Source organism: Delphinapterus leucas, unplaced genomic scaffold (assembly GCF_059928025.1).
Source record: "Delphinapterus leucas isolate spDelLeu-1000000601 "Yukka" unplaced genomic scaffold, BTC_Dleu_Yukka2 spDelLeu_asBTCV2_sq78, whole genome shotgun sequence".
NCBI classification, from domain to species: Eukaryota; Metazoa; Chordata; class Mammalia; order Artiodactyla; family Monodontidae; genus Delphinapterus; species Delphinapterus leucas.
In genome coordinates this window covers 1-288,358 of record NW_028322287.1, presented here as the reverse complement: position 1 = coordinate 288,358, position 288,358 = coordinate 1, and the positions used below count along the sequence as shown (strand labels likewise).

General features: G+C 44.7%; 2 protein-coding genes and 1 pseudogene across 3 annotated transcripts; 2 read left to right on the top strand and 1 right to left on the bottom strand.

Moving 5' to 3' along the window:
- Nucleotides 1–47,221: 47,221 nt before the first annotated feature.
- On the top strand, nt 47,222–287,176 carry LOC149743804 (alpha-1,6-mannosylglycoprotein 6-beta-N-acetylglucosaminyltransferase A). 2 transcript variants are annotated; one of them, XM_089906140.1, is made up of 10 exons: nt 47,225–47,616; nt 99,978–100,027; nt 183,403–183,785; nt 198,881–199,045; nt 257,537–257,613; nt 258,640–258,729; nt 273,917–273,988; nt 275,944–276,105; nt 279,475–279,644; nt 283,290–287,176. In XM_089906140.1, exons 3-10 carry the CDS (start codon nt 183,545–183,547, stop codon nt 283,426–283,428), a joined length of 1,116 nt encoding a protein of 371 aa, XP_089762266.1. In that variant the 5' UTR covers nt 47,225–47,616; nt 99,978–100,027; nt 183,403–183,544; the 3' UTR covers nt 283,429–287,176. The 2 variants fall into 2 exon arrangements, with proteins under 2 accessions (XP_089762267.1, XP_089762266.1); XM_089906141.1 differs by lacking the exon at nt 279,475–279,644 and having other exon boundaries at nt 47,222–47,616.
- LOC111172699 (glycine cleavage system H protein, mitochondrial pseudogene) lies at nt 100,036–111,535 on the top strand (annotated as a pseudogene).
- On the bottom strand, nt 172,793–179,521 carry LOC149743805 (histone H3.3-like). The gene is given in 2 exon segments (XM_089906142.1): nt 172,793–177,491; nt 177,494–179,521. Coding segments are annotated over 2 exon segments (360 nt in total). The 5' UTR covers nt 177,624–179,521; the 3' UTR covers nt 172,793–177,261.
- Nucleotides 287,177–288,358: the final 1,182 nt, after the last annotated feature.

The window sequence follows — 288,358 nt, the reverse complement described above, 5'->3', positions numbered from 1 at the left end:
AAAGGGCATTCCAGTTCTAGAGGTCTCCTTGCAGTTGGCCAAGGCTTTCACTTGGCTTCACCTTCTCCCTCTGCACCTTCCTCCCGTGGCATGGCTCCCACAGCTCCTCATTAAGCAGCATGCTGCAAGCTAACCCCCTTCTTCAAGTCAGATGCTTAGGGAACGCAACATGCCATGCCCATTCCCACAGACATACAATTTGAGCCTCTGATGGCACCTCCACCCAGGCCTCCTTCCTCATTTTACAAACGAGGATATGAAGGCTCAGAGAACGACTTACCAAGTTCACCCCATTGGCAGAACTAGGGCTAAATCTTCTGCTTTCCAAGTCTCAGTCATGTCGTCTTTCTATCACACGTCACTGCCTTCCCCAACTTACCTCATTTTCCTTACATGGTGGAGAGAGGTGTGTAGGCAGAGAGATAAATTGATTTACCCATCCATCTCCACTGCGAGGGAGACTAATAAGCAAATGCATGCATTCCTGAGTTATTCACTGCATCTACTTTAAATAAATAAACCATCAGTTTTTGTTTGGGGATTTTTTTTTAACCTCCTTGTAAAGCCAGATCACATAAAGACACACAAGCTCTGGATTAGGAACCAGGAAACAAGTTTTTGTCTCAGATGCTCACTCTTTCATTGCAAACACGCTGCTGTTTGATATTAGGCTCTTTCAGATTCCAAGACCGATTGGGGTTAAGGGGTGAGAATGAGGTTAATCATGATGTGAAATAATGACCAGTGAGGATGGGTGTGTCAGATGCTGTCGTTGGGGGGAAGCTGGGTAAAGGATACACAGGAACTTTCTGTATTATTTTTGCAATTTCTTGTAGTTAAAATTATTTCAAAAGACAAAGGTTAAAAATAATAACCAAACAATAGTTTCCTTTATCCTAACAAGAAATGGATGACTTGAGGTGGGGTGAAGGGAGAGGAATGGGCAAGTTATGGAACATACTCAAAATACCTAATTGCGAGGCTAATGTATTCTGAATGTCACTCAATGAGATGGAGGGTGAAGATTGTTTCACTAGGCATTTTTTGTTGTTGTTTTATTGAAGTATAGTTGTTTTACAATGTTGTATTAGTTTCTGGTGTACAGAAAAGTGATTTGGTTTTATACATATATACATATGTATATATATACATATATACATATGTGCATATACATATATACATATGTGTATATATATATATACATATATATATTCTTTTTCAGAGTCTTTTCCATTATAGGTTATTACAAGATATTGAATATAGTTCCCTGTCCTATACAGAAGGTTCTTGTCTATCTATTTTATACATAGTAGTGTGAATCTTTTAATCCCAAACCCCTAATTTATCCGTCCCCCCTCTTTCCCCTTTGGTAACCATAAGTTGGTTTTCTTTTTCTGTGAATCTGTTTCTGTTTTGGAAATAAGTTCACTTGTATCATTTTGTTAGATTCCACATATAAGTGATAACATATGATACTTGTCTTTCTCTGTCTGACTTACTTCACTTAGTATGATAATCACTAGGTCCGTCCATGTTGCTGCAAATGGCATTATTTCATTCTTTTTTATGGCTGAGTAGTATTCCACTGTATATATGTATTGCATCTTCTTTATCCATTCATCTGTCGATGGACATTTAGGTTGCTTCCATGGCTTGGCTATTGTACACAGTGCTGCTATGAACATTGAGGTACATGTATCTTCTCGAATTAGAGTTTTCTCCAGGTATACAGGCACGTTTTTAAAATTTATTTTATTGAAGTATAGTTGGTTTATAATGCTGTGTGAATTTCTGCTGTATAGCAAAGTGATTCAGTTATATATATATACATTCTTTTTCATATTGTTTTCCATTATGGTTTATCACAGGGTATTGAATATAGTCCCCTGTGCTATATAGTAAGACCTTGTTGTTTATCCATTCTCTATATAATAGTTTGCGTCTGCGAATCTCAAACTCCCAAACCATCCCTCCCCAACACCCCCTCCCCCTTGGCAACCATAGGTCTGTTCTCTGTATCTGTAAGTACAGACATGTGTTTTTAAAAGCATGTCCTCCATGACTAATAACCCTAAGGACTTTCTACCAAATGCAAATTCATCATGTGCCTGACACCCAGTGAGGCCAAACAATATTGCAGTGTGGGAGCTTGGAGCAGAGAAAGGTTTACTGCAGAGCCATGAATGGAGAAAGGTGGCTCATGTCCCCAAACACCCCGAAATCCCCGAAGGGGATTTTAAAGGCAAAGTGAGGAAAGGGAGGGAGGGTCTCAGGGTATGTGATCAACTCGTGCACAGTTCTCTGATTGGCTGACGGTGAGGTAACAGGGTAGTTAACATGATTAATCTTTAGGCACCAGTGCGTCTGGGGGCTTCGTGCTCATGATCATCAAGTAGTTAATTTCTTCCATTTGGTGGTGGTTTTTAGCCTCTGAAAAACTCAGGAAATAGCGTGAGATACGCTAGAGGAGAGGATATGGGGGGGGGGGGTGGTCTGTTCCCGGGGAAAGCCCCATAGGGCTCGGTTACAGACTGATCAGCATTCTTTAAGCCAAAGCCTTGAAAAACGTCTGCTACAGCACCTGTTTTCTGTTCTGGTTAAATCTCCCAGTGAGTCTCAGCTGCCTCAGGGGCTATCATCCACTGGGTCTGACCAGCTCCTTCATTTTACAGATGAAAAACCCGAAACCTCGAGAAGTATGGATAAAAAGCTTGTGCAGGTTGCCCAGAGACTGGCTGATTTAATATAATATCAATAAAAGCAGACAACGCCAAGTTATAAACAGACACCTGGCCTGTGGTTTGCAGAGCGTCTTGTCCTGTTCCTAGCCTAGAGTCCTGGGAGCAGAAGCCACATGCAGTGCCTGGGACCCCTGCCCAGTGGAACAATATCAGGGATGGTCCCTTTCCAGCCCACAGGCTCCAGCCAAGAGCCATCAGCGACACAGTCCTGCAGGCTGTCCAAGGTGGTCTCCTGGGAAAGGATCCTGAAAGCAGGAGCTGTCCGCAACTCACTCAAGAATTGAGCATTTTCAGTTTTGAAACTAACTGGCATTCCAGGGTACTGTCACCTATAAATCAAATGTCACCTTAAAAAGAAAAAGAAACCAATCAACTAAGTGGAGACAGCTGCCTCCCATCACAATGTCATGCCATAAAAGGTCCATTTCTTCTGAGTTCTGATTTTCTCCCAGAAAAAGGAATGTTTTTACAGCTACAAGATGCAAGTACAAACCAAAACTGCTGCTGATTCAAAATGTATGTTATCGGGCTTCCCTGGTGGCGCAGTGGTTGAGAGTCTGCCTGCTGATGCAGGGGACACGGGTTCGTGCCCCGGGCCGGGAAGATCCCACATGCCACGGAGCGGCTGGGCCCGTGAGCCATGGCCGCTGAGCCTGCGCGTCCGGAGCCTGTGCTCCGCAACGGGAGAGGCCACAACAGGGAGAGGCCCGCATACCGCAAAAAAAATTTTTTAAATAAAATGTATATTATCTTAGTGGTGTTTAGTGTCCTATAAAATAGCAATGGCTTCTATTGCATATTTCAAATTCCAAAGCCATAAGGAGGACAGTGTGAGGTTTTATCCATGCACATTTTGAAGGCATATATAGTTTTAAGTTTTTAATTGCAGTATACCTTATATACAACAAAGTGTACAAAGCTGATTACTTTTTATATATTATAAACCTGGTAACCACCACACTAACCAAGGTAGAGAACATTTCCAGTGCACCCAAAAGGTTCCTAGGGTGCACAAATATGTAAATAACATTTAAAGATTATGCAAATTGAAGCCTCCAGACTCCCCCGCTGAGGTGACCAAATTATCCCAAATGTGGGATGGACCCCCGTGGTAGCCAGCGGAGATGGCAGGAAAGATTTCTCCTAAAGGCAGGTGCAAGACATTCAGGCATGTAATTTCAGAACTCCCCATCAATCGCCTTCTCCAAGCAGCCCCATGCCCTTGAGAACATTTTCCTGACAAAGTGAAAGAAGCCTTAAGGCAAGGAAAAAGGGTATGGGGGCTGGGTGAGGATAGCAATGAATGTGAGGTTTAAGGAAAATCCAGATATGGGGGACAAGAGAAAGATAACAGTGAAACCAAAGAGGTTTGACTCATAAATTACAGTTTTCAATAAAGCATACACAAGCTTGTTTAATAGCCCCTGAGTGGTGGAAGCATTGAGGCTGAAAAAAGATGCTGCTACTGCTTTTAAATCCCTAAACTGATATTTGCAGGGAGCTGCCTTTTCTCTCTCCTTGATTGTGGAATCAAGCACCAAGTATCAGCTTTCACTCTGTTTTTTTCCAGTGGGAAATTTTCTTCCACCCTAAAGTCAGGATTTAATAACACACAAGGCTGCTGTCAACCTGGGATTTAGGATCTGATTTCACCAACCTTCTTCTTTCTAGGTCACATTTAAAAATCTTTTGTACTTAGAATCTTCTACCCAGAAGGTTTCCTCTGTCAGGGGCATGACAGCCCACTCTTCAAATTAGAAACTTTCCTCTATCTTCCAAAATCCAATTTCCAGTCCTAAAAAAGAGTTCCATGGCTTCCCTCACCTCCCAAAAGCACAGCCTTGTGTCCTGACCATGTGTTACCCAGGGCCTGGTTCCCCGATGAACTGAGGACAATTTTAAATAAGGCACTTAAAACTGTGGGCCGGATTGAGGCCTTTAGAATCAGATGGGCTTAGGACCCCCATGTGGTGACCTTTGACCGGAGGAAGAAAGAAGATAATAAATAGAAGACATCATTTTTTAGAGCATCCAACTCGTCCTCTGTAATCTATAGGCCTTTTAGCTGCCTTTGCCATCTAGCATAAGTGAGAATTTTGAGGAAATCCCAAATCCCAATGAGCTCAGGACATTATTTTTCTTTCCCTACAAGTTGGGGTTTGATTCAGCTGGTTTCAACAAGGCTGGAAGACTGTGTGTATGTGTAGCAGGAATCCCAGTTGAACTCAAATCAAAGTTCAGCCCCTGCTATAGAACTAGCGGGGTCTTATCATACCTTGGAATGTCTGTTTATCTTGAGCTGGTATGTAGAGAGGGCTTTGTTTCCTGGCTTCAGGAAGGAGGGGGAGTTTTGTGCACAGATATTTAGCCGTAGGAATCCTACCTTGGCTTGAAGGTCTTCTTTTTTCCCCACCATTTATACCCCCCTCCTTACAATGTCATCTGATTACAATATGTAAATATCACAAGTTCATTGTAAATAATTCCAACAACTTATAAAAATACAATACTTTAAAAATATAAAAATGTAATAAAATATATGGCACAATCCTAAATAACCAACACGAATATTTTGGTGAGCATTTTTGCAAGCATCTCTTTATGCATACATGCACATAGCTATGTAATTTTATAAAAATAGGATCTTATATAAATGATCATTTTTCCTGTGGACACCTTTCCCCACCTCTCTCTGTTCTTTCGCATATCAGCAGCCCATATCCATCTCCATCTTTCCCAATTAACCCATGTGTCTTAGCCAAAAAGCAGAGCCTGAGGCAAGGATTTACAGGCAAGTAGTTTATTTGAGGCAGTGAGCCAGGGAACAGAAGCGAGGGACTGGAAAGAGCAGAGCAGGGAAGGAAGAAAAGCCAGTACAAGTGTGCTTTACTGGACTGATCACGGCCATGGGCAACTGGGGCTCAATCTCCCAGGGACCCTCTAAGGGGCTGTGTGGAATATACCTCAGAATTGTCCACCTGTGGGAGGGAAGATGCAAGCACTTATTTATTCACTAGCTTCTGTCACCCACTGGTTAAGGATTGCCCCATGAGGTATTAATTCCCTCTTACTTCTAGATTATGCATGAGTGAGCAGCTGCCAGACTGGTTTAGCAGGCGTCTCATCAAGTGGCTTCAGAGAGGCCTCCAGACAGAAAGTGAGAAATGACGTTCAGCTGAGGGAAGGTGCTGGAAGGTTATACCGGTGTGAAGCTGGTCACTGCAGCAATGGACGCGGTAAAAGGTAGGTTGAAGGGATACAAGGCATGAGGCGTGAGTCGTGACCAATACAGTTCATTCCTTACGCCACTTGAATCCACTCATGCCCTTCCTGGAGTCTACTTAGTCACAGAGTCTTTCTTTTCTCGTTTTTATACTTGACATACAATATTATATTATTTTCAGGTGTACAGCATAGTGATTCAATATTTTTGTACATTATAAAATAGTCACTACAGTAAGTCCAGTTCCCATCCATCCATCACCATACAAAGTGGTTACAATATTATTGATTATATTCCCTATGTGTACATAACTTATGTACTTATTTATTTCATAGCTGGAAGTTTGTACCTCTTAATCCCTTTCACCCATTTCATCTGTCCGCCTACCCCTCTCCCCTCTGCTACCACCAGGTTGTTCTCTGTATTTATGAGTCTGTTTCTGTTTTGCTTTAATGTGGTGGCCAGTGGCAACCTCTACAAAAGACTTAGTACAGGAGAGTTTGTAGACCAAGCTACAGTCCTCCCAGCTGCAACCAGTCCCAGTACCATTGTTGATGCACATTGATTCTCTCCCCCACGCTCGTTCCGGACTTCCCTCACCTTGGCCAGGCCTTTATCCCTCATCCCTGCAGAGTTGGAGCCTTAGTTCTCTTATTCCTATTTAGTCATGGTTGCTCCAATGGCCCTTTTCTACTTACCACTTGGCATGAAACACCAGTGTTCCATGGGTTCCAGACAAGCTCCTTTCTTACTCCATTGGTGAGCAGTAATCCTAGCTTCTTATAGTAATCAGGGTCAATTATCCCCACCAATATAGTTATTTACAGTCCACTGGCTCAAGAAATCTAAAATGAAGTAGGCAGTATTTGCAACTTCAAGTCCAGCAGAGCAAGCATGCCTCCCAACCCCCTATTCCACTCCATCCCCTTGTAGGCCTCTAATCCAACAGAGCATAAGGTCTCAGTGTGGGAAGTATAAATTCCTCAAGTGGGTCCCTGGGAATAATGGTGAGAGTGGCTAATCTTCTTTCACCCCTTGGTTCCAGAGCAAAAGCCATTAAGGATACAAACCATATCCTGGCCATTGATTCAGTGCATGTAACACTCCTGAAAGCTACATTCTGACACCACCGAGTGTTGTGCCCGAGACAACATCTTACAGGAATCTTTACTAAATCCTTCATCCTTCTTCTTTGCTGTCAACTTCCAGGTGCTGTGCCGTATGGTAGAACCAGTTGATTCCTGTAGCCATACATCCAAATGGCACATGTCTTTCACTATAAAATGGGTCTCTTATCTGAGACAATGTACTATAGGCTCTATGCTGGTAAATCAGGCATTCTGTAGACCCTTGGATGGTGATGTTGACAGCCTGGGAGCAGAATCTCATATCCAGAGTAGGTGTCAATTCCTATAAGAACAAACTGCTACCCCACCAAGAGTGAAGAAATTCACCTGCCACCAGGTGGCTGGTTGGTCTCCTTGACTGATGTTATCCCATTGAGAGCTTGGCTGTGGTTTCCTTGGCTGGAAATCTAGGCATTCATCAGTGGCAATGGCTAGGTGGACCCTGATGAGAAGAAGCTCATGCTGTTGGGCCCAGTTATATAGCCTTAATCTCGGTTCCTATGGCATTCAGGGGACTATTGAATAAAACCTGGGTGTCCAAGGAGAGAGGCTGTTATCCACACAAAAGGATGTCCTCTATGGTAGATGCCCTCTGGTGAGAATTAACATGAGACACAAAGATCTTATACACTGTGCCCACTTCCATGGACACAAACGCCTCATCTCCTAACTTCTTCAACTCTCGTCTGCTAATCTTGCTCCCTCGGGCCCCTAGCCACTCAGCCAATCCCCTTCCCCCTGCCAGCAGTCTGTGTATAAGCCATACTTCAGGCCATCTCTGCCTCCATGCAAATTGTCATCAGTGTACTGCTGCAGCTCCTCCCACAGAGTACTTCTTTTCTCACTGTCCCACAGGGCCCCCTTAGGTGGGACTGCAGAGGGGGCCATCAACATTCTGAGCTTATCCATCTATGAACAATCTCCAAGTTCTTTCCTCCTATGTCAGCTGGTCATAACACTCGGCCCTACCTGCGACCTCAAGGCTGCAGCTATTAAGCTGAGGCAATGGCACAACAGAGGCAGGTGGCATGAGAATCAGGGCTACCTATTCCTGTCACTTATTTGTGCCCTTGGTGCCTCTTCACGTGCAGTCCAAACATCTACCGTTCCTTTTAGCCATATCTCTGTTGTTGTGTCTGTCCAATCTTAGGATTTGGTGTAGGCCATAATGCCCAACTTTTGATTGGCAGCTCAGGTCGCATAGTCCCTTGACGGTTCATGACAGGTGGTCAGTGTCATATAAAGTAGCATACATCTGCTTTTCAAATGGTGAGCTAATCTCTGCTGCAGAAGGCATGACCTTGCTCTCCGGACCTAGGGTTCTATGCTGTGATCTTCCCATTCAGGTTTTCCAAGGACTCCACACAGCATCCTTATCTACCGTAGATACTTCTCACACTGGTGGATTTGCCAAGTCTTATGACTCAAGAGGCAGGACAGCCCACCCCAAAGCCTAGACATGCTGCAGAGCCTTCTGAGGACGGACAGGATTCTGAGTCACCTAATCAAAGGGCAAGAGCTGTATTCCCAAATGTTTTCAGGGCAGCCTCCAAAATTGAAAGAGGTACAACAAGTATAATGTCTCTTACCTGGTAGTAGGAGGTAGAAGGAAAAAAAATAAGTTGTCCTTTGCAACTTATTGGGACTGTCCTTGCATACCCCTTGTCATCGGGGCCACCAAACACATCATCAGTGGTTACAAGCCTGCTTCCCACCAGTAACACAGTCCTTTTCACTGTCTGACTAGTGGATGAACAAATTCCACAATCCCAGCTGAGGTTCCGCTTTCTAGGGTCACTTCTGCAACCAAGTGTCTTAGCCTAGACTTTCCCCAGAAAGCAGAGCCTGAGACCAGGGTTTACGTGCAGGAAACTTATTTGGGGAAATGGTCCTAGGGAACAGGAATGGGGGCCTGGGAAGTGTGAGACAGTGAAGGAAAGAAAGCCAGTCCTTCGGTTACTGAGCTTGCCCCAGCTGTGGGCAACTGGGGCTAGATTCCCCCGGGAAACTGCTGGTTTCGGTGGCTGCGGTAACAGGACACCACAAACTTCTTGGCTTAAAACAACGGAAATGTATTCTTTCACAGTTCTGTGGGGGTAAAAATCTGAAATCAAGGTGTCAGCAGGACCATTCCCACTGAAGTTTCTAGAGAAGAATCTTTCTTTGCCTGTCCCAGCCTCTGGGGGTTGTTGGCGTTTTTTGGCTGTGGCTGCGCCTCCCTCAGCTGTGTCTTCACATCACCTTCTCCTCTGTGTCTGTCTTTTCTTCTGTCTGTCTCAAATTTTCCTCTTCCTTGCTCTTAAAAAGACACTTGTCATTGGAATTAGAGCCCACTTAGATAAACCAGGATATTCTTCTCATCTTAAAATCCATAATTTAATCACATCTGCAATGACCCTTTTTCCAAACAAAATAACATTCATAGAGTCTAGAGATTTGACATGGATCTCTGGGCAGGTCATTATTCGGCCAAGCACAGACATCTGAGGAGTTCCATAGAATGCACCTCAGAATTGCCCACCTCAGGGAAGGAAGAGGAGAAGATTAATCCACCACCTCCAAGCCCCATTGGTCAAGGGTTGTCGCATAGGTGTTAACCACTTGGAACTTCCAGGTTGCGTAGGCGTGTGTGAGGGTCGGGTGGATCCAGCAGGCATCCCACACAGTGGCTCCAGAAATCCCAAGTGGAAGAAGCAGAGGTGAAGGGAGGTGTTGTCAAGTTACACCTGCTGAAGCTGGTAGCTCCAGCAAAGTTTGGCGTAAAAGGTGGATCAGCACACAGGCAACAAAAGAAGGAAATAAGCAAATGGGACAACATCAAAAGTAAAAACTTTGGTGCATCAAAAAGGTAAACTATGGAGTGAAAATGCAGCCCACAAAATGGAAGAAAACATTTACAAATCATATATCTGATAAGGAGTTAATATCCAGAATATATAAAGAACTCCTACAACTCAACAACAGCAAAAAAGAAACAAACAACCAGATGAAAAATATGGGCAAAGGGCTTGGAATAGACATTTCCCCAAAGAAGATACACAAATGGCCAATAAGCGCATGAAAATGGACTCAACATCACTAATTATTAGGGAAACGCAAGTCAAGATCACAATGAGATAACATCAACATTAGGATGGTTACTATCAAAAACAAAACCAAAAAAACAAGTAAGTGCTGGCAACGATGTGGAGAAATTGGAACTCTTGTGTCCTGTAGGTGGAAACATAAAACAATTCAGTCACTATGGAAAACAGTGTGGCAGTTTCTCAAAAAACTAAAAATAGAATTACCGTATGATATAGCAATACTACATCTGGGTATACACTCAAGAGAACTGAAAGCTGGGTCTCAAAGAGATGTTTGTATACCCATGTTCAGAACAGCATTATTCTCTACAGCCAAAAGATAGAAGTAGCCCATGTGACAATTAACAGACAAATGGATAAACAAAATGTGCTCTATACAGATAACAGAATATTATTTGGCCTGAAAAAGGAAAGAAATTCTGACATATGCTACAACATGGATGAACCTTGAGGACATTATGCTAAGTGAAATAAGCCCATCACAAAAGAACAAATACTGTATGGTTCCACTTGTATATGGTACCTAGAGTAGTCAAATTCATAGGCAGAAAGTAGAAGAGTGGTTACCAGGGCTGGGGAGGAGGAACAGGGAGTTATTGTTTAATGGGTTTGGAGTTTCAGTTGGAGAGATGTGAGCTTTCTGGAGATGGATCGTGGTGCTGGTCGCACAACATGGTGAATATACATGGTGCCACTGAACTGTACACTTGAAACTATACACTGAGCTATACACTTGGTTAAGATGGTAAATTGTATGTTGTGTGTATTTTGCAACAATTAAAAAAAATTTTAATACATCTTTTTTAAGGTGGACTGAAAAGGTAGGAGTTGGGGCACAAGAGGGGTCTGATACCTTTATAACAACCTAGGTTATGTCCTGTTTCTTAATATTAATAAAATCTTATAAACAACCATATTAAATAACTCTTTTACATATGCACATACACTAAAACATACAGAGTTACAGCGTACCTTATTGTACAAATAACGTACAATACACTGTACGTTATTTCTACAGGTTCCATTGTTATACAGGTTTTCATTGTTGTACAAAAACGTTTCTACCTCTTTTATTTGTAACTCAGATCCTTCCAAGTCATCTGAAATAGTTCTAGTTCATTCTTTCTAATGTCTGCCTGTAATTTTACTGTATGGGTATATCACGATTTATTCAGGCAAATTCTTTTCTCGATGGGAAATCAGTTTTTTTCCCGTTCTTCGGTACTAAAACACATCTGCCATGCACATTCTTCTGCCTATTTCTGATGGCCTGTTATTGAGCTCTGTGAACAGAGGCGTTCAAAGCTGAAAGTCATAAGGACTTTGTGAGACTGGATACAAGCACTGATGCTTCAGGGCCTCCATGATAAGATGTAGGGGCTCACCCTGCAGCCTCATTTATCATCTGAAGACACAGGTGGTTAAGAGTTCAAGGACTGGCTTGCCAAGCAGAGCGCATTCTTGCACACATTTACCAGCAGCAGAAGGAGGACGTGAGCACAAGGGAGGCACCTCCGGAGACTCCCCCAAGTCACTGTGGGAGACTCAGCCCAAGCTTTGAGTTTCCACAATCCCCCCACGATTATTTGTACCATCAGGTTGTTTACAGCTTGGGGACCTCTCGGTTGAAGAAAGAAAAACTCCCATATTCTTTTTCAAGGTAAAGTTGATGGACATCTTTGCTCTGAGAAATTCCAGAGATGATGGACTCTTGAAATGATCATGGGGTGCTGCTCTTTGCAGAGCAAACTGGAAAATTGCATGAACAGCTTTATTTCTCCTCAACAGTAAAAGTAAAGTAAATCTGGCAGATGACACTGGGGCTATAAATGGCAAGTGTCAAAATGATAAAAGATTCCATAAAGCATGTGGTATGCATAAGAGAGAGAGAGAAGAATTCAGAGTCTTTATTCATTTTCCTTCCCTCTCATTGAACCTTAATTCTCCACTTTATTATCATCCATTTAATATTAAATTCTCCATGCGGGACTTCCAGTGGAATAACTATGTTCAGATGACCCTGCCCAGGGACGTACTTCCCCCAAGCACACCAATCTCCTGGATTTATTCTTAAGCTCACAGTATATTTAAGTAGCCAGTAGAAGAATGGCTAAGTGTTCACTCTGGGGACACAGTCTAGATTATTTCTAAGTCACTTACATAAGAATTTCCATGGATCTGTATGCTGTTTCCACCTGGTTCTACTCTTCTTATGCATTCAGACACAATTACAACATTTTAGATAACTTTAAAACTCAAAGGGTGGGGCTCCCCTGGTGGCGCAGTGGTTGAGAGTCCGCCTGCAGATGCAGGGGACGCGGGTTCGTGCCCCGGTCCGGGAAGATCCCACATGCCGCAGAGCGGCTGGGCCCGTGAGCCATGGCCGCTGAGCCTCCGCGTCTGGAGCCTGTGCTCCGCAACGGGAGAGGCCACAGCAGTGAGAGGCCTGTGTACCGCAAAAACAAAAAACAAAAAAAACCTCAGAGGGTGGAGAAAACAACAAGACAGAGCAAGAGAAAGAAAAATAATTGATTTGTGAAATGGCCCCTGATTTCCTGCCCCACCCTCTGCTATCTTTGCTGCCTCCACCTTTTGACCTGAAGCTTGCATTCGATCCCAGGGCTCTGTGATATTTACAGGATAAAGTCCGGTCTCCCCTGCCAGGTTTTCAAGCCCAGCCTCATCCTCATTCTCCACTTTGATTTCCTGCTGTCCCCACCCCCAAGTACAAAGTCACCTTAGCCACTCCCCAAGTCTCCTCCTGTTATTTCCCACTGTAAGCATTTCCTGTGTCTGAGTTTCATACTTGCTATTCCCCTCTCTGATGTTGTCTGCTCTCTGCCAATCAAGGCTCCCCTTCCTGCCGAATCCAGCTCAAGTCCCACCTCCTCTAAGAATGTTTCCAAGAATGTAAGCTCCCCATGAGCAGGGATGTTTTCATCTCTTTTGTTCACTGATGTATTCCCACAGAGCCTGACATGTAGTTGCTGCTAAATAAATATTTGCTAAATGGATGAAAAGCTAAGTTTACTCCTGACCAGTCCATCTTACCACCGGCCAACTATGAGGACATTTGTCTCTCTTAACGACCCGCGCTTAGATCCTTTGTCATACCTGGCCTCACCTGAGCAGGCAATGGCTGCACGTTTTATCATTTCGTCTTCCTTCTATTTGGAATGATCCCAAAGGGTAAGCATGTCTTCCAACTCACCTTGCCTGTCATTTACTCTCCCATCACTCAGTCCTGCTGTTGGCTGCGTACTCTTCACTTCTGTGGCTTCCACAGTGTAATAAATATATATGTTAATTTTCATCCTCTACCACCTCCAGGGACAGATTAGTTAGTTTGAAATCTCTAATCAGGCATCCACACACCATAAGCCTTCAACTAACTACCGTCATAGCCAATCAACACTGGAGGGTTTCCTGAGAGCTTAAATGACGCTAGAGAGTATTTTCATCACTGAAATGCAGAGCATTCAAGGCGTGGGGACTGCCTACAGGTGTGGTCAGACACCTCTGTCATTGCTCAAACAGCACTGGCGTCTCTCTCTTGGAAAAGTGCATCTGCTTCCTAACTCGATTCCCTGACCCCCACTCTCCTGTGTAGTTTTCAAGGAGACTAGCCAACTCCAATCCAGTCTTTTTTAAATTGTATTGAAGTATGGTTGATTTACAATGTTGTGTTTAATTTCTGCTGTACAGCAAAGTGATTCATTTATACATGTATATATTCTTTTCCGTTATGGTTTATCACAGGATACTGAATAGAGTTCCCTGTGCTATACAGTAGGACCCTGTTGTTTATCCATCCTATTATAATAGTTTGCATCTGCTAATCCCAAACTCCCAATCCTTCCCTCCCCCACCCCTCCTCCTCCTTGGCAGTCACAAGTCTGTTCTGTATGTCTGAGTCTGTTTCTGTTTCATAGATGTGTTCATTTGTGTCATATTTTAGATTCCACATATAAGTGAAATCATGGTATTTGTCTTTCTCTGTCTGACTTACTTCGCTTAGTATAATAATCTCTAGGTCTATCCATGTTGCTGCAAATGGCATTATTTCATTCTGTTTTATGGCTTAGTAATATTCCATTGCGTATATGTACCACATCTTTATCCATTCATCTGTCAATGGACATTTAGGTTGTTTCCATGTCTTGACTATTGTGAATAGTGCTGCTATGAACACAAGGGTGCAGGTATCTTTTCGAATTACAGTTTTGTCTGAATATATGCCTAGGAGTGGGATTGCTGGATCATATGGTAGTTCAATTTTTAATTTTTTTAGGAACCTCCATACTGTTTTCCATAGTGGCTGCACCGATTTACATTCCAGTCTTAACCATGGAAAGTGACACTTCCGAAACATGAAGCTGACTGTTGTTCACTGTCTCTCTTGAAGCTCTTCTGTGGCGTCTGTGTCATGCACAGCAGCTGAAGAGTTTCCAGGCCACTGAGGACCCCTCCCTGCATACCTCTCTAGCCTTATGTCCCAACACCCACACCCCACTTGACCTCCCTGCAACACACACACACACACACACACACACACACACACGTTTTGTTCTGCCGTTAGGCAGCTCACACTGTCGGGGGAACCAAGTATGGGGACTCAAACAAATGCAATTTCCCACTTTATCTGCATTTGCTGAATGAGAAATGGTGAGTTTATCTATAAGCCTCTGTGAGGCACCTCATCTATAAAGCAGAAAGAATTCTCTCACCGCTAATTCTTCACTGCAGAGATTTCAATGAATCCATTGAGGATTCTATAATTCTCATTTCTTAAAGGTTGGGAAATAAGGTGATGAACAAAAAAAGAACTGTCAAGCAGAGAGAAAAGGCTAAGGACTAACGCTGTGTGTCTTTCCTTTGACGTGAATTCCTTTCTTAATTTTTATACAATTTTCAAAGGTTACTTTCCATTTACAGTTATTACAAAATATTGGCCATATTCCCATGTTGTACAATACATCTTTGAGCCTATTTTATACCCAGTAGTTTGTACCTCACACTCCCCCACTCTTATATTGTCCCTCCTTCCCCTGTCCCCACTGGTAACCACTAGTTCATCCTCTATATCTGTGTCTGCTTCTTTTTTGTTATATTCACTAGTTTGTTGTATTTTTAAGCTTCCACATGTAAGTGATATCATATAGTATGTGATACTTTCTCTGTCTGACTTATTTCACTTAGAATAAGTGAGCCCTCTGAGTCCATTCATGTTGTTGCCATGTGAATTCTTTTTGATCTTGGGGTGCAGAATAATATACGGGTAGGGAGATGAACTCTGAAGCTATATTGTTTGAGGTCAAATCCCGGCTTCATCACACACATCCTGTGAGACCTCGGGAAAGTTATTCAATCTCTTGTTGACTCAATTTCTGAATCTGTCAAATGACAGCAAGAGCAGCATCTATTTCTCTGGATTTTTGAGAAAATTAAATAAATACCTGCAAAGTACTTAACAATGCCCAGCACACAGTGAGGACTCAACAAAGCCTTTTTTATTGTAGTTGCCTAATATATATAATCCAAAGATCACTACATTGTTACCTTAACAGTTACTATCAATATCATGGGCAGAGGGTGATGGAGGGTGATTGAAAGAGCACTGTCTTTGAGACAAGTTTCTAGGCTCAGCTCTGCCGTTTACTAACCGTGTGACATTTTGCTAAGCCTCTTCCTAACTCTGGTACTTGATTTTCTCAATGAGAGTGTTGAATGAAACAATGCTCTTCCGATTTTAGCAGTGGAACCCTCTTTCTCATGATACCCTTTTTTGCGATGCCAATAGAGAAGGCAGATAAAAATGATGCTTCTTCCTCTGGGCTATCCCTGCCCAAACCCTCTGAGATACATTTGGGCTACCCTAGGGTTCCTAGGTGAGAACACTGGATTCTATGACTGTTATGGGTCTTTGACTTGTCAGTGACTTTCCCTTTCAAAAGCACATTCAGAAATTCTGGCCTCATAGGAAATACTCAATAAGGATTGACTATTATTGTTGTAGTTGTTGATGACGAGGAGATTGGAAGCATAGCCATGCTTGACACCCTGACTGGTCATTTCATTCATGCATACAGTAACAAATATTTTTTGGAGAACCTACTATGTGCTTAGGTGCTGGACTAGTGCCGGTCATTTGAAGCATGTCATCATTCTAATACAAGGACAATAAATTCTGTCCTTGGCCCAGTTGCCGTCATATGTTGGTAATGAACCTAACACAGTGACAGGCATCTTTGGGGACCCAGGCTCATTCCACAGCCACTTCACTAACTGTTCTAAAGCAAAACCAGTCTCTGCCAACTAGTCATTTCCTTTTCCAAGATTAACATTGTAGGCGGTAACACTGAGTAAATACCCTGTGTTGTCAACCAAGGAATGTCCTAGATGACTCAGTCTGAGATGAATAAGTCAACTCTGGGTGCCCAAGAGAGCATAAAGAAATATCTTCCTCCTGGGGAGATGACCCCCTCTGGTTGCTCATATACATTTGGGAACTGAAAAGAGAAAATCAATGACACCCTTAGAAGGGGGTTTCATGAAAGGGAACAGAAATCCCTTTGGCCATCATGGTGGTTGTCATGAGTAGCAAGAGATTTCTGGAGAGAAGGTTAAATCTTTGGGTCCTAATTTCCAGCCATGCCCGCACACTTGGAGTTTCTCCCTTCATTTCCAACCTTGTAGGATTGGATGGTGGTTTGTTAAGAAAGCCAGTGGGCTTTGCTTACAGGTGTTCCCCTCGCCAGATGTCACCCTGTACTCCTCTACAACTGCTGTCTTCTCTCCATCTGCTTCTACATCAGTCTGTGCCCTTTCCTTTGTGTTCTTCAAAGAATTGGTCCTTGCAGAGGCAGGTGGTCAAGGGCATTGACTGGTTGACCCCACAGAGAAAAAGCAGATTGGGGTCTCTCCAAAGTTCACTTTTAGGAGTTTGCTAGGTAGTGAATGGTACCCACCGTCCTCACCACCCCCCCACTCAAATTCATTTGTTGAAGCCCTAACCCCCAATATGACTGTATTTGGAGATGGAGCCTTTAGGAGGTAACTAAGGTTAAATGAGGTCAGAAGGGTGGGACTGTAACCTGACAGGATTAGTGCCCTTAGAAAAAGAGATGCAGAGAGCTTGCTCTCTCCACACGTGAGCTCAGAGGAAAGGCTGTATGAGGACACAGCAAGAAAGCTGTCGTCCACCAAGCCAGGAAGAGAAGTCTCACCAGAGCTCAAACCCTGCCAGCACCTTGATCTTGGACTTTCCAGCCTCCAGAACTGTGAGAAGATAAAGTTTAAGCCACACAATTTGTGGTGTATTGTATGGCAGCCCAAGCTGACTAAGACAGAGACGTTTGTGTGGTTTAAGGGGATGTCTCGCTAAGACTTTGGGCTGCTGAGCTGGCTGAGGAAATGTATCGGGGCATTTTATTAATCCCTAGACACAGACTTTATGCTGGCAGTCACAACTGACTCCATTCCACTCTTTATAAGTCTCTGGAAGCAGTGGAATCCTCTCTGGCAATGTGTTTGTTCTTTTGCAATGTGTCAAACGGAGCTTTGAAAGCCTCTAGGAAACTAGGCTTTTGAACACCTGGCTTAGTGTATGAATGACTCCCAGGAAGGGTTTGTGCTGTATCCCTACTGACTAACTCAGAGCCTGCCCCAGGCTCCTTCACACTGCAGGGGTTGGGGACAGGCAGGTAGTGCTAGAAATACAGCTTCCAGTTCAAAAGAAACCACATTTAAAAATATATAGCAATGCATGCATATAGATAATCTGTTACAACAGTAATACATGCTTATTTTAGAAGAATTGAAAAATTCATTAAAATGTGAAGAAAAAATATTAAATCACTCGTAATTCCACTTCCTAGATGCATTTCCTTCTGGTCACTTATTTGTGTGTGTGACTTTTTAGCAGAAGTGGGATCATACCATATATAGTCATATGTCCTCCATTATAGTACTTTATATCATGGGCATTTTGTCAAATCATTAAGTTTTCTCTTTAAAAAAGATTATTTTAGGGCTTCCCTGGTGGTGCAGTGGTTGAAAGTCCGCCTGCCGATGCAGGGGACACAGGTTCGTGCCCCGGTCCGGGAGGATCCCACATGCTGTGGAGCGGCTGGGCCCGTGAGCCATAGCTGCTGGGCCACAGTGAGAGGCCCGCGTATCGCAAAAAAAAAAAAAAAAAAGATAATTTTAGTGGCATTTTTAATGCATGACTTTTACTAAGCCTATAGTTTTATTAATATAAAAATGCTAAGGGGGAAAGGGGGAAAAGGATGATTATAGCATTATTTCCTCAAGCACTACACTCCTTAACAGTGATTGCCAGGTACTAGCATGGGCTACCAAGAGAAACTGCAGGATCTTTTTTTCTCTAGAAGAATTCAAGGATAGAAGAGTCCCATCCAGCCTGGGTGGCTTCAAAAGGTGCTGAAGCAGACGGTCAGTGCAATTTTTAAAAAGCATCAGGCATGTCAGTCATTTGGGGTCATACTTAGTCACTTCAGTTTTTCACTCATCCTCACCCTGTTGTCCAGACTCAGCTTAGAAGGATGCTGACAAGCAGACAAATGCAATGGCCTCTTTCCTGCAGGTGGGTGCCTAACATCCTAGATTGTGGACTCCAACCCTTTCCAGCTCCTGGGTTAGGAAACTGAGGTCTAGAGGGCCGAGGTTGAGCGAGCCAGTGACGGGTAGCAGCGAGAGGAGAGCTCAGGCCCTGCCCCGATGCTTGCTTGCTGTCTCAGTCTATTCAGCGCTGTAATAAAATACCACGGACTGGGTGGCTTATAAACAACAGATATTTCATTCTCACATTTCTGGAGACTGGGAAGTTCAAGAGAAAGGCGGCAGCAGATTTGGTGTCTGGTGAGGACCCTCTTCCTTGTTCCCAGATGGCTGTCTTCTCATTGTGTCCTCACTTGTCAGAAGGACTGAGGGAGTCTCCCCGTGGCCTCTTTTACAAGGGTGCTAATCCCATTTATCAGGGTTCCACCCTCATGACCTAATCACCTCCCAAAGGCCCCACCTCCTAACACCATCACACTGGGGGTTAGGTTTTAACATATATAACATAGATTTGGAGGGACACAAACATTCAGTCTATAGCACTCTCTTTCTCATATTTTTGTTATAATGAAGTTTTTTTGGCATATAAAAAAATATGGGAAAATAAGACAAATACCTTGCGGCCACTACCCACCTTCAGAAAAGAATAAAAATAGAAATGAAACCTCCTGCCCTTCTTCCCACCTCACCCCCAACGGTGACCACTGTCCTGAATGTGTTGTTTTTGTCCCCATGAGGATCTTCATGCCTTTACTACTATACTCTATTATATATTTTCTCCATATTTTAAAATTTATATTCTTGCTGTCGTACTTTGGGACCCTTCTGCAACTTTGTTTCATCCAGCATTTTTTAAAATGTACCCATGTCTTCGCCTCTGTAGTATTCTATATTATGAATATTCCATAATATTTTTACCTATCTTCAGGCTTGTGAACATTTAGGACACTTCCACCATCACAGCGGTACAGTCATGAACATTCATGCACAGGTCTCCTGATACTTCCAGTGCTTTCCCCACCAAGCTAAGTAACCTGTGATAGTAGCTGCTCCCCAGATACGTGTAGATTCTAGTTACATGCCACTGTGCACTGTAACTGAATGCCTATCGTGTCATCCTGGGGAGGGTGGAAAGGAAAGAGAGCAATAATGCAATGGATGAGTTGGACCCAGGACAACTTGGCAGGTGGAGATACATGTAAGGAATACGCTGCTAAAGACTAGAATAGGGAAAAGAAGCCTCAGGGAAAACTGGCCCTGACCCCACCCCATGATCAATTCTCAAATTCCTGCCCTGGTGGAGCGCTAAGGCCTCTAATGAGATGTGGAGGTCATATATTCAGGTATTTATTGATTGGGAAGCAGTTGACTCTGACTCTGTCTTTTTTTTTTTTAATAAATTTATTTATCTATTTTTGACTGTGTTGGGTCTTCGTTGTTGTGCATGGGCTTTCTCTAGTAGCAGAGAGCGGGGGCTCCTCTTCGTTGCGGTGTGCAGGCTTTTCATTGCGGTGGCTTCTCTTGTTGCGGAGTACGGGCTCTAGGCGCACGGGCTTCAGTAGTTGTGGCGTGCGGGCTCAGTAGTTGTGGCTCGCAGGCTCTAGAGCGCAGGCTCAGTAGTTGTGGCGCACAGGCTTAGTTGCTCCGCGGCATGTGGGATCTTCCCAGACCAGGGCTCGAACCCATGTCCCCTGCATTGGCAGGTGGATTCTTAACCACTGCACCACCAGGGAAGTCCCTGACTCTGTCATTTTTTTTTTTTCTTGCGGTATGCGGGCCTCTCACTGTTGGGCGTCTCCCGTTGCGGAGCACAGGCTCCGGACGCGCAGGCCCAGCGACCATGGCTCACGGGCCCAGCCGCTCCGCGGCATGTGGGATCTTCCCGGACCGGGGCACGAACCCGCGTCCCCTGCATCGGCAGGTGGACTCTCAACCACTGCGCCACCAGGGAAGCCTCTGACTCTGTCTTTTTGATCATTAAGTTTAAAATGTCATGGATATGAAAGTTCTTCAAACACATTTGACTAATTCTCTGGACCCGGAATAGTTGTTGTTGTTGTTTTTCCCATCATTGTCGCTGAGGTTTTTTTAATAGCTCTTTTTAAGAGACTGCTCTAGAAGACTTCAAGCAACACTGTCAAGTAACATTTATTCATTTGAAATTCAACCCTCCCTTTCTGTTTTTAAGACACTCAGAAAAAGTTACACATTTATCCTTCCAATTTGGTCAGCTTTAGCAAGTGCTAAGATTTTTGCCCTGAGTTTTGAGTTTTTAATAAAGCTGAAATGAAAACTCCTCCCTTGACCCAGCTACAAAGGCGATTCCTTTACATGACGGCCTTCACCCGCATCAGAGTCAAGCTTATTAGTCAATGATCTGCCACAGAGAATGAAATTCTCTAAATCTCAGTGAAGCCGTGTTTATCTTTGGACCTTCTTTACTAAAAGAGAGAAGGATTTAGACACAAAGAGAACAGATAGTTGAAAGCTAGGCTCTTTTGCTTCCCAGAATGTGCTTGTTCCAAAGTAGGTCAGACTGTGTTGCTATAAATCTTAACAATTCTCTTTAATTCTTTCACTGGGTACACTTGGGGGCTTAGGGGGAGGGGAACGCATCCAATTTATTAAAGAAAAATCGCCCTAGAAAAAGAAAAGCTCCTAAAGGGCTGATGATCTCCATTTCTATCCCCAATGAGTTCATCATCATGAAACTTGTTAGCAAAAGAAGGACGGGAGGTGAGGTAATTATTACACAATGGACGCTTCAGTAGCCTGCCATGGTTGACCGCAAACATTCAGTCTCCCTCCTGGTTGTCTGAGAAGGAGGCTGACACAGCTCCAGAGAAAGGCCAAGCTCCAGGAAGAGGAACCTGGAATGAACCTCACCTCTCGGCTTTACATTCCCCCCCAGAAAGCCCAGAGAAGGGCTTTTCGCACTGAGTAATCAGCAGAAACTTGCTAGAAGGCAGAGAATTCGATGGAAGTTTGTGTGTGATGGGACCATACCGAAAGCTTTCATAATCTATGTATGCATAGTTTTCCCGAATCCAAATCCTTTCTTTTCTTTGGCCTCTAACTTATATTCCTACGTTAAGCACGGAGTGGTACCCTTGTTCCCAAGAGCAACCTTGCCAGAAAGTAAACAGTACAATTTGCTACTTAATCAAGAGGTTGCCAGTTTAATTTTTTTTCAATTATATGTATGTGACTTCAAAAACTTTTAAACTTCGTTTCGAAACCATTACAGGCCAGCAAAAATCTGCAGGGTTTTTAGGGACCTTTAAAGGACCTCTAGCTTATTCTCTTACCACATCTGAGTCTCTGCAAGAAATTCTGGAAAAAATGACTTCATTAAGCTCTCCTGGAAAACATTTTCCAGTGTACCCCAATTAACCAATCTAGGACAACACAGTTACCACCAACAAATTATTTTTCCTATGATTCTAAAAGCCAGAGGTCCCTTTTAATCTTCACTGGGAAAGGATATTCTTCGTTATTATTATATTTGATGTCTCTAAAGTTACTTTCTTAATTGTCTTCATCGGCTGTTGCCTGAGAAACAATGTCAAAACTCAGTGGCATAACAAAAGCACTGATTTCTTGCTCAGGCATTTGTGGATTGTGAGAGATCTGACTCAGCTAGGTTTACCTCAGCTAGGTTGGCATCAAGCCATGGCTAGGACCAGGGCTACTCTATTCGTTCCTTATTCTCTGCAGATCAGTGGTACCCTGAGGCATGCCTTCCCTTGGGGAAAAGTAGGAGCACAGAGGACCAGCCCAGCCCCACTGATGGCTTGAAAGTCTGTGCTCACTTCCCATCACTAACGTTCCTTTGTCCAAAGCAAATCACACAGCCAAACCCAACATCAGTAGAGCCAAAAAATCACTCCAGCTCTCATGGTAGGGACTGCAGACTCACGTAATCAAGGGCGTGGATTGGAGGACAAGTGGGAAACATAATATGATCATCCTGATCTTTTCTATTTTAAACTAAAGCAGTAGTCCATAACCCTTTTGGGAACCTTAGGAGACCCCACAGAGAATCTGATAAAACTTCTAAGTTTGAATGCTGGTTTTTCCACTGACTGGCTGGGTAAACTTGGGGAGATTATTGAACTTCTTCAGACCCCAGTTGCTGAATCTATAAAATGGAAGGGCAAATTTACTTTTTTAAAAATTGAAATATAGTTGAATATTGTGTTAGTTTCAGGTGTACAACAAAGTGATTTGGTTATACATATATATGTGTACATACATATCTATTTATAAATATACATATATTAATATATATATATATTTTAATTCTTTTCCATTATAGTTTATGACAAGATATTGAACCTAGTTCTCTGTGCTGTACAGTAAATCCTTGTTGTTTATCTATTTTACACATCCTAGTGTGCATCTGTTAATTCCACACTCCCAAATCATCCCCCCACCTCCTTCCCCTTTGGTAACCATAAGTCTCTTTTCTATGTCTGAGTCTGTTTCTGTTTTGTCAGTAAGTTCATTTGTACTATTGTTTTAGAGTCCACATATATGATATCATATGATATTTGTTTTTCTCTGTCTGACTTCCTTCACTTAGTAAGATAATCTCTAGGTCCATCCATGCTGCTGCAAATGGCAATATGTCATTCTTGTTTGTGGCTGAGTAATGTTCCATTGTATATATGTATCGCATCTTCTTCATCCATTCATCTGTCAATGGACCTTTATGTGACTGTTGAGATGACTAAATGAGATAGTATACATGTGAGGCTTAGCATAATGCAATGCCCAGAGTGAAATATGTTCAATAAATAGTAGCTGTTAATACTGGGTCATTCATTCAATAGACATTTACAGAGAGTTTATTACATGCCAGGCATTTTGTTAGGCTGTGGCGATACAAAGATAAACGACACAATCCCTGAAGGTGAGAGTATTAACCATGCTTGAAACAAGTTGACAGTCAGTAGAGGTGCCTGGGGAAGAGGCACCTAACCCAACCTGGAGCATCAGGAAAAGCTTCCTGGGAGAGATGAGACCGAAATAGAGTCTTACAAAAATGAATGGCAATTTGCCAGAGAGGTGGGGAAGAGGGTACAGGGAGAGCATTCCAGGCAGAGGAATAACCCCAAAGAATCTGGTGTTCGCAGAGGGCCGACTCATTCAGTGGGTCTGTAGGGAAGAGGGAGAGAAACTGGAGGAGTATGGTTAGAACAGGAGACAAGTTCAGTTATCATAAGTTTGCTTTCCTCAGAAGTTAGATTACACGCCAGATTAGCCATCCGGTAGTGTTGCAGTTGGAAGCGTTCATCGAATGACACCTTCTGCAATCTACATTAATGCTACATGGTCTCATTTAAACCCCTGTGACCTGGCACAGAGAGGGTCTGGAGTCAGCTGCAAGAGAGATCTTCAGTCACAGTGGCTGGGAGGGAAAGAAGACCTTGGCTGCATCTTCAATCCCGTGCAATTCAGCAAGGGTTCAGTGGAATGTCCTTCTGTCCCCAGCATTCTACTTGGCACTGGGATGGGTGGTTGCAGTGGGGTGAGAAGTGTGAACAGACATGAGCTCCGCTTCTAGAGTTTCCAAAGCTAAGGGTTGGATTCCAGCTAAAGGGAACCCAGAGTGTGTCGCTTAGAATTGTTCTGGCTGTCACAGGTATCCCATTCCCTCCTCCCCCAACCTGTTCCATCTCAGGCCACCACCCCCTCTGGGGGTCATGCTTCCTGTTTCAGTAAGCAGGGGTCACCTCTATTGATGGGCAAGAAATGCTTTTCTGGGTTTCATCCAACGCTGGCCCGGCTTCCTCTCCGCACTCCCCACAGTTTTCCTGGGGAAAGAAGATGGAGTCAGCTGGGGGAGGGTTGAGAAATAAAGAGAGGCTTGGACTCATTATGTGTTGCCTTTCCTCTGGGAGAAAAATAAACAGCCTGTGAAGCCCCATTCTGTAGCTCATGAGCACTGAAAATAGGGATTTTAAAAAGCTGATTCTAGGAATGAATTAGTAATGAGTTTCTGCTGAATTTTTTAAAGTTGTACTAGTCGCACCATTGAGCAGTCATTACCCCCTTCTGATGAATCCATGAGGTTTAGTTTTGTAATTTGCAAGGAATTCAGAGCTTCAGGGGAGACTCTGTGTCATGTGTGAGTGAATCCTTCAGGCCAAGGTGGCTCTTTCTGAAGAGTGGATAAGCACCGCCCCCTCTAGAGCTCTCCAGCTCCTGGGGACGCCTCAGCATCCTCTCCTGACTCCATCTCGCTAGATCCTCCCAACCTTCAGGCCAAAGCCTGGTCTGCTTCTGCCACCTGAGTTTACGCAGTACTTTCTTACCACAACTTTCTTTCCAACGCTTAGTACCCAGACCTCTAAGCAAATGCTCCAGTCATGTCCTCTTATGAGTATCGAGCACTATTTAATTTCATTTCTCCCCAAGACATTGGAAGCCAAAGGTCAGAGACTCCTTCTCAAACCTTCCTGCTGCCCCAGCTCAGAGCCAGTGGGTGGAATTTGCTTTCTTTTGATCTTCATTTGTGAATGAAGATGATGTAGCTGACCCCCTCCAGGACGGCCCTGGAGGCAGGTCCCGCCCTAACCTGAGTCAAGCAGGATCTGATTTTCTAATTTTATTCACTTCCTGTTGCAACTGTAACAACTTACCACAAACTTGGTGGTCGAAAACAACCCAGATGGATCATTTTACAGTTCTGGAGAGCAGACGTCCAAAGTGGATCTCACTGGGTTAATATCAAGATGTCAGCAAGGCTGTGTTCTTTTCTGGAGAGTCTAGAGGAGAACCCTTCTCCTTGCCTTTTCCACCTTTTAGAGGCTGCCCACAGTCCTGGGCTCATGGCCCCTTCCTTCACCTTCAAAGCCACCAATCGTTGTTTGAGTCCTTCTCAGACTGCATCACCCTGACACTGACTCTTCTGCCTCCCTTTTCCATATTTAAGGACCGTGTGGTGACACTGGGCCATGTAGACAATCCATCTCCTTTTCTTCAGGTCAGCTGGTTAAGAGCCTTAATTCCACCTGCTCCCTTCATTCCCTCTTGCCATGTACGTACCATATTCACAGGCCTCTGGGATTAAGACAAGGACGTGTTTGGAGGCTGTGATTCTGACAACCACATGAATCAAGGTGAAGGAGATGTGCAAGACCAACATTTCCCAAGCTCCGTCAGTGGCATACACACAGTCAGAGACAGTCACCTGGGTGAAATGCTTCCGAATAGGAAGCGCAGGGGAAATAGCTCAAAGTGGCATTTCATTTCCTTCACTCAATGTCTCTTACCCTCTCTCCGTATTTCAAGTTGCCAGAAAGGTGAGGGCCTTTGTCTTTGTTTATGCCTGTGGCTCTGACACGCTAATGACTGAGAGCTTCTCCAGCCTTGAAAGAGTGGGGAGGACCGATGAGACGGTAGATAAAGCCTGCCTTTCTTCCATCTGCCACGGGCCTATCAGAGCTGTCTGTTGAACCTCGCTCAGCGGAGGTTTTCCTTATCTATTCCACGAGGCTGAGGCCATCTGCTTCCCTATCTGTAATTAGTCGCATACTTAAGCTTCTGCTGCTACTGCACTATGTTATTATGTTTGGGTTTTTTTGTTTTTTTTTTTAAAGTATGATGTACGCCTCCCCTGTTGGAATCAAGCCTTCCTCAGACAATGGTACATACTTTCGGATTGATTGATTGTTCCCCTTCTTCAAGTGCTGGTGCCTGAAAGCCGGCACTTAATTGATGCTTGAGCGGACATGGAGCTGGCCGGTTAAGGAATCTCTGGGGAATGTTTGGCGTCTTTGAGTGGCAGGCGAGGCCACAGCGTGCTCTTACCTCCTACGGAGAAGGACTTGCAGTAAATAGGAGATCATCTGCCGTCGATTCCGAAGCCTACGCAAGCTGCTGGGCTTTAAAATCCAGGACAGGACGGAAGTGTTGCCAGTCATCTAAAACAGGAGAGACCAGAAGGGGAAAAGGAGATCTTAACTTTTTGTGTGTAATTCTCACCATTTTGTCCTTAAAAGAGGGAAAAGCTGGCGGTGGGAGCCAAGCAGAGGGATGGCCAGGCTCTCCCCTTAGAGGCAGGGGGGAGGAAGGCGCTGGGGGTGTCACGGCCCTGTGCTTGGTAGTTGATGGAAGAGTGAACAGGTGAAAGAAAAGAGCAGCAGCTCCCCTGGCCTACTTTGTCTGATGTCATGTGCTCTTGTGAAAAATTTTTTTCATCACAGTTCTAACAACTAACATATCAACAAATTACCTGGTGGGAAAAAATACTGAAAAAGCACTTAGAAAGCATGCTTAGGGAAACAACTTCTCCCCAGAATGCCTGCTTTAGCCCCAATCTCTACTTCTGGGGACTGGAGGGTGAAAAAGGAGTCGGAGCACGTGGCCTGGGGGTCTCCAAGAGCTACATCCACTTACCATGCCAGGAGCCATACTTCCTGCCGGGACCGCATTTGTCTGGGTGGGTCTGCGTGGGAGAGTTTGACATGGGAGCTGCCCTTGGTCCCCTGCCAGGACCCTGCTGCTCTGCCCTTTTTTTTTTTTTTTTTTTTTGGTGGAAAGTCAAGGGAAACCCAAATTGGGTATTCAGAACTCACCTGTCACTAGACTTAAACAAAAGCAGACACTGGGTGTGGTCGTGGTTTCTATCAGTGAGGTATTTTATTTTTGAGTATATAACACAGTCACATGCTGTAAAATTTTAAAGGAACAAAAGGCTACACACCCCTGACTCCAGGCACCTAATTACTTCACTGGAAACAACTAATGTAATTAATTTCTTTCATATCCTGTCAGAAATATTTAACGCATATATGAGCAAACACGTATAAGTATTCTCTCCCCTCCCTTTTCAATTTTAGTTTTAAATTTTTGAACTTTTTAAAAATAGACTATGTTTTAGAGCAGTTTTAGGTTCACAGCAAAATTGAAAGGTACAGAGATCTCACATATAACCCCCTTCACCCACACATGCACTGCCTCCCCCATTATCAACATCCTCCACCAGAGTGGTACATTTGTGTCAATTGATGAACCTACGTTGACACGTCATTCATCACCTAAAGACCATAGTTTACATTAGGGTTCACTCTTGGTGTTGTACATTCTGTGGGTTTTGACAAATGCGTCATGTCACGTATCCATCTTTATAGTATCACACAGAACAGTTTCACTCACCGAAAACTCCTCTGTGCTCGCCCTAGTCATCATTCCATAGTTTGACCTTTTCCAGAACGTCACATAGTTGGCATCATATAGTATGTAGCCTTTTCAGATTGGCTTCTTTCACTTAGTAATATGCATTTGATTCCTCCATGTTTTTTATTTAAATTGAAGCATAGTTAATTTACAGTGTTGTGTTAGTTTCAACTGTACAGCGAGGTGATTCAGTTATACATACATACATACGTATTCTTTTTCAGACTCGTTTCCATTATAGGTTATTACAAGATAGTAAGTGTAGTTCCCTGTGCTGTACAGTAGGTCCTTGCTGTTTACTGGTTTTATATATAGTAGTGTGTATATGGTAATCCCAAAGTCCTAATTTATCTCTCTCCCTCTTCCCCTTGCTATCCCCTTTGGTCACCGTGTTTGTTTCTATGTTTGTGAATATATTTCTGTTTTGTAAATAAGTTCATTTGTATCATTTTTTTAGATTACTCACAAGTGAGTAATATCATATGGTATTTGTCTTTCTCTGTCTGACTTACTTCACTTAGTATAATAATCTCTAGGTCCATCCATGTTGCTGCAAATGGCATTATTCCATTCCTTTTTGTGGCTGAGTAATATTCCGTTGTATAGAAATATACCACATCTTCTTTATCCATTCACCTGTTGATAGACATTTAGGCTGCTTCCATGTCTTGGCTATTATAACTAGTGCTGCTATGGACATTGGGGTGCATGTAACTTTTCACTACGTAATATTCCATTGTCTGGATGTACCACAATTTACTTATCCATTCACCTACCGAAGTACGTCTCAGTTGCTTCCAAGTATTGGCAGTTATGAATAAAGCTGCTGTAAACATCTATGTGCAGGTCCTTGTGTGGACATCAGGTTTCAGCTCACTTGGGTAAATACCATTTGCTGGATTGAATGACCTCCCTTCCCTTTTTACCCAAACAGTAGCATTCCATACACAGTGTACTGCATCTTGCTTTTTTCATTTATATTTTGGAGATAACTCCATATCAATTCCAGTGAATTCTTAAAGGCAGTTTTTAAAAATGCATGGAAAGCATCATGCATCTAAACTTATGACAACCCGGACACTTTTCTCTTTGGTGGCCTTCTTATGAGACATGATCATGCAAGATGAAAATTCCTGTTGAGGGAAAAAACATGGTGTTAGTAGTTCATCAGTCTTAAACAGGGGTCGGGGGGGTAGGAATCTTTCTGGAAGTAGGGACACCATCATGGGGCACACAGAAGAGTAGCAGGATTTGGTAAAAAGAACAATGGATCTGAAGAAGCTCGTTCAGACTCCAGCTCCCTCTCTTACCAGCTGTGTGGCTTCAGACAAGTCATTCAAGGCGTACAGTCCTCTGTTTCCTCATCTATAAAATAAAGGCAATAAAAATGGTTTTCTCATGGGTTTGGGGAAGCATCAAATGAGATAACACATGAGAGAGGGCTTTATAAGATGCTGAATGCTGGCTGGTTCTACTCATTCTTTCAGCAATATTTGCCCAATGTCTGCTGTGCATCACCCAGGGAAACTGGGTGGAAAGATGGCCAATTCCCTGGCACCACTGGAGCTTATGTTCACATGGTGTGGGGCGAGTGAACAAACAAAAGATTTGGATGTGCAGTGCTATGAAGGAATTAAAACGTGGAGACCTGGTGGTGACTGGATGGATGGTGTACACAAGTGAGATGGGAAGTCAGGAAAAGTGGCCTGTTCAGGGGCTCCCTAAAGAGCCATGGCCCGCATGCAAGGAAGGAAGGATGTGGAGGCGTGTGTAAACCCTGTGTGCCCGTGCAGTGCCAGGGCAGTGCTGGCCTCGGGGAGGAAGGATGCTAGAGGAGCAGCTTGTTTTCTCTTTTTTCAGACTGCAGGTCCTCCCCCAGGTGCCCCTCTGCCGTGAGGTATGTCTGATGTTGGTGGCGCCAAGCAGGGAAGCAGAGGGTAGTGTTGACACCACCCTAGCCCGTGCACGGGTCTGGAAAGGAGCCCAGGAGGAGAGCCTGTCCAGCTACGCGCCTTCCTTCCGCACTGCCTCTGCAGCTGGGCTCAGCTGCTTGTTTGTCGGTTTGTTGTTTGAACTGTAGAACTTTTTTCTGCTAACACTGCAGAGCAGTGCATTTGTGTATACATGTGTTTGTGAGATGATGTGCATTTAAAAAGGAAGCAACCCACTTTTATATAAATGTATAAACTTACATGGTATTTCTAAGCTCTTGCTGTATTTCTAAGTGCAGTGAGAGCAAAACGGCTTCTCAGATTCATCCTCCATTCGAAAGGAAGATTTGAAACATCCCCAGGGGAGGCAAGAGAGGGCCTGGTATGTCCCATGCTGGAGAAAGGTAATCCAAGGGAGATTCGACTTACCTGCATTTCTATCCCGAAATGCTGAGACTCCCAGCCTAAATCCAAGTGATGCCCAGGCAACCTTGTGAATTATAATAGTAATAACCATCCTCTATTGAAGACATATGCAAGGTATGCAAGCTGAGTATATTCCAGATATTTCGAATTCTTACAACTAAACTGAAAGTTTGGTACTTCTGTAGTAGGTGTCAGGAGCTGGCAGGCAGGAAGGAATCAAAAGGAGGATCTGTACTATCCTCCAAGGAAGGCTCAATTTCAATAAATTTATGCAATCTGACTAGAGACACAAGCTAGTCAGTAGCAGAGCTGGGATCCCAACACAGCTGTATCTGATCCTAGATCCAGCATCTCTCAACCTGTAGCACTCCATTCAGGCCCCTGTTTCCCCCTACAAGGCATCACAATCCTCAGGTTGCTGGTCTGCTTCTCAGTCCTCACTAAAGACCACCAGGCAGATCAAGTTTACTAGGCAGTGTCTGTGCTCGGGCTGCTGCTGGTGAGAAGTCCTGAGTGAGCTCTGACTGCTGTCTGTAGCACACAGGTAGGCCTGGCAATATCTCTATCACTATCTCATTAGGGTTCCTTCCTCTGCCTGCCCTCCACTGACCAGCCTTCCAAGATGGGAGAACAGGATAGAACTCCATTCTGAGCTTTTCTTCTTCACTAACCATCTATCAAAAGTAGCAGTCCCCTATAGAGAAGAACTAGTGGTTACCAGTAAGGGGGTACGGGCGCTGTAGGGGTGGAGGGGGTGGGAGATACAAACAACTGGGTGTAAGATAAGCTCAAGGACTGTACAACGCGAGGAATATAGCCAATATTTTGTAATAACTGTAACTGGAAAGTAACCTTTAAAAATTGTATAAAAATTAGGACTTCCCTGGTGGTGCAGTGGTTAAGAATCCGCCTGCCAATGCAGAGGACATGGGTTCGAGCCCTGGTCTGGGAAGATCCCATGTGCTGTGGAGCAACTAAGCCCGCGTGCCGCAACTACTGAGCCTGCGTGCCGCAACTACTGAGCCTGCACTCTAGAGCCCATGAGCCGCAACTGCTGAAGCTTGCGCGCCTAGAGCCCACGCACTGCAACAAAGAGTAACCCCCGCTCTCTGCAACTAGAGAAAAGCCCACGCGCAGCAATGAAGACCCAATGCAGTCAAAAATAAATAAATACATTTTAAAAGAATTGTATAAAAATAAAAAATTAAACTAAAACAACTAAAAATTTAAAAATCTAACCTAATCCCCAAAGTAGATTAGTGGTTGCCTAGGGCTGGGCCAGTGGGAGGAATGAGGAGTGACCATTAATGATTACAGTGTTTCTTTTATTTATTTATTTATTTTTTGCGGTACGCGGGCCTCTCACTGCTGTGGCCTCTCCCATTGCGGAGCACAGGTTCCGGACGCGCAGGCTCAGCGGCCATGGCTCACGGGCCCAGCCGCTCCGCGGCATGTGGGATCTTCCCGGACCGGGGCACGAACCCGTGTCCCCTGCATCGGCAGGCGGACTCTCAACCACTGCGCCACCAGGGAAGCCCACAGGGTTTCTTTTTGAGGTGATGCAAATGTTCTGGAATTAGTGGTGATGGCTGCACAGCACTGTGATTGTACTAAAACCCACTGCATTGTACACCTTAAATTGGTGGATGGTATGGTTATGTCAAATATACTACAGGAAAGCTATTAAAAAATATCCTTACCTGCATCATCCCCCTTCTCTTTATGGCTACTAGGTGATTAGCTGTGGTGAGTTTTAAATATGCCTACAAATCTTTGATACTCTTGCATTCAAGAGATAGAGCTTAATTACCCACCCCTGGAGTATGGCCTGGACTTAGTGACTATATCCCAAGGAATGGGGTACGCCAGAAGTGAGAGAGCATAACTTCTGAGACTGGGTCATAAAAGGCATTGTAGCTTCCTCCTTGCTCTCGCTCTTGGATCACTCACGCTTGAGGGGAAGCCAGCAGCCATGTTGTGAGGATACTCATACAGCCCCGAGAGAAGTACGTGTGGTAAGGAACTGAGCCCTCCCGGCAACAGCCACGTGAGTGAGCCATCCTGGAAGCATGCAAGGCTTCATATGACTTCAGCTCCAGCCCAAATCTTACCCACATTCTCATGAGAGAATGAGCCAGAACTGCCAGCTAAGCCATTCCCAAATGTCTGACCCACACAAACTGTGAGATAATTTTTACTTGGTCTTAAGCCACTGAGTTTTGGGATAATCCATCTTATAGGAACAGGTGACATTAGATACAGAAGAATATATTTTTAGATAATTCATTAGATTACATTGGCTCACCATTAGCCAATCTGAGCTAAAATTTGGACAAACACTGTTGGCTTAATGCTTTATCCTCCCTAAATAACACCTTTCTATTTTAACAGAAGAACCCTGAAGACCCAGTGCCCCAAATCAAAAGCACTGTGACAGTGGAGCCCATTTCAGGCTTGGTGGCAGGCCTGTAGGGAGGTTCTTTTTGGTCTAGGGCTGGGGAGTTGATGTGACTTTCTAATCATTCCATGCAGCCCTCTGCCTGTTCTTACTAGGGGCATCTCTACCCATTCCTCAGGAGGCTCAGAGAGACAATTCCTGTCAGAGGCAACGTGGGCAGGGACTCAATAATGCTACCACTGTCCAAGTGACAGGAAAATGCCCCTCTCTCTCCAGGGCTCTCATGCCCCTTTCTTTTCAAGGCATCGCTCTTTTGACTGTATCTCGTCTCCCGTGAATAAAGGTCAGGCGTTCTCTCCTCTATCTCCTTCACTGAGGGGGTCTTTCCATTCCAGGTAAGTTCTTTCTTTGCTGCCTGCTGACATTTTCTCTCTCTCTCTCTCTTTTTTTTTTCTTCATTTCTTCTGTCTCCTCTGACATTCATTGCTGCTACAGTCCTTTGGAAATCCTGGAATTCCACTCACAATGGATGAAAAGCTGGGGATTGGAGTGGAAAAGGCCTGGAGTCCACAGCAATTATTTCAGTGCTTTTGTGTTTACCTGAAACAGAAAGGTGCCTGCACACACACACAGCATACCACCACCAAAGCAACAAAGGGCAGTGTGAGGGCTCATCCAAGGACCCCTTGCCACGTTCAGACCTGGGAGGGGGCTGACTGATTCGAGCACACATCCTTCCTCCTCCCACCCAGACTGAGTGTTATTATGGGGTAACAGAAGCCAAACCCGTTCAGAGAGGGTTAATAATAACCTCACCGGCACACAGGATCTCCTTCGCTATCATCTCTACCTTCCTGTGTTCCTTCTCCCCATTTACTTTGCCTGTGTCCAAGGAGTTCCTCTATCTTTCACCAATCGTATCAATAATTGCTTAGTATCCTGGTATTAACTCCAAGTTTACAGTTTTGTGGTTTCATTGCTATACCTCTTTTGGAAACCAGGAACCATATCATAGTCCCAGGATTCCCGTATTGGGCTCTGGGGTGCCTCAGAGCACATAGGGAACTCTCAGGGGAACCCAGGATAGTTTACATTTTTTGAGGGAAAGGCAGCAGTCCTCGACATTGAGGGACGCCAGCCTGAGAAAGCTCACAGTTCAGCATTCCACCCAACTCGTTCTTTTTGATAACATTATGACTTTGCCAAGCTGGGTTTCGGGTGGTATCGATGATGAAAAGGAAATATCACCCAAATTCAAGGTGAAGCAGAAAATGAGGTGGCAGAGTCCAACCTGATTTCCAGTTTTGAGAAACTGTGCCGTGTCCAACAGGTACATGTATCCTGTTCATAATTAATCGTGATCTTTTAAGAATAGAACGGAAACATGCATTTTTCTTTTATGTGTATTTTTTTGAGCGGCAATAATTGTTAGGACATAAATACCTATTCAACTGCTTAAACCCAGCTACTTAATACTTGGAATTGTTAGATATTTCTTTTGGCCTCAGGGCACCATGAAAAAGTAACTCACATGCTGAGAGAGCAGGGAAGTGAGAAAGTTTGGGAATCTGTGATGAGTTTCATCGTGACCTGCCCTGGCCCCATCCATCTCTGACATTCCCCAGCTCCCTCATCCTGTGCCTTCCCGGAGAGCACTGGCTGCCATTCCCCAGACTTGCCACGCTTCCTGCCTCCAGGACTTTACACATGACCTTCTCTCTGTGGGAATGGCCCTCTCCTCCCTCCTGTCTTCAATGTATCCTCTCACTTCCCCTGTATTTGCAACAATAAGAGCACCTATCACATTGTATCGCATTTTCTTGCCTGCATATTTGTTTTCCCACTAGACAGTGAGTTCTTGAGGGCAAAGAACAGATCTTGCCCACCCAGCATTGGTTGATGGAAGGAAAAGGGGGTAAGTATGTTACTGGAAACTTTGTTGAGAATCCTGCTGGCTAGACACTGCCTCTTACCCTCTCCTCCACAGACATTACTATTATCACTAACCTTAGCTGCATTGTCTGTACTGCAAGTACAGAGGACAACCATGGATCAACTGGCCTTCCTTCCCTCTGAACATATTCCTTTGATAGAAGGTTTTCTATGGACTAGGACATGGAGATTTTGCTTGGGATTCTCTGGCCTCATTTTAGGATATGTATGTGCTGGGGCTGCACCAGGGATGGGGCTTCTAGAGTGGAATGCCAGGCCAGGCATATCTGGTTGTAAGCAACAGAGATTCCAGATCCCTCAAGGAAGGAAGAAAGTTTGTTTGTTTGTTTTGTTGTTGTTTTGTTTTTGTTTTGTTTTTCGGTTTGGTTTGGTTGGAATCATAGTCTCATGTTTGTTCTTATGTTAGCCCAGGAACAGCAACAGTACCAGGATCCTGAGGCAACTGGGCTTCCAGAGTCAGGAGCTCAGGGTTTGCTCTGAATCCAAAGCAACACCAGTGCCTAGATCATGCTGAGCCTTACTCTAGGGCTCCATCATCAGTGTGACAAGGTTTCTTTCTCCTCTCTCCAAGCCTGTCTCTACTGTGCTCACGTTGCCAACTAACCACCTTTCTGCTTTCAGCTGCATTTCAAAGTCCAAAGAGACGAAATCTGATTGGTCCAGCTGATCAGTGAAGTCTCTGTTTGAACAGAGATTTTGCAGAGCCTGTAACCTGGTTGTTCTTAGATCAGGTGTCTACTTCTTATCCTATCTGCCGAGGTTAGGAGGAAAAGAGGCTCAGAGGGCACCAGCATGATGATTCACTGGAAGGAGGTCCTTAAGGGAGCTGCGAGTGCAACAAATAGCCTGAGAATTTACCTCTTTGGTCCATGGGGTCTTTCCAGTTGTGTAGCATTAACTAGTTGTTTTCTCAACAACACTGTTTGTTTCAGGATTTGTATTCACCATCCTGTAATTGTCAGTTACGGTCTATGCCCTGATAACGCTCAGACACCCCGCCACGGAGTCGTCATTATCAAGAACAATCATTTAATGTTTAACATACTAACAAGGTGACTCTGTTTCCTTGAGCAAATCTCTTTCTCTCTTGGGCACTCAGTTGAATTACCTGTGAAGGTGGGCATAAATAGGCCTTACCTGCCCAAAGAGAGGGCAGAGGCCGGCTCACCTCTTAAGGTACTCTCTCACACCAAGAGTCCAGGACTCTACAGTGATTTATGAATTTGAATTTTCTAGGCCACTGAAGCGGGATCTGTGTGCAAGATAAATGGATCGATAAGGTGGGAAAAGAACTTCTTAATTTGAGCAATGAAACTCATTAAACAAAGGAAACCCTCTTAATTGGTATGTCTGAATAATTGAGGACTCAGTTCTTTGTCCTTGGCCTGAAAAGGTAGGTATTTTGCATGAATGTAGACCAGGCCTGAGTCTTCACTGAGACCCTTGCAGGATCCAGGCACATTGCCAAGGCTGACTTTGAACCTGAATAATGAACTTTTCCATACCTCTCCGCTGAGACTGTGGTCTAAACCACATAATGGTCCTTGCCACTGTGTTCTTTGATGTTTTGCATTGTTTACCCATGAACTTCACTTTCTTCTGAACTACTCTCTCTTAGACCTACTTCTCCCTTTTGCAGCTTTTAAGCCCTGTCCTGGCTGGCTCTTTGGACTACACTTGTGTGCATATTTAAGCCAAGTCCGAAAAATAAATCACCATCTTTGGACCCTGCATGATCTTCTAACTCTCTCTCCATCCCTTACACCCAAGCTTCAGGAAAAAGTGATCTGACCTGTTTTAGCCAGGGTGACTAGGAGTCACCTAATCTCCGTCTAGGACACACCCTCTTTGGGTCTGAAGTACCCAATCCAGTCCATAGCCTCTAACCTCAACCTCATCCTCCTCCCTCCTCTCTGGTACCACTGGTTCCCAAAGTTCCCTGGGAGGGCTCATTCAAACAAAGCTTGTGGGGCTCCACCTTGGAGTTTCTGACTTAGTAGATCTGGTTGGGGGCTCTAGAAAATGCCTTTCTAACAAGGTTCCTGGTGATGCCAAAGCTGCTGGTCTTCAGACCAAGTGTTGAGAAACATTACTGGTGACGATTTTGCTCCCCTCTGCAATCCCACTCTGACCTTTGGCAATGTCTTAAGACACTTTTGGTTGTCATAACTCGGGAGAGGCAGGATGTGGTACTGGAATCTAGTGGGTAAAGACCTGTGATGATGCCAAACATCCTAAAATGTCTGGGATAGCTACACACTTCCTCCTAACAATTGTCTGGCTAAAAATATCCATGGTGCTGAGGAAGCCTTGAGAAACGCTGCTCTAGAGACTGTCTGTGGCTGGCTAGTTTCTGATCACTCCCTCTCTACTCATCCAATCCATCACTGCAGCCCTTTGGGTCCATCTCCTATATATGTCTCATCTGTCTTTGGCTCCCTTTTATTTTTTTTTTTTTTGCCCATGCGGCAACATGCGTGAGCTTATTTCCCGGACCAGGGATCGAACCCACACCCCTTGCAGTGGAAGCATGGAGTCAACCACTGGACCATCAGGGAAGTCCCTGTCTTTGCCTCTTCATTTCTGCCATCCCTCCTTATTTCAGAGTCATCATCTCCCATATGGATTATTTACTGCAGTAGCTTCTTGTTTTGTGATCAATATTTTATTGTGTATATTTCCTAGTAAGTTTTTTAATACAGTTTTTAAAGGTTACACTCCACGCACAGTTATTACAAAATATTGGGTATATTCCCCGTGTTGTACAGTACATTCGTGTAGCCTATCTTTCACTCAGTAGTTTGTACCTTCCATTCCTCCACCTCTATGTTTCTCCTCCCCACCCCTCCGCTGTAACCACTAGTTTGTTCTCTATATCTTTGTGTCTGCTTCTTTTTTGTTATATTCACTAGTTTGTTTATTTTTTAGGTACCACATATAAGTGATATCATACAGTATTTGTCTTTCTCTGTCTGACTTATTTCACTTAGCATAATGCCCTCCGATTCCATCCATGGTGCTGTAAATGGTGAAATTTCGATCCTTTGAAATTTTCATTCTTTTCAAAGTTTTTTTTTCAATCTTCCGATTGAAAGTTAGAGATATTTCAAAGAACAGGGAGTGCTGACTGAGTAAAGCACCACACTGGAACCCTAAACCAATTTTTGCCCTGCTCTCTGACCTTGAGCGAGTTTGATCACCACTCTGGATCTTAGTTTTTTATCCTTAAAATAAGAGATTAGATAACTTCTAAGGTCCCTTCTTACTCAAATATTCTGATATTATGTAGTGGAGTAGGGGGAATTCGTCCCAAGAATTACCCTCTTTTTCTCTATAAAAGAGATCTTGTTCACAAAGACCCTACCATACTCAGCAGAATTATCCCTTTAACACCAGCTGTTTTTTTGTCCTAAATAAATGGAGAAGTCACAGAAGAGAAAACAGTGCAGAGAGAAAGTCTCCAGAAATAGCCTTTCAAGCTGGAGTCAGGAAGGAACCTTAAGCAGACTGGAGATGTCTACTTTGCTTTTGGGAGATGCCAAAGTTGTCTCTTCAATCAAAGAGGAATTTAAGAGGAGCACAAAAATTCTTTAATGTTCTCTGAGCTGCTCTCTGGCCCGGGCCCAGGAAACATTGTTATTGTAACTGAGACATCGGGTCATTTGGCAGTGTTATGTTCTTATTTGGCCCAGTGCAGCTCTTTATTTATTAAAGCCTCGGGGCCCTTCAGGCCATGGTTCAGTGTATTAATTTATGTAGTGTGCCTCCCTAGAGAGAAGAACAATTTGAATACCCCCAGCTTCACTATGACCCAGTTTGCCAGCAAGATATTAACTCTGAAGCTTTTTCTTTTCTCTTCTTTCTTATTATGGCTATAAAAGTTATGTGAGACCCGCACTAGGTAAAAAGTCAAGATCGAACATCCCACCCTTCCCGTTTCAAATGCCCCTCTCTTTCTTCACTATCCCAGTGTGAATTGGACTCCCATTTTAATTCAATCAGTTGTACATTAATTCAACAAACCCAGTATTTCTCGAGGGCTAATTATATGCAAGCCATAGGTTAGTTAACCTTGGTTTTCTTCAATTGTAAAGTGATGCTAATAGCACCCATTTCAGAGGAATTGTGTGATTTAATAGATGTAAATCCCCAAGAATGATGTCTGGTGTATAGAATTAGCTCTGATGACGGCTAGACCTTCCATTGTTACTGTTATTTTTTAGGCTTTCCTTGGCTAAGTGTTGCTTTCTGGGAGCACCGACACAAGTGGACCTCGCATGCTCCCCTACAGGAGCGGCTCAATGGCACCAATCTAGTTGGAAGTTGTGAGGGTGAGTAAGGGAGGTGTTGACTTGATACTGCATCTGCATAGCTATTTAAGCCAGGGTGACTAGTCAACTGATCAAATCAAACAGTGAGGTTTTGGAGACTGAGGTGTGGGTAAAGTCCTGCCAATGCCACCCTCATTGTGTGTGTAAGGGGTGGGGTGGAGGGGCGTAGGAAGCAAACTTTGACTAAGGGCTGTGGAGATGGTTTGCACCATATGACTCCAGGAAGGTTCCTTTTACATCAGTATCTCCCCACAGTGCCCCGTTTAAACTTCTGCTACAGTGAAAGTGGGAAGCTCAGTAAAATGGACAAGGAGAAACACCAAGGCCCTAAATATGTCTGAGGCTTGGAATGCACAGAAAGTCGTAAAGCAAAAGCAAAACGTTGAGTATGTTTATCCAGACATACGATGTGTTTCATAAAATATGGGAAATTCAAAGAAGAACAACATCTCAGCCTCCTCATAAGGATGGATACTCAAAAGTAGCTTTTAAGATTCTTGTCTGACACAGAGATTGTTCCAACCTTCATAGCAATGCCAACTGGATTTACTTCTAGTTCCCAGCCCAGGTGAGCTGGTGAATTATTCTGGAGCATAAGGTCTCTCCAACTGCTGTGCAAGGGCCTGCTGGCTGCAGACAAGGGCCACCAGCATGGTTCAAAGCCAATTCTATCTCCCATCTCACTCAAGAATGACACTGCTTAGGGGCTTTCTCTGTGGCGCAGTGGTTAAGAATCCGCCTGCTAATGCAGGGGACACGGGTTCGAGCCCTGGTCCGGGAAGATCCCACATGCCGGGGAGGAGCTAAGCCCATGCACCACAACTATTGAGCCTGTGCTCTAAAGCCCGCGAACCACAACTACTGAGCCCAAGTGCTTAGAGCCCGTGCTCCGCTACAAGAGAAGCCACCGCAGTGAGAAGCCCACGTGCCACAACGAAGAGTAGCCCCTGCTCGCCACAACTAGAGAAAGCCCGCGCGCAGCAACGAAGACCCAACACAGCCAAAAATAAATTAAATAAATAAATTAAAAAAAAAAGAATGACATTGTTCAGGAGCTGGCATGGTCTGAGAGAAGGGCTGCAGGGACCACCACCATCTTTTGAAGTTATCCAGACAAAACACCCATTCTTTTCTTATTATCAACATGCATTATAACTTGTAGCCTGAAGCATTAGGATGAACTACCCACACACACACACTGCCCCCCAGCTCCTGCAGCTGGACAGAGGACAAAGAAAAACAGAAACCTGAACACGCATGGCAGAAACAGCCACAGAAAAATGCCTGTTTCCAAATTAATGTGGGTAATGTTACCATTTGCTTTGCTGCCATGTCAAACTTCGCTTCCGGGGCAAAAATGTTTTGCACGGATAGACTGTTAGTACTGCGGGGAGTTGAAGTTTACTCAATCACTATGCGAGCCATGGCCTTCAGAGATTTTGACCATGACCCAAGTGTAAAAACTACCATTTCTATTATGACTCAATGCACACATCCAGAACTGAAGCAAGATCTCCATGGTGTAAATACTCCACCAAGGCTCATTACTACTTGTCACCTGATGTCACTGAATCACTGAATGTGGAGTTGGGAAGAGATGTACTCAATCTGCTCTCAGCACGCGATCGCTACACACACACAACAGCAACATCAGTTAAGACTGCCAAATTAGGCTTGCAAAGAACTCTTTGGGAAATGCTTTCTAATTTGCAAAGTTTGTAAAACAAGGAAAAGAGTCAACGTGCATTACCTGAAGGTGTTCTTTTTTTGTTGTTTTTCGGTATGCGGGCCTCTCACTGTTGTGGCCTCTCCCGTTGCGGAGCACTGGCTCCGGATGCGCAGGCTCAGCGGCCATGGCTCACAGGCCCAGCCGCTCCTCGGCATGTGGAATCTTCCCGGACCGGGAAACGAACCCGTGTCCCCTGCATCGGCAGGCGGACTCTCAACCACTGTGCCACCAGGGAAGCCCTGAAGGTGTTCTTTACAGAATTTTTAGGCCTTTAGGAAACCAGTTTCAGTAAATACCCTCCCTCATAATTTAATCTGTTGGGGGATGCTCCAAGAAAGGTGGTCCCTCTGGTTTAAATCACTGCCTTCTCCAATTTTTCTCTGATTCCTCTTTGCTTCGGCCCACATGACATTTTCTTTGGAAGCAGTTTTTACAAAGCACTAAAAAAATTGTTTGATACTCTATAAAATGAAGTCTGGTGTGTGTATGTGTGTGCGTGTGTTAAAATGCACGGCTTTAGGTATTCTGAACAATTGGATGGGCGTTGGTAGTTTTTCCTTAGGCCTTAAAGTTATTGTGGAAACAAAAGAATTGCATTTGCTGCTTAACGAATCACCCTGCGGTCAATGGCATTCAACAATAAGCATTTATTTCTCACATTTGAGGGTTAGCTGCAGAAACTGTCCACTCTTAACTGGGCTTATTCTTTTGTCTGCGGAGCAGCTGGAGGCTCCACTCTAAGCTGAGTTTGGCTGGGGCAGCCTTGCTCCACACATCCCTCATCTATCTCATGGGGCCACTGGGCTAAACTGATGGAAACATTCCTTCTCATAGCAATGGCAAGAGCTCAAAGACAGTAGAAAATGTGAAAGACCATTTGAGGGCATCACTTGCCTCTTTCTATTAGCCAAAGCAAGTCACAGGGCCAAGCTCAGAGTCCACGGGTGAAGAGGACACCCCCCTCCCAGAGAGAGGGCACTGCCCAGTTCCTAGGAGGGGTGAAGAACTGAGGCCTGGGATAGGCTGAAAAAAGCACCACAGAGATGTTACATCCTAGTCTCTGCAACCTTTGAATATTACCTCATATGGCAAAAGGGACTTTACAGATGTGATTAAGGATTTTGAGATGGAGAGATTATCCTGGATTTTCTGGATTTGCCCAATGTAACCTCAAGGGTCCAATGTAAGAGTGAGGTAAGAGATTAGAGTTAGAAGAAGGATGAGGCACAATGGTAGCAGAGGGAGGAAAGGAGCCAAGGACGGAAGACAACTTCCAGAAGTTGGAAGGGGCAAGGAAACAGAATGTCCTCTAAAGCCTCCAGGAGAAACGCAGCCCTGTCAACACCTTGATTTTAGACTTCTCACCTCGAAATTGTAAGAGAATAAATTTCTGTTGTATTAAGCCACTACGTTTGTGGTAATTTGTTAGATCCGCAATCGAAAACCAGTACAGATTTTGCTGGTATCTGGGTGTGAGGTGCTGCTGTAACAAATACCTCAAAATGTGGAAGTGACTTTGGAATTGGATAATTGGTGGATTATGGAAGAAGTTTAAGATTGCCTTGAATACACTGTTAGTAGAAATATAGATATTAAAGACTGCTGGTGAGGGCTTGGGAGGAAATGAGGAATATGTTATTAGAAATTGGAGGAAAGAGGATTCTTGCTATCTAGTGGCAGAAAGGTTAGGTGAATTGTGTCCTCTATTTACACGGAAAGAAGAATTTGGCAGTGATGAACTTAGATATTTGACTGAAGAGATTTCCAAGCAAAGTGGTGAAGGGTGTCACATGGCTTATTCTTACTGCTTGTAGTAAAATGCAAGAAGAAAGAGATAAATTGATAAAAGTACCATTAGGCAAATAGAACCAGGACTAAGTGACTTTTGGAAATTCTCAGCCTGTCCAGATTTTGGCTAAAAGTAGGAGATTTACTGTCAGGAAAGCATGTGCTGGAGAGAAAGCCAAGGATGTGGCTGCACAATTTTTTGCTAGAGCCTGGGAATAATGTATGTATATTTCAGTATTTTGTCTTTGACGAGATTACGCATGTGGCTCATCAAACTCCTCAGCCAGCCACCTCATAGATTTATCCGGGGAAAGTCTGCGCAGAAACCTCTTGTCTGATGGAGGAAATGTCTGTGATGTGGGACTGTTGAACTGATAATATTCGAAGAGATTCTGAACTTTGAGTTGATGCTGTAATGAGTTGAGATGTTGGGGCGTGTTGGAAAAGGGTGAATGTATTTTGATGTGGGATGCATGTAAATCTTTGGGGTCCAGGAGGCAGACTGTGGTGAGCTGAGTGAGGATCCTCCAAAGATGTTCACAGCCTAATCTCTGGAACCTGTGACTCTTACCTTATATGGCAAAAGGGACTTTGCGGCTATGACTATTAAGGATCTTTAGGTGGGATGATCATCCTGTATTATCTAAATGGTCCCTAAATATAATCACAGGGTTCTTCTAAGACAGAGGTAGTGAGAAAGTGATGGGATGACAGAAGCAGAGATTGGAGTTGCGTAGCCAGTGGCTAAGGGACGCTGCGGCCTCTAGAAGCTAGAAGAAGCAAGGAATAGATTCTCTCTTAGATCCTCCAGAAGGAACCAACTCTGCTGACACCTTGATTTTATCCCCTTAATACTCGTTTTGAACTTCTGACCTCCAGGACTGTATATGATCATACCTTTGTATTATTTTAAGCCACCAAATTTGTGGTAATTTGTTACAGCAGCAACTGGAAACTAATAAAGCACCATTAATACAATCATACATAGAAAGAAACCTAACTCCCCTGTTTTTACATATAATGTCATCTTAAGCATTATGATTATTTTAAAAAGATCCTAGGGCTTCCCTGGTGGCGCAGTGGTTGGGAGTCCGCCTGCTGATGCAGGGGACACCGGTTCGTGCCCCGGTCCGGGAGGATCCCACATGCCGCGGAGCGGCTGGGCCCGTGAGCCATGGCTGCTAAGTCTGCGCGTCCAGAGCCTGTGCTCCGCAACGGGAGGGGCCACAACAGTGAGAGGCCCGCGTACCGCAAGAAAAAAAAAAAAAAAAAAATATATATATATATCCTATATCATTTTAAGGTATGCAGTTTGTGAACACTGACATTCTCAAGTGCCATTTGACTTCATACTGGGACCAACTTGTCTTCCAAGAGAAGGCATCTTTCCTTTAAAAATGCAAGTGACTAATAGGATCTGAAATACAGAAACTTCCTTTATAAGCAAAGGAAACTAAAGAGTTTAAGTTTAAAAGTTAAAGTTAAAAATTATCTGTGATGGAACAACAATCATTAATGTAGGAGTGTTAGGAGTCACTCAGGATTACATACTGGATAATTCCCAAGCCATTAAAGGTAGATCAGGTCCTGGGCAGGAAAAAATTCATTTGTTTATTTTACAGAGAGCTGCTCCAAGACTGAATCACATGGGTCTCAGCTTTACAAGGTTTACATACACAATAGTTATTTTGCTGCTTATAATTTTCAATTTGAATAGGTCAGGAAATGTAGTTTATCTGTAGTAACTTAAGTATCCCCTTTAGTTTTAGTTTTTTTTTTTTTTGCGGTACGCGGGCCCCTCACTGCTGTGGCCTCTCCCGCCGCGGAGCACAGGCTCCGGACGTGCAGGCTCAGCAGCCATGGCTCACGGGCCCAGCTGCTCCGCGGCATGTGGGATTTTCCCGGACCGGGGCACGAACCTGTGTCCCCTGCATCGGCAGGCGGACTCTCAACCACTGCGCCACCAGGGAAGCCCTCCCCTTTAGTCTTTAGTGTGCTTTTCATAGTGGTTTCTTTTATTTTTTTCAGTGTTCATTTTATTTTTTAAACATCTTTATTGGAGTATAATTGCTTTACAATGGTGTGTTAGTTTCTGCTTTATAACAGAGTGAATCAGCTATACATATACATATATCCCCATATCTTCAGAGTGGTTTCTGATCTTCATTTCTTCCTGGGGTAGGCAACACAGCATAGGAGAAATATTCTGGGCTCTGGAGTCCAGAAAACTTTCCATTTAATCCTGACTGACTCTACTCAGTCGTGCCTTCTGGTGGACATGTTACCTAACTTTTCAGAGTCTTGTCTTCTTCTTCTATAAAATGGGTATAGTAAAATCTGCTCCATGAGTTGTTATAAAGATTAACATAATTCACATAAAACTTGATAAGTGATGCTGAGAAACAATGGACTTGGCTGTGTGGACAGAGTTGTGTTTTCTAAGTTTGTAACTGAGCAATTATCTGAAATATGGTACATGGGACAAACATGGAAAGAAATGAAGAACACTTAGTAACACCAGCAGACACTGTTGCATTTTTGTGAATTAATCCCAAACATCTTTCTTCCTTGAACCTAACATTATTGTTCACAAGTGATGGAAGTGCTGAAAATGAGTCACTGTTCACCAGGTAAGCCTGGCCTTGACCATCAGCTGCCAGGGCTTTCACTATTTTAACCCCACTGTGTTATTTTCTTCCTCTGTAATTTTGTAATCAGTTCTGTCTTGATAGGACGTGATGAAATATACAACTCCATCCTAGTAAGCATCTTTACTTCTATTCTACAAGCAGTGTCCTTTAGCAATTATTATAATTTACAAACTTAACTCTGTAAGAAAAACAATTGGGATAGTATAATTTCCCTGAAAGGCATTGCAAGTACATTATTCATACAAATAAATAGAATCTGTGTAATACAAATATATATTATATAAATAGATATGATGTGTGTACATATGAATATCACATCCTTATACTTTATTTCTCTATATACACAACTGTATAAAAAATATCCTGAAATAATAGCCATCTGTAATATCCTCTATAGCAGTGGGTCCGCAGAGTTTAAATGATTGATGTCTTTCAGAAATCTCTAGGCAACCAGGTGGTACAATTATTAACCACCCGCAGGAACTTGGCTTCAAAGCGAATCTATTAGGATCAGAATCTGTACCATCCATATCCAAAGCACAGAAAGTCCTGGCCACCAGATGTCACCATTCTTCTATTTCCCTCCCAGTGCCCAAAGAGGGAGAGAGATGTTATTTTTCTTCCAAGGGACTGAGGGAAATACGTGCCTCCCAACATTCCTGGCATTTCACATAAAAGTCTTATTAAGAGGAATCATCCTGTCCATGCACATCTCCTTGCGGTTCTTGATCGTTACCTGGACACTTCCTGACAGCTGAGGATATAAGTGGCTGATAATTTGGGGCTCATCTGGTCAGGAATTGTTAGAGCCATTGCCTCCAGCTTGGAGTTAAAGGTAGGACTGACCTAATGTGCCTAGAGCCTAGAGTAACTCCGTGGAAGAGGTGCTACAGGATGTGTTCTCTACTAAGATCCTGGAGACGGGAGACCTCCCCAACCAGCTGGGTGGCCCTGAGAGCTTACTTACAAAGTGAAGGACTTGGACTAAGTCATTTCTAGGGTCTAAGAATTCCATGATCTTCAGGTTTTAAACGCCTCTGCTCGGAAGGGTGGGCAGCAGAGTAGGGTGATCTGAGTTTAAGAAAGAAGACCCCAGGGGGGACAGTGAAATGGGGGTGGAGAAATTCTGCAGGGAAGGTAAGGGAAATTTGAACATAAACCTTCATACAGTGACTTGATGTAGTGGCTGGTTACAGGGCTTGGAACTTGATGGGGTTATGAACCTTGTAATTTCCACCCCTAGGTAATTCACCAGGTCACTCTCATTCCATTCCAGATACTATACTTAACAAGGATCTGTAATGCTTAGCGTTGTACAGCATTCTGTCTCCTGGGGCTTGGTTGGATTTAATATGTGGTGTCAGTCAATGTTCTTTGTGGTGCCTTCAGGGTATGGGATGTGTTTTATTTCTTTCTGAATTTACAACAGTACAGTGTTCAGCTAGCCAGTCCAGAGTGTTCATAAAATCCGGGGGCGGGAGTGGGAAAGAGAAAAAGAAATGGAATTCATTTGTTGAGTGCCTACTATGTGCCAGGTTATTGCTAAGTACTTTACATATATTTTATTTCATCTTCAGAATAACCTCAAGAAGACCCATTTATTATGTTCGTAGATAAAGAAGTTGAATTCAAATGGTTAAGCGGGTTGCTCAAGGTCACAGCAACCAAGTGGCAGAAACATATACTGCTTCATAAAGCGCATTCTACAAAGATGGAAACTGAGGCTCAGGGCATTGATTCAAGCTGCCCGTCCGGTAGATGGTTGAGTCCATAATCTCCCGTCACTGAGCTTAACTGCTGGAAGGCCCCTGGTGCTGAGAGGCCTGGACTGCACCTCTCTGGAGGATGCATTGTCACATCAGCATTTGCACATTTGCCCCTGACCTTGCTAGAACAGTATTTGTGGCCGCGAAGTGTCTCCCTTGCTGCCTTCGGGTTGCGGAATTGAGAGGTTGGTAAAGTCCTCTCCGACAGGGTTGGTAGTTTGCAGACGGCCCCTGAGAGGCTGGGGCGTTCCGAATTGGCTGAGAGCTCCGCGGGGAGGGCGGGGAGTTTGCCGAACGTCCCCGGCCGGAATCCCTGCCTTAGAGAGCTGCGAGCCCAGAAGCGGGGAGAAGTTGGAGAGGTCGAGAGGGGAGGGTAGGAAGAATTTGAAGCCAGACCCCCCCCCCCCGATCAGCTGAGCCCCCGAGGAGCGTCTCTGCAGTGTCCAGGCCGAGTGTGGACGCGCCGTGCGCGGCCCCGCCAGGGCTGAGAGTTTGCAGACCGTCCCTGCCGCGGCCCGCTCGGTGGCGGCCCTGCGGCTCCCGCGGCTGCCGCGGCGGCCCCGGGCTCGATCCAGCCCAGGTAGCCCCGCCGCAGGCTCGGGGTGCCGCGACCCCGTGCCCCGCGGAGCCTTGGGTCCCCCCGGGGACGGCAGCTGGCAGGCACTCCCGGCTGCTGCTGCTGCTGCTCCTCAACAAGGAGGTGAGAGCCAGTGGGTCGGGGCGATCGCGTCGCAGCTTTCCATCTCCACGGGGAGATGAACGTAGAGGGGACCGCGGAGGGCGCGGGGAGCTGGGCGCGGGAGGCGGGGGGAGAGTCTGCTCCGTGGGCTGCGCGGCTGGGGGCTTCCGCCCGCCGCCCCTCCGCCGCCTGCGTGGGTGCCCCGGACGCTCTGAGACAGCCAGGAGTGCAGCCGGGGACGCGCCTGGAGGCGCCCACCTACCCGGGGCAACCCCTTCTCAGGGGAGACTGCAGGCCCCCATGGCCCCTGGGAAGTGGGGGGTTTGGGCTTTTCAAGGGACTGTCCGGGGGAGGCTTTGGTTGCGCGGGCTGGAGGCGAGCGGCCAGGGATGGTAGAGGGGCGCTCGGACCGCGGAGGAGCCTGGTGGGGTCACGCTGCGGGTGTGGGCCGGGCTGGGGTCCCCGGGACCTGGGCGCGCAGGGCGGACTCAGCCACCGGCCAGTGGGGAGGAACAACAAGGGAGGCTGGCTCCCGGCCCCGGGGGAAGGGGGATGCGGCGGGCGGGCGCTCTGGTCTTGGGGACCAGGGAAGCCCGGGGGTGCCCCCCACCCTTAAGGGACCTCCGTGGGCCCACGATCCCGCTGGCGCGCTCCGGAGGCTGCCTGGCCGGAGAGGCTGCGGGGAGCGCAGAGCCCACACCCGCGCACATAATCCCCGAGAGCATGCTCAGTGCAGCCCTGGGAACTTCCTGCCGAGTCGCGAGCCGCCCCGGCCCCCTCCTGGCCCCCTCCCGGCCCGCGGCTGGCAAACTTGGGGGCGCGGCGCCCTCCAGTCGCCCTTTCGCGTCCCCTCGGCCCTTGCCTCGCCTTTGCCCGGCTCCCAGGGCTGCTCTCGCCGGTCGCTCCCGCGGCCGAGAATGGGGGCGTGGACGTTACCCCCAGCTTCCCGAGGTCAGGTCCGAGGCCGGGTGGCCAGAGGCCTGGCGGTGAGGCCTCTTGATGGGGGCACCGGCTCGCGATGCGCTCGCCGCGCGCACAGACCGGGCGCCGTGAGCAGACCGGGTGGAAGGGGGTGTGTGAGCCCGGGGACGTTCGCTCACACACTCGCTGTCACACACAATGCCGTGGTTTCGTAGCTGCCGCGCGGAAGAGGGAAGAGGTGGCGCTTGCGTTGCCGGGCCGCGTTTGTAGCGCCAACAGGGTGCTGGGCGCTTGGGCACTGCGGTAACCTGGAGACGCATAAGGTTTTCAGAAATGCCGGAGTCGAGGTCTGTGGCCGGGTACTCCTGACATTGACTGCCAGGCCCGGCCCAGGGCGGACGCCGCTGTCTGCACCCGGCTCTGGCGGCACAGTTAGGGAAGGCTGGGCACTTCTGGGGCTGTGAAGTTGAGGAGGGGAAAGCTGAGGTTTGTGCGGGGTTCCGTGGCATGACAGCACTGCACCTGTAAACAACTCAGATCCAAGTGTTAGAGGTAGGATCTCATTCTCTAGAGAGGCAAGTGGGAAGCTGGTACGACCCACCCCCGTTCATTGTCAGGACCTGAGGGACTTGGTGGGTTTTTACTCCGAGAGACACACCCCCTACCGCCCACCTCCCCCCCACCCTCTCCCCAGTTTAGCTACCCACATCCTGAGCCTTGACTCAGGATCAGAACTTCCTTGTCTTTGATTGGAGAAAATCACCAAACTGTTTCCCATGATAGGCACACCATCACAGATCTTTCTTAATAAATAAATTTTCGTACCACCTTCCCCCCCCCCCCCGCCCCAAACCGCAGATTCTTTTTGCTGTTATTGTTCAGGGCTGAGATAGGCTCCCTCAAATTTGTTTGGCTTGGTTAGGATTAGAGCACAGCTCTCCTTTCTAGAGGCCTTTTTAGTTTCTCCAGTTACCAACTTGATGTCCGTGCAGTCAACTTGAAGAGGAGAGGCCCTGAGCAAGGAGGTGATGGCAGAGCGGGAAGAGGGTGACCTTTTTGCCTCTTGGAGGGACAGGGCAAGAGGAGAAGGATGCTGCTCTGCCCCGATCCCTGGCTCTGGCAGAGCTGGGTGCCTGGACAGAGGTTTGGGCTTTTCTTTTCTTCCCCTCCTTTGTTCCAGCCCGCCTTCCTGAGTTTGGGACACTTGTGACTAGAGTCACTGGAAGAAAGGCGTCTGCAGTCCTGCTTTGGGGCTTGGCAGGGTTCACACCTACACAAGCAGCTGCAGGTTGGTTTTAAGGTGACTGTAGTCTCAGGAGGGCTGGTGGCTCTGCTCAGATCTGCCAGTTGCATCTGTGTTCCAGCCTCGTGGGCCTCTGAATCGCCTCAGCAGTGCGCATTTCAAGTGCTTTGTGTTTGGAAGTGTGAATATAGTACTCATTTATATATATTCACACATCCGTATATACGTTTTTATAAAGAAGCGTGTGCATATGTATGTGCATATGCAGTGTTCTTTGGTAGCATCTTGGAGCTGGAAAGGACCTCAGGAGATCACAAGAATTCAAATTTGATACCTTCTCATTCAGTTTTCTTAGTTTAAAAATAACCAGCCAGCCTTCTGCCCAGCTGGCCTCCAAAAGCATTGCAACAGCAGAGTCCCCCTGTGATCCTAGCCAAGGGGGCCTTTGGTTCCTGGCCTTTGGTTCCTCCACTGAGAAGTGAGCCTCCTCGCGATCATTCTAGATGTCACTCTGATATTTGACATGACTTTTCCTAATGTTCCATGTAGTTCGGGATCTAAGTCACTGCAGAGTCACTCTCAGGTTGATTTTTGGGGGGGGGGGACAGACAGTGACCAGTATCCCCTGCAGAGATGTCTGGAAAATGCCCAGAGCAGTTTTCCCACCCCAAGTCTTGCTTGGGTTGGAAAGTTCCTGTCCTTTTGCACTCTGGTCCTCCAGGCAGGTAGTTGCTCTGCTCCTTCCCTAGAGGCCTAAAGAGCATTGAGGACTCTTATTCCGTCCTCTTTGTGTGTCTTGGCTTACTGGCTGTAGGAGGGTGGCGTGGTGGTTGGAGGTGGCGTTCTGAGCCGATGTTGTCACAGTAGCTCTCCGGAAAGCCCGTGCTGTCAGGAGGATTATCTCTGGGGTTTGTTATAGGGGATGGCAAAGTTTGGGGAAGGGTCCCGGTGTCAGGTGACACCAGGTGTCAGCCAAAAGTAACAGTTTTGGCTGAAGGAAGGTGTGTGTGTTTCAGAATCTAGGTACTTTAGGGAATTCCCTGGCCCTCCAGTGGTTAGGACTGTGCGCTCTCACCCCGAGGGTCCGGGTTTGATCCCTGGTCGGGGAACTAAAATCCAGCAAAAAAAAAAAGATATAGAATCTAGGTACCTTAAAAAAAAGAGAGGTAATACCTTTATATTTGGGGGAGAGTGCCAGGTGGGTGACAGTGGAGAGGTTTGGGTCAGAAATAAATTTGGTACTTGCCAGGGCATGTTTTACTAGGCTGCCTTTAAAGTTCATAATTGCTTTGAAGTATAGAGTCACTCTTTTTTTTTTTTTTTTTTTTTTTCAGTACGCGGGCCTCTCACTGTTGTGGCGTCTCCCGTTGCGGAGCACAGGCTCCGGACGCGCAGGCTCAGCGGCCATGGCTCACGGGCCCAGCCGCTCCGCGGCATGTGGGATCTTCCCGGACCGGGGCACAAACCTGTGTCCCCCGCATCGGCAGACGGGCTCTCAACCACTGTGCCACCAGGGAAGCCCTAGAGTCACTCATAATAGCCAGAAGATGGCTTCAGTTAAAAAGAATTTTTTAAAAAATTGAAGTGTAGTTGATTTACAAGGTTGTGTCAATCTCTGCTGTACAGCAAAGTGACTCAGTTATACACATATAGACATTCCTTTTTTATATTCTTTTCTGTTATGGTTTATCCCAGGATATTGAATAAATGGCTAAACTTTTAAATTCCTGTTTGAAATTGAGTCTAGATCTCCCTAAACCCCTCTTCTTAAAGTTGCTAATCTAAGCCATGTCCTCATACTATGTCACATCCTGGGTCAACACGCGAAGTCCAAGCATAGTTGTGACCTCAGTGCCAGCTGTAGGTTCTCATGGGGTGTTTATCAGGCAGCCACCTTGAGCCATACATGGTGGGCGCTGGTGCTGGGTATGAAGGCGTACATCCTCCTTCAAAATTACCGTCTCACTTTTAATTCATCTCACCTTCTCTTTCAGTGTATTAAGGCAAATTAATAGCTCTTGGAAACCGCCAAAATGGGTCCCAGGAGCCTTAGTACTGTAACCACGTTCTCAGCTGGAAGAGTTGGGACTCCATCTCTATTTGCCAACTTGGACTGTTGTATTTATGTGTTTGTTTTTTCATTTCCACAACGAAGTGCCTCCTTCCCCGACTTTGTCATATCTGGAAAGCTGTATGTGTGCATGGGAAAGGTTGGAGGAATCACTTTATTTCTTCAAAATCCCACCGCTCTCTTGTCTGAACACCTAACCTTCTGGAAAGAGAACCAGGGTCCTTCCTATCCGGGCCCTTTGTCCAGCCTCACAGATCTGGATGAGCAAGAGGGATAAGCTATCTGGGCTGGGTTTGCGGGGGGCAGGGTGCAGTTCTCCCTGTAAATGGGCACCCCCAGCAGTTAACGCCTGCCGGACCTTGGCCCCAGCTGGGGCGGTTACCTAGGATGGCTAAGGAATATTTCTCCACCCTGTTGCTCATGAACTCAGGAGCGAGGTGTATGCAAGTACTTCGTTACCTGTAAGAGTTAAGTACTGGTGTTTGCAACTGATTTACTTTTTCAAAAATGTCAGCATTTCAGCGTTATCCGTAGAAGAATAACAGCCTCACTGATTTACACCCTCTGTAATTTGGGGGCGATGGCCGCTGAGGGCATGGGTACCGCCGCCCACTGACTCCTGCCTAAGCTCCGCCCACCGACTCCTGCTTAAACGCCACTCCTTAGGGCTGCATTCTCGGCATAGCCGCTTCTAAGGCCTGGCATGCTGGTAAGATGCTTTTTTAATATCCCACACAGAACAGTGCTCCGCTATGATAGTTTTGGATCTCTTTCATGTCTCCGTCCACCCATGGGAGTGTGTTATGTTGGTGATCAGCGGAGATGGTATGTCTGGGTGGAGAAGTGTCGAGAGCAGGTGGGCGAGGAAACTCGGAGCGATGGTGATGAAAAATGTATCTGTATCTTCTAGAGGTGACACGATTGCAAAGGCTTCTTTCTTCTCCCATTTACTCCTCGCTACAACGCCGAGGTGGATGGTATTGTTATTCCCAGTTTCCACAGTAGGGAGACTGAGGAATTGGGAGGTTGTGAAAGCTGGCCAGGGCCACGCACAGCTAGCCACTTGCGGCAGGGTAAGGATTCGAACCCGGGTGGTCTAGGTCCCGAGCCCGCGTTAGCTGGACTGTGCTTAGTTGTTTAGGCTAGCAAGCTCACCCTGTACTGGCCAGCGCCGGCTTTCCAACCAAAGCCAAGAGGAGTCTTAGGCACTCAGGGGTTGGAAGGGACCTCAGGGAGATCTCCCTGCGTCCTTTCTCTTTTTAGCTGCGGTCCTGGAGGTGCAGGGAGGTAGAAGGACTTGCTCGAAGTCCCTCTGGCTGACAGCAGTGGCCAAACTGGGCCTTGGTCCCTCAGGGACAAGTGACAACAGCTGATAACAGATGTGTGCCTGCCTTGTTTAGAGAAATGACCCAGGAAGAGAATGTGATGGTCATTTGGCGTCTGTCCCACCCACTCGCAGAACCCTGTGTGCCCACACCCAGCCTCACCCTGCAATCTGGTGGGGAACAGGTGGGTGTGCCCCACTCCTTTCTCCAGCCCCAAATGGGAGGATGTAAGCAACTTACGTGCCTTTACATGAGGTGCTCCCTTGCTCATGTCACCTTTTAAGTTTGACATCTTAGGAATTTGGCCCGGGATGGATTTTACATTTCACTCTTAAATATTCATTTTCTCTCTCTCCCTCTGTCTCTCTGTGTCAGTCTCTGCAGTGTCAGTCTCTGTCTTACAGCTCCTGGCCCCTCTCAGTGTTGATTTCCACCCTTTAGGAGCATGGGGTGGGCCGGGGGTAACCTGGCAGAGGAGTCAGGGCTATTTCTCAACATTTCCAAGGAAGGGCCTGTGAAGACATTCCCTTAGTATCTGTGGGATCCTAGAAAGAGAGCTAAGGCCCTGCAAAATATTCCTCCGACCACCGGGATTTTCGTGCTTCGTGGAATTTTCCCATTTGGCGTGCCAGCAAGCACCATTTCCTTTCATCTTATTCCTTACATATGACCGGGCTTGCATCAGACATGACATTGCTCTCACCTGTTCCTGATTCTGAACATTTCTGGTTAATACATAGTCCCTAGCTGCTCAAAAGTTTAAAGTCTAGGCCTGGTCAGGGCCCACACAGAAGAGTTAAGTTCAGTTATAAAGCAGTATGCAAATGAAGAACACATTAATTCAGCCCATATGACCGCTTTGGGCTTCAGTTCTTATGTTGGAAAGTAGGAGGGGATTGAACGAGCTCCAACGTTCTGTTCAGTCCTAAAGTTGTATAATCTTACACATGTGGCAAAGGAAGTGTAGAATAAAGAAATAAAATTCCCTTATTGAATAAAAAAAGATTGAGGAAAAACTCAAGTTGTTTTTGCCTTTGCTGGCAGAATCTTTAGTAGACAGTTGAAATGCTTACCTAAGAAGAACCAGCCCTTTATGATCACTATCTTTTGGGATGTGTGTTTTTGTATGTTTAGAAATAAGAGGCCACGGTCCGTCCTTCTCAGCCTAGAAATAACCGGCTTAGCCAGCTTCCCCTAGTGAAGCTATTTTTTTTTTCTTTCCCCTCTTGGGAAATTGAGATTCAAAGAGCAGAAGATGACCAGGCTCACAGAGTTCTGTGGTTCTGTGGCACAGCGCCCCGGGGAAAGTGGCTAAGAATTTGCACTGGACCAAATTCTCTGTATACCTTCATCGCTGCTTCCCTTTGAAACATCTATGTTGAAAGAATAGAGACTTTGATATCAGTCTCCTTGCAGCTGCTTTTTTTTTGGACCGTCTGTTATTTTCAACTCTGATTTTTTTGTTTACTAGTGTTTATTCCACTGAGGAGTTTTCTAAATGACCAATTCTTTCTCTTACACATCTTGTTTAGGAAAGCACTGTCTTTGCCTCTTGCTAAGTATGATCTTTCTGTTTTCCTTCCATACTTGTCTTAGTATTTGTGTTTGTATGCTTCCCTTACCCCATCTCCTAGAATTTTTCAAAGCCACCAAGGTTAGAGGCGCCCTAAGTGGGGACTTGGAGGGGAAGGGATGCTTTCCTCCATCTCCCTCCCCAATATTGTTCATCATATGAGGAGTCCCATTCTGATGTGAGATCCTTTCAAACATAGCTTCCAGCCCCTCTGTCCATCGGGATGGCCTACCTTCTTTAACAGAGTTCTCAGCTCCAGCAACTAATAATGGTCCATTTCCCCCTCCTCCCCTTCTGTGATGCCTAACCACTGTGCTTGGTAGATTTAAAGGTGACATTATATGTGGGTAATCTTTCATGGTACATAATTTAGTACAGGCAAATGTTATCAACTTTCTTCTATATTTCACCATTCCTTATTTCCTATTCTGATGGGAGCTCCAGAAAGGGAGAGTTTTTTTCCCCCAGGTTGGTTAAAAAGTTACATCTGGCTCCAGGGGTTTCACAGCACGAGTCTGGAGCTCTGTAGGTATGATCGGAAGCCGCATAGCCTTGCACGGGCCCGACACAAGAGTCACGTGATCAGCTGGGCAGCATGGTGTCATGCGTTAGCTCCGGCTCAGGCAGGTGGGGCCTCTCCGCAGTTAGAGGGCTGTCCTCAGGCGGGGCCTCTCCGCAGTTAGAGGGCTGTCCTCAGGCAGGTCAGTTCGGCGCTGGGTGGTTCTGGTTTCTCTTCCATCAAATGAGGCATCTCTCAGTGTCTCCTGCATCTGTGGGATTTTACTAGTGTGACTTCCGGGCTGAACCCAGCACAGTCATCGACTGTAGTTTCTTTAATCTGTCCTTAAGAATATTCTTAGAGCTATTCCTAATTTTGGGGTCCTCTTTGTGCCGGTTTGGAGTTCTGTTTTTCAAATCAATCAGTGGACTTTTTGTACACTTTTTTATCCCTCACTGTGAGCATTATTTGTGGGCTCAGGAAGCCCAACAAATTGAGACTTTGTGTGTGTGTGTGTGTGTGTGTGTGTTCATGTCCACACACCACTAGGGCTTGTTACCTTATTGTCCTGTTATCTATAAACAGAAGTGGAAGTGATCAGAGTCGCAGCTGCGTATCTCTGGAATAGCCATCACTTAAATGAAACCTGTAGAAAGTTTCTGTGGGAGTAGTTTTAAAATATGGCTTTTCCCCTAGTACATGCTTGTCAGCTATAGCCAGGGGATCCTTGGAGATTGTATGGATAAATAATGATTTTTTTGTATTTCCCTGTGGCCTGCAATAAAGTGTTTTCCTGGTTAATGAGTTGCTTATTCGGTCATACTGCCTTTCCTTTCATTGCCCTTATAACCAGGATCAGATACAGCTTTCCGATTCTGATGCCATGCCTGGTTAGTGTTCTCCAGGTTCCACAGTCTCTTCCTTCTGGTTCAGTGGCTTCAAGAGAGACTTTTCTATTTCCTCATTGTCAGCCTTTGTATAAAGATGACAAGTTACATCATCTTTCTGTTACTGCTTTAACAAATAACAACAGACTGGGTGGCTTAAGGCAACACAAATTCATTGTCTTATTATGTTATGTTGTAGGTCAGAGGTCCAACACGGGTCTTACTGGCTAAAATCAAGTTGTCCATTCCTTCTAGAAGCTTTAGGGGAGAATCCTTTGCCTTGCCCCTTTATCTTCTAGTGGCTACACACATTCACAGGCTCCTGCCCGTTCCTCCAGCTTCAAAACCAGCAATGTTGGGCTGACTCCGTGTCCCTCTGCCATCAGGCTGGGACCACAGCGAGGAAAGATTCTCTGACTTTAAGGATCTATGTGATTAGATTGGTCCACCCAGATAATCCAGGATAATCTCGTTTCAAGGTCCATGGCTTCATCACACCTGTCCTGTATTCACAGGCTTCAGGGATTAGAATGTGGACATCCTTGGGGGCCATTTTTTTGCTGCCACAGTCCCCAAAACTCTTTGTAAAGAAATGGTTTTCTAGTTTTTATGTGAAGGAACTGTACTTTTCTGTCGAGAAACTTCACTTCTCAGGAAATTTTCCTATTGCCTTTTTCCTCATCTTTTTGAATATATTTAAGCTAACTGTTTGCAAACAGTGTCTAAGATTTGAGATCTGAGGTGGCCAGACATTGAGCTACACACATTTCGTGTTCCGGCTGATGTTATGTTAGTAGTCCTATTTTTTTTTTTTTTGCGGTACGTGGGCCTCTCACCGCCACGGCCTCTCCCGTTGTGGAGCACAGGATCCGGATGCGCAGGCTCAGCGGCCATGGCTCACGGGCCCAGCCGCTCCGCGGCACGTGGGATCTTCCCGGACCGGGGCACGAACCCGTGTCCCCTGCATCGGCAGGCAGACTCTCAACCACTGCGCCACCAGGGAAGCCCAGTAGTCCTATTTTTATGATGAGGAAACTGAGGTGCAAAGGAGACCTGCACAGGGTCATGTAGCCAGAAGTGGCGGAGCCAGGCTGCAGAACTGGATCACATTGATTCCAAAGCCTATGTTCTTTTCACTCTGCCTTCCTGCCTTAGAAGTGATAATGGAAAACCAAAGTGAGAAATGGTAATGGGAAAGCTTAAAATAATGTAAAATCTCTCTGCTTCTGCCAAGGTGATGATGACAAATAGTAAATAACGTCTGTGGCAGATTGATTGCGCTAATGGCCCCAATTAATGGCCTCCGTGTATCCACACTCTTTGCCTTGTAACTTACTAGTCCCCATCCTTCCCCTTCCCCACTACTGGCCACCTGACTGCTTTGGTTCCTGGGATGTTAGCAGATGCCATATAAACAGTTTAAGAGCCTACGAGTTTCTGATTGACCTTTTACACAGCTAGGCGTGCTCGCTCAGATCCCTGCCAGCCCCATGAAAGCGTGCCTGGGCTAGTCTAAGGGAGGGACTGAGAGATGCAGGGGAATGAGCCAAGTTGTGTCAGCTGAGGCTCTCCTGGACTAGCCAGCCCCCAGCTGAACTTCATGCTGGTCGAAGTCTCCTGAACTTATCTTGCCAAGATTAGTTAAGCCTGTCCTAGGTCATCAGAACCAACCAGCCAGCTGACCTGTAGAGTTGTGGAAAGCATTGATGATTATTTTAAGCCACAGAGTTCTGGGGGAACTTTGTTATGCAGCCATTGCTAACTGATGCCCAGCTCAGATCAGATGTTTGCATAGCATAAGAAGCAGTTTTAGCGTCCTTTTGAAGATCATTTTGGACTACTTGTAACTAATTCATATTCTTTTTTCAAATTTTAATATATTTTAAAATATTCTTTTAAGATTATACGTTAGGCTTAAGAACTTGCCCATTATATCTACCCCTTTTTCTTTCTTGTTTTTTAAACATGAAAGTCCTGTAAACTCTTATCAGTTTCAGTCAGAAGAAGAATTGTTTTTTTCTTCTCAAACTATTTATCATTTCTAACATGGTGGCTTTTGACCCTCAACCTACAGTAAGAAATACATATTGACCAGAACTCACATATACATGTGTGTATAGCAGCAAGAAAACTTTCATGAGATAGTACCTACCCTTCTACCTCTCATGGCCTCTGATGTTTTCTACCCTTTCATTTCCTGAAAAAATTCTGGTCTGGAGTCAGCGCTGTGGCCTGCAGCCCATTTTGTAAATAAGGTTTGGTTGGAACGCAAAGATTGTTTATGGCTGCTTTCAAGTTACAATGGTAGAGTCAAGCAGTTGTGACAGAGACATCTGGCCTGCAAAGCCTAAGGTATTTACTCTCCTGCTCTTGAAGACAAAGTTTTCTGACCCTTGTCCTGAATTGGTTTCATAACCCATTGGTGAGTTGTGAGCCTCCATTTAGAAGACACACCGTTCAAGGGACTATTAGCTCTCCTGATAACTCTTCTGGAAATTACACTAAACAAATCCGGCAGATGTGAAAACTAACCCTTTTCCTGTGTTACACTCAAATTCTCTGGTTTATTCACTTAGATTCAACAATTAAGTTTTTGCTATTTAACGTTATACCTGATTGGCTTATACAGGAAACTTTTCAAGCTTTTCGGAAGTGTTTCATTATAAGCATGCTCCCCCCTCTCCCCGCTTTCTAATTTAAATGAGGCTTTCTTGTGGAAAGTAGCTGGCATTAAAATGGACACAAATTCTATTCAAGTGCTAGTTATTTATTCATTAGATTCCAGCAGTGCCTTTTTTTGTGACATAATGGAGTCCATTAGTGGAAGAGGTTGAACAACAGTCAGCTTGGGTTCTTTTAGAACACCTTTCTGAATTAGGGTGATATTAATTCTGAGCACAATAAAATTTAGAGACATTAAATCATGGGCTTATGGAGTTGGAAAGTCTATGGAAAATTTTTTTTCCCTTTTTACTCAGATATCTAATTGGGCCCTTAAAGGCTAAATTTCTCCGATATCTGAATTTCCCAAGCCTGCCCGGGGAGGACAACATTGTTACTATGTTGCGTGGCTAATGAAGGGGCTGAGGCAGAAGAGGCTTCAGAAGGATCTGGATCTGTCTTTCTAGACTCTGAAATGCCAGGTGAAGAATGGGCACCGGCCCATTTATTTACTGGTAGTGAGAACGGAGTCAAAACCGCATGAGCTTCAAGCACAGCGTGGGGAGCTTTGGTAAAAGTCTGAGCAGCGTCCCCCAAATAAAGTAGGTTCTTCGAAAAACAATAGGTCCTTCTAAACTTGTTTTTTTTTTTTTTTTTGCGGTACGCGGGCCTCTCACTGTTGTGGCCTCTCCCGTTGCGGAGCACAGGCTCCGGACGCGCAGGCTCAGCGGCCATGGCTCACGGGCCCAGCCGCTCCGCGGCGTGTGGGATCTTCCCGAACCGGGGCATGAACCCGTGTTCCCCTGCATCGGCAGGCAGACTCTCAACCACTGCGCCACCAGGGAAGTCCTTTCTAAACATTTTTGATGTGAGCTGCCCTCCTTAGTTCAGGTGGGTGGCCTTCCCAGCAGGTGATTGGACGTGTGTAATGAATAAGGACTCTTTTGGGTGCTGGCAACACAAACCCGCTGGAGCTTGCTTCAGCACAAGTGGAGAATTCACCTCAGGGCTACAGGAACAGAGCTGTGAGCTGCCAGCAGCCTGGGATCAAAGCTCTGGGGACCCCAGGGACCCCAGGAACCCCCTTGCTTCCTTGCTGCCTCCATCTGCCTCACTGCTTAATTCTTTTCCCTGCCTTGTTCTGCTTTTTGTGTCCCAAGGGCAGAACTCTGGGTAAGGGCGCTTGTTACTGGGTAAGCCACTCAGCAAGACTGATCTTTCTCTTATTATGCAAATGCAAGTTTCCTGGGCAGTGTCCCCTGAGCGGTCCAGCTTGACGTCACCCAGAGGTGGGCAGAGCGTGGGTACTGCAATGTGGATTTTGGCTAGCTCTAGGGAGTTTATTGGGGGCATTTTAGAAATTTAGGGGACAGTTTTGGTTGTCAGTGAGTTAGGTGTGCTACTACCATTTACTGGATGGGGACCAGGGATGCCAACATCTGTGATGGGTAGAATAGTCTTACACCCCTACGTGTATCCTGTGTCTCACTATGAGACTATTACCATGGCTGTTGCCCCAGAATCATACCCCTGCCCCTCCCTTGAATAGAAACCAAATCTGATCTAAGTTTCAGGTGGAAGCTGCAAAGAGAAAAAAAAAAAAAAAAAAGTGTTGGTTAGAATCAACTAGGCCCAAGATGACAGAAGATTTACCTTCCTGTAGACCTTGAGCCTCATTATACGCTCATTGTAATATATTAACATGCTAAATGACACACCCACAGGCGCCATGACACTTGACGATTGCCATGACAGCCACTGGAAAAGCCCATGCAATGACTGAAAGGGAGAGTTGGTACAGTTCCAGGTCCAAACCACACCCCTCTTCTCAGATAACTCATCAGTGTTTCTCCCACTGTTTCCAAATCCCAATCTTTAATCTCCACCCTCCTATATATTTGGTGTCTCTGTCGGAATTGGGTTAAGTTGATTTGCAAACTAGGTCCCCTCCTCTCCAGTCTTTGGCTACTGAATACAGCTTGTGCTGTTCCAGTCTCAGCATTGGTTTGGTTATTGGCTACTCGAATCCAATCTGAAAAAGAGCATCCTCGGTGAAGACTAGGGGGGCTTTGCCTGGCGCAGGTCTGGTGGGCCAATTTGGTAACAAGATGATTGTGGATGACAAAACCCATTTATTACCTGAACCTAGAGACCTAACTTATACATGAAGAGTATTTTGCATGTTGCAAATAAACGTTGACTTTTCCAGTCAATGAAGAAAGATTGTGCTTTGTTTTATTGGGAAATTTACCAAGAGGTGTTTGCCATTTTGGAAACCCCCCCCATAACATCATGTCACCTGTGGCAGTCCACACTTGTAACTCACCTGTTGTTTTATTTTATATAAAATACAAGCATCTAACAACTTCTTAAGCCTTCTAGATTGGTCTTGCCCAACTAATTGCATATTGAAATACATGTTCAGTTTGTTATAAATTATTTTCCTTTTATTCTCATTTATATTACTATTAAAGCAATAAATACATATGTTTGAAAATGTCTTTAGGAAGGTTATCTAAGAATTTGATTTCAGGGAGTAAAGGGGTGTTAGAAGTTTGCTATAAGCCTTGAACTCTGGGGCTAATAACGTTTAGAACACCACACTAGGGGAAATGATTTGCAAAGTAGTCCCCCCACCCGTGAGTCAACTGAATTAAATAACTCTTAACACTAACCGTTTAAAAAATAAAAAAACTGTAGCCCACACGTTGGGTACAACTGATGGAGAAAAAGGAAGTAGAGTTGTTGGCCCATTCTGCTTCTTCCATGGGTGGCCGACCCTCCTTGTGGTAGATCCTCCCTGCTCCCTTATAAGTGGTTGATTCTACTGCCGGGTTCCGGCTCTGTTGTGGGTCTCATGATTCTGGAAGAGCTGTAAGAGTAGGGGATGAAATCAGATTATCGCATGAGTTTCATGTGAGCTACTGCAGCCCTCTTTGCAGAGATTCAAGGGGATCTGTGAGCTTGCATGGGAAAGTATTACACCTTGATTTTCACTCACCGCTAACCAAAATTGAGCAATCCCTTAACTTTTGGATGTTGGCCACAAACCACAGTAATATTAGCATTGTCTGTGACTTTGTCACCAATAAGAAGCCCATATTTTCATATCAGATTTTAGATGGCTAGCAGATAATCTTGAAATATCATGTTCATTATGACTTAGAAATTATGGTGGTTATTACATGCTGCTAGATAGTGTTATTTAATGTATTAATAAACGAGCATATGTGTGGGGTTTTTTTAGCAATTTTATTTGTTTGTTTATTTATTTATTTATTGGCTGCGTTGGGTCTTCATTGCTGCGCGCGGGCTTCCTCTCTAGTTGCGGTGAGCGGGGGCTACTCTTCATTGCAGTGCACAGGCCTCCCATTGCGGTGGGCCCGCTTGTTGCAGAGCACGGGCTCTAGGTACCCGGGCTCAGTAGTTGTGGCGCACGGGCTTAGTTGCTCTGTGGCATGTGGGATCTTCCCGGACCAGGGCTCGAACCTGTGTCCCCTGCATTGGCAGGCAGGTTCCTAACCACTGTGCCACCAGGGAAGTCCCAAGCATATGTGTTATTATGTCACAATTTTAAAAGTTTTTGGTAACCATATTTAAATATAATTGACTTCCTCTGTAATCCTATGTATTTTATTTTATACATTTCAAACATTTGGAGAAGGGGTACCATCTCACCTATCCGCCAAGGGGTGGGTCGTACCGAAATCGTGGAGTAGAATTGGGGAGCGCTCTGGACACTACACACCCCACCGCTGCGCTGTCTCTTCCATTCATTGAGGAGTTGACCACCTCGTGACTCAGCCTTTCCCCAAGACTGCCAGGTATGGGTGTAGAGGGGGTGTGGGCTTATCTCCAGTTGGCTCATTTTTTTCTTAGACCTGGTCAAAGAATTGTGCTTGACCTGCCCTTGGGTCATTCTTTTATCATACAAAAGGAGGCAAGTTTGTCAGAACAGTCCTCTGGCAAGGCTTGTATTGATCACTACTCCATACAAGATGCATTTAAAGCCAAACGGACTGATTATCTGAATCCTTAACAGAAGTGTGGTTTCTGGGTCTGCTTTTCAAGTGGAGAAAACCCACAGACATTCTGCAGGAGGAGTCCCTGTGTACAGCCCAACTTATGTTTCCCTCTTTGTGCACTTCAAAGTGATAGAATCACAGCACGGCCCTATGAAGTACCCCATTGCCCAAGAAATATGTTGCGTCAACGGCTGCCTGGGTGTTTTCCTGATTTGCGGGGGAAGGGGCATTTCTCAGAAAGCAGGGTTTGGGTTGGAGGTAGACAGCTTCCTAAGGGGTGCCCTTTGTCCTGGTTGCTACCTTGCTGCCCAGTGAGTCCACCTTAGAGGCTGTGCCCCAGCTGTAACTGGATTTCTGGGAGTGGCGTCAGCCTTTTTCTGTTTCTGGAAACTTCTGCTGAGAGGAAATGACTTTGCCACAGAGTAGCTTACTGCACCGTTCTTCGAGTCATTGCTGTGCTGCCATGTGCATCTTTTTCCTCTCACAGCTTCTAAATCTATATTTAGAGCATGAAAATGCTGAACATTTCCTTTCTAATTCTTTAGAAGTTAATCATGGGAGGGATCTTCACACATCCAATACTACTAATACCTTGGGCAATCATATAAAATAATAATGGGAATCATATTGTTTGGTTCTTTGTTTCAGAAAATATTATAAGATTGGAATCGAATAGTTTCAAATGTTGTGCCTTCATTTTTCTGTGGGTTTAGTTGTTAAAATTTTTTTTAAAAAATAACAAAATATCTTTATTGGAGTATAATTGCTTTACACTGGTGTTAGTTTCTGCTTTATAACAAAGTGAATCAGTTATACATGTTCATATGTTCCCATATCCCTTCCCTCTTGCATCTCCCTCCTTCCCACCCTCCCTATCCCACCCCTCTAGGTGGTCACAAAGTACCGAGCTGATCTCCCTGTGCTATGCGGCTGCTTCCCACTAGCTATCTACCTTACGTTTGTTAGTGTATATATGTCCATGCCACTCTCTCGCTTTGTCACAGCTTACCCTTCCCCCTCCCCATATCCTCAAGTCCATTCTCTAGTAGGTCTGTGTCTTTATTCCAGTCTTACCCCTAGGTTCTTCATGACATTTTTTTCCCTTAGATTTCCATATATATGTATTAGCACACGGTATTTGTCTTTCTGACTTACTTAACTCTGTATGACAGACTCTAGGTCCATCCACCTCACTACAAATAACTCAATTTCATTTCTTTTTATGGCTGAGTAATATTCCATTGTATATATGTGCCACATCTTCTTTATCCACTCATCCGATGATGGACACTTAGGTTGTTTCCATCTTCTAGCTATTGTAAACAGAGCTGCAATGAACATTTTGGTACATGACTCTTTTTGAATTATGGTTTTCTCAGGGTATATGCCCAGTAGTGGGATTGCTGGGTCATATGGTAGTTCTATTTGTAGTTTCTTAAGGAACCTTCATACTGTTCTCCATAGTGGCTGTATCAATTTACATTCCCATCAGCAGTGCAAGAGTGTTCCCTTTTCTCCACACCCTCTCCAGCATTTATTGTTTCTAGATTTTTTGATGATGGCCATTCTGACCGGTGTGAGATGATATAGTTTTGATTTGCATTTCTCTAATGATTAATGATGTTGAGCATTCTTTCATGTGTTTGTTGACCGTCTGTATATCTTCTTTGGAGAAATGTCTATTCAGGTCTTCTGCCCATTTTTGGATTGGGTTGTTTGTTTTTTTGTTATTGAGCTGCATGAGCTGCTTGTAAATTTTGGAGATTAATCCTTTGTCAGTTGCTTCATTTGCAAATATTTTCTCCCATTCTGAGGATTGTCTTTTGGTCTTGTTTATGGTTTCCTTTGCTGTGCAAAAGCTTTTAAGTTTCATTAGGTCCCATTTGTTTATTTTTGTTTTTATTTCCATTTCTCTAGGAGGTGGGTCAAAAAGGATCTTGCTGTGATTTATGTCATAGAGTGTTCTGCCTATGTTTTCCTCTAAGAGTTTGATAGTTTCTGGCCTTACATTTAGATCTTTAATCCATTTTGAGCTTATTTTTGTGTATGGTGTTAGGGAGTGTTCTAATCTCATACTTTTACATGTACCTGTCCAGTTTTCCCAGCACCACTTATTGAAGAGGCTGTCTTTTCTCCACTGTATATTCTTGCCTCCTTAATCAAGATAAGGTGACCATATGTGCATGGGTTTATCTCTGGGCTTTCTATCCTGTTCCATTGATCTATATTTCTGTTTTTGTGCCAGAACCATACTCTCTTGATTACTGTAGCTTTGTAGTATAGTCTGAAGTCAGGGAGCCTGATTCCTCCAGCTCCATTTTTCGTTCTTAAGATTACTTTGGCTATTCGGGGTCTTTTGTGTTTCCATACAAATTGTGAAATTTTTTGTTTTAGTTCTGTGAAAAATGCCAGTGGTAGTTTGACAGGGATTGCATTGGATCTGTAGATTGCTTTGGGTAGTAGAGTCATTTTCACAATGTTGATTCTTCCAATCCAAGAACATGGTATATCTCTCCATCTATTTGTATCATCTTTAATTTCTTTCATCAGTGTCTTATAATTTTCTGCATACAGGTCTTTTGTCTCCTTAGGTAGGTTTATTCCTAGATATTTTATTCTTTTTGCTGCAATGGTAAATGGGAGTGTTTTCTTAATTTCATTTTCAGATTTTTCATCATTAGTGTATAGGAATGCCAGAGATTTCTGTGCATTAATTTTGTAACCTGCTACTTTACCAAATTCATTGATTAGCTGTAGTAGTTTTCTGGTAGCATCTTTGGGATTCTCTATGTATAGTATCATGTCATCTGCAAACAGTGACAGCTTTACTTCTTCTTTTCCGATTTGGATTCTTTTTTCTTCTCTGATTGTTGTGGCTATAACTTCCAAAACTATGTTGAATAAGAGTGGTGAGAGTGGGCAACCTTGTCTTGTTCTTGATCTTAGTGGAAATGGTTTCAGTTTTCCACCATTGAGGACGATGTTGGCTGTGGGTTTGTCATATATGGCCTTTATTATGTTGAGGAAAGTTCCCTCTTGCCTGCTTTCTGCAGGGTTTTTATCATAAATGGGTGTTGAATTTTGTCAAAAGCTTTCTCTGCATTTATTGAGATGATCATATGGTTTTTCTCCTTCAATTTGTTAATATGGTGTATCACGTTGATTGATTTGCATATATTGAAGAATCCTTGCATTCCTGGAATAAACCCCACTTGATCATGGTGTATGATCCTTTTAATGTGCTGTTGGATTCTGTTTGCTAGTATCTTGTTGAGGATTTTTGCATCTATGTTCATCAGTGATATTGGCCTGTAGTTTTCTTTCTTTGTGACATCCTTGTCTGGTTTTGGTATCAGGGTGATGGTGGCCTCGTAGAATGAGTTTGGGAGTGTTCCTCCCTCTGCTATAGTTTGGAAGAGTTTGAGAAGGATAGGTGTTAACTCTTCTCTAAATGTTTGATAGAATTCGCCTGTGAAGCCATCTGGTCCTGGGCTTTTGTTTGTTGGAAGATTTTTAATCACAGTTTCAATTTCAGTGCTTGTGATTAGTCTGTTCATATTTTCTATTTCTTCCTGGTTTAGTCTTGGCAGGTTGTTGTGGGTTTAGTTATTGATCAAATTTCTCATTGAGTCGAAGCCACTCCCTTCAAGAAATAGGAGCAGCCCCATTACAAGATATTGTTACGGCTCATGTCAGACTAAAGAGAACATAGGTGTCTTTAACAAGCTTGTCAATGAAGTGATAGCATTTCTCTCTCTTTTTGTAAAAGAGAACAGCAAATTCCGTTGCTTCCTGAGATGATGATGCTATCACAGATTCATGTACAAGACTGTGGGTACTATTTGGCCTAATTCTTATTTATTTATGCTTCGGCCGCGCCATGGGGCGTGTGGAATCTTAGTTCCTCGACTAGGGATGGAACCCATGCCCCCTGCATTGGAAGTACAGAGTCTTAACCACTAAACCACCAGGGAAGTCCCTGGCCTAATTTTTAAAATGAGATACCTCAGATCTTTTTATCGAGGAACTATCCTATCATTGGATTGGTAAGGCTGTTTGTTTGTTTTTTTTGGCTAGAGAAAGCAAGAAATTCACCAGATTAATTGGCTGAGGGGTAGGGCTTTCGCTCAGTTTGAAGGATCTCTTATCCCTCACCCACTTCTGGTTGTGAGCCACGTGCACTTGGCCTCCTTTTCATACAGGTCTGGTTTGGGGTGAATTTTAATCTTAACCCTACCTTTGTGGAGAGAGTAAATGAAGTTCAGAAGATCTAGAATATAGGAGTTGAAATATCCATAAGCAATTCACTTCCTGGTCAGAGTTGGTGGAATTAATTGTGCAGCTGCTGGACACAGATGCCGTTACTGTTTTATAGATCTTACCACAATGAAAAATGGAAAATACAGGTCCCGCCTTCAAACTGACAATCTAAAGACCCCACATACAGAGTAATGCTTTTTCTGGAAAATGGACCTCTTGAGCACGTAGCTGGTGTTTGTGGGAGTGCTGGGTACTCCTGGGAACCAAGCCTTGAGCACACTGTGTAATTTCATGCTTATGACAGCCCTGTAAATTAGAATCCCTTGTTTTCATAAAACACATGTAAAACCACAGTATGGGAAAGTTAAGTGTCCTGCCTGCAGTGACTCACGTAAATATAAGGTGATCATATAATTTATCATCTAAACCTGAACACTTCTGTGACTGAAAGGGGTGCTATTAAATTAATGAATAAGCTGGGATAACAGCCATAAACAGGGACGTGTGGTCCCCCTACTAATCAGGTGCAGGTTGGGGGTTTAATTCAGGTCTGATTCCCCAGGCTGCCTGCTCTCCTTTATATGCATTAAATTGGGCTGCCTCATGTACAGATGAATTATTAAGGCACATACTGAATGAACTTCTCAAGGTGAGTTCTGCGCTAGGTAGAGGGCCAAAGAGAAATTCCCCTTAGGCTAGGTAAAAGTTCCCTTTGGCAAGAAAAAGGTCTACTAGAGATTGTCTTTCATACAAAAATGTAGAAAGGGTTTTGTTGGGAAGGCAGATGGTTTTTCTCTTCTGAAAAAAAATGATTTTCCATCTTTTTGTTGTTCAAAAGAATGGGTCTGCTGTAGCCATTCCAAGAAAGATAAAGGAAGACTCATAACATCTCATATGCGGGGCAAACATCTTCATGGCCAGTGGCTGTTGCCATACAGGGTCATATAATGAATTCTTCAATAGTAAGGTGTGGAGATGAAATTTACTACCCCTGTTTTTAGAACTCTGTCCACGACTCTTATTATCAAGGCAGATCTGTGTGGTATACTCATTACCGTGAGATGTGAAGATAAATTCCCAGAACTTGAATATATTTGCACTCTCAGGATTGGATGCCCTGGCTAGTGACCAGCCTCTGTGCCGCTGTGAGCCTCAGACACACATGTGTGAACACACCCAGCAGAGGTGCAGACACAAGGGTAGGTGAAGCTCAGGGTACTTATAACTGATGCTATAACCCAACCACAGAAAGTAATAAAGAACATCACACAGCACTCTAGGATTTATTTTTTCTGTGTCACATTCTCTTGCCACCTTCCAGGCCAGTTGAGGTGTGAAAGGAAGAGTTTCCTAGCAGAGCAGGTTCTGTAAATCCCACAGCCTCTAAAAACGTCCTGCTGGATTGCCACTTGTCATCAAGTCAGCAGTGCCAAAGAATGGCGTGTCATTCAAAGGCCACTACTGGGAACCAGAGCAAGCTGGCGGATGGGTAAGAGTTATGTGTTTGGCTGGAAATACGGGATCTGGCTTTCAGATGAGAGCTGTTACTGGGCCTTCAGGCTGCACCCAGGTCCCTGGGGGATCTGCCTTCTGAAACTTGGAGCATCCAAAAATGACTGACTCCCAGAGAAGGCAAAATGAAACTTTCTGGAGAGGGAGGAGAAGCCTTCCCCCATCCAGTGGGAGCGGGAGAGGGACTGGGGGGCCTGGGGATTGCACTTGCTCCTGTGATTTGTTTGAGCTGCTCCCTGAGGAAGACCACGCTCTCTGGTGGTCTTTTTTTGTTTTGTTTTGTTTTTTGCGGTACGCGGGCCTCTCACTGCTGTGGCCTCTCCCATTGTGGAGCACAGGCTCTGGACGCGCAGGCTCAGCGGCCATGGCTCACGGGCCCAGCCGCTCCGCGGCATGTGGGATCTTCCCAGACCGGGGCACGAACCCGTGTCCCCTGCCCCCTGCATCGGCAGGCGGACTCTCAACCACTGCGCCACCAGGGAAGCCCTGGTGGCCTTTTTGAAAGGCCAGATTTCCCATTGGAAATAAGAGAACCACAGGGCACGAGACAGAGAAAAAGAAAACGGGCTTGGAGGAGAGGTGTGAGAAGGGGAAGCAGGGAGATAAAAGAGGTGACCTAGGTGGTGAGCAGCCTTTCTGCTGTGGATAATGAGAGCCTGTGGAAGATGCAGAGCAGCTGCGCCGTCTCTGGGGACAAGAGCCTTCTTGGAATAGGGCAGGAGACATCAGCTGGGAAGTCAGGAGATCTGGGGGCTGGCGCTCTCCTCCTGCTAACTCACTTGGTGAGCCTCCATCTCTTCCGCAAAATTGGGCGAGTCGGGTCAAATGTTACGCACATGACTTCCAGCTCTGTGAGCCTTGGGTGCTGAACCATCTTTGCAGGGCTCACCAGCGTGGCCCAGTGAATACTTCCTGAGCACCTGTATGTCAGGCATAGGGGCACAAAAAGCGAATGCATCACGTGGCCCTACATCCAGGGCGGGGCCCTGTCCTAAGTGCCCCTGTTGCCCCATCAACAAGGAGAACAGCTAACCCTTAGAAAGCATTTGTTATGTGCCAGGCAGGGTTATGGTTACTTCCCATTGATTTACATCTGTTAGCTCTTTTAATCCTCCCAACAACCCTGTGAGGTAGGTATGAGTGTTCTAATTTTCGAGGCACCGAGAAATGAAGTAATTTGTCCCAGGTTTCACAGCTAACAAGCGGTGGAATCAGGATTTGAACCCAGGGAGCCTGGCTCTAGAGCTTACACGGTGCAGCTGCTGTGTGTGTGTGTGTGGAGGGGGGGCGGGGGGAGGAGCTGCCACATGTTCTTATTGTTTCCATTGCTGGACTGCAGCTGCCCAAGGGCAGCAACCATGTCTGTCTTGTTAACTGTTGTATTCCTAGTGCCTGGCCCAACACAGGCTCTTGGGGCATTTTTGTCGGATGGATGGATGGATGAATGGATGATGGCTGGATGGATGGACGTATGATTGGATGGCTGGATAGATGGATTAATGGATAGATGGATGGATGGTTGGTTGGATGGATGAATGGATGGATGGATGGATGAGATAAACAAGGTCTTTGGGGAGTTTAAGGAGGGAAACAGACCCATAAACACCTAATGTCAGTCGCTGTCAGGAGGGGTACTTAGTCCAATCTGAGGCATCAGCGGAGCCTTCCTTGAGGGGGTGATGCCTGAACTGAGCCTTGAAAGATGTGCAGAATTTGGGAGAATCTGGTGGGAAAGGCATGCCAAGCAGGGGAGCCGTGTGAACTAACTGTAGCATTGCCACGGCAGTCAGCTATTCCTAGAGCATAGAGGGTGAGGCAGGGGCTGATAGAGATGGGGCGAGGTCAGGAGAAGCCCTCCTGGGAAAGGCATTTGTGCTCACTCCTGAGAACAGTGCAGAGAGAGCTCTTGAAAGTGTTTAAGCAGGGGAGTGGAACGGGCAGCTTTGGATTTTTGATGGGGTGTTCTGGCTATAGTGTAAAGGGTGGAAGGAACACGAATGAGATTGGGCAAGGGAGAGGCTACTGCAGGAGTCCCAGCAAGAGATCTTGGGACGCTGGAGTGGGGGAGGGGGTAGAGGTGGCTAGAGGGGTAGGAGAAGAGGGTGACCCTTAACTTTGGGCATGTTGAGCTCAAGGGTCCTAGGGCTGCTGATGTGCAACACAGATGCTCCCCCGTGAATGCAGAGGTAGCTTGAACTGGAGGGGAAGGATGGGGTAGATGGGAGTTTGGGCGGTGCCTGCATCAGGTGGTGGATAAAGACAGGAGATTGGATGATATCATCCCCCAAACAGTGTTACCCTGAGAGAGCCAATCTCTGGAAGCTAAGCCCAAAAGAAGCCCCGGAAGAACAGCCAGATAGGCCTGGGTCCTGCCGGAGTAGAGCAGGGCGTGGGTTTTATGGAACTGGTCATCCTCACCGGAGTGATAACATTCTTTGAGCCCTTACAGTGCGCCTGGCACTTGGACAAGCACTGGGGGTGCTTTCACTCAGTTGTTCTTTATAAAACCCCTATGAGGTAAGTGTTATTCTGGTCCCCATTTTACAGAGGAGGAAAGCGAGGCACAGCGTGTTAATCTCAGTCAACGCGAGGTCACGTGCATCGCAGGACCAGAGTGTCCTGGCGAGATGAAGCCCCTAGGTTTGTGTGTGTGTGTGTGTGTGTGTGTGTGTGTGTGTGTGTGCGCGCGCGCGCGCGCACGTTTTGTCAATATGATAATCTGTGAAGACTTCTGCAAATCCTGAATCAGAGCCTGAGAAAAGAAGGAGGGTGTTGGAGCTATCTTGAGGGCATAGAGGAGGTCGGGTTAAGGTGGGTGTTTGTTTTTTTTTGAAAGGATGAGAGAAAGAGCTGGCTCAGGAGGAGATTTTGAAGATAGAGGCAGGAGAGGGCCTGGGGTCTGAGGACCGGTGTGTAAGGTGATGGATGACAAGCACAGAGAAGAGAGGAGGCCTTGGAGGAGGAAAAGGAGGAGGAGGTGGCTGGAGGGAAGAAAGCAGGAAGGTCAGAGCTGTTGTCAGAATTGGAGGGGAGTCGTAGGGTTCCATGGGTAGGAAATATGCAGAATAGGTAAATCCACAGAGACAGAAAGCAGGTTAGTGGTTGCCAGGGGCTGGGGGGACGGGCAGAATGGGGAGGGCTGCTGAACGGGTTCGGGGTTTCTTTCCGGGGGTGATAAAAACGTGTTGGAACTGGACAGAGGTGCTGGTTGCACAGTATTGCGAATGTGCCGAATGTCACCGAATTGGACATTTTTAATGGTTAATTCAAAGTTACATGAGTCTTAACCTCAATAATAAAAAAAAAAATTGGAAGAGGGAGAAGTGGGAGGGGAGAAAGTGGGTCACATCCAACACCCATGATTTTCTGGCCCCTGCTTGCTCCCTGTTATGTAACAGCTTTATTGTCATCATCTCCCAACGGCTGATGTCGATTTGTTTACTAGAACGTGAAAGAGGGCTGTGAGATTCCATCCTGTCTCTAGTACTGGTACTCAGTAGACGCTGGAATGAACGAAAGAATGGTGGCGGGGATGGATGGGATGGAAGGTCAGGTGGGCTTTTGGATATTGGGGGTGGAAGGGGCTGCCGGTTTGGAATCGTTGGCTGAGGATACAGGGAAGTGGATCTGAGGATCAGGAAAAGCCTGGGTTCCTGATGGTCAAAGGCCCGCAGGAGATGAGGACATGAAGGCACCTGGGAACAACTGCTTTCCCTGGTTCTGCTGAGTGCAGAAGAAGAGGTAGGCTGTGAGGTTGAGTTTGTTGCTACAAGTTGGGGATTTTGCTGGGTGATTGCAGTGGAAAGACAAGGATTTGGGGGAGAAGAGGGCATTGGTGATAAATAGTTCAGGGAGGTGAGGGAATCTGGGAGGGGTCGGCTCTGGACCTGGAGAAAATGGAAAGAAGTGATCCCAGGACTCTTAGACGTGAAGAGCAGGTCGTCATTGTTGGGAGTGGAGACCGGGACAGCTGACCTGAACAAGAAGAGGTCAGGGGTGTGGGTCAGGTGGAGTGAAGGTGATGGTCACTGGGCTCCAAGGGGTCACAGTGTTGCAGGCCCGGGGCAGTGGTTTCCAAGATTTGGTACTCAGGATAACCTTTTGAGATATGGGAAGAAAATATGAAAAGTTTAACTTTGTTTTTTTCCCTTAAAAGTTAAGCACTTATGTTTTAGTAATATTTACACGTTTATTATTTTTAAATAAATGAACATATATTAGAGGTGCATGGGATGTGTGGCCAAAATAGTTGTGAAGAACTTATTTACAAAACAGGAACAGACTCACAGACTTCGAAAACAAACTTATGGTTACCAAAGGGGAAAGAGGGGGGGAGGTGAGGAGGGATAAATTAGGAGTTTGAGATTAACATATACGCACTACTATATATAAAATAATCAACAAGGTCCTACTGTATAGCACAGGGAGCTCTACTCAGTATTCTGTAATAACCTATATGGGAAAAGAATCTGAAAAAGAATAAGTATGTGTATGTATATATATAACTTAATCACTTTGCTCTACACCTGAAACCAACACAACAGTGTATTGACAAATCAACTACACTCTAATATAAAATTAAAATTAAGTTAAAAAAAACCCAAACAACAAAAAAACAATAGTTGTGAAGGCGACTGGTTTGGGAGGTTGGCAGGCCTGGGATGACATCTTTGGGAGTGATGTCACATGGGAGACCAGGCCACATGGCTTGCTGAAACAGAAGCCCCGTGTCTCCTGTGTCTGTCACCATCGCCTGGTTGACCAAATAAGGGTATCTTCCAGAAAGGGCATGAGTTTTCCCTGGAGTCACTGGCTCTGTGCAAACCCATTATGCACTGTGGATCACCTTTTAAAATTGATCACAACCCATTTGCCGAATATTCCTTGTAGAACCTGAATACTCATCAATGTCGGTTGTTTCTGGAATCCATCCCCAACCTCCAACCCAGTTTTTTTTGAAAGTTGGACCTTTTTCTTCTGACTTCCTGGATATTCATTAATATTCCCCCCCCCCCAAGAGATTATGACCTAGGGGAGTTTTTTTTAGGAACCTGGGATAACGTTTTCCTGAATCTTGCTATCTGAATTGAAAGGAACTCAAGATCTGAGGAGCCAGGGGCAGGAGAAATAGAGTGTGGTCCTGAGCAAAGGCAATCTGGCTTCCAATTCTGACTGCTGTTATGAGCTATGTGCTTCTGGGCAAGTTGCTTAACTTCTCTGACAGCTGCTTTCATTTTAAAATTGGAGAGGTGATTTTCTATCTGATAAGGTTATGGGAAAAATTAAAGGAGTTACTGACACACGTGGAAGCCCCTAAGCTTGCGGGGAATAAACGCCAGTTCTTCCTCCTCCTGGGCACCCGTCGTCCCACCCCCAGTCTCTGCCTATGCTTGCCTCTTGTACATTTCCGCCCTGGTGGAGGAGACAGATGAGAACAAAGGGTGAATCGCTAAGACTTCCTGTTGAGCTGGTTTAAAGGTATCCTTGACATTGCCTCTCTTTGCCTCGTGATCTCTTCCGTGGGTTTCTTTCCCCAGCCTCTCTGTTCTGTTTCAAGGAGAGTTTGGGGCATCCTAAGTTCTGTTAAGGTGTTCGGCTAATGTTGAAACAACTTATTAATTACGAGCCTTCCTCACCGCACGAAATGCCTTCATGAGGAACTGATTACAAAGGGGGCAGAAAACAAAATAATGCCACCTTCCCCCCGCCACACCCGCATTTCAGATATTATTAAGTTTGAGAGCATTTCAAATCAAAATGTTTTAGTAGGGGTATTTTAAAAGCCCTTTTGTGGTTATAGAATGGGAACCTTCTTATTTGAAAATGATGATGTTGGTGGCCTGGGGACCCTCCCCAGCCTGTTTCGACATTACAGAGGCCAGGCTTCCGGGACTGCTGGGTGCCCGTCTCCTCGGCTGGGTTTCTGTCACCTTTGGGTACTGGCTGCTGCTTCTTGGACGGCCTGCATGCTGGGTCTGGCCATGCCATTCTCTCCTGCATTTAATCTGAGTGCTGTATACTTCGTGAATGGAAGACTGGAAGAAGTTTTAAAAGTCATTCTTTAATTTTTTTTTTCTTTTTTTCTTTTGCTGCACCACACAGCATATGGGATCTTAGTTCCCTGACCAGGGACCTAACCTGCGCCCCCTGCAGTGGAATCTCAGAGTCCCAACCGCTGGACCGCTAGGGAAGTCCCTAAAAGTCATTCTTTAGAAAAGTATGGCTATGAAGAAAAGTAGGCCTTTTAATTACTTAATCTGTTGCTAGGATACGTGGGTGTGGTTGTCCTTCCCCACCCTAGGGAAATATTTTATTGTTTAGTTAAAAATGACTACCTTTTAATTTATAGCTGGAGTGTCAACACAGATGTTAATGTATTTGGGGGTTTATATTTTTAAATTAATTAATTAATTTTGGCTGCGTTGGGTCTTCGTTGCTGCGTGCAGGCTTTCTCTAGTTGCGGCGAGCGGTGGCTGCTCATTGTTGCCATTCGTGGGCTTCTCATTGCAGGAGCTTCTCCTTGTGGAGCACGGGCTCTAGGCGTGAGGACTTCAGTAGTTGTGGCATGTGGGCTTCGGTAGTTGTGGCACGCGGGCTCACGGGCTCTAGAGCACAAGCTCAGTAGTTGTGGCTCACGGGCTTAGTTGCTCCACAGCATGTGGGATCTTCCGGGTCCAGGGGTCAAACCAGTGTCCCCTGCATGGGTAAGCAGATTCTTAACCACTGAGCCACCAGGAAAGTCCCTGGGGCTTTCTTTTCCTCTTTCTTTTTTTCTTCCTGAGAGAGTGATTTTACACCATCAGACTCTGTTGTGAAGTTCCTAATCCTTTTATTTCTGTGTTATAAGGTGGGATAGTAGTGCCGCATGGATGTGAGCATTAGGACTAATTTAGAAAAAGAGACCAGTGTTGTGCCTGCAGTATAACAGCCATTCAATGCATGGTAAATGCCATTTTAAATTCAAATTAAAGAAAAGAAGGGTTCAGGTTCTATGCAGGCAGTGTAGTACGGTATGAAAAAGAACCTATTGATTAAACACTTAGAAAGTTTCCAGAAACCTCCTTTTAAATCCCAAGATACTGGCCCTCCTGTGATGGATGTCTTTTTTTTTTTTAATTAATTAATTATTTATTTATTTTTGGCTGCATTGGGTCTTTGTTGCGGTGCACGGGCTTCTCATCGCGGTGGCCTCTCCCGTTGCGGAGCACGGGCTCCAGGTGCGCAGGCCTCAGCAGTTTTGGCTTGCTGGCTTAGTTGCTCCGCAACATGTGGGATCCTCCCGGACCCGCCCTCGAACCTGTGTCCCCTGCATTGGCAGGCGAGTTCCCAACCACTGCGCCACCAGAGAAAGCCCTGTGATGGATGTCTTGAGGCAGATAAAACAGTTGAGTCTTTTGAGTGGAAGGAACAGGGATCCTTTCACATGAAGTGGTACTTGAAAAATATTACTGTAATTAAAATATACCGTGTGGTTAGTTTTCAGGAAATGTACATCTTTCATGTCTTGAAGGAGGCTTACAGAGTTACTTAAAAAAAAAAAAAAGAAACAGCCTCTACTGGAAATTAGCACATGATAGGGTTGAAGTTGTTTTTTGCCCCTTCCTTTCTGTCTGAGACCTTACACCTAGTGGTAATACTGATGCTAGGGTGAGCGAGTCCTAGAGCTCTGATCCCTAACAGCATCCTCTTCTCCTCCCTGTCTACCTGGGAATCTGTGAGCTTGAATGGGAGAAACATTCCATGTTTATGTACAATGAATTCTAACTGAAATTTGGCATTTTCTTCAATTATGAACCTAGGCAACAAACAAAAGTAGTGTTAGAGGTATCCCGATTTCGTCACCAATAAATCCATATCACATTACCGCGGTTGTGGATACCTCCAAATGTTACTCACACACATCACTACTTCACAATGATGCTAGATCCCAGAGCTACTTTTCCATCTTGTTACTTGGTGTATTAATAAAGAAACGCTCATATCACCTATCACAATTTGAAAACATTGTGATGACTAAATCTAAGTATAATTTGTTTGCTTTGAAATGTTTTGTTTTATTTTATGCATTTAAAAACATTATTCGGAGAAGTCCAGAGGCATCACCTTATTGCCTCTGGGATCCATGACATACAAAAGGTTAAGACCCTACGCTTTGTGATTTAAATTTTATACTAAGGAACTGGGGCTGACTGAAGGACTCTTAACCCTGGCTGCCCACAAGAATTACCTGGGAGCTTCAAGACCCCTGGTTCCCCGGGCCATACGCCAGACTAGTTAAGTTAGAATTTCCGGGGAAAGGATCTTGGTGATTACAGGCGATCCCAATGTGTAGCTGAGGTTGAAGACCACTGGTCTGTATGTTAAGATAAACCAGCCTACTTCTCTCTTCCCCTCCATTCTGATTCTTTAAATAAGAACTTGAGTTTCATGCTCACAATAGAAAATTCAAACTGTACAGAGAGCACAGCTCACTCACCTTTCTAGAAGTAACTGTTGTTGACAGTTTTTGTGCATAAACAATCATTATAGACACACATCCACACATATACCCACAGTGGTATATACTATACATGTTACATCATACAGACATACAAGTTTTTTCACTTATAGAGAGCTTTCAAAACTAATTTTGAGCTAAGTTGGTCCTTGAGACGAAATTCTTTTTCTTTGGTGTTTTTTGACTTGCCTACAACTAGGGAGCCTGATCCCTGTAGGCCCAGTTCAGGAGTTGGAGACCATGAATCCTCATTTCCCTCTTTTAAGAACTAGTGGGATGGACAGGAAACAGCAGCATTGGGATGGGGTCCATCTGGGGTGTGGGACTTGGGGCAAGCCGCTTATCCATGCACACTTCTTTGAATCTGTTTGCTCATCTGTCAGAGGGAGACAAAGAAGGCTTCCTCCCAGGGCTGCTGTGAAATGTGTACGAGCTCATTGACAGGTAGCGATTATCATGACCCTCATTGCAGATTGTATTCCCCAAAGGAGCTTGGCATGGTCCTTGGGCCCCTCAGAGTTCTTTTTTCTATTAGTATGCAGAAAACACGGGGTAAGTAAAAAAAAAAAAAAAAAAAAAATCCCTGTGCAACCACTACAGACAGAGTCTAGAGGCCCTAAACCACACTTTGGGATAGCCATTATCTGCCTGGATTAGGAGTTGGATTCAAGGCCACACTGATGATGAATTAACCTTATTAGCTCTTCTTAGTCGAGTACTTATACTACCAGCTTAACACATTCTTAGAAATGCTCCTCCAAGCTTATTGACCCACATCTTTGCATTTCATCTCACTTGCAAAAGCAGTTACATTTAGAGTGAGAGCCAGTATCAGAGCACATGGCCAGAAACAGAATTCACCCCAGATGGTTTGAATGAAGACTAATGAAAGGAACAGTTGCAGAGGTGCTGGCCAGGCACCGTGAAGCACCAAGGGACTAACAACAGTGGGACACCAACATCACCGCTAGGGCTAAGGGGGCAAGGGAAGAAGTAGAGTTACTGGAGCCCAGTGGGAGCTGGAACTGGAGAAGGGCTGCCCATCAGGAGCTGCGTTCAAGAAGAATCTGCCCCAAGATGGGGCATCCAAGGAGGGATGGAGCTGGGAAGAAATACCCTGAATCCTCTGCTGGGCCTCTGCTGGGCTGAACCAGTGGGAAGCCAGCAGACAGTGGAGCCCCAGTGATGATAACCAGATAAGCAGCACAGTGGCTGTTAGACATCAGGAGTGAGTGAAGTGCCTGCCAGTGGGCTGAGCACTTAGATGGGGCCCAGTACATGGTGCTCCCTTCCCCTCACCTCCTAGGATTTGGACGGCAGCTGTTCACCCTTGTCTTAAAGAAACAGCAGCAAGGCTATTCAGGCAGACAGGAAAGGAGGGAGAGCTTCACCTACTAAAAAACAAACCCTCGAGTCAAGATCTGTCACATATTTTCTGAGCTCTGGCTCTCTTGGTGTCTGTGCAGAGAAGCTATCCATGCATGTTGTCCCTTAGTTCACCGCTGCCACCGGGCAGGTAATACACCAGAAACATGGAGGTCCAGTTGAGGAGATGTTAATTTTAATTTGGAAACTCCCTCTCTTTTTTCCTCTCACACACATGCCTGGAGATTTCCAGTTGTAGATTTCATCTCTGGCAGCTAGGAGACCACACTGGTGCCAGAGTAGCCTCACCAGCCACCCTGCAGGTCAGCCTCTCAGAGCTCAAGAGAAGACCAGGCCGCTTCCATCGTTAGAGCCTCCCGATATACTTGAAAAGTGGGGAAATGCGTATTAGGATTAGAAACACCCTAGGGAATCTTAAATGTTTATATGTGAGAACTGCATGTTTTTAACACAGAGAAACATAATATGACCTAATCACGCTTTTCACAAGATAATTATAGGAGTTACAAAACTGTGGAGAGAGAGCACACTCTAAGTGGTGTGATCTGGTAATGGGATATCAGTTCAAAGTTATATGATGAATGTCTTCTGTTTCAACCCCATCGCTGTGTCTCTCTGAGGCTCTGTGACTCCCAGGGAGAAAGTATCATATGTCAGGGTCTGAGGCTGTGGTGACTTGAGCTCTTGCCGAATCTACCCCCCATCCCTCCATGTTCTGTGTGCTTTGATTCCCTTGGCCTCTCTGTGCCTTCTGAGACCCAGGTTTAGAAAGTACGTCTGTGTTCTGCGTCATTGTCGGGCTGATAGAGCATGAGTATGGGAGCCTTGCGGGAACCTCTCGTGGAGCAGAGTGGCTCAGCTCACCACCGGGGGAACACCTCATCTTCTGTCTCCAGATGTTGACTTTTGTAGATCACTGCTAGTCCGTAGAGACTTCACCGATGGAGAAGAAAGGAAGCAAATGTGAAATCAGTGTCGTCTTCATTTTTTAAAATAATAAACTGTTTGTTGAAAGATTTGGGGACCAGAGACTTGGGCTGGTGAACATGGTGGACTCTGTTTTATCTCCCAAGCAAACGTGATTGAGACTACCTTAGTTTTAAAAGAAAAGTCGGGATCGTTCTCAGCCTTCAGCCATCTGTAGGGCAGGGGTTTGCCAATTTCAGTAGTATAAGAAGCGACCAAAGGAGCTTGTTAAAAAGGCAGATCTCAGCCCCCCAGCCCTGTCCCAAGACACAGAGCCCACCTTTGTAGCCAGATCCCCAGGTGGTTCAAGAAACACAGCTTAGAAAACACTGAAACATTCCTTAAGCTTTTTTCCCCCTGAGATATAACTGACAGACAGCACTGTTTAAGTTTAAGGTGTACAGCATAATGATTTGACTTACATTCATCATGAAATCATGACCACAATAAGTTTAGTGAACATCCACCATCTCGTATAGGTACGAGATTAAAGAAATAGAAAGAAATTATTTTCCTTGTGATGAGAACCCTTAGGATTTACTTTCTTAACAACTTTCAAATATAACATAAATGTAACAGCAGTATTAGTTACATTTATCATGGTGTATATTACATGCCTTGTACTTATTTATCTTATACCTGGAAGTTTGTACCTTTTGACTGTCTTCATCCTATTTCCCACCCTCCACCCTTGCCTCCCCCTTAAGCCTTTTTTAAGGTATTGATGCTTGATCTGGAGATCTTTGGGTTTCTTTTCTTTTCTTTTTTTTTTTAAATCAGAATTGTAAACTTCCTCTGGACCTTCTTCCAGACTGTATTTTTTCGTTTTGTTTGTTTTAACCCCTGTACTTCAGGCAGCCTGTTATTGGCAGGACAGACGCATCAGAAGTAAATTCCCTGGAAGGGAATCCTGCTGTCACATGGTGGGAGATGCTGTCATGCTTGAAAACAAAGAAATAACAGCCTCCATCGAACTAGGTGGTCTCCCTGAAGAGGTTGGAAAAGTAATCCAGTGGTATCTGTTGGCCTCAAGCCTGGGTTGTTATTAATGCTGTCACAAATGATACTACTTTTCCATTGACAGGCCTGCCTTCTGGGAGGAGTTTTATGTATCGTGTACTGGATCCTGCTGGGTCGTTAAGCCACTCACTTGGCATCTTACAGGCCGCTGAAGGACCATCAGCTTGGAGGTGGCGCTGCCTTTCCCCCAGAGCGCGCTGCTTGGCGCGTTCACTGTTGATTATTGTTCCCTGGGAAGGGAGGCTCCCCAGGGCCTCATGCTGTTGGGGTCCAGGCCCAGGGAGACGGGGTCCTCCTTCCCACCCTGCCCCTTTATCTTTCTTACAGCATCAGAGGCTTCTTGGCCCCTTCACGCGGGGCAAGGGCAGGGCTGTAGCTCTTTTGTTGTTGTCGTAGGTGTTTTTCTTTTCTCTGCGCCACGCAGCACGTGGAATCATAGCTCCCCGACCAGGGATCCAACTGGCGCCCCCTGCAGTGGGGAGCGCGGAGACCTAGCCACTGGACAGCCAGGGAGGTCCCTGCTGCTCTCTTTTTTTTTTTTTTTTTTTAACATAATCTATTGGAGTATAATTGCTTTGCAATGTTGTGTTAGTTTCTGCTGTATAACAAAGTGAATCAGCTATACATATACGTATGTCCCCATATCGCCTCCCTCTTGCGTCTCCCTCCCACCCTCCCTATCCCACCCCTCTAGGTGGTCACAAAGCACCGAGCTGATCTCCCTGTGCTATGCGGCTGCTTCCCACTAGCTAGCTATTTTTCATTTGGTAGTGTATATATGTCCATGCCACTCTCTCACTTTGTCCCAGCTTACCCTTCCCCCTCCCTGTGTCCTCAAGTCCATTCTCTATGTCTGCATCTTTATTCCTGTCCTACCCCTAGGTTCTTCAGAACCATTTTTTGTTTTTAGATTCCATATATGTGTGTTAGCATACGGTATTTGTTTTTCTCTTTCTGACTTACTTCACTCTGTATGACAGACTCTAGGTCCATCCACCTCACTACAAATAACTCAATTTTGTTTCTTTTTACAGCTGAGTAATATTCCATTGCATACATGTGCCATATCTTAGGTTGCTTCCATGTCCTGGCTATTGTAAATAGATCTGCAGTGAACATTGTGGTACATGACTTTTTGAATTATGGTTTTCCCAGGGTATATGCCCAGTAGTTAACAGCTCTCTCTTTTTAAGGTTCACCATCCTCTAGGGAAAAAATACACGAGCCCTGCAAAACAAGAGGCAGTTGAATACTTTCGTAAGCAAGAGAAAGATGTAGCATTTTTCACTCCCCAGGTTTTAATAGTTTCAGTGTACAAAACAGAGACTTTGTACCTCATTAAGGCAGCCAGTGCAAGGAAGAAGAATATGGGACAGAGGAATGGTGGGTGGGGCATGGATGGTTATGCCAGAGGGGGCTTCAGAAGGACAGCTTGCCCGCTTCTTTTTTTTTTTTTTTTGCTGTACGCGGGCCTCTCACTGTTGTGGCCTCTCCCATTGCGGAGCACAGGCTCCGGACGTGCAGGCTCAGCGGCCATGGCTCACGGGCCCAGATGCTCCGCGGCATGTGGGATCTTCCCGGATCGGGGCACGAAACCGTGTCCCCTGCATTGGCAGGCGGACTCTCAACCACTGCGCCACCAGGGAAGCCCTTGCCCACTTCTGTTAGTCTTCCAAGACAGAGCCCTTCAGAGCTCTGAAATCCATGTTACCTTTTCGCAAGTGTACCGAATGAGGCTGTGACTGATTTACAGAAGGGAACGTGCCCAGCCTCTCCTGTAGAGGCCCACTGGATTCCACAGCTGGCCTGTCCAAGCTACATCCAGACCTGCAGGTCAGAGGGCAGAAGCCAGGCTTATCTTGGGGAAATGGCAGGCCAGGGGTGTCCAGACTCGGTCTGTCGGGGACAGGAAACCCGGTGGTTCTAGTGGTCTGGGCCACTGCCAACACAGATCTCAGTCAGTGGCTTTGAGTCTCAGGCTCTGTCAGATGACTGGGTGAAGCCTCACACCCTCACCCACCCTTTTAAAGTCAGGTAACACTGACCACACCCCTCAGACTCTAAATCGAGCCCAAGGAAATGGTTGAATACTGGTTTCCCCAAGACCCACACCATTTTACCTAGTCATAGGTGGGACTTTTCTGGAAACATAAGCCACCCTGAGCAATGTGCTGTCATACTTTCCCTGATGAACTGCGAGGCAATCAAGGTAATTAAAGAAAACTCTGCTTGTTCAAATGCGAGCCGGAAGCCTCTCTTTACCTCTTAAGTTTGAATAGGGTCCTTGTTTATGTGAGGGTACTGTGTGAGGCATCTTGGCCATTGGTGACATTTGTTGGTGCTTAACGACATCCATTCTGAACAAGTAACAGACTTTTTCCTCAAAATGCTAACGTTTTAGATACAAATGAACTTACTTACAAAACAGAAACAGACTCACAGACGTAGAAAACAAATTTATGGTTACCAAGGGGAAAGGGGTAGGGAGGGATAAATTAGGAGTTTGGGATTAAAAGATTCACACTACTACATATAAAATAGATAAAAAAACAAGGACCTACTGTATAGCACAGGGAACTATATTCATTATCTTGTAATCAATTATAATGGAAAAGAATCTGAAAAAGCATATATATGTATAAATGAACCGCTTTACTGTACACCAGAAACTAACACAGCATTGTAAATCAACTATACTTCAATAAAAAATTTAAATAAAAAGAAAAGAATGACAGTGGCTTGGGTTGAAGAGGCCAAGTGCTGTTTCTGTCATGATGACAGCCCTGTATTTTGGGCTCACCTCCCAGGACAGGGAGCTCTCTCCTCAGCCCTTACTCTGATTCTCTGATGGAAGGTGCAAGGGGTGGGTTAGAATGCACTGACTTTTGTTCAGGGGTTTGGGGACTTGGTGAGCGCCCCTGAGAGAGACCATTCTTTCTTTGCACCCAGACATTTCTCTCGCTTGGACAACTGTGCTGCCACTACCCCGGCCCGGCTGTTACCTTACCGACCAGGGTTCTTGGCCTTCCTTAATCAATAGAAATTGATCAGAGGCCAGACAAGAAATTCAGGCAAGGCTTTATTGGGGCCCCTGCTGCAGCAGCGGGGGGAGTGGGAACAAGCAACAGCTTCCCTTGCTTGCTTGCTCGCTCAGGGGGAGTGAGCTGGATCCTTATGTGGGGTGAGGGTAGGGGTGTGTCCAGGGGTCAGGCCGGACCGGGGGCTTAGGTGCTTTGCCTACCCCTTGTTGTGTGCAGGCGGCATGTACAGTACCCTGCTTTTGCTCCAGGCTCTTCAAAAGTGGCAGTTGGGTTTTTTGGGCTCTTTGTGTCTTTTGTCCAGAATTTGCCCCAACTGTGCATGCACGCACTTATTTTTGGTCCCATATAGTTTCTTTGTATCCTGTTGCTTGAGGAGAGGTGTGTCCAGGTGCGAGCACTGCAGCACTGCCGCAGAGGGTCCTGGGTCCCAGCCTGTCACACAGCTGCTGCTATTTCTTGCCAGGACCATGCAGTGGCCTCTGCCTGCATCCTCTTTTCCCTGTCGGTGCAGCGTCTTCAGCAAGCTTTTGAAAATGCAAACCAGATCACTGCCATCAGTCTTTTCCTACCGAGAGGTCGTGTGGCGAGGTGATCCAGAGCTTGGGATCTGCAGTTGGTCCGACTGGATTCTGATCCATCACTAGCTGGGTGACTTAGGGCAACTTAGCTTCTGTGCTCAACTGTAAAATGGAGATGATGATGCTAATAGAACCTACTCATGAGTTGTTGTAAGGATTACATTTTTACCTGGAACATTTAGACCACTGCTGAATAGATGTTAGTTATTATGTTTATTGTCAGTGTTCTGCCTAAAATTCATGGGCCTCCTAAGCCTAGACTCCAACACAGACTTCTTTTTTATTTTTATTTATTTATTTTTCGCAGTACGCGGGCCTCTCACTATTGTGGCCCCTCCCGCTGAGGGGCACAGGCTCCGGACGTGCAGGCCCAGCGGCCGTGGCTCACGGGCCCAGCCGCTCCGCGGCATGTGGGATCCTCCCGGACCGGGGCACAAACCCGCGTCCCCTGCATCGGCAGACGGGCTCCCAACCACTGCGCCACCAGGGAAGCCCCCAACACAGACTTCTAACCAATCTCGTGAGGTGCAGCACCATCCAAGTCTGGGCAACTTCTCTCCCAAGGACTCCTCCTGCCTCCTCCTGTTTTCTACCCACCCTAGCTTCTTTCAGTATCTCCAAAGCACCACACTCTCTCCTGCCCCAGGGCCTTGGCACAAGCTTTTCCTCTACTGCGAATGTTTGCCTCTTTGCCTGGCCGACTCCTGTTCTTCCTCTGTATCTTGGTCTAAGTGTCCCATCCTCAGGGACCCCTCCCTCAACCACTGGGGTGGAAGGAGATCCCTGTCATTCTGTGCTGCAGCACCCCCATTTTTCTTTCTTTCATAGTCTTTGCCACAGTTTGTAATTTTCCGTTCATCTGTAGGTTTGCTCGATTGGTATCTTCAAGCTCTCCTCCCTTTAAGCGCCATGAAGCCAAGGATGGGCCCACAGCATGTGGCACAGGCCTGCCCTGTGGCTCCCTGGCCTGTGCCGCTCCCTGACTGTGATGAATGAATACTGCTAACCCAGCTGGGCTTGTGAGCTCCTGCCCTGGGCCCACAGTCGGCGTATGTACGACCTTGTGTTTATCTCTGCAGACAGAGACCTTTCCGAGCACATTTCTAGGTCATAAGTCAGCCATGGAGGAGGTACAGAGGATACAGAGTTTAATGGTTCTCAAACTGTAGCGGGCATCAGGAACACCTGGAGGACTTGTTAACATGATTGTTGGCCCATCCCCAGAATTTGATTCTGTAGGCCTGGGGTGGGGGCTGGGGCCTGGGAATTTGCATCTCTTACAAGCTCCCAGGTGAGGTTGCTGGTTTGGGGACCCCACTTTGAGAACCACTGAGAGAGGTGTACAGATAGCAAAGCAACCAACCATCACAGTGCTCAGAGACCTGCTGGGTCATGGAATGCCACCAAGGAAATAAAGGCTGGGAGAAAAGTGAACAGGGCGGCTTGCTGTGGGCCATCCAGGTGAGTCTGTCCTGGTTCCTGTCCCACTTGCTGTGTGTAGTTGTGGGTGAGGTTGTTAACGACTTCACGGTGGGAGAATCTTTTCTGCCTGCTTCTTTTGCTGCTGAATTGGTAGAATCTAGGGGCTAGAAAGGTTGGAGGTACAGGATCCCACTGGAGAGGAATGTTTTCAAGGAGCTCATTGTAATCATGTTGTGAAGGCCCCAGAGCGGGGATCCCGGTGGTTTGAGGGAAGCTGCTTCTGCTGCCCGTTCCTCTATAGGAAAGCTCCTGGTAAAGGCCTCTTTAGTGGGCCCCCTTGCTGACTGAGAGCCACAGGAAGCTCTGAGGTTTACCTAGTGGTCCTAGGCAGGTAGGCATCATCCAGAGGCCTGATCCCCTCTTTCTCATCACAGCCACCACGATATTTTCATGGATCTCAGGAGCTTTTCATGGCCCCTGGAGGCTCCTATCCCTCCATGACAGGGAGGGAGACTGTTGCTGGACCGTGCTCTCTGGAGTCAGGTGCCCCCAGGTTTGCTGTTGCTTCCGGTAGCATGCCTTTGGGTAACTTGCTTCTCCTTGGGGTTTCCTGTCCTATAAGACAGAGTTGATGATATCCAGGGGAGCTTAGGGTGTAGGGGTCAAGTTGAAAAGCCAAACAGAGGCATCAAGTTGAAAAGCCTTGCTGGTGTTCACTGTTGTGAGCCCCAGCAAGTGATTGGATCTTATTAAGACTCAGCCACCTCGTTTATCATATGGCGATTAGAGTGGTACTCGCCTCGTAGGGCTCTTGGGAAGATAAAATATTTGTGACAACTGGTGGATTCCAAATAAAGTCTGTAGTTTCGTTAATGGTGTTGTGCTGATGTTAATTTCCTGGTTTTGACAAATGCATTATGGTTGTGTAAGAGGTTAGCATTCAGGAAGCTGGGTGAACAGATACAGGGACTCTGTACAATCTTTGCCACTTTTCAGTAAATTGAAAGTTATTCCAAAATGAAAAGTGTATTTTTAAAAACGTTGGCGAAGTAGTTAGGGTGCTTGAGATTTAGTAAGCCCTCAGTACATGGTGGCCGTTACCATTACTACTAAGACAACTACTGCTTATACCTTGCAGCGTCATGGTAACTCATGTGTGTGTCTCCTGACCACTCTACAAATGGTATGTGAGTTCCTATTGCTTCTGTAACAAGTTGATACAAAATTGGTGGCTTAACACAGATTTGGTAAAGTTCTGGAGATCAGAATTCCAACAGACGTCTCATTGGGCTAAAATCAGGATGTCAGCAGGATTGCATTATTTCTGGATGCTGTAGGGGAGACTGTGTTTCCTGGACTTCCCCAGTTTCTAGAGGCGGCCGTGTATTCCTTGGCCCACGGTTCCCCCTCTCCATCTTCAAAGCAAGTGATCACGTCACTGTGATTTCTGCTTCTGGGATCCCATGTTTCTCTGCCTGACATTCCTGCCGCTCATTTATAAGAACCCTTCTGATTACCTTGGGCCCACCTGGATAATCCAGGATAATCTTCCCAGCTGAAGATTCTTCACTTAATCAGATCAGCAAAGGCCCTTTTGCCACGTAAAGCAACATGCCCAGGTTCTGGGAGTTGGGACAAGGACATCTGTGGAGGCCATTATTTTGCCCACCGCAAGCGCTAAGGTATCTCCCTTCTCCTTTTTTCACCTGCCTGTGTTCCCCTTCCCCTTTACAGCCTGTAGGTGGGAGGAACCTGTTGTTTGATTTCCTTGGGTGGAGCTTATGCCCACGGGGCAGAGAGAGGGCAGCTCTCAGCCATTTCCCTTGGAGGCCTGAGCTCCACGTGGGTGGCTGCTGGGGGTTCAGACTGTGGCTTGGGGTCTAGCACATGTGTGTGATGTGCAACTGGCTGCCATGTTACTGAGTGGTAATGGACTTTGATTCTTCAGTTGTGGGCTTGGTACTTTGGGCACCAAAATGGTGACCCCAGCTCTCTCTCGGTTAGCAGATTGTGCTGACGTACTCACTGTTGAGCCTGAAGGCTGGTTACATCTGACCCCTTATGAACACTCTCTGTGGGTCACAGATGATCCTGGATGTCATACTCCCTTAGTTCTTTGTTCAAGGTTTTATTTCCACCCCTTCTCTTCCTCTTGACCTGCCCATCTCTGTCTAAATCTGGACTGCCGAGCATGGCAGCTAGTGGCCACGTGTGGCTTTTGAGTACTTGAAATGCAGCTAATCTCAATTGAGATATGCTGTCAATACACACTGACATTTGGAGACGTAGTGTGAAGAAAAGAACATAAAAGACTTCGTTGATGGTATTGAAATGCCGATTACATGTTTTACGATAATATTTTGGATATATTGGGTTAAACTACAGTATTGAAATTAATTTCACCTGTTCCTTTGTTTCCTGCGGGGGGGCTGTGCTGCACAGCATGCAGGATCTTAGTTCCCCGACCAGGGATCCAACCCCCGCCCCCTGCAGTGGAAGCGCAGAGACTTAACCACTGGACCGCCAGGGAATTCCCTCACCTGTTTCTTTTTAATGTGGTTACTAGAACATTTAAGATTATATATGTGGCTTGCATTGTTTTTCTTTTGGAGAGTGCTGGGCTAAATCCTACTCATCTGTGAGTTTGTGTGTATGAGTGTGTGTATGTGAGTGTGTGTGTGTGTGTGTGTGTGTGTGAAGGGTCTTTTTATTCCTGTCACTGTGATATGTAAAAGGCTTCCCCAGGATTTCTCTTTCTCTCTTTCCCTCCCTTATCTGCGTTTGTCTTTTTCTCTTTCTCTCTCTCTCCCCTCCTTTTGCAACTAGCTTGCTGTATGAATCTCTGGGAATGTTAAATCCTTTGAAGCAAGATGAGGTTGCTCAGTAGAGAAGGCAGTGCGTGCTTTACCCCAGACCATATAGTTGGGAAGTTCATCACTGTCTCCATCTCCCCACCATACTCTTTACGCCTGAGCAGTTTTCAGATTGTTTGGATTTATTTCTTTGGTTTTATTTTTAATAAAGTTATTTTATTATTTATTTTTGGCCGCATTGGGTCTTCGTTGTGGTGCGTGGGCTTCTCACTGCAGTGGCTTCTCTTGTTGCGGAGCATGGGCTCTAGGCGCGCGGGCTTCATTCAGTAGCTGTGGCTCGCGGGCTCTAGAGCGCAGGCTCAGTAGTTGTGGTGCACGGGCTTAGTTGCTCCGCGGCATGTGGGATCTTCCTGGACCAGGGCTCGAACCCGTGTCCCCTGCATTGGCAGGCGGATTCTTAACCACTACGCCACCAGGGAAGCCCATCTTTGGTTTTATCTTTGTTGGGGCTGGTGGCACATCTTTTTAACAGCCCTCGAGCGGAGTCTAAAATCCCTTTCTCAAAACAGCCACTCTGGGGAAGGGGGATGGTCCAGGGGTTCCTAAGTGGCATCAGAGTCATCTGGGGAGTGAAATGCAGATTCCTGAGCTCTGCACGCTGGTGTTGCCAGGAATGAGGCTGGATGTACACCAGACAAGTCAGTGGACTCGGCCTGACTTGGGTGACAGTGCAGCCTGGCTTGCAGCGTAAGCCTCAATATTCGTATCTGCAAAGTGCGGTCTGGCTTGCCGGAGCCTCTTGAAAGAGATGCTGATGAGAGGTGGGTACAGCTGGGGGTGGACGCAGCTGGTCCTCCCTGCTCCCCTCCCCCAGCACACAGCCCCTAATTGTCCTAGTGTATTTTCCTTTCAGGAATGGCCTCGCTAGTGTTAAGTGTCAATCTTGAGTAGATGTGAATATTTGGAGATGGGGATGTGAATGCAGGTGATTCGCCTTAAGGCAATGGGTCTCCTTGCAGCACCGGGTGGAATTTTCTAGCATTCACTGTGTGAGGACTCTGGCTGATGACCCGGGGGGTGCGGATTGGCAGCTGAAATTTTTGTCGAAGCTGAGTTTGTGTGCGCAGCGCACGGTGAGGCCCAACAAACCGAATCGTGGTTGTCTGGAGGGGAGAAATGTGGACTGCAGGGCCCGGCAAGGAGAATGGGACAGCTGGCGCTCAAGGACCCGAACTCTCCCCGATGGTTTTTGGGGAAGAGTTTGTATGGGCACAATTTGGGCTGAGGGCTTCCTCTGATAGGTTGTTGCAGGGGGAACGTGGTGGTGTTCAGGGATCTCAGTCATCAGCCATCTGGTTCCAGCCAGTCTGGGGTCCACGTGCTTTTGCTCAGCCTGAAGTTACCTCCTCCACCTGGGTATGGGGCTCTGGTTCCTGTAGAAGAACTCAGAGATTCGGATCAAATTATTACACACATCCCCCCGGAGGAACCAGAACCAGGCCCCTTCCTGCACTATTGTTTGACTGCCTTTCCTTTGTTTCCTGTATTCCCTCACTCCCTAATTAGTAACTGTTTGCCCTTTGGAACTCAGAAAAGGTCTGGGAGGCTGAAGCCTTTTTCCTGCAAACAAGAAACGGGGCACACGGCAAGGCTTTTGTGCCCAAGAGCACCCCACAGGGTCCTGCTCTGTTTCCAAATGGCCCGGGCCTGGTTTATGGACTTAAAGAATGTGACTGGAAGGGGGTGACAGTGATGTGAGGATACATGGGTGTTTGTTTCCTTTTCGGTTGTGTTTTGACTGAATCAAAATCATATTTAATAAACGACACAGTGAATTGCTGACTAGGTATGGGGAACTTCACGTATGTTCCCTTGTGTAATTCTTAGATGAGCCCTTTAAGGTTGATTGCTAACCCCGTTTTACAGATGAAGATAATAAAGCTGAGTGGTGAAATAATTTCTCCAAGGGTCCACAGCTGGGATCTGAACTAAGTTGGGATTTGAACACAGGTTTCTTTGGTTCCCATGACCGTGTTATTTCTACTATGCTGCATGTCCCCTTAAGGAGACTTACTAATAACTGGGAGAAAGGGAGAGGGTAAAGGTAACCGTTACTGAATGCCTGCTGTGTGCTAGGCCCTATGCTAAGTGCTTTACCTTTGTCTCCAGGCCGCCTGGGGTCAGGGAGTGTGGGTGGAGGATTGGTACTCTTATGACCTTGGTTTCCCAAAAGACAGTACTGAGGCTTAGAGGTGTTAAGTGCCTTTCCTGATAAATGGTGGAGCTGGAATCACAAGACAGAGTCTGGAGCCTCCATGGGCTCACAGTGAGCAAACTGGATGTGGAAGGGGTCTTCATGGTCTGAGAATCCACTGTCGAAATAATGAACTTACCAGCATGGGTAGCAGCTGTTTTCAGTGGATTAGCAAATACTTGCAGAGCGTTGATTTTTGTGTAAGAGTGTGGCTCTGAAACGCTCTTCAGAGATACCGGGAAGTGTAGGACGTACCCTGTTCTAGAGGAGATGACTGGTTATTAGTGTTACCGCACCCAAAAGGGGATGGGCATTTCAGGCCTGGGAAAATTTCCCAGAGCAGATGTCGTCGGTGTTATGGAGGGTAAGTTGAATGTATTGGGGGGCAGGGAAGACCTGAAGACAAGAGGGAGAAAAAGTAGATTCAGTAGAGCCTCAAGGCCAGGGTTGGATCTTAGAGATGGTGGCACCTGACCCACCTTATTGATGTGGAGAGGCCTGGCCTGCGGGTTGCTTCCCAAGGCTCACCTGGCAGGTGGTCGGGAATGGATTGGGAGGTGGAGGGATGAGGCTAGAGAAAGGTCCCCCAGGTTACAAAGCTGTTGTGAGCTACTGGGCAGGAAAGGGTTAATGCTGGACCTCTCCTTGGAGGTAGTGATTCCATTGGCTGTGGTCCTTAAGCAAAGGTGAGTAATGCCAAGAAGAGAGGCAGAAGTCGGCCTTACTCATGTGATGGAGTTGGGAGTTCAGAGATGACTTTCATAGGCTCTAAGAGAGGAACATGTTAGTTTATCATCACCTTCCCCCAACCGAGGATGAATTGATTTGCATTTTTCTTAGAAAACTCTCCTCCTCGATTTCTTGTCTTAGCTTTACGAAGTTCCCATCCATTACTGTGGTGACAGAGCCCCAGGTCTGACCTGTGTGCTGATTTGAGTCTGGGACTGTCAAGGGGTTACTGTAATTACCTAAAGGAGTTCGCACTGGAGGTGGCATTCAATTGTCAGTCTACCACTTTATAGACGAGTATCGGCAGCCATGATGTCTGGCGTATCTTGGGCGTGGAGTTCAATCTTAAGGGCCTGGTGCATAGACAGCAGTGGGGAGGGAGGAAGGAGGAAGGAGAAAGCAGTGAAGAATGGAGAGAGAGAAGAAATGCCTCCTGTAGGGCACTTGCAGGTTGGAACAGTCGAAGGTCAGATCAGTGACCTTGCCTCTTTATCACTCTGTGTGTCCCACCCAGGGCTGTTCTAATCCAACAGTAACCAACACTGTATTTTAGGATCTTCCCCCAAAGTGGAGCTATACGCAGAGTTTCTCAAGTTTTTTAATTCCTGGAAGTTTGTTTTTTTAAAGGAATTTTGCCTTTTTGTTTTTTAATTTTATGTACGTATGTATGTATGGCTGTGTTGGGTCTTCGTTTCTGTGCAAGGGCTTTCTCTAGTTGTGGCGAGCGGGGGCCCCTCTTCATCGTAGTGTGCGGGCCTCTCACTATCACGGCCTCTCCCGTTGCGGAGCACAGGCTCTAGATGCGGAGGCTCAGTAATTGGGGCTCACGGGGCTAGTTGCTCTGCGGCATGTGGGATCCTCCCAGACCAGGGCTCGAACCCGTGTCCCCTGCATTGGCAGGCAGATTCTCAAGCACTGCGCCACCAGGGAAGCCCTCTGGAAGTCTTTTAAGTAACTCCTTCCAGGTCAGATGGCACTGAGGGGGCTGAGGCTCTCTTTTCTAGCCTACTGTCAGACTGTCATTGTCACCGAAAGCCTGTCTGGTTGCTGATTCTCCGGCTTTTAATGAAGCAATTGAGAGTGATGGGTGGGAAATACCAGTCTGATTGAAAGGTGATTTTCTTGCATTGATTTACTTAATAATTAGAAACAAGAGACCAAACGTGGGGACCTTGTCTCGCCCAGGAAGCATAGCGGAGAGGGCTTTGGTGAGGAAGAGCCTAGGGATGCCCCTGTGTGGGTGGCCATGCGTGTGTCTGTGTGATTGTTCCTGGTGAATCCCGACCTGTGGTTCCATAGGGTGGTTATTCCCGAATGGAAGGCCTTATTACGATGATTGTTTCTTAGCACCTCTAGTTTCTGACACTTTGTATGAGGTCGGTCTGCTCGCTTTATAAGTTTATCCAGTGACCTAACTTCTCAAGGAGTGTTATTCCTAAAAGATGACATCTGAGGACATGTAGGTATGGCCTCAGTTAGCCTAGTGAAGCCCTTAATTAATTCTGTGAAGAGGCTGTGTCCTTCTGTACAGTGTCAGAAGGATTTTAGATGAAAAGATGCTGTCCTGAAATATCTCTACCCCTGTGCTGTCCGGTAGAGCTTTCTGCCACGATGGAGATGTTCTGTATCTCTGCTGTCCAACATGGTAGCCACTAGCCACATGAAGCTGTGGAGTACTTGAAATGTGCCTAGTGTGTCTGAGGAACTGAGTTTTTTATTTTATTGTAACTTAAATAGCCACATGTAGCAAGTGGCTACTCCTATATTGATGATGCTCTAGACAATGGTCAGAGATGACCGATGGCCGTGTTTAAAACTTAGATATAGGTCTTATTTGGGCAGGCTTGTTTGTGAGGGGAGATGTAAGATACAGGGTACTCTAGTGGACATTAGAAAGTCTAAGAGATAGCATAGAATTGTGGAATTTTATTTAAATGTTGGACTTCAAAAATCTAAAAAAAATGATACACATGAACTTAGTTACAAAACAGAAGCACTCACAGACTTAGAGAATGAACTTATGGTTACCAGGGGAAAAGGGTGGGTGGGGGGAGAGGGATAGACTAGGAGTTTGGGATTGACATGTACACACTGCTATATTTAAAATGGATAACCAACAAGGACCCACTGTATAGCACAGGGAACTCCGCTCAATATTCTATAATAATCTAAATGGGAAAAGAACTTGAAAAAGCATGGATACTTGTATGGGTATAACTTGCTGTACACCTGTAACTAACACATCATTGTTAATCAACTATACTCCAGTATAAAAGAAAAAATGTTGGACTTCAAAGAAGACTTGGGTCATTGGAGCTGGGGTAGGCAGGGAAGTTTCTTAGAGGAGAATGGCATGCCCATAGCTTTCAGGTTTTCTGGAATAATTTCCACACAGCCGTAAACGTTCTCTTCACTCATGCGCCCAGGGAAGCAGTATGGTATGGAAGACTCCGGGCTTAGGAGCCTGACAGATCTCTGTGAAGATGGGGTTCACTTATGCAAGATATTTAGGCTTCTAAGCCTCCGTTTCTTGATCCGTAAAATGTGTGTGATAGTACCTCCAAGAGCTCTTGTTAGGTTGGATAACTTACACAGAGTTCCTAGTGTCTTGGAACATAGCGGGTTCTCAATGAATGTAGGTGTTATTATTGGAAATACGATTAGCATATATACACAAAGGTCCCTGACTGTTGAAAAGTGCGTGATGTGATTGAGTTTATACTCCTTTTCTTTATATCCTTTGATGAAGGAGATCTGTCTCTTCACACGTTGAGCTGGGAGTCCAGAGACTGTCACTGAGAGAGTGGGGAGAAGGCAAGGAGGCTGTGAAGAGGGTAAGTAGTACACAGAGGGACCCTTGCCAAACTGAGAACTCTAGTGTGATAAATAAACCCGTCGCTGCAGTCACTGGTAAGGGCACAAGTTTATCAGCGTGTCTTGCAATCTTCAGAGTTCCAACTTTCATTCTCCTCCCCTCCCAGCAGAGTATTAACTGGAGTGTACAGCTTAAACACTCTCTGGGGTTCTGGGCATTTATTTGCATGGCACCTTGGACCCCCTCCTGGAGATGATTCCATTATCATTTCCTTATCTGGCTTCTCTGTTTACTTCAACACTTGAGGTTGATTTAGTATCTTACAAGAACCAAACATTGTCTTCCAGACATCATTAATCTTGCCTTTCTTACCTGGCCTAAGTGTGAAATTAATCAAAAAGGAAAGGGAAATTAATAATACGGTTGGTAGTCACAATTCATCAGGATACCTCACAGCGGGTATGAAATTAACTTCGAATTAACACACGCTTCAACAAATTAAAGGTATAGAGAAGGGTTATTTATTATTTAGGAAATGCCCCTTAATGCTTCCCACTTTGATAATTAGTTAGATGATGGGTGGTGTCTGGTGATAAGACCCATTCTGTATTGTGAGGTCGCCTTGAGACCCACGGAAGGCATCAAATCAACGTTCTTTTTTCATGTTTCACTTAGATAAATGAGACCAAGCCAGATGGTTAATGCATACTTGTTTCCTGTGCGTTGAAAAGGTTTGCGCAAACACTTGCAGTTTTGATCTCTATTTGCAATAAACTAAATTTGATCCCGGGTTCTGTGTTTCCTTGTTATGACATGCAGTATGATCAGTTTCAAAGGATACATTATTATGCACACATTGTGGGAAAGAATGGAGCATTATAATTATAACTCTCTGTTACAGCTTTCGCTGAGGTTGATCAAGGACAGGCTTTTGTTACTGAATTGTTCCTGTAATTACATCAGAACTAACAGGCATCAGTCACCTTCCATTCCGGGCGGGAGAGAAGGAGCCTTACTTATTTAAGTGATCCCGTAAGGTGCTGAGTGAATCATCCTCAACCTCAACCATCATAAGGCCTTAAAAATAGAAAGGAGCGGTTGACACCATCCTATAGCAGGTTTGTAAGGAACAGAAGAGTGCCAGATAGTTTTTAAGGAGAAGAGCTGCCTGAAGTGATGTCCCAGGCCACATGTGAATAGCCTATTGGCAGCAGTTCTCAGACTTGAGACTACATCCCAGACTCCTGCGGGGGGCGGGGCTTGTTCAGATAGATGGCGGGACCCCAACCGAGTTTCTGATTGGTAGGCGCGTGGTGGGGTCTGAGATTTTTGCATTCCCAACTTGCCCAGGTGATGATGATGTTGCTGCTTCCAGGGCTGTACGTTGAGAGCCATTAGGCTAGGGGAGAGAAACAGGTGTAACTCGGATGGTTCCAAAACCAGAATTTTAAGATTAATTCCCTGGTGGCTGTTAAAAATAATTTTGATGAAAATACTGAGCTTTGTTTGGGGTTATGTGCCAGTTTTGTAAAGGGGATCTGCTCTTTGTGACGTCAGTGAATGTTAAAAATAGTTGCAAACCTTAGTAAGTGGTCTCCTGGCCCGTGTCTTGGTAAAATCTTGGGTAAACTTGTTTGGCTACAAGTATTCTCTCTGTAATCCAAGTTAGTGATGAATTCGGAAGTCGTAAGGAATGCATATTTTTTTCTTATTTGTAAATCGAGCACTTTACCTAGGGACTGTCTGTAGAATGGTCATGTTAGGTAAGGGTATTCCAGGGCCCAAGGCACTAAATCGTTGTTAATTGTCAGACCTGCCTGACAAAATAGGTGTTAGCAAAATCAAAATGTAATGCATCGGGCACCACCAGGCTGTGGTTCCAGGCTTCTGACCGGTTCTAGAACTGCCCTTTTATTATCCTCTTATAGGAGTAACAACCACAGTAATAATAATTGCTAACATTTGTAGAGGGTTCGCTGCCTCTCTGATGTGGCAGCTGTGCTTTTTGGGCGTAGTAGTTTGTGAATCCCCCCATCCTTTCTGACTGAGGCGCTGTGGTTATCTCTCCTTCAGACACAAGGAGACAGAGGCTTGGAGAGGCACTGGCTTTGTGAGGTTGGGCCTCTGCATTTGAGTCCAGGCGGTGTGAGCCATGTGAGGCAAATTTAGATTGGAGTCTATTTTGGGAAGCTCTCAGTGGAACCTTGATGAAAGAGCTCACCGAAATGGAAAGATGCTAGCAAGTTTGAAATGGGATGAAACCAAACGTATCAGGTCAAAATTGTAGAAGTTCTGATGTCAAGGACCACTCTAGATCTTTGTAACTGGGCAAAATTTTGCTATGCGGTAAATTTAGCTGCTCTGCCCAACCTAAGGTGAAAGCCATATATGAAGCCACTCTTGTAATTATGGGCCTTTTTTTCTCTGTGACTATCTGATGTTCCTTACGGAAGACTGAATGACTTAAATCTTATAATGATAGGGAAGTATACTCAATATTTTGTACTAACCTTTAAGGGAAGAGAATCTGAAGAAGAAAAAACTATATATATAACATATAGAAATATATATTAAATTGAATCGTGCTGTACAACTGAAACTAACACGATATTGTAAAATCAATTATACTTCAGTTAAAAAAATAAAAAGAATTAAAGGAAAAAATTTAAAAATGCTTATAACGATGGTCATGATTTGTTTCTAATGTGTAAGCGCTCAGTGGCCTTATCGTTGGAAGTCTTTTTTCTAGACATGAAGATATTATAAGCAGAGCCATAAACTCCCTTCAACTATTTGCTCACATGAATCAATGTCGGGACAGCTTTGGTGTTCACAATGAGCCACCTTTGCTTAGGCTGTGGAAAAGAAGAGAGGGAAAGCCTGCTTTGAGTTGTATCCCCGGTCACATAAAGATTCTGAGATTCTCTATTTGGAGAGACATTGTCCATAGGGAATAAGAGGATGGAACACTTGGGTGTAAAATTGAAAAGGGATCAACCCGACAGATGAAGGTGCTGAAGGGCATTAGGGACAAAGAGGTGTGAGACCCACCGGCCTGGAATTGGCCTCCATTATCCTGTGTCGTCAGATGCCGCGTAGGTGCTGCAGAGGTGGTCCTTGAACAAGCTGGGTTTACCATGGCTCACTTTTAGAGATGCTTTGAATGGGGAAGGGGCGATAGGCAAGATACGCAGATGCAGACTTCTGATAGAATGCCGCTTTAGAGGGCAGAGCTCATCAAATAGGTTGTTTTGTTTGTGGGTCATTTATAATATATTTTATCCAAAATATAAAATGAAAGGGGTATAGGTTGGTTGAAAATGGGATTCCAATTTTTCCTAGCTACTCTCTATCTCCAGTGATTGCTACCTTATTCTTTCTAGATTGAATTGCATTCCCATGATCTCTATTTACAAGTGCTTTCACAAGTTTAGGTATAATTAAGGGAGGAAAATCAAAGCATAAGCCCAAGAAGAGATTGAGGGAGCCTATTATTAATACCTAGAAAAGATACTTTGGGTAAAATCTTGATGAAAGCTGTGGAGTGGTGCTGGTTTTGAAAATTAGGAAGGAGAAAGGACTTCCTTCAACATTTTCTTTATCTATAGACGCAACTAGAAATGGCTATAAACTTTAATCTTATATACCTGGCTCTGCAGGAAATGATATTTAAGATTAGTTGAACATTAAAGCTTTGCTGAGGATAAAAGTGAATGGCCTTTGGGTTTCTTGGTGACCACGAATTTTGCTGATGTATAGAGCCAAGCGTAATGCAGTAGTTTGCGTATGACTCAGGGAATAGCTTGTCTGATTCTTAAAGTGAAGTCGAGATTGAGTTCTTAATTAGTCTGAGTATTATTAAAGAAAATCCAGATTTGAAAGCGTTGGGGGGAGGTAAAGGGTAATGAACTTTTCTCTTCCTTTTGGCACATCATGAACATTTTGACTTATGAATCATACCAGTGTCACTACTGGTATGATTCATTAAGTCACCACGGCCTGTGCACTTGATCGCAACATTCAAAGGCAAATTGCCAGGTAATACACCAAATTAGGTGTTTATGAAAACATACAGAAAAGAGTTAAGGCACTGAAAGTAAGTTGATATTATTTCAGTCGGAGGCACATGGGTGTTCATTTTGTTAGCTGACGCTACTACATGAGAATGTATCTTGGTGCTGCTTACAGGAGTTAGTAGCTTTTTCTGTATCATGATAACCCATTCCTTCACCTCAAAGCTATCTCAGAATGAAGCTGGTACAAAAGGGGCCCCCGCCAGTTGCTTCCAGCCTTCTACCCTTCCTTAGCAAGCATTTGAGGCCAGACTGTTTCATGGAGATGGTGGATTTGGAATAACAGCAGGTTGAATCTGCTCTTGTAAGTTGCCCCGGTGCACCAGCCCTCTGCTATTGTTCAGAGACTGTTGACACAGACAAAAATGTTAGTGCTGTGAAGGGTAGTTATATGCTGCAGACCATATAAAGAGAGAATCATCTTTGTATTAAAAAAACAAAACTCTTTCAGACATTTTCCAGCAGAATATGGTACATGTTCTTCCATGAGGGTCTTAAGTAAAAAGTAGACCAGTTGGCTAGTCTTAGAAGACTTCTGGGCAGTTAGTTTGAAGATGGGTCTGTTCAGCATCGTCTTTATTCTTTGCCTCTCCCTCCCTCTCCTTCCCTCCCTCCCTCCCTCTCCTTCCCTCCCTCCCTCCCTCTCCTTCCCTCCCTCCCTCCCTCTCCTTCCCTCCCTCTCTCTCCTTCCCTCCCTCCCTCTCCTTCCCTCCCTCCCTCTCCTTCCCTCCCTCTCTATTGAGCTCTCTTTCAGTTTTATAATTCTCTGCTGATAAATTCCATGAATATCAGAAACACACTGTAATGTATTTGTTAAAAGGACATGTTTTCCCCTTTTTGTTTTTCTGTAAAGGAGTTTTTTTTTTTTTTTTTTTAAAGAAGATGTCGTTGGTAGGAGTTTATTAGTTAATTAATTTATTTTTGCTGTGTTGGGTCTTCGTTTCTCTGCGAGGGCTTTCTCTAGTTGTGGCAAGCCCACTCTTGATCGCGGTGCGCGGGCCTCTCACTATTGCGGCCTCTCTTGTAGCGGAGCACAGGCTCCAGACGCGCAGGCTCAGTAGTTGTGGCTCACGGGCCTAGTTGCTCCGTGGCATGTGGGATCCTCCCAGACCAGGGCTTGAACCTGTGTCCCCTGCATTAGCAGGCAGATTCTCAACCACTGCGCCACCAGGGAAGCGCAGTAAAGGAGTTTTATAGAGGGAAAATATTAGTGATATCAGAAGCACACATAGTAGATATATTTCTAAAATGGCTTTTTACTGCTTTTCTGGTTTTATTCAAGGTGAAGCAGGTACAAGTAATCTGTTATATTTAAATGAACAGGCTTGTAATTCAACTGGCTTTATCTCTTATTGCAGACTCCTTGGTTTTTTGTCGTAGAGCTATGTATTTTTAAATCATGTGTATATACCTACTTGAGACTCTGTGTATAAATTAATGTAGTCTAGTCCGGAAAGCATTAGGATTGGTAAAAGCTTTGGTTTAATGCCTCCTGAGACTTGGAACAAAGAATGGTTTTGTGGAGATGCTCCATCTTTGCCAAATGTAGCCTTACTCCTGCTGAACTAATAATGGATGGATTTGGATCCTAACAAGTGAGATAATGTAATTTTTTAGATAAATGCCTCTGGGTGTTGAAGTGATAGGGAATGCTCACCTAGCTATTTTTCGGTATTTATCTTAAAAGTCATTCGGGTTCCGAAATGTGAGAGGCCTAGTTCGCAGAAGCTCTTTGTCAGCCTGTCTGTTTGCAATGGATCAGGTTCTTAAAGGGGAGAAACTTAAAAATGTCTTTGTTCTTGTGATTGCAGGAGTGATTACTTCTCTGTCGTAGACATTGGAGGCGGATCCATCAGGCCATGTAAGTACCATAGTAAGCACATATTTACCTGGCTAAGCACAGACCTGGGATATTTGCCCTTAGCGGGAGAGGACCGAGGATTTGAGTCAGACGTTAGCATTTGGAACCATCAAAATGCACCACAGCCCCAAAGGGCCAGGGGGTTGCCCTTCTAGCGCAACTCAATCCCAAGGAGACGTACGTCTCTGGCTATCTGGTTGAAACCTGGTGGAATTTATCTTTTGGGTTAGCTGGGCAAGAATGTTTTATCTGCCTCGAATTAGTGAAGTGACTGGAGCAGAAGGTCATTTATTACTTAGTCATTATCAAACGTAAATGTATTGGGCTGGATTATGGCCTGATACTCTTAGGTGGAAGGGCTGGCCCCTTCAGACACAGAGGATCATGGTGTGAACATAAATAAGCAAAGCCAATGAAGTGGAGAGTGTGACTCAGAATGACTGCATAATCTCTGAACTGTGTCTGTATCAAGGAATTGTTCACGGAGTACATTTTCCTAAGCCCCCAGTTATGAACATATTTTACGGAGGAAGCACTTTGCTGAGTGCTTCCTTGTTCTAACTGTGTGAATAGTCCCGAGTGCTTAAAACCACTGTCTAAGCTACCTTTGAGAGTCACCTTGGTAAATCAGACATTCAGCTTGGGAGCAGAATTTTTGGATTTTACAGGCTAATAGGATTTGGGTGTCAAGGTTATGGGACCAGCAGAATGAAACGTGAAACATTCATAATTCTTGTTTCTCTTATGTGTGTGGATCTTTGAACAACCTTTGTCCCTAACAACATCACAGGAAAAGCCATTCCAGCAACTGACAAGCAGATGAATGTCTGATGTGAATAAAAGCCTTAGTTAGAACTCAAATTATGTGACCATGTGACTTTTATCAGAGGCTTCTCTCTAGCTGTCACCTTGAAAATTTGGCCCGCTGGGAGAAACCAGAGAAACAAGAAGTGTCTCTGTCAGAACCTCAAAGAGATTTTGCGTGTCTAAAGACATAGGGTTTTGTCTAAGAACAAGCATATTTAATCCCTCTTACACATCCCCCTACCTCCACATCACACACATGACTGAAAGGGAGTGGTTTTCAGTTCAGGGACCAGACAAGTAAACCATCTATCTTCAAGGGTCTGTTTTGAAACTAGTGAAGTGCCGACAGATAAGGAAGTCCGTTCACTGCCCTCCCAAGAGGTGCCAGGCATGGCAGCTGGGGCTGTAGCATGCTGGCATCGTGAAGAATAGGAGCTGGCTCTGCGGTCCCTGATACCCAGGTGCAATGGCTTATGCTCTGGGAAGGATGTGCATCTTTCTGCCTCTCCTCTGCTGTGATTTTCTTTTTCTTTTTTTCCTGCACTGTGTGGGGTTGACAGTCTTTGTGGAGCACGCAGACGTGTTGGCATCATGTGGCACTCCTGGGCTGTGTCTACCTGCCACCAGATATGGTGTCACCTTCCCCCTTCAGCGCGCCAATACCTAGCTGCCTTTGGAAGGGCCTCTTGGCTCCTTTCAAAATAACTACTGAAAGAGCAGCTGTCTGTCAGCCTCCTCCAGAACCATGGAATTGGGCTGCTGTCAACCTGTTGGAGGAGTTCCCAACGCAGCAGACTGGCTGTCACTGACATTTATAACTTGAAAGCCATATCACAGATGAGTTTGCGTGTCTTACCATCTTTTAAATTAGCCTTCAGATTATAAAGCACACTCTCCACACTTTGACAACGCCCAGGACTTTGGAGGTGGTTGGGTCTTCCTGAAGGTGTGGAGAAGCAGTCACCCTTCTCCCCTGGCCATTTTGTAAAACTGTCTTTCTTCTGATTCAACGGGAAAGAAGTTGTCCCAGCTTTAGGCTTGGGTTTATGTGTAACCCTGAGTCGGTTTAGATCAGGGAAATGACTGGCTTCTGGAAACAAATGACTCTAACTCTGCTACAGAGTCTGTGGTAAGAAAGGGTGTTGCTGGGAAATGGGTGTCAGAAAATGTTTCTCACATAGGTTGGTAGATCTGTACCTGGTTTTTTATGCCTTAGTTTCTCAAAGAACCATCTCTGAGTTTCATTTCTGGAGACCTGACCGGAAGAGAAGGATGCAGTGTTGATAAAAATGGAAGTTAAAACCATAGCCACCCCAGCAGATCTCGTGAACACACACTGCCAGAGGAGAAGGCTAAGGCGCAGGAGGGCAGCAGAAGGCGTGTTCCTCACTGTGGGTCTGTCTAGACTGTACATTCCTTGAGCACGAGGGTTGGCCTTATTCCTTTTCACACCACCAGTGGCGAGTACACAACCTGGCATGTGGCAGCAGGATGAGCCGAGCCAATGAGTGTCAAAAAGAAACAGGTGTTACAGGCAGGAAAAATTTGGTTTCATTTTCTTTTTATCCTGCTCATGCAGGCGTTGAAATACAGTCATCAACAAATCCAGATGATGGAGTTTTCAAGTTCATGGCGTTCTCCTGTTGGCATCAAAGATGAGTAATCTTGGAAGAGGTGTAACACAAGTGGGGGCTTAGATGGCAAGTCTTGGATGCAATTAAGATGAAACAGCCTTCACTGTCCGTGCTCAGATTTCTTTCTGTGGTTCCCAGGCTGTTAGTCACGTCTTGGGAAATGTCAGTGCCTGACCTTGGCTGTGTGCTGTGTAGCCGCGTCCACTGCATGGCCTGCCTGGAGTGGGGCAGGGACAGGCTCCTGATGGTGGCCACAGGATTTGGGAAGAGAGTCAGCTGAGGATGGTTGTCACCTTCCCGGCCCTTTGCCTGTGGTGCACATTGGATCTCCATCTCGGCCCTCCTTCTCCAAGCCCAAGAGTTGCCTGCAGTCTGTCTAGACAGCTGCCGCCCAGTGATAGCTGGGCATGTTGGATTAACCTCGATGCCCTATTTGCCCCAGGGAAAGGTGGGGTGCAGGGCAGAGGTCAGGGCTGGGGCTGCCCCTTGTCACCAGGCCAGACGTGGAACAGCAGAGCAGTTGTCTTCCCAAGGCATGCCTGGTTTGGACTGGATCTAATCAGATTTCCCGGTTTGTGGCAAGACGTTTCAAAACAGCGTCATGTGTCTGTTCCCTGGTGATACTTGAAAAAAAGTACTGAAAAATGTTTAAATATTTCAAATACCCAGACAAGTGCAGAGACTTACTGGAGTACTTGCTCATTTACATCCCCCTCGAGTCCCTGACTTTCTGAACTCGCGGATGACACGTCTTAGTAACTGTGAAAGGTGCCGATGTTGGCGTCTGTTAAAATTACCATACTTCTGTCCCTGGAAAGTCTAAAACACGTGGCCTGCCTGGAACGCTCCGGGGATGGTTGGTGCTGCCTGGCTCCGCCCTTTCCTATGGTCTCGTTCGTTACGTCACTGTCCCGTCATTGTCGTCTAGACGGTTTCTCTTCATTCATTTTCAAGGAGGTGTATGTGTTTAAATCCTTCTCCCCAAGTCCTCCTCCTTCACTAGTTCAGGGCTCCCTTGTAATGGGCAGTTCAGTGGGTCCCGCTGGACAGAGCTAATGCCGTCTCCACGTCCCCTTCCCATAATACACTTCATCATACCTGATGCCGCACACGTGACTCACTCTGTCAGTAACCTCTCCTTTCTCCCCAAGCCGGCGTGGCATCTCTCCACGTATGTTGACCTCCCTGGAGGAGACAGGCGAAGGTTCCTTTACTTTGCGTCTCAGGCTTAGGTGATGGATAGAGAGCATCTGTTGGGTAGGCTGAGGCTCTCCCTCGGGTTAATTAACGCGGGTAAGGGCCACGGACGGTTTTTTCCTTCTTTTACCGTGATGGCTTTCTGGGACCGGAGTCCTGTGTTATTTAGGATGTGTGGATGGATGACTGATTACTTTTAACTCTTCCTTTTGGTCTGAGCTCAGGATGGCTCACAGGAGTCAGTGCCCACTGCGCATGCATTGGAGGGGCTACCGGAAAGTTTACCACCATCCATTTAAAGGGAGATGCCTGCTGGAAAAGAAGGGTGAAAGGTAGAGGAGAGCCTGGGTGAGGGTGAGTCAGGAAGGACTGGGGAAGGGGGTGTGGTGGCCATGGCAATTTGGTTGAAGAGTTTGGGGACCCTGGGTGCCTGCAGAAATGGAACCGTTTTTTTTTTGTTTTTTTTTTTGCGGTACGCAGGCCTCTCACTGTTGTGACCTCTCCCATTGCGGAGCACAGGCTCCGGATGCGCAGGCTCAGCGGCCATGGCTCACGGGCACAGGCGCTCCGCGGCATGTGGGATCCTCCCGGACCGGGGCACGAACCTGTGTCCCCTGCATCGGCAGGCGGACTCTCAACCACTGTGCCACCAGGGAAGCCTGGAACCGTTTTTTAAAACTCTAAATCATCATGGTCTGGTACCATAAAAATAAATTGCTAGGAAAAGTGAGATTAAAGAAAGAAGAAAGTGCCCCCCTGCGCACATGGCGCTGCGAGTGGCACGGAGCGTGCGGGCCGCGGTCTGCAGCCTGCGCGCCGTCTCTGCGCCCAACGTGCCCTGCCCGCCGCGGCCCTGGGGACTGCGGGCGGGCGCCGTCCGGGCGCTGCGCACCGGACCCGCTCTGCTGTCGGGTCGTAAATTCACAGACAAACATGAATGGGTAACAGCAGAAAACGGTGTTGGAACAGTGGGAATCAGTAATTTTGCACAGGAAGCTTTGGGAGATGTTGTTTACTGTAGTCTGCCTGAAGTTGGGACAAAATTGAACAAACGAGGAATTTGGTGTTTTGGAAAGTGTGAAAGCTGCTAGTGAACTCTATTCTCCTCTATCAGGAGAATTAACTGAAATTAATGAAGCTCTGGCAGAAAATCCAGGACTTGTCAACAAATCTTGCTATGAAGATGGTTGGCTGATCAAGATGACACTCAGTAACCCTTCAGAACTAGATGAACTAATGAGTGAAGAATCATATGAGAAATACGTAAAATCTATTGAGGAGTGAAAATGGAACCCCTAAATAAACTAGTTTGAAACAATCTAAAAAAAAAAAAAGAAGTATAAAATACTAGCCTTCAATTTTATTATGAGATTCAAAGACATAGAGTTACCTTGTCCACTGACTGTAAAAGTTAAAAGGACACTTACCCTCAGTTTTGGTACTTAGCTCTTCAAAGACCAGAAACACTTGGTGGACTGGCCCCCCTCTGTGGATGCTCCCACCCGCTTTGAGTAGTAGCACTGACCTGGGAGATGGGGGTGTCAGCTCTGTTTCTGCTGGAGGGCCCACCCTGACCTCTCTGAATCCTGGTTTTTATGCTACAAAGTGAAAGTGTTATTGGTCTGCAGGGCACTGTTCTCCCCGACAGGAGATGAGGAACCAGGAACAGTGCCCATTTCTGTGTTCCTCACCCAAATGGTGATCTCTCTTTATAAAGATCCATCTGGAAGGGACCTGCTGGGGGTTATTTCATATACGCCTTTGGCCACCTTGACCAGATGTCTGCCCAGCTCATTTGAAAGGCACACGTCCTGCGTTTGTGACCTTCTGTAACAGAAGGACCTCTGTGTGTGTGTGTGTGTGTGTGTGTCTGTACGTATAGTCATACCCAGTGCAAGTTTCTTTTTCCTAGTTCATAGTTTTAGGCTGGTGGAGGTGGGGAAATTACCCCTTTTAAGAAGTCATTTAGCATAATAAATGCTGGAGAGGGTTTGGAGAAAAGGTAACTTTCTTGCACTGTTGGCAGGAATGTAATTTGATACAGCCACTATGGAGAATAGTATGGAGGTTCCTTAAAAAACTAAAAATAGTTACCGAGTGATCCAGCAATCCCACTCTTGGGCATATATCTGGAAAAAGTAGAATTTGAAAAGATATATGCACCCCAGTGTTCATAGCAGCACTATTCACAATAGCCAAGACGTGAAGCAACCTAAATGTCCATCAGCAGATGAATGGATAAAGATGTGGTACATATATACAACAGAATATCACTCAGCCATAAAAAAGAATGAAATAATGTCATTTGTAGCAACATGGATGGACCTAGAGATTATCATACTAAGTGAAGTAAGTCAGACAAAGGCAAATATTATATCACTTCTATGTGGAATCTAAAAAATAGTACAAGGGGCTTCCCTGGTGGCGCAGTGGTTGAGAGTCTGCCTGCCGATGCAGGGGACACGGGTTCGTGCCCCGGTCCGGGAAGATCCCACATGCCCCAGAGCGGCTAGGCCCGTGAGCCATGGCCGCTGAGCCTGCGCATCCGGAGCCTGTGCTCCTCAACGGGAGAGGCCACAACAGTGAGAGGCCTGTGTACAGCAAAAAAAAAATAAACAATTAAAAAGAAGTAGTACAAATGAACTTATTTACGAAACAGACTTACAGACATAGGAAACAAACTTATGGTTACCAAAGGAGAGGGGTGAGAGATAAACTGGGAGTATGGGATTAACAGATACATACTACTATATATAAAATCACAGCAAGGATTTACTGTATAGCATGGGAAACAATATTCAATATCTTGTAATAACCTAAAATGGAAAAGAATCAGAGAAAAAGGAATATAGATATATACATATATATGTATAACTGAATCACTGCTGTACACCTGAAACTATTACAATATTTAAAATCAACTCTACTTCAATTAAAAAAAAAAAGTTATTTAGCGACCAAGGCTAAATAGGCGCTGGCTTCGTGAACCCCTGCCCTCCAGGATCACCCTGCGGTGGCGTTCATTCTACCCCCTGGAAGCGGGCACAGGCGCAGGTCCCCTGGCCTCACCTTGCTGGGACGCGTCATCCACCTGTGCGTCTAGGGAGGAGAAGGGAACAGGCATTCAGTGAGTAGCGAGCATTGCCCACAGGCCCCCTTTCTCCTGCTTCTGTGATTCACTTGTCAGAATCTTGTCCACTCTTGCATTCTTTTATCCACGTGAACTTGCTTACTTCTCTTTTACTCCTGTTCGTGATTATGGTCCGGCGTTGCATTTTTATGCCCTGAGTAAGAAACAATGGGAAGAGAAGATTGGAAATTGCCTCAGAATTAATGGACATTGATTATACTGGCCGCTCTCAGCAGCCATGACTAGTGCTGACCGTGAGAGGAAATTGACCACGTGCCATCGGCCGCATTTGGATTTTTTTTTTTTTTTAAATCAAGGTATGTGTGAGGGGAGAGTACTGCTTAGTCTTTTAAAAGTAAATAGCACTTAAGCAGAAGGAGCCGGTTGGAGCAGGGGCAGCCAGTAACCCTTGTTGAAAGGGGGAGGTAACGTACTTGATAAAAAGCTGAAGTAACGCTAATAGTTTTGTAAGTGCACTTTCTTCCGGCAGCAAACCAGAGAGTCTGAATGTGAGGTGAGATTGTGGGAAGGACAGGGGTGTGTGTGTGTGTGTGTGTGTGTGTGTGTGTGTGTATAGTGGAGCTGGTCTTGGCAGGAGGGTTGCAGGTTTAGCATCCTTCTGGAGCCACATGTGGTATCATGTCAGCCAGGATAACTGGACTAGGCATTGTGACCAGAGGACCTACTACAGAAAACTGGGTTTGTAGGTGACGGAAGAGGTGACATTGATGTACCAAAGAGCATGTGACAACCCAGAGATGTGCAGCCACCAGAAGAAATCCACCCCGAGGACTGCAGGGAGCATGGGAGTTGGAAGTGTTACCAGAAACGGGAAGTAGACCCTTTGGAAAGGGCTGCATCCCTGGAGGAGATGCTGGTGGGTGGATGGAAAGTGGATGAGAGACCCCGACATCTTCCCAGCGCCTGTCCTCCCAGCTGCTGCTGCTGTCTCCTGCAGGCCAGCCCTACCTGGAAGCCAGTTGGTGAGGGAGTTGGGGAAATGTAGTTTCCTACCATACGTTGCAAAAAGGACAAAGCATCCAGAGAATGTATGTGAGAGCAGAAAGGTAGATGGCTGGCCTGGGGAGTGTAACCTTTTGGTGGAGAGAAAGAAAGATAAATAGGTTAAGTGGAAGATTGCTTTAGGGAAGAAATTTCCTGAGTTTTGGTTTTTGATTTCTTTATTCTATGCCATACTCCCTTGCCTGTGGTTCTCTACCACCATCTAAGTTCTTTTTTCACAGTTTTGTTAAGCCTTTTACACCATGTGATATGTTATGGACATATTTGACTCCCCAATAATAACATCTGTGGAGTGCTTCCTGCACATGGGGAAGTTTTCAGTGCTTTATCTGTATCCAGTCATTGAATCATCAGAGCTACTTTGTGAGTCTGGTACAGTTGATCCTCATTATTTGCGGATTCTGTATGTGCAAATTTGCCTCCTTTTTACAACTTATTTGTATAACGCTCGAATCAGTAGTTGTAGCACTGTGCGACCCTTTGTAGACACACACAGAGTGGAGGAAAATTTGAGATACTGATGTGCATGTTCCCAGCTCAGATGGGACATACTCTGCCTTCTTGTTTCAGGTCTCCTACTATAATGAGGTGTCCTCTTCGTGGTCTCATTAGTGCAACTCTTGGCATTTTTGAGCTTTTTTTGGTTGGTGAGTTTGTTGTTTAAAATGGCCCGCAAGGGTAGTGTTGGAATTATATCTAGAGTTCCGAAGTGCTAGAAGGCTGTGCTGTGCCTTAGGGAGAAAACAGGTGTGTTAGATAAAGCTTCTTCAAGCATGAGTTATAGTCCTGTTGGCTGTGAGTTCAATATTGATGAATCAACCGCATATATTAAATAAGGTGTCTTAAAACGGAAGGACATAAAACATGGTTATGTATTTAAAAAAATAATTTATTTCTGATTTTTAAAAGATTTTAATAGGTGACAGCAAATTTTTAATGTATGTATGTATTTATTTATTTATTGGTCACGAGACACGTGGGATCTTCGTTCCCGACCAGGGACTGAACCCTTGCCCCCTGCAGTGGAAGCGCAGAGTCTTAACCACTGGACCGCCAGGGAAGTCCCCATGGTTACGTGTTGATCAGTGGACAAAAATGTTCTGACCAGAGGCTCACAGGAACCTAAGCCCGTATTCCCTTCCCCTAGGATCACTGGTTTAATATTTTCCAAGTCAGTGTTCACAGAGATGTTTGTAAAGTATCACTGCCGCAAATAATGGGCACCGACGGTGCCACTGTTATCCCCAGTTTGTAGGTGGAGACTCAAGCATGTAGAAGTCAAACAAGTTGCCCAGCGTCACCCAGTGGGATGAGAACCCAGGCAGTCTGGCTTCCCTGCCCTTCGCTCCTGTGCTCTACACTTTCACATTTCCTACTCTTTTCCACCTTCTGGATCTGCTGTTCATGCTGTTGGAACCAACCCTGGGGCTGTTTCCAGTGACAAAACTCCTATTGGTAAAGCCAGCAGTTACCCCTGGCTGAGACTGCTGATGTGTGTAATTCTGAAATAAAGGTAATAACATTTGACACCTGGATGAAAACCTTCACTTAGTTCCAATAGTTAGTTCTCAAGGCAGCTCTTAGAAGCACACATCACCCTCCATTTCATAAATAAAAGCTGGCATCTTGGGAGGTTGTGATTTGGTCAGAGCCCCAGGGTGAGAAAGTGGTAGAACAGAGACTCAGATCCAGGTTTCCTGTCCCCGAATCACCGGCTCTTTTTTTTTTGCAATATCCAGGCTGCCTCTCCCAAGGCTGTCTGGGGACACTATGCTTACCTTGCTGCTTGTTCTGATTTGCTGCTCCCACGCTGCTTTGATCTGGAGGAACCACAGCAAGTTAGAATCGTGTGTAAAAGAAGTGATTCGGGGGTGGAGGCATGTCCGGAAATATTTTCTTTACGGTGGTCATTTATGCCCGTGTTTATAGAATATCTCTCTTGGGCTAGAATGGCCTTTTGGGGAAGATGTTCGTTTTGTTTCCGTTCATTAGGTAAATATTTGAAAATAAAGGAAAAATAATTTGAGAGGGCTGCTGGCATTTTTTTCAGTGGCACACCCTCTCTTTGTGTATTTAATTAAATGTGTGTTTGAATAAGAAATGGATGCACTTGCTAAGAATGAAAAGGGAGCTCTAAAAATAAACCACGTCTCCCTTCCCCGGGGCAGCACTGGGCTTGATTTCCTGTGTTTCTTCAAGGTGTTCTAACCTCCACCCGAGGGCCTCTGAGCTGTTGGTGAAGGGCGACCTTTGTTACATCTTGGTCCAAGGGTATGGGAGTGTATGTCTGTGTATGCAGTGGAGAGAGCCCAGGCAGGCAGATTAACATCCTGTAACATACAGGACGGTCCCACAGCAAGGAATTAGCCCGCCCAAATAGCCAACGGTGCTGACGTTGAGAAACCCTGCTTTAACCCTCACTATAAACTGCAAGGGCTGTCTTAATGTGCGCAACACAAAAACTTTTGTGTCTGAACTTGGACGTTTATTTTGTGTCTTCAGAGGCCTTCTGTCTGCAGGGTTCTTTTGGCTGTGTGCAGCTGCCTCCCATGGGTGGAGCCATGGGAGCGGACCCCTGCAGGTGGGGCTGTCAGGCGGGGCAGCCTTTACAGAGGCTAAAACCCGTACAGCTGACTTCAGCCAGTCTGCGTTTTGATACCACCACGTGTGTGCAAATCCGAAAAAAGCCACTGATAAAATAGTTTCTGGGAAAAACTCTTTTGCTCCTCTAAATTCTGAATAGTTGCTGCTGTTAATAATTATATATACATATGTGTGAGTATACATTTATTTACACACATCAGATTAGCACACTTAAGAAAAAGTTTCCCTTTAATAAGCATCGTATTGCACATGGAAATTAACTTGGGCACCTCTGTTATACAGTTGGCCCTGATACACGTGGACCGAGTGATACACGTTGATTTGAGGGTTAAGTTCCTAGCAGTTCGGCCGTGTTGCAGCTGCTTTAGGAGTACTTCATGCCTTTCGTCCTTATGGTACAACATGTTCTTATGTTTAAATACGGCTTTGAAATAAACAGTGATAGCGCAGTTGAAGATGAACAAATGGAAATTGAGTTTCTTCACTTCTGTCACTGTGTGACCATTTGGAGTTTTTATTTATTTACTTATTTATTTGGCTGCCTGGGGTCTTCGTTGCTGCGCGCAGGCTTTCTCTAGTGGCGAGCAGGGGCTGCTCTTTGTTGCGGTGCGCGGGCTTCTCACTGCGGTGGCTTCTCTAGTTGCGGAGCGTGGGCTCTAGGCACGCGGGCTCAGTAGTTGTGGTGCACGGGCTTAGTTGCTCCGCGGCATGTGGGATTTTCCTGGAGCAGGGCTCAAACCCGTGTCCCCTGCACTGGCAGGCGGATTCTTAACCACTGCGCCACCAGGGAAGTCCCTGGAGTTTTTAATATGTGCTTAAAATTTGAAACAGTGAGAGAGTGAGAACTCCTAGGTGTCATATTGCTGGGTAAGTGCATATTTTAGTTCATGGAAGAAATGTTTTGCTGCATTTTAGAAGTCACTTTAAAATTGACCTTCTTGGGCTTCCCTGGTGGCGCAGTGGTTGAGAGTCCGCCTGCCGATGCAGGGGACACGGGTTTGTGCCCCGGTCCGGGAAGATCCCACATGCCGCGGAGCAGCTGGGCCCGTGAGCCATGGCCGCTGAGCCTGCGCATCCGGAGCCTGTGCTCCGCAACGGGAGAGGCCACAACAGTGAGAGGCCCGCGTACCGCAAAAAAAAAAAAAAATTGACCTTCTTTTTAAATGGCCATCATCAGAAAATCTACAAACAATAAATGCTGGAGAGGGTGTGGAGAAAAGGGAACCCTCTTGCACTGTTGGTGGGAATGTAAATTGATACAGCCACTATGGAGAACAGTATGGAGGTTCCTTAGAAAACTAAAAACAGAACTACCATATGATCCAGCAATTCCACTACTGGGCATATATCCTGAGAAAACCATAATTCAGAAAGAGTCATGTACCACCGTGTTCATTGCAGCTCTATTTACAGTAGCCAGGACATGGAAGCGACCTAAGTGTCCATCGACAGATGAATGGATAAAGAAGATGTGGTACATATACACAATGCAATATTACTCAGCCATAAAAAGAAACAAAATTGAGTTGTTTGTAGTGAGGTAGATGGACCTAGAGTCTGTCAAACAGAGTGAAGTAATTCAGAAAGAGAAAAACAAATACCGTATGCTAACACATATATATCATATATATGGAATCTCAAAAAACAAAGAAAAAAAAGGTTTTAATGAACCTAGGGGCGGGACAGGGATAAAGATACAGACGTAGAGAATGGATTTGAGGACACAGGGAGGGTAAGCTGGGATGAAGTGAGAGAGTAGCACTGACATATATACACTACCAAATGTAAAATAGATAGCTAGTGGGAAGCTGCCACATAGCACAGCGAGATCAGCTCATGCTTTGTGACCCCCTAGAGGGGTGGGATAGGGAGGGTGGGAGGGAGACGCAAGAGGGAGGGGATATGGGGATATATGTATACATATAGCTGATTCACTTTGTTATACAGCAGAAACTAACACACCATTGTAAAGCAGCTATACTCCAATAAAGATGTTAAACAAATATATATAAATAAATAAATTCGACCTTCTTTTTAAATGGTTATTTTAAAACTAAATGATTCAAGAACAGAATGATGATTATTGCATGATTGTTGCTGGAAGTAGTTGTGTTGTACGGAGGAGGGGATGTTAAATAATGATTCACGCTGGGTGTTCCCCATGCTGCGCACATGACCGTTAGGATGGTTAGTATCTTTTTTTTTATTGAAGTAATGTTGGTTTGTAACATTATGTAAGCTTCATGTATACAACATTATATCTTCTATATGCCCTATAGGCTGCTCACAATCCAAAGTTTCGTTTCTTTCCATCACCAAACAGTTGGTTCCTTTCACCTGTTTTGCCCCACCCCTTCTCATCTGGCAACCACTGCTGTGTTCTCTGTATCTACCTGTTTTTGTTGGTTGTTCATTTATTTTGTTTTCCTGTTCGTGTTGTTTTTAGATTCCACATATGAGTGATATCATACAGTATTTATCTTTCTCTGTCTTATTTCACTTAGCATGAGACCTTCAAGGTCAATTCATATCGTTGCAAATGACAAGACTTCATCTTTTTATGGCCGAGTAATATTGTGTATATATAGACACACCACATCTTCTTCATCCATTCATCCATTGATGGGCACTTGGGTTGTTTCCATATCTTGGCAATTGTAAATACTGCCGCAGTGAACATATGGTTGAGATCTTTCAGAAAAATGAATGAAAGAGAATGAAAGCATGTCCAGTAAAGCCGATCAGTATTTCTGTTGATCTGATTTCTGTCCATGTGAAACCCATGTGCTTTCAAATGCTACATAGAATTGAAGTACTGACCTATTAGGGTCTTCTTGAGAGTGGACAAAGAATTGTCCTCTACCCTAATATTTTAAACTTTAACTGAATTCTACGTAAAGAACAGTTACATGTGGTTCGTGTACAACATGGTGAATTATCACAGCCATTTGTACCCAGATCAAGAAGTAAACCATGCACGGTACCGGGCAGCTCCCCTGTGCCTCCTTCTAGTCAAGATCTGCATTCACCCCCATCCCAAGCATAAGCACCGACCTGACTTCTCAGCAAGGTTAGTTTTGCCTGTTTTGGGATGTTAAGTGATGGAATTCATTATACACTGCATACAGTGAAGACTAATTTTTAACCCATCTCTCAGTTTTGATTCTGACTGGAAACATTTGATATATTCCAGAACGTGGCAGTTAAACATGTTGGCAACTCGCAGTGGTAGATGAAGAAAAATCCCCAGTCTATTTCATGTGTGGCTTCGCTAATAGAAACATTGGCCGTCAAGGCAGTAACATTTAACGTGCTTGCTTCTATAATAAAAAAACGTAACCAACCTAATTATGATCTCACTTGTTGGGCTTTAGAATTTCATTTGGAAGGCAGTTAGTCGTGTAGAAATTAAATTGGAGTTTGTGTTTGTATCGAAGCAGTCATGTTCATTTGAAGCTAGAGTAGCTGATAGGCTTAAAGTGTGGTCAATAAACAGGATATATGACATAGGAGCTTTTAACTGGATTTGGGTTGGAAACCATGACATTGCAATGCAATCTCATTGCATCAGTTTATTATATACAGGGTACTATTTTCTGAGTATTAAGTGTGTCTCATCTATAGGGACAGAATGGATGGGATGTTGAATAGTTGAATTTTGGACTACGGGGATCTGAAATTGCCCTTCATGTTATAGGGGAAATTCAGTCCTCAGTTTGAAGGCCTTTGGGAATGTTGAACTGTTAAATTAATATAAAATATTATTTGGAAAAAATAGCCTTCCTTGCAGCCATTGTCCATGGTGAGAATATGTACACTCACTCCTTTCTGGATCTGTCAGAGGTTGGCTTCTTCACCACGAGCTTGGTGGCCAAGTTGGGAGGCTGGTGTGGCTCGTACCGAGGTGTGATGTGGCAGCAGGCCACACGGGACGTGAAGAGCATTTGTCATGCAGCTTCTGTTGGTCCCAGCAGAGATGAAAATGAGCAGTTCTAGCAGAATTACTAAGTCAGGACGGTTTGTCTCTGGGAAGCTGCTTTTTGCTCACTTGATTTTTGGGATTTGTGAGAAAACATTCTTCTTTTTCTCCCCCCACCTCCGCCGCCTTAGTAGTTTCTAACCATCTTCTCTAATTAAAACAGGGAAGAATCTTCTATGCCTTATTTTTTTGAAACTTGTTTGTATCCAGTTACTATATCTAAATCTGCCCGTCTTTTGCATTTTCAAGCCTCTGAGGCAGGAGAGGCAGTGCTTGAAAATAAAAACCATTTCGGGGTATTATATCTGAGATGGGAATCAGATCACGCCACTCCTGGGATTCAGGCTCTTCAAAATTACTCAATTACAGGGGAGCCCTAAGTCCTGCTGTGGCGTCAAGGTCCCTGGTCACCTTGTCTTGCCGTCCAAGACTCATCTTGGCCCCCTGCCTCCCCTTCTGTTCCAGGTGTGCAGGGCAACAGTTCCCTTGACTGTTGCTGGTCACTGGTACCTCTGCTCCACGCACAGGCTCCCACCCCACGCTGGGGATGCCTTCCTCCACCATCTTCTTTTCGTCTTTCAGGACTCCTTCCAGGGTTTCCTTTTTCAGAGAATGCTTTCTTGATCCCCCTGGATAGGATGTGATGGGTTTCTTCTGTGTTCTCGTGATTATCCTGTGTCTATTATGTACTCTTGCTTTTGTACACTGGCATCCAGAACAGTGCCCTGCATGTAGTAGGTGCTCAGCAAACACTGGTTGAATCAGTGGGTAGATTCCACTTTTATGTTATAGTCTAATGATCCATTGACGTGTGTGTCTCCCCGCTACAGTTTGAGGGCCAGGATCATGTCTCTTCATCACATACTCAGTCCCTGGCAGAAGTACTCAAAAATGTTTGAATGGCAGGGAGGAAAGGCCGGTCTGGCGGGGAGAGCATTTTAGAGACGCGGGAGAGTTTTTCTTGCACCGCAGTCGTTTGTATTGTCTTGAGTGTATGGGCAGAACCTCTTGTGGCTTTGTGATCAGGTGCAAGGGAATCCCAGAATGCTCTGGGGCAAGAACTATACCCTCAAACTCCCCCATCCCCCTGCCTTGTTTTTCTTTTTGATTGATTGGCTGCGTTGGGTCTTCGTTGCTGTGCACGGGCTTTCTCTAGTTGTATAGAGCCGTGGCTACTCTTCGTTGAGGTGCGTGGGCTTCTCATTGTAGTGGCTTCTGTTGTTGGGGAGCACAGGCTCTAGGCGCACGGGCTTCAGTAGTTGTGGCACTCGGGCTCAGTAGTTGTGGCTCGCGGGCTCTAGAGCGCAGGCTCAGTAGTTGTGGCGCACGGGCTTAGTTGCTCTGCGGCATGTGGGATCTTCTTGGACCAGGGCTCGAACCCGTGTCCCCTGCATTGGCAGGTGGATTCTTAACCACCGTGCCACCGGGGAAGTCCCCCTGCCTTGTTATTCAAATGGGAATGCCTCTGCATCTGGGCAAGTGTTGGTGAAAGTGTTCATCTCTCAGAGAAAATGCCTGACGCTGATGTCCATTACCCTGCTGATTGCTAATGCAGGAAAACATCAGGAAAAAAGAAAAACTTAGAAAACAGTGGCTTATGTAAAGGCAGCATTAATTATCATCCCTAAAGGGAAATAACTGTCATTTTTACATGATGACTGTACAGCCCAGTAAAGGCTCTATGTTTTGCACATCTTATTTCTACAGTAGTTTTGGTATAAGCGCTTACCTGGATTCAGGTACCCAGCCCCTAGAATCATATCCTAGTGGTGTTTTTTCAGTTCCCAGAAAAAGAGATGAAGGGATGGGATAGAGCTTTCCCAAATTTGAGTCTTTTTTTCCCCGTAACCTGCTCAGATCTGTGGCAATCACTTATTTACCAGTAAGTGCCATGGGTGGTGAAAAGAATAACCAAGGAAAAAACATTCTGTAGGAAAGCAGGGAGATGTGACTCTTTAATATTTTCTGCATTCTTCTGAGATGCTGAGGCCTCTGCCCACAACATGTTCCCTGTCCTGCCAGTCGGATTGTTCCTGGTTCAGAAGAAGGGCATCCAAGGGATCCCCTGGTGTCCCAGAGCCCAAGACATTCGGAGTTCTGCTGCTTCACACATTTGGGGACTCCTGGATTACAAACAGAGGCATGTTGCCTGAGGCCCGTGGCTTACAGGGTGTGGCTCCCTGCTGCCAACCTGGGGGAAAGAAAATGAGAGAGAAGACTGATTCCTAAACACATTCCTAACCCTGCTTCTCCCCAAACTGGAGAATTGAGCAGATCATCGTACATGGTCCAGGCAAAGCCCGTTATGATCTCTCTATCTCTCTATCTATCTATCTATCTGTCTATGTATCTATGTATCTATATATCTATCAGCATCATGTTGCATGCGGGATCTTAGTTCCCCAACTAGGGAATCAAACCCACACCCCCTGCACTGGCAGTGTGGAGTCTTAACCACTGCACCACCAGGGATGTCCCAAATCCCGTTATGACTTTAGCTGGAATGTGTAGGCCTGCTTTGGAGTGATAGTTACTCTGAATGGAGCACCCTGCGCTGGCCTGAGGACGTGGGAGAGTTGCTCAGTCTCCTGGGCAGAAAGAACACAGGTGAGGGCTAAGCAGCCCTAGGACAGCCACTGCCATCAAGAAAGTTCACCTGGCAGGGAAGCTCTTGTCTGTAAAGGCTGCCCATCTCTGTTATGCTGTGACACAATGCCACCTGAGAGGGACCTTCTCTCTCCCAGGGCTAAGGCCGGTAGGCTCTGTCAGTCACCATGAGCTTGTCCTCGGTGTCACTACCCTTGTCCAGAGAAAGAGAAAAGTTGGCTTTGACCACCGTGAAAGTATTGAAGGCAGCCTTAGGGGTGAGATTTCAGGCAAGGGTGAGGGTATCCTCTCCCTCCCTCTACCCCACCCCCCCTTCAAGGAAGGAACCCCATGTCCCACTCAAGCCTGAATTCCACTAGGGGGGCTAAGTGCCCCCTCCGCCAGACCAGGGAGGGATGTTTGTGCCCAGACCTGAATGGTGGTGGAGTCAAGGTGGTATCCAGGATGAGGTGCCCGAGGCAGGAACACGCGTGGCCCAGTGTGAGGGCTGTGTGGGCGGGGGAGGGAGCAAGATGCTGAGTTTGGAGGGCAGGTAGTGCTGGAACATGGAGAACCTCGTTGGGCGGTGCGGAGTTAAGGGTTTTATTCTGATTGGGATGGATGTGTGGAGGGTTTTGAGCAGGGACGTGACCTGATCTGATTTCTGTTTTACAAACGTCATTTAGCTTGTGTGGAGAACTGGCTGTAAGGAAGCCTAGAGGTCAGGTAGGAAAGACAGTTGTCCAATGTAAGGTGATGGAGGCATAGACCCAGGGGAGGGGAGGGACACGGTGATAAGGAATTGGATACCTCAGTTCAGAATGATCTGGTGCGTCTCTCTCTTCATCTCCCACCCTTTTCCCATGTTGATTTCACTCCAGAAACACACATCTTCTTGTTCGTCCCCCAGATCTACACTCACTGTATTTTTAATATCATTGACCATTTCCCTAAATTATGCATACGTACACGTGCAGTACACGCACACACTTGTCCCTTCTCTGGCTTTCTCTCCTGCTGCCATGTAAGTGCCCTGAGGGCAAGCAGAAACTTGCTCGGATTTATTGCCAAGTCCCAAGTGCCTGGCATGCTCAAAAGCGTTACTAAAAGAGGACGTGAAATGGAAGGACAGCCAGCTGATGACCTTATTACGTCGTTTATATTTGAAAACTCACCACCATGACTGCTGAGGTTTTAATTGCAGTACTAAGAACACTGAGAACATCAACCTTTACTACTAATTTAATAAAAGTGAAGAAGTACCTATGTAGCACTTTTGAGTTTAAATAATTGGGGAAAAAGAAGGGAGAAGGGATTCGTGTCACCCGTGGAGCCATTCTGCCTGCAGTAAGGGAGATGATAATGAAAAGGAACAACTCTGAGTCTATTCATTTATTGCAGGGAAATTTATCCTTTCATTTACATCTAGAACCATCCAGCTGCTAATTTGTGTTTTTGTTGGAAAAGACTTTCAGGAAAATAGTTCATCTTCCCCAGTGCTGTAGTGTTCTCAAACTTGGCCTTCCTGAGCTACAGTCAAAACCGGATAAATCTATCGTCAGAAAGCATGCAGTCTTCCCCAAGGAGCTCAGCATGTGGCCATTCTAAGGATGGAGAATGGGAGCCAGTGGGGATGGGGAAGGGTAGTGACCTGTGGCCCTTGGAGGGGTTGGTGGCCAGCAGTCACGCCTTTTCCTCTGGACTTCTGGCTAAGGGGTGGCTTCAGAGACAGAGGAACGTGCTTTGAATCCTGGCACCTTGACCATGTGACCTTGCCACATGAGCTTGCCATGTGACCTCAGGCAAATTCCTTAACCTCTCTGTGCCTTGGTGCTTTCATTTATAAAGGGAATAATGACAGTACTCACCCTGTGAGGTTGCTATGAGGAGTGAGTGAGTTAATACACGTAGAAGATCTTAGAACCATGTCTGAGATAGCAATTATTCAAAACATTTTAGCTGTTACTAGTATTGAATGGGGGAAATTTTCTTTTTTGTGTGTGGTATTGAAATATAGTTTATTTACAATGTTGTGTTTCTGGTATGCAGCAAAGTGACTCAGTTATATATACATATATATGTGTGTGTATATATACACACATTTTTTCCTATTTTTTTATTATGATTTATTACAGGAGATTGAATATAGTTCCCTGTACTACACAGTAGGACCTTGTTGCTTTATCTATTTTATAGGTAGTAGTATAGGTCTGCTAATCCCAAACTCCTAATTTATTCCTCCCCCATCCCTTTTCCCCTTTGGTAAACATAAGTTTGTTTCCTATGTCTGTGAATCTGTTTCTGTTTTGTAAAAAAAAAAAAAAGTTCATTTGTATCATATTTTAGATTCCACATACAAGGGATATCACATGCTATTTATCTTTCTCTTTCTGGCTTAATTCACTTGGTATGATAATACCTAGATCCATCCATGCTGCTGCAAATGGCAATATTTGAACTGGGGGAAAATTTCTAGTCATTAACATTTAGCATGAATTTTAGCAGATAAAAGCTACGTTATGTGGAGCTGAGTATTGAAGCCGTGTGTAGCACTTGAGTGAGCTGGGAATTTGTGTCGGGGGAGTTCTGACACCAGCTGCTGGACTGCAATGCAGTTCTGCTGCTAATCGCCTGGAGTTGGTGCAGATCGCATAAGTTAAAGGGTCTGGTCCCAACAACATGGCCCCCACTTCAGATGCCAACTGCAAGTGGGGTCCCCAGGCCACTAACACTTCTGACTGGCTACAAATTTGGGGGGCTCCCATGACTCCCTCAGGCTCGAATTCTCTTGAATGACTCAGAACTCAGGACAGTGCTATACTTACGATCATACTTTAATTTTAAAGGATATAGATCAGGCATCCAAATAGACATAGGTGAGGTCTGAGAGGATTCCAAATGCTGAGCTTCCATGCCCTCTCCCTGTGGGGTTAGAGTGTGTCACCTTCCTGGCACACCATTGTATTCAACAGCCAGGAAGCGCCACTGAGCCTGGTGTCCAGAGATTTTATTGGGGTTTCATTGTGTGGCATGATTGATTGAATCATTGGCCACGTGGACGGACTCAGTCTCCAGCCTCCTTCCTCTTCCCAGGATTGGGCTGCCTCAAAGCCCCACCCCCTCTAATCGCATGGTTGGTCTTACTGGTGATCAGCCCTCAATCTGAGTCTTCTCATTTTATGTAATCTCAGGTGTGACTCAAGGGGCTCATGAATAGTAAAGACCCTTCGCTTACTCGGGAAGTTCCGAGGATTTATAGTCTGCCTTTCAGGAACCAGGGACAAAGACGAGTCAGATTCTTCATTGTACAGGGAGGGGATTATATTTGAGTTAGCGAAATACAAGATGGTGGCCTGGGAAGTGAGCCGAGCCCTCGTCTTGGTGCGGCCCCTCTAATCCTGGGTCTGTCAGGTTGGGTTTATGGTTAGGCAGTAGCGTGTGATTCGCCTTGATAGCTCTAGCTTTCCTTTCTTTAGAATAGCTGTATATGGTCTCATGGTGATTAAGCTGTCTTTGGGGATCTTATAGTGACCTTCTATTAAATAAGTCACGAAGACAGCATTTCTGAATTTGAGTCTTTTTAAAACTGTTTTGTGATGCTCGGAATACAGGGAGCCACTGAGTGGTCAGAAGCTGTCTTTCTGGCTCCCAGAGGTACCCTTCTCAACAAGTGTATCCCAGATCTGGCTTTTGGCTGGGCAGTCTTTCTGTGTCTGGTGTTCTTGGCCCTGAAAACCTGAGTTCTGCTCATGCACAGGCTCGTGGGAAGACCTTTCTTGTGGTTGTGTTTGCTATGCTCACCTGGTTTCCCCATTCGTTCTTTGATTCCTGTACAGGGGTGGTTTTTATAGTACATTCCTTGGAGCCTGTTTTTCCTTTGTCATTCAAAGTGCTCACTTATGTGAACATCGGTACAAGTCCTTCCCTGCAATGAAAGATTGTTTCTAGAAGCATTTTCATCTCTTCTTGAGCATTTGTATCCCCTCTCAACGTCTGCTGGGTGGCATTACCCAGAAAGGCTTATGAGGATCTGATGAGGGCCCAGATGGCTGAAGCGCCCTAACTGTTGTCATCTTCCCACCTGAAACTCTGTAGCCATTAAAGAACAACCCCTGCTTCCTCCTACCCGCCCCCCCGTCCTCCCCCAGCCAACCCCTGGCAACCACCGTTTTTCTTTCTGCCTTTCTTTGCCTTTGCCTGTTTTGGGTACTTCACATCAGTGGAATCATATGATACTTGTCCTTTTGTGACTGACTTCTTTTATTTATAGCCTAATGTCTTCAAGGTTCATCCATATTGTAGCATGTGCCAGAATTTTCCTCCTGTTTAAGGCTAAATATTCCATTGCGTATGTATACCTTATCTTGTTTATCCACTCCTCTGTCGATGGACACTTGAGTTGCTTCCACCGTTTGGTTTTGTGAACATAGGTGTTCAAGTGTCTGTTCCAGTTCTTTCAGTACTTTAGGCCGTCTCTATACCAAGAAGTGGAATTATTGGGTCCCTAATCCTTTATTACACAAGGAAACAAATAAGCCACTTCCTTTTATGTGATTAGTGTGACCAGGCAAATAGTTACATGCCAGAGTAATAAACCCAGGTCACTTGCCGATGAGCGAGCCAGTGGGAAGTTAATAGTCTGCTTTCAGATTTGGTTTGCTAGAATGGACGACTGTGTTTATCACTTACGGGATGGCCCACCATTTGTGATATTCAACATGTAAATAAAGGTCAGGGTGTGATAAAGGGCAGGTTGTGTTTCCAGTGATCTCTCCACCGGATGTTAATCTTATCCCTTCTCTCCTTCTTCCTGATCGTTCCCCGTGTGGTTGTATGGTCTAGTGGTCAAGAGCCTGGACTCTGGAACCAGATTACATGGGTTCAAACTTTAGCTCCTCCAGTTACCACATGGGCAGATGACCTCACCTTCCTGTGCTTCCTTTTCCCCATCCATACAGTGGGGTTAAGAATACAGCCCTACTTCACAAATGTAAATCTCTTAGAACAGTGACTGGTACATAGTAAGTGCCTGGTGAATGTCTTGGTTGAATTATTATTATTATTCCTGTTATTATTAGCAGTGGTCATGTGCACCTGTCTGATTGGCAAATCATTTTTTAAGTGACAATAAAATATAGATGATAAAAACTTTGGTAAGAGCATAGGGTATAGGAGCATTCATTTTTTATTTTATTTTTTTTTTAATTTATTTTATTTTTGGGCTGCTTTTTGGGTCTTCATTGCTGCACGCAGGCTTTCTCTAGTTGCAATGAGCGGGGGCTACTCTTTGTTGCGGTGCGTGGGCTTCTCATTGCGGTGGCTTCTCTTGTTGCAGAGCACAGGCTCTAGGCGTGCGGGCTTCAGTAGTTGTGGCACGTGGGTTCAGTAGTTGTGGCTCGGGGGCTCTAGAGCGCAGGCTTAGTAGTTGTGGTGCATGGGCTTAGTTGCTTCACGGCATGTGGGATCTTCCCAGACCAGGGCTCGAACCCGTGTCCCCTGCATTGGCAGGCGGATTCTCAACCACTGCGCCACCAGGGAAGCCCTATAGGAGCATTCTTATACCTTGCTAATAGGGAGCATAAGTTGGCATAACTTTTCTGAAAGAAAATGTAGGAATATTACTACATCAAAAGCCTAAAAATCTTCTTATTTGATTTGGTCATTCCTTTATTGTAAGCAGATATCTGAAATTGCAAAGGTAAGAATGAGGAACAGTTCATTGTTGTGTTATTTTCTAATAGAGAAAAATTGGGAGAAAAATAAATGCCTAATACTGTGGAGATTATTTAAGTAAAACATGGTGAAATAGGGGAGTACTATTTAGCTTTTAAATTGTGGTGGAAAGATATTTATTATCATGAGAAAGCATTTAAAATGTGTTATTAAGATATAAAAGCAGACTCTAAGAAAGCAAATATATTTTTGTGATACATACATGTGTGTATCCACACTGCGTGTGTGTGTGTATGAAATATACCAAAATCTTAGCAGTGTGAGTGGTGGAATGATAACATTTAAAATTTTTTTTGTAATTTTCTGGTTATTTGGCACTGAACAAATTTTTGGCGTTGGACAAGCATTATGTTTCTATTAGAGAAAAAGGTAGTAACTTCACTTGGAAAAAGAAGATTCCGGTTGGTTATGTGAGGCTCAAAGAGCCTCGGAGGGAGAACGCTGCAGAGTGGCCAGTGTGATAGGGGTTCCGACACCCAGTGATTGGCTGTCTTGTCCCTTGGTGGCTGGCCTTGTGCCCAGCCGCTGAGGTGCCGCCAGAGCCCTCTGCCCAGCCAAACTCCAGAGTTCCGCCTTGAATGTGAGCCCCTCAAAGTCTTTTGGCGTCAGTGGATACAGGGCCGGCTCCCCTCCCTTACACGCCCAGAGTCCTCGTGGTTTCTTAAGGAGTCTCTAACTGAGACGCTGTGGGGTTTGCTCGGATTCCTGAACGTTTGGGAGGAGGGTGTTATTTAATCAAGCTCAATGAAAGCTGGCTTCTGCCGGATCCCAGTTTTGGATCCCATTTTCCAGTCTCATTAAGTCTTTCTGGTATGTCCAATGCAGGCATTTATGTCCTTGTAGTTTTGTGCATAAACGGGTAAAAATAAACTCGCTCGCTTCTCAGCATTGATCCTAAGCAGTATATCTTCCAGTGGACATGGGTGCCAGATGGCGTGGCACCTCCTACCGGGTTAATGAACAGGCATTTGCCGGGCACCTTGACTTTCTCTTGAATCCTTCTGTGCACCTTAAACATGAAACTCTGCCAGTGGCCATTTGCATTCGCTTTTTTTCTTTTTCTCCTCTCCCTCTTTGGATTTTTTAGGAAGGAGAAGGAGGTGACGCTGTCTCTCTGGAATAACTTCCCATGGGTCGAATTAGTTTTATTGCTAGTGTTGTGTAGATATGTCTCCCTAAATAAACACACATTGTGCCAACTTCTGGGAAAAGTACATTTCTGCTCAGAGCTGTCTGCAAGTGTAGCTTAAAATAGTTTTATTGCCTCCGGTGGAATAGGATGCCTGTAGGTATTGGTGTGAAGGGGGCTAGGAAAATGATGCTGGTGGCTGTAATACCACTTTCCTTAAGGTGTTCCACATCCGTTCTCTGTCACTCCTTCCCGCTGCAACCTTGGGTGGTAATAAGGAGGCAGGTTGTAGAATATTAACTCTGTAAAAAAATTTTTTAGGGACTTCCCTGGTGGCGCAGTGGTTAAGAATCCGCCTGCCAATGCAGGGGACACGGGTTCGAGCCCTGGTCTGGGAAGATCCCACATGCCAGGCAGCAACTAAGCCAGTGCGCCACAACTACTGAGCCTGTGCTCTAGAGCCCGTGAGCCACAACTACTGAAGCCCACGTGCCACAACTAATGAAGCCTGCATGCCTACAGCCCGTGCTCCGCAACAAGAGAAGCCACCTCAGTGAGAAGCCCACGCGCTGCAACAAAGAGTAGCCCCCGCTCGCCACAACTACAGAAAGCCCACACACAGCAAGGAAGACCGAGTGCAGCCAAAAATAAGTATATAAGAAAAATTTTTTTTATTGCAGTATGGTTGATCTACAATATCGTGTTAGTTTCAGATGGACAGCACAGTGATTCAGTCATATATATATATATATATATATATATATATATATACATACATACATACATACATACATACATACATACACATACTCCTTTTCAAATTCCTTTCCCTTATAGATTATTACAAAATATTGAGTAGAGTTCCCTGTGCTATACAGTAGATCCATGTTGGTTATCCATTTTATATACAGTAGTGTGTATATGTAGAAATATTACCTCTGAAGTCCACCCAATGATCAGTCAACAGCTTAAAAACAATGAGATGTCTGTCTGGGTGCTGTGCAGTAATAAATTTTTTTTAAAAAGTATTTTTGTATGGTGAAGCAGACAATGATCAGAACCAGCTAAGAGACTGTTTTTTGTTGTTTGCTTTTTAATTTATTTTGGCTGCGTTGGGTCTTCGTTGCTGCACGCGAGCTTTCTTTAGTTGCGGCGAGCGGGGCCTACTCTTTGTTCTGATGTGCAGCCTTCTCATTGCGGTGGCTTCTCTTGTTGCGGTGCACGGGCTCTAGGCTCGTGGGCTTCAATAGTTGCGGCACGCGGGCTTGGTAGTTGTGGCGCACGGGCTTAGTTGCTCCGCGGCATGTGGGATCTTTCCGGACCAGGGCTCTAACCCGTGTCCTCTGCCTTGGCAGGCGGATTCTTAACCACTGCGCCACCAGGGAAGTCCCAGTAATAAATGTTTGAATTAATCGAATCTTTGGCTCACAGGCTGTGCAAGAAATGGTGGGGGCATGTTTAGAATCCAAGAGCTTTGGTCCTGCCCGCGTGAATTCCTTCCCTTCCCCAGGAGGTGTAGGTCCCTCAGGCGACATATGGTGGACACAGTTTTGCTCCGATTGTTTAAGTAGGTTCTGAGATACTGCCTCCTTCACCAGCCCTTCTAGTGGTAGGAGTGTTCCTCTGCGCTGCCCTCACTTTCTGCACTGGTGAGGGCCCTGGTGGGATGTCCTCTGGCGTTTATGCCTCTCCACGATGTTAGGTGGTATTTTGTGGTTCAAATGGTCCAGACAACCCCAAGACCCTCGCTTCGGGAAGCCAAGAGAGTGGTGAAGTTGGGAGCTCTTTTACCAATATCCAGAAGCCTTTTCTCCTTGATCTGAGTGACTTGCTCAGGTTCTTAACGTCCACCAGCATTTTATTAGTGGCTGAGGCTTTGAAGGTCACATATCTATTTTATTTTCATGGTCTCTGACCTGAAATATCCCCAGGATACGGTTGGCATTGGGGTCATGCATAATGGAGTTTGTCCACCTCCGGGACAAACACTGTTTGGAATATTCCTGTCAACTGTTTGGGTTAATTTCTCACCCACCTGAGAGGGTGACCTGAATCTGAATTAGAAGTCATTATACTAGAATTGAAACTTTGTTCGTCTTCAACAAATGTAATACGCTCAGTATTTTTAAACTTGACTTAGAAAAAAGTTTCAAGGATGAATTTCCTGTTCTGGAGAAGGATTCGTCTTTTCAAAGGTTCTGAAAGAGTCTTTTGATTTTAGTCTGGGCATTGTCTGTAACTTCGTACATTTTTATCCACTTAGGTTAGAGTGTAATTTTCTAGAAGTTATCCTAGAAATTACAGAGGGAAGAAAGATTCAGATAAACATTTAATCACGGAGTCAGAAATGTCCCATAGTACCCTGTTTCTATCTCCAATATGGGATGAAGCATGTAGTTTTATAATTTATGTATGTAGGCCCCTCTGTTTCCTTCACTAACTGTGAGCTCCTTTGGAATGGGTTTCCTTTAGCCTCACTCATTTTTGTATTCCTAGTAAATACCTACTGCGTTAAGTGAATGTCATTGTAAAATTTGCCTGGAGCCTTTTTAATGTCTATAATTTTTGTTGTATTTGATGCCTGGGTGTGTGTGTGTGTGGTGTGTGTGTGTGTGTGTGTGTGTGTGTGTGTGTTTTGGGAAGAACTTCTGGATGGGCTGGATGATCTCCTTTCCCTGAGTTGGTTTTCTTTGTGTAGATTGTATTAAGGAGTAGTCTTTATTCTTTGTGCTGTGCTGGAGACACCCTGGGTTAGATCTTTAAGGACTGGGGAGTCTAGGCTTTGCTATGCCCATAACAGGCTTGTGTTCTCCAGCAGGTCACTTAATATATCTGGGCATCTAGAACAGATGATCTTGAAGGTCCCTCAACCATTAAAGTGCTGCGAGCTTCAGAATAAGATACACCTTGTTTATTTTTGGCAACTCCAGGGTAAAAGTCTTAGATGATCCTTATGGAATTAAAAGTAACTCTCCCCCAGCTTATCATTTGAGGTGGGTCCCCTTAGGCTCCTGTTCTATACTCTGGACATGGTATTCTTTGATAGTTGAATTTTCTCATGGCCCGTATTGTTCTTTAACCTTTTGTTAGACATTTGTTTAGTCCCCGGGCCAAGCTATAAGCAAGCAGCAGAAGTGGAAATTTCCACTGAGTGTAGAATTGGTCCAAATTTGCCTTGTGCTTGGGAATTGTGACCCATGACCTATCCTTGGTGTTTGTGAAAATATTGTTTCCTTTATCTTTGAAAAGAGATTTTAGGCTGTTGCTTCCGGTGCTCAAGTACTAGCATGGGATGTGTGTATAATTTTTTCCTTCAGATCTTTAGGTAAAAACAAATCTATATAGTATCTAAGGGAACTTTTAAAAATATTGTTTAATGTGTGTATGTTTTTGACTCAATGTAGGATCTGTTTTCAAAGCAAAACGATCATTTAAAAAATATGACTGCTCAGACTTCTTAGTGAGCTAGCTGTTTTTCTAAGGTGCAAAATTGTCTTTCCATTAAGTGCAACTTTTAATAAATGATAGTTGATGCTCGTAAGTGCCGTGGATCTTTAACTCCGCCTTTATCCTTAATATCTGAGCCTCCTATCTTAACAGACTAAGGTATAATAGTTTATGGGGGATATTTGTGGTTATTTGATTTACATGGAGATATCCTTAAAGTATAGGCTCTGCTTTTGAATTTTCGACAATTTTGAAATTACTCTCAAGATAGCATTGACACAGTTCATTCAACAGTTTCATTCATTAGTTCACCAGACATTCATTGCTTTCTTACTATGCCAGGTACTGAGATGCATGCAGTGGAGGGCGGTGGTGATCAGGGTTACAAAGATGAATAAGCTGTTCAGCTGTTCTTGGCATCAAGAACCCAGCAGACTCAAAGATTAACAGGCATATGTACTACAATATAACTCCAGTCCATTTCTAAAAATGTCCTCTAAGCCCTTAGGAGTTGGGACATTTTTACATTTGAATCTGGCTGTGATGTTGAGGAATCTTCTAGGTCAGGAAGGGCCTTCCAGGCAGAGGGAACAGCATTAGCATTGGAGAAGTGATACTAGACTTGTTCCAGAAACTGTGAATCGTTTACATGGTAATTACTGGTAGAAGATTCACTTCAAAAGGTAGATGGAGGCGTTGATTGGCCAAAAGACAAAAGCTTGTATTTTCAGATAGGTCTAGCACTTAAAGTTTTGATGCTTGGGATTAAGGGGAGATTTTTGAGTCTCCTGACATAACTTGCTATCCTTTGGAGCCGCAGGTGATAATATCTGCCATATTGATAGGCTGAGGAGGAAGAAGAAGTATGAAAGGATCGCTTCTCGAGCAGTAGTTTTGATAGCCCATGTAGGAAAGAAAAGCCTGTATTAGGGTACACGTGCAGCTGCTCTAACAGAAACCCAAGACAGTAGTGACTTAAACAACCTAGAGTTTAGTTTTCTTTCCTGTTCAAGTTGGCTAGAATGGCAGTTCTCTTCTGTTAAAGGCTCAGGGCCTGGGCTCCTTCAATTGGGTTGCATCTCCCACACATTTCTTCAACTCTTACCCCACTGGGCAGAATTTGATCACACTGCCACCTACTGCAGGAGCTGCTTGTGCTCTGCTCAGTTTCCGTTTCTGTGGAAGGAGTGGAGAATGGTTTTGGGGGGAACAGTAGCAGTCCATCACAGCCCTGTTTGGACCTTGTCCTCTGCAGCTGAAACTACTGGTAACTACAAATAAATGGTTCTTTAAACCCTGAGTCATCAAGAAGGGTAGGCACGGCGTACTTTCTCAGAGTGCTTCACACTGAAAAATGAGACAGGTTTTACTCTCTCTGTCTGCGTCTTCAGACACCCTGAGCGCACGAGCTGGCCTCCAGCTGCCCTCCGTGAGCTTCAGCATCATGGGCAATACAAATGCCTGGGCGGACAGGCACACTGCATGCTCTCAAGGTCTGTCCAGCTCTGAAGATTTCTAGCATTCCAACCCAGCATTCTTCAGAACTGCCAAGCTACGGGCAGCAATGCCCAGGAAGTTTTCTGGAGGACTCCTTTTGCTCTGGAGTCCAGCTGGATGGGAGGCTGGACTGTCTTGGGCCATCTGGACTCCCTCCAAGGTGGCTGAGTTAATGAGATCTCTTGGGCATTCCAGTACAAAGCAGCCTCTGGACCTGGAGTTCGCTTGGTGTGGGTGAGTGCAGTCAACTCATCCTTGCCCGTGCTTCTTGTGGCAGCTGCTCCCAAACCTGCCTCGTGATCAAAATCACCTGAAGGTGGGGCTGGTTAAATTTGTGGGTTCCTGCGATCCACCATAGTAGACCAGCTCCAGCAGGTTCTTAGGGTGGTACCCAAGAGTGGACATTTAAGCAATAACTCTTCCATATGGGCTTGATGGTGGCCCAGGTTTGGGACCCACTGCTTTTGTAAGCTGTTACTACTTACAACTCTAGGTAACTGCATCTCATTTCCCCGTCCATGAAGGGGTTTATATTACAGCTTGACTTGTAAGTGCTAAGCGCTGGGCTGTTTTTGACGCTCAGTAAGTATCAAAGAGACAGAAGTTTATTTTCTGAATGAATGGTATTTGTGCGCGGCTCCCAGGCTCCCTTGAAATGTATTCTCGTGGCATACTAAGTTGTTTTAAAACATTTTGGTTAACAGAAGGTAAAAATGAGCACACCAGGAAATGTTGCATGTGTACCATTTCAGGGAAATGAAATACTTTCAGATCCCCCAAATTGGTGATAGATTGGAAAGTAAACATTGAACTCCATTCTGGAATTTTTAGACTAAGCCAGTGTTTGGTAGGGAAATCTTTTCCACGTAATTTGGCTAGATTCTCCAGAAGAGTACCGAATTTGCTTCCTTTCTTAACTGCACTTCTTTGCCTCCCATCTTGCACGTCTCGTGGGAAGACAGTATGTTTTCCTGTTTCCTGGTAGGGCTCAGAAGCTTGTGTATCCCATGAGACAATCTCATGGGATGGGGCTGGATTCTTGGAGGGAGTCAGGGCCAAGTGTCTGAAGCTGTGTGACCAGCTGTTGACAGAAACCCACTTTCCCCTTTGTGCCACCTGTAGACTATCTGGCTGGTCTCTGATGGAAGCTGGCGTTTCAGGGCTGGCTGCAGCTGTATTTTGTTTGCTTGCTCTGTTTTCATTTTCTAAAGCCAGTAGCCTGTACCTCTTTGTTCCGTTCACTCTGGGGCTGGAGGATTAAATCTCTGTCGAGAAAAGCATGATGACTTTTACCCTGTTGTGCACGCTGGTCCAACAACTCTTTCATGTCATTGTTGTGTGATTTTTTTTTTTTCCAACTGTTGGATCATTCATTCTGTGGTTTTGTTCCCTTAGTCATTCAGGATTTTCTTCTTCAGGTTTACCTGGAATCCTTTGCTTTTTCTTCTCCCTTATTATTTGAACTTTCAACTTCGGGAACGTGACCCAAAAAATCCTTTGCTTCGGGAATGGCTCTGCGTGATGGCTGGTATCCATTGTTGCTCATTGGTCCTGCTGGTCTGAGGGAAGTAGGTATTGATTGGGTAGCTACTGGGTGCTGTTTTTGTTGACGTGAAGCAGATGGCAGAATTGAACATCTTTGCCAACAAGGAACTTCCGTAGTTTGGCAAACATAACACTTCATGCGTAATTAAAGCCATTGACTAGAAGTATGTTTCTGGAATACCTGAGGATTTGTTTTTTCTCTGTCTTAGGTCAGCTTCTCTGAAACTAAGAGCTGATTACATAGGACTTTGCAAATAGCAATAAGCCTTTTATCTGGACCACGATGAGTGTTTCAGCTGACCCTCCCGGCCTCCTCAGTAAAGGCTGAGAAAGTCACAACTTTGGGGAAGTGTTCCAGAAATATGTGGGTGACTGACCTTGGTAAGGACACTGCTAATAGTCATGCTTGAAGGGTTTCAGCAGATTTTCTGCCGAGGGAATGCAGCGTTCAGCCTGAATGCTTCAGACAGGGCCGTCTGAAGGTCCCCTGACATCGGCTTCCTTTGTGAGTTCTTCTGGAAATTTCTCTCATCTCTGCAGTGATGCCGCCTTGGCAGGGACACAGCTGTTCTTGCTGGACCAGGGCGGTTGTTGCTAATTAGTGGTACCACTGGTCTCTTTTTCTTCTCTATTTAGCCACTCTTTGTCCTTCACCCGCTAAATGTAATCAGATAAACCCAGTTTGGTACATGTCAAATGTCTTTCGGTGTCATCTCTGTTGGCTGTTAGCCTTTCTCCACATATTTATTCATTGAGGGAATAGTTCAGCACTCGCTACGCAATGGACCCTGTTCTCATCACCAAGGACGGGGGCGGGAAGTATGGAGTGGGATGAAATGAGGTTGGTGAGATGGCAGGAGGCCAGGTTGAGGTAGACCTGGCATACAGCCAGGGTAAGGGGTTGCGAGTTTCCCTGCAGTGTAATGGGAATCATCGGAATAAAGAGGACAGCCCTACTAAGGAAAGCTGTACCAATGGCTTCACATTTCCATCAGGGCCAGTATTCTGGGTTACTTACTGGCATGTGGACATTGAGACCTAAGTGCCAGGTTATACATTTGATTTCCTTTCTAGAAGGGACATGCCATGCTGTCCTCACTGCCTTAATAGATTCATCCTACACAACCAAGGGCTTCATCTGCCATAGCAGAATCTGTACTTCGTGATTATGTTGGCTCGTGGAGGTGCTGTGGGCAGGAAAGTTTGGGCCACTCTAACTGCCTGTCTGTCCTTGTGTTGATATTAACTAATATTCTTTCCTGACTCGCCGGTGGAGGGAGAGAAAAGAGAAATTGCATAAAGCATGCCTTGAGCAAATCATCGTTACCCACATCCTGAGAGCTATGGCTGGCTTTCTGTCCCCGCCTTTCCCTTTTCTGTCCCCATTTGGGGCTGTGCCTAAAGTTTTCTATCTCCTCCTCTGCTGTTCCTGTAAATTATCTCCAGGTCTCATAAAGACACAAAGGTCATGTGTGATATAGCATAATAAAATGCACATCCATGGACTTTAAGTCACGTCAGTGCCTGAGTTTCCCATAAGCTACTTTGGATTTTGAACACAAAAAGTGGGTTTCTTCTTCAGTTTGGGGGAGCTTATCTGTTGTATTTATTTGTTCAACTACCTTTTTTTTTTTTTTTTTTTTGCGGTACGCGGGCCTCTCACCGTTGCGGCCTCTCCCGTTGCGGAGCACAGGCTCCGGATGCGCAGGCTCAGCGGCCATGGCTCACGGGCCCAGCCGCTCCGCGGCATGTGGGATCTTCCTGGACCAGGGCACGAACCCGCATCCTCTGCATCGGCAGGTGGACTCTCAACCACTGCGCCACCAGGGAAGCCCTCAACTACCTTTATTAAAGACCTTTTTTGTGCCTGATCTTACTCATGGTGCTGTTTCTGAAAAACGGAGAGGATGTGGTCTTTGCCCTCTTGAAGCCTCTCTGACATAGTTGGGGCAATAGGTACAGTGAAGTCTTAAGTGATAATGTAAAGGCAGGTCCAGGGGTCAGTGGGGGGCACAAAGATGTGTCTTTTGGGGGCACCAGAGAGGGGCTTGTCTGCTCTTCTGAGATGATGGAGTGGGGTAGGAGATCGTAGTGTCCTCTCTTAGGCTTTGGCCATAGTCAGCAAATTATTTTCCTTTGTCTCTTCTATTTGCAAAGCCTCTTTCTTTGCATATTCTATATTAGGAAACCAGCAGATAGGAAGGAAGATGGGATGATGGGGAGGGAGCGGGGAAGAGTAGACAGGTAAGTGCCCCTTCGAAGCCTCCGGAGGCCACTCGGAAAAGAAGTCACCATCTTCTGCTGTGTCCAGTCAACCTGTGACAGCTCCAGTCAGGGTGAAACAATTTTTATGATTTGTCTTCAGATTCTTGTCTGCCCTCGTCTTCAGGGTGACCTGTGCTTGTCAGATCCCTCGACACGGGTGTTACTGTCAAGTGAGGTAACGGCTGCACGATGCTAATGAGAAAACAGAATGGTTGGTTGTGGTGGCCTTGGTGGCCGCCAGGCGCCAGCATCTTTATCTGCCTGACACAGCGCTCAGGAGGCCGTGCTCTTAATACGAGAACAGTGGCTCTTCATCCCCCGTGAAGCTGCCTGTGAGTTCTCAGGCTTAAGCCGCTCTGTGCTAATACGTAGCTTCTTGTCTGTAGTGCAAGCTGTCAGGGTTTGGTACCGTTGCTAACTTAATTATTTTCCTTTCTGTGATACAGAAGTTGATTGATACTAATGAATCTATGCAACCCGTTTCATCACCATCATTGCTGTTGTTGCTGCTGTTGTCATTATGATTATTATTGAATACCTTTGAAACCACCCAACCCAGGGACTTGCCAGGAACTCTTATCTCTCTATTCCTCTTTTCTCCCATCCCTGGCCTCCTGCCCCAGCGACCACGTGCCAGAATTTCATGTTTATTGTGTTCTCATACAGCTTGTCTGCCTTGTGGCTGGCCCAGGGCTCAGTTCCTGGATAGAGGTGCTGCTCTAGGTATCTGCTCTGGCTGCCAGCCCCTGTAGCCCAGCTCACTGTTTTTTTTTCTTTTCTTTTTTGTATGTGCGTGAGTGGTTGGGTGGGAAATGTCCTTCGGGACCTCCCCTACCTGTGAGATTAGCAGCAACGTCTCAGAGAGTACATTTTAGCCCGGTTCTTCTTTAGTCCAACTTTATCCTATAAGGCCCATGGTCTCCTTTCTAACAGTTGTTTTGTCATGCTCTCTTTGCCACGTGGAACGCAAGTCATAGATGATAGAACCTACCGGCACACATAATTGGAAGAAAAAAATCAATGCAATTTCCTAACTAATGTGAAAGAGAAATGAAAGTAATGCATAATCAAGTAGGTATTTTACCGTCTAAATGCTTGGGCCCCACTGCACTAACAACACGAAATGATGTCATCAGATCCCTGTATGTACTGGTAAAGTCACCAGTAAATGTAACAACTCCAAATACGGGGTTGATTTGGTGACTCATATTCCAGAAGTGGCTTTGTCGTCAGTGATACGATTTTTTTTTTTTTAATGCTTTGTTGCTTGTGGTAAAGTTGAGAACAAAACAAAGTATATTGTTGGTTCATTGTACCTGATATTTGTGTACTGGGAAAATTTAGAAAATGTTGAAACCGTGCAAAAAGTAGTTTGTCCCCATCTGGGCTCCTGAGCGGTACAGTGGGTCTTCATCTCCACAGCAGGTCAGAATCCCCTGCGCTGCTCGTTTATAATGCACATTTCTGGGCTCTAACCCTGGTGGTTCAGCAGGTATGGAGGTAGGACCCTGGAATCTGCATTTTTTTTAAGGAGCTTGCCAGGTCATTTCAATGCAGTTATCAGTCCTGGGACAAGCTTTGAGACACGTTATTTGAAACTCAGTCTTTATTTGCCTTGAGGGCCCTCCAAGGGATGTCCTAGGGATAGGAACACTCAGAGCCTACTTGTTTTAATATGTTAAGAACAACCGGTCTTTCAAGTAAGCTAAGGATTTGTCACAGGAGGAATGATCAGATTTTTGGTGAGTCCTATAAGGTACATTTCTAGCTCCATGATTCTTTTTTTTTTTTAATTGATTTTATTGAAGTATAGTTAATTTGCAAAGTTGTGTTAATTTCTGCTGTACGGCAAAGTGATTCATACACACACACACACACATTCTTTTTCATATTCTTTTCCATATGGTTTACCACAGGATATTGAAGAGAGTTCCCTGTGCTAGACAGTATCTAGCTACGTGATTCTTGCATTGAAAAAAATGCATTTTCAAAAAGCTCAGGTAATGGAGACATTCTAAAACTCAAGAGTTACCCAGGGTTCCATGAGGCTTGAAAGTATGAGGAGGCCAATTTATGGAAAAGAGTAGGGGCTGATCTGGCCTTTTCTCAGCTCTTTGCTTCTGGTAACTGTAGGTAAATCTCACTCCATCTCTTCAGAGCCACCTTGGCGGTTTAATGGGCCCCTTCCTCCATTACAGTATTGAAAATTACATTTTATTGATTGTATCCAGGGGGAATTATATGCACTTTTTTTCTTCTTATTTTTAAAAAATGAGAGCGTTTTCATGGCCCCTAAGAGTTTCACAGGCCCTCCATGCCATGCATGCCATGGCTCCTGGATAAACTGGCCTTGCGCCTTTCTGAACATCTTTTTCTTCCCCTGAAAAGGGAGGTTGTAGTTCCTTTGCAGGCATGTTGTAGGCATTAGATCCACTTTGAGCAAAACCTTCTAACATGTTTACTACCCGGCACAAATTGGAGTTGTTGTATAGTGGCCAAGAGGAAGCATTCCGCTAGAGTGAGCCTTTGTACAGGCATTTAAGAAAGGATCGGGCGTGTCCTTCCATGGCTTAATTTTTCTTAATGGATCATGTTGTTTACACAGAGATTTGTTTCCCACCTAATCTTCATTCTCGTTCAATCGTCATTTCATATGTCCTTGTGATTCCCGCCATCTGCTGGTTTTGACACTCCTCCCACCCTTGGGGGAGGATCCTGTGGTCAGTACTCATGTTTTAAAAGAGAATGAATGGAGATGCCTTTGGTCTCACCACTGTTGGGAGGATTTCTTCATGTCAGTACTAGAACTTCTAATTTCTGCCCGAGTGCTCTCATTCTATACCCAGGCCAGGGAGATGGCCTCTTAGGAAGAAGGATTGAGAGACTCGAAAGAAAGCTTTGTTGTTAGCGAGTATCATGATGCCCTGAGCTCTGTGAAGAAGCAGAAACAATATAAAATGGAAGGTTAGGGAGCCAGCTAGCTGGTAGGAAGGAAAGAATGGGACACACCCAAAGAGAGCAGAGGAAGCTGGAGAGGGGACGGGAATGATGTGCAGGAGGGGGATCTTGATACTTTTCCTCTTGGAACCCAGGAAATAATTCTTCCTCCGAGCCAAGGCGACTGGATAAATTGGGAGTTTGGGATTAACATATACACACTACTATATATAAAGTAGATAACCAGCAAGACTGCTGTATAGCACAGGGAACTATATTCAATATCTTGTAATAACCTATAATGGAAAAGAATCTGAAAAAGAAAAAATATATATATATGACTGAATCACTTTGCTGTATGCCTGAAACTAACACAGCATTGTAAATCAACTATACTTCAATTAAAAAATAAAGGGGGGCTTCCCTGGTGGCACAGTGGTTGAGAATCCGCCTGCCGATGCAGGGGACACGGGTTCGTGCCCCGGTCTGGGAGGATCCCACATGCCGCGGAGCGGCTGGGCCCGTGAGCCATGGCCGCTGAGCCTGCGCGTCCGGAGCCTGTGCTCCGCAACGGGAGAGGCCACAACAGTGAGAGGCCCGCGTACCGCAAAGAAATAAAAAAAATTAAAAAAAAAATGGAAAAGAAGTAAAACAAAACAAACAAAAAAACACAGAGACTAAGATAATACCTTTTAAGATGATTTGATATTGCCCTTGGATTGTAAAGCCCTCGGCAGCTTGTGACCAAGTATTGATTGAGCCCCCGAGACGTACCAGGCACTGGGGAGACCATGGTAAAGAGGCTTGCCCTCTGTGAGCGCGCACTCCCTCAGAAGGGCATCACGCCTGCATCAACAAACCACGAAGACCTTTTCAGGTATTCCTAAGTGTTCTGAAGAAGACAAAGTAGGGCAGTAGGAAAGGGGTGACTGAGGGGTCACTTTCACCGTGCTCGGGTCTTAAACGTTTGAGGCGAGGCCTCAGGGATGGAAGAGGACAGTCACACATAGATCTAGAGGAGGCACGCACGTTCACAGGTCAGGGGCAGCAAGCGCCAAGGCTCTGCGGTGGGATAAGCCTAGCACGTTCCAGGCGAGGACAGAGGCCAGCGTGTGTGCGTGCTAGCAAAGGGGAAGAGAGGCTGAGGGCTAGGCGGTGGTTAGAGCGCATCACAGATCATGGTCAAGTGTAAGTTTGTGTGTAGCTGGAAGGGCCTGGGTAGTTTCACAGTGGGGAGTGGATTTGATTTCTACTTTAGAAAGATGACTAAACGCCTGTGGAGAGTTACGGTCTGTTTGGAGGCGACAGGGAGTGAGGCAAAAGGACCAGCTGGTAGCCATAGTCTGGTTGGGAAGCTTGGACTGGATTGAAACATAGTCAGATTTGACATACATATTGGAGGCAGAGCTGATAGACTTGCTGGGGGATTAAATACGAGGGGTGGGAGGGTATGAAGAGAGTGTGAACGTGAGGGCTGTGGACTTGGTTGGAGCTCTGGGTGGACGGTGGTGCCATTTACCGAGTGGATGGGTGCATTTGTATGAGACCAGCAGCTCTGTTTGGGGCCTGGCTAAATTGGGAGGATTTCCTAAACATTCAAGTGGAGTAGGCACTTGGACGTTTGCATCTGGAGTTTGCTCAGGGGAGGGGTCAAGGCTGGGTGTATGGATCTGAGACTGTGGGCCAGGGCACACTCACTAAGGGAGAGACCGCAGAGAGGAGAAGGCGGGGGATGGAACCTATGGGTGTCCCGATGTGGTGAGTTCTGGGAGAGGAGTCCGCCCAGGAATTGGTGCAGTGTCTTGAAGGCAGGTCAGTGAGAAGGGAGCAGTTCCATAAATAGAAATCCCTCCAGAGATGACAGCAAGTCAGCAGTATGACATGCCCCGAGGGTGAATGGGTGCTTCAAAGTGTGATGTTTTGGCCCTGGGTTGATACGGAAGCTCTCTGAAGAGGCTGTTCCTAATTGAGGAATATGGTCCTTTAGGGTCTGACACTGTCTTATATTTGTGGTAGGGATTATGGGCTTTGTGAGCAAAACCCTTTGACATTTGTGGATGGAGCATACTCATTATATGAAGAGGAATTCCCTGAAATAAATGTCAGTTCTTTTTTAGCCCCTAAGCTTTGCTTTATGAATTACCATAAAGTTTATTTAAGAAACTTCTGGTAGTTAAGAGGAGAGAAGGGTGATTTCTGAAGATTCTATTGGCCACCTACTTCAGAATCTTGGCATTTTTTCACATCTAGTGGGGGGAGAGGGGTGTCATCGTTAGATACAAAGGCCCCCCAGGATGCTGATGTGTGACTAGTAGGGATGGGCTAGCTCCTTCCCCTTACCCACGCTGTCTCCTGATTTGTAACCCACATTTGAGAGATAGGGGGCGTATTAGTCTCCTATTGCTGCTGTAACAAATGACCACACTCCGTGGCCTAAAACAGCACACATTCATCTTACGGTTCTGGAGGTCAGAAGTCTGAAATGGGCCTGTGGTAGGCTGAATAGTGCCCTCCACAGATTTCAAGCTCTTGACTCCTAGACCTTGTAAATAGTACCTTATATGGAAAAAGAGACTTTGCAGATGTAAGTTAAGCATCTTGACGTGGGGAGGCTATCCTGGATTATCAAGATGGGCCCTAAATGCCATCACAAATACCCTTATCACAGAGAGGCAGAGGAAAATTACACAGAGACAGGAGAGGAGAAGGCAGAGTGACCATGGGAGGTGGAGACGGGCCTGATGCAGCCACAAGCCAAGGAATGTCCACAGCCACTGGAAGTTGGAGGAGCCAGGGAATGGATTGTCTCCTAGGCTGGTGGGGAGGGCGGAGCAGAGCCCTGCTGACACCTTGATTTCCACCCAGTGAAACTGATTTTGGACTTGAGGACTCTAGTACTGTGAAAGAGTAAATTTCTGTTGTTTTAAGCTACTAGGTTTGTGGTAATTTCTTACAGCAGCAATAGGAAACTAATACCGAGTCTCACTGGGCTAAAATCACGGCCAGCAGGGCTGCGTTCTTTTCTGGAGCGTCCAGGGGAGAATGTTGACCTGCCTTTTCCAGCTTCTAGGGGCTGCCCGCAGCCCTTACCTGGTGGCCCCCTTCCATCTTAAAAGCCAGTCTGTCTTGACACTTCTTAGACATCGACCCTGTGACATTGACAGGGGTCCACATGTGAGGACCCTTGTGGATGCACCTGCGTAATCCAGCCTAATCTTCTTAAGGTCATCTGCTTAGCAACCTTAGTTCCAGATGCAACTGTATATTTTTAACTGAAGTATTGTTGACTGAAAATATTAGTTTCAGGTGTACAGCATAGTGATTCGATATTTTTATAGATAATACACCATCCAAAGTTGTTATCATATTGACTGTGTTCCCTGTATATTGTATTCCTGTGACTTATTTATTTTATAACTGATAGTTGGTTCCTCTTAATCCTCTTCCCCTAATTCACCCATCCCTCCACCCTCCATGTGCAACTTTAATTCCCCTTGCCGTGTAAGGCAACATATTCACAGGTTCTAGGGATTAGGACAGGAACATTTTTTGCTGGGGGTAGGGACATCATTCTGCCTAGCACAGTGGGCAGTTACTTAAGAAAAAGTATATAAGGTGAAGAAATAAGTCTTCTCTGGGAAACTTAACTTGCCCATCTGGGCAAGCTCCTCCTTCAGCTCCCTGAGCCCGCCAGTCTTTTATGTTTTCGCCTCCAGATCAAGCTTGCTTTTTCGAGGCACATGGCAAACCCCAGGATAATAATAACAGGTTAAAAAAAAGATAGTTGCTTACCAGAGGTACTGGTCATTTGCTTCTGCTAGGCTCAAAAGTGATCTTGAGAGCCCAGTAATGAATGACCTTGGAACATTCTGCCTTCCTGGGAATCTTGGGCACGGTTGGCATTGAGACCCCAGGCCTCAATGATATGTATTAGTTGGTGTGGTGCCACCAAGCAGACCTCAGGGGGTCAGTGCCTGCAGGCTTGGCAGAATGCCTTTCCACAGCTCAGGGAGGTTTTAAGGAGGTTTAAGCTTTTACTCTATTGTCCTGTTGGTGTGTGTGTCAAAACTCAATAAAGGTGCATGAGGTTCAGCTGGACAGTACCCACACCTTATCTGAAGGCAAAAAGCCCTTGTGTTCTATTTCTAAAAGATTTCGCATGTCAGCCTGTCCTAACCCCGTCAGCCTTGTTGCTGTCATTCTAGCGAGGGCTGCCGGGGCAAGGGAGGTGGAGAGTCCCCAAGGACACAGCACAGCCAGGCAGCCGGTACACCCAGAGCTTTCTGAATCTTGGCAAAATCTTTTCTTTTTACAGCAGACCAGTATTTTCCAAACTTCATGCACAGTTTTTACCATCTTCCTGTTACCACCTGTACTAGTTACTTAGCATTTTTTCTTCAAACTTATTTTAATAAGAATGTATTATTATTTTATTTATATATAATAAATTTATCATTTATTTTAATTTGGTCTCATCCTAACTGACAACATATACAAATGTACAGATTTGGTGTGTGTGTACATGTTGAAATAATTACTGAACTGTTAGAATCAAGAGTGTGTTTGGATATTATGTGTGCCAGGGCGTAAATGTCCCCCACTCAGAAAAAAAACTGTATTAGACCATGCTGACTCCCCCGGACGTTTCGCACCCTAGGGAGATAAAGCCATCAGCCAGACTTCTGTTAGCTTTAGCGGCTAAGAGGGTGGCTGGTTAGCTATTTAGGAACATTGCAAGTAGAATTCCTGTCCACCAGGGAGTGGACAAGCTGATATGTTCAGCAAGCAAAAGAGTGTAGTTTCTTACACTAGTATTTGCAATATAAATAACACAGAGATGTATGTAACCCTGCCGCCCCAAAACCTTCATCTTTGTCCCACTTGGGGATAAAAGCTAAGGAAGAACTTACAGTGTGTCTATATGAAATGTCTAAGGAAACAAGGTCGAAGCAGGGCCTTCACCAGACCATGAAAGTGGACATCCAAGTGAAGCAAAAATGTAATAAACATAACTATATATCTATTTGACCTTTCTTGACTGGGCTTTAAACTTAAAATTTTTATACAATATTCTTTGTTTTAATAAAACGTGATCTCACTTTCAGCCTCAGGGGAAAATGAAAGAATTAAATAATAAAATCAAATCAGTAAGGAAAGGCCCCACAGTTGTGATCAGTGTCAGATTTTCTGAGTATCTTGAGAGCAGCGTTGCCAGGGGGTCTCTGTTCCATTGGCATGAAGGCCATGTTCATGGAAAGACCAAGGCCTGTCCTGCAGTTGTGTGTCACCAGCAGCCACTTGTCTTCCTCTTCTCTTGCTTTTGCATCTTTTTTGGGGTCAGGGGGGTTGTACATGGGGTTGGCTTCTTTGTACAACAACATAAAACACCTTAAAATGATGGCCTTGCTTCCTGGGCCTCCTCTCGTCCAGTTTTGCGAGAATGTAAAATCAGAGTTCTCTGGAAATACGGAGCATCTCCAACTTCCCCCCCAAAACAAGGCTTTCGTTTTACGTGGAAAATCATGGGGAAGACTTGCATTTCCCCTGTACTTGCATTCTGTCTCTCCTCTTCATCGTCTTCTCATTCTTCTCCAGAAATACTCCTTTTATTATTCCATTGTGATACATCAAACCGGGGAGAAGGGGAATGTCAGGAAGACCTTGAGACCTGCACGTCTCTGGGGTGATGGTGGTGCATGAACCAGCCTGAGTGCTGAGCATCACTGGGCGAGGAAGGCCCGATTCGAGGAAGTCGATGCAGGTGCAGAATGTTTGGATCGTCTTCTCCTTGGCATTGAGATCTGTTCTGCTCTTTGGAAGAGCCTTGTGTGGACAAGCTTTTGAATATGTGCACTTGATTTACAGAGGGCCTTTGCTGCTGACTTGGGTAAAAGCATGACTTTGTATATACCTCATCGCCTCATTTTCCTAGAGGAAAGAAAAGCAGGCAAGTGACAGGCTGGCAGCAAATTGACTCTCAGGTTGAAACTGCAGGTTGATAAGTAGCTGGTCCTGATGGTGAGGCGCCATTTTATCTGATCAGGGATTGGGCTGGCTTTGGAAACATCGAAGATGTTCAGGTGGTGAGAGTTGGGCTCCCTCCGGTTCCGGCAGTACACTAAAGACTGGCCACCTTCCACGTGTGATTCTGATCCACTTCATGAAGGAATGGGTGAGGAGGGCAACGTTAGAATCTTCAAGAATTAGAACTGCGAGGAATCCTGAGTCAGCATTCTGTCCAATCTTTAACAGGCTTAGGCACGTGGGGTGATAGGGCACACAGCCACCTAGCGCCTAAGGGTAGGTATCTTTCCCAGAGCCGCTGTCGTCGTCGTCGTCAGGAACCTTAGCTCCACCTACCGGCCAACCAGCATTGGGTAGAGTCATTGAGGCAAAGCTGGGACTTAAAAAAAAAAACAACCCAGCACCCTTGATTTCAATTTAACGTTTTACTGGCATATAATATGCATGCAGGAAAGTACCCATGACAAGTGTACAGCTTGATGGATTGGCACAAAGTGCTCACAGCCCCGTAACCAGCCAGACGGGCAAACAGAACATTGCCAGCAAGTCAGAAACCCTTTCGGCTCGCTTCTGGTCATCACTACCTGCACTACCCTTCCCACCACTGTCCTGACCTTTGCTATCCCTGATTGCTTTGGTCTGTTTCTGCGTACTCTATGTAAATGAACTCATGGAGTGTGTACTCTCTTGTGTTTTGCTTCTTTTGCTCAGTATGATGTTATGCAGTTCATATTATCGTGTATATTTGTAGACCATCTGTTCTCATTGCGGTAGCGTCTTCCGTTGTGTGGATATGCTGCCATTGGTTGGTCCGTTCTGCCGTAGACGGGCACCTGGATAGTTCCCCATTTGGGGCTGTTCTGAATGGCGCTTCTGGAAACACTCTAGTATATGGCTCTTAGTGGACAGAGGCCCACACTGCAGTTGAGTATATACTTAGAAGTGGAATTTCTGGGTCACAGGGAGTGTGCATACTCAGCTGTATGAGAAAACTGCCAGTTTTCCTGGTCATACCAGCTTGTATTTACCTTCTACCATCAGTGTGTGAGAGCTACCCTCCCTCACATCCTCAGTTCACTGACTATTTCCTGTCCTTTTCACCTCAGCCGTTCTGGTGGGTGTGTCCTGGTACTGTGTTGTGGTTTTAACCTCATCCTTTATATTTGATTCCAGAGGCCTTGGTTATATGCTTTCGTTGTGTGCTTGTAATGGACTTTGTAATCTTTACTGTTTTGAGATGCTGACCGTAGGCAGGCATAATGAAGTTTTCGAAGAGGCTGATGTTTTCTAACGGACCCCACCACCTCTCAGCTGTTCTGCAGGGGAGAAGCTTGTGAAGTTGGTGTCTTGTACTGCATACCATTCTGCTCTCACCATTTGTTTGGTTTGTTGCCGTGAGATCAGCAGAAAAAAGGAACAAGGTCCAAATCAGGCTGGCTTAATTTGGTCTAGCTGAATTTATTAGTACTCACCCTGGGCATTTATAGTTTTACCCAGGGGACTCAGCGGGTAAAAGATGGATAAGTCTGAAGCTTGTTGATGTCTAGGTCCAATGAGAGCAAACTTGATTTTCAGATTTTTAGTGGGAAGTTCCCCTGTTGCAACCCAATACACTTCCAGGATGGAAGGATTACAGCGAAGGAAAATGAAGATGAAGTAGCTCAAAACCCCTTGACAACCTGAAAGCACACTGTTGCGTTACTTCCTAGAATGGAGTCCAAGTTTTTCTTCTGAGGCCATTTCATGATCTAAAGAATGTACCGTGAAGGGAAATTAAAGATTGACTAGGAAATAGTGCTGGTACATGAAGCATGGTAGACACCCAGGTCGCCTTACGTAAGCCGGTGATCTGAGTCATTCTCCAGCTCTTTTCACACCCAGCATAGGAAGGTGATTAATGAAGACAGATTTGGCATCGTTTTCTATGCTGCTCCTTTTTGCCGTTACCGCTCTCTGTCTGGGGACCATCTCGGGTGCTCAGGGAATGAGGGAGGTGGGAGCGGGGGAGTGAGGTCTCCAGACGGGAGGCACCATCCATCTTGTACTTGACAGTTGAGGGCCAGCTGAACAGATCAGAGCCCTCGTCTGTACATGACAGGAGTCTTGCTTAGCACAGGGATGCCTTTTCCAGAAAATAAAGCCACTGTGGACTTGGTAGAAGACCGACTTCAGTAGGATAACGGGAGGCTGTTTGCTAGGACCCCAGTGGCTTGTTTTCTCATTAGCTGTTCTGTGGATTGTTCAGGAGGTTGTTGTGATCCTTTCTAGTAAGAGACATGTCCCTGGAGGTTGGCAAGAGCCTCAGGGGGCCCCACGTTGATCATATCCGGCGTGGTGTTGGCTAAAATTTGAATGAATGTCTATGTTTTGGGGATCTGACTTTCAGGACTTCATGCTATTACAGATGTGACATTATATTGGGCAGAAGGGGATGAGTATGGCCTGAAGGAGTGTGTGTGTGTGTGTGTGTGTGTGTGTGTGTGTGTGTGTGTGTGTGTGTGTATATACCAACTGGGTTTTTGTAGCTGCAAGGAAAGAAAGCAATCATTTGTGAGCACTGATAGCTGATCAGGACTATGCCAAACCTTTGGATTTTCATGTCATAGCATCTTATTCAATCTCATTTCTCCTCCAGTTTACGTATGTGAAACTGAGGTTTGCAGGCCTTGAGAATTTGCTGGGCTAGAGTTCCCTGAGAAAGTGTAAGGGAAAGTGGGTGTGGGCACCTAAAAACTGAACCGAAAGCCACTTTCCAGAGGAAATGCATCATGGAGAGATGCTGCGTTTGCCACCGAAGAAGCAGTCACCCTCCACAAGGACATTAATTAAAGTTCTTCATTTCAGAAATGGGGCTGAGATTACAGGCTTCCTGCAGCACCACTGGGACAACCACCATGGCAGGTTCGGTTACTAGGACTTTCCCATTTTAGATGGCAGGCCCTGGGGCTCACCACCTGCTGTGGATTTCTGACTTATAGCCAGAAGGAGTAAGGCTGGGCCCTTATCTAACCTCTTGCTTAGAGAAGAGGACCTCTTAAGTCCATCAGACTGGAGTTCCCTGGGGGCAGAAGACATGTCTTTCGTTTTTTCCAGGTAACTAGGCAATATATTGACTGAAGGGGGAAAAACATGGAACGTCGAAGGAAAAAAAATGAATTATAACTTAGGGCAAGGCATAAAAGCATTTTTCTTTTTCAAAAGGATTCGACATCTTCACCGGAAATGGTGGTTTAGATTCACTGGGAGCTGGTTTCCAGGCAGGGTGGTGTGAGTGAAGAGGGTGGGTTATACGGGTGATGAATACCTGCTGGATGTTACTATCATTTATTGGCTTCCAGGAGGTGGAACAGGAAGTGGGATCTTGTCCTCCTCTGCCCCTTTCTTCCCTCTAGAGGGATGATCAAAATGCACAGAGGGAGTGTTACAGATGAGGGTGATGATGCGTCCACACCTAACTTCAAGTAAGTCCCTTGTAAAGTTCAGAAATATTTTGCTCAGAATTTTATTCAAATCCCTTACAACAGGGTTTCTCTCCAGATACGAGCGTGACTGTAAGGACTGATATGAAATCAGCCTGTTTTATAAAAGTGTAAGAAACATTTAAGTGCACATGAATAAAGCTCTCGTTTTATTCTCTCAAACAAGCAAACAAAAGCATACCTTACAACAGATCATGAGATGCCTCCTAACATGCGACCACAATCTGCTTAAGAGCTTGGGTGCTCAGTAAGGCACAGGACAGACACTCTTTACTGCCCTAAGTTATTAGACTGTTCGTTCATCAGCAGTTAGCCGTTGCCACGCCAACATGACCAGCTACACCAACACTTACTGGCTTAAATCAGTAAGTGTTAAGTAAGTGGCTTAAGACGGTAAGTGTTCCTGGGTCTCAGGTCAGTTGGGTGGTGGTTCCAGTCTCAGCTGGGTTCACTCATGCGATTAGGGGGTAGTCTGCTGTTCTTAGCCGGCTTCTCATGTGTTTGGGGGGTTGGCTGGTTGAGTCTGGTCCAGGATGGTCTCAGCTGGGACTGTAACTGACCAGCCTTTGTGGCCTCCTTAATCAACAGAAATTGATCAGACGCCAGACAAGAAATTCAGGCAAGGCTCTATTGGGGCCCCTGCTGCAGCAGGGGGGAGAGAAAACAAGTAACGTGTTCTCTCGCTCACTTGCTCCCTGGGGGAGGGAGCGGGGGTGGGTGGGTGGGTGAGCTGGTCCCTTATATGTGATGAGGGTAGGGGTGTGTCCAGGGGGTCGGGCCAGAGGCGGAGCTTAGGTGGTCTGCCCACCCCTTCGGTGGTGGTGTGTGCAGGGGGCATGCGCAGTACCCTGCTTTTGTTCCTGACCCCCTGCTTTTGCTCATGGCTCTTCGGAAGAGGCAGTTGGGCGATTTGGTCTTTGTATCTTGTTGTCCATAATTTGTCCCAACTGCGCATGCACACAGTTACTTTTAGTCCCTTATATTTTCTTTGTATTTTGTTGCTGGAGGAGACGTTTGTCCTGGTGCAAGCACTGCAGTGAAGGGTCCCAGGACCCAGCCTGTCTCAGGACAGCTGGACTCCCTTCCACATGGCCTGCCCTCCTGCAGCAGGCTGGCCGAGGTTATTTATGTGGTTCTAAGAGGGTAAGCAGAAGCATGCAGTGAACGCCTTTTGAGGCTCAGGTTCAGAACTGGCCTTCCTGACTTCCACCGCATTTATCAGCGAAAGCAAGGTGCAGGATCCGTCCAGATTCAAAGGATAAGGATAAAGACTCGTCTTGATGAGAGTTGCTGTGGAGTCTCATTGCAAGGTGCGTGGATAAGGGAGACCATTAATTAGGGCCATCAATGCCATTCATCTACCACATTCTTTTATTCATTCATCCCATAATCCTTCTTGTGGTCCCTTAAGCCATCCTTTGCTCTCTTGTTCTATTCTTCCTTAATGAAAACTCAAGAAAGACTGTACCATTTACTGTGCATAGTCCCTGAGGAAGCCACCAAGATAAGCGAAGTATGAGCCCACCCTGCAGAAGTTCATAACCAAAGGGGTGGGGGAGATGCACATGAAGGCGGCCAATTGGAGTAGCCCAGCAAAGTTTGTGTGCAAAGTGGGCGTTGACCTCCAAGGAAGGGGTGAAGCAAGTCTGTGGGTGGAGAGGTTTCCCACGATAGGAACTGAGTCACCCAGGAACTGAGAGCAGGAAATGGCTGGAGGGAAGGGGAAGCAGGTGGCAGGACCTTTAGTAGCTTCTTCTGGAAGGCTTGAGTCACTGTTGGGTTGAAGTGACAGGAGATCAGGTGGGCCAGGTGGACCCCACTGCCAGGAGGGCTCAGGGGCTCAGCCATTCCTGACGGCCAAAGGACTCATTCTAGTGACTCATGCACTTGAAGGAACAGACAGTGTGATTATTGCAGGCCGATGCCTTTCCCTCACCAGGAGGAGGTAGGCAGGCAAGTGTGGTTCTGTGAATTCCAAACTGTGTGCTGAGGGAACCTGGGATTCCCGGAGAAAGTCATGAGGGCACCATGGGGGTATTGTGCAATGTTGAGGAAAACAGCTGTCTCTGCTAGATAGCACTTAACTACTGCCATGGAGTTCTTTGGCCCTAACTCTTTAGTAAATGGAGCTTTTCTCAGTTACTTCTTTCGGCTGAAGGGTATCATGAAAAAATGACTGAAACTCTAAGGGCACAGTAAGGTGAGAAAGTTTGAGTTTGGGAACCGCTGATGAAATTATTAAGGGTCTTGGGTTCAAATGCTACCCCTGCCTCTTATTAGAGGTGTGACCTCAGGCAAGCGAGTTACTTTCTCAGACTTGTTTCCTCATCTGTAAAGTGGGGATGGTACTTCCCCCTTAGGGTGATTGAGAGGAATAAATGAGTTTGTATAAGTAAAGGGCTGTAAGTGGAGCCTGGCAGTGGATAAACACTAATTGGTTAGCTGAATTTTTTTTTTTGATATTTTTGGCCACGCTGCTAGGCTTGCAGTATCTTAGTTCCCCAACCAGGGGTCGAACCCGCACCACCTGCAGTGGAAGCGCAGAGCCCTAACCACTGGACCGCCAGGGAAGTCCCTAGCTGCCCTATCACAGTTACTCATTCAGCACTGCCCCCGTAACTGGGTGGTTGCCGGTTCTGTTGTCTTTTTTTGTGAGGGTAACACAAGCACAGCACAGGTACCCCTGTTGGAAGGAAGGTCTACAGAGAAGTTCACAAGCCTTTGAGTGGCCAATAGGACTTTCTATTCTGCGTGAAACTACAGGCTGCAGTGGGCAGTGCTGTGCATCTTTACAGTCAGCCACGGGATCCTCTTCTCCCCCAGCCTCTCATTTCAGGAAACTTTCCTTTTCAGACGCAGCTCTGTTTCAGAGTCATGCTCTTAGGCACCTCCATTCATATGGCCTGTCTCTTTCTTGCATCCCCACCTCTACCCCCTGTGAAATGACCTGTCTCCGCAGTCAATGGCTCAGATGAAAGGAGCATAAGAGGGTGTCTCTGGCTTGTCCTTTCCTGCATTAATGGAAAGGAGCCGGACAGCCTGTGATGTGGCGGTGGGAGGTGCTCTTGCAGGTGCCTGCAAATCCCTCCACGCACCAGGTGGGCTTTCGTTTGTAATTTTAAACTGATTTGTGATGGCTTAGGCTGCTCCTTGTCCCCTCCTTCTTTTTTCTTAAGAGGGCATTGGATTGCATTGGGTGAGACTCTCTGCTGGGGGTGTGTGTGTGTGTGTGTGTGAGTGTGTGTGTGAGTGTGTGTGTGAGTGAGTGAGTGATGCTGCCATGTTTTATTTGCTGCAGCAGCAGTCCACATTCCTCCTCATTCCTCTCCTTCAGTCCACTCTGTTCTTTCCGCTTTCATCCAGGGAACTTTTTTTTTCTCCTCTGCGCAATGTCTCTCTGACTCCTCTCTCTGACTTGTGGCTGGAAGTTGGCTGTGTCCTCATTTCTCATTCTGATCCTGCTCTTTTTGGATTCTGCCAAATCTCTTTTGCATTTGTTTTTCACCTCCGCACTCTAGGCTGTCAGCAGTTCAGTGAGCCCTTTCCAAGCTCATTTTTTCCCCATTTGCTTTTTAATTAGTTTTCCTCTCCTGCTTCTCCTCTGGTCTCCTCCATCCTGCAGTCCTTCTGTGGATAAACAGAACAAGTCCCACCATCTCTTGCGTGCTTTTAAGAAAATGTGGGTCAGAGCAGTGTCCATCACGGTTATTGTTTCGAGGCTTGCGGCTTTGTCTTGAAATTTGGGATTTTATTCATTTGTCATCTTGCTCTGTAATGAGGCATGTAACCTGTTTGCAGGCGTTTTACGATCTGCAGTAAGTTTCCAGAGGCAGGGACTTGGTATCTCTCATGGAGTATTTGTCGAAAAGGATTCGTATTTTAAAAATAAAGCGTTCCAAGTGTTACCCTGTGTCTTTAAAGTACATCTTCCAGAAGCCAGGGAGCAGGCTTCCTTTTATAGTTTCAGGCACTGTCTATGAAACCCTTTAAACGTTAAGTAACCTTTAGTGTCTGTGTATTTGCGGGGCAAAGAGTGTTCATAGCTTTTATCAGAGTCCCCTTGAAGTCTGTGCCCCCCTCAATATTCGGACCCCCTGCCTAGGTTATTTAGAAAGCCTAAAGTGATTGGAAATTATAATGTGCGATCTGGAAGAAAAGGGTAGCGGCTGCAGGCGCATGCAGGAGCCTGTTTCTAATGAGGATAAAGCCCTCACCAGGCATCCAGAGGCGCATAGCCCAGGCAGCCATGGCTGTGACAGCCACATAGGGGGTGCTGGTCATGAAGGCGCTTGCTATTTGCTTTTGAGAGTTTTCCCTGTATACTAATTCTCCCTCTCTCTCTCTCTCTCTCTCTCTCTCTCTCTTTTTAAATTGGAGTATAGTTGCTTTACATTGTTGTGTTAGCTTCTGCTGTACAGCAAAGTGAATCCGCTGTACCTATACATATATCCCCTCTTTTTTGGATTTTCTTCCCATTTAGGTCACCACAGAGCACCAAGTAGAGTTCCCTGTGCTATACAGTAGCTTCTCATTAGTTATCTACTTTATACATAGTAGTGTATATATGTCAATCCCAATCTCCCAGTTCATCCCCCCCACTTCCCCTTTGGTATCTATACGTTCTCTACAACTGTATCTCTATTTCTGGTCTGCAAATAAGTTCATCTATACTGTTTTTCTAGATTCCACATATATGCGTTAATATACAATATTTATTTGCCTCTTTCTGACTTACTTCCCCCCCCCCCAACCCGTACTGATTCTTACCCCTTAGGATTGACTGCTGATAGACCGTTAGAGCTTGAATGGGGTAAAAGGAAAAGGTTGTTGCGTTAGGAATATCCCATCTGAAGCACATCACATCAGTGCTATCACATGCTGCAAGTCAGCCCAGCTCCTTAGAGCATGGCGGAGGCTGCAAGGAACCAAGGTGGTCACGGTCCCCATTGGAGCTCCTAGATCCTTGTTGCTCAGAGGGGCTCCGCGAACTGGCAGTGTCGGCAACAGCTGGGAGCTTATTAGAAGTGCAGACTCTTGCGACTATAGATTATCATACTAAGTGAAGTAAGTCAGGAAGAGAAAGACAAATACTGTATGATATCACTTATATGTGGAATCTAAAATATGACACAAATGAACTTATCTACGAAACAGGAACAGACTCACATGCATAGAGAACAGACTTGTGGTTGCCAAGGGGGAGGAGGGCTGTGGGAGGGGTGGACTGGGAGCCTGGGATGAGCAGATGCAAACTATTTTATACAGAATGGATAAACAGCAGGGTCTTACTGTATAGCACAGGGAACTATACTCAGTATCCTGGGATAAACCGTAATGGAAAAGAATGAGAAAAAGAACGCATATATGTGTATAACTGAGTCACTTTGCTGTACAGCAGAGATTAACACAACATTGTAAATCAGCTATATTTCAACGAAAAAAAAAAGACGTGCAGACTCTTGAGGCCCACAGACTCAGAATCTATAGAATAACCAGAGTCCGAGGTGATTCATAGGCACATGAATGTTCAAGCAGCAAAGCTCTAAGCTCAGCGTGTTCCATGAGTAGCAGGCTGGTCTCTCTGAGCATTGTGTCACGGGCATGGCCTGTCCATGGGTTAGATTCAGTTCTGATTTCCTATCACTTTTATGGTAAATGCTAATACACAGTGGTTTAGATATATATCTGTATGCGATTTAGCTTGGCACCTTGCTGTGTTAACAGGCAAATGTGTGGATCAGAAAAAGAATCCTTTTTGACTATCTACTTGAGGTCTGGGGATGGGAAGATACCGTCATGCCTACCATATGCAATCACCATAGAAGGTGCTGAGGATTCAAGCAGTAAGACACTGGTTCTGCCTTTGAGGAGTCTGGTCCAGGGAGATAAACACTAAAAGGGTAATTTCATCTCAGAGTGTATCTTGTGATTGCATAAGGGACCAGAGAAAAGAGCGGGTAGTTTTTTGTCCTGCTGCTGGCATGTTACCAATCAGTATACATTGGTAGGTGGACAACCCTATATGATAAGGTCATTTTTAGACCTTTGCCAGAATTTGATCTCTCCTGGGAGCTGCCCTGTTGCCTCTTCAAACTGTGAATGGGTAGCACCTTTTGTGTTTTCAAGCAAGTAGCTTGAATAGCCATTTGTTCAGTTACCAGTCAGCTGATGTGTAGCCAGAGAGAGAATGTTTGTCGTTGAGAGCTTGTTCTGTGCTCTGCCCCTTGGCTAAGAGTCCCTGCTTCCTGTTACATGGAATGACTTCCCGCTATGACTTTTTGTCTTTGTGATCTCACATTGAAGGCGTGTTATGTTTAAACTTAATGCTTTTCCTTCCAAATTGCCTAGATGAAGCATGGTCACTAATCCCTGTAGCTGAAATAACCCATTTGAAGATATAGGAGGTAGATGTTGGCGCTCTCTCTCTCTCTCTTTTTTCTTTTTAAGTGAAAGTGAGTTTATATTGAGAGATACACATTCCACAGACAGAGTGTGGAACATTTCCAAAGGCTAGAGAGGCCCTGAGAGAAACACATTCCATAGACTGTGGACCATCTCCGAAGGCTGGAGAGGCCCTGAGAGGAACACGTTCCATAGAATGAGGACCATCTCAGAAGGTTGGGGGGGCCTTGAGAAGAAACATACTCCACAGACAGAGTGCAGACCATCTCCAAAGGTTAGAGAGGGCTTGGCTCTCTTGATGCAAGGTTCTTAAGAGTTGCAGAAGAGAGAAGCAATGACCCTATAATATCTGTACTTTCTGTTGACAGATGTGGAACAAAAACTGTATCTGGGAAACCAGAGAGTGTTTGCTATCAAGCTCTTTTTTTTTTAAAACTAGAAACTCTTTTTCCATAGCCTGACTTGCTTTTCCACACTGTTTTGGAATCACATAAACTTGGGATGAGATTCTGTAGTTGCTTCCTAGCTGTGTGAGCTTTGGAAAGAGCAGTTAGCTGATTCTCTGAACCTCATGTGCAAAGTGGGGAGCAAATATTTCAAAAGGGTAAGAATGGAATGAGGTGGTGTAGTAGAGTATTTGATACCTAGTGCCTAGCACCCAGCAGGCACAGTTGCTGGGCACTGTGCCCTTGGCACTATGTTGAAATATGCTTAGGAAGGAAAACAACACACGACCTGCTCTCCTTGGAGCTTGTGGTCCTTTAGTACATGACTGTACTAAAATACCAGGCCGCTGGCAGATATGTAAAGCAGCCTGCGTAGTTTCCATGGAATATTGGATGGACATGCTCAACACTTCATTCCTGCCAAGGTCCTCCCACAGGAAAGGGTTCACTGTGACCAGATAGTCCCATTTTATTCAGGGGATGCCAGAAATTTGGAGTTTTCTATGAAATCCCCCTGTTTCCCAAATGCTGTTAAGTCATTAAAAAAAAACTCCTTGACCTAATTTCTAGTCTACCATCAAATAACAGTAAGGGTATATCCTTATCAACGCATGTAATTTTGATGTTCTGCCCTCTCTGGCCCATCACTTTACCCCAAAGCAGGGCCCCTATCCTCCACTCCATCTTGTTTCCTACTAACAGGGCACATGCCTGGAGTCTCTATCCCAGGGCCTCGCCTACACTCTCTTCCTTGTGAGTCGTGGGCTGCAATGGTAGGAAACTTGACCATGGAATGGCTACTTGTCTGTGAAACAAAACCGTTTAAAAGTCTCATACTGGATTGAGCTCTGGGTGTATGGTTTTTCTACCTCTCTGTCCTAATTGCTGCTTCCCCTTGAACCCCAAAATGAAAACCTGAAGTAGTAAGTTTGAGAGAGGAGCTCTTCTTGGCAGGACCTTTATATTCATTGTCTGCAGGGTTCAGCATTTACGAGCACTCAAGTTCTGAGCTACACATGTTGCCCCAAACAGACAATAAAATAGTACCTCTCAGAAAACAATGGTACCAACCTCTTTGTTAGTTTGGCTATTTTATAGGCTGGATTCTGGAAGAGCTGTACTCTCACCCATACCTACTTACTTTGAATTACATCGTATGGTTCCTGGGGTGGGCTTGGCAGAGATGGTGTCCTTGAGAAGGCCCTTGGCTTAGTCTAGAACCCTCTTTAACTGCGATCTTCTTCAGCCTTTCATACAGCCTCAGACTGTCCTGGTTCATCAGGGGTGGGAGGCGTTGTATTCTTCGGTCAGTTCCATGGGCTTTGGAGTGGCAGGTCTGGTGCTAACGGTTGTGTTGCCTGTGGCTGTGGAGTGTGACAGGTGAGGATGAGCCACGTTTCTTTTACCTAGACTAGGGCCCAGTTGTGGAGCTTTTCACTCACCTGCCAGCCATTAGACAAAACACAGGCTGGCTTAAAAGCTCAGGCAGGGAAGAATTGGATCCAGAAAATACCAGGCTCAGGATGGTGATGTCTAAGCAAGAATATTAGCACAAAATTGGAAGGATTTATGGAGGAAGTAATGTTAAGAGAGGAAAGGACTGGCATATTCTCAGTCGCTGTTTCAGTCAGAATGTAATCAGTCAGAACGGTACAGAATTGGTGTGGGGTGAGTCACAGATGACTGTGACACCTGTTGTTACAACACTGTGTTTGTGAGAGTGTGTGTGTGTGTTTAGGAGGGTAGGAAAAGAGCAGGAGTGAAGTGGAAGGTAAGGGTATTCCTTTGAAGGGGAAGGTGAGGATTCATAGGAAAGTTGAGGAGGATTCTTAGTACTATAAATTTATAAACGCTCAGGGTCAGCCTTTGACAAATTATAGGGTAAGAAAAGTCCCAATTAGAATCCTCGTTTTCAGTTTTGGTGAAAGTTGCCTCAAGTTGTCCAGCCAGAGGGTACAACACAAATGTCTTTCTCTGGGTATATATCTGGCATTTCTCAAATGTATTTGACTGTACCACTTGTGCCATTGTTGGCTTATGGCCTCTCAACTTCAAATTTGTCCCTTTTGCCTGCTCCCTAAAACTGAATCTGGGCCCCTTCATTTTTTTTCCTTTGCAGATGGCACAACGTTAAGCTTTGCCAGTAGAGGGCACTGGGGAGACTTTGTAGGAGGAAAGGGTTTCGCTCCTGATTCTTTGTGCCTTCTGGGGGGCTCCTCCAGGGTGTGTGTCTTCTCCAGTGTTGGCTCCTGTGTCATGTAGCACGGTGGCCAGCAGCTTCCCGAGCACCATCTTGGTGATATATAGCAGATTGCCTGCAGTGAGATACCTCCCTGTGAACAGCTTTCCTTGGCACTGTAGAGGATGCATTTCTAGAAAATTTGGCCATCTGGCACCACAGTGGCTTCTGTGCCATCTAGGGAGTCAAAGCTGTGCCCTCTCCAACAATTAGGGTCTCCACCCTGGGGTGGGTGCTGCCTCTTCCTTGAGTTATCTGTCTCAGTCCCAAGGGTAGTGGCTGTTCCTTATAGCTGGTCTTCCTGTATGCTTTAGCATCCCTTGTATTACTGCTTACTAGTCAATCTCTTGTTACCCTAACCCTGGTTGTAGTTAACTATTGTTTATATTAAGCTTTTCCTGTTAATGTTACTGTGTGATTTCCATCTCCTGATTGGATTGACTGATATTAGACATCTTGTAAAGTACTGTCAAGAAAATTGACTCTGAAATAGGCAAAAAAGATTATTTAGTGTCCAGTGCACCCTTCTGGGTCATCTGTGCCTTTCATTTTCTTTGAACTATTGTACTAATGTGGCAAGTTATAGAAAAATGATAGCAGTGGAAGTGATTCTTATTTATAGAAATACAAATTAATTTTGTCCAGTGGAGGTACTATTGATTGCTCTCAAGAAACCAGTTTTATATATATTAACGAATTTATTTCAACACTCCTGATGTGTTCTGTGTGTGTTCTTTGTAATCTCTTTTGAATTTGTTGTAATATCCTTCTGGTTCCCTCTTTAATTAATGAGCTAAGTAAAATCTTTGATATCTGTTCATTTTATATTTGTAAGAGTCATGGTTTGATCTGTAGAAAAGTCATAACAATATAATACTTCAAGGAGCTCATGAGATATGCCCACTTATATTAAAAAATATAGAAAATGGTGATATGAATTGCTTGACTTAGAAACATTTTTAATATTTTATAACTGGACAAATAGAGGAGTAGAATCTATTTGAAAGAACAAATAAGTATTACAATTATGTTTTGACATAGAAGATAAAGATTCATAACACAGCAGACCAGGGTGGCGGGCAGCCAGGGTACGTCAGTCCGCCTGCCACTCCCCAGGCTGCGCCCGTGCTCGCCGGTTCCTATGTCGGGGGTCCGGGGCCCCTCCCATGGGACCAGCGCCAGGGGGTCCTCGAGTCCCCTCCAGGGGAACCAGAAGAGACCCCCACGGGGGTCCCGGAGCGGCCACAGGTCCGCTTCCATGGGGGCTGTAACCAGAGGAACCAGAGGAGGCCATGGGTGGACACCCAAGGGGACCTTGGTGCCCAGTGTCCACTCCCATGTGTACCACCACCAGGGATTTCTGACGTCTCTTGAAGATGAGAGATCTGGCAATAGGCCACCATTCACACCACTTCAGAGACACCTTTCACAGATGGCTGCCTGTATGAAGGCCCCCAGTGACTCATCTGGGATTGTTCTTCACACATGCACCCGGCTCCCAACGCTCTCTGTCCCTTCTGTGCTGACCCCATTCTGTTTTATGATCAGGGAGTGGTCAGCCCCAGTCCTCACCTGGGTCCTGAGCTCACTCACGGCTCTAACCTCCGCTTGCTGGGGACAGCGTCCTGCACTGGGAAGGCGCTCAATAGATGTCTGTTGAATTAAATAAAACCAGTGAATTTGGGGGGAAAAAAAGATTCATAACATAGCCACAGCATGGGAAAAAATATTTGCAAACCATATTATTTGATAAGGGACTTATATTTAGGATATGTTAAAACCTCTTTCCAACTCAGTAATAAAAAGACAACCCAATTAAAAAATGAGCTAAGAATCTGAATAGATAACTTCTCCCAAAGAAATACAGATAGCCAGTAAGTACATGAAAAGGTTCTCACCATCATTAGTCATCAGGGAAATGCAAATCAGAGCCATAGTGAGATACCACTTTTCACCTACTAGGATGACTACAATAATAATAATAAAAAAAGACAGATGGTAACAAGTGTTGGTGAAGATATGAAGAAATGAGAAGCTTCATACACTACTGTTGGGAATGTAAAATGGCACAGCCACTGTGGACAGCATTTTAACAGTTCTTCAAAATGTTAAGCATAGAGTTACCATATGACCCAGCAATTCTACACCTAGATATAAACGCAAGAGAAACGAAAACGTGTCCATACAAAAAGTTGGACGTGGGGCTTCCCTGGTGGCGCAGTGGTTGAGAGTCCGCCTGCCGATGCAGGGGACACGGGTTCGTGCCCCGGGCCGGGAAGATCCCACATGCCGCGGAGCGGCTGGGCCCGTGAGCCATGGCCGCTGAGCCTGCGCGTCCGGAGCCTGTGCTCCGCAACGGGAGAGGCCACAACAGTGAGAGGCCCGCGTACCGCAAAAAAAAAAACCCCTAAGAAACAACAAAAAAAGTTGGACATGAATGTTTATAGAGCAGCTTTATTCACAATAGCCATCAATTGGCGAATAGACGAAATCCGATCTCTCCATACAGTGGCATATTAAGCCACTAACAGAATGAAGCACTGATACATGTTATAACGAGGATGAGCCTTGAAAGCATTGTGCTAAGTGAAAGATGACAGTCGCAGGAGACCACGTAGTATAGGATTCTGCTTATATAAACCATCCACAGTAGGCACATCTATGGAGACAGAAAGTGGATTACTGATTTCCTGGGGGCGGGAGGTGGGGGAGGATGGAGTACTATGAGGTGATAAGTAAAGGGTTTTCTTTTCAGGATGATGGACATGTTCTAAAATTGATTGTTGTGATAGTTGCACAACTCTGTGGACATTCTAAAAACCTTTGAATGGCACACTTTGAAAGAATGAATTGTATGGTATATGAATTATAGCTCAATAAAGCTGTTACCAAATAAAAGGTAACCTAGACAAATGATCATCAGATAAACCGAATTCCTCAGTGGTGGGTGGTGAATGCTGCCTGTGCGTGAACATACAGATCCACTGTCCGCAGGTCAGAAGACCCTCATGTGCTTTCTCTTTGTATGTCCTCTCACATAGAACTTTCCTTTTTAATTTGGAACACCATTTCTTTTTTTTTTTTTTTTTTTTTTTTTTTTTCGGTACGCGGGCCTCTCACTGTTGTGGCCTCTCCCGTTGCGGAGCACACGCTCCGGACGCGCAGGCTCAGCGGCCATGGCTCACGGGCCCAGCCGCTCCGCGGCATGTGGGATCTTCCCGGACCAGGGCACAAACCCATGTCCCCTGCATCGGCAGGCGGACTCTCAACCACTGCGCCACTAGGGAAGCCCTGGAGCACCATTTCTTTAAGGAAGATTATTGCAAAATGAACTGAATAGCTGCATGATTTCTTAACAGGAGGTCCCTCCCCTCCCCATCCCCCAGCTTTGGAAGCAGTTTGGAGAACTGATGCTTTATTGGAACCTTTATTTCTCCTAGTTTTCTATCACTACTTAAGTGTTTAAAGTCTTATTTTGTATCTTTTCCTGTCAAGGTCTTGTGATAGTGTCTGCTGAAGGAGTCTGTAAATTTGTAAATTATTTAATTTACAAATGATACAAAGCCAAAATGATACCTAGAGATTTGATTGACAGAAACACTTCAAAGAAAAACCATTGGGATAGAACAATGGACCAAAAGTAACAATATAAAATGCCTTGGGTATACAGTCTCCCCTTATCTGCGGTTTTGCCCTCTGCAGTTTCACTTACGTTCGGTCAACCACAGTGTGAAAATATTAAATGGAAAATTCCAGAAATAACAATTCACAAGTTTTAAATTGTGCGCCACTCTGAATAGCAGCCATGAAATCTTGCACCATCCCACTCCATCCTGCTCAGATGTGAATCAGCCCTTTGTCCAGTGTATCTGCCTGTTAGTCACATAGTAGCCATCTCAGTTTTCAGATCAACAGCTGTGATATTGCAGGGCTTGTGTTCAAGTCACCCTTATTTTAGTTAATAATGGCCCCAAAGCACAGGAGTGGTGATGCTGGCAATTCACATATACCAAAGAGAAGCTGTAAAGTGATTTTTTTAAATATAAATTTATTTATTTTATTTATTTATTTTTGGCCGTGTTGGGTCTTCGTTGCTGCACACGGGCTTTCTCTAGTTGCGGCGAGTGGGGGCTACTCTAAATTGCGGTGCGCAGGCTTCTCACTGCGGTGGCTTCTCTTGTAGAGCATGGGCTCTAGGCGCGCCAGCTTCAGTGGTTGCAGCACGTGGGCTCAGTAGTTGTGGCTCACGGGCTCTAGAACACAGGCTCAGTAGTTGTGGCTCACGGGCTTAGTTGCTCCGCGGCATGTGGGATCTTCCCGGACCAGGGCCCGAACCCATGTCCCCTGCATTGGCAGGTGGATTCTCAACCACTGAGCTGCCAGGGAAGCCCTAAAGTGATTTCTTTAAATGAAAAGGTGAAAGCTCTCAACTTAATGAGGTTGCTAAGATATACAGTAAAAACGAATCTTCTGTGAAACTGTGAAGAAGAAAAAAGAAATTTGTGCTAGTGTTGCTGTTGCCCCTCAGATTGCAAAACTTACAGCCACAGTGCGTGGTGTTTAGTTAACAAGGAAAAGACAGTAAATTTCTTCAATAAGATATTCTGAGAGACCACATTCACATAACTTTTATTACAGTATACTGTTAGAATTGTTGTATTTTATTATTAGCTATTGTTAATCTCTTTCTGTGCCTAATTTATAAATTAAGCTTTATCACAGGTAGGTATGTATAAGAAAAACATAACATATATAGGGTTTGGTGCTATCCACGGTTTCAGGCATCCACTGGGGGTCTTGGAACGTATCCCTCAAGGATAAGGGGGGGCACTGTAAATAGGAAGTCTTGCACGTAGGTGCAAAACATCGATTACACCAACCCAGAGTGGAGAAGACCTTGCTTAATGATTATGAATCACTTAATGACTGAATGGCCCAGGGCAGGCTGCGTAACCTCACCAAGTCTCAGTTTCCTCATCTGTAAAATGGGGATAGTAGTATAGACCTCACAGGATTGTTGTGAAGATCAGCCAGGTTAATGTTTGTGAAGCCTTAAAGCTGTGCCTGGCACCTAGTAGGCACTATATGATGGTGACACAGATGATGGTTCCAGAAATAGGGATTCTAGGTTATGGAAGAGTTTGTACCAGTTTGTGGCAAGAACCAGATCCCACTGGGAACATTGGGATCTGGTTAACACAATCATCGACTTACAGGGAGTGCAGGTAGAGGGTGGCCCTGCTGGGGGAGGGCCTGGGAGATGTCAGTGGAGTTCAGCAAATAATCATTGAGTATCTTCTGTGGCAAAACTGTGTTAGAGGCGCTGGAGATAAAACCCTCACATCACATGTATAATGTGGAAGGAACTAGGGTTTACAGGAAGGGCAGCCTGGGTTAGGACAGAGAAGTAATAAGAGCATTTCTGTACTTGAATCTCTCAGTCTTGGGTTCTTCTTCTGTAAAATAGATATTATACTGGCTGTGAGAATTAAGGTTTACATAAAGTTCCTAGTTGGTTCATAGCAAGCACTCAAGAAATAGTACTTATATATAGCATAGTAATATAATCAGGAATAATTCAAATACAAAAGTAACCATGCCATGCACAGATATTTCATAAAAGTTATAAGAGGGAAACAGAAGGGAGGGATCCTGTATGCTTAGGGCCTGACAAGGCAATGTTTCATCTGAAAATGGCCTTTCAGTAGGTAAAGACTGGGGTGGAGGATGGGGGATATGGTGAAGAGACTAATTTCTGATAATCAGTGATACTGAAAGGATTCCTTTAGGTATAGAGAAGGTAATCGGAGGTAACTATTTTTATTTATTTATTTATTTGATTGAAGTATAGTTGATTTACAATGATGAGTTAGTTTCAGGTGTACAGCAGAGGTAACTATTTTTGAGGTCTCTTCTACTTTTTATGATTCTTGGTAGTTTATTCTAGGAACATTCCTTTTGTTGAAGGGGGTTCCTGGATTTTAAATTCTCCACCCCAAAGCATTTCTAAGTGAAACTTTGGGGGGCGGTGGCAGTCTACCCGGGGAAATGTTTGTCCAGGGACCTACTTCCTATTCCCAATAACCTGTACTCCTACAAGTAAGAAAAAAATGTGAAAACATTTGTTATAGGATATTCAATTTTGGAAAAAAAAAAAGTTTTAACTCAGATTTCCTGTGGCATTTAGTTCTTTTCATAGAAATGTTAGAATCCAAGCGCCTCTAGATCCGGTGGGGCACGACAGCTTGGTTGGGTAGCTCTTTTCCAAATGGAGGTACATAAGTTTAAATGCCTGTGTGTGTAGTTGGCTGTGAGAATGACCTGACCAGGGTCAAGTGGCTGATGTGCCTGAACAACGGCCGGTCTTCTCACCCGCTGTGCCAAGTTGTCCATCCCCAGTTCTTTATGCTCCGTCAGAGGAGGGAGAGGGGATTCCTCCACTAGAGGAAGAAGGTACATAATACTGTTGCCCTGTAGAACCTTCAGGCAGCCTTCCTGATCCTGTCTTACACACCGGCTCCTCCATTTTCCTGTCTTGGTGGACGACATACCACGTTGCCTCAGCTGCCCAAGATGAAAGTCTAGTGGTCATCTGAGACTCCTCCCTCCATCCCTGCCACTTAGTCATTGTTCATTGTCCTGCTTATTTGACCTCTTAAATGTTTCTACCATCCAAGACTGCCACTACCCTGTTGAGGCCTTTATCCGACTCAGTCCTCACCCAGAGCTGCAGGAGCCTCTCCCTGGGTTCCTGGACTCTGGCCGTGTCCTCTTCACATCCTCCACACAGCAGCCAAGATCAAATACGGCGGCCTCTCCACTCTTAAACTCTCCAGTGATTTACGTCGTTTGGGGTTCTCATTGAACAGGGGAGGTTTTCCGGAAATATCTGCAGACCTTTTTCAAAGTATTTAGGTGTAGGTCCTATCCTGGACCCATAAGTAGAAAGGGGGCATTCAGAATGGGGTTTGGGCTTCTGTATTATGAAAAATCTCCCCAAACAGGAAGAAACCCAATAAGTAATGCTTTAAAAGGCAACTTTTTTGTTTTGAAATAATTATTTCACAGGAAGTTGCAAAAAGACTACAGAGAGTTTCATGAACCCAGCTTCCCCCAGTGGTGTCATTTTGTATGCTCTAGTACCAGGACATTGACTACAGACCTAAGTAATGTTTTTTAATGCCCATTTCTCTTGCCAGGTTAGAATGACACACTTCCTGTTACACGGACTCTTGGATACATTTTAATTTAGGATTGGCGTGGACAGTCTTGAGTCTGTGAAAGTTGAGGGTCATGACGATGGTGTTTGTTGTATGTGAGTGTCTGTAAGTGTTTGATAGCTGCCACTTGTTTATCCTTGCAAAGTGGATTATATCTCCAAAGAGCTTGCCAAGAATAAATTTGAGCAGTGTAATTCTATCTGGTGACCTAAGGTCATAACTTTGTTATGTAAAAAGGCGGAACTGCCACAACAGGTTTTATGCTAGGAGAATAACGCAGACAGTTCTCAAATCTAAGATACAGTTTGCTTAAAATGATGTCCATGTGAATTGTTTCCCAAGCATGTGTACATCTTGCTTTGTTTTATCTTGTTTAGATGGTAAAACGTAAGGGCACAGGGCTTGTTCTTGTTCGGTCTTGATTTGGTCGGAATTCTAAACTACAGCATCTACAAGGGAACAGCTCTAGACCGTGAATCAGAAAGTGGAGTTTTGCTCTGAGAGATGGAGTTATAATGAATTACTATGGGTTATAATGAATTCGGGGAACGGATTTCGGACTTTAAGGGCTGACCTAGGAAATTCTTTGAAGCAGTGATCTTTACCAACATTGGGAATTGGGCTTGGTGACAGAGCTCTGCGGTCTTCCCCATCAACACGGACGGACGAGCTAGAAAAATCCTTTGTGTCAGTTGTGGTGACATTTGCTAACACTTGCCTCTGCTTTCTGTATCTCGCACAGATTTGCTTGCGTCTTTTGAGAAAGGCAGCTGAGGGGCAGTAAGAAAACCACTGTCAGATTCGGAATAAAACTAGGTTAGCGGAGGCCGGTTGTGTGTTTTGAAATCAGGCAGTAGGGGGAGATCTCCCACCTGACTAGCAAAGGCCTCTGGGGTGCCTTACAGGACCAGGCACTGGACTAGGCCCTTTGCAAATGAAAACCCTGCAAGGTAGACATTTTATAGACGAGGAAGCTGCGTCTCCATTTCTGTAATTTCCCGAAGGGAGGGGGCTCAGGGGCAGTTCACGTCAGCGCTGAGATTGGAATCTGGTTCTTGCTGCCACGCCGGACGGCCCCTCCATCCATGCAAGACACTCGGCGTTCAGCTCTGACCCTCTTGAGTAATTCCCAAGCAGGCTTCTGAGAGAGGATTGCAGAGGCTGACTCCTTTCACGGCTGAGAGGCTGCCTTCTGAGTGGAGAATTCAGAACATATTAGATGCCACATCCTTGATGATGGGTAATAACCTCATTAGGGTAGGAAGGAGACTTTGTGGTACGAGGAGAGAAAGGAGCAGCCAGCTGAAAGTTACTCATCTCGTTCATTTCTTCATGTTTCTCATGCTTGCTGTCAGTGAAGTGGTGAAGTGGTCATTGCGGGCTGAGAAGGAAGCTCCAGTGAATAGTCAAGACCTTGGGTTCTTCAGAGAGATTCCCAGAGCAGTGATGCCTGTATTTTCCAAGGACAAGACCAGCAGGCATCTTTCTTGACCAAGGAGTCATAAGGACTTTTTCCAACAAGTATCAAGCACTTAACTTGTAGGATCTGAATTCCTTCCTTCAGGGAGTTTGAATCTTAACAGGGAGCAAACCTTGACGCTAGAATGTGTATACGTATCAAGAGTTCCAGATGATGGGGGTGCCTTCCAAAGGAACAGCCGTGTGGCTCTGTCCTTCATCCAGGACGATCAACAATCCCGCTTTGCCTGGGTTTCCCAGGACAGGGGACTTCCAGTGCTAATACCAGGGTGGAGTTGGTCACCCCACTTTCAACAGTCTTTGTGGTCCTGGGCGGGTCACTTAGACTTTCTGGATCCTGGGGTCTGCATCTCTCTTTCTAGATGGCTTTTAAGTGCCTTTCCAGTTTCTTAGGATTGGCAGTTAGGTATGACTAATTCACAAGCCTGTGTTGGGGAGAGCATGTGGGCTAGAAGCTAGAGCTCTGAAGCCTTTGAGAGTGAGGATAAGAAATTAGTATCTGGTTGAGAACAATACCGGCTACTGTTCAGAAAGTTAAGTATGGTTAGGCAGTTAGGATAAAGTAACAGATACCTGTAATGAGGTGGGCTGAGCAGGTGCGCAAGACTGTAAACTCCTTTGAACTTGGGCCCACCTGCAACTTAAAAAAACAACAACAACAAAACGAAATTAGTGCAGACATTGATAAATACAGAGATTTGTCCCAAGACTCTGGGCTTTCTGGTTCTCTGGAAAGACTGAAAGATTCGGCCAACCCTAGACTGTCTACCCTCAAGCTGTCCCGTGTCTGGAGCTGCAGAGTGGCTGCTGCCGCTAGATGGGTCTCTGGTTTATCACGGCCCCCCTTTTCCCTCACCTACCACCCTCACCCCTCAGACTTGCTTTTCCCCCATTTTTCTCTCTGCGCACTTCAATTATCTGTCTGATAAGGTGGACAATTGAGCTCAATAGCGCTTAGAATTTGAGGGCACGCTTAACGTTGCGTTGGTTTCCTCGCCTTACCCAGGCCAATTGAGTCATCAGCTTGGGGAGGGTGGTGGGCTGACATTTGTGTTTAAAAAGTCTCCCCTGGTGATTCTGATGCACAGTGAGGGTTGAGAACCAGTGCCTCAGGGTTGAGAACCTTGATCCTGGGGTAGGTTTTGGTGGGGAGAAGCACCATGGGGCAGAGGAAATGAGGAAACAGTTCACCTGCCCCATTGGTTGGGGCTGTCACAATGTGAGCGCAACGTGAACTGAGCTCACTGGAAAAAAGTCAGGGAACATTTTTCAAAGCAAACATCCCGATGGCGTGTTCACGGCACATTTTGCCAAGGTATTAATAAACTCTCCCCAGGTCCTGCTGCACTGCTGCAGGCATTTAAATCATTATAATAATGATCATAGTATTTTGCACAGTGATTATAAAAGTATTTTTTAATGAGCTTATAAACCTAGCGGTCGTGAGAGGCGAGTGACATAAATTTAGTATATTCATTCGAGGCAAGGGATAAAATGGAGGGGGCACAGTTAAAATGAACTTCGGTGGTTTTCCGTTCTGCATAATGGCTTCATTCATGTATAATTCCCTCACTGTAAATCAGTTTCTGTCATCTGATGCCAACCTGCCCCTCCCTCTCCTGCCAGGATCGCATTCTAGGCTATGAGATTGTTCATCCTGAATTATCAAAACATTTGAGTAGCTGGTCAATAGAAGTCTGTTCTCATTTGAATCTTAAAATGGGAGGGACTTAGATACCCCCTGTTTCTGCGGCTTCCTTTTAAGGGCAGACAGAAACAAACTGAGATGTTAAGTGACTCATTCAAAACTGTCCCGAGTCCTGGAACTCTGTGCCTCAGGGTCCCCTCCCTCTGGTTTACAGCTACTCTCCCCAGGTCCCCAGGACTGCAGAGAAACTGGGTATCTCTCTTGCTGTGTACCCTTCCTCAAGCTTGCAGCTTGCAGTCAGTAGCTTCCAGAACTGCTATTCATCCTTTATCCCCTGATGCCTAGCCTGGAGCCTGGCATTAGTTGGAGCTTAAGAAATGAGGGGAAATGAAGGGAAGAGACCCAGTTTACATCACAGGGTCTCTGAAACCTCTGGGGGGCTTCTCTCCATCTCCTGAGCCCCTGGGACCCCCTGGTGTGGTGCCCTGGAGAGAGCCCCGAGTTCGCGTGTTCTGCACGGCTGTGTGGGAGGGTTGGTGGAGAAGGCACTTGTCTCTAAGGGCAGGGACCATCTCTTGAACCTTCCGTGTCTTCTCCACAACGTGTGGAACCACAGAGGGCACACCGCGTGCTCCTTCTGTGCATGTCTGTCTGACGGAGGTGTTAGTAATCTGCCATTTTCCTCCGGATAGCCTCTGCAGTGTAAGGTATGTGTGTGTTTTTACGCCCTTGCTATATACCTGGATGCCCAGCTCTAATATTTGGAATTATTTTGCTGATCACATAAATTTTAGTTGTGCCTCCTCATAACCTTTGAAATGAAGTCTCCACCGCGAGGCTCCACACTCAGCCCATTCTGGGTTCCCTCCCTGTCGTGAGAGCCAAGACACCTCGTAGCAGAGATGCTTTGCTGGGTGGGAGTGGGGTGGGGATAGGAGTGAGTGTTTGCAGGATCACCCGGGAAGTTGTTTTCTTTTCTAATCCCCAAATTGAAGCCCAGCTAGGATGACTAAAGCAAACTTAGGGGAGGAGGATGAGGGAGGCCTCTGCTCAGGGCTAAATGTTTTGAAAATTTTCCAGATGATTATTATATATCTCCCCAGCTCCTCATTTGAAAAGAGCTGCCTTACCGGGTTTCCTTGAAATTGGGGGAAACCCTAACACTCGGTGGAAAGCAACTGATAATTTATTAAGTGCTTATTGTCGTGGGCCGAGCAAGTGATTTAATCCCTTTGGTGTTTTGCAGACTCACTCCATTTATTCATCAGTGAGACACCTTCGAGGTGTGAGGCTCTCTGTTAGATGCTGAGGCATCCGAGAACCATGGTTAAGCCTGATGGCCGGGGTCTTCAGCAGCTCTGCCACCTGATAGCTGTGTGGCCTTGATTGCTTGGTCGTTCGTACCTCAGTTTCCCCGCTGTAAATGGGGACGTCATCAGCTGAGAGGATGTGTGTTAACAGTGATACCGGCCAGCTCTTACTGCAGTGAGGAGGAGGACAGCCCTGCTTTCAGAGAGTGGGTAGTTGGGTAGCAACCAGGGTCCAGCAGGGAAGCACCGTGGTCAGCACATGTGACATTTGACCCCGTCTGTGCTTTTCACATCTCACCATACAGTCTTCCCTCCCTCTGCACCCCCCATCCATGCCTCATTTATCTATAAATGAGGAGCTCAGCTATATGAATTTATCGAGAAATATCCCCGAATCCTGTATTACATCTTGTTAATGAGTGAGGTGGTGCAGTGTCATTATCGTGAAGATCAGTTCTGGTCAGAATCATAGGCTGATGCTCCCAGGCCCTCCTGAGAGGCTGCTGGCACTTCTACCAGATGGCCCTAAACTGTGGTCCTTTTCTGCAGTTAGTTTCTGCGCTGTCATCTTCATTCACGCCCTCCCGACTTCTAAAATTCCTAATCTCTCACCACTAGAGTAGAACCAGAGGTCACCAGGAGGAACCAAATGACTAGACTTGTTCCATCAATATGCTGGGCTTTGTGCAAACAACTTAGGACCCAGTCTGAGAGTTCTTGAGGAGAGACTGTATCCTTCTGACCTACCCTCTGTCTCCCTTTTCTGCTTTTAAGGATCCTTTGATTACAGTGAGCTCACCGGGATAAGCCAGGATCATCTCCCTATTTTAAGGTCATCTGATTAGCAGCCTTCATTCTATCGATACCATAATCCCCCTTTGCCATGTAATGTAACAGGTTCTGGGGATGAGAATGTGGACATATTGGGAGGACCATTAATCTATGTGCTATAGTTTTGTTCCTTTTTGTTTAACTAATTACTTACAATATGTTTCAAAAAGGATTAAAATATGTGATACAGGAAGATATAAAAATACATTTAAGATTAAGGGGGAGGGCTTCCCTGGTGGCGCAGTGGTTGAGAGTCCACCTGCCAATGCAGGGGACACGGGTTCGTGCCCCGGTCCGGGAAGATCCCACATGCCGCGGAGCGGCTGGGCCCGTGAGCCACAACTACTGAGCCTGTGCGTCCGGAGCCTGTGCTCCGCAACGGGAGAGGCCACGACAGTGAGAGGCCTGCGTACCGCCAAAAAAAAAAAAAAAAAAATTAAGGGGAAACAGATGAGGCAGGGAGAAAATAAGAGGACATTTAGAGTCAGGAATGAGGTTTAAACACAAAATAGACACCAATTTACTTCCTGGAAGTGGACTGTGATTTGGCTTTGAGCTTTTCCTAGCCACTCTCTTGAAGGGGGAAGCAATGTCACTTAATATTTTACCATGTCATTGAGTAAGATCCAACCAGTTGTTTAGATGCCCAGATGATACTAAGATGAAAGAGAACTTTCTTCTCTAGGTCCTTCTGAATACAAGAAGAATAATGAGAAAAACCTTTGTCAGGTTTACAGTAAACCCAGAGATATGTTTTATCTGGCCATTTCCTTTTTTACTTTTCTTTTTTTTTTGTGCGGTACGCGGGCCTCTCACTGTCGTGGCCTCTCCCGTTGCGGAGCACAGGCTCCGGACGCGCAGGCTCAGCGGCCATGGCTCACGGGCCCAGTCGCTCCGCGGCATGTGGGATGTTCCCGGACCGGGGCACGAGCCCGTGTCCCCTGCATCGGCAGGCGGACTCTCAACCACTGCACCACCAGGGAAGCCCTGGCCATTTCCTTTTTTACTGCCTTCTATTTTAGGTCAAATATGTACATTGCTTTGAAGATTTCTTCCAAGACATGTCGACTGCGGTCAGGCCAAATCCAGAGATTGGAAAAGTCTAGAGCAGCAGTTGCCATGTGATGGTTCTCATGCCCTGGGGGTTCTTGAGGTGTCCTGGGCTTTCATTCTGAATGCTGGTGATGTCCTTTTCACCATTTCTATTTTTCAAAGTCATTAAATAAAATAGATATTTACATATATGATCTCCGATCCCACTTTAAGATGGAAGAGTTTGAAAGCCTGCCAGCATTTATCAAGAGCTTGCATTGTGGTTAGTAGTTCTGTACCAGCAACCCAGGAAGTTTTTGGAGATGCTATGTTATAAAAATATGTGTATCCCCAATGGACTGTTGGTTACAGGCACGATGCATTAGGAACACTCAGGGCAAAGTATAAATTATTGAGCATTTTACTGATAATTCTGCCGATTTTCCTCCAGATTTTCTTCCCTTCTAGCCACAAGTTGGATTCATCTGATCAGAAATGTTTTGGCATATCTTACAGTATTTTTAAAAAAAATCAATATTTAGAGAAAATGTTTTGACCGTGATAGTCACTTTGTCTTTTAATTTATTAGAATTAAAGACTCATACACCTGGAATTTGTTATTTGTGGAGAAATGCTTTCAAATAGCTGCCGGAAACCACCTGTCTTATCCTGATACTTAGAAACAAAACATGGAAAACTTAGAAAATAAACTTAACGGGGGATTGGAGATGCCAGTTAATCACACCCTTCCTCCCTTCTGGGTTCTGAAGTAGAGAGAATAGTAGAAGCCAGATGATGATTACAGAACCAGCTTTATTAGAGCAAAGCTGAGTTGGAAGATGGGTCTTGGGTGCCAGACTTCTGATCCATCCTAGATAGAAATCTACACAGCTGCCCTGGTGATTGCCAGGAAGCCTTGGGTGGACTCAGCTGGGTAGGGAAGCCCCGCCTCTTTAACTCCTGCGGGCAGGGAAAGGGGGAGTGCACCTCCTGAGGGCAGGAAGCCCAGCAGTCATGCCCCGCCTCCCCGCGCCTCGGCTGAGATGCTGTCCTTCCTCCCCAAGAAGACCTGTGAACACTGATGAAAGAGCAGTAATAGTCTCCTCTGTGGTTCTTTCTGGGAAATGGAGCACACGTTTTGCATGAAAATGTGTCCAGAGGAAGTAAAGAGTCCTCCCTTTATAAACCATTTGATTTGTTGTTTTCAAATTCAGATACAAGAAATCCAAACATTGGGCTGTTTCCTGTCTAGTTTTGATGCTGGGGCCGGTAATTAGATTGCTCTCTGGTTTTGAATAGACGTTGGGTCCCCACGCAAAATGTATACTAATAAGACTGTAATTGTGAAATTGATTTTGTTGACCAGTCATACTTTTTTCTTACATAATTAGATGCTGTGTGTTACACGCTAAATGAGTAAAAGGTAATTCGTCATTAATCATTTTGCACATGAACAAAGATGTTATCAAAATGAATGAACTTCATAAACTAATATCTCGTTTCAAAAATGAAATAGGAGTTAAGAAAGGATTAGAAAGTTCCTATGGTATGTGTGCCTATGCGTATGTGTGTGAGAGAAAGAAAGACTGTTAAAGGAGCTTGTTTGTTACAAAAGGTTGGGCAAAGTCGATCAAGAACATTAGATGGATTAAGTCATCCTTCAAATAGTTTCTTTCAGAAAGAACTTAAGTCATCTTTCAAAAATAGTTTCTTTCAGCAAAGCTTTGAAAGGCTTTCAGTGGCCATAAAGTCAGTTAGTTATATGCCCTGGAAGATATCAGAATTAGACGCATTTCTAGAAACTTAAATATTGGTTCACATCATCTTAGGCAAAATTAAGGCCCTGTTAAAGGATGCTTACCTGAGTTGAAGGCTCTTTCACTTTGAAGTCATGTAGGACAATAGTCAGGATCCTTAAGCAGGTTTTCTAAACTGCGCACTCGAGCAATTAAAAGACAACAAAAGCCCAATAACCCCCTGCTGATATCTGACTTTGAGCAGCACAGAGTATATGATGGGTAGTAAAAGCACTCCTAATTCACAATGATAAAACCCTGCCATCTGCAGATGTCATTCTCATCTCAGCAGGATGCATCTTACAGTAACTCAAAGAGTGTCTGTAAGACAGCTGGTCTTCCTGACATGTCTCCAGTTTATTCAGAAGTAATACCAAATCATTAAGTTCTTTGCACATTATGAAAAGGAGAAGAATTGTGCCACATTCTCCATCACCCCCCACTGGAAAGTAGTGTCCGATTGGCCCTCATTCTTAGTATCCTGGATGAGATAAAAAACAATGCGTCTGGGCTTCCCTGGTGGCGCAGTGGTTGAGAGTCCGCCTGCCGATGCAGGGGACACGGTTTCGTGCCCCGGTCCGGAAAGGTCCCACATGCCGCGGAGCGGCTGGGCCTGTGAGCCACGGCCACTGAGCCTGCGCGTCCGGAGCCTGTGCTCCACAACGGGAGAGGCCACAGCAGTGAGGCCCGCGTACCGCAAAAAACAAAAAAAACCAACGTGTCTCTAAACTTTAATGTGCAAACAAATACCTGAGGATCGCGTTCTAAATACCAGTTCTGATTCGGTTGGTCTGGGATTGGGCCTTAGATTTCTAACAGTCTACCAGCTTATCTCAGTACTGCTGGTCTGCAGGCCAGGTTTATTTTGTTTTGTTTTGTTTTTTTTGCGGTATGCGGGCCTCTCACTGCTGTGGCCTCTCCCGTTGCGGAGCGCAGGCTCAGTGGCCATGGCTCACGGGCACAGCTGCTCCACGGCATGTGGGATCTTCGCAGACCGGGGGAAAAACCCGCGTTCCCTGAATCGGCAGGCGGACTCTCAACCACTGCGTCACCAGGGAAGCCCCTCGCAGGCCAGGTTTTGAGTAGCAAGGTTATAGAGGTGCTGGTTACTAGATGCATTGGTACATATTGAGGCCATTAGTTTAGCCTCAGATAATCTCTCATCTTTGGAGCCAAATGCCAAGGAGAGGTTAATAAAAACCCTAACAGTCCAGCAAGTCCTTCCATGGTGTAGAGGTCTAACAGGGCTCTATAGTGGACTAGCTCTTCCTGAAAGACGGCCTCCTTGGGCAGGGCTTCTTGGGCATTGGTCTGAGAAGACCAGCGCATGATTCTTTAAGGAGAAAACCAGAGTGCCTTGCATGTAGATTGTCTAATAAGCCAGTTCGACTGCATTTGTCCAGAGTAGAGAGTTTATCATTTTAAATACTGGGCTAGACCATGTTTTGGATCCCACTAGGTAGGATCCATAGACATGATAGAAAAGACATCTTTCCAAGAATGTAATAGTTATCATGTTTGCCTGTGTATTAAATAAAAATACCCCAGCTTGGGCCGCACCTCAGACCAAGTTAATCAGAATCTTGAGGTTTGAGACCTGGCAGCTGTCTTTTTTTTAAAAAAAAAAGGAGCCCTGGTGATTCTTAAGTGTATCACGGTTGGGAGGCCTGGATTTCGGCAATCCTTAACTCTGAGGGCAGGGAACTCTCCTGAGGTGCTCCATTTTAGCTTTGACCTTCATTTATAAATTCAGGGACAAGTAAGCATCTGGTGGTTGAGTTCTTACCTAAGAAAGTTCAGACTGGGGCCATTTATGACCCAGGTTCTGCCAGAGCCTGGGCTTTGCGTTCCATGGGGATTTGCTATAACCCCGTTTTAGAAGTGATGGGAAATTCATTAAACCATTTACGTTTGATAAGCCTCTGAGTGGCCACTTTCGCTGATGGTGTGTGCATGTTCGCGTGTGTGCACTCATCTTCTCACTCACCAGCTAGTTTTTATTTATTTATTTATTGGCTGCGTGGGTCTTCGTTGCTGCGTGCAGGCGTTCTCTAGTTGGGGCAAGCGGGGGCTACTCTTCATTTTGGTGGGTGGGCTTCTCATTGCGGTGGCTTCTCTTGCGGAGCACGGGCTCTAGGCCCGCGGGCTTCAGTAGTTGTGGCTCGCAGGCTCAGTAGTTGTGGCTCATGGGCTCTAGAGCACAGGCTCAGCAGTTGTGGCGCACGGGCTTAGTTGCTCCGTGGCCTGTGGGATCTTCCCAGACCAGGGCTCGAACCCGTGTCCCCTGCATTGGCAGGCGCATTCCCAACCACTGTGCCACCAGGGAAGTCCCTGCCAGCTAGTTTTTAAAATCTTTTAACCTGCTGGTCTTTATCAGATCTCGTGCTTGAAAGGCTGTCCCGTTCCTGCAGACAGTGCACACTCTTGAGCCAGCCCCAGCGTGTGCTGCTCTCCAGGTGGAGGAGTGGGGTCCTGGGGTGATTGACTTGTAGGGTTCGGGGAGCACTTGTTGAATAATGAGCTTTATCTTCAGGGCATTGTCCTAGTTTTTGGAAGTAATTTTGCTGATTTTTGTGACTTTGGTTTTCTTGATTACCGGGGCCATCTGGGGCCTGTTGTCATTCGTGGGTGTTTTTTTCTACGCATAAGGAGTTGCCGGAAGTCTGATCCTCAGAGGAAAAAAGTGCATTTTGTACTCTTACCATAAAATTCCTTTGTGGCTTTACTGTCCTTTGGCTCTGAGTGGAAGTGAATCTTTGAGTTTCTCATCCAACATCAAGGAGACCTACCTAACGAATATACACACCACGTGATCTTTACACAGACCATTCCTTTTTTCTTCCTAGAGAGTCATCATCGACCTGTCACAATGTGTGTTCATGGTTTCCTGGGCTGGAAGCCAGATGACAGTCCTTTTCTATTTAAGACTGTCTGATGTAGCATCATCCAGCTTTTGTCTTCTCAAAGCCTTCTTCCCCGTACCTTGATTTGTAGACTAGGATCTTTGTGGAGTGGAGCGTCAGTGACATATACTAATTAGTACATGGGGGCATAGCCAGCCCAGGCAGGAACTCCGTGGCGGGTGCCAGGATAGTGTTGGCACCGAGGGATGTGGAAGAAAATGAGACTCCTGGTCAGTCACCTTGGGACAGCGTCAGGAATCCGCCCTCCTCTCCTCTCTCTGTGGCCTCTAGTCTTAGCTCAGGGCTCTGAGCCTGCGCATCTTCAGGGCTGGTGACTGGCTCCTGAGTTTACTTGGTTTGCTTCTCCTTGCCCTGCGATCTAGTCCTATGGGCTGCCCTTCCCTGAGCCTCATCCTATGGGGCGGGTAAGGTCCTGCTGATGGGCTAAAGCACTGGTTATCAACCTGGGTGCTTTTATCCTTTAGGGAACATTTGACAATGTCAGGAGACATTTATGTTGTCACAGTTGGTGGTGGCGGGTTCTAATGGCATCTATCTCTAACGGCGTGTAGTAGCTAGAGGACAGGGATGCTGCCTAACATCCTACAACACGCAGGACAGCCCCCTGTGACAAAGAATGCTCTGGCCTCAAACGTCAATTGTGCCAAGAATCGAGACACCCTGGATTAAATGGATTTATTTCATTTTTCAGGGACCCGTGCTTTTCTTTTTTTTCGCAGTACGCGGGCCTCTCACTGTTGTGGCCCCTCCCGTTGCGGAGCACAGGCTCCGGACGCGCAGGCTCAGAGGCCATGGCTCACGGGCCCAGCCGCTCCGCGGCACGCGGGATCTTCCCGGACCGGGGCACGAACCCGTGTCCCCTGCATCTCAAGCAGTGCGCCACCTGGGAAGCCCAACCCGTGGTTTTTGTTTTGGTTTAGTAGATGTTTTCAGAATTCTTAGCATTGCTGTGGTTTCATTTTTTTTTGTTGATGGGAAATTCTGTCAACTGAGAACAACCTGTGAGCCTGGTAAATGAAACTTAGAGAACATGGGACGATTCTTATCCAGAAGTGACAGCTTCCTTCTCACTCCTTTGTCCACCTGCCAATAATGTGCACACCTCCTGCCTGAGAGGCAGAGTCAGAATACAGTTCATCCATGTGTGTTTCCAACTGTTTTCCCTGCCCCTCTGCTCCCCCTAGTGGACATGACCACATGCACAGTGGCCAGAGGACAGTTGGGAGGGAGTGGAGGGTGGGATGGAACAGAGGGGGCAGGAAGGAAGGCCTGTTCTGGATACAGAGTCAATAGCCTTATTACAGTGTTTGAAAATTTACTTAGCTGTTGATGCCAGTTATGGAGCCCTGAACTACACTTAGCAAGCAGTGTAGCTGCAAGGCCGATCCTGCTTCAGGTGGGCAGGGCTGGCTGTTTCCCTTCCCCGCCCACACCAAGAATGCAAGTGCAGCCTAATAAATGCAAACTGGGCACAGGACTGTCTTGGTTTGATCCCTTCAAAGGTAAAAGGGATAAGCCGACGACCCAGCAATCCCACTACTGGGCATATACCCAGAGAAAACCATAATTCAGAAAGACACATGCACCCCAATGTTCATTGCAGCACTATTTACAATAGCCAGGTCAAGGAAGTGACCTAAATGCCCATCGACAGACGAATGGATAAAGAAGATGTGGCACATATATACAGTGGAATATTACTCAGCCATAAAAAGGAACGAAATTGGGTCATTTGTAGAGACATGGATGGATCTAGAGACTGTCATACAGAGTGAAGCAAGTCAGAAAGGGAGAAATGAATATCGTATATTAACGCATATATGTGGAATCTACAAAAATGGTACAGATGAACCGGTTTGCAGGGCAGAAATTGAGACACAGATGCAGAGAACAAACGTATGGACACCAAGGGGGGAAAGTGGCAGGGGGTGGGATGGTGGTGGGATGAATTGGGAGATTGGGATTGACATGTATACACTGATGTGTATAAAATGGTTGACTAATAAGAACCTGCTGTATAAAAAAATAAATACAACAGAATTCAAAAAATAAAAAAAAATGAAGTAAAAGGGACGGGCCATGTAAGGCCCAGGCATCAGAAAGTAGCCACCCCTCTCCCCCCGTTTCGAGAATAGCAAAGGTGTGTTGCTTTAGTGGGTGTCTTTTGGTTAGTGACTCAAGATAAGACTTGTTTAGCCGGTTCTAAAAAGAACACGCTGTTTTCACTTCAAATGTGTTTTTCCTGTTTATAAAGGCCCAGAATTTGTCAGAGAACCGAGTCAGGAAAGTGGAAGAGAAAGGGCCCGTCCGTACGTGTTCCAGCAGTATCCCCACCACCGTTAGTTCCTGGGCTCCTTTGCTCCACAGATTGGGAGGAGAGCTCGTGGCTAGCACAGCTGTCAAGGACTCACACCTTATATTGGGGGCTGGCTTCAGTTTGGTGGCACCGAGCCGTCCAGGGAGTGAGCATCTTAGCCTCGGAGCATCTTCCCAGGAATTTGGGCTTATTGTGGAAGAAAAGACTGCTTTGCTTGTCCTTCCCTCCTGCTCAGTTTCTCCTTTTAACAACAGAACACACCATATTTAGAGCTAGACTCCCACCCCAGCCTAGGCCATCTGCCTGCCTTGCACCAGTAATTCTGTGAATGTATGTTTTTCTTCCTTTCATCTGCTGATTCTCCCAGCTAGCTCCTCGAGGTTGGGGGGACATCGCAGTAGACTCACAGTACCTTACTGTCACCAGACTGTGGTTTCTGGTTGGTGTTTCATATTGATACGTCTCTTCCATTTTGAGTTTCTGCAGGCAGCTGAGAGACGCAGCTTGGTGTGGTGGAGACCACATCGGATCAGGAAGCAGAACTTGAGTTATGGTTTGATTCTGACTCCAGTTGGAAACAACGTTTTCGGGACCTCAGTGTCCTTCTCTGTGAATCAAGAGTTTGTGCTTGGTTATTATGTTCCTAAGGAAGATCTCATGTAGTGTCCCAGTCTGCATGAAGGTACTTTATACATTTTAATTTATCCTACTTCCTTTTAAAGTCAATGACTAGGCCAGTGAGCTGCTCTGGTGAGCAGAGTTGGGAGTGGTGTGCACTCATGTCAGGGTTAGCACACAGTTGATTTCTGTGCCGCATTTTGGTTGCAAAATAGTGGAAGTCCAGATTCACCCTGATAGCAGATGTTAATGGCTAGTATTTTTGTTTTAACACAGTTTTCCAAGCACTCTAAGTTGCTCTTAATGTAAATTTGTACTGAGGCTGGAAAGAGAAGTAGTAGGCAATTGTTTCAGAGTTGAGTCATTAGCATTCTCTAAAGACTTTTATTGCAACTTATAATTAGGAGTGATCAGACACATGTCTTTGAAACTTACAGTTTAGGACTGACCCTCATCTAGCATTTAATCGGGGTCTCATAGTGTTTGCTGTTGTGCAGTTTTACATGAGTAGATATGTGGACCTGAATTTTATAAAAAAATTAGCAAACAAGACCACTGCCAAGCATTAATTTTCCTGAGCAAATTAGCGTAGGATTTCAAAGTTCAAACTCCACATACAGAGGTATGTGGAAGTTTTGTTGAAAATCTCTATAGTATAAGACTTTTTCTAACCAGTTGTTTTAAGAGAAGATACTTTAAACAACGGGGAGTTCATTCAGTTACCCCTCATCACCCTTCTGATCTTTTCCTGTCACCATCTCGGATACCCAGTGATGAAACCAACAGCCTCCCCCAGAGTTCCCCTCAACTTGTTTCCCCTCTCATCCCTTGTCTTGGACATCATTTTGGTCCCACAGTCACTGCCCCTTCTAGAATTATCTTCTGAAGCTGTTTTTCCTTTTCTTCCCCCCTTATTAGTACCCATCTACCACCATATCCTCTTTAGTTTAACCCCATCTAGTCAAGGGCATAATGATCCTTCACTGCTATGTGACAGATCTTAGGGTTAAAAACTCCCAAAAGGTGAGGTCAACTTACAGTCTCAGAGTGCCTGGCTTCTTTGTGCTTCACACCAGGAGGTGGCCCTGGAGGTCACTGCTCATTTGTGTTTCATCATCTCATCCCCATCATCCTGTTTTTTCATCTGGCAAACACATAATGACCATCCCCGGTGTGCAAGGCAGTCCCATTCCTTGCACTTCCTGTCTTTAGAGAACTTACAGAGAAATGAAAGAAAAGATCATCTGACAGAGCAGTAGGTAAGCTCTTTAGAAAGAGCACGTACTGCTGGGAGTGCTCCAAGGAGGATGCGCCCTCCTCAGTCCAGGGAGCCAGGGGAGGTTTTAGGCAGGATGTGGGGTTCAGTTGTGAGACAGGGGCGGGGTTTCCAAGGCAACGTGGATGAACACAGCAGACTCAGAATTTCTTTATTTTTTATAGTTTAACGTATATTAATAGCAAACTTACAGGAACAGCACGGAAAACAGACAACATTAAAAATATGTACCTGCATGTAGGACACCTCAGTTAGAAAAGTATAGTGAATGGATGGAATCCACTGTGTGATAAAAACGCTACAAACACCATTTAGTTTCAGTCAACGAGAAATTTACCTGTTTTAAAAAAAATCCAAATGCTGGCACTGTCCAGAAAAATTTAACAGGTTTATTTATAATTGTTACAAGGTTGAACTGCTGAAACTTGTTCGTGGAAACATTTTGACTTGCATTAATGCTTCATGTCCCCGCGTTGATATTAAAAATTCACACACACCTGAAAATGGAAAAACTGCCAATACCTGATTTCTGTCACCCCCCGTTTTTCCACTTACAGTCATATACTTAGGTACCTTTTGACCCCATGGGAAAAAAATATCTAACGTTCAGAACTACCAATAGCAGGAAGAAGAGAATATATTTTTTTAAAGAATGAAATGTTTCCCGTCAGAGTGGATTCTTAAGCACGTTCTCCATGTATGCGGCGCGCTAGCTGGATGTCTTTTGGCATAATTGTTGCACATTTGGCATGGATATCTCCTAGGTTGGTGTCTTCAAAAAGGCTAGCCAGAGAGGCCTCGCCTGCCTTCTGCAAAGCACCAAGAGCTGTACTCTGGAAGCGCAGATCTGCTTTGAAGTCCTGAGCAACTTCCCGCGCCAGACGCTGGAAGGGGAGTTTGCGAATCAGCAGGGCCTGTAATGGTGAGGTTTCTTCACCCCTCCAGTAGAGGGCGCACTCTTGCGAGCAGCTTTCGTACCCAGTTGCTTCCTCGGTGTTTTACCACCGGTGGATTTGCGGGCAGTCGGCTCTGTACGAGCCATGGTCTATAGCGACCTCCTCCCTTACCCTGTTCCCTTCGGCTGGAGCTCGGCGAGCTAGACCAGGCGGCGCTGGCGTTGGAGAGCGACCACCGCACGGCGGCAGCTGCGAACACAATTAGGATTTCTTGAATGTTGCTGCCGAGGGTGAGGCGAGAGGTAGGCCCTGACAGCCACCATTTAAAGACAGGTGGGAAGATGGGGTGGTCCGTAGTAGGACAGCAGAGGTGTGTGAATGACAGTTCGAGCGGTGCTACCCATGGGAATGTGGGACCGGCAAGCTGTGTCGAGATTGTCCTGTGGGCAGTGAGGAAAAGATCATATCTCTCTGGTTGGGGCTGACATCGCTCCTGAAGGGACGGGCATTTCCAGCCTCATCCATCCTCCGACGACACAGGTCCTGATGTAAGAAGTGGTCCTCCAAGGATGGTGGATGGGCCTCTGAAGGAACTTCTTCACTGCTTCATCAGTCTGGCTTTGACCCCATTGGCATGGGGCTGTTTTTGAGAGCGCCCTCAAGTGGTTTGAGAAATTGGCATCCGGCAGGCAAAGCAGGTCTTGCCTCAGAGGGTGGCCCGGGAGGTTGATCCAGAGCTGGGAAGGACAACTGTGTCTTGTAAACGGAGTGGCACATTTCTCTGTACTTCCTTCTGGCGCTGGGCCTGTGGTCAGCCCTTAGTAAGGGCACAACCTTACCTTGGCTGTGCTGTGGGCAGTGGGGGAAGGGTGGCTCCTTGCTGGGGCCACAGTGCGCCCCGAGGCTTATCTGCCTGTCTTCAAATTCAGCTTCTACCCCAACTTTGGAGGTGGGCTTGCTTGCTTGCTTTTTTTTTCATAACAGCTTTATTGAGATATGTTTCACGTATCATCCAATTCTCCCATTTAAAGTATATAATTCAGTGTTGGTTTTTTTTTTTTTTTTTAGAATATCCACAGAATTGTGCGTCCATCACCACAGTCCATTTTAGAACATTTTCATTACCACCCAGAATAAACCTGGCAGGCCTTAGTTGTCACCTTCCAGATCCCCCATCCTCTCAAGCCCTAAGAAACTACTCTTGTAAGTTCTACTTCTAGAGATGTGCCTATTCGAGACATTTCATATAAATGCAGTCATACAATATGTTGTGTTTTGTGACTGCCTTTTTGCCTTTTTTCACTTAGCATGGTGTTTCCAGGGATCGTCCATGTTGTAACATGTATCAGTGCTTCATTTCTTTTTATTGATGAATAGAACTCCGTTGTATGGGTTTGCCCCATTTTGGTCATCCACTTGTCAGTTGATGACCATTTGGGTTGTTTCATTTTTTGTCTATTGTGAATAATGTTGCTGTGAACGTTCATGTATACGTTTTTGTGTGGGCGCACATGCTTTTATTTCTTTTGGGAGAATTCCTAGGAGTGGAGTTAGCTGGGTCTTATGATAACTGTCTGTTTAATCATTTGAGGAAGTGCCAGACGGTTGTCCACACCGGCTGCACCATTGTACAGTCCCACCCACAGGATATATAGGGTTCTCATTTCTCTACATCCGCACCAACACTTGCTCTTATCTGTCTTGTTTGACTATAGTCATCCTAATGGATGGGAATTGGTATTTCATTGTGCTTCTGATTTGGGTTTCCCTAATGGCTAATGATGTTGAGTGTCTTTTCATATACTTTTATTTTTGAAATTAAGATGCATTTCCTTGCCACAGATCTTTTTTTGTTTGTTTGTTTGCTGTACGCGGGCCTCTCACTGTTGTGGCCTCTCCCGTTGCGGAGCACAGGCTCAGTGGCCATGGCTCACCGGCCCAGCCGCTCCTCGGCATGTGGGATCTTCCCAGACCGGGGCACGAACGCGCGTCCCCTGCATCGTCCTTGCCACAGATCTTTGATCACACATTTCGTTGAGGAGTGAATGGGAAGGGAGGAAGTGCACGCTGCTCACAAGTACAAGAATAGAGGAGATGCATTAGGGTGATTAGTGTCCGTGATGAATCTAGAAGCGTAACATTAGGAACAGACTTGGTACAAACTTCTTTCTGGAGGAGGATAGATGAAGCCATGGCCCTGGGCTGTCACTACTCTGGTTGGCAACAAGACCTTTTGAGATATACTGTGTAGCCCCTTTTGTGCCTTACTGAATCCAGTTTGGGAGAGGATCCAGCTGTTTGTTAGGAGATCAGGAGGCAGGCAGATTTTTAGCCCGACTGACAACATTTTGATGGCTGTTGTTCTGTGGCCTCTTGATTAGTATCATAGCCATGACTGATAATTATCATGAAGTCCTTTCATGGCTCCAACACCCTCTGGTATGGATTGCTGTCCTATTATTGTCCTGTTACTGTTGCAGTTAGGGATGTCTCCCTAATGATGATTTTGAAGAGTCTTTTTAAATTCTTTCTTTCTGGTAGGAATTGTAGAGATGGATTCCAATTTAATTCTGTGTGTGTGTGCTGATATAGATGCTGTTATTTCAAACTCTGGATTTCATCGGAGAAAGGAATATTTCTGGCAGTTCTGTAGTCACTTAAAATCTGGGCCCTCAATAGTCAGAACTGTGCTCTGAACTTAGAGATTTTCACTCCAAATTTTTATGTCTCTGAGCTGGAAAAATTTAACCACGACTGGGTTTCTTGACCATCCTTTTGCCCCTCAAATGCACCACCTGGGTGGTCCTGACTGTCCCCAAGGTCAAGGCAGAGAAGCACGCCACCTTGTACTGGGTCCTTGCTTAGTTCTTTTGTTTTTGGGTACGCGGGCCTCTCACTGTTGTGGCGTCTCCCGTTGCAGAGCACAGGCAGTCTCCGGACGTGCAGCCTCAGCAGCCATGGCTCACGGGCCCAGCCGCTCCGCGGCATGTGGGATCTTCCCAGACCGGGGCACAAACCCGTGTCCCCTGCATGGGCAGGCGGACCCTCAACCACTGCGCCACCAGGGAAGCCCCTTGCTCAGTTCTTGAGCCTGGTCTTTCCTTTGCTTAAACTTTGCAGCCTTGAGCAGCTTCTTCAGGGGGGGTTCATCGAGGAAGCGGAGCAGGCCTTCCTATCTGAAAGCTGACAGGTAATTCCTGTCTGCACGTGCGGCTGTCTCCTAAAATAGCAAAAGAAAATTACCAGAGACTGTCTTTCTTGGTACAGCACCTCGTTTACTTGCTCTGGGAAAATACCTTCAGCCCTGGGGTGACATCGGGTAACTGGCGTGGGTTATCGAAAAGGAAGTGCAGACATTTCCTGGGGAACTAAGGGCAGCACCGGTTAGAAGGGTGGCTTCTAAAGCGTCAGCTCCTTGAGGGTGGGAGCCCTGTCTTGTTCCCAGTTCAGTCCCCAGGGCCTGATGACAACAAGTGGGTCCTTGCTCAGTGTATCCTTGTAGAAGGAGTGGATGGCAGGCGCCTTTCATCTGGCCCACGTTAGAGGGGCTGAATGAAGTGCCATAGTGCCTGGGCGACTAGCTCATTCAGTCAACAGGTATTTTATTTGTGCCCCGTGGGTCACTCTCTGTCTCTGAGAACATAAGCGGGGGAGTCTTTTAAAGGATGTCATGGATCCTACACAGAAACTGGTAAAAAAAAAAAAAAAAAAAAAAGCAAGGTAGACAGACAAGTGTTTTACAACTTCAGACTGGGGAGGAGCATCACAGTGGAGAGCGGTGGACCAGAGGAACTTATGTGATAAAGGGGGGCCCAGAGGGAGCTCCCGCCGCATTGATTGCCAGTGTGGTGGTGTGGCTTCGTGACGGCATCCGTCTGCCTGCATCCAGGCCTCTCAAACTGGAGTGGTCATCAAAATCACCTGGACGGGCTTCCCTGGTGGTGCAGTGGTTAAGAATCCGCCTGCCAGTGCAGGGAACATGGATTCGAGCCCCGGTCCGGGAAGATCTCACATGCTGTGGAGCAACTAAGCCCGTGAGCCACAACTACTGAGCCTGTGCCCTAGAGCCTGCGAGCCACAACTACTGAGCCCGTGAGCCACAACTACTGAAGCCCGTTGCGCCTAGAGCCCGTGCTCCGCAACAAGAGAAGCCACCGCAATGAGAAGCCCGCACACCGCAACGAAGAGCAGCCCCCACTCGCCGCAAGTAGAGAAAGCCCGCGCGCAGCAACGAAGACCCAACGCAGCCAAAAAAACAACAACAAAAAATCGCCTGGATGGCTGATTGAAACACAGGATGCTGGACACCCCTCCCTGCCAGCCTTGCTGATTCAGTTGGTCTGGGGTGGGGCCTGAGGATTGGCATCTCTCACTGTTGCTCCTGCTGTTGCTGAGTTAGGGACCACACTTTGAGAACCACTGGCCTAGAATTCAGCAGTTGGTAAACTTTTTCTGTTAAGGGCCAAGAGTGAATGTTCTAGGCTTTTGAGCTACATAACATTTCAGTCACATAGTCTTTGTTGCTTTTCACAGCCCTTTAAGCATGTACAGACCATTCTTGGTCATAAAGAAACTGGGGAGGAAGGATGGCCTTGGAAGGCAGGGTGTGGTTTACTGACTTCTGGGCTGGCTTATCCCTAGATTATCCCTCCTCTGCCACATAGCTGGCTGACCTTTGCCAAGTTAATCTCCCTGTGTCCCTGTTCTTTCATCTATAAAACAGACATGATAACATTAATAGTTCTTACCGTATAGGACTCTTTCAAGAATTCAATGAACTAAGGCACAGACAGCATCTATCACAGTGCCTGGGACATAACTAGAATTTATTTATCATTTACTATCAGTAGAGGTGCTACCAGGTACTGATGACTCTGTTGATAGGCGAGGAAAAGAGTGAGAGAGGAAGACCAAGACAGATCCACTGCATCGCAGGTGCTGAAAGCTAATTGTCCCAGGATCCCGTTGTCATTTCTTCTTAGGCTGCTTAGGAAGAAGAATCCTTTGATCTGAAACATAGGCGCACTCTGGACACCTCCTGGGTTAGTCCCTCGTAGGAGGTCATGCTCAGCCTTTGCTTAAAAAACGGTGCCATTTGTTGTCCAGCCTGTGCTGGTACCAGGTAGGATCCGGCTGCATTCGTATTGAAACGATGGCTTTTAACCTCGCATTTTGTCCCATGGTGTGAGTGAAAACGAGAACCACAAAAAAAGCAGGCCATCGTGTGCCCCGCATTTCCTGTGCTCAAGTGTGCAAGTGAGGAGTGTGGTGCAGCTTTCACTCGTGGTAGCTAGCACGGAAAGACGGCTGGGTACCCCTGGCACAACCTCTCTGTGCTGGTGCCTAGGGCGAGGCCACCTGGTGGCCCCGAGGCATTCAGCTCAGCTGTGGACACTGCTACTGAAAGCTGCCCGTGCTTAAGTAATACGGGGGGCTCTCTCCCCTTTCCTTGTCTGATTACCCGCCGGGGGCGTCCACTTTCTGGCTCACCTCTCCAGCTGCGGGCTCTTGTCCTTGCTAGAGCACATAATGATGACTCTGTAAGTTCAAGTTTCAGAGGCACAGAAGTGCTGGGTGGTGATGAGACTCCACCCTCCACTTGGGTTTTTGCTGACATTCAGTGAAATATCCTTCTATCTCCTCCACCTTGCAGAACAAGCTTCCTGTTTTGAACTTGGTCCAGACTGGAACAACCCTGCTACACCTGTGAACACGTGCAGACACACATTTCCCTCCTCCGTATTTGTACAGCTTTTCATCACCCAGCCAGATTTCCCCTCTCCATTTACAGATCCCGAATCATAACATAGGATAGGGAACTGGCAGATTAAGAGAAAAGGAAGTTCACATTTTAGAGCTATTTGGGTGAAAACAAGGCTCTGGTTTATTTCACCGTGTTTTGCTAACTTTCCCCCTTCTTCACAGCAGGATGGAAACGAGGAAAGGAAATCGGCTGACGCAGGAGCCCGAGTGAGACAGAGAAACCCACAGGCCCAGCCTACACCATGAACTTGTGTCTCATTTCCACACCGTAAGAGCCCAGGGCAGGTGAAGTTGCCAGAGAGCAATGGCTCTCTTTACTCCGTGGAAGCTGTCCTCTCAGAAGCTGGGCTTTTTCCTCGTGACTTTTGGCTTTATTTGGGGTATGATGCTCTTGCATTTTACCATCCAGCAGAGAACTCAGCCCGAGAGCAGCTCCATGCTTCGGGAACAGATCCTGGACCTCAGCAAGAGGTACATCAAGGCGCTGGCAGAAGAAAACAGAAATGTGGTGGATGGGCCCTACGCGGGGGTCATGACAGCTTACGGTAAGCACCACACTGCCGGGGCCCCTCCGTCGAGTGTTGGCTTTGCCTCCAAGGGACCCCAGAGGCTCTCAGACTTGGTCATGGATTGAGTATATCCCTCGCCGCTACCTTCATGGCGAGAAACTGCCCACAGAGGGACACTTTTAGAAAGTTAAAGCTACGCCCTTTGGGAGATTCTGACCTCTTTTGCACGCTGACACTTAGCGCCAGGAGCAGTGGGGCTTACTAGTTGGTGCTCTGTTGGTTGTATTTGCAGCTGCCTCCTCGTCCCTGGACACATTGCTGGACTGCATGATCTCATCTGGGGGGATGATCAGGGAATGTAGAAAAATCTTCTCATTATCGTTCCCTAAACAAACCTTAATTAGGACTGGTGGGCGTGAGGTAAGGAGGGTGGGGAAGAATGTCCTACGGACGCCAAGAAACTCAGAGCCGAACGTGTGCCTCCCTCTGGCCAGTATGCAGGGACATCAGGGCTTACGTGCTGACTGATAGTTTTAACCTTTGGCTTCCTTAGAGTTTACCGCTGTTGTGTCTTGCTCTGGTCTCTGGTTGCCCTCGCTTTGAAAGAAATCTTTCTGTACTCGTTGCTTTTTTTGTCAGGTGCTTGAAATCCGTTTTGAAATGAGGTTGAGTGAAAAAAAATACACATATGGAGTATTACTTATTTTTCTTTCAGCAAAAGTTAGGCTTAATATAGAAAAGTTGGAAGCTGTAGACAAGCAAAAAAAAAATCAAGAAGAAAAAGGAAAATCACATATAAATCTACTGTAGAAAGTAATCACAATTAACATTTCAGTGTATATCTTTCTGAAATATGTGTATACACACTATATATATATATATATAAACATATGTATATATATGTTTGTGTAAATAAAATATTTACAAAAACATACACACACAAATACAAAACAAAAGTTGCAAATGAAATTTAGATCAGACTGTATTTTGGAGAATCCAAGTCCCAGCCCTCCTGTGGTCACCGAGTATTGGAGTGGACTTGATCCACAGAAGATGACCTTGGTTACTGTGCAGTGACAGTTCTGGTCATTGAAGGGAGACTTCAGTGGCCTCACGGTTTGAGATCTGAGGTATACTATAAATCAGATAGAAGAGTGGGGTTGGGCAAGGTGGGAAAGTTCGATGTTCTACTTCGTGACCCATTCAAGGTCTTTGAAGTATGTAGAGGTCAAATGATGATTCCTGAAAATGTGTAGCCACAGGTTGAAGCTTGAGTTTAAACATAGGAAATCATGCTCAATGTTACATATACATTTTTTCTTTTCTGAAGGATCCAGGAAACTCGGTTATTTTAAAATTATATATATGTATATAATTAATTTAATTTTATAAATATATAGATATAAAAATTATATACATATATATATTTTATGGTAAGGAGGAAATGGTTGCTTTTAATATACAATGTGGACATTCTTTTTCAGTGCCTACTATTTGAATGATCACACAGTCTGCTTTTAATCTATTCCTTCAAGATTTGTAGGCACTGGTTTTTAATATGTCTAAATAAAATGTCACCTTTTTCAATCTAATGGATCAAAAAATGAGACTTCTTTGAGAGCTGACCTTGAAAAACAGCTAGGTAGTTTTTCAGAGGGTGCGTTTTAAATTACTCATTGACTTCGATCTTCTGTAATAATTCCCAAATGTTATAGGTAAACCGTCAGAAAAAGACAAAGCAAACTATCATCGTTGGTGTTACCAGTGGGTTACAAGTAAATGTCACAAGTAAAACTGATGCTGTGTTTCAGTTTCTGGTTCAGTGCATTCCACGTTAATGTTTGGAGGGAAAGAGGTCTAGTCCTGTAGTAACTTCCTCCTTCTCTTTATCTCGGTCTCTCTCAAACCTTTAACGTGGGAAGTAAGAAGCCACATGAATGGTAAATTTATAGACTTTATTTTTTCTAGTTGTTTCGACCAGTTTTATGTCTTGTCTACCGCTAAGCATCTCATAGGGTAGGTTTCCTCCACACTCTTAAAGAGCAATGATCTGGTGTTAGCTTTTCAGCCTGACCGAGACAGTATGTGTTTTAGAAAGATACCAAAAACCCCAGAGTAGTCCGTTAGGATATGAACCACTGTATATGCTTGTAATCAAAGGACTTTGGAGCTCAAAGAAACTACAGAAATTTATTTCAACTTCCTCCGTTTACAGACGAACCTTAGCGAAATAATAATTCTCCTCAAAAACAACAAAGAAACAACCGAACGGCCCCATCGGCACCTCTAACGTATTTTCCTCTTTCACCTCGTCAGCTCGACATGCCAATGAAAGTGGTCTTTGGAGCCGAGTTTCGGGAATTTGATTGGACTGTGCATTAGTGCTTGAGGTTTGGGGATCATCATGTGATGAATCTTACCCAGACATAGGTTTTCATCTCAGCACTATTGATGTTTGGAGCCAGATAGTTCTATGAGTGGGGGACTGTTTGTACCTTGTAGGATGTTTAGCAGCATCTCTGGTGCCTCTACCCACTATATGCCAGTAGCATCAAAAATGTCTCCGGGCTTGGGGGGGGCAAAATTTCCCTCCTCCCCACCTTGGAGAACTATTGCACGAAGACTGGAAACAGCAAACCCCATCTAACAGCATCTTCTTATGGAAGTCCTTTAGCAGATAACTGGATTTTATTGTTTAAAATTTGCCAGGCTAGTTGTCCCTGGTTCTCAGCTCTTGGTATCAGCAACTGGGATTGAGCCAGATGGTATAGTCCAGAGCCAGTCCTGGAAAGCTGGAGAGCCATTCTGATGATGGGTGCTTCCCCTGGAATCCATCACTAGCAGTTGTGGGCATGTCAGTTGCCAGGCAGCTCTGGTGGGTGATGTTACGTGTCAGATGGAAGTATGGAGACTGCCAGATGTGCAGTGGTTTAGCTGGGCTGGTGGAGTGGGGATGAGGATGCGTGAGCCATTGGTTTGCAGTCTCTTTTTCTGCCATAGATGCAGCCCATGTACAGAGCACTGCCTGGATGTCTGCTCTGGACCAGTGAAGAGCTAACCCTCTGTGGCTGGGACCTGTGTCTGGTTTGAATGAATCCAGTTAATAGACCAAAAAAAAAAAAAACAAAAACACCTCTTCCTTCTCCCAACCCATATTGGTATAATCAGAGGCTCTTAATGTGCTACAAATTTGTCTTAAGTAGCTGTGGCAGGTTTTTGAAGAATCGTAGTAGCTGATTTTAGAATAAAATTCCTGACTTGAGATGCTAGGGCAGAAGTGTTCAGCAAACCATGACCTGTGGGTCATATTTGGAGCTCTGCCTGTCTGTGTAAATAAAGTTTCATTAAAACACAAACACTGCCATTTGTTTATAACAACTGTAATAACAGAGCAACGTGGCAGTACCAGTATTTCTTTCACATAACATCTAAGGTGTGCTGACTCCATCTTTCAGTAGTCCCCATAGTTCATTCTAAAACACTCGTGCGATCGTGTCCCTCCTTGACTCAACAATTTCCCAGGACTCCCATGGCCTTGGGCCGGATCCTCCTGTTTTCATATGGGTTTGGAACCCAGCACCCCGTGGTTTATGTGTTGTCTGTGGCTGCCTCTGTGCTGCAATCCCAGAGCTGAGTAGTTGCTGCAGAGAGGGCAAAGCCTAAGATGTTTACTGTCTGGTCCTTTGCCAAAAATGTTTGTCAGTCTCTGACATGCAGTTGGTTGTTCGTTTGACTGGTCCTTAAACAACAGTAGAAGAACTTTCAAATGGTGTCCCCCCCCGCTCCTCCATCCTCGTTCTGGTGATTTGAAGAGAGACTTCTGACTTTCTTTTGGGATATGGTCATTCAGAAGTAGTGCCTGGAAGATATCCGGGGCAGCCTGTGTGAAACAGTCGCAGCATTCATTCCTGGGGTGTGGAGGGCGTTTCTGGGTGCTTCTCTGTCACTGCGGGGAGGAGCATGTGGGGCCAGAGCCGTCTGTAGCTCAGCCTCCGCTGCATCTCCCAGGCCCGCGTGGCAGGGCCATGCCTGTCTGTGATTTCTCGGGAGTTGCGTCCCGAATGGTGTCACTCGCCCAGTCAATGCTGTGCTTGTTTCTGAGGTGAATTGGTCTCTGTCTCCAATGGCCTGACCCAAATTCTGATGCCCAGTGATCACCTCTTATCTAACAGGCCAGGCCTGGTCCACTTGTGTTCTCAAAGTAGCAGGAATAGAAATCTAGGGTGATGAGAGACACCCCTCCCCCACCCAGGGGTACATCTGCACCTTATTAACCTTGACTTTTCTCACCTACTTGATTCTCTGGGCGCTGGGACGCTCTGCCCTGGACTGGTCACCAGCTCAGGCTGAAGCAGCTATGAGCCCTCAGCTTCTCTGCCAGCCCCCCACCAATATTCTGTTTCCCTGCTGCCTGGTTCCCCCTTGTCCTCCAGGTCTGTACACCTGCTCTGCCTTACCTCCTGTCTCCTGGTTCCCTGAACTCCTTGGGCCTAGACTGTCCCCGGGATTGGCTCTTATCCTTCCAGCCTGGCTCTTTGGGCAATGTCTGCGCCGTGGGCTCGTGTCTGTCAGTGCAGTCGATGCTTTGTGTGTACAGCTGGGAAAAGACTGACAGGGTCCCTGCTCTCACAGAGGCTGCACTCATTTGGGGGGAGAAATAATAAACAAGAGAATGACAGATAGCAGTAAATTCCAGGAAGAAAAACGACACAGGGAGATGGGATTTTTTGAAAAGTACTTGAGGAGCTACTTTGGAGGAGAAGGTCAAAGAAGGCCTCTCCCAGGAGGTGTCTTTTATTTTTTATTTATTTTATTTTATTTGTTTTTGGCTGCGTCGGGTCTTCATTGCTGCGCACGGGCTTTTCTCTAGTTGTGGCGAGCGGGGTCTACTCTTCGTTGCGGTGCACGGGCTTCTCATTGCGGTGGCTTCTCTTGTTGCGGAGCACGGGCTCTAGGCGTGTGGGCTCAGTAGTTGTGGCGCACGGGTTTAGCCGCTCCGCGGCACGTGGGATCTTCCCGGACCGGGGCTCGAAACCGTGTCCCCTGCATCGGCAGGTGGATTCTTCACCACTGCGCCATCAGGGAAGCCCAGGAGGTGTGTTTTAGCCCAAATGATGCTCAGGAGCTGGCGGGTGGGGTGGGAGGCGGGAGGTTGAGGTGAAGCAGGGTGTGTGCCAGGTCCTAAGGCCTCACGCACACTCCAAGAGCAGAACAGAGGCTGCTGCAGCTAGAACAAGGTGAGCACAGGGCAGTGTGGCTGGTGCTGATGTGGGAGAATCAGGAAGAAGGCATGGGTACCGAGGCCCTGAAGGCTGTGGTCTCAGTGTGATGGAAGCAGCAGAGGAGATGAGGAAGACGAATGCTCTTGCAAGGGAGCCTGGCCTGGCTTGCCCCTACCTGGCACCGGCCGTGACCCTGACCTGTTGTCCACTGTCACCTCCACAGGGAGCTCAAGAGGAAGGAAGTTCTTTCTGTTTCCTTAAGGACATAGGGGTGGAGAACCAGGGGGGAGTTTTTGGTTGCTGGCGAGGGGGTAGCAGCTTTGGGCTTCTGTGGCCCTTGTCGGCCTGGCGATGTCCATTGCCAAGACAAAAATACCACTGAGGGTTGGTTCAAAAGTCAGTGGGGGGCCCTCACTGTGATGCTGGCGTGGCTGCCTGAGGCTGCTCCAAAAATGTAGCACCCATCCTGCGTTGCAGACCTAGGTAACGATCTGAGAGTCGGACAAGAGCTTGTCCATGTGTTTTGTTCCACCTCTCCTATGAAAAAGAAGAAAACACTTATATTGGATAAGCCTGTGAAGGTTTATTGTTTAAATTTTTTCTTTTTGCCTCTGTTCCTCCAAATCTGATCAAGGGACTGTTTTTTGGAGGGCTGCGTGATGTGGAAAACCACCATCACCTAAGCAGAACCCTTGCGGGAAAAACACTGTTCTTGGAGCGAAACAGGGGGAAAAAGAGCTGGGCCCTTTCTTTGGTGTGTCTCAGGAGGTTACTTGGTTACCCTACAGTGACGTGACTGGTGTGATTCTGGAAAGGGCTCTCTGCTTTCAAAAGCTTGGACCTACAAACGGGCCTCTTTGGGGCTTGGGGCTTTTCCAGTGATCCTGTGGTAGAAGACCCCCGCCCAGCATCCCTATCAGAGCCAGGCCAAGTTCACGGGCACACTCAGCCCAGTTTGGATGTCTGAGGAGGACCTCGGGTGTGTTTGAGACAGGAGTGCAGTCGGAATCTGGGTCTCCGGGAGGAACTGGAGGCTCTTGCTTGTACTCCCTGTGTTCTCAAGCCCTTTCCTTGCACACCACACCACTGCTTCCGGTCCTGGTGGGAGGAGGGGATACAGGCGTAAAGGGGTTTGCCTCAGAGTCTTGCCCTGAAGTAGGTCCCTCATCTTCCCTGCAGCGCCTCCCCTTCCCAGCGGTGTCCTGGTGCTCTTTCTGCCAGAACTGCTTGGGCAGAGCTCACGGCCACCCTGAAGAGCTGTCCACCCTTCTCATGCTGCCTGGCAGTGCAGCTGTCTTCTGCCACCAGCTTTTGGACAATGGCTGGGCATCTTCCTGCCTCTGAGCTCTGCATTTGCTGTTCCCTCCACCTGCATGCCCTTCCTCCAGAGAGATCTCTCCCTCCCCTCCTTCGGGTCCCTATCAGAAGTAGGGCCGCACCCCTACTTCAGTCTCATTCTTCATGACACTTAAACTACCTATCATGTCACTGTCTTTATCATCTCTCTCCCCCATTAGAATGGAAGCTTCCAGAGAGCAGGGAGTCCTGTCTCTCTTGTTTCCTGCTGTGCCCCAGGGCCTTAGCACGTACCTGGCACATAGTAGGAACCATGAGTGAATAGCAGCAGTGTCCCCTCCACCCTGACTCTGTCTACTACAGTTATAGCTGAGGTTAGTTTGAAAATCACAGTGGGAACTCCCTGGCGGTCCAGTGGTTAGGGCTCTGCACTTCCACTGCAAGGGGCTCAGGTTCGATCCCTGATCGGGGAACTAAGATCCTGCAAGCCGAGGGGTGTGGCTAAAAAAAACAAAAAGAAAATCACAGTAACACAGTAATGTTTTTAGTGAGACAGGAAACAAGAAGAGATTCCCTATGGACTTGGTGTCCAGGTGGCTCGAAGTAGCTATTATGCGCGATCCTGACGTGGGAACCGTTGTTTCTTCTGGAAAGCAGCTGGAGCGTGTTTAGTTGTGGCTTGTGGAAGGTCTGCTTACTAGATGTGTGACCTTGGGCAAGTCACTGATGTTTTAAAAGACTGCCTCCTCTTTTGTCCAATAGAGGATATAATATCACTGACCTCATAGGCTTGTTGACCTCATAGGATTGCACGTGACCGAGCTTATCAAAGCACTTAGCTTAGTAACATGCGTTCGTTATTGTGAGTTATCGCTAACCCTGGTGTACACGGACCCGCAGTAGTTACCACCCAACCAGAATTGTCCATGGAACCTGTTTATATAGCTGCTTTTAGGGTTTACAGGGGACGGGGCCCGACCAGACAGGAGAAGAAATAAGCTGTGGACTGGAGGAGGGCAGGCTCGCCACCCACTGCTAATGAAACAAGATGCCCAAGGCTTGTGCACCAGAATCCTCTGGGCTGCTGGGACAGCACCGATGCTGGGCTCCACCCCAGCCGGGCTTGAGACCTGCTGCTCTGAACTCCAGGGAGGTGCTGTTCGGCTCTTCCCTGGATCCCTTTCCAAAGGTGTGTTAGCTCCAGAGTGACCTTGGCATCATAGAAACGGGACATGTGATTGTCATTCTCCTCCCGTTCAAAAGATAAAGCTTGTCCTTTGTGGTGTGGGATAAGTGGGGCGTGGCCGAGCTCACTTCGTCTCTGAAGTGGGCACCATTGGGGCACAGTTTCTGGTGTGGGTAGTGAGCAGGGAGGGCTGTGCTACGGCTGCCCTTTCCCGACAGGGAAGATGCCCTGGAGTCAGTGGGGACTACGGGTGTCAGTGGACTTGACCGTTCAGAGCCTGAGTCCTTTTCTACACAGAGGGCTAAGTCAGCTTGAGTCCTGTTCCATGCAGCTGGCGAAGTGTTAGGAAGATGGAGAGAGCAGCCCAAGAACTCCGTTTGGATGTTTACAGATTCCGTAAAGCAGTTCACTATCCTCCACAGGCCTAGATAGGATTCTTTCTCAGATTCTGCTGCCTAGAAGTTCCTTGAAATACTAGCGAGCCTTCCCCCAGCACAGGAATAGCATTTACTTCTAGGTACAAGTTCAAGTCAAAGCTTAATTCCGTACAGGTAACCCACGAGAGCACGGCAGTCAGTGCCTCTGAGCTGCTCTTTCACTGGGTGATGATTGTTCCCTTTGTGACCTGGACAGCCTGTGACAGCTGCAGGGGGAAGGGCATATTTGTGAGTTTAGGGGCTGGTGAGTTGTCCACTGGGGGGGCTTGAAGAACCCAGCTGAGATGAGGCAGTGAGGGTCAGTGACTGAGATGCTTCTTGGGAGAGGGGAGGGGACATCAGGGTACCTGTGGCCAGTATCCTTGAGTTCCGAGGGTACTGATTGCATTTTCAGGTAGCATTTCGTGCCTTTGTGATTGTCAGAATGATGTGAACGTTTATAGAAAATTCAGAGCTTCTGGAATATGAGGCTGTCGAAAACCAGGGACCCTCCAGGCGCTTTTCCTGGGCTGGCTTCTTTTTTCTCCCCATGTGAAAGGGGAAAAAAAATCATTTTCAATTCCAGCAGCTGTTTGAGTCACTGTTTCAAAGCTGTTCAACACACGATAAAAGATATTGTCTGTAAAACGCGCAAGGGCAGAGATGATCCCAAGCCCAGATTTGCATTCTTACAAATAAAGAGATAAAACACTCTTTATCCCCAAACCAGGTAAATTTGATTTCTCTCCATCCTTTATTTAAATGCAGATATATATGTGTATGTATGCTCATTTTTAAAAACTGGAATATTTTACATAGAGTTTTTTGAACTCATCTTTATTTTATTTCCCCGTCCGTTATATTTTTTTAATGGCTATACACTTTTCCTTTTTCATCCAACCATTCAATAAACGTTTATTGAGCTCCTGAGGTCAATAGCTTGTGGCAGTAAACAGAGATGACAGAACAGACCTGCTCTCTGGCCTCCAGTCTAGCGATTTATTCCATTTTAGGAATAGATGGACACCATATGATGTAACCTTTTTCTTGGGTATTTGGGTAGTGTCCACTGCTTATCTATAATAGCACTGTTCTCTTTTATAACTAACACTGTCTCGAATGTCCTTGTACATAATGAATGGACTGTATTTTGGTCATTACTCTAACCGTATTATCTTTCTGTGGAAAGGTCACTTTAAAATTAATTTTCAAACATGTAACTGATGAAACTTGACATTCCTGGCAGTCAGTGGGAATGAGAGGTTGGGGTTAATTCCTTTTTCATTAGCACCTTCCTTTCTCATTAGCGCCTTCCTTTCTCATTAGCGCCCTGTCTTTTGCTGGCTTCTCTGGAGCAGCAAATGAATCTGCTCTGTGGTCCCGCTGTTCCAGCTCTGCTCTGGACTGGCGGGGCGGGGAAACACGGCCATGGTAGAGAAGGAAGTGCATTAGGAACAAGCACAGATGTAAATGATCTCTGGCAGTTCCGCTGTAAGTCCTTGCTTATTGCTTCTGTGCCAGTGAATCGTGGCGGCTGCATCTTAAATGTAGTTCTCGATTTGTGTGTGCCCAGAATCCTTGACATGCAGGTTCTGAAAGTTCCGACTGAGCAGCTTGAGGATGGGACCTGGTACCTCTGACTCCACAGCCAAGCCTGATGGACAGCAGGCTGGAGAACCACTGCTTTGGGAAGCGTGTCCCAGGGGAATGGGGTGGGACCAGCCTTGAGGCACTGCCCTCAAGCACTGACCTTTCTCAGTTGACTTGCTGATCTGGGCAATCAGGGTTTACCACCCAGTCTCACAGTTTTAGCTGACAGACTTATAAACTGACAGATCTTTTTCCACCAGCAGGACCTCCCTTTCTCCTGATATTTCATCTCCTTGGACTCCAGCTACGGGGGAAGGTGTAGCCGGCAGTGATATCTCCTTGACTGTCCTGCTCAAGGATGCGGCAACATCTTCCAGCCCCTCTTATCCTTAATGTCATGGCTTTCAGGAAATGAAAATTTACAGAAGCTGCCAGAGCACCTGTTCTGAGATTTTGTTGATCTCACCCTTTATCAGAGAACTCCTGGCATGATAGAAACGAAAAGCTTCCTTTCCCCAGAGGGACATTTTAAATGTTTTTACCTACTTCGATCTCATCTTTATCACGGACAGTAAGTTTTCGGAATGCAGAATTGCAGTAGTAATGTTGGGATTAAATTTTTATTACTGAGGCTTTGAAGCACAAACAAAATTTTAAAAGCCCGTTAGTAATTGGGAATTGTAATCCTGCAGAGGATACAGTTTATGGCTGTAATAACTTTAAAACACAATGATAAATATGAAAATATTATACTAGAATTTGGAGGAATGTTTTCACCTTCATTTCTTTATTAAACTGTATAGAAATTATTCTTGGGTGTTCAGTCTTATCAAATATATGGGTTAACGTTAAGGTGAAAATATACAAAAATACTCTGGTATTAGTTTAAGATTGCAGTAAAACTCTTAACAATTTTTGCAGGTTTAGCTGTGAAATACAAAGGTGAGAAACAATTTCATCACTTAGAAAGGTATAGTTTATTTAGCCTTCTTTGTGGGAAGACTAAATGTAGTTCGTTTAGTTGTTCATTCATTCACTCACTCATTCATTTAGGTAACACACACTTACTGATTACTGTGTCAGGCACTGTGCCATTTGGTAAGGATACGAAGATGGGCTTGGGGTCATCTTTGCCCGTGTGTGTTTTACTGACACAGTATCTTTTATCTTGTGTTGGGCTGCCTTGAAATTGTGACTCAAATAGATGCTTGGGTTGAAAATGAACTTTTTTTTTTTTTTTCCCCACATTGGGAGAGAAACCATGCCAACTCAGGTAGAGTGTCTAGAGAGGCTAAGGTTTTGATAGTCTTGTATTCCATTTTCATTTTAAGGGAGACGATATAGAAAGATAAGTTCTTCATTACGTTGTAGTGTTGGAGCTGCTCGCGGCACAGTGGTATCACGAGTCTTGAGGGCGGCTGGGATATGGTTTAACAGAAACACACGGCAGAAGCTCAGGAGTTAATCCCTGCTAAGTGTGTTCAGAAGTAGCAGGTCAGAGATGCCTGCTGGCCGGCAGGTCCACAGTGGTCCTCAAGAGGCATTGTAGCAGAGTGGGTAAGAGCCGTTGGGCCTGGAACCCGATTATCTGGGTTTGGACACTGGATCTGCAGACGCGTGGGACAAGCTAGTTAACCTCTGGGTACTGTGGTTTACTCATTTGTGAAAGGGAGATGGGAACGACAACAGTTTCTCATATTGTCTTGGCAGGATCGAGTGAGTTAATCCCTGGGAAGTGCTTAGGACGGTAGCTGACACATAGGGCTCAGTAAATAGTGGCGCTGGTGGTGCTGCTGGAGGAGCAGCGGCAGCACTACTAGCAGTGGCAACAATGCAGTAATGATAGTAGCAATAGTAGTAGCAGCAGCAGTAGCAACCTTAGCGATAGTAGCAGCAGTGGTAGTATTGGGGCGGTAGTGGTGATGGTGACCATCAACACCTTATCATCATCATGAATTCCTTTATTCGTACCGTGTCGCAGTCACAAAAGGTCCATCTATGTAGGGGAGATCAACAAGAGATAGGGGGTCACATTTATTGATGGACTGTATTTTTTTTTTTTTTTTTTTTGTGGTACCCGGGCCTCTCACCGTTGCGGCCTCTCCCGTTGCGGAGCACAGGCTGCGGACGCGCAGGCTCAGTGGCCATGGCTCACGGGCCCAGCCGCTCCGCAGCACGTGGGATCTTCCCGGACCGGGGCACGAACCTGTGTCCTCTGCATCGGCAGGCGGACTCTCAACCACTGCGCCACCAGGGAAGCCCGATGGACTGTATTTTAAGAATCAAGGAAGAATGTCTTCTTAACACTGATGTGACAACTTTGTATTCTACCTAAGCTGTGTGCCATCAGTGACTATCACCAAAAACTGTGGGTTGGGGACTCTGTCCAGTAGTCCTGTTACCTTTTAACAAAAGGGCAAAAGGTTACCAGCCCTTAAGAGACCTGCAGCATGGGCTAGGCTGCTGTCCGCTCCCACCTTCCCTCATTGTAGTTCCCATCATAGTTGTAGCAGTGCCACCATGGAAGTCACACAGAATGCCAGTTCAGTGACTGTGTTCTCACACTTCATTCCCTCTCCCGTAACCCTTCTGCCCGGATTCTCTCTGGACATCTGCACAGAAGGGCAGCAGGGAAGACAAAGGTTGGGGGAGTGTGCTTAATTCAGTGGTTCTCAAATGGGGTGCAGTCTGGAGGCATTTCTGATTGTCACATGGGGGGATTGCTACTGTCATTTTGTGGCTGGAGTCCAGGGATGCTGCCAAACACCTTAAATGCATAGAACAGCCTCTTCCATCCCCTGCCCCACCCCCCGGCAAAGAATTATCTGGTCCCAAGTGTCAGTTGTGTCAAAGGTGAGAAACCCTGAGTTAACCCAAACTGGAGGGTCAGGGCCTCTGCGTCTGGCTAATGACAATTGCTGGTAAGAGTTAAATGCCATTTTTACACGTGGACTCCTTGGCTGATAATTCAGGCTCTGGACAAAGAGGCTGGAGATGGGGGAGATTGATATCATTTATCTGAGGAGTGGTTTCTTTACAGTGAATACAGCCCCCGAGTGGCACCATTGCCCCCGTCTGTGTGACTGTCCTCTGGCAATCTTCAGAGCTCTGGAGAAGGGGTCAGTGCTTTAGATTCAGTGTAAGAGCAGAGCCGGTGGCTGACTCCTGCTGTCCACGCCAGCCAATGATGTGTCAGGGACAGGCTGTGAGTCATGCTGACTGTGGGACTGCAGCCCCTGGAGGAGAATGATCTCATGACCCTTTGGATAAAACAGTAAAGCTTTGCATCACTCAGGGAGAGATTTCTCTAGGAAGGATGAGAGCATTTTCCAAAGGTTTTATTTTTTATTTATCTATGTAACAGACAGTTATGTAGTGCTTATTGTGTGCCAGGCAGTGTTCGAAACATATTAACTGATTAAGTCCTCATTACAACCCCGAAGAGGTAGGCTTATTCTTTCAACTCGTACAAATAAGGATGCAAAAATGGAGAGAGACGACTCAAACCTAGGAAGTGATTAGAGTCTAATAAGCCCTTAATCGTTACGCTGCGGATGAAAGTCACTGAATTTCATGCTTGGTTTCTTTTTTCAGCCAGGCTCTCGACTTCTGGCTGGTCACACTGAGATGTCAGGGAATTAGGCAGACCTGAGTCGAGTCTGCGTTGCACTTTTGTATCTCTTTAACCATGAGCATATTACTTTCTGTCTGTGAACCTCAGTTTTCTCTTCTGTAAAATGAAGTCATACCTGCTTCATGGAGAATGTGAAGATAAATGGAATTCCTTATAAGTGTGCATGGCACGTGATAGGCGTTCAGGAACTCTTAGTTCCCTTCTGACCTTCTTTGTTATAATCATATTTTTAGCCAATTGCTCTAATGTTATGGCCAGCTTGTCTTACTACCTGTGGGTAAGGTACACACTGAAGAGCAAAAAATAGACCTGGTCGGATGTTTGTTAGAGTGAGTGAATGAACAATCTGCTATAGATCTTAACGTGGTGAAGAAGTCTGATGTTTGGTGTTGGGTGTGGTGGAACGATTGACATTATGCTAATAAGGACATAGAACCAGACTTTCAGGATGAAGATGTGGGTTCTGTTTCTGTTCGTAGTTTTTAGTCAGCTTCAGTGAAGCTGTCTGTAAACCACCAAGGATGCAAAATTCCATGTCAATTACACACACACCTTTGTTTCTGTTCAGATGAGTGTCTCTCTTGACCTGGCCAAGTAGGAGGCCTGCATGCCTGTTGGTGGAGGGTCATGGGCTGTGCTCTGGGGTTGGTGGATTGATCCAGTGTGTGTTTCTTTCCTGGCCGGATAAGAGCACCTGTTCGGCGCTAGTGTGCTCTGTTCCCAGCAGAATAGAAGGTGACAACTTCCCATTTGTCTCAGTTCAGGACTTTTCTGCATCCTGTTCCCTCCACTTATGTCCTACTCCCCTGGCCCACTCCCAATTCATAAGCGAGTCTGAATTCTGTTCACCTAGGTGGCTATCCTGTGGTCCTCCTGCTTTTATCACATGTACAAGTCAGACTATCTTTCTTTGATTATGAGTTTCCACAGGAGAGGGGGCTAACTTAATTTCTCTCTGTGTGTGTAGAATACCTTGTATACAAACTTAGTAAATACTTACGTAGGCATGAAGATAATGTGTCTGTAATTTATCCAGAGAGAAGAACACTTCTCTATAACCCACAGCCAGGTACGTAAGAAAGAGAATCAACTCTTAAATGTAAGCACCAGAAAAGAACAGCGTCCCAGCGTCTAGAACAATGCCTGGCGCATAGTAGTTGTTTAATAAATATGTCTCGAATGAATGAATGAATCTGGTCTTTATTTTAAGTGTCTTCCTAAATTGCATTATAGTTAACTCTGGGTTATCCAGCATGTCTGGAATCTGGAACTGTAGCTTTTATTAAGTATTACCATGTGTAACCAACAGCAGTAAAGACTTTGCAAAAAATTTGGACATGCGAGAGTCTACAGCACTAAAAAAACTAACAATGAACTTGATCCGGAAGTTACTTCAGGGCCTTGCTACACTTTGGGCTTGTCATTCAGTGTGTCAGTAACCACCGTGCTAGAACGAGGAAGAATTTAACAGAGTGTTTTGGTAGGATGCTGAGTAACGAAGTTTTCTCTCTCAACCTAGTAGCCAGGAATAATTTTAATGTTACTTACCGCGAAAGTTGTCTTACAGAGCGAACTGATTTGTTTTGTACTCTTTGGGCCACTTGAATGTGGCCTCCGTCATCTTTAAGAGGTGGTTTGTTAGGACAGGTCTTCAAGTGGTACTTTTTGATTTGCCGCCTTTTGTTCTTCATGTCAGAGAGAGAAACAAAGGGAGGGTGAGCGTGTGCGCACCAGGCAAATGTGCGGGGACCAAAGGATTTTCAAACTATGTACGTTTTCTTTTACAGATTTGAAGAAGACTCTTGCTGTGTTGTTGGATAACATTTTGCAGCGCATTGGCAAGTTAGAGTCAAAGGTGGACAACCTCGTAATCAATGGCACAGGGACGAACTTGACCAACTCCACCACAGCTGTTCCCAGCTTGGTAGCACTTGAGAAAATTAATGTGGCAGGTAAGGACTGCAATTCTATGCCCTGACATGAAGTCAAAGCCTGCTTCGAACTCGGAAGAGAATACAGGAGCACAATGTTCTTATTGGCATAAGATAAATCCCATAAACTTGGTATGGCCCCTGTAAAGCTCATTTTTAATTTAATTTTGAATAACACGTTCAAATGCTTTTATAGCCTCTTCATGATGTGTAATATCTGGTGGTCTCCATGGCATATTTCCCATAATGGGCTCCTGGAATTACTTTTTTTTTTTTTTTTTTTTTTTTGCGGTACGCGGGCCTCTCACTGTTGTGGCCTCTTCCTCTGCGGAACGCAGGCTCCAGACGTGCAGGCTCAGCGGCCATGGCTCACGGGCCCAGCCGCTCTGCGGCATGTGGGATCCTCTCGGACTGGGGCACTGTGTCCCCTGCATCGGCAGGCAGACACTCAACCACTGCGCCACCAGGGAAGCCCTTGAGTGCCCTTTTTGGCTTTTCTTTGCCTCTTTCTTATAGGAAATTCACAGCCTTAAGTAGGAGAGAGATTCTTTTCCTTTCCCACCTCCCAGTGTCAAAACGTTTAATTGTTTCACATTAGGCAAGCTTGTTGTATTACGTTTCTGCTGTGTTCTTTGCCCTTTAGCAAGTTTTAAATTGCAAAATATATTTTTAATAATCCAAAGTATCCCACCAAACAGATATTAAAAATAACTTTTAATTACAACACAGAGGCAGTGTCATCTAGGCCATAAATCCTGTCTTCCCTTGCAGTTTCCAACAGCTTCTGTAATTAGACAAGAAAACCTCCCACTGTGCTGAGCTACTGATTAATAAGTGGAACCCATGCCTCTCCAGCCTCCACTCCTCCACCCGTGTTCCCAGTAGGAGATGCTGTTGAGAAGGTCCTGTCTGATTTCATGGCAGCTCTGCAGGACCCTGTATCGGGGGGGCGGGGGGGGTTGGTGAAGATTGCTCTGCCTCTAACACTGCTGCCTCCCAGCGCCTCTGTCCTGTAGGGCCTGTGTCAACATGTCTGCTGTCATTCTCTTCCTGATAAGGGATCTAGCTGCCTCTGACTGTCTGGTTTGTGTGCCGGGCTCACAGGGAGACTTGGTGCCTGAGCTCCAAGTCTCAGGGTACAAAACTGTGGAATGAAATGGAAGGCAGGTGGTGGCTACTTATTTCAAGTGGGATCCCAGCCCTGTGTATGGAGCTAGTTTACTTGGCTAACACATATCTCCGAGCACATTCTGAAAGTCATTGGCTCTGACTAGGGCTCCTTTAGAGGTGCCACTGGTACTGTGTTTTTACTGATATTTATAGAACCAGAGTATTTTATTTTGTTTCCTTTTGGGAAAAAGGGAGCAAATTTAAAGTTGTGCCTTTGATAATTAACCTCATTCTTACTCGTTTGCATCTCTCGTGTGTGTGACACACTCCATACCTTCGGGAGTTTTACTTGGCCAATTAGTAAAATAATACACATGCTTAGAATAACACAAATTATGGTCGCTCTAAGCAGGGGTGACTGTGGAAGGCTTCTGACGTAGTCAGAAGGTAAACTTTGAAGGTGGGTAGGATTGAGGCGATTGAGAAAGAGACACAGACTAGAAATGGATTGTGACACACATAAAAAGTTGTTAGTTTCCTCTCCTTCCTTCCAGCTAGCAACCATTCAGTAAATACCAGTACAGTTCCGGAGCCTTGGAGGCAACGTGATTTTATTTACTCTTCTCAGCATCTCAGAGACGTGGTTTCACACAGGTTTTGTGACTTAAGCATTTGGGATGGGGTGAGGCTTTGTTGCTGAGCTCAGCTGAAGACCTCCTCGTGCCAAGTAGAGAAGACATTGTGTTTGCTCTTTCTTTCTTGCTTCCACTTATAAATCATCCCAAATGGGTGAGCCTAGAAAAAAATGTGCAACCATTTTCTTAGATGTTCCTAAAGAGCTGACAGTTTCCTGGACTACTTAATATCCTGTCTAATAAGGAAGTTCTTTATGACTGAGGGTCTGTTTCTTTGGCTGACCTGTGTGTTAGAAAACAAAAAAACTTGTTCCTCTGTGCGTGTGGGTGCATATGCATTCCCTGCCCAGACACTGCGTTAGCCACAGTGGCTATAGATGTGGAATGAAGAATGCGGGCATCCTCCTTTATTTCCCCCAGAGGTTGGAGGGTCATTTATATCTTGTCAAATAACCCACATATTTTTTTTTTATTTGCCAGGTCTATAGCTTAGGGTGCCAAAAAGAAGGACAAGCACTTAAGTTCCTAGTCCTAGCTCATGGTCAACCCTTTATGGCTTTTTTTTGTCCTTTTCCTGATCCATGGCTGTGCTGGCAGTCCTCACACCCCTCCTGTCATAGCAGGAGTGGCTCTTGAGCTGTGAGAGAGGTCGTTTTAATAGGGTCCCAATCCTAGTTGAGTGAAGTTTTTCTTTCTTCCTTTCTGCATTAAGACATGTGGTAATTGCTCAGAAATGTTCTCCCTGGTGTGACTTTACTGCTGACTCTGGTGTCTTATTGCTAACTGATGTTTCTGACTGCTTACTGTTGTGTCTTACTGCTCACTGATAGATCTTCTGGTTGGCTATAAACTGCATCTAAATTGGGTACCATAGCAGTTGAAGAAGAATTCTCTAAATTTATTTTCTTTTTAGGGATGTGTGTGTGTGTGTGTGTGTGTGTGTCCCCTTTTTCTTTCTCTCTTTAGCTGTGTTCTGTGTGGCTTTTATTGAAAATGGCTTGTCTTACCAAATTTATTATTGCTCTTGGGCTTTTTTATTATGTGAAAATGAATGTTCTCCTAGATAAATTTAGGTGGAAATGAACTTTATGAAAATCAAGAATCAGATTGAACTGCATGTTTTTTTTAAACATCTTTCTTAGTGTATAATTACTTTACAACGTTGTGTTAGTTTCTGCTGTATAACAAAGTGAATCAGCTATATGTATACATCTAACCCCATATCTCCTCCCTCTAGCGTCTCCCTCCCTCCCACCCTACCTATCCCACCCCCCTAGGTGGTCACAAAGCACCGAGCTGATCTCCCTGTGCTACGTGGCTGCTTCCCACTAGCTATCTATTTTACATTTGGTAGTGTATATATGTCCATGCCACTCTTTCACTCCGTCCCAGCTTACCCTTCCACCTCCCCGTGTCCTCAGGTCCATTCTCTACGTCTGCATCTTTATTCCTGTCCTGCCCCTAGGTTCCAGAACTATTTATTTATTTATTTATTAGATTCTATATACATATTAGCATACGGTATTTTTCTCTTTCTGACTTACTTCACTCTGTATGACAGACTCTAGGTCCATCCATCTCACTACAAATAACTCAATTTCCTTTCTTTTTATGGCTGAGTAATATTCCGTTGTATATATGTGCCACATCTTCTTTATCCATTCATCTGTTGATGGACACTTAGGTTGCTTCCATGTCCTGGCTATTGTAAATAGAGCTGCAATGAACATTGTGGTACATGTCTTTTTTTGAATTACGGTTTTCTGAGGGTATATGCCCAGTAGTGGGATTGCTGGGTCATATAGTAGTTCTAGTTTTATTTCGTACGGAACCTCCATACTGTTCTCCATAGTGGCTGTATCAATTTACATTCCCACCAACAGTGCAAGAGGGTTCTCTTTTCTCCACGCCCTCTCCAGCATTTACTATTTGTAGATTTTTTTTGCGGTATGTGGGCCTCTCACTGTTGTGGCCTCTCCCGTTGTGGAGCACGGCTCCGGACACTCAGGCTTAGCGGCCATGGCTCACGGGCCCAGCCGCTCCACGGCATGTGGGATCCTCCCGGACCGTGGCACGAACCCGTGTCCCCTGCATCGGCAGGCGGACTCTCAGCCACTGCGCCACCAGGAAAGCCCTGTTTGTAGATTTTTTGATGATGGCCATTCTGACTGGTGTGAGGTGATATCTCATTGTAGTTTTGATTTGCATTTCTCTAATGATTAGTGATGTTGAGCATTCTTTCATGTGTTTGTTGGCCATTTATATCTTCTTTGGAGAAATGTCTGTTTAGGTCTTCAGCCCATTTTTGGATTGGGTTGTTTGTTTTTTTTTGTATTGAGCTGCATGAGCTGCTTGTATATTGGAGATTAATCCTTTGTCAGTTTCTTCGTTTGCAAACATTTTCTCCCATTCTGAGGGTTATCTTTTCGTCATGTTTATGGTTTCCTTTGCTGTGCAAAAGCTTTGAAGTTTCATTAAGTCCCATTTGTTTATTTTTGTTTTTATTTCCATCTCTAGGAGATGGATCAAAAAGGATCTTGCTGTGATTTATGTCAAAGAGTGTTCTTCCTATGTTTTCCTCTAAGAGTTTTATAGTGTCAGGCCTTACATTTAGGTCTTTAATCCATTTTGAATTTAGTATTAGGAAGTGTTCTAATTTCATTCTTTTACACGTAGCTGTCCAGTTTTCCCAGCACCACTTATTGAAGAGGCTGTCTTTTCTCCACTGTATATTCTTGCCTCCTTTATCAAAGATAAGGTGACCATATGTGCATGGGTTTATCTCTGGGCTTTCTATCCTTTTCCATTGATCTATATTTCTGTTTTTGTGCCAGTACCATACTGTTTTGATTACTGTAGCTTTGTAGTATAGTCTGAAGTCAGGGAGCCTGATTCCTCCAGCTCCGTTTTTATTTCTCAAGATTGCTTTGGCTGTTCAGTGTCTTTTGTGTTTCCATACATATTGTGAAATTTTTTGTTCTGTGAGAAATGCCTTTGGTAGTTTGATAGGGATTGCATTGAATCTGTAGATTGCTTTGAGTAGTATAGTCATTTTCACAATGTTGATTCTTCCAATCCAAGAACATGGTATATCTCTCCATCTGTTGGTATCATCTTTAATTTCTTTCATTAATGTCTTATAGTTTTCTGCATACAGGTCTTTTGTCTCCTTAGATAGCTTTATTCCTAGGTATTTTATTCTTTTTGTTGCAGTGGTAAATGGGAGTGTTTCCTTAATTTCTCTTTCAGATTTTTCATCATTAGTGTATAGGAATGCAAGAGATTTCTGTGCATTAATTTTGTATCTTGCTACTTTACCAGATTCATTAGTGAGCTCTAGTAGTTTTCTGGTAGCATCTTTAGGATTCTCTATGTATAATATCATGTCATCTGCAAACAGTTGACAGTTTTACTTCTTCTTTTCCAATTTGGATTCATTTTATTTCTTTTTCTTCTCTGATTGCTGTGGCGAAAACTTCCAAAACTATGTTGAATAATAGCAGTGAGAGTGGGCAACCTTGTCTTGTTCTTGATCTTAGAGGAAATGGTTTCAGTTTTCCACCATTGAGAATGATGTTGGCTGTGGGTTTGTCATATATGGCCTTTATTATGTTGAGGTAGGTTCCTTCTATGCCTACTTTATGGAGAGTGTTTATAATAAATGGGTGTTGAATTTTGTCAAAAGCTTTTCTCTGCATCTATTGAGATTATCATATGTTTATTCTCCTTCAGTTTGTTAATATGGTGTATCACACTGATTTGCGTATATTGAAGAACCCTTGCATTCCTGGGATAAACCCCACTTGATCATGGTGTACGATCCTTTTAATGTGCTGTTGGATTCTGTTTGCTAGTGTTTTATTGAGGATTTTTGCATCTATGTTCATTAGTGATATTGGCCTGTCGCTTTCTTTTTGTGTGACATCTTTGGTTTTGGTATCAGGGTGATGGTGGCCTCGTAGAATGAGTTTGGGAGTGTTCCTCCCTCTGCTATAATTTGGAAGAGTTTGAGAAGGATAGGTGTTAGCTCTTCTCTAAATGTTTGATAGAATTTTCCTGTGAAGCCATCTGGTCCTGGGCTTTTGTTTGTTGGAAGATTTTTAATCACAGTTTCAATTTCAGTGCATGAGATTGGTCTGTTTATATTATCTATTTCTTCTTGATGCAGTCTCAGAAGGTTGTGCAGTTTCTAATAATTTGTCCTTTTCTTCCAGGTTGTCCATTTTATTGGCATACACTTGCTTGTAGTAACCTCTCATGATCCTTTGTATTTCTGCAGTGTCAGTTGTTACTTCTCCTTTTCATTTCTAATTCTGTGGATTTGAGTCTTCTCCCTTTTTTTTCTTGATGAGTCTGGCTAATGGTTTATCAGTTTTGTTTATCTTCTCAAAGAACCAGCTTTTAGTTTTATTGATCTTTGCTGTTTTTTCCTTCATTTCTTTTTCATTTATTTCTGATCTGAGCTTTATGATTTCTTCCTTCTGCTAACTTTGGGGTTTTTTTGTTCTTCTTTCTCTAATTGCTTTAGGCGTAAGGTTAGGTTGTTTATTTGAGATGTTTCTTGAGGTAGGATTGTATTGCTATAAACTACTCTCTTTGAACTACTTTTGCTGTATCCCTTAGGTTTTGGGTCATCATGTGTTCATTGTCATTTGTTTCTAGGTATTTTTTGATTTCCTCTTTGATTTCTTCAGTGATCTCTTGGTTCTTTAGTGACACATTGTTTAGCCTCCGTGTGTTTGCAGTTCTTACAGTGTTTTTCCTGTAATTGATATTTAGTCTCATAGTGTTGTGTTCGGAAAAGATACTTGATACGATTTCAAGTTTGCAAAGTTTACCAAGGCTTGATTTGTGACCCAATGAACTGCATTTCTGAGCTCTGTTTATCTTACGGAAGAGGACAGTGAATCAAGGAAATGAAAAAAAATAGATTGAAAAGAACAAAAACCACGTTTTAACCAATTATGATTTCTCCAGGCTTAATCCCTGAAGGGACTTGAGTGTGCCTTTTTCAAAATTATTTATTTTCGGAATGATACTTTGATTTTTTTGAAAGACCGATTCTGCTTTTCTCTAGAGTTGTGATAGTAAATTATGAAGTGGAGTGAGTAGGATGGGGTCTGCACTTCTTGGCCATGTACTGACATGGGGGAAAGGTAAAAAGCTACAGGTGTGTGATGTGACAGTGCTGGCCTTCTTCTGAGGACAGTCAGTGTCTGCTTTTATCCTCGTTTTGTCCACTGTGTTGTTCAAAGCATGGCTGTTGAAGGTGTTTAATAAATACTGTCCACATGGGTTGGATTATGCTGGAGGTGGGTGGCATTTGGTTTCACTTCTGCAAGGGTTTCTCCTTGTTGCTCCTCTTTTCCATTTATATGTATGAGGATTTGCTTGGAAGTGGGACTTGGCATTCGTGGTCCTTTCTCGGACTTGAACAGCAGACACTGCCTAAGAAATACGAGTTTTTGTTGGTCATGACTGAGCTTCCCATGGGTGATTTGGTGCTGTGGAGCCTTCCTAGAATGTGATGGTTCCAACTGTAGATTGTAATATTTGAGGGGAATGGGGATATTGTGCAGCTCTCTGTGGTGTGGGGGAGGGGAGGGAGGAACGTGGGCACATGTGTGTTTGCAAATTTATTCATTTATACTCTCAAGAACTTGTTGTCATTCAGCAGCAGCTGAATAACTGGCCAACGGTGATGGTTCACTACAAGGCTGAACATCATGATAGCATCCCCTTCTGTTTTGATTGCTTACAATTGCAAGGTGAATTGGGAAACAGAGCACAACCCAAGAGGATGCTTTCTGTTATTGAGTTCAAATTGAACATTAGGCAGCCCTGCATTTTCCACACGTCAGTTTCAGCATGTAACATATTCTCGTATTTGGGGTTGAAGTGCAGTGTATTTGAACTTGGGTGTTGTTCTCAATAAAAGAACCATAATTATTATTCTTAGCATTGGAAAATTGATAATGAAAAATGTCCCTGCTGAGTCCCAGGGCCTGTATTTGGAAGTGCAGTTTCCCCCCTTTGGCGCTGCTAATGGACCTTGAAATGAAGTTGCACCTGTGCTGACTCCTTGCTTGTGTCCTCAAGTTTTCAAATGTGTTGGTGTGGCACCTGAAGTGTCCCAGCCCCACCCAGACAGGAGCTTAGCAGGTGACTTTCCCAGGATCAGGTATTGGCCTGTCAGTGGCACCCCAGATGCTGCCCGAGAGACAGGAGAGAAGTGAGACTGCAGGGGGCTTTTTTAAAATTATTAATCTGAGCAAGAAACAAATGAGTCCCTTCTATCTGTGTGTCCCTTTCTGTTTCATTCTTTGCAAAGGCAGCAATAAGTATTTGGCTGCTTGTGATAAACAGTCCCTTTGGTATCTTCAGAGAAAATGTATGCCATTGTTGGTGTGGTTTTCACTTTGTGTGGTCAAGGGCACTTTTATGTTTATCACAAAGAAGGAGGAAGAGGAAGAAAATCCAGTTCAGAGGAGTGGTGCTGACCTGTGTGCCTGGGTATTTATAGCATTGAATCTCAACTGCCTGCAATTTTGCCGGCCAGGCAACACTTGGCAATATCTGGAGACATTTTTTGGTTGTCACAACTGAGGAGGTGCTAGTGACATCTACTAGATAGAGGCCAGGGATGCCGCTAAACGGCTTGCGGTGCACAGGCCAGCCCCACAGCAGAGAATTATCTAGCCCCAAGTGTCAGTTGCGCGCAGTGGTTCAGAAGCCCTGATCTATAAGGTATTGTTGGAAACTGGTTTTCCCACTTATGATCAGTGCAGAATGATGTTTGAGACATTGAGGCTTCCTGATCAGCTAGCTGGGATCTTCAGTCTCCTTCCCCTTTCCGAGCAAGGCTGTTTGCAAACCTCCCAGTCATCACCGCTTCTGGCTTTGCAACTGGTCTTTGAAAGCTTTAAGAGATTTTATAAACTCCCAGAACACTCTTCTGGAGTTCTGACCTTAAGAAACCTCTTTCCTGGACACAAACCAGTAAAATTTTGGCAATCTGCATTTTACTCTGGCTTATATAGAAGGTAATTATTTCTTTTCATGAAAGAGCCACTAATTCAGAATAATGATGGCAAAGTAGTTGGAGAGAGTGGATTTAAATTACCAGAATGTTTTAGAAGAGATTCCATTTTATTAATTTTTAAGCAGAGTATTTAATTATCGAGATATGAGCAAGTAAATAAGTTAAGGAAAATGAGAGGTCCCCAAAGATCTGCTTCACAGCGTGAAATACCCTCCAGACGTTATCTGGAGGAACATCAAAGGAGATGAGACTGGAAAGGTGGGCTGGGGGATCTGTGAAGAGCTTTCAGTGTAACACTGAGGAGTTTCTATTTTGTTCTGCAGGCAGTGACAGCTGATGGGGTTTGAAGCAGAGGATGCTTAGATGAGGTCTGTATTTTCAGAGAAAAATTAATGGCCATGTGGACGCAGGATGCTTGCGAAGGGGATCACACTGAGCCAGATGAGAGTTTAGTTGACTCGTGTAGAAGGATTGAAAGACATGTGCGTGAGGCCAGGGAGAAGGGGAGGATTTGAGACCCACGTGGGTGGAGCTCATGTGACGGGGGGATGCTGGTGGACCGTGGGAGGGGGCGAGGGAGGAGCCGTCATATGATTCCCAAGGATGGAGCTTGAAGGATGACTGGGGTGGTGCATTTATGGAGGAAACAAGCCAGCAAAGGCAGGAGTTGGGGAGGACAGTAGCCATGTGTTAATGTGGATTTAAGGAGTGTAAATTGCCTTGCCGCAAGTCATTTGTTTAGGAATATCAGTTTAAAGGAAGTTGGAACATTGATTCTCAGGAGATGAGGGACAGTGAAAGGCACTGTTTGTAGAGCTACGCTGCCCAGGTTCAAATCCAGGCTCCACCACTTCATACCTGTGTGACCTTGGGTGTGTTGCTTAACCTTTCAATGCCTGCGTTGCCTCTTCTGTAAAATGGGGGAGATAATAGTAGTGCCCATTTCATGGGGGTTGTTTATGAGGATTAAGTGAGATCAGTACACTACGTAGAAACGTGCCTGGTGCAAAGTCAGCACTAAATGAGCATTTGTTAATTACAGTTTAAAGGCTACACATTTAGAATATTGATATAAGAATGAAAATTGGATTGACTAATTATTATTAATATTTATATGCAATATAATATTGACTAGTTATTGATATCACCATGGTGAAACTAATTTCTATAGTGTTTTTTGGATTAGAAAATATTTTCATACATGTATATTACTTCTTTTGAGTGCCTTAAACTTGAAGTTCCCAAATTGACCTTTTTGTCAGTACGTGGAGACCTTTATTATCAATATTAGAGGCTTAACGGGAATTCCACGTATTTGTCAGTAATCTCTTGGTTGCAAGAGGCAAAAATACTCAAACAGAAATGGAATTTGGGGCCCATGGAATTGGAGAGTTCAGAAGATGAGGCTGAGCTTGTATTGCTAGATACAGACACAGGAACCGTCTCCAAGAACCTCAGCGGTACTGCTGTGGGCATTGGCTTCATTCTTAGGCCATCTTCCCAGGGTGGTGGCAGAAGTAGCCGCAGGAGGCTCTGGGTTTCTGGCAACACCCTTTGGGAGCTTTCTGTTGGCTTGGCTTGGCTTGGCTTGGCTTGGCTTGCAGTGTGAGCCTCTCCATAACCCAGTGACAGTGCCCAGTGACCTCCTGATTGGCTAGGCCTGTATCACGTAGGTCACCCCGAGATTTCATGATGGGGGAGGGTCCCTAAAGAGATTCCAAGCAAGCAGATAAAAGAGATAAAGTGATCAGAGACCCTCATCACGTTATGGTTTGGATTTCCAGAGTCATCCTAAGCCTGACTCCAACTTTTCTTTCCAGGAGAGTTCAGAGGGCAAAGCTTCTGGAATGCTAACATTTCTGCCCCCATTTTATTTATTTATTTATTTATTTGCGGTACGCGGGCCTCTCACTGCTGTGGCCTCTCCCGTTGCAGAGCACAGGCTCCGGACGCGCAGGCCCAGCGGCCATGGCTCACGGGCGCAGCCGCTCTGCGGCATGTGGGATCTTCCCGGACCGGGGCACGAACCCGTGTCCCCTGCACCGGCAGGCGGACTCTCAACCACTGCCCCACCAGGGAAGCCCTCTGCCCCCATTTTAAATGCTGCTGTGGCTGAGTGTGCCCCAGCCCTGCCAGGGACTAGCCCAGCCCACAGCATGCTGTTCATGTATGCCCTGAAACATTGCCATGTTTTTGTCCTCAGCCTGGAATGCCCTCCATTTTTCTGACTTACCCTTATTTATCATCTGTTCCAAGACTCACCTGAAGCACTCTCTCCAATAAGAAGCCTTCCTTGTTGTCCTTCGTGCCCCAGAGGTTTCTGGTGCCCTTGCTTTATGTTCCCATGACTGCTATGTGCATCTTTGGACCTTTCACAGCCAGGCTCCAAGCTCTTCAAAGGCATGGACCAAGTCCCCTACATTTTTCTTTTCATCCCAATATCTAGCTGGGAGCCTGGCAGATAGCAGGTTCTCCATAAGTGTTTGTCCAGCTGTGAACGCTTGCTTCCCTCTCCTGGCCGCACACCAGGTCAGCCACTGTCCTGAAACTTTTAGCACAACAGTGAAAGCCACACGCTCAGTTCTGAATTGCAGTGTCTGCTGCTCGCCTGCTTTGGTAGTTTCCTAAATATTTTAGGAATTCCTGAAAGCACCTAGGAAGTTGACTGCAACGTTGATCAAAAGGGAAATGCCTTTTTTTGCTTTCCTACGCTTTCTGAAAACTAAGGTTCCATAATAAGATAATTTACTTTGTTATTTCTTCATGGCTAATTGTAAAAATGTAAGTAGGATTAAAAAAAAATTCTCACCAGCTACACTCTGTTAAGGATTGCTCTGAATGAAGAGTTCTTGCAGAAAAGAGGCAGGGGCCCACCAATCTCAATGCCTTTGGACTCATTACTGATCCTTCAAGGAATCCGTGGCTGTTTTCATTTGAAAAAGTAAGAGTGAGTATCCCTCTAGGGGACGCTGTGCTTCCCCAGCTGTTTGAGGGGAACCATCAGGAAGAACAGCCTTTAGGAATGTGCACGGTGGTGTTGGCCTTGGGAACTTGTGTGGGCGTTAGCGTTATTTGTGAAAATGCCTCCGCGCGGGGTGCTTCTGTGGATCGGAGATAGGACATACTGAAATTAGACGTGTTTGTTTTAATCAGAAGGCGACAGATCCCACTTGCTCTAATTTGGCTTAATGAGGTATGTGTATACAGTTGTGCTATCAGCTTACATATGGTATTGATTCAAAAGACATTCCACAGTGACAGCTCAGCATATGCTTTCCTGAAGACATTCCTCTGTCTTCGCCGTTTCATCCTCTACCTGTTTGCATTGACACGTTATTTCAATAGAAGCGTTCTAGAGCCTGAGATTTTAAAAATTCAGAAATATTTTAGAATGAAAGCTGTTTAGATGGAAGCAGGGAACTGTCTGTGTCTCCACGTTGCTGAAAAGGAATCTTAGGTTCAGAGGCTTTTGGGGTTTTGAGGAATTTTCTTTTAAGCTGTGCTTTTGGCTTTGCATATCCCTAGCTTCTAAAATTAGGCGGCCTCAATGAAAATCAGTTGCTAGTTTGTTTTTCCCATCCTCACTGGATCTCAGAAAAAGAAGAGATGGAGCATATATGGTAAAGGTGGTCTGAAGTTCTTGGCTGAGTTTAGAAATGAAGGAAAGAGGTGTTCAATTCGATAACATGAGGAAGAGAGTTTGAGCTGCCCCACGGTTCGGCCTGCAGACATCATCTCCTGGTGGTCTCCTTTTCCTGTCCCTCCTTTGCTTTTGGACATCAGGCACATCTCACATGCATGATCACAGCCCCCAAGTCCATTTATGTCAGGCTGAGGGCCTGTAGCATCAGCAGGGCCAGCTTCGGGGCTCCCGTCGGGGGTCGACAGAGGGTGCATTTTGATGTGCCTTGTCAGAGGTGACCAGCTACGCTCTGAACTGCTTTTTTTTTTTTTTAAATTTATTTTATTGTCATTATAGTTGATTTGCAATGTTGTGTTAATTTCTGCTGTACAGCGAAGTGATTCTGGTAGACATATATGTACATTCTTGTTCTTTTCCATTATGGTTTGTGACAGGGTATTGAATATAGTTCCCTGTGCTATACAGTAGGACCTTGTTGTTTATCCATCCTCTATATAATAGTTTGCATCTGCTAATCCCAAACTCCCAGACCTTCCCTCGCTCTCCTTTCCTCCCCCTTGGCAACCACAAGTCTTGAACCGCTTTTAAGCTGTCTTGATGTTTCATGTTGGTGAACTTTTCAAGTCAACATCTACAGTGGGGACTTCCTCTCTACTTGGATGCAGCTGGAGATGGGCTCTTGAAATGGAAGAACCATGGTGAACATCAAGTGAAAGGCTTGAGCTGATGCTTGCCCTGTCCGGCGGGTGTGATCTAACGGTAGCCATAGGTTCTGGCTCAGACTCTGAGCCCTGACTGCCTGGGCTCAAATCCCCGCTCTGCCCCCTTCTAGCCATGTGTCCTTGGAGAATCCCAGTCAGCTTCCTCATCAGTACACTGGGATTAAAGTACCTGGGCTGTGGTGCTATGGTGAGGACTGTGAGTTAATACATGGAAAACAAAAAATAAGAGCTCAGGAAGTTTTGGCCACTGGGACATGCACTTCTTTTTTTTTTTTTTTTTTTTTTGCGGTACGCGGGCCTCTCACTGTTGTGGCCTCTCCCGTTGCGGAGCGCAGGCTCAGCGGCCATGGCTCACGGGCCCAGCCGCTCCGCGGCATGTGGGATCCTCCCGGACCGGGGCACGAACCCGTGTCCCCTGCATCTGCAGGTGGACTCTCAACCACTGCGCCACCAGGGAAGCCCGGGACGTGCACTTCTTAAGGATGCAGCTCAGGCTTCGACCTGTGGCCGGGCGTGTAGCAGATGGTCAGTGCTTGTGAGTGTGTAAACTACCCAGTTCTGATGCTGTATTTCCTAGAGGAAACTGGACCTGGGGAAAGGGACTCCTGGAAGCTCTTGGCACTCACAGGCTGGACCACTGGTATCAGATAATCTTAAGCAGAACTCCCAGCCCCCCTTACTTACCCGCTGTTGGTGTTTTGTCACTATCGCTGAGTCTCAGCTTCATTGTGCAAGAGAGATAGTGATACCAACGTTCTCCCCAAGAGCGGTGAGGATGTATGAGATAAAGGTGTGCTGAGAGCCTGCACCACGTCTTGTCGCCACATACCGGCAGACCCCACCCTTTGTGGTTAGTACCCTGTTAGAAGGGAGGGGCCCGAAGATAATACAGCAAGCACTGATGTGCCCTTTATACACCCAGCACTGCCTGGATGGTGCCAGGCCTTGTATCAGGCAGTGGGGGTGCAGCTGGGTCAGAAGCTCGGGCTCCTGCTGGGAACGTAGGGCTCATCGTGTAGCAGAGGAGAAGGAAGCCAGGATCAGCAATGCTCAGAGTACCTTCCTTGACCTTCAACCTCGAGCTTCTTTCACTCTAGTCTGGGAGGACCTGTTGGCTCTGCCTGGGAAATGACCTTCAAACTCTGTAGCCATCTGGGGATAGGGCTTGGAATAACCTACAGGATTTGGCACAGAAGGAATGTCCACTGTCCCACCATGATTGTCATATGGCCTTTGTGACAGCAAACTCAAGCATTCTGGAAACTGTGCCTGACCCCTCGCTACACCATCTCACTCCAAAGCAGGGTGGGGAATTCCTGTGCTGTAGAGGTCAGCTCTCAAGGGAAGGCAGTCATTAACCTGTCTAAACTTTATGCTAATAGAACTTTCTCAATAATTGCTCTCATTAAGTATTAAGTTAATAGGAGCAGTATACATTATAGCGAGATGAGCTGAAGAGCGGAGTAAATATTTAAGACTTTATTTCAAGGTGCAGTTGGCTTGGGGTAAAGAGAAGATGAGTAAAAGCTGAATCTGATGGTATCTGAGATGGAGATACAGTGGACCACTTGGCTGCGGTTCCAGTGGTTTCTCTTCAGTGGCGCTCCTGAGCTGAGGTCCGGGGCCGCCCATGGGTATCCTCCAGGGGACTGTTATGACCTCCGTTCTCTCCTTCCATTTCTGGCCCCCGTGAGACGGAGTAACATGGTGACGAGGAGAAACTGCCTAACTGCCTTCCCTGCACTCCCAGGAATGCTGGGAGGGCTAGGCAGAGGCTCTGGCACACATGTCTGGGCCAGGTGGGGGGGGACCGCTGTACACTGAAGACAGGGCCATTAGCAGCAGCTGAGTTGGCCAGCAAAGCCTGTGATGAGTGCCTGCCCGTGGCTGGCCATGCTGACCTGTCATCTGAGGGCACCAGGGGATTCGCTTAGCGTGGTTTTCATGCCTCCAGGCTACCAGTGACCAAAAGCAGCCATGATCTCCATGTTTGAGTTTATGTAATAAGAGGTGGTATTCTCTAAAGGAAGGGCTTTGTAGATAGAACTTTACTTCTGTATTACAAAAAAAGGATAACATTTGCCTGCTAGAAATTTAGAAATTACAGCTAAGCACGAAGATGAAAGTACAAAGCAGCAGTTATTCTGTCACCCAGAGAGTGATTGATTTGCTGCTTTCCTAGCAGATACTGGAAGCATGTGTTCTGTGCCAGGTACTTTCTAGGTGCTGGAGATAGAGGGGTGAGCAAAACCAAGTGTCTTCTTTCCTGGAGATTACAGCCCAGCAGTGAAAGCAGATAATCAACAAATACCCAAGCATATACTATGCCCAGTGGTGATAAATGCTATAGGAAACTACGAAGCAGAATGAGGAGATAGCAGGGAAGCGGGGACTGCTTCAGGTTTGGGTGGGTTGGCAGGGCAAACCTCTCTGAAGAAGTGACATTGATGGAGACCCAGATGGGTGAGGAAGGAAGCCATGAGGCCACCTGGGGAGGGTTGGTCCACACACACGGATCGCTTGCACATTCTTCCTGGGTGTATTCAAGAAACACTACTGCACCCTTTCAATCTTTTGCTGCAGAAGATGGTCTATTAGAACCCCAAAAGAGAACATTTACTACCAAACTGTATCACTTGTGATTGATGCTAGACTCAGGCCGGGCATTTGAGAGATGATATCGGAACCATGGCCAAGTATTGTGTTAATGCAGTGGTTCGGTGTGTGATGATCCTAAGTGTGTATAGCAGCCAAGAGTACAGGCTCCATGCTCAGGCTGCTGGCATTTAAATCTGACTTCCACCTGTGGCTCTGGCTAAGTCATTTAGAGAGATCAAGTCTCAGTTTCCTCATCTGTACTGCAGAAATCAGTTCATGGGGACCTTGTGAGGACCTGTGAGAAAGTGTGTACGAAGGGCTGGGAAACAGAAAGTGCTTAGAAAACACTGGTGATTATTATAACGATCAGCAAGTGGTTTTGGCAAATGGTAGGTGAGTTTGTTCCATAGACGTTTTAGCCAAATTTAACAAGCTTCAAAAATTGTATTAAAGGGTCGGGGAGGGATGGATTGGGAGTTTGGGATTAGCAGATGCAAACTATTATTTATAGAATGTATAAACAACAAGGTCTTACTGTAGAGCACAGGGAACTATATTCAATATCCTGTGATAAACCATAATGGAAAAGAATATGAAAAATGATGTATATACATGTATAACGGAATCACTTTGCTGTACAGTAGAAATTAACACAAATTGTAAATGAGCTATACTTTGATGAAATAAATTTTTAAAAACTTGTATTTAAGGCACCAAAGTGAGCGCAAATTCTATTCATTTGCCAAGTAGGCTAAATATAATCAAGTCTTTAGCAGAAGGGTCACACATTTGGGGTAGGGTTGGGCTTTTGGTCATGAAGTGGAGATCAACTTCCTGTCTGCTTTTGCCTGTCTCTCTTCAGATTTAAAACCATTGTTGAAGAATGTAGTGTTTGTTTTTCAGAAACCATTTCGGATTTGGGGATGTGGGTGTGTGACAGCAAGTCTTCAGAAGGCCACAGTGAAATCATCATTGGTCCTATATGGTATTTGTGTGGCTTGACCTACATTGGGTTCTTGCTTTCAGCTTAATGCTTCCTGAAAGATGGTACTTGGATTAGAAGTCATCAGGGTTTATCTGGGTCCAAGATGCAGATTTCCTCACTGGTTCAGTCATCTCCTCTGCTCCCCTTGACTCAAGATGAAATCTTGGACACACGGAGTCATGAGGTGAAAGTCTGGCCCTGCTTCCCAGGCTCCACAAGAAACTCTTCTACAGAGGACATTCAGTCTCTGCCTACTCTGTCCTTGGTCTCCGAAGGAGAGAATCGCACGGATTCTCCTGGCCACTGGGTTCTCTCTGTGTGATATCAGGGATGCAAAGACATGGGCATCAATGCAAGAAGGTTTCTGAGAATACGTGAGAATACGTGGCTGGCCTTTAGAAGATTTCTGAGTGTAAGCTGGCCACAAGTTGAGGAATGCCAGGCTTGGAACTGTGTGCCACGGTGAAGGAGTATAGGACCAGGGATACAGGAGGTCTGGGTTCTAGACCTCCTGCTATCAGAACTAACTGTGAGATCATCTGATTTTTCTGTTTTTTCTTTCATAGCCAGATTTTCATGGACTTTTAGAAGTAGAAGAGACTTGGATGTTCTAACCTTTCCCCCAAATTGAGGGACTGCAACCTTCTGAAACCCTTGGTGGATGATCTGCTAGCCTAGATCTTACACAATGTCAGTGGACCTCATAGTCTATATAAGGGGCAGACTGTGGCCCATTGGCCACATCTGGCCAACCACCTGTTTTTTAAATAAAGTGTTAGAATCCAATTATTTCCATATATGGCTGCTTTTGTGCTACAAATATAGAATTGAGAAGTTGTGGTGGAGACCATATGATCCACAGAGCTGAGAATATTTACTGTCTAGCTCTTTACAGAAAAAGCTTGCTGCCCATTGCTCTAAATGAATGGTGCTCCCTGGAGTGCAGTGCACCACCTGTGCCCCATGAGCTCTGGCCCTGGTAGGGCTCAACCACCGTAGAGGATAACCAGCTGGGCTTGGGGCAGTTCAGTTTGGTATTTTCACTTGCTGATCTTGGCTTCGCCTTCTAGAACAACTCCTATTCTTTGGAGACTTGTGTCATGTGTCTGCAGAGTGTTCCTTTTCAGGCAGTACATCCTCACTGTCTCAGGTCTGTCACCAGTCCATTCCTGGTGTGTGGTGTCTCCATCCGTTGCCCCAGTGCCCTCCTCTGAGCATGCTCCAGTTTGCCAAGACTCTCCACTTATGGTGGGATGCCACAGCTGTGTTCATTCCTCCAGAAAGTAGCTGAGTAGTCTGGAGCTTGGAAGAAAAGAGGGACCTTACCCTCCTATTGACTCTTTAAAGTTTTTGTTGTCTTCTGAATTATTAGTTTTTTCTTCCAGGTGGGTCATCAGTATTTCCACTTTGGCTTTCAGTCAATGAGTTGAAGAGCAGAGGCATGGCGATTGCACTAGAGGCAACTTCTGGGTTGACGTGGGTCCATTGATCAGTATCGCTCTGGTGTAATTGCTGGACCAGGTACAAATACAACCAGTTAGTCACTTTCCAATCTTATTCACAAGGCTGTCATTAAAAGACTAACGTCAAGATGTCATGTCCCCCTTTAAAAAGGGGGAGGGAGAGAGTTGTGGATAATGATAGTTTAGTTGGTATTCTAATTACTCTTATCTGTATAGTAATCTTCTCTAGAATTTTGCCAGGAATGAACAGGAAGCTTATTCTTACTTTTTATAATCTTATTCCTCTACCACATTTGAATGGAGGAGAAACATTCGCTCATCCCTGGTCTTCTCAACAGTTTCTTGATATTGGTGCCAATTTTCCCCATCTTTCAAATCTACATCATACTTATACTTTGACACCCTACAGATTTCGGCGCTAGAAACTACAAGCAGAGTCATTGAAAACACTATTAAATATTTAAAGCCCTGATGAAAATAATCACCAAGGTATGCCTTGTGTGGATGTAACACCCTGACCTTGGTAAAGGTCAGTCTAACTAATAATGCTCTGATTGATTTAATTTCCAAAGGTATAGCTTTTTGTTATTCACACTGCACATCTCTTGTACCTCTTGAACCTTCATCTGTGATTTGTAAAAAGAGCTCACAAATCCTTTGCAAGTTGATCAAGTTCCCTTGGAGATAGCCACTTTCTTAATAAAGGATGAAGTTGTAAAAATTTGACACGGTGAGCTAGTCACTGCTGTGTAGCTCTTTGAAATCAGTCTGTCCCTTTGCCTGTTCTCAAACTGAGCACACATGGCCCATAGTTAAGTCTGGGAGAAGGAGTCGGTGAGTGGATGAGTGTGTACTTTCTATCAGTGACTACGGCTAAACAGATTTAATTTGTGAGGTGTTTATAAAATAGAACAAAAAAAATAGCCACCATTTATTGATGGATTACTATGTCCCAGACACATAATCTTTTTCTTTTTTTGCGGTATGCGGGCCTCTCACTGTTGTGGCCTCTCCCGTTGCGGAGCACAGACTCCGGACACGCAGGCTCAGCGGCCATGGCTCACGGGCCCAGCCGCTCCGTGGCATGTGGTATCTTCCCGGACCAGGGTGCGAACCCGCGTCTCCTGCATCAACTGGCGGACTCTCAACCGCTGCGCCACCAGGGAAGCCCTACAAATAATCATTTTAAAGTACTTTACTAGTTCTTTTCTCAGAGCAAACCTGCAAAATAATTATCCCAATTTAATAGACAAGGAATAGCAGTGTAGGAGAGAGTGTATAATCTGCCCACGTTGGTGAAAGCCTGAGCTGGGACTCAGATCCTGGTTGGCTTGGATCTAAACTTCACATCCAGAGATGCTGCCCACAGCTGGGACAATAGGATTTCACTGACCCTCAAGCCAAAAGGTCACATCCACGGTGTTTTAAAAGATGAGACCAGTTTAAGGCTCAACAATGGAAGGTAATCGAAGAGACAGGACCTTTATTTGGCGATTCCAATGTGATTGTGTTTCAGGCACCAGACGTACTTTATTTTGTGGGTTTTGATTTTTTATTTTTGTCTTTTTGCCCTTGTGCATTGATTACCCTTTTATTTTTTTCTTAACCATTAAGTATTTCAAGTGAGGTCATTTTCTCTAGAAAAATACCAAGAATTGTTTTCCAGTTTTTATTTTTTTTTCCTGCTTTATAAATTAAAAACACTGTAAAAGTGTTTGACCAAGTGATACAAATTCACTGTAGGAAATTTAGAAGATATGGAAAAGTATAAATAAGAAAGAAAAATGACCTGTAATCCTACTACCTAGAGCACATAGCTGTTAACATATACTTGCTTTTTTCTTTTTTCTATGCATATGGAAACTATCCTTGTACTCTGTATAGTTTCTAAATCCTGATTTTTAAAGGCGCATTCTATTATGTTTTTATTATTCTTCAAAAGCTTGATTATTTAAATAACAACATAGTATTTCATTCTTATTTCATTAACTAAATCCCTAATATTTTCTATTATGAAAGAAATAATAGATCCCCCCCCCTTTTTTCTATTAAGAAGATTGTTGCAGTGTACATAGGTCTTTGCACATCTGATTATTCTCCTGGGAGACTTTCTTAGCTATCAAATGGCTAGGCCTAAAGTGTAAGCCTTTTCTTAGGTTTAATTTTTATTTTTATCAAATTAGGCCATGCATCTTTTTTTTTTTTTTTTTTTTTTGCGGTATGCGGGCCTCTCACTGTTGTGGCCTCTCCCGTTGCGGAACACAGGCTCCGGACGCGCAGGCTCAGCGGCCATGGCTCACGGGCCCAGCCGCTCCGCGGCATGTGGGATCTTCCCAGACCGGGGCACGAACCCTTTTCCCCTGCATCGGCAGGCGGACTCTCAACCACTGCGCCACCAGGGAAACCTCATGCATCTAATTTTAAAAGTCAAATAATACAAGACTTCTACAAAACCAGTCGCCTGTCTTGTATTTATTCATTTTCCCTCCCCCTGACAAATGTAAATACCTTTAACTCTATTTTGTTGTTTCTTCCAATATATATCTTCATATTTCTCATTAACACATATATGCTGCTTTTCCTCATCTTGTAGTTTTCAACGTTATCTACTGGTTTTCTGTTGTGGAAGATGGGAATATAGCTTTCCAACACTACATACCACAGTGGACAGGAACCCCTTCCACACACACTTCTCTCCCCATCCTCTAGAATCCTATTGTCTTGATTTTTTTTTTTTTAGAGTTAAATCAGCTGTCAGTGCTTAAGCTATAAAGATACTGAATAGCTCTCCAGTAAAGTGGTATGATACTGAATTGCCTTCCTGATACATCTTTTTGTTTTTCCCAGTTAATAATTTACTTTTTATATTTGTTTCGTTTTAATAGGTACAGTAAATATTTACTAATTACTTTCAGGGTCCTGGGAATACATCATTGAACAAAACCAACAAAAATTTTTGCCCTCATCAAAATTCAGCCCTAAACTTTCCATCAGAATCCCTCTTAATTTGGGCAGCAGATCAGATAGTGTCTTGGATGCATTTTTATTCAGCAGCTTTCTTCCTGGAGCCTCCTGCCCTCCTGTTGCAGTCTGGCCTGGTCTTTCTGGGCCTCCTATTCGGTTGTTGTCTTGGGGCTGACTTATTTCTAACACGCTGGGGAAGACTCTTTCCCTCTCTTTTGTGCTGGGTCTTCTATTTCTTGGATTCAGTGTCTTTCTGAAATTGGTTTATTACCTCATCCAGGTAAAGCTCAACTTCAGGTAGTTTACTGAGGAGAAGAGGGTACGTAGGGAGAAAATTTTTGACTGTTGGAAAATATACTTTTTTAATTGACATGTAACTGACATGTAACATTAGTTTCAAGTGTACAGTGTCATGATTTGATATTTGCATATATTGCGTAATGATCACCACAGTAAGTCTCAGTAAATGGAAAATATCTTCCTTGGACCTTGAATGATAAATTAGTTGAATGTAAATTTAGTTGAATATAAGATTCTAACTTTGAAAATTATTTTTCTTAAAAATTTGAAGACCTTGTTCCTTTGTGTTATTTTTGAGAAGTCTGGTGGCATTCTCAAACCTGGGTGTGACCTGGGGCCCCTCTGGAAGCTTGTGGGATTAGCTTTCTGCCCTGTTCTCTGCGTTTCCTATGCCTGGTGTGGGCTGTATCTCATCATGATTCCGACTCTTTCCATTGGGATATTTATATTTTTCTTGTTTGAGAACTTTTATTAAATTATTATATTTATAGTCCCTCGTCCTCCCTGCCCCCTGCCCAGCTCACCATTTCCCCCTACTTTTTCTTCTAGAACATTAGTTGGAATTTGCATTTGTGGTTGATTTCCCCTCTCCTCACTTCGAATTTTTCTCTCCTTTTATCCTTCTGTTCATCTTTTTGCTCTATTTTCTGGAAGATTTCCTCAACTTTATATCCAGCTCCTTTACTAAATGTGTTAATTCTTCCATTCAGTCTTCGTTTCCAAGAGTGCTTGTTCTCTCAACGTTCCTCTTTTTAAGAAAAAAAAAAAAAGCATCCTGGGCTTCCCTGGTGGCGCAGTGGTTGAGAGTCCGCCTGCCGATGCAACGGAACATGGGTTCGTGCCCCGGTCCGGGAAGATCCCACATGCCGCGGAGCGGCTGCGCCCGTGAGTCATGGCTGCTGAGCCTGCGTGTCCGGAGCCTGTGCTCCACAACGGGAGAGGCCACAACAGTGAGAGGCCTGCGTACCGCAACAAAAAAAAAAAAAAAAAAAAGCATCCTGTTCTTGTTTCCTGAATCAATATATTTCTTGGTATCTGTCAGATATTTATTATATTTTAAAAATATTGTTAAATCGTTTTCTGTGTAATCTCTATTTCCTCTGAGTTCTTTTTCTGTCCCTTTCTTTCTATTTATGAGTTTGTTTTGGTTTCTTTCACGTTAGAATGTTTTCTTAAATGTCAGATAACCTGTGCATGTTTTTTCATACTGGAGGGGGAAGCTATGGGGAGCACAGGGCTTGGTGATGGATGAGGATTGACAGCAGCTGGACCCCTCACAGGAACTCTAGAGGACATTACAAGACGACCCCAGACAAATGGATTAGTCTTTTCTCTCTCTGGTTACTTTCCTCAGAGATGAATCCTTCAGTGCCCAGGGGACCAAAAGCATCACTGCTAAAACTCTGTCACAGAGCTGGAGACTGGGGCCTTTTAAAACTTGGAGTAGGGACTTTATCCCCACTTCTCTACCCTTTCTGCTGTTCTAGATCCAGAACCTTTTTTGGTTCCAGGGAGTAAACCATTGCTGTTTCTGACTGGAAATCTCTAATATAAGCATCTGAAGTATAGCCATTACAAATTACACTCTCACCAATAATGTCTGAATATTCCTGTTTTACATTCTCTGTCTAAATACTTGGTATTTTCCTTTAAAAAAAAAAACTTTGACAGCATAATAAATAGAAAATGATATTTTACCTGTGTTTCTCTGATTACTAGAGAGGTTGGATGTTTTCCATATGTTTCATGAGACTTGTATATTTCATATATATCCTGTTCATGTCCTTTTTTGGTTTTATTCTCTTGTGCACTCACTGAAGTTTGAATCCTGGTGTGTGGAAGTGAAGGCCTCCTTTATATTTGTTGGCTTTGTGGGATTCTGTCTCCCTGACATGGCCCTAGTAGTCTCTTGTGAGGATAGAGGGACCTGAAATGCTCTATATGCATTTCTTATCAGATAGGTCAACAGCAGTTCAACTAAAAACCTAAATGGCCATCCAAGACCTGTTTCTGCCTCTCACAAGTTCTATATATAAGTTAGACCAGTGGTCAGCAAATGATGATGGCCTGTGGGCAAAATCTAGCTCATGTCCTGTTGTGTAAATACAGAGTTTTACTGGTACACAGTCGTGCTTATTTGTTTACGTGTTGCCTATGGCTACTTTCTTGCTGCTTTCATGGCAGAAGTTGAGAAGTTGTGACAGAGACCATTAAAGTGTAGAATATTTATGATCTGGCTCTTTTAAAGAAAAGTTCACAAACCCTTGAACTAGATGTTTGTTGGTTGCTTTGTACTATATAAGTATTTGCAAAGGCTCAGGAAGATGGATGGTTCCTTGTTCTTATGAATAAAAACTAATAAGTGGGATTGTCATGCCTTCTGCAAAAACAAATAAGATGACGTGGCAGTCATCTTTCTTCAAATGGTGTATGTGAGTGTAATACCTGGTCAGTCCACCCTTCTGTGAATTTCCCAGATAACTGGTTTCCAGGAATATTGCTTTATTTTTTTCTTTATTGAAACATAGTTGATTTGCAATGTTGTGTTAGTTTCAGGTATACAGCACAGTGATTCAGTTACATATATACATATATATATATACACACACATATATGTATGTTCTTATTCAGACTCTTTTCCAATATAGGTTATTACAAGATGTTGAATATAGTTCCCTGTGCTATACAGTAGGTCCTTGTTGTTTACTTTATATATAGTAATGTGTATCTGTTAATCCCAAACTCCTAATTTATCCTCCCCCTTTCCCCTTTGGTAACCATAAGTTTGTTTTCTATGTCTATGAGTCTGTTTTGTAAATAAGTTCATTGTATCATTTTTTAAAGATTCCACAAGTAAGTGATATCATATGGTATTTGTCTTTCTCTGTCTGACTTACTTCACTTAGTATGATAATCTCTAGGTCCATCCATGTTGCTGCAAATGGCATTATTTCATTTTTCATGGCTGTGTAATATTCCATTGTATAAATGTACTACATCTTCTTTATCCACTTATCTGTTGATGGACATTTGGGTTGCTTCCCTGTCTGTGCTATTGTAAATAGTGCTAATGTGAACATTGGGGTGCATGTGTTTTTTAAAATTTGAGTTTTCATCTTTTCTAGATATATGCCCAGGAATGGGATTGCTGGGTCACATGGTAGTTCTATTTTTAGTTTTTTAAGGAACCTGCATACTGTTCTCTGTAGTGGCTGCACCAATTTACATTCCCACCAACAGTGCAGGAGGGTTCCAGAATATTGCTTTTATAGCCACATGCTACCTGAAAGCCACCCCACTTCCCTTTCCACTCTTCTCCCCTACTCCCCGTGCCTCTGGAAATATCAGATGCACAGCATGGGCTTAACCTGCTCAAACCTCGTTTTGTCACTATTTTCAAAGCATTGCAAAGACAACCAGCAGATGGATGGATGCCAGTGGTTAGCATGTGGAAGCTGACAGCCTCTCTATATGTTTCAACCACCAGTCTTTTTTGGATGCCCTTCATCTCTCTTGTCTGCAGGGCCCCAGTGTTCCTTCTGTGACTTCTCCACACCTGCCCCTGTGGCTGTCACCTCCACCCACTTCTCCAGGGCTGTGCTTGCACTGGGGGCTGAGCGTCCCATGTGGCTGGCCCCCCACTGCACGGCCTGTGCTCAGTGGGACTGCTCTTCTGCAGTGCGCCCCGCCTCTCCCTCTCTGACTTTGGGCGGAGAGCTACTGCTGGGCTCTGTGCACTGGGAGACCTCCTCTCTCTTCCTGGGTGCTGATAACTCCTCTGTGGCTCTTCCAGAGTCCCTGCCAACGACAGTGCCTGGGTAGTGGCCCGGACACAAGGCTGCCAGCTGCTGCTTCCCACCCACAATCTTGCACGTTATGTGAGGCAGGGCATCTTGGCAGCAGTGCCCTGTGTGTCATGCGTGTATAGAGGTGACAGACTTGGGTATGGTGTAGGGCTGTCTATGCAGAAAGGATTCACATTATGCTCCCGAGGCTGTTGTCCTTAGTAAGGCCTGCTTGCAAGGTTGGCCCACGGCTGGCATCTGGGGACTTGGATTTCGGGAGGGTTCTTACCATGTCCTGATAGGAGTGGCTCTCTGTGCCTAAATGACCTGTGCAAACAATGTAGTTTTTGCCAAACACCTGCTTCCCTTCTGGGAGTTTCAAGTCTTGGCTTCTGCTAGGTGGAGGGTCCCTGTGTGACCAGCCCCCAATAAAAACCCAGGGCATCGAGTCTCTAACGAGCTAGACAACATTTCACACGTGTTGTCGCAACCTGTGGCTGGAGGAATCAACTGAATCTTGCGTGACTCCACCAGGAGAGGACTCGTAAGCTTGTGCCTCGTTTCCTTTGACTCAGCCCCCTGCGCTCTTTCCCTTTGCTGGTTTTGCTTTTGCTGTAATAGATGTTAGCTGTGTCTTCCTAGCGAATCGCCAAACTTGGGAGCGGTGTTGGATACTGACCCCCAACAAAACGGCTTATTCTCAGGGCTGGCTCTCAAAACGTTCGGAACCTTGCAGGCTATGCAAATTCAAGACAGGCTATCTGGTGTCGGATCGTTCTACACACGTATTCTCATGTTTGCCCACTCTTTCAGAAAGCGTACGCTTGAACCAATGAGGTGAAACCAAGAAGAGCTGCTCCCACCAGCTTTATCTTGGCCACTTGATGCACTGTAGTGTGTTTTGAGCTTCGGCTCTTATCGTTTCTAGCAGGAGCTGTCTCCTTTGTATTTCTCTGATTGTGTTGCCTTGGTGTTTTTCTGAGGGTTGTGTGGGAGATTGAAGCAGGTGACAGATCAATTCTACTTACAGTGCAATAAATATGGGGCCAGTGGTTTGCTCACCCCCCCTCCTCTGTCACACTCTTCCTTCCTGTTTTCGCTCCACACACGAACGAGGCATCCCTTCCTGTCTTAGTCACGTAATGTTGGGTTTGTACTGATTTCTGACCTCCCCCCCCCCCACGGTACTGGCCAAAAAGTTCGTTCGGATTTTCCCATAACATCCTACGAAAACCCCAAACGAACATTTTGGCCAACCCAATAAATTGTTTTTTAAAACCTCTCCCCCTCACCCTTCGGTTTTCCACTGGACATGCATCCGCTCTGGCTGGTTTTGCATTGAAAGGGGTGCCCCCCCCCCAAAAATGGGCACCAGCGGGCCGGTCATGCATAGTCAATCACTGTGATAGAGGAATTTGCTGATTCTGTGGCTTCTTCTCTATTTAGTATCTGTTGCCAGCAGAGAAAAATATACTAGAGAGACCAAACTGCAAAGCAAAACCAGTTTCTTCAGCACTTTACAGTGGTGGTGGAAAAGCATAGCAGGGAGCACTTCATCAGTGGAACCAAGCAGGGTGAGACCAGTTCACGATTAGATTGGGTACGTGGAGTCTGAAAATTTATGGCGTAACTCAGTAAGTGTTTGTGCAGCGTCTTCTAGGTACTGGGACATAATGCAAAATGAAATGGACAGGAACCTCCCTTCAGGGAACTTACATTCTAGCAAGTGAGGCAGGCAGTAGATGAACAAGTTTGCATATAATAATGTCAAGTAGTGATAAGTGTGATAAAAAAATATAAAGCAAGTTTAAGAGAGAGAAAATGACCTGAGGCTGATTGAGACTGTATTTAGATTGGGTGGGGAAGGTCTCGGAGCCAAAATCTGAATGAAGTGAGGGAGCCACTCACTGCCTGGAAGGGCGCTGGAGACGGAGGAAACAGCAGGGAGAGAGTCTAGGAGTCGGGATGTTCCTTAGCATTTCTGTAGGTCCAGGTGAGGCCAGTGCAGCCACAGGGCAGTGAGTGCGTAAGGGGGAGAGGGATACAGGCTGAGGTTTGAGAGCCCTGCAGGCCAAATTGGGGTCGTTCACTGGCTGCTGGGAGAATATATTGATGCTAATTGTGATAGCAGCTGCCATGATTACTTGTCTAGTCGATTGTTCCTAACAGCTTATAAAACTTGGGCCCTGCTAGAATCTGTGGATGTTCTGTATTTGGTGGTTGCTCAGGCTTCATTAAGCATGGTGCTTTGTCTCTGCCTGTTTATCAGCAGTCATAGAGTTTGCTCCATTCTGGGACCTTCCATGACTGTTTATCTAGAAGGTTCCCCTGTCAAATTCATTCACCCAGCAGGCTGGGTCAGGCCAGGCCGGGTTGACGTACATACATATCATATTTTTTTGTCTGGAGTTTGACATTTTTAATATGTTGAAAGGGTTGGGCCCCCTTAGAATGAATAAGTAAAATGGAAACCTTCCACTACCGCGGCAGGGAAACATGGCCTCATTTAGTGACGAGTTTTTGGATCGTGCCTGTGTCTTCACAGAACAGAGTGTACCTCAGGAAGCAGTCCTAGAATATTCCTCCTAGTTCTGTTTTGGAGGACAGCAGGGAGGAGTGTCCTTTGCTCAAGATCTCCCACTCTGTTTTTTTTTTTGCGGTACGCGGGCCTCTCACCGCTGTGGTCTCTCCCGTTGCGGAGCACAGGCTCCGGACGCGCAGGCTCAGCGGCCATGGCTCACGGGCGCAGCCGCTCCGCGGCATGTGGGATCTTCCCGGACCGGGGCACGAACCCGCGTCCCCTGCATCGGCAGGCGGACTCTTAACCACTGCGCCACCAGGGAAGCCCAAGTTCTCCCACTCTTAACTGGAACACCTGCGACCCGACTCCAAGCTCTTTCTAGTCCATCATCTTGTATCAGGTCACAGGAGAGTTTGCTTCTCTTGCCAGCTCTGCTAAATGGAGTTTTAACTCGAGGATAAGCGAGATTCTGCTTTGTTTACTTTTGGAGTTAGATGATTTGGGTTCTCTCTAAGGTCTTCCAACTACAAAATTCTGTGATTTTAAAAGAATTTAGGTTTATCTCCTCCCACCCCCCTACCCCGACCATTCCAGGATCCCAGATATCACTTAGTGTTTTTTTCCCCCATTAGGATCTATTTTCCTCATTATTCTTGGCCTTGGACCATAGCTGGTGGCTGAATTTCTCTTTGGAGTTTCCATGGGCAACTCTAGTACCCACTGGTTGTGCTGTAGGCTCTCCATGCCATGCAGGGGGTCTTTATCAAAGCATATGACCCCCTGTTCTTGCAGCTCTTTGAAAAGCTACTGCAGTTGGCCCAGATACCTAAGTTGATAAGAACAGACAGGTACCTGGAAGGCCGTGTTTCAAGGTGGGTTCCCCAAATAGCTTTCAGATGAGAGGTCATGAGTCTCCAATCACCCCTTCCCAGATAGGTGCCTGGCTCAGGACAAACCCACTGTTGTCACTGGTAGAAATAGCAAGCAAGCATGTCTCCAGGGGAGCTCAGGTCCTTAGCAAACCTTCGCACAGGAGAGGTAGCCTCTTCTCATTTAATTACAATTCATTTTGGGTACCACTGTGCACCCTGGCCTCTCCTGCCTGTTTTTATAACATGTATATGATAATAAGTGTTACTATTCATTGAGTGGAAAATATGAAAATTGAAAATGGCTGGTAGATTCATTAAATTGCAAATGAATCCATTATCAGCGGGCACTTGGTTCCAAGCACTAGGCTGGTTACTTGTGCTGTGATTTTAGGATAATAAGTATGCGGGGAAATTACACAAGCCTGTAGATGTTGATGCGAGTAAGTAAGTGCTCTGCTCCCTTCTTTTTCTTCCCTCTTCTTCCACATATCTACCCTTTACTTCCTCCTTCCCTTCCTCTTTTTATTTCTCCTTCTCTCTCCTCCTTTCAACTGAAAAAGAGCCAAGCTGGAAAAGTGTCTATTTTGATAGTGGCTGAGCCCTTGGAAGCTAGGCTGACACGTGGATATGCAGCCACTCCCAGGTCTGTGATCGTGGCTTTGCTGTAATAAGGTGAGGCCCCTTCTGTTCATACTCTCTGTCCCTTCTCACACATGATGCCACAAGTGAGAAAGATGGTGGGGAGGTGGGAGGGTTGGACCACACTCTCTGGCAGGTAACTCACTCCCTTTGTTCCCCTCCCAGATTCCTGTCTGCTTGTTCTCTGGGTGTTTCAGTGTCCAAATGGATGGAAGGTACATCTAGCAGGGACTAGTCCTTGGACTGCTTCACACAGCATTTCCCATCCAGCAGAGAGATCCTATGCATTCTTCTGGTGGCCGCAATCCTTTTGCCTCTGAGTGAGGGACACAGAAGAGAGATGAAATTGTGTTCTGCCTTCTTTCATGGTGGCTGGTCTGCACTATTTCAGGCCGTGGTTAAGGGCTGCACCTGCTCTCTAGCCCCATAGACCTTATAAGTAGTGGGAAGATCTCCATGCTGGCAGTAAAGTAACTGTCTTCATTTTAATTTTTTCATTTGTAGTTTCATCTGTTTCCAAGTCTTAACATAGGGTCTCAACATAAGGATTTTATTGGGATGCTGGGTGACTTTGCCTGAGAAACCACTAGGATGGAGTACTCAGGGTAGGGTGCTCATATTTCTGAGACAGCTTAGAAGTATATAGTCTAACAAAGGATTTTTAGCCCACGTACATCCCACTGCAGGTCGGCTTCTATGTAAACGGATTGTAATCCTGCGTGCTGAGGGCTGTGGTTTTATAAAAGGCAGGTCCAGATGTGTAGTTATGGGTGCCCATACATTGATTGACATTTGGTGGCCCTTAAGGTCTTTGAAGATGCCAGAAAAGAAGAATTGGAGACTTGGAGTGGCCAGAAAATGTAGAAATTATGGATATAAGTTGAATATAGTCACAGGAGAGCCAGACTGTGCTAGAAGTATCTGCTGGAGTCTTGCGGGACTGGGGGTGGGGATGGAGGTGGGTGGGCCCAAGTCAGTTACGTGGCTCTCTTCAGTCAGGCAGAGAAGATGCAGTCATTTGGGGATCCTCTTTCAGTAATTTCCAAACATGAGAGCTATGAAATAGGATGTAACTGGAAAGAACTCTTCATGGCATTGAAAATATTTGTCCCTCTGTTGGCCTCCTCTTTTATTCTCACTCTTCTCCGCCTTGATTTTGGCAGGTAGTTTTATGATCATTTTACCAAGCGTATTCATTCCATTTTGATACATCACATAGATTCTCTCCAAGGATTATAGGAGCAGCAGTAGTGGCCTGACAGTGGTTCGTTGATGATGTCACTGGCTTCAGTCGAACAGGAAAGGGCCGTTCAGAGTTTCTGTTGGAAGCATCCAGGATGGCTGTTTGGGCAGCTTTGAGGCCCAGCAGAGTAATTTCAGGAAGCTTGAGTTACACCAAGGTACTGTTTGTCTTTCAGCTCAGTCTCTTAACCTTAATGCGACAAATATTCCTCTGTCTTAATGTAAATTCTGCCTCAGGATAGGGGGGATGGTTAGATGGTTTCACAGCGTTCTCTCCAAATCATAGAAATCTATGGGTTTATGGTTTGTAGTGGGACCCAAAAATGACTGCAAGTGATTTGGGAGGTAGAAAGTAAGGTGAAATCCTTTGGAGGTGAAGAATGGTTCATCTAGTAGTATTTGGCAGCCTCAAGCACACATGTTTGTTCTTATTTGAATTTTGACTCTTTGGACAAAGAAATACTATGTTCTTGGCCATTTAGGCAAAGAGGTGGGGTGGAGTTAAGCGTGGGGAACAGACTAAATTCATTAGATTTTGTGTAGCATGGTAGGCAGAGCCAGTTGTCTTTGAGTTGCTGTGCTCTTCACACATCTGTGTTTCCGGGAATCGGGGATGGACACTTGGTACTCAAAAAACCGTACACAATTTAAAACCATATATAACTGGCTGAACCTGAGAGTCATTTTCTGGAATTTGTGGGCACTAAATAAACACCAAATATTAAATTACTTGGTTTGGTATTGAGGGAGAGTCTGGCTCATTGTGTTTTTCTGAATTTCCTGTTCTTAATATCCTTGGCTTCAAATTTTTGTCGGTAGAAGTTTAAATATTCTTTTTTATTTCTTCTTCTTTGTAGCATAGGACTAGAACTTAAGGTTCTTTTGCTTCTCCTTTCCTTTTGCATTGTTTCTCCTTCTCCCTTTCATCGTTTGGAGTTAATTTTAATACTTGAAAGAAAAACCCACTTTTCTTATTCCTTACAGAGTATGTACAAGAGACAGTCAAAAATAGAGAATCTTTTTACAACTGACCTTATTCTGCAGATGTAATCTATTTCATGTAACCTCTCTTTCTTCTGTCATTTTACTTCGCTAAAATAGATTTGCTATTTGATGAGGACAAGAAAACAAAAATCTGTATTCAAATGATAAGAGCTATAGAATCCAGAAAAGGGAAGATAGATGAAAGTTGATTTCCCAAACTAGTTAATAGGAAGAAATTACACTTTTATGTTGCATAATATTTGTAGTTCTTTCTGAAGACACCATGTGTATTGGGGTCAGAACTTCCAATATGGTGGAAGGTGTAGCTTGGCAGATCCTCTCTTAAAAAAAGCAATAATAAAACTGGACAAACTTGTCAAATATAATCATTTCACGGCTTTGGAAACTGGCAAAAGGCTTACATCAGTTTGAGAAGCAATGACTCGTAAGAAACTCAGGAATTTTGCATTAGAACAACGGGAGTTGATAGCCTTTTGCCTGGAGTTGCTGTTGTTTTCTACCCCAGCTCAGCCTACCAGGGAAAGGCAATGTGAGAAAACCAACAGCTTGATTGATGGAGAGGGGATTGACTTGATTTGAAGCAGAGCAGAGAAAAATCCCATGTCCAGTCAGTAACAGTAGCGATCTTGGCAAATGAATGGGAACACCACTGGCTCAGCTGGATGGAGGTTGCTTCCTGGGTTGGGGCAAGCAGTGAACCAGAAGACTAGCCAGATATGGAGATCTGGGAAATAAGACAGTCATAAGATTTTATGAGCTTTCCACAGATTTGCTCAGGAGGGACCAGAGAGGGCTCAAGCTGCCTAGTCATCCTTAGCTGACCATAAACCTGTGTGCACGTACAGGGGAAACACAAGGGGATGTGGCAGAAAATAAAAGCCTGGATGGATTTAAATACAGCTGAATATGGAATGCCCTACCAACAGACCAATCTCTGAACCATGTTTGGCCGACTACTAAGCTGTGCAGACACGGGGTGATCCCTAGGACTCTAGGCTTAAAAAATAAAAACCAGATATCAAAAAACAAAAACACCTGAGCAGAAACGTCACAGCCAAATACCAAGGAGGAAACAGATTCCAGATTAAGTCTACGCAAATTGCTAAACAAACGAAATACTAGCAACAACAACTCCCAGCAGGGGTGAGGTAGGGGGGTGGACAGAATCCAGAGCTGCTACAACATATATCCAAAATACCGAGCTATGCAAAGAAACAGGAAGTGAGGCTATACTTAGGGAGGGAAAAGCAGTTAATAGAGACTCCCTCTGTTAGTGGGCATAGATCTTGAACTTATCAGAAAAAGACTTCAGAGCAGTTGTTATAAGAACTAAAGGAAACTACGTTTTAAAAATTAAAGGAGAGGTTTCCCTGGTGGTACAGTAGTTAAGAATCCACCTGCCAATGCAGGAGACACGGGTTCGAGCCCTGATCCGGGAAGATCCCACGTGCTGTGGAGCAACTAAGTCCATGCACCACAACTTACTGAGCCTGCACTCTAGAGCCCGCAGGCCACAACTGCTGAGCCCACGTGCCACAACTGCTGAAGCCTGCGCGCCTAGAGCCCGTGCTTCACAACAAGAGAAGCCACTGCAATGAGAAGCCCATGAACCGCAACAAAGAGTAGCCCCCCGCCACAACTAGAGAAAGCCTGCGCACAGCAACGAAGACCCAACACAGCCAAAAATAAATAAATACATTTTTTAAAAAATTAAAGGAAAGCATGATGACAATAACTCATAAATTAGAATCACAACAAAGAGAAAAACTATAAAAAACGAACCAAATGGAAGTTCTGGAGTTTTAACGTGAAATAACTGGAATGAAAAATTCACCAAAGGGACTCATGACAATATTTGAGACGTCAAAAGAAATAATTAGTGGACCTAAAGATAGGTAAATAGAAATTATCCAATCTGAAGAACAAAGTGTAAAAGAATGATGAAAAGTAGTCTCAGAGACCTGTCTGAAATCAAGCATACTAATATACGTTTAATAGGAGCCCCAACAGGATAGAGAGGAAAAGAGGTCAGAAACAACATTTGAAGAAATAATGGCTGGTAGTGAGGTGGATGGACCTAGAGTCTGTCATAAAAGTCATGAAGAACCTAGGGGCAGGATGGGAATAAAGACGCAGACCTTCTAGAGAATGGACTTGAGGATATGGGGAGGGGGAAGGGTAAGCTGGGACAGAGTGAGAGAGTGGCATGGACATATATACACTACCAAATGTAAAACCGATAGCTAGTGGGAAGCAGCCTCATAGCACAGGGAGATCAGCTCGGTGCTTTGTGACCATCTAGAGGGGTGGAATAGGGAGGGTGGGAGGGAGGCAGACGCAAGAGGGAAGAGATATGGGGATATATGTATATGTATAGCTGATTCAGTTTGTTATAAAGCAGAAGCTAACACACCATTGTAAAGCAATTATACTCCAATAAAGATGTTTTTTTAAAAAAAGAAAGAATGGCTGAAAACTTCCAAAAATTGATAAAGAACATTAATCTAGTGACCAAGATGCTCAGTGAACCCAAAATAGTATAGACACAAAGAGATTCACACGTAGACAAATCATAGGCAAACTGTTGGAAAATAAAGAGAAATTTTTGAAAGCAGTAAGTGGAAAATAACTCACCCATCAGAAACAGTGGCACTATTGAAGACACTGTTGAACAGAGTGCTGAAAGAGAAAAACTAGCAATTAATTCTCTTTCCAGCAAAACTGTCCTTCAAAATGAAGACATCGCCAGACAAAGACTCAGATTTGTTGCTAAGACCTGCCTTACAAGAAAAGCTAAAAGGAAATGACACCACATGGTAACTCGAGTCTACACAAAGAAATGAAGAACACCAGAGAAAGTAAATGTTTGGTTAATATGATAGATTTACCTATAGATAGATATACGTATGTTTTTTTCTTTTCTTCAAGATTTTATAAAATAATTATAATATTGTTTATAACATGTTAATGTGATTTATAAGTTGGAATCCTTATATTAGAAGAGAAGGAAGGTTCCAATCAATAACTTATGCCTCTATACCAAGAAATGAGAAAAAAAAGAGCAAAGTGAACCCAAAGCAAGCAGGAATCAAGAAATACTAAAGATGAAAGTAAAAGTCAGTGAAATAGAAATCAAAGCAATGGAGGAAATCAGTGAAACCAAAAGTTGGTTCTTTGGAAAGATCAAGAAAATTGACAAATCCTTAGCTAGATTGATGAAAAAGAAAAGAGTAATGTATTAGTAAATTACCAAAATCATAAATGAGAAAAGGAACATCACTAATGACCTCACAGAAATTAGAAAGGTTATAAGGAAATACTATGAATAAGTTTATGCCATCAAATTTGACAATTTTGATGAAACTGGACAAATTTCTAGAAAGATACAAATAATCCATACTGACTCAGAATCATCTGACTAGCTCTGCAACAAATGAGGAAGTTGAGTTAGTACTTAAAGCTCTTCCCACAAAGAGAAATACAGGCTCATATGGCTTCATTGATGAATTCTATCAATATTCAAAGAGGAAATAATACCAATCTTCACAAACTATTCCATAAAATGTAGGAGGAAGGAATACCTCCCAACACATTCTATCAGTCCAGTGTTACCCAGACACTAAAGATTAGACAAAGATATCACAAATAAAGCAACTACAAATCATGAATTCCTATGAACACAGGCACAAAAATTCTTAAAATACTAGGAACCTAAATCTAGCAATATATTAAAAGGATTATATTATCGTGACTTATTGAAATGTAACCCAGGAATGCAAGGTTGGTTTAACACTCAGAGATTATTAATATAATACACCATATTAATAGAACAAAGGTCAGAGATTACGTATCATCTTAATAAATGCAGGAAACCATTTGAGAAAATCTGACTGATTCATGAAAAAATTCTCAACAAACCAGGGAAAAACCTACAGGTAACATCTTACTTAATAGAGAAGAACTGAATGCTTTTCCCCGAAGGTCAGGAAAAAGGCAAGATTGTCTACTCTTGTCACTTCTATTCAACAATATATTGTTAATTGTTGAAGCTCAGTGATGGGTAGTAAAGGTTTATTGTATCATTCTTTCTACTGTTGTGTATATTTCAAACTTTTACTAATAGAAACATAAAAAAATAACCTAGGTTATATAAAAAAAAAAAAAAACAGCTTTTAAGTCCTGAAGTCTGCTGTGTTTTCTGTTTATCCAAATTGTAAGGTAATGTAAGCAATTTTTTTCTTTTGGAGTCTAAATGTGTATATCTTTGTATTAACACTGAATTCCTTGTATAAATAATATAATTGAAAATTTAGAGTTAGAACCTTATTTCTATTTGTAGAAATTCATGTCAATTTTTTCTTTCCAGCCCTAAGAACGTGATCAGATAATTGGAGGAGTTATTTATAATGGGAACTGGGCATATAAATCAAATCCTGTAGTTACAGATCCTTGTTTATCAAAAATTAATGTCAACTAAATATAGTTTTCAAGTTTCCAGGTGCTGGAAGCTATTTTCAGTATGACATAAATCAGGACCACACATGATTTTGGGTAGTCCCTTAGAGTCTCTTTGATTGGATGTTATTGGAAGTATACCAAAGAACTGAATCTAGGCTGGGGATGGGGGAAGGGATGGCTTTTCTTGGTGGTAGTGGTGGTGATGGTGGTCGAGTGTATATGTGTGCCTGGGGGCTGTTTGTGTTGGTTGGCTGGGGCCATGGGTTGGAATTGGGGCTCGTTGGGTGTAACGTGTAAAGCTGAGATGATTTCACAGCAACAAACATGAAGGCAGGTTAAGACTCTGACTTCCTTCTGAATGAAGAAGGCAACAGAAGAACGGAAGAAGACAGTGAAATTTAGCAAAAGATTCTTCCTCTTTCTTCTGAAAGAGTGATGTCTTTATTTGAGAATAATATTTTTGCCTAGGTCTTTCTGACAGCACTCTTCCATCTTGCCCAGAAACACATGAGCTTATCATTTTTTCTTCTCCCCTAAGGTTCATAGCTGACCTTTCCAAGTACCAACACTATCATCACCATCTTTAATTTATAAAACCTGTATCAATTGTGTGAGCCCTTGTTCTCTTGTTCTGGAGAATAGTGAAAGAAGCTGATACGTAGTCACTGGCATTGCAGAAGTTAGTCTTACTGACTTTGCAGTATTTTGGGGTTGTGCACACACAAACACACCCCAATTAGAGGACAAAACGAACACAAGACAGAGTTGTAGACTGCACTATATGGAGTAAAAATTTTATAGACATTCACGAGCAGCCTAAGGTATCTCTTTGAGTGGAAGTACTGTTGCAAAGCTTTGCAGATAAGGGAGAGTTTGAGCTCGACCTGCAGGCTGGCTAAGATTTCGAAAGCTACTTGCATGAACTTCATACATTGAATAAATGGAAACAGGATTTACATTTAAGGTTTTGTAGCTCTTTGATTTTTAAAATCGAGTGTGTCTGCATCAGGATCTTCTTTATTTCAGCAAGATGAATGTCAAGCGTTGATAAGGGTAGGTACACCCTCTGTTCTGATTCCACAGTGGGAGGACCCAGACAAACAGGAATACCTAAAAGAACTCCTGGAAATTCTCTTCCTCTCTTATCTAGTATTTAGATAATATTTGGATAAATATCAAGTATTTTTCCCATCTCAATCTTTTATTACTCAAGAACTTCAGACTTGATATGTACCGTCTCCAGCCCAAAAAAAAAAAAAAAACTTTTCACTTCAAAGCTGTCTTTCTTTAATCCCAAAGGCCTCCTTGGGCAATGTCCCCTTCCTGTAGCAACCACTCACCCCTGGAACACATAACTTTGCTTCTTCCCAATGGGCTGCTCCCTGGCTTTCTTACCTTGCACTGAACTTGCCTGGAACTCTGTGAATACCTCCAAGCTCATATCCTGCGGTTTTGTCACATAGTTATAGAAATCATTAGTGGTTACTAGTCGATCTGCAGTTCTGTGGCACAAGTTACTATTAAGTTAGTTTCTGTGTTCTAGTGAACAGAATGGAAGTTAAGTGAGATTCATTCCTTACAGTACTGGTTGTTCGCTGTAACTTTTGCAAGAAGCAACCCTTCTCCAATCCTTTGGTTTATTACCTCTGCATGATATTGAAGAATGAAAAATTCCTAATCACTCCTCCCGTTTCCCTCACTTAGACCATCTTCCCTTCTCAGTACTTACTTAGAAGCTTATTTTGACAGACAGAACATCACATATTACAAATAGGCTGAGCAATCAGGGTTGCATATTGCAAATTGAAGTCAAGTGATTTCTGTCAAAGGCTGCAGTCAGGAGGAGTGAAATCACAGCCTTTCTTCTGCTGAGTGTCTTTCGGCTGATTATTTCCTAGGACTGGTGACTCTTCACTCTTCACGTGTGCCAGATACATTTTAGAGCTAAGGATATTATTTAAACCCCTGTTTCAGCTTCAAGCCAAGCACCCTAAATACACAATTAACTAGTCTACTGCAAATAAGGGACACCGAGATGCAGTCAGTGACCGAAAAAAACACCTTCCCAACAGATTGTTTTTAACTCCGAGATTGTAATTTCTAGAAGAAAGGTTAAACGTCAGTTCTCTCTGTGCTTTTGTAACCAACCCAAATGAGGGACCCCCTATCATGGCCAGCCATGGTGAAACATGTAATATTAGAGGCCATGGAAGGCACTGTTATTTTGAGATGCATATGAGCTCATTGGAGAGTACATCTTTTCCTCTGAAGGTGGTTGCAAAGGATTAATAAATGGAGATTAGCAAAGGAAAATAGTGTTCCTTCATCTGTGTTCCTAATCATAGAGGGAGCATGCATTTTTAAAAGGAACTTAGCTTAATTTTTATGTGAGAACAAATTTACATATAATGCAAGACACAGATCTTAAGTGTACCATCTGAGTTTTAATAAATGTGTACATCCATAAAACCAGCACTGCAGGCGAGGTACCGAACATATTCCTCACCCCAAATGTTCCCTCATGCCTCCTTCCATTTAATCTCCCTCCCCTACAGGCGACCATTGTTCTGATTTCTATCATCATAGATTAATTTTGCTTATTCTTGAGCATCATAAAAATGGAATCGTACAGTATAAACATATTTTGTGTCTGGCTGCTTTCTCCCAGGATAATATTTTTGGATTCATCCATGGTGTTGCATTTATCAGTTTGTTCTTTTTTTAAATCACCAAATGATTTTCTATTTTATGAGTATAAACATAATTGATAATATCTATTTTCCTGATAATGGACATATGAGTTATTTCCAGTTTTGGATTATTAGAAATACTGCTGGAAATACATGAGCCCATCATTTTTTCTAAATAGTAAACCCTGTTGCCATAAGTTGTTCATATTCTCTTATGCTCTGAATATCTGTACGATTTGTAGTGACAGTCCTCTTTTAAGTCATAATATTTGCTCATTTAAATTTTCTATTTTTGATCACTCTTGCTAGGAATTCTAATTTTTTTTTTTTTTTTTTTTTTGCGGTACGCGGACCTCTCACTGTTGTGGCCTCTCCCGATGCGGAGCACAGGCTCCGGAAGCGCAGGCTCAGCGGCCATGGCTCACGGGCCCAGCCGCTACGCGGCATGTGGGATCATCCCGGACCGGGGCACGAACCCGTGTCCCCTGCATCTCAACCACTGCGCCACCAGGGAAGCCCATGGAATTCTAAATTGTATTCATCTTTCCAAAGAACCAAATTTGGCTTTATTTATCTCTCAGTCAGGATTAAATCAGAAGCAGAACCACTGGAGGTATTTGTGTGTGTGTGTGTCTGTGTGTGTGTGTGTGCGTGCGCGCACACACAAGCATGTGCTTACATGCGTGCGTGTGTATTAAGGGATTTGTTGAAGGGTTTTGACCTTACACAGTTGTGGGAGCTGGTTTAACAGTTTCTGTAAGGTATTGACTTTGTGTTTGACACTGGCGCTTGAAATCCATAAGTCAGACAGCCAGGAGGGGAAGATGACTGTTAAGCAGAGGAGAATAATAACGTGCTGGAATCCACAAGTATGAGCTGGAGCCCATGTTGACAGAGTAACACCCATTGTCTTTTTTTTTTTCTGCCTCTGACCTTGGGATGTGGATGTTCTGCAGAAGGTTGGTCCCTTTGTCTTGAAATGAAAGAGACTTGGTGGAAGCAAATCATTACTATTCCACCTCCTAGATACCCCCCAAAATTCTCTAAGTAGTAAGACTGACGGAAGGACTCTGTAAGAAAGGGATTACCAAACTATTTACGTAAAGCACCAGATAGTGACTACTTCAGCTTTGTGATGATCTCTGTTGCAGATATTTAATTGAGGCTGTAGTGCAAAAGCAACCATAGACAACACGTAAATGAATGGCATGGCTGTATCACAGTAAAGTTTGTTTAAAGAAATAAGCAGTGGACCAAATTTGACCTCTAAGCTGTAGTTTGCTGTTCCCTGTCCTAGAGATTTCAATATACCTTCTTACCTCACCACAGTCTACTCAGGGGTTAACATTACAAACTTCATGTTTAATTCTGTTAATCCTGCATGTTTATCCTGTGTACTGTTGTTGTTAAATATCTTACATCTACGTATATTTTAAACCTCACTATACCCTACTATGATTTTTGCATTAGACAGTCAATTGACAAAGAAATTAAGGGAAGGAAGAAACAGTAGTCTCGTATTTACCCACATATTAACATTTCTGATGATTTTCATTCTTTTCTGTAGTTCCAAGTTTCCATCTGATGGCATTTCCCTTTCAGTGCAAATAACTACTTTTGTTTATTTCTTGCCATGCAGGTCTGCAGGTGGTAAATTTTCTCATTATTCGTTTATCTTGAAATGGCTTTTTGGGGACCAGCATTTTTCAAGGACAAAGATACAGATATCTGGTAGAGAATTCTAGGTTGACAGTAGTTTTCTTTCAGCACTTTAAAAATACTATTTCCTTGTTTTTTAGCCTCCATCCTTTTCTGATGAGAAGTCAGGCGACATTTCTATCTTTGGGCTCTCTTATATAATGTGTCTCATTTTTCTCTGGCTGCTTTCAACATTTCATCTTTGGCTTTTAGCATTTTGATGATGGTAAATGTAATTGTATTGATCTTACTTGTAATTCATTGAGATATTGGACCTGAAGTTAATGTTTTTCATCAGATTTGGAAAATGTTCAGCCATTATTTCTTCAAGTATTTTTTCCCCATTTTTTTCTCTTTTCTACCTCTAGGTATCCATTTATACAGAGTTTAGCCTACCTGATGTTGTCCCACAGGTTACTGAGGCTCTGCTCTATTTTTCTCTCCAATCTTTATTGTCTCTGTTTTTCAGATTGAATAATTGTATTTTTTCAAGTTCATTGATCCTTTCTTTTGCCACCTTCAAACTGTCATTAATTCCATTTGTTGACTTTTCAGTTTATTTCCAGAATTTCTACTTTTAAAAAAAAGTGTCCATTTCTTTGTCTTCAGTCATATTTATAATAGCTACTTTAAATTCTTTGTCAATTCCAATGTTTCATCATCTTGGGATATGTTTTTGCTGACTGCTTTTCTTGACTCTGGTCCACCTTTTCCTGTTTTTCCACATGTCTAGTAATTGTTATATATTGGGCATTATAATCTGTTGTTGAGTGTATGTATTCTGTTTTTATCCTCTGAAGAGTTGATTTTTTTGTTCTAGCAAGCAGTTAATTTACTAACTTAACACCTTGAGCCTAAGAAGTTTTGATTTTGTGGTTTGTTGGGTGTGTCTGTTTCAGTTTTTGCCCTAGTCTTAGGAAGTCTTAAGTCCTGGGCCTGATGCAAGGCCTTTCTGTGATTTCAATGGAAAGCTTGAAATGTTGGCCAAACCCCTCTGATTGGTCAAGATTGAAACTCTCATTACCTACCCCACAGTGAACAGCAGCTGAACCTCTGAACACCTTTAGAGCTTTCCTTGGAGTGTCCCCTACAAAGGCTTGGTTATGGAGTCATTCAAGGATTTTAAGGTAGTTTATATGCAGATTTGGGGGCTCCCCTTCTTTGGTTCCCTCTTTATGGGAGTACCCTACCTCAGTTTCTTGTCATCCTGATGGCCCAAATTTCATCCTAAGACTGTAGTCTTTTGCTTACCTTCTAGTGATCTCCCACCACCCAGAGAGTCCCCTGAAGGGCAAAGCCATTTAATGTGGGTCTTATCCACTGTAGTTCCTTTTTTTTTTTTTTTTTTTGCCGTACGCGGGCCCCCCACTGCTGCGGCCTCCCCCGCCGCGGAGCACAGTCTCCGGACGCGCAGGCCCAGCGGCCACGGCCCGCGGGACCCTCCCGGCCCAGGGCATGAACCCGCGTCCCCCGCATCGGCAGGCGGACCCCCAACCACTGCGCCACCAGGGAAGCCCAGTTCCTTTCTTTTAAGGTTCAAACTCCTTCTCATTTTGCCCCTTTTCCTTACTCTTCATTATCTTATAAGTATCAATACCTGTGGGAAGATTATTCCAATATGAGCTTCTCTGCCATTGCCAATATATATCAATAATTTCTCAGCTTTGCTTTATAAAGAATTCCAAGTTAAATTGATCACACAGTTCTTACACAAGGAAGAACTCTAAAGGAAAGCTCTAAAGGTGTTCAGAGGTTCAGCTGCTGTTCACTGTGGGGTAGTGCAGTTCAGGAGTCTGCCCTGGCCAAGAAACCATCTTGAGTTATTTCTTATCACTGCTCTGACCTCCTCCTGCCTTTTGGTATATATGCCGGCTCTCTCTTGCTTTCAGCACAATAACCACCATTTCTAGGTTGGCAAAGAGAGTGTTTTGTTTTGTTTTTTGCGGTACGTGGGCCTCTCAGTGTTGTGGCCTCTCCCGTTGCGGCGCACAGGCTCTGGACGCGCAGGCGCAGCGGCCATGGCTCACGGGCCCAGCCGCTCCGCGGCACATGAGATCTTCGCGACCGGGGCACGAACCCGTGTCCCCTGCATTGGCAGGCGGTCTCTCAACCACTGAGCCACCAGGGAAGCCTGAGAGTGTTTTTTTTTTTGGTGGTACGCGGGCCCCGCACTGCCGTGGCTTCTCCCGTTGCGGAGCACAGGCTCCGGAGGCGCAGGCCCATCGGCCATGGCTCACGGGCCCAGCCGCTCCGCGGCACGAACCCGCGTCCCCCGCATCGGCAGGCGGACTCTCAACCACTGCGCCACCAGGGAAGCCCCGAGAGTGTATTTTTAATGAGGGCTGTCCCTCTCCTGGACACCATGGCTAGAGAGTGAGTGGGTGAGTGCAGTTTGCCCTGGATACTGGCACAGTGGCATGGGTCTTCAGGTGAAGACCTCCGGGTGGTAATCCCACCGCCAGAGGACCAGTGCTGTTGAAGAACTGTTTCAAAAACCAGCTTCCCATCTGAGAGCAGATTACTTCCTGTAACAGATTTCTAGGCAGTTGAAAACCTTTGTTTTTCATACTGGAAAGAACTTGTGTTCACGTATTTACTAACATTTTCTATTGAGTAGATGAATAGCATTCCAGGGTAAGACATACATTTAAGTATATGCACATTACTCTCTCAGCCTCACAAGCTGAGTATCATTGTCCAAATTTACATGTTCTTAAGCAGACATGTTTCCTTTCCACAGGAATAAGAATCTGCTAAGGGCTGGGAGAGATAAAAGGAATTAAGTTATAAGGCAACCTGGTTTTGAGAGACATCGCTAGCCAAGGACGTGTCTAGCAGGCATAGCATGTATGTGTTATGCCAGTGGGCTTGCAGATTTCATGAAACTCCGGATAAATCAAATGGAACTAAAAATTAAGTAGCTCTCAGCCTTTCTTCAAACTTGTACCCAAGCGTTTGATCTACTTGGGGGTGTTCTCAATATTGTAGGCCTTAAGCTTCTTTTTTTTTTTAAACATCTTTATTGGGGTATAATTGCTTTACAATGGTGTGTTAGTTTCTGCTTTATAACAAAGTGAATCAGTTATACATATACATATGTTCCCATATGTCTTCCCTCTTGAGTCTCCCTCCCTCCCACTCTCCCTATCCCACCCCTCCAGGCTGTCACAAAGCACCGAGCTAATATCCCTGTGCCTTGCGGCTGCTTCCCCCTAGCTATCTACCTTACTACGTTTGTTAGTGTGTATATGTCCATGACTCTCTCTCGCCCTGTCAAAGCTCACCCCTCCCCCTCCCCATATCCTCAAGTCCGTTCTCCAGTAGGTCTGCGTCTTTATTCCTGTCTTACCCCTAGGTTCTTCATGACATTTTTTTCCCCCTTAAATTCCGTATATATGTGTTAGCATAAGGTATTTGTCTTTTTCTTTCTGACTTACTTCACTCTGTATGACAGACTCTAGGTCTATCCATCTCATTACAAATAGCTCAATTTCATTTCTTTTTAAGGCTGAGTAATATTCCATTGTATATATGTGCCACATTTTCTTTATCCATTCATCCGATGATGGGCGCTTAGGTTGTTTCCATCTCCGGGCTATTGTAAATAGAGCTGCAATGAACATTTTGCTACATGACTCTTTTTGAATTTTGGTTTTCTCAGGGTATATGCCCAGTAGTGGGATTGCTGTGTCATATGGTAATTCTATTTGTAGTTTTTTAAGGAACCTCCATACTGTTCTCCATAGTGGCTGAACCAATTCACATTCCCACCAGCAGTGCAAGAGTGTTCCCTTTTCTCCACACCCTCTCCAGCATTTATTGTTTCTAGATTTTTTGATGATGGCCATTCTGACTGGTGTGAGATGAGCTTCTTTTTTTGTGGTTGTGTTTTATTCTCACTCTGCTTCTTTTTGTAGCACCAAAAACTTATTATCAGGGTGTCATCTTAATTCTAAATTAACTTACAGTTTATTTTTCCATGCTAAAGAGGGAGGAGGGAGACTATAACCAAGCAACCAAAACAAAATGAAAAACTCAGTTCATATCAGTGAGTGAAAACAAAAATTTATCTCGATCTCCCATTAAAAGAATAATCAAAGTACTTCCTCAGTGCCCATAGATGTCTTGATGTCTAATTAGAATCCCTGTCCTTCACCAACAGCGACAAAAAAGTTTGTGACAGGTGATTCAAAAAGGGGCATCGTCCGCATGCCACAATGAAGACCCAGTGTGGCCAACATTAAATAAATGTATGTATGTATGTATGTATGTATGTTGTTGGGAATTCGCTGGCAGTCCAGTGATTAGGACTTGGCTTTTTCACTGCTGTGGCCCAGGTTCAATCCCTGGTCGGGGAACTAAGATCCTGCAAGCCGTGCAGCCAAAAAAAATAAAAAAAAATGCGGAGGGCATTGTATGATGGGGAGAGAAAACACCTATTTTTGGCAGTTTGTACAATCAAAATAGCCTAGGGATATAGCTAGTCTTCTACAGTTACCAACTCTTCATTGCTTGCTTTTCTTCTTTAGTTTCAACAAGGAAATACAAACAGATGTTCATAAACTGGGTATATATTTCTTTTTCTTTTAATTAACTAATTAATTTTATTTATTCCTGGCTGAGTTGGTTATTTGTTGCTGCGTGCGGGCTTTCTCTAGTTGCAGCGATCGGGGGCTACTCTTTGTTGCAGTGCGCGTGCTTCTCATTGCGGTGGCTTCTCTTGTTGCAGAGCACGGGCTCTAGGCACGCGGGCTTCAGTAGTTGTGGCACGCAGGCTTAGTAGTTGTGGCTCACAGGCTCTAGAGCTCAGGCTCAGTAGTTGTGGCGCACGGGCTTAGTTGCTCCGTGGCATGTGGGATCTTCCCGGACCAGGGATCGAACCCGTGTCCCCTGCATTGGAGGTGGATTCTTAACCACTGCGCCACAAGGGAAGTCCCTTTTCTTTTTCTTAACAAAATCCAAATCCCAAACGCTTTGACAGTCTGATAAGAATAGTCTGAAATGTGTGAGCTGTGCTTAACCATGTTTTAGAAGAAAAATTGAACCATTTGTTGTTGGAGGGGAGTTAGGGAGATGTGTGTGCTCCACGTTCTAGGGGATGTGGCTGTTACAGTATGATAGCTGCAGTAAACTGCATGTGAAAAGAGGGAAGTTATGAAAGGCCCTCCCTTGTTTATTGGACAAGGAGAATAGGTGTGGAAATCGCTTTAGGCTCCCAACTTGAGAATATCATGTCGTTTTGCAAGTATAATCTTGAATTTTTAATGTCCGCCATCTACTTCCCAGTATCTTTTCTTAAATCTAAATTGACAGCTGAGGATGCATTAAAATCTGTCAGTACTATATCTTACTTGTTTTATTTGAATGTCTGTATCAATTTTTATTTACTTTTTATTGGCGTATAGTTGATTTATAACTATATATATTCTTCAGATTCTCTTCCCTTATAGGTTATTACAAAATATTGAGTTCCCAGCGCTCTACAGTAGGTCTTGTTGGTTATCTGTTTTTTATCCAGTAGTGTGTATATGTTAATCCCAAACTCATAATTGTTCCCCCACCTTCCCCTTCGGTAGCCATAAGTTTGTTTTCTATGTCTGTGAGTCTCTTTCTGTTTTGGAAATAAGTTCTTTTGTATCTTTCTTTCTTTCTTCTTTTTTTAGATTCTACATATAAACGATGTCATATGATATTTATTTTTGTCTGGCTTACTTCACTTAGTATGATAATCTCTAAGTCCATCCTTGTTGCTGCAAATGGCATATATCTTATTGTTTAAAATATTAAAAACTTTTTTTCTGGAAATACGATACCATTATAACTTTTTATTTTGTTTCTGATGCATAAAACTAGCATTCTCCCAATTTAGGGACTGTTATGTCCATTTATTATAACTGGATACATAAGATAGTAGCCACATGGAATGTTTTATGTCCCTTACATTGTTACTTAAAATGCTGAAGAACATTTTGTTGTAGAAGAAATGATAACAGGAATTAAGTATGAACTTATATGAATAGAATAGGGGTATATCAGTAGAATATATATATATATATATATATATAGAGAGAGAGAGAGAGAGAGAGAGAGAGAGAGAGAGAGAGAATATGGGATAATATATTTCCCATACAGATGAATACATGTAGATTTATGCATGAAAAGAACTCTGATTCCCTAAATCATATTGTTCATGCAGTTTTATCTTCCATTCCCAGAACTATTAGAATATACAGCAGATGCCTTTGTGCTATTCATTTAAAAAGACTTGAACTTTTTTCCTTCCGTAAATTCAAAGCATTTTAGTCACCGGCTGTATCTCACACCTTGGTCACTGGCTGTATCTCACAGTCCATCCAGTGCTCTGGCATAAAATGAATCAGAGATGGGTAACACACAGAGCGATATGGACAGCAGGACAAGTATATTGAACAAATAGGCGATTTGAGTGAATGAGAGCTAGTGTGTAATATTTCAGTGCGACATAGGCATCTCTCTTTCTTACAGCTTTATCTCCCTCAGCATTTCTTGTTTGACTTTGAAGGCTGAGGGTGACATGAGGCAATAAATGAGTGCCAGGTGTGGTACCTGGCACAGAAAGGATAATTCAGATGTTGGAAAATTTTACTGACTCCATCTGTTGCATGAAGAAACAGGCTCTGGAAGGTCCAGTAACCTGCCCAGGTTGTCCCCTGGTAAGCAGCAGAGAGAGAATCCCAGTTGAGATCTCTTAGACACCCTGCCCTTTCCAGCACATAATCTTTTTTTGGGGGGGGCGGTTGGGAAGAAGTAAAAATATGTTTACTTTCCAATTACATGATCTTGTATATAAGAAATACATCCCCTGACACACAATTAGAACTAATAAATGAATTCAGAAACATTTCAGGAAACACGATCAATGTAAAAAATCAGTTATATTTCTATACACTAGTAATTAACAATCCAAAAATAAATTAATAACTTACAATAACATCAGAAAGAATAAAATACTTAGCAATAAATCCAGCAAAGAAATCCAGCACATAATGTGTACTCACCTTTTCTCCTGTTTCCACTGCTGGGGTGGAATGTGGTCAGGTACTCAAATACCAGGGAACAGAGGGCTGCTTTCTCTTGGAGCATTTTTCAGTGTCAATTCCAGGAGCAGGTCGCTTCATAATGAGCAGGCAGGTAGCATGGTGGCCAAGGAGGGAAGATGGCATTTCATGAGAGGATTCATCTACTATTTGAAGCACGGACAAGACAGACGTTTTTCCTTTGTTTTATTGAGATAGAATCAACATACAGTGCTATGTCTGTTTAAGGTGTACAGCATAATGGCTTGACTTACATATATTGTGAAATGATTGCCACGGTAAGTTTAGTTAACATCCATCCATCATTTCAAATAGATATAAAAAAAAGGGCAGGGATGAAAAAAATGGTTTTTTTCTTGTCATGAGAAGTTTTAGGATCTCCCTTAGCAACTTTGAAATAAACCATACAGCAGTGTTAACTACAGTCAGAAGACAGATTTTTATAGTTTTACAACTTTAGAGGCTTATGCTGTGCCATTTTGGAAATAAATTTGAAAAGAATATACCTATTACCTGCCAAGTAGGCATCAGTGAGAGCTTAATTAAATGTAAATGGATGAAAGAGGGTATTAGAAGCTGCTGTAAATCAAAGAAGGGGTTAAACATTCATAGTTATCTTTAGAGACCCCGTGTTGGAAAAATAACATGGGCTTCCTCACTGGTGAAAGACAGCTTTCTGCTCCTTGACAATTTACAACTTTAGGTATAAACTCTATTCAGCTGTAAAGACTTGACGCATCAGTATCTTTGGAAGTCCACAGGTCAAAGTTTCATCCTCATAATGTAGCTGTCGCTCTCCTTTTCCTTGGATTTCACGTTTTTCAGCATGTTGCTTCTCTCCTCAAAGACTCTGTTTCTTCCCCAGCGTCATAGCACCCAGCTGCCCGAGTGTACGCAGTGACCTTCGTATTCCCGCAGTGGGTGATGGTGTTCCCTGCCTGGAATTTGCAGCTCTCCAGGGTGTGGTGTCAGCTAACCTTTCCAAGCTGTTTCCTCCTGCCCTGCTCTGAGTCTGCTGCTTTAGCCACATTGATCCTCTCACCTCTCCCACACCCGCTCAGACATTGATGCTTGATTGGTTGCTCTTACCCACTGGAGGTAGATTTCCTTTCTCAGTAGGACACTCGGGGTTAAAACATAGGATAAAAGATCTGTTTTCCATCTCTGGCCTCAAAAAGGATTCTGTACCTACTATTAGCAATCATTAACCCCCTTTCAACCTCCGTTTCCCCCAGCCCGAAGCAGCCACTAACCTACTTTCTGTCTCTATGGATTTGCCTGTTCTGGACATTTTATATAATATGTGGTCTTTTGTGACTGACTCCTTTCACTTAGCTTAATTTCTTCAAGGTTTATCCATGTTGTGGGATGAATCAGTACTTCATTCCCAGTATGGCTGAGTAATACCCCGTTGTGTGGATGTACCACATTTTGTCTGTCCATTCATCCACTGATGAACATTTGGATTGTTTCCAGTGTTCACCTTTTGGCTCTCATGAATAATGCTGCCATGAACTTTTGTGTGGGTCTAGGTTTTCATTTGTCTTGGGTATCTACGTAGGAGTGGAATTGCTGGGTCAAAGGGCAACTCTATGTTTAATTTGTTAAGGAACTGCTAGACTGTTTTCCAAAATAGCTGCATTATTTTCTCTTCCTGCCAGCAGTGCTTGAGGGTTCTGATTTCTCTACATTCTTGCCAACACTTGTTATGACCTGAATTTTTGATTATAGCCGTTTCAGTGGATGAAGTGATACATCATGGTGGTTTTCATTTGCGTTTCCCTGATTGCTAATGATGATGAACTGTTTTTTTCATGTCACTGTCAGGTGTTTAACCCCAGCTGTTTTCTGCCCACTACACATATGTGTTCCTAGGTGTGTGATGACCAACCTTTTCTGCCTGAATATTCTAAGGAATGTGACATGCTTGTATCAGTAGCAGTACCTGGGGGCCTATCAGAATGGAGGGTGTGTGTGTGTGTGCGCGCGCGCGCACAACATTCTTAGGGCCCTGCCCCTCCTACTGAGAATCCCTTTTAATTAATTTATTTTATTTTATTGAATTATATATAGTTGATTTACAGTGTTGTGTTTCAGGTGTACAGCACAGTGATTCAGTTTTATATATATCTATATATATATGTATATATATTCTTTTCCCTTATAGATTATTACAAAATATTGAGTATAGTTCCCTGTGCCATACAATAGTTCCTTATTGGTTATCTATTTTATGTATAGTAGTGTGTATATGGTAATCCCAATCTCCTAATTTATCCCTCCCCCGCTTTCCTCTTTGGTAACCGTAAGTTTGTTTTCTAAGTCTGTGAGTCTATTTCTGTTCCGTAAATAAATGCATTTGTATCCTTTTTTTTTTTAGATTCCATATATAAGCGATATCATAGCAATATGATATTTATCTTGCTCTGTCTGGCTTACTTCACTTAGTATGATAATTTCTAGGTCCATTCATGTTGGTGCAAATGGCATTATTTCATTCTTTTTTATGGCTGAGGAATAGTCCATCGTATACATATACCACATCACCTTTATTCTTTCATCTGTCGATGGACATTTAGGTTGCTTCCATGTCTTGGCTGTTGTAAATAGTGCTGCAGTGAACATTGGGGTGCATGTATCTTTTTGAATTAGAGTTTTCTTTGGTTAAAGGCCCAGGAGTGGGATTGTAGGACCATATGGTAGCTCTATTTTTAGTTTTCTGAGGAACCTCCGTACTGTTCTCCATAGTGGCTGTATCAATTTACATTCCCACAAACAGTGTAGGAGGGTTCCTTTCTCTCCACACCCTCTCCAGAATTTGTTATTTGTAGACATTTTAATGATGGCCATTCTGACCGGCGTGAGGTGATACCTCATTGTACTGAGAATCTTAATCCTAGATATTCTTTTTAATTCTGTTTTACCCATGAAAGGTAAAACGGTATTAATGTTAGCTTCAAAGCTTAATGAGGTGGAAATTCTGCAAAAATCAGTGAACAAACAGATGACCCCGGGTATAACAGAAGAAAGCATAAATAATCTAGGGTTATTTGGCTGTTACTGTGGTTTGAAATTTTTGACGTTGATTATACTTGGCACTGTGTTTTCATAGTCCTCACAACTTCATTTTTTTTACACGTTAACGTCTTCCTTGAAAAGCTGTGCATGATTCAACAACTGTTCATTGAATATGATTTTCCTGTTGACTTCCATTATGCCTATAGTGTTTGCTTATGGGCAGTACTGTAGCTCCAGGTTTTTAGCAAGTCCCTGAGGCCCTTGGAGTGCTTCTTCAGAGACAAGTAAAAACCGATCATTTTATTCTTCAGGGTTGCCTCTTTGGATTTCTGGTGTAGAGTGTGAATATGGTGATGATGCTGGTCGTGTGCCTTTTAATACCAAGAGCCAGAGTAGTGGAAACAGTCTTGACCCAGAAGACAGAAGCCTGGGTTGGACATGCAGAACGTGTTGTGCATGAGAGGTAACTAGTGAATTTTATGAAACCACTGATTGCAGAAGGCAGTTCATCTCTCTAGGCCTTATTATGAATCAGGAAAAGTCAACAGCTTACTAATATGGCTTCAGGAGTCCTCTGCAGCTCTGAAATTCTTTGGTACAGTGATTTCATTTCTAGCTTCTTACATTGAAAAACGAAACAAAACCAACAAAATGCAGACAACTCTTTTCAAGGTGCCCGGTGTCCATCCCTGGGAGTCCGTGAGTGTGTCGTGCCCATTACCCGTCATGACTCCCCAGCTCCTTCAGTGGGCAGAGAGCTTCCTGTTCCTGTGGGCCCTGGGTCTGGAATATGTGTACATGATTCAGTTATGGAAATTAAATCACTTTTTCATAATGCAAATGTAAAAAGTGGCCCTAAATGAATATTTGCCAACTGAGAATGACTGGTGAGGTCATTCGTAATGGGAGATTGTATTTCACCATGGCTGATTTCTGGCCGATTTATTGCTGGTAACTCCTGACGTGAGGCCAGCTGATGGAGGTGCTGGCAAGAGCATGGTCTCCAGGCTGAGCACAGAGGTGAAGTCAGCTCCGGCTGGTGCAGTGCTCACGTGGGCACCCTGCAGGGGCCATCTGATAACTGGGGCGGTGTGTTCCTATCGGGTGTTCGGAGAGAAACACTACCTTATCCTACACAAAAAACAGAATTGCTGGAGACCCTTTATCTTTTGAGAGGAAATATGCTTGGGGTACCTCACTCATGAAGATGGTTATCTTAGCTGCTGGCAAAGGAACTGGACCAGGAGATTGAACTCGGTTTCCTAAAACTTCCAGGGGTAGACAGATGGTCACGATTTTTGAGATTTCTGAGAGATTTTTAAATTTCCTTTTTCATCTTCCATTAAAATAGCAATGGTGAAGAAATCAGGCACCCTTAACCTATCTGATGCCTGTTCAGTTCTAGATAAAAAATTAATGGCACTGTGTTTTACAAGTTCTTAAAAAGAAGTGCCATTTCAAACACGTCGTCTTTGCTATAATTAATATTCAGATACATCGTCTTGGCTATAATTAATATTCAAACACGTCATCTTTGCAATAATTAATATTTACACACGTCGTTTTTGCTGTAATTAATATTCAGACACGTCATCTTTGCTGTAATTAATATTCAGACACGTCGTCTTTGCTGTAATTAATATTCAGAAAAGTGAACCTTGCCAAAGGAGGCTCTCTTGGGAGGGTCAACTTTCATTCTAAAATAACTGTCTTCTTTCTGTGTAGGGCTCACAAAACACCTCTCCCCCTCTCCACCGCCTCCCCCTTGCCTCCCACTACCCACCACACACATCCACTCCCCTCCTCTCCCCTCATGTCCTCACTTTATCATCACCACCCGGGAGCATGTAGCCGAGTTTCTTACAGGTGGTGCCACCCACAAGTATTTATAGGATCGGATTACGGGTGACACCTGGCTGCCAGCCTTGTTTGTTGTGAGCCGCTTTTTATAACCATATTTCTGGAGCTCTTTTGTTCAACAGAGTCAGGAAAGGTTATCATTAACTTGAAATAAGTTTGTAGTAGGTGAGTGTTTTATGATGCTGCATAGTTGACAGTTGATGACTTTAAAAACAGACAGCATCTCCATGCATATGTATTGAACTTGGCAGCTAAAACTAAAGGTATCCTTGTATGGTACCCAATGGATCTTGTATTTGATTTGTAAATGCATCAGGACAGTTAACATACGAGTCATTAAGATCATCTCTCACAAAACTGCAAGCCTCTCTTTCTAAATACGAATAAGGTATGAATATCAGTCATTCACATGGGGGACAGGCCACTTCCTCCCTCCCTGCATTGGCAATGAGTCTTCTTTTGTTTTACATCTTTATTGGAGTATAATTGCTTTACAATGGTGTGTTTGTTTCTGCTTTATAACAGAGTGAATCAGTTGTACATATACATATATCCCCATATCCCCTCCCTCTTGCGTCTCCCTCCCACCCTCCCTATCCCACCACTCTAGGTGGTCACAAAGCACCGAGCTGATCTCCCTGTGCTATGCGGCTGCTTCCCACTAGCTATCTATTTTACGTTTGGTAGTGTATATATGTCCATGCCTCTCTCTCACTTTGTCCCAGCTTACCCTTCCCCCTCCCCGTGTCCTCAAGTCCATTCTCTAGTAGGTCTGTGTCTTTATTCCCGTCTTACCCCTAGGTTCTTCATGACATTTTTTTTTTTTAGATTCCATATATATGTGTTAGCACGCGGTATTTGTCTTGCGGCAGTGAGTCTTCTTTCACTGCTCCTCCTTGTGACATTTTTCCTTGTGTGGAGCCCAGATTCCTTTGGCTTGTTTAGTGTGTGGTCCGGAACTCTTGCGTTTCTGTTTCAGAGATTCCCAGTGAGGACCGCCCACCCCCTTTCTTCCGTGGCTCTTTCTTCTCCCTGTGCTTCTCTGGAACTGGGGCTCTTAATCCCTTTGTTACATTTGTTCATCTGTCTAAAAAAATACAATGGAGTTGCCAGGGTGCCAGGCAGTAGGTTGGGTGCTGGGCCACGGCCCTGAGGGTGGGTGGCCCGCCTTCCAGGAGGCTATACCCGAGGAGGGGGCTCTGCTGTATGTGGTCCCTCCCCCTAGTCCTGGGGAGCTCCTCCAGGGTATGGACCATGTCTTTCAAGGAAGGACGCAGCCTTTTTTTTTTTTTTTTTTTTTTTTTTTTGCGGTACGCGGGCCCCTCACTGTTGTGGCCTCTCCCATTGCGGCGCACAGGCTCCGGACGCACTGGCTCAGCGGCCATGGCTTAAGGGCCCAGCCGCTCCATGGCATGTGGGATCTTCCCGGACCGGGGCACGAACCCGTGTCCCCTGCATCGGCAGGCGGACTCGCAACCACTGCACCACCAGGGAAGCCCAAGGATGTAGCTTTGACATGGAAGCACATGGCCAGCAGCAGGCTTTTGAGAGATGTTCCAGGTGGCTGTGGGCTGAGTTTGGCGGTAGCCGCTGAGGATTTTGAAGCGTCTCCTTTCCAAACTATAAGATGAGGTAATTGTCTTCCTTGTTCAGGAGGATGTGGTGAGTATAAAATGTGCTAACGTGTGTGCCAGCACTTTAGAAAGGCTGGTACTGTATCAAGGGAGGTCATGTTGTCCACCTCTGTTTCCTCTATCACCCTTTTCAATTCTCACAGTCCCTCTGAGACTGTCTTTACCATTTACTTCTGCCCTGTACTCTCCCACTTTCCTTCCTTCCTTGGGCAGAGGAAGCCATGAGTTAAAAACATATGTGTGTCTGGTTCCATATCTCTTTGTCTCTGTCACTTCCAGATACGTATTTGAAATGCTGTTGTGTCTGTCTCAATCTGTGTATGCATGTTAGGACCGTCGGGGAGAATATGGCTCCACGCTTGATGGGAACACGCTGCTCTGGGTGTGTTTATGGCATCTTTCGTCACTTCTCCTGCTGTACATGTGCTCTTCCTGAGTTGTAAGCATTTTTGATAATAAGAAAAATGTTCTCTTAGATTAAACCTAATATTTGACCTCCTACTACCCTGATAAAACAACAGAGTTTTTGCACCTAGGGTACCCTGCCTTTTTTCTAATAACCTGGTTGACGGTACCATAGAATCAGTTCAGAGGTGAAGTTTTCAGTGCAAGATGCCACTTGGGCTGGTGTATGAGGGTAAGAGATGAAACTGAATCCTAAACAGTAGAAGAGCTGAGCTTCTTTGCTTACATTTTTCCTTTGCCCTTTCACAGTTAAAAAAAAAAAAGATGACCTGTGTGAGAGGGTGGGGTGAACAGCAGGGAGAGCCTTCTAGTAATGTATCTTGGCGGAATCCTGACACCTTTTGTGGGGAGGGGCCTCATTAAGTTAAGTGTCCCCTGAAAAGCCGTCACGTTAACCTCTTTTGGCCTGAATTTTTGTGGTTTTTTAAACCAACCTTAGGTTGGAGGCTCTTGCAAAGGTAGAAATGTCTTCTGTGGACACAAAGGAATGAAAACATGATTCATTGAGTTTTTGTCATTGTGATGGAAACAAGGCAGGGAGCTGTCCTGTGGGATGTGCTGAAACTCCTCAGGGCCTGGGAGGTAATGGAGGGTCTCGTTCAGATTACTTACTGGGGGTTTGATTCTGTGAGCAGCTCGGCCCCATGGCACTTCCCGTGTCTCCCTTTCACAGATCCCTTCCACCCCAGAGCCTCAAGTCATCCAACTACACTTTTGGAAGCCACTGTCTATTCAAACCCATCACTGTGTAACAAAATAATGAGAAAATTCCTCATTAGATCATGGAAATGCAGAGGAGCCCCTGTTGGATTAGCTGACACACTGCTGCTTGGAAGAGGAGCAAAAAATGCTGGTCTAGCCGGGGTCTCAGCTCAGTCTCATTCTCCCTGAGCCCAAGGGTCAGGCCGGGGATGGTGGGGAGGCAGGCAGAACATGCGTATGTTTATTCAGCCCAGCAGCACTCACTGAGTGCCTGGTGATGGAGCAGAAAGACGTAACCTTCCCACCTCCTAGGAGGGGAGGTGAACAGATGTGAACAAGAGAACAGGATTGCTCACTGTGGTTGGAGGGCCAGAAGCCGCAGGGCAGCACTCAGCCCTGACTCGGTCCTGACTCAGCCTGGGGATGGAGAAGAAGGATCAGGGCTCTCTTCAGGTGGGGATGCTCGAGCTAGGTCTTAAAGGAGGAGGGGCTTTAAATGGGTGGAGGGAACCGGGAGGGGTGACAGGAAGGGCACGCCGGACAGGGGAGTGCCTGCAGATGTCCTTTAAAAAGTCAGTTCGGGGCTTCCCTGGTGGCGCAGTGGTTGAGAGTCTGCCTGCCTACGCAGGGGACACGGGTTCGTGCCGCGGTCCGGGAGGATCCCACATGCCGCGGAGCGGCTGGGCCCGTGAACCATGGCCGCTGAGCCTGCGCGTCCGGAGCCTGTGCTCCGCAACGGGAGAGGTCACAACAGTGAGAGGCCCGCGTACCGCAGGTCTTTGCAGAAGCGAGGATCCTCATTTGGGGAGTCTCTTAGCATGGCCAACATCGGGGTCTGTGCCTGTTTTTGTAAATAAAGTTTTATTGGAACACAGCCACACCCATCCTCCCCCTGTCGTCTGTGGCTGCTTTCCTGCTACATCCCAGACAGAGACCATGTGGCCTGCCCAGACTAAAATATTTATTGTCCAGTCCTTTACGGAAAAATTTGCTGACTCTTAGCATAACATTTTTTTATTTCTTGAAACTCTTAAATGAAGAGGACCCACACTGCCAGCAACTAGGCTTTGCCTGCAGCCTTCACGGACCTGCTGGTTTATTTTAACACTCGGCGATTTCTCTTCGTCCTGCACTGCCATACCTCCAACTCACCTCATTTCAATAACTTCTGGCTCTGAACATCTGGAACTAGAGTAATACCTCTTGTGTGTAAAGAAAGGGGAGTAATTTACCCCTGAGTATCTCAGATGTCTGATTATCCCAACCCTCGGCTGTTTTGGACTCTGCTTAATTTCTCGGAACCTCTGCTGCGTCTTACTTGCTTAAGTAGTAAACAAAATTGGAATTTAAAATAGTGATAGGAGCAGTAGTCATTGGAAAGCACTTCTTTTCTTTGTTGAGGGAGCCCGTCTGTCAGTGGATTCTGGAGCTGGCTGTCCCCGTACACATGAGAGAGAAGGGGAGCTTTAGGGAGAGCCACCATTCAAGACTGCATTTATTTTAAAAACGAAGAGAATGCATTTCCAGAAGCATGTGCATTTGAAATATTGCTTTCCTGGGTATAGTGAGTGAAAGTTGCGTGGAATTATACAGCCAATGCCAACTTTTAAGCACCTGCCATGGTCTGTGGTATCATGTGATGGGAGTGCCAGACCAGGCTTTTTACAAATATTTAAGGTATTAAATATTAACTTAAATATCTTATAAGACCTGGATGAAATAGAGGTGCAGTTATTCCGATTTTACAGATGGGGAAACAAAGCCTCCAACAAACTGTCTTCCATGTGAACAACTAACAGACACTGCCTCCGACCTATGATAGGAGGATATTGATTTTACACTCTAGTTATCCTTAGGTTGATATTGTAGTTTGGGATCTCATTTCCGATTAGTACTTGGTGTGGGAAACTGTCAGCAGTGAATAATTGGGACATCCAAGCATGTGCAGAAAATATAGTTGGTCCAAAAACAGAAGCATGTAGGTTTAGGGTTGTCGGCCTTTCCAGCTGAAATGATTGTTCCTAAACAAAAAACTGATGGTAACTACCTTCTCCTTAAAACTTTTCAGTGCTCCGCCACCCAGGCCCTTAGTACAAAGACCAGAGTCTTTATTTTGGTGCTTGAGGCCTTTCTGGTTGGGCGCCGCCTCTCAGTACCTCGTACTAATTCACTCCAGTCAGACCAGGTCCTGCATTTGGATGTTTTCCTGAACACCATCTCTACCGTGTCCCTCTACCTGGCTCGCTGCTTCATCTTCACATCTCAGCTGACATGTCACTGGATCCAGGGAAGCCGCGTGTCCTTCCCTTGCCCCGCCCTAACATAAGGCCTTTTACAGTGCTGTTCAGTTGTTTACTGGTTTGTCTGTTGTCCATCACTAAAGCTTCTGGGAGGCATTCTTTTCAGTTTTGACTCTGTAGTTACAAGGAATAGGAATCTACTCTAGCTTGCTAATACAAAGGGAGTTTATTGGGAGGAAATAGTGGAAGAACAAGGAGATCTTGGTGGAAATTTAAGAACCGGGTCTGTAAGAAGGTGCACCTTGCAGATGCATCTTGTGGCTTTCTGAGCACATGGTTCTCTTCGCCTTTCTCTCTGCTGTGGGCTGCCTCAGCTCAAGCGCGTGTCTGTTTTGTTTTATTGAAGTATAGTTGATTTACAGTGTTGTGTTAGTTTCAGGTGTACAGCAAAGTAGTTTCGGTTATTTTTATATATATATATATATGTACACACACACACACACACACATATATCTATTTTCTTCAGTTGCTTTTCCCTTATAGGTTATTATAAGATATTGAATATAGCTCCCTGTGCTGTACAGCAGGTCCTTATCGTTTATCTATTTTATATATAGTAGTGTGTATCTGTTAATCCCAGACTCCTAATTGATTCCCCCCGCTTCTCCTTCAGTAGCCATAGGTTTGTTTTCTATGTCTGTGTGTCTGTTTCTGTTTTGGAAATAAGTTCATTTGTACCACTTTTTTAGATTCCATAAGTGATAAGCACACGTGTTCATGAAGCTGCTCATGGCCTCAGTTTGTCCTCATAGCCTAGCCTGGCCTCGCCGGCCCTGTGACCCTCCTAATCTCATGACTTCATTTCCTGCTCCCCACTCGTATGGTTTCTCAGTTTCCCAGTTGCAGATTTTCAGGCAATCACTCTGGTTGGCCCGGCTCAACCTTTGCGGCTGGGCCATGCATGTCACAGGTCTCTGGCCGTGCTGGAGGTGGGCTCTGGTTGGGTCAGGTCCTCCCTGCAGACCAGTCAGAACTGTCGTCAGCTGGAGGGGCTCCCAGGATAGACGTCTCTTTTCCTTTTCTCTCTCTGACCCTCACTTGCAATAAACTTGATAGTATCCTTTGTTGTTTTTCCTCCTTTTCAGATATCATTAATGGAGCTCAAGAAAAATGCGTATTGCCTCCTATGGATGGCTACCCCCACTGCGAGGGGAAAATTAAGGTAAGGCAGAAGGGATGTCCATTCGTCCCCATCCTCCTTAATCTGCACGAACAGCTCCTTGCTTCCCCCACCCTCCCTTCTTCTCCCCGGCGATACACATGGGCAAGCGAGCCCTTTAAGGGAGTCATTTAAGGGGCGCCTCAGTCCTGCCAGTTAGGGGCTGTGGCCATGACAACCCTTCCCTGCTTATGCCAGCTGTGTGGGGTTAGTCAACAGTGACTAAGTGGTCAGACTGAAAGGGCTGGGCCATTGCAGGCACCTGCGGTGGCTTTGAAGCTGTCACTTGCCACTCCCTTCCCATCCTCCAGCAGGTGATTCTTCAAGGGCCAAGGACAAGGGGCTGCCATTATTTAGTATCCACCTTCCCTCTGCCCCAGGCCTCTGCTGTGAGGTCTCCAGATCGAGATTTCATTGTCACATTTGCATGTGCAGTCGAGTACCCAGACACTCTTGGCCACTCTTTGACTCTTAACTTTTTTTTTTCATCCCATTTATACGGCCAGCCCTTGGGGAGACCACTCTCCTTGGCAGTAGTTTGCAGAGAAAAGTTAGTGTTCAAGCGCCACGTAGGATGGTGAGACCAAACCACAGAGCATTTACCTAGCCTCCATTTGGGACTCACCGCACGCTGAGCTCCTGCCCTCGTCTGTGCGCTCTCTTCCAGGCACTGTGCCGAGGCTTGTGAAACTGTAGTTCTCCGGGGAGGGGACTCTGATGCCGGGGCACTGCATTAGGCACTTGCTTTTGATAAAAAGCTCCTTGCCGTTGCTTCTCCCGGGCTGCACTGCAGGGTGTGTCTCACGGCCTCTGTCCACTCCAAAGGCCTCTGCTAAGGCCCAGCTCAAGCCACGATCGTCCAAGAGCTGAGCATCTGGCTCCTGACCTCAGCCCAGGGATCCTGAGCTTCAGGCCACGGCTTGAGCCCCCCCCTCCCCCTCCGAGCCCTCGCCGTCTCTGTTGGCAGGTGTGCCTGGCCGCAGAGATCGGGCTGCTCATCAGCGTTCTCACCTTCTCTGGTTGTTTCAGTGGATGAAAGATATGTGGCGCTCGGATCCCTGCTACGCAGAATACGGAGTGGATGGGTCCACCTGCTCTTTTTTTATTTACCTCAGTGAGGTGAGTAGCTTCTTGTGGCTTTGTGGGGTGGGGGTGGACGGTCTGTTCTGTAGCTGAGCCTGGAATCTGAAAGGCTGAAAAACGGGTATTGTTTTCCCATGAAGGGCCTGTGATTCCCTTCTGTGTGACTCTCCTCTGTCCCCAAGTAGCGTGACTTTTTTTTTTCCCCCTTGAGGGAAGAATAGTCTGAGTTCACTGTTTAATTTTTTCCCAATTAAAAAAAAAAAGGTAGTAAAATACACCTAACAAAAAATGTAGTAAAACTTCTTAACCATAAAGTGTAAAGTTCAGCGGCCTTAAGTCCATTTCACACTGCGACCGTCACCACCATCCATCCATCTCCAGAATGCTTCATCTTGCCAACCTGAGACTCTGTTCCCGTTAAACTGTAACTCCACGTTCCCTCCCTTCTCCCAGCCCCGGCAAACACCCTTCTCCTTTCTGCCTCTGCCTCTGACTACTCCAAGTACTCCTATAAGTGCAGTGTACAGTATTTGTCTTTTTGTGATGGGCTGATTTCACTTCGCATAGTGTACTCAAGGTTCATCCATGTTGTACATGTGTCAGTATGTCCTTCCTTTGTAAGGCTTAATAATATGTTCCATTGTGTGTATAGACCACATTTTGTTACCCATTCATCTGTCAAATGGACCCTTGGATTGCTTCCACCTTTCAGGTATTGTGAATAATGTTGTTATGAACGTAGGTGTACACATAACTCTTTGAGACTCTGCTTTCAATGCTTTTGGGTATAGATCCAGAAGCAGAGTTGCTGGATTATATGGTAATTATATTTTTAATTTTTTGAGGAACCACCAAACTGTTTTCCACAGTGGCTGCACCATTTTACATTCCCACCAACAGTACACAAGGGTTCTAACTTCTCCACATCCTTGCCAGCACTTGTTATTTTCTGGGTTTTTTTTTTTTTTTTTTTTTTTTTTAGTGGCCCTCTGAATGGGTTTGAGGGGGTATCTCACTCTGGTTGTGGTTTGCATTTCCTTAATGATTAGTGATGTTGAGCATATTTTCATATGCTTATTGGCTGAGTTAGCTATTTACTTACAGGCTGAATTATTTACTTTTTTTCCCCTTTTTATCTGAACTTCATTTGTACCCTTGAATTTAAATAGCAGCTTTTTTTCCTTTTTTTTTTTAAGGGCTACAGGGCATTTTACAGACCACATGGAATTTGTTACATGCTTTAGGGATCTCCATTTCACCTTTAGAAAGGTTAAGGGGATAGGATGGGGTTAAGACTTTTTCCAGCACCAATTACTGGGAGAGAACTGAGTAGGGAATGAAAACTCACCGGCTGCCCACCCCCATTATGGGCAGGGGCAGCAGCCCTAGGGGCTTGTGAAACAGACGCCAGCTAATTTCTGAGGATGTGCACTTGGCAGGCTCTTGACTGCCTTTTTTTTTTTTTTTTTTTTTGATTCGCGCCCCCTGGTTTTGGTTCTCTTGCTGTTTCACCAGTAGTTTAATAACAGCTCCCTGGTGATGCCATGCAGAAAGGAGAATGCCTCCATTTTGAAGCTAAATGAAATGTTTTTGCCATAGTTTCCCTTGTGGGATTTAGGTACCTCTTCTCTCTGGTATAAGGTGATAGGGACAGTTTTGGGGATGGAGGCCAAGCCAGTATTGCTATAGGGCATGTGGCCCTGGGATCTGTGGGGTTTGTCCCTCTTCCGCACCCTTCTCTTTCTTCTGTAAGATCCAGTCAGACTTGTTTTTGCCGAGGTTTGCTCCACGGCCACCCCAGGGCCATCATGGGAACCGTCAGAGTTAGTGACAGTTAAAATGCCTCTTGGAAGCGAAAAGCACTGAGAGGTTGGGTGTGTGATGTACTTCATTAGGTGGCTGCTGGCCAGTTAACTTTGTAGCATGTATTTGAGTGTGTTTGGAGCTTGGGTGGCCTGGGGCCGGCCTCATTTTCTTCTCCAGAGGAGGAGGGCCTGGGGCTATGGGTGAACCTTCACTCTAGTGAGAAGTCAGTTAGAGGCACCTTTCCTGCCCTGAGGACAAAGTTCCTCATTTAGTTCAATTTTCAAAAATTTTCTTCCCATTTCCATTTGATAGAATTTAGCCAGAGTCTAACCGGGCTCCCTGATGGACAAGCTGAGCTAATTTCATGCCTTCCAGCATCTCGGGGAGGATTGCTGAGGTGAAGGGAGAGAAAGAGGGTTTGACGTCCTCACTCCAGCCTGGGTCTCCATCTCCCAAGCCACAGCTGGGGAGGTGTGGGAGAATGGTCCAGGTGGACAGGGGCTGTAATTATATATGACCGGGTTCCCTTCCTTTGAAACTGCCACCCTACCCCTACCGACAGGGAAGGAAGGACCTAGTTAAATGAGAGAAAAGGGAGATTCTGGTGCAGGTAAACTGAGAGGAGTGTGGGATAGATGGGGCCGCATAAAGATGTGATGGATCATGTAGACTTAATATTGGAGCCTGGGTGTTTCACTGCAGAACCTTTAACTATTATTTCTCCTTTCAAGACGTGGAAGGGTACTTCATTTGCCTCTTCTACTCTCTTCTTATGCAAATGATCAGACCTTTCTTTCTGCAACACTGAATTCAGTTCAGTGAGCACTTACTGAACATCTATTGTATTCATTGATTGTCAACAATTACTGAGGACTCATTTGCTTGGCAGCATGCTACGCATTCATTATCTTTGAAGTCTAATGGAAGAGGAAGCATGGATACAGGTAATTAAGCCAGGAAGGGGTCCTGGGAAAGAACTAGGAACTTCTTTTTCAAAGTTTTAATCTGAAAATTACCTTGAAACTCTGGCCTTTTAAAAAAATTTTCCATTTTATCAAAGCATCTTAATAGGGACCCTATAAGAGAGGAAAATTTAACCAACATGGCCACTTGAATAGGCAGTACTGCCTTAGAGCCTCGTAGCTGACTTAAGCTTCTGTTTCTAATGCTTTCTAAACACTGTGCTCTTGGAAAAGTTGTCCTCTTTGTGCCTCAGGTTCTTCCTTTATCATATGTTTTAATTTTGTTTTTAAAGGATCCTGCCATGAGAATTCCTGAGCCTATATGGGAGCATGCTTAGAGTAGAACCTGGCAAATAAATGATACTCAATTTGTAGAACTGACACTTTTATGATAGGTTTTTTGGGTTTTGCTTTTGTTTTTACTTCTTTGTGGGAAGTGGTTATTTATTTATTTTTATTGAAATAAAGTTGATTTACAATGTTGTGTTAGCTTCAGGTGTACAGTGAAATGATTCAAATGTATATAGTTATATATTCTTTTCCAGATTCTTTTCCCATGTAGGTTATTACAAAATATCAAGTATAGTTCCCTGTGCTATACAGTAGGTCCTTGTTTATTATCTATTTTATATATAGTAGTGTGTATATGTTAATCCCAAATTCCTTATTTATTCCTCCCCCTCACCTTTCCCCTTTGGTAACCATAAGTTTGTTTTCTGTGTCTATACATGATAGGTTTTTGATATTGCCATTATTTGAGTACAGTTGTGGGGTGTCACTTAGCCTGTGACGTTTTATGTGGGACCTTGATTCTGTCTTAGAATTGGAATCAATTTCTGGTTCTCATTCACCAGTCTCATTTAATTTTAGATCCCTAGGCTTCTGGTAACAGAAATTCAGCTGTTCCCCTTGACTTCCTTTGTCAGGATGTGCAACTTGTTCACAGTTAAATCGTGAACCGGATGCATGGAACAGCAGTACCCCTCTGCCGTTGCCTACATGAAATTATTAGAGATGTTTCCTAAAGCCAGTTAACTGTGTTCTAGTATTCTGTAAATCCTGGACAACATCTATGGCTTTGTGGTGATGTATTTTGTCTAGTTTTTTTTTTTCCCCTTGCTTTCTTTCCATCTTTTGTTACTTGATTTAACCTGTATCGTATGCCTGGTTGCTCTTGCAATTGGTAAAATGATTGAGAGAGACATCTTCATTTGATTTGTTTACTTGATCAGTGGATGTACTGGTGACTTTCTTTTCTTGATCCTCACTGAAGAGCCAATTCTTGTTTCCATCTATGTTTAACTGCAGAGCTTTGACAGATAATAAAAGAGGACATGAAATAAAATGTCTCCTCTGTAGTCAGTCATCGGTTAAACTGAGGCATTTAGATTCAGACCAGTCTTAGGAGATAGCGCTCTTCCTGCATTTTTCTTTCCCCCAGTTGTCTCAGTGTGCCAACTCTGCTGAATTATGGGAGTATAAACTTCTGCTTTTACCTTCACCAACTTGTAGTCTCCCAGCCTTTTATGGGAAATCCCAGGAGGTAAAGCCATCAGTGTTTCCCCTTCCATTATCCCCACGGATGCTTGTCGTATGTCTGATGTTGTATTAGGGACTGGGTGTGATGCTAAAAGTCTCGTCATTGCCCTTGTTGAGTGGCAGACAATAAGAATGAAACATGGCTGAGCTGCACTGTGTGCCTGACACCTCAAATACACAGCGTCATTTCAACCTCTCCCCAGCTCTGAGTAGTAGAGAGCCGCATCCTAGGGGCTCCGAGAAGTTAAGTTGCTTAGTGCTTCTGCATCGACCATTCCTGTTTCCCTTTCACGTCAAACGAAAGCTGAACTCAAGTGAAGTCGTTTGTCACCATTGCCTTTGCATTCAGTTCTATGCTCAAATCCACCTGTGTTTGAAATATGGCTCTAAGTTAGTTGGTTTCCATTAATCAGTCTTCATTGCTAGTTTAATACTCATAATTTTAATACTTTATCTCCCCTGCCAAAAAAAAAAAAAAAAAAAAAAGGGGCCAATCCTCCTGAACATATAACTCATGGAAACCAGGTACTTGGCCATTGCAAGTGGTGAGGGTTGAAAGACTGATACATTAAGCAGCCTTGCATTTCCAGATCATCGAGCAGTTCATTTTCTGTGTCTGTTTTTGTGAGCCATGTAACTAACTACTCCCGTTATAGACACAAGACCCTATAAAGTAATTACTCTAAATGTCATTGTTTCAGGTATTATTAACTTAGCCATCTGCAGAGCCTTTTACTGCTATCAGCTTTTACAAAATTGAGAATAAATTTCTTTACCCCTATTGATATTATGTTGATAGATGGTGCTGATATATTTGACTCCCACAGATTTTTGCTATTTACACAGTTATTCTAGCAACTAGCAACCATCATACCCTGCCAGACTTCTTAATTTGTTTGTACTGTTTTTTCTAAGCACTTGTGTTGCCACTGGAAGTATAGTTGCTCTGAAATAATCAAATTGCTCAGTGATTGATTGCTAGATCTTAGGATGTGTACAAGCTGTTGCTTCTAATGCCAATTTGGACTGGTTGAGTGAGTGTGTGTGTGTGTGTGTGTGTGTGTGTGCGCGCGCGCCTGCCTGTGTGTGTGACTCCCTCATAAAGGAACAAAAGAAGCAATTTCATGCCTTGCTCATGAATCTGTTTCTTATATTTCGGAAACAACAGGCATAGAGTTCTCTTCCTCTTTCTGTTCGCCCTTGGCAATATGTAAAACTAATATTGGCTGAGCGTGCTATTAACCTTGAGTTTAAATTCAGCGTACTTAATCCCTTGATTAATACCAAGATTAATGTCCAGCAGCAAAGGTTGAAAGCTTAAATGTTTGTGAATGTGAGCATGAAATGAAATCCTAATAACCAGTACAATGATTTGGATTTATGGGCTGTGTTGGCTGCTAAAGATATCTTGGAAATGGTGTTGCGCAAACTAATTTGTCAAAGTGGGCAGCAGTAAAGAATTGACTGTTTAGGTTGCAGGAAGAAATCCGAATGAGAAACTATAACTAACATTTGGGACGGGTCAGGGAGTACTTTAAAAATGCCACTAGACTGTTGCCTGAGAATACCCACACACACCTTTCAAATGTCTAGCCCTTGACATAGGAAATTCACTTTCTGTGAGATAATATTTTTTTGGTGGTACCGGAGGTGACAGAGATTTATGATCGTGTTCTTTGCACTTCTTGAATTCAGCCTTTACTTTTATCTTTTTCATCTATGTGTTTTCGTGGCTCTTATTACCTGAATTCTAAGACACATTTAGAAAAAGGATTTTTTTAAAACAATCCCAAGTTTACAGAACAGCATTTCTCATCAGCCTGATTGATCTCTCAATTTCCCCCAACCTCTTCCTTCTCCCAAGTTCATCCTCTTCGTGACACCTCCTCTTTGTCCGTAGTTTCATATACTACAACATTAAGTTTTATATCTTTTTTTTTCACATATTACAACATTTAGATTGAGAGTTCTTACTCTGACCTCTACCTTAAACAGAAATTTAAGGGTAAACGGCTGGATTTGCCAAACCCCAAACCAACACCTCTTTGCTGCTTGGAATACATGTGGCAGACTGGGGCTTTGATGCAGTCATCTCCAATTTGTTCTTTTACAAACTTTTAAATATTGTCTCTGATCATTTATTTCTATTATATACCAATAAAATATTTGTAAAGTTTTATGTTTTAAGCTGTTTTTAATATGGAAAATTTCAAGCATATGTAAAAGAGATGGGTGTAAGGAACCCCCCATGTGCCCATGACTCACATTCAATAATTGTCAATTCGTGGCCAATCTCATTCATTGACACCTCTCCCAGTTCATTATTATTGTTTTTTTTTTTTGCGGTATGCGGGCCTCTCACTGTTGTGGCCTCTTCGTTGCGGAGCACAGGCTCCGGACGCGCAGGCTCAGCGGCCATGGCTCACGGGCCCAGCCGCTCCGCGGCACGTGGGATCCTCCCGGACCGGGGCACGAACCCGTGTCCCCTGCATCGGCAGGCGGACTCTCAACCACTGCGCCACCAGGGAAGCCCCCAGTTCATTATTTTGAAGCAAATCCCAAAGATCTCATCGTCTGTGAATGTTTCACTACGTACCTTTAAAAGAGGCTGTTTTAAAACTTATAGCTTTTAATACCATTCCATATTTAAAAAATTACGGAATTCCTTAATATCATCAAATATCAGGTTAGTATTCACATTTCTTGTAAATTAAAGTTTATTTATTTGAACAGAGTTTCAGGCAAGGACCATAAATTACTATTGTTGGTGTCTCTTAAGTCCCTTTAATTTAGGTTTCCTTTCATCTCTTATTTTTTTTCCTCTTGTGATTTTTCCCTGAAGAAACTTTGCCTTAGAAGAGTTTGTTGTCCTCTGAATTTTGACGATTATATCCCCGTGTTGTTGTATAACCTGTTTCCCTGCCCCTTGTACTTCCTGTAAATTGATAGTAGAGCTGAGGTTTGATCAGAGTCAGGCTTAATATTTTTTTCAAAACTGTTTCATGGGTGGTATTAAATACGTCTTATTAAGAGGCACATAAATGCCTGGTTCTCTCTCTTTGGGGGATGTTAGCAGCCATTGATAATCACTGCCTGGATTCATCAGGGATTCCTTTGTAATATGTCAGGAATACCCTGTATAGAGAAATGAGTCCTCATCTGATATTTGGTTACCCTGCGGAACAGTTCCTAAGAGAAATCTTGAGTTCTCTGTTGATTTCCTAGCATCCTCCACTGGTGACTAGTAGTTTGTTTGCCTGCTTGTTTGTATGCTTGTTGGTTTTTACCATCATTATGAACTCATTGATTGAAACATATTTGATATGTTTGATCCATTCCAATTATTTTCTTACTAGTTCTCATATTATACCTTCTTTGACCAGTGGGGGCCAATTCACGTTGTCTTCTGAGTCCTTTTGACATAACCTAGGAGTTTTTAATAGTTTTGATCTTGTCTGGTATGACAAGAGCTTCCAGGTTCATCTTATATAATTTCTGCCCTAGACCTAGAATCAGCCTTTTCTCTAAGTACCCTTGGTTCCTCTTAGTGGGAAATGACACTTAGAGACCAGCATCTGGGTACCAGGGGAATTCATTGCTATTGTTATTTTCTGGGTGCTGGGGATATGACAGTGAACAAAAAGACAAACATTTCTTAAAGTTATGTTTTGTAGGAGGAGACAGGCAACAAAAAGTAAAATACATATCTTTTAGATTACAATAGAGCTATGGAGAAAAATGAAACTGAGAGGGGCCTCATGGAGTGATGGTGCCAGCTTTAGACAGCGTGTTCAGAATATGCCCTACTGAGCAGATGAGAGGAGGACATGTGAGGACCAAATTAGAGGTGAGAGAGTAAGAGGTGCAGGTGTCTGGCACAGGTATTTAACAGGCAGGGGGAACAATTCAGTGCAAAGGTCCTGGGGTGACCATCAATATCCAACGTTAAGAGCAAGTATGTGGAAAGTCATCTCCAGAGAGATTTTTTTGTCTGTTTTGTTCACAGGAATAATAGTGCCTGGCACACATATTTGTTGAGTGAATAACTCTATTTAAAGCATTTTTTAAAATAGTCAATAGCTTTTTTGTCTCTTTGTTCTAAGTGGGTGACTTCCCCAGCTATCACCTTTCTAATCTTGAAGAAAACGTTATTGTAAATTTGTAAGATTAAAATCTGCTAGGAACATTAAATTTGAGACATGAAGCAAGGGCATTTTGAGCACTTATTAACAATTTTAATATAATGCGCTCTAATATTTTATCTATAAGGGAATGCAGGGGATCAGGTTAGACTATTAGAATGGAACGAGCCAATTATATTGGAAGGCACAGTTTTCTCGCCCAGCTTTTATTCTTATTGTCACTCTGCGTTACTTGCCTGGATCTACGCTTCTGGCAAAGTTGCACATTACCACAAAAGAGGAACTCTGTCCTTGGTCACTGGAATGTGACTACCTTTATAAATGGGGTGACTGTGGCTCTTGTGTCCTCAGTGTGGATGTAGGCCCAGTGAGGCCGGTTCTTCCACTGTGCAATGTAAGAAGCATCTCTCTGTATTATCTATGTGATTCACGACGGAGGAATTCGTTTGCTCCCTCTCCTGTGTAAAGGAAATTGACAGGTCTCATCCCACAGAGATTTGGGATGGATTTTTGAAACTCTGACATCCTGTCATTAGAACCCCACTGGTTTGTGGTATGTTGAAAACTTACAGCAATTTCTCTTGAAGTCCTGCGCCTTCCCTAACATCCTGAGTAGCCCTGTATCGGATCTCCCCAGCCCTCGGGTCTCTCTTGCACATGATCAGTTCCATACTCTCTGTGATATTCTTGCCACCCCTCCCGTGGTAGGGGGCAGCATTACATATTATAGAAAATATATGGATAGATTGGGAGTTTGGGGTTGACATGTACAAACTGCTATATTTAAAATAAAATGCCTTACATGGAAAAAAGAAAAGAAAATACATGGGCCTGATGGCCTGTCTGGAGCCAACTCCTACCCGTGTGGCCTAGAACATTCCCTTGAGTTTTCAGACTGGTTTCTCCCCACTGAAGTCAAGGTAAAGCCTGCCCTGCTTCCCTCAGGGTATTTTGAAAGGTTCTAATGAAACAATAGATAAGTGTCATTTAAATGGAAAAGAGTATCCTTATCATGAATATCTTAAGTACTCAAGTCATGCCTTTGATTTTTGTTTTGTTTTGTTTACTGTGTAACAAGTAACGATTGAGGACCTGCTGTGTGCCAGGGCCTCCACTGGGGGCTGAGGAAACTGGCCTGCTGAAGTTTCTGTCCTCAAGGAGCTTATTACATTCGGATGGGACAGCAATTAGCAGTCAACCCATGGGTCAGATAATTTCCACATGTGGTAGGTGTGCCGAGGAAAAACAGAGTAAGGAGGTAGAGTGGCCAGGGAAGGCTTCTCAGAGGAAAAGTTGGAGTATAGTGCGGCAGGGAGGGAGGGAGGGAGGCAGGCAGGCAGGCAGGCACGGGAGCTCTGGAAGGAAAAGTGTTTCAGGTAGAGAGAGAGCAGATGCAGAAGCGCTGAGGTATGGGGTTACCAGGTAAAATACAAGATACCCAATGATAATGAATTTCAGGGAAAGAGTGTTTTATTTAATTTTTAACTGCGAGTATATGACAAATACTGCATGCAACATACCAAAAAGAAAAATCATCCTTTGTCTGAAATTCGAATTTGACTGAGCATCTTTTCCCCTCCCCTCACAAACCTGGCCACCCTCCCGAGGTAAGAATGGTCCTGGCGTGTGTTTGGACTTGGAAGGGAGTTCTTTGGGGGACGGGGGTAGTGAGGCAGGCAGCGTAAGGTTGAGGATAAATTCTGGGCTTTATTCTGAGGGCGAGGAGAAGCCACTGAAGGGTCTGAGTTAGTGTAGGATGTAATCCACTTTAGGCTTTGAAGCAATCACCCCTGCTGCGCGGAAGAGACATCAGGGGCGAGGGCTGCAGGCAGGGAGTTACCATCACTTTCATGGCCCTTCCAGCACTGCCCTGCAACAGGAGCAGAGTAAACTTTCTGAAGGATTTTGTAGAGAAGATCTAGGCAATCATACTCTAATATCAAAGGCTGGACTGTGCTCGTGGGACTGCAGGAACCACACGTCTGGCTTTTCTGCTAAGTGTACGGCCCTGTGCAGGACAGATAGCACTTCCATCCACAGCTGTGGGGCTGCCCTGCACCTCTGTCTTTATCTGTCATGATGGGCCTTGCCCAGAGGATTATGTGGAGACCGAAGGACATGATGTGTGTGAAGCGCTTTTCCTAGTGCTTGGCTCCTAGCATATCGTCGCTTTTCTTCTTCGTCTTCTACTCACCCCACAGGCACAACCTTTCCTAATAAGCAATTTGGCCCAAATATTCATCATCTCAGGTGTTTGATGGAGACAATGAGCCCAGATAGCAGAGCTACTCACATGTGTGGACATCCTTTACCATGTGCATTTCCTGTTCAAAACTTGAGACGGGGGAGTAGGCCAGGGAGGGGAGCGGCGTGGGGTAAATAAGTCTTTTAAAAGCATGCCCCTTAATGAGTAACTACATTTGATATGTCATCAGTTCAACAAATCTGTGTGGATGTATATATGTGTGTATCATCAGTGGATCAAATGAATAGATATAGTCAATGGTATCCTTTTGGTATGTAACCAACTAGCCTGACAGGGTGATGTCCAACCATCTTTTTCAGATCTTAAAGCTAATAGAATTACTAAGAGGTCACCCAAGCCAGCACCTTCATTCTGTAGATGGAAAACTTGAAAGTCAAATGGTTTAAGGCTATCCCCCTAGTTGTTTGTGGAGTTGGGCATAGAATTCATTTTGGTGGATTCCACATTGCGCAGCTCTCTTATCCTCGCCCTTCACTGAGCTTGGCCTTTACGGTGGCTCTGACACGTCCTGGTCCAGGAACCGACAGATCTCAGTCATCACCCAGCCCTGCTGCTCACTAGTGAGTGGACTTCGGCAAGTTCTCAGCCCCTTTAAGCCTTGCTTCCCTCACTTGTAACCTGGCAATGGTACCCACGTCATAGGGCACTTCAGGGGATTAAATGATGGGATGCAGTCAAGTTCAGTTGTTTTTTTCCCTGAACTGTAAACCTTCAGTAAATGACTGTATGCTTATATAATGTAATGCCTTGAAAACTTATTTGATTAAGAAATGTACATTGTAAAAAAAAAAAGTCGTAATATGAAGATTCACATACAGAAGAAAATGCAAAGCACCCATGACAACAATATCCAGAGATAACCTCAGACTTTTCTTAGGCATTTTGCGCATTTAGTTTTGATTGCACTTACTCTAGGAAAAGAACAGCATGAAATTCTATGTCAGTGATCCATTAAAGCAAAACCTTTCACATTAAGCATGAGAGAAGAGGCCATAATGGAGTCTGATTATTATTCTTTCAAAAGAACAGAACATTACTACAGAGTTAGGCGAGTTACACCGAAGGACACACATATATACGTTAAATCTCCTACTCATTTTTGCTATAATTTTCTTCTTTTCCCCCTTTAAATTCCAACTCGAGCTGTAGGCATCTCTATAAGCAGTTTCTTTTTCCTTAACTGTAATGAATTGTCCATCCTACGGAACTTGAAAGTAAGTTTGAGGTCTGTTTAGGAATTTTGCTTTGATTCACATCGTATGTGATGAAGCTGCAAAACCTTCTCAGATCAAAGAAGTTTAAATCATTGGGAGGAGGAATGTCAAAAATAAAATTGGCTAATTTTAGATCTCCTTGCTCAAGAAAAGTGATTCATTGTGCACTCTGTGTGGAAGACGCCTTAATGTTCCAAAGGTCTAGCCTGGCTGGTCTTTTCTGTTTCTGCTGCCTCTTCGTTTTGTAGCCTGAGTCTAGTTCACTAAAAAGATTAGTTCCTGTAGAAGTTTTGCCTTCAGATCGAAGGTTAATAGAGTCATGGTTCTGCTCCTCTATCGATTGTTGTGTGCGTATTGCTGTGAACTCAGATGGTTTTCAATTTTTAGACTTACTGTGGTGATTTGTGGACTATTTTAAGGCTGTCCAGTCCCTTCCCTGGCAGAGGGCTTGATGGAGGACTTGCCAGCTTGCAGGAGTCTGGTAGAGGTCAGGGTAGACAGTGGGAGGGTCTGGTGCCACAGATTCTGTCCCAAGGAGAGCACCAAGGGCACAGCTGGAAAAAAGCATAGCCAAGGTAGTAGGTGAAGGAAGATGACCACAGGCAGACCTAGGACACTAGGGTTCTGAGAGCCAGGAAAAGAGATGGTAAGAATGAGTTGAAATAGAAGAGCTTCCAGATCAGGAAGACAGTGGGCTCATTCTGGGGTCCAGCTTTCTTGGTAGCATGCTGTGCTGGGTGGTTAGACTCACTGAAGGAGCCAAGGCAGAGCAGACAAGACAGTTAGGGATGAGGAGGGTGAATTATTAGCCCTGAGCAAGATTCTCCCTGAGTGTTATTAAGGATGTTCTTATTTAGGAATATATGTTGCTCATTTGAGGGCTCTTTGTTTCAGTAGGTGGAGTTATTGCAGGTGCTGGCTTTCTTCCAATCCTGGTTAACCCTCCGAGGTTTCAGAAAGAAATGTGTTTTTTTGTTTTTTCCCCCTCTCCCTGTGGAGTAATTGGTTTATGTATAATTTAATTATTTCGATAACCAGTTGTCCTATCACTGTGTACAAAAACAGCCACCCTAAAAACCCACCGTACTCCTGTGTGAAGACGTTCAGAATTGGTTTCTCCTCCATTGCGGGTGAATGTGTAACGCTAAGATTTCTTGCTAAAAGCTAAAATAGGCAGACTCCATTTCCCATTCTTTCAGGGCTGCCCTTGAAATCTTGCCCAGTATTATCCAGTGATTTAAAGTAAGAAGAACTGAGATAAAGATCAGTTTCAAAGAGGAATTAAAGTCTTGAGTGTTCTGTAGGGAAGCCATATTTTAGAAGATCACCTTGGACTGTATTTTCCTGAGAGTAAATTTCAGAAGATTCTTCTAAGGGCAGAGGAGTGAATGCACTCTCCTTTACCTGACCTCACTAATGTCTCTCCTTTGGGTTGGTTTGCTTTATTCATAGTCGTGTTTCATCTTTCCCTATCATGCTTTTCGTGAGGACGTTTTTTATCCTGACCTGCTGCTGTGTACATATTGTTATTTATTTAGTGTGGGGTTGACTACAAATCTATATACCCTGCTTGCGCATCCTCATGCTTTTTTCTGTGCGGTGGAAGGTCTCACAATCAGGTCTACAATCCATTTGAAGCCTTCATGTTACAAATATGCTTTAAAGCACTGTCTTATTGAGTCCATTTACAAAAATTTAATTTGAATTAAATAATTCGGTCCGGCCTGAGAACACAAGGCACACGTGTGTGTAGTGTGTAAGCTGCTGGGACCAGCCGAGGCTTCATCCCCTTGGCGGCTTCTTTTCTGCTGCTTCTCTCTCACTTTTCTCATTGGTGTCAATAGAGTGCTTTTCCTTGGTGATTTTGCCTTTCATGGTGATGTTGCTGTATAAGGGCTCAGTATTTAGACATAGGCATTCCAGGCAAGTTAGTATTCTCTTTTTTTTTAATGAGTAAAAACCACTGCAACTTTTCTTATGAGGAGTCCTTTTGAGTCTCTGAAGTCATTCACAAATATGGTCAAGTCTGATTTCACTCCACAAAAAGAAAACAGAATATTGTGTACTTTTCCTATCCAGGAATTCCACCCTCCCCCAAGCTTTTGCCCTCTGCTTGTTACTTTCGGATCATTTGCAGTGGCAGAGCGCTTTATGCAGATTGCCCAATTATTTCCGGTCCTAGTCAAAATCACCTTGCTTTAAGAGATATTTCTAGAGTAGTGAAACTGCTTTGTTTCTTTGAAAACTCACCAGGAGCTGGAGGGCCAACCAGCTTGTGTGACTGTGCATTGCTGACCCAGGAGCTCTGACCTCACACGCCTCCCTGCCTCCCCCGTGATGCTCCAAGGATGCCCCCGCCCTCTTGTACTCTTCATTTTTATAGGTCCACCTGGCCCCAGAAACATTATTTTCAGCACCTGCTTATTAGCCATCTTTAATAACCTCATATATTAATAAACGGGTGACATGCTATCTTGGAATTATATGGCCAGTTTTGGCAAAGAGGTCAGACATCAGTATTGCTCAGTGCATTTTTCATTTACTAGAAAGTGTGAATTTGCCTAATTTTCTTTGTTAACCTTTGTCGAAGTCATTCCTGTAAATTTCCTCCTCCCCCAGCTCTCTAAACTCCAGTGCATTGACAGAACAGTCCATCTTCCAGAATGGCTCTCACAAGATTGCTGAGGCATTTTTTTTTCTTTCATCTCTGTTTCCAATAGGTTTTATCACCCTGTTCCTTGAGTTAGTGTGAAGTGAACAGCCAGAAAATGAGGGGAAGCCTTGATCAGTTAGCCTTAAACTCTCGGTTGCATTCCTAATTTGGAGATACATGATGGAGTTCTGTGGCTCACGTGCCTTGATGTTTCCGTGCCCGCCACACCACAGGAGATAACGAGTCATTCCTGTCCTCTTGCTAAATAGTACAGAGGCACCTTTGCATTCCCATTCCCTGGCAGCAGTGTTCAAGTCTTTTAACTTTCTGCTGCAAGACCCCCTCTCCTTCTGTGTAGAAGTTCAAGGATTAAATGATTAAGGAATCGTCACTGTGAAGCCTTTGAAGGACAGATGTGAAGTGTCATGATACACTCCTTGGGACCTTGGCTAATTTGTTTCATCTGAGAGGGGCCCTGCCTCTGGATGGCTAGCTAAAAGTGTGGGAGTCTGACCGATAATAGTAATAACCCACTTAACCCACTTCCTGTGTACCAGGAACTGTGCTTGGAACTTTGCACAGACATTAATTCATTTACAGATGCACCAGCATACTTAGTGTCTCTGATTTCTATTTTTCAGGTTGAAAATTGGTGTCCTCATTTACCTTGGAGAGCAAAAAATCCCTACGAAGAAGCTGATCGTAATTCATTGGTAAGTGATTTTGGAAACCTCTTACTAGGCTTTTGATTTGAGTATGATGTCAAGTGATACATGTGGAGTCTTCTGCCAGCTGTAATCTGAAATAACGGTAAACGGAAGAACTTCTATCCCCAGCCCTGTGGAAGTCTGAGTGACCAAATCAGTCAACCAGTTAGCATATGTTTATTTATTGAGCAGTTCTCTGAGGGTTCCTACGTGATGGGCTACTGATACGAATAAGACCTGGTGCCAGACGTGGAGGCGCCCAGTGATTTAATAATGAGGGTGATGGTTGTAAATAATGACTGTGTCAACACTGAAACATAGGCCCATGGAAATTAATAAAGAAGTGGCGATCTCAGCCTGCATGGGTCAGGAGAGCATGTAAAGAGAAGATGACCTTGGAGTTGAATTTAAAGCGCTGAATGAGTTTATACCAGGTCAAGGAGAGAAAGATGTCTCTGGTGGCAGGGGGACAGGTGCCTGTACAAGAGCCTGGCATTTTCAGGGAGTAGAGCCTGGTTCAGTGGGACAAGGCCATAGGGGTTTGGATGAGCTGGAATGAAGATGAAATGGGAAAGGTAGGTAGGGGCTGAAAAAGCTTTGTATTAAAAGCTCAAGTCTTTATTCTTCACCCCAGGGATCAGCTAATTTTTTTCTGTGACAGGCCAGATAGTAAATATTTTCATCTTTGCAGGCCAGATCTCTGTTGCAACTAGTCAGTTCTGACCCGTGGCACAGGGCAGCCCTAGGCAATGTGTAAATGAGTGGGCATGACTGTGTTCTGATAAAACTTTACGTAGCGAGGGGGATTTGGTCCAAGAGCCAGAGTTTGCCGAGCCTCGCTTAGACCATGGGATTCTTGGGAAACTGTTGAGTCAAGGACATGATCAGATGAGTGTTAGAATGAACTATGGTAACTGCTGAAAGATGGATTTAGTGAATGTTTTATTTAGATGTTATGTGAAAAAAATACTAGTGTTATTATTTTTCTCTGTTATTTCAATTGCTGGTTGCATCCAGCTATCTTAGAAAAATAGTCTTCCTGACTTTTAAGTTATTTTGGCTTGAATTTTTTTTTGTTTAATTTTTGACTGTGTTGGGTCTTTGCTGCTGCACGTGGGCTTTCTCTAGTTGCGGTGAGCGGGGGCGACTCTTTGTTGTGGTGCACGGGCTTCTCGTTGCGGTGGCTTCTCTTGTTGCGGAGCATGGGCTCTAGGTGTGTGGGCTTCAGTAGTTGTGGCACACGGGCTTCAGTAGCTGTGGCTCGCGGGCTCTAGAGCACAGGCTCAGTAGTTGTGGCGCACGAGCTTAGTTGCTCCCGGACCGGGGCTCGAACCCGTGTCCCCTGCATTGGCAGGTGGATTCTTAACCACTGCACTGCCAGGGAAGCCCTTTTGGCTTGAATTTGAAATTTTATTCAGTTACTGTGGGAAAATGGTATTCCTGGCTTTTAAATTCCTTAGAAAATAATAAACTTCTGTTTGTTTGGATTGGGACAAAACTAGAAGATGAGCATTTATTTCCCTACTTAACTTTGTGGACAGAATGAGGCTTTTTGGCAGCCTGCACAATGGCAGGTAGCCTGTTAATAATTGACTTTAGTTTTCCCAGGAGCCTGCTACCCTGCAGTAGATCAAGGGGCCAGTAAATTCGGGTGCAGAGAATTTCAAGGTGTATCAAGCACATTCACTGTAAAATATGCATTTTTGACGTAGCTCAGGGCTTTGCACGTCTCCACTTCTGATTTTTTAATGATGTCCCGTATAGCCACGCAGCAGTCAAGAGGCCTTTGCCTCAATTTGCAGTCCTGGGCGCTTCAAGCAAAGCTGTTCAGCAGAGCAGACTTTTGAAGCCCTGTGTTTAATTGACTATGTCTTTCAAGTTTTCAAATGTCACATCATGAAAACTATTATGCTTTTGGACCTCTTATCTTCTACTCATTTTTATTAAATTTCTGTTTCTAGGCAGAAATTCGTACGGATTTTAATATTCTCTACAGTATGATGAAAAAGCATGAAGAATTCCGATGGATGAGACTACGGATCCGGCGAATGGCTGATGCGTGGATCCAGGCAATCAAGTCCTTGGCAGAGAAGCAGAATCTTGAAAAGAGAAAGAGGAAGAAAGTGAGTTTCTGATTAATTCACTTCAGTTGGGTGCCAGTTTTCTTGAAAATTTGATTTTCGTGGAGACAGACTAAGAGAAATGTCATGTCTCAAATGATATTCCCTCAGGGTGAATCTGTGCAGTCTCTTCTTGTACAGCCATTTTTTGGGGCATCCTTTTCCCCGGTTACAGTAATTATACTTAGCAGGAACTGGTACACATGTTTCTTGGGTGAAGCCAGGCAGAATATCTGCTTGTAAGATTTTGCTATGAACCCTCTGACTCTGTGTCAGTGGCATGAGGAAATTTAATTCTCTCTTCTTTACCCTAATACAATCTGGAAGAACTTCCGGTTTACATCATCATGACAATTTCATATTCTTGGTATGTGTCAGCTCTGGGATTTGGGCAACTAACTGGTGAGTTTCATCGCTGTTCTGTTTGGTGGTGCTTCTGCTTATGTTCCTATTAGTTATACATCAAGTGGCCATGACGTTAGATGAACTATTCTGATGAAGAATAAACGAGAAAAGTAAACAATCTGTTCCCATATCTAAAAATAAATGAAAAATGAGTTTAGTATTCCTAATTTGACTAATTTGATACCTTTGGGGCAAAAATACAGATACACTTGCAGAACCCCAAGTCACAGTTTAATGAGTCAGTTTTGCTTAGATCCCTTGAGTTTATGAGACAGCAGGACCAGACATCCTGGCATCAAAGAGTCCTCCAGGAAAGAGTATGTGGTCATAGATCCAGGTGAGCTATGAAAAGAAAGAGTAATTTCTATATAATCCTCTGCAGTTATCTCCGGGATATATTGTTATGTGAAGACATGGTAGGTAGAGAATAGTGAACATTATTTTTAAAAGGAAGAAGGAATTTATCTTTATATCTGTATCTACACCTACATGTGTACCTATAGATATATACATATACACACACATATATACACATATATAATGTATATATGATATACATATATGCTTCTTGCTCAGAGTTTTTAAAATGGAATAGCAAAGCATGCAATTAAAAATAAAGGAGATGGATGGTGGTAATGGTTGCACGACAATGTGAATGTACTTAATGCCACTGAGCTGTACACTTAAAAATGGTTAAAATGGTAAAGCTTATGTTATGTATGTTTTACCACAATAAAAAGATGTCTAATAAGGGGAGTCAGGGGGTAGTGTGGAGGCAACAAGTATAGAAACTAGACTTCTCTGAATATATCTTGCTTTGTAGATTTGACACTGGAATCATTTTACTTAAGTGTAAAACAATTTAATTACAAAACAAAATCATAAGGAAAAAGTAAAGCAAATGAACTGACCACGTGTCCACTTTTACTCTAAGCACACGGAGAAGGGCTATTCTTAGTGACTTCAGAGCACAGTACTTTGAACGTTTCTGATGGGATATCACACATGATAAAAAAAAAAACTGCAAAAATATCTTAAAACAATTTTTCTAATCCTGTAAGAGGTGGTGGTGGTGATATTCTCCTTCCGAATCCATTATGTGTCTTGGAATAAAGCAAATCAGCAATTATGTTAGTGTCCTGGAGAAGTGGAATTTTCAATGTGGGAGAGAGGAAGTAACAGATGTGAGATGGATAATGTTATAAAAATTGATAAAGCTGCTGTAATCCTGGGTTTGAATTGGAAAAACCATTGTGAACTCATGATTATTTTTATCCTTGAGGAAAAACAAATTTTCTAGCTATGTCCACTGAAAAGGCCTGTAAACAGTGATCATCTAGAGTATGCTAGGCACCAGACTTTGATCTTTAAATACCGTTTTCACGAAATGGTCTAAAAGGTTCTTGGAAAAATGGCTGATTAAGGCCTGAGACAGACGTTGTACAAGATGAGCCTGGAACGCCTTGTCGTGTCAGAGAGCAAAGAAACTATTGAAGACTACTAGGGTTTTGTCAAAGGACTTAGAAGCCAACTTTAATAGTCTCCCATTGCCCAAGATGGCACAATTTGGTAATCAGTAAGAATAATAACTGCAGTTATTGAAACACATCAAATATACTTATATTCATGATTTTATAATGATATATATATATATTTAAAATCCTCATTGGTCATCATTAGAGTATGCTAAAGATCAAATTAGTTATTTTGAAAACTGTCAAGTAAAAAATCAAGTATTTGCCAGGTTTTTTCTATGTAAGCTGTCCTTCGTGAGGGGTAGTTTCTCTTTATAGAAGTATTGCGGCTAATAAATGCAGAAGGAATGACAGAATATCACCATTTGCAACCCCTAATGGATTATTGCGTCTGGTTAGTGATCCTCAGTAGCTGCTAACATCACAAAACAGAAACACCCAGATTTTGTTCTCACCGCTGGAAGTACACGGCACCACCTGTGAAGTAGTATTGCCCCAAAAATCAAATACAAATTTGATCATGGCTGCAGATCTGATTACTAATTTACCATAAACACAAGGGACAGAAGAATCTGTTACACAGTCAGCAAAATCTAGAGTGTGAGAGACTCTATTGGAAATACAACCCAATTTCTTTGACAAATAAATTACAAGCCTCTATCCCCCCAAAAAGGATAATCGGGCACCACTGTAGGTTAAAGAAGAGATGTATGAGGCATTACAATTTGTGCATTTTATTTGACTTGACTCAACCAACTGCTCTTGACAAAAATAAGTGACAATTGAGCAAGTGTATAGACTAACTGGATATTGGGTAATACTAAGGATTTAATAGCTATGTCAGGGGCGTTGGGGTGATGTTACGGTTATGTTTTTTAAGTGAAAGTTTGTTTCTTTTAGAAATGCCAGCTGAACTATTTACAGGTGAAAAGTTGGGCTGTCTAGGATTTGCTGCAAGATAAGCTAGAGGGGTTGGGAGAAAATGAGGGATGTACATTAAATAAGACTTGTCAGGAGTTAATCATCGTTGAAGTTAATAATTGTTGAGTACAGTGGAATTGACTATATTGTCATGTCAGCTTTTGTTAGTGTTTGAAATTTTCCGTGTTAAAAGCTTAAACGTGTTCCAGCTGTGGAGAAAAAGCCCAGTATAGTTAAAAGATATTTTATCGTCCTGCTTGACTCCCCTTTGATTCCAATTTTCCAAATGTACCCCACTTTTGGAAAACAGGATTATCTGTCCCTACCTCGTACTCATAGCCATACCAAATGCAGTAATGACTTTATTTCTCTAAAACAACAATGAAAAATCATTTCCTTCCTTTCTCTGTACCTTCTAGAAAAATTGTTTACCCCATGTTGAGATTTCATTAGAACGTAAACATGACTTTGGAATTGGTGGTGGCTTTTGGGTAGGTTACTGTGGAGTTTGTACTTTTGTCTGACGGGAATCAGTATGTGCCTCTTTTTTTTTTTTTTTTTTTTTTTTCAGGTCCTTGTTCACCTGGGCCTCCTGACTAAGGAATCTGGATTTAAGATTGCAGAGACAGCTTTCAGTGGTGGCCCTCTTGGTGAATTAGTTCAGTGGAGTGATTTAATTACATCTCTGTACTTATTGGGCCATGACATTAGGATTTCAGCTTCACTGGCGGAGCTCAAGGAGTAAGGAGATTATTTTTCAATTTTAAAATCAGAATACAAAAAAGAAATTGTAAACTCTTAAAGCCCTCTCTTGGTGTGTAATTTCTTGTGGAGGAAAATGAAAGTGATAATTCACGAAACAGGAGATAAGAAGATTATTTTCAGAAGCTAAATACATACACTGTGAAAAGGCTAATATGTTTTCATTGTAGCTGCAGGCTCCAGAGGCTTGATAAATGAATGCCAGAAAATTCAAACTAAGGAGCTTATTCTTTGCTGTTACAGGTGCTTCCAGCATCTGCAGCAGGCAACATTATTGACTTTGCTAATTCCCTGTCTCTTGCTGAAACTCATACCCTTCCCCACTCAACAGCAAGCTTTCTAAATCTTCAAACGGGGCAGGTTCCGGTTTGCAATTTAATTTGGATAGAATGAGTTTCTCGAAAGCCCCGATCCAATCCTGTTTCAGTTAGCCCACTTTCAACTCTGCCTGGGTTTTTTGATTTCACTGAAATGTGCTTCTAGCTCAAGCCCTCTCTTAATCCCTTTTAGATTGACACGACTGGCTAAGCAGAAATGCTTAGAGCCCCTTCCCTCCTTTTTGGATAACTGCCCATGGAGACTCTCTACCCAACAGCCAAGTTAACATCTAGCAATATGTCAACTGGTCCAAGAGAAATGGCTTGAAGGGACATTCTAGAAATGGAAGAGGTGTTAAGACAATGTATGTCTCACCCTGCTCCTACTTTATTGTCTAAAACATTGATGCCCAGAGAGGTCACTTGTGTTAAGTCTGAGGTCCACGTCGGATTAGATGCAGTATCGAGATGAAAGCAGTAATGTCCGTAAAATAATGTCAGCTCTCTTTTTGTTAAATGGTTTCCATACACTGAAACCATGAGCCGGGCTTTAGTTACAGTGGTGGTATCAACAGTTACGACAACCATAACAGTGATGATGCCTATTAAGAGCCAACATTTGGGGGTTTTCCCTGGTGGTCCAGTGGGTAAGACTCCACGCTTCCAACGCAGGGGACCCGGCTTCGATCCCTGGTCGGGGAACTAGAACCCGCATGCATGCCGCAACTAAGAGTCTGCATGCCGCAACTAAGGATCCTGCATGCTTCAACGAAGATCCCATGTGCTGCAACTAAGACCCGCAGCAGCCAAAATAAATATTAAAAAAAAAAAAGCCAACATTTGTTGAGCGCTTCCCGTGCACCAGTTACTAAGTGTTTTACATGTTTTATATTATTTAGTCCTTAGTGCAAACCTGGAAGTAGGCACTGTTGCTTTCTGCATTTTAAAGATGAGGAAACTGAGATTCAGACCAAAAAAGATTTCCTCAAAGTCCCATGGAGAGTACATGGAAGAGCCAGGATTTGAGCCCTCTGTCTGTGTGACCTCAAAGCCTGTGCTCTTGACCACCGGAGCACAGTGCTCCGTTCAGAACTCGATAAACCTGAGGTCTTCTGAGCTCTTCACCACTTTTGTCCCTTTAACAGCTGCCTCCTGTTGCCTTCCTCCCGCTTCTTTTAAAACACACTGGGGAACACAACGTATGAAGTGGGTGCCTTCATACATTGAGCGTTCATTCCTTCTGTGCTCTCTGTGGGCTGCTTCTTGGTATGGGACATACAGAGATGACCAGTGTGTGGCCAAGGAGATGCCAACCTTTTGATAATTACCACTGATACGTTGCACAATGTTGACACTAATTGCAATGGGATTAGTTCTAATTGAGGTGAGGGTGCTCAGCACAGGGAGTGCGGAATCTGTGAATATTGCTCACCACTGTGTATTGAGCACCTAGAACAGTGCCTGGCACACAGTGGGTGCCCATAACTATTTACTGAACAAATGAGTGAAGGGATGAATGAATGAGTCGGGGGTAAAGAAATGGAGTACAATGGGAGCTCTGGGGATAGGCGCTCCCCAGGGAGCTCCGAAACGGCGTATTAGGGATCTACCAGGCAGAAACTTAATTTGCTGGTCAAGAAGATTATGGAGGTCTTTAGGCCCTGGTGACAGGGCCAGATGTGTTTTATTTGAGTAGATACTTGTGGAAGCAACATGGAGCAGTGGTTCCCAAACCTGCCTGCACGTTAGAATCACCTGGGGATCTTTTTAGGCTCCCTAAGCCCAGACCATATCCCAGACTAATTAAATGACAACCTATGGGGGTAGGACTCAGGCATAAGTATCTGTTGGTGCTTCCAGGTAATTCCAAAGTGCAGGCAGGTTTGGGAACCACTGAATACAGGGTGGACCAGGAGTCAGCAACGATGGCTGAGCAGGCCAAATGCAGCCCTGTGCGTTTTTTGTTAATCAAGTATCACGGGCCCAAAGCCACACCCGTGGCTGCTTTCCTTCTCCAAGAGCAGAGCTGAATAGCTGTGACGGAGAATGTGTGGCCTGCAGAGATGCAAGTGTTTACTACCTGGGCCTTTACAGAAAAAATTTTCAAATCGTTGGGAAGAAATTGGTTATATGGAACCTACCTCTTTCAGAAACCCAGTGGAGAAAAGGGTGCCTGGGGCAGTGTCAGTATGGAGCTCTAGGGCAGAGCCCTATTGATGGCTCTTGCCCTTTGGAGCAGGGTGTCCATAATCTGGTGAAGGACTGTTACGGGGTGTGAGCAGGGATACAAAGGCCAATGATGACTGACTTCTGGGTGAATGGCAGTATGGGTAGCACTTATTTGCCCCACCCATGTGAAATTGATGTACAATCAAGCATGTTGGCTCAGTGCAAGGGTGGGTTTGGATGGATGGGTGGGTGGATGGAAGGAAGGATAATGAAAAAGTATAAACTATAGTGCCAGTTCTGTGATACATTCTAGTCAGAAGGAAAAATTAGACATAAAAGAAATTTGCAAACAGTACAGGACAGTACAGAAAGAAGTTTATATTGTAGAGGCTAGAGATGGAAGACATTTAGGAGGTCAGTAAGGGCTGTATGATAAGAACAGTCTCTGGGAGAAACTAATAGGTACTGAGTATCTAGTATGCATAGGTACTTTCCACTGAATACCTAATTTAACTACCTGAAGAATTCCTGAGAGGTTGCTGTCCTACCGTCTTCTCTGTATCCAATCCTGTTTGTGTGTTTGTGTGTGTGTGTGTGTGTGTGTGTGTGTGTGTGTGTGTGTTTTAAATGAGGACAGATTCAGAGAAGTTAAGTTACTTTCTAAGATCTCACAGCTGCTAGACAGTGGAGTGTGATTTAATTAGTCTGGGATATGGTCTGGGCTTGGGAAGTTGGAAAAGATCCCCAGGTGATTCTAATGTGCAGGCATGTTTGGGAACCACTGCTTCATGTTGCTTCTGCAATGATCTGTTTAAATAAAACACATCTGGCCCTGTCACCAGTACTTAAAGACCTCCCTAATCTTCTTGACCAGCAAATTAAATGGAGACAGATTGAGACGCAGATCTCCCTTGGTTTCCAAGGCTGTGTTTGTATACAACCATTTGCTTTTGCGAGAGTCAGAATTGAGGCTTTGGATGGACGTGATGAGTGGGCAGAACTTGGATAGGCAGCTGGTTGGGAAAGGCCATGGCATCCTCCCTGATAAGGATTCTTGGGACGTTTATTTACCTATTTAAGTGCAGTACCTTGCAGTAAATTGTATTTATTTTTCCCCTCTCTTCTGTCCTTTCTCTAGAATAATGAAGAAGGTTGTAGGAAACCGATCTGGCTGCCCAACTGTAGGAGACAGAATTGTTGAGCTCATTTATATTGATATTGTAGGACTCGCTCAATTCAAGAAAACTCTTGGACCATCCTGGGTTCATTACCAGTAAGTGCTACATACTGTTCTTAAGTTTTTAGAGCTTTTTATTTCTTTAACAAGGGTTGCATGGTTGCTGGTAGAAAAAGCTTATCAAATATTATCTTTTTTTTCTTTTTTTTAATAATTGTCACTATTTTTAACATCCTTATTGGAGTATAATTGCTTTACAACAGTGTATTAGTTTCTGCTGTATAACAAAGTGAAAGAGCTGTACGTATACATATATCCCCATATCTCCTCCCTCTTGTGTCTCCCTCCCACCCTCCCTGTCCCACCCCTCTAGGCGGTCACAAAGCACGGAGCTGATCCCCCTGTGCTGTGCAGCTGCTTCCCTGTGTAGAGTGTTTCTCATTCCTAATTGAAGTTCAGATTCTCCTCGGTGCCTTTTGACTTTCAAGTGCTATTCATTATTTTCATTGATTTCTTTTAAAAATAGAAAACAAATATCCAACCTCCTTTTTACCTTCCCTAACACTTACCTTGCCTCTGTCAGTCTGTCTACACTAATCTCATCTGTTTAATCAAATAATGATTTTGATAAACTATGGACAGGGTCATTTCTTGTGTTCCTTAGGTTTGAGTTGATGACTTATTTCTCTGTCCCTTTCCCCCATCGGTATTCTTGTCATTCTTAGAAGAGAAATCTGGGCGTAGCTTGTCTGAATGCTGGGGTCTTTTACTTTTAAAGATAAGCCTCGTGCTTAGTATCACCAGAGTGCATGTGTTACTCTGTGTACAGTTTTTATTAGTAGAAGATCTCACTGTTTCCCTCTTGTGGGTTTGAGACCATGGTTTAGTATTTGAAACAGTTTTACATGGAACAACATTGGAAACAATTTTACAAGCATGACACTAAATAACATTGAATTATATAATGAAGTTTTTTAATTTTTTCAATTTCCTTTCAATCTTTCTAAAAAAGGCTTAGTTTGATACTACTGTATCTCCAACACTACTTTTAACACTTGCATGAGAGTAGCTGTAAGTCTCAATGTTCAGCAGGCAAAAAAAATACCTAGTTTGAGTTTAGTAATTCTTATTAAAGAAGAGTAATATGGAGGATTGATCAAGATGGCCCAGTAGGACGGTGTGGGACTCACCTCCCCCTATGTACACATCCAGAATACATCTAACTGTGGAACAATTCTCATTGAAAACCAACTGGAAACTGGCAGAAAGACTCCTGTACCACCAAGACCGTAAGAAAGATTCACATGTAATCGGGTAGGAAGGGAAGAAAAGGGATCAGGTAGGGACCCCTGGGAGGGCACTCAGAGGAAAAGGGAGATTGCACAAGTGGAGACCTGCCCTGGGAAGTGAGCGGTGAGAGCCACAGATTGGGCACCTGAGTCGTGGGGTTATACACAGGGGAAACAAGCCCCCTTTTTAGGTTGGAGGACCACTAGCACCAACAGGACGGCTGTAGAAGGCCTAGACCCTGCTTGTGAGGAGCATGTGTGCCCTGGCTTGCCCCTGAGGCAGGGCAGAGAGGACGGACAGAGGTTTCCTGCAGCTGTCTCAGCACGTGCCAGCCCTAGCCCAGCAAGTGCTCTAGCCCCACTTACTCCATGTCACAAGATGGCACTGGAGCTGGGGTGGCCACAACGAGAGAGGAGACTGTGGGACACAGAGGCGACCTGGTCCCAGGGTGGAGCCTGGGCAGTGGGGGAGGCGGTGGCCATTGTTGGCACTTACTCAAGCAGTGCATCAGAAGCAGCCCAGACCTCTCATGGCAGCCACTCAACCACAACTCACCCTCCGGTACATGCTGAGAGGTCACGCAGGCTCCAACTGCCAAGGGTGCCGCAGCAAGGCAGGAGTGGAGGAGATTGGGGGCAATGAATGACTGTGAGGGGCAAGAGGGTACTTGGACCCAAGGCTGCATCTGAGCAGAGCGAGGGAAACAATTCGCAACATAGAACCACATGGTAATCACAAATCCCAAAGCTACAATAGATACACAAAACGTATAAAGAAAGGAACAGAAGCATACTACTAAAGAAAATCATCAAACCACAAGGGAAGAAACAAAAAGAAGAAATGAACAGAGAACTACAAAAAAAACAACCAGAAAACAAGTAATAAAATGGCAGTAAGTACATATCTATCAATAATTACTTTAAATGTCATTGAACTAAATTTTCCAATCAAAACACATAGGGTGGCTGATTGGATTTAAAAAAGATCTATCTAAATGCTGCCTACAAGATACTCACTTTAAAGCTAAAGACACACACAGACTGAAAGTGAGGGGATGGAAAAAGATATTTCATGCAAACAGAAATGGCAAGAAATTGGGGTAGCAGTATTCATATCAGACAAAATAGACTTTTAAAACAAAGCCTATAATAAAAGAAAAAGAAGAGCATTATATAACGGTAAAGGGATTGATACAAGACGAAGGTAGTACACCGGTTAACATGTATGCATCCAGTACAGGAGCACCCAAGTACATAAAGCAAATACTAACGGACATAAAGGGAGAAGTTGACAATAATAGTAGGGGACTTTAACACCCCATTTACATCAATGGACAGATCAGTAAGGCAACAGTGATCTTAAATGACACAATAGAGCAGTTGGGCTTAATAGATATCTACAGGTCATCACATCTGAAAACAGCAGATTACACATTCTTTTCAAGTGTACATGGAACATCTCCAGGATAAATCACATGCTAGGCCACAAAACAAGTCTCAACAAGTTCAAGAGGATAGAAATTATATCAAGCACTTTTTCTGACCCCAGTGGTATGAAACTAGAAATCAATCGCAGAAAGAAAAATGGGAAAAGAACAAACACATGAGACTAAACAACATGCTACTGAAAAAAACAATGGATCAAAGAAAAAAGAGGAAGTCAGAAAATACCTTGAGACAAATGAAAATGGAAATACAGTCTCTAAAATGTATGGGATGCAGCAAAAGCAGTTTGAAGAGGGAAGTTTATGGTGATATGAGCCTTCCTCAAGGAACAAGAAAATTCTCAAACAACCCCACTTACCACCTAAAAGAATTAGAAAAAGGAGAACAAAGCCCAGTCAGCAGAAGTTGGAAAATAATAAAGATCAGAGAGGAAATAAATAAAAGAGAGACCAAAAAAATAGAAAAGATCAATGAAACCAAGAGCTAGTTTTTTGAAAAGTTAAATAAAATTGATAAACCTTTATCCAGGCTCACCAAGAAGAAAAGAGAGAGGACCCAAATAAACAAAAGAAGAAATAAAAGAGGAGGAATAACCAGTACAGCAGGGATCCAAAAAATCATAAGAGTACTACGGACAGTTAAATGCCAACAAAGTGAACAACCTATAAGAAACGGACACATTTCTAGAAACATACAACACACCAAGACTGAATCAAGAAGAAACAGACCATTTGAACAGACTGATCACTGGTAGTGAAATTGAATTTGGAAAACAAACAAACAAAACTCCCAGCAAACAAAAGTCTAGGACTAGGCAGCCTCACAGGGGAATTCTACCAAACACATAAAGAAAAACTAATACTTACCCTTCTCAAACTATTTCAAAAACAAAATTGAAGAGGAGGGAACACTCCCAAATTCATTCTATAATTCCACCATTACCCTGATACAAAAACCAGAAAAGACACTACAAAAAAAGAAAATCACAGGCCAATACCTTTGATGAATATAGATGCAAAAATCCTCAACAGTATATTAGCAAACCAAATCCAACATTATATAAAAAGAATCATACACCATGATCAAGTGAGATTTATTCCAGGGACACAAGGATGGTTCAATATTCACAAATCATTCAATGTGATATATACCACATTAACAAACAAAAGGATAAAAATCACATCATTATCTCACTAGAAGTAGAAAAAGCAGTTGACAAAACAACATCCATTTATGGTAAAAACACTCATCAAATTGGTTATAGATGTAACATATCTCAGCATAATAAAGGGCATTTATGACAAACCCACAGCTAACATCACACTCAGTGTTGAAAAGGTTTTTACCTTTCCTCTAAATTTAGGAAGAAGACAAGGATGCCCCCTCTCGCCGCTTCAATTTAACGTAGTATTAGAAGTCCTAGCCACAATAGACAAAAAAAAAAAAAAAGAAAAAAGAAAAGCATCCAAACTGGAAGGAAAAAAGTAAAACTGTCACTATTTGCAGATGACATAATACTTTATGTAGAAAATCCTTAAGTCTCCACCAAAAAACTATTAGAGCTAATAAATTCAGAGAAGTTTTAGGATATAATATCAATATACAGAAATCTGTTGCTTTTCTATACATTAATAATGAACTATCAGAAAGAGAAAGTAAAAAAACAATCCTGTTTAAAATCGCTTCAAAAAGTATAAAATTCCTAGGAATAAACTTAACCAAGGAGGTGAAAAACCTATACTCTGAAAACTGTAAAACATTGATGAAGGAAAATGAAGATGATACAAAGAAATGGAAAGATACCCTGCGCTCTTGGATTAGAAGAATTAATATTTTTAATATGGCCATGCCACTCAAAGCAATCTACAGATTTAATGTGATCCCTGTCAAAATACCCGTAACATTTTTCACAGAACTAGAACAAATATTCCTAAAATTTATGTGGAACCACAAAAGAACCTGAATTGCCAAGCAGTCCAAGGAAAAAGAACAAAGCTGGAGGTATTTCGCTTCCTGACTTCATTCAGTCTATACCACGGGTCCCCGACCCCCAGGCTGCGGACCAGTCCTGGTCTGCAACCTGCTAGGAACCAGGCCACACAGCAGGAGGTGAGCGGCAGGCAGGTGAGTGAGTGAAGCTTCATCTGCCACTCCCGTCACTCGCATTACAGCCTGAACCATCCCCATCCCTGATCCGTGGAAAAATTGTCTTCCATGAAACCGGCCCCTGGTGTCAAAAAGGTTGGGGACCACTGGTCTATACTACAAAGCTTTAGTAACCCAAACAGCATGGTG

What these genes read in the sequence shown, in the direction of transcription:
- LOC149743804 (XM_089906140.1), top strand. Translation starts at nt 183,545, where the DNA reads ATGGCTCTCTTTACTCCGTGGAAGCTGTCCTCTCAGAAGCTGGGCTTT. An exon ending in TTTTTATTTACCTCAGTGAG is followed by an intron (nt 258,730 to 273,916) that starts GTGAGTAGCTTC and finishes TCTATTTTTCAG; the next exon opens with GTTGAAAATTGGTGTCCTCA. An exon ending in AAGCTGATCGTAATTCATTG is followed by an intron (nt 273,989 to 275,943) that starts GTAAGTGATTTT and finishes TTCTGTTTCTAG; the next exon opens with GCAGAAATTCGTACGGATTT.